The 288358-nt window shown below is 33.2% G+C and overlaps 1 protein-coding gene across 2 annotated transcripts; it reads right to left on the bottom strand.

Annotated features, from left to right (window-relative positions):
* Nucleotides 1-62602: 62602 nt before the first annotated feature.
* On the bottom strand, nt 62603-178169 carry LOC118181333 (uncharacterized). 2 transcript variants are annotated; one of them, XM_035350449.2, is made up of 6 exons: nt 177821-178169; nt 92072-92303; nt 77331-77566; nt 73909-74063; nt 67097-67231; nt 62603-64410 (listed from the first exon to the last, which is right to left on the bottom strand). In XM_035350449.2, exons 1-6 carry the CDS (start codon nt 178019-178021, stop codon nt 64245-64247), a joined length of 1125 nt encoding a protein of 374 aa, XP_035206340.1. In that variant the 5' UTR covers nt 178022-178169; the 3' UTR covers nt 62603-64244. The 2 variants fall into 2 exon arrangements, with proteins under 2 accessions (XP_035206340.1, XP_035206341.1); XM_035350450.2 differs by lacking the exon at nt 177821-178169 and adding an exon at nt 92400-92418.
* Nucleotides 178170-288358: the final 110189 nt, after the last annotated feature.

The raw sequence follows: 288358 nt of genomic DNA, 5'->3' as shown, positions 1-288358 counted from the left end.
TATTTTGGAGCTGATATAGTTTGCATTGAGATTCAAACAACTGTCCTTAAATAATCCTAATCTTTGTTTTCGTTAAATAATTCATATTTAAGACCTATCCTTTTTCAAATCAGCAATCCACGTATAATTTTAAAAATGCTTTCCTTTACACTGAATTTTAGACATTTAGTCACAAAGTTAGTGAATATTTAAATTGGGGTAAAAATTCTTTTCTATAAATTTTAACTATGAACAAACAAATTAAAAATAATTTTTCAGAAAACACCATTCCTTCGGGAAAAGATTCGAATTTGAGCATAAGAGAAGCCTAAAGTTTGAAATATACCTTAATTTTCACTATCAGTTTCTTTAAAAAGCAGTTTTAAAAGTCACATCATATTCCGTTGATTAAACTTGCAGAAATCATAAAACACCATTTTTTTATAATAATTATTCGAATATTATGCTAAACATCTTAAAAATATAAAAAGGTAAAAAGGAATATATCTATAAGGAATTATAGAACTGTTAAAAGATAATTATTATTTGCATGCAAATAAAAAGTATAATGTTTTAAAGATTAAAAGATTAATGTTTTAAAGATTTTTAATTTATGCTAAAAAAATCGGAAAATAATGTAACATTCAAGAGAACTAATAAATAATGCTATTTAAATGTTGTAACAGTGTCACAGAAGGAATGAAACATGTACCAGTTAATACAGATTTTATTAATAAATTATAATGCAATTTAATCGATCTGCAATGAAATCAGTGACTTCGAAATCTGGGTAACTTTTATAAAATGCATAAAAATTAAAAATGAAAACAGGCAAATTTTAAAAGCAATTTATTCGAAAATGAGATATTTGTATGAAAGAATATCCTTTTAGTTCTGATACCGTTTACTCATGAAATGTTGAGGAGTATTTGGTAGACAATTACCCTAGAGCACCCCCAGGGTCCGTCAGAGAGAAGCTATTCATTCGCAAAGTTCTTGACAGTTCGCATCTACTAATGTTTACAGTGCAATCAATCTCTTTTAGGCGGAACAATTGATCTAAAATTCTGGGAGGGATGGGAAATAACAAAACAACTGCTTGACAATTTTCAGAGGTTTTAGGGTTATTTTCGCGACATTTTACGGGAAGTTCGGTCCAAAACTAGCGACAGTTTTAAAGGATTCGCAGAAAATTACTCGACAGGCTAAGGGTTAAATAACAATTGAGTCCTAAGAAGTTTAAACAACCTTTTAAATTAAAACCTTAAATTTAAAAAAAAAAAAAAAAATGCAGTATTTTTCTTTTAATTTAAATTGCCTTAGCTATCGGGATATCAGTTAAGAGAAAAGTGAACTTAAAACAGAGATTATTTAGATGCATGTTAGAGTGCTACACAGCCTAATAAGCGTTGACTCAAATTACTATATGCACGATTCACTTCGCCTTCCGGAATGGCTTACGCCGAATAACTGAGTAATAAGCTTGAGCGAGAAAACCTGTGTCTCTAAATTTTCAAGAACTCTATCGTGAACAACGGTATTTTTAAAACGCCTTTTATCCAGTTGTCAGCTGATGATCTGCTTCTTCCTTTCCACCATGCAGTTTCTGGTAAACAATGTCGAATTTTTGTCCAACTCGTGATCTACTCGTATCTGTGAGTTGATACAGAACTTTCTTCTACACTTACTGACTTGCTTAAAAAAATCTGAAAGCTTGTAACCATTCTACAAAAGCAGTTTCAACGTGTCTCAATTCTCTGTATTTTTTTGGCTTCTTTGAAATCTTTGCACTTTTGTTAATTCATAATTAATCAGATTTCCTGTTTCAATGAGCTGTGCAATGTGGTTGGGAAATTCCCAGTTTAAATGTAGTTTTACTTTGGCTTACTAAGTATATTAAAATCTTTTAAAATTTTTCTTTCAGGCTTTCATTCTTTTCACTGGGTATTTTCGACATTTTATAAGTTAAGCATCCATCAAATTAAAAATGCTTATTTCAGTGATATAATCAAGTTTGAAAACTTTCATTTCTAGCCAACAGAAAGATTGCAATTAGTCCATTTATTCGATTTTAGATTTCATGATTACAAACATAACCAATACTTTAGTAAAAAGAAGAAATTGCTTTTTCTTCAACCTACAATTATAACTTCCTGGCATGAGGATTTACATACCTTCTAAGACATGTATGATGAATACACATAAAGCTGTGAACAGTTTGAAACATTCTGTTATATTTCGAGGTTTTTATGCCAATTATAGCAGACGATCTTCGGAAGAGGGAGACAAGTCTGCAAAACCGGATCGGTACGAACCACGGACGAAATAATAGAAGCAGACGCCTTCCTTCCAGCGCGGCTGACACAGCGCTGCCGATCGATGATATTCTAAGTGGGTGTGGCACTTTTGTTTACAATCCAGAGCACGTTACGTTGGCAGCGGTTTAATGATATTTCCAAGCGCGACAAATCCTCACAAATTGAAAAGCAACAACATTTTCGCACTAAGAAACAATCAATGCTGGAATGGGTAACAGCAGTTTGTAAAGCATTTCGACACAAATCACATATTGGCTATCTTTCGATAACTTGCAACACCGATTATTAATTTATATTTTAAAATTTTAAGCCACTAAACTACATGCATATAAATTTTAACAAAATGTTTATCTTTCTGGCATAGAGCTGCAAATTGAAGCTTCAGCCTTTTGCGAAAAAGTTAGGTTATTTGAAAATGGCCAAGCCACAACGGCTATCTGCTTAAAAGGATGATTGGCTTTGGGAAGGACGTTTGAAGTGAAACGTCCTCTTATTTATGTTACACATGGGAAAAACAAAGAAAACCTCTCATGCTGTCAGCCTGTTCGTCTAAGATCAAACTCAAAATCAGGTCGAACTACTAGTATTTAGAAGTCTTAGCCACTGGTGAAGCCTTTTGCGGTGCATCCCGACTGCACAAATGGCACTTGTTTCAATGAAGATAAAATGGTGCTTCTTTTAAGGTTTTTGGATGTTAGGTAAAAATATATTTGAAAGTGTTAATGTACCAAAGGTTAGGGGACTGCCCTGATTCTTCTAATCTATTGGCAGCACACCTCTGATTGATTTATATTCATTTTCAGAGCCACTGACGAAAAGCCACACCAAGCGTCTGCAGTTATTCTGGTATCTCAAACAGTTACATGAGCTTAATATTTTCGTACTTTAGTTCATTGGGGTTTGTAAAATTTTCAGATACTTTTAACATACAAGTTACAGTATATTCATAACCCATATTTTGAGATGGTTCTAGGGAAAAAACCCGCAGGAATAAAGCCCACCGGAATAATGCTCACAGGTATCAATGCTCACAGGAGTGTGTGTGTGATTATGGCAAAGCCTCGAGGGCTATCTGACAAGGGAAGGGATGCCCTCGTGGAGGACTTTCTAAGGGAAACTGGCTCGTATACACCAATGTTCACAGGAAAAAAGCCCACACAGAAATATGCCCACATAGAAAAATACTCACAAGGAAAAAATGCGCACATAAATATATGCTCACATGGAAATAAGTCCACTGATAAATGAAGAAATATCCTTGCATTAATCAATCAATAATTAATCGATTTGAATATCGTACATGTACTTGAATTTTTTAAAGAAAAATTATTTGATCATTTGAAAAAAATATTAAACATATTAAACTTTTCAGGGGCGGTGTATAAAAGAATGAAAACTATAGTAAAATTCTGCATGTACTGTAATATTTTATACCACTGCCCCCTGCACGACATTTGTTTTTTCCTGCAACTGCCAATAGTTTATTTTTGTTTTTTATTTACTCTGTTTTTCAATACTTTTGATGTGTATTTATAGAAATTGATGTCTGAATGTAGTTATTTAAGCTTGGAGCCAAAAACGTTCTAAAAGACCACAGTTTCCAGTCATTATGAAGCAGCCTTCGAAAGTCTCCTAAAACAACAAATTATTACGAAAGCTTTTATAAGGTACTAAATTTATTATTTAATTGTAGCCATTTTAGTGTGTGGTTTTTGTTTGAAGGACTGAAAAAAAATTTAGCCTGTCAACGTTTATTACTAGTTATTATAAATACAGGGCATGCTGAAGTAAAAGAAAATATAAAATCTTACATTTTGTAATCGCGAATCATGTAAGAAACTATGATGAAATCGATGATAAAATTAGATATTTACATATATTAGCTAATATTCAGTAAGTTTGTAGAGACATTAGGTATTTTGGAAGCAGGAGATGTGAAAAATGAGCAAAGCCTTCGTCGGGAATCCAACCACAGACCTCTGGAATACGCGCCCAGTGTATTTAACATTTTAACTCAACAAAATTAATTTCCCTATAATTTCGAAGTTCCACTGAAGATAACAGAAGGAGGTCGAAACTGGAGACAACGGACCAAGGCAGACCTCAGGAGATGACGACTCCCCTCTTTCCATATTTTCCAAAGCAAAACAGGAACTCCAGCACGAGCAGTTCAGACTCAACTCTTCCACAAGTGGAAAAAATTATCAGCGACGAAATCGAAAATAATAGGCCGCATGACAGGAATCGCCGCCGTCCAATACGACGAGCACGCTTCCCATCTCGGACAGGTCTCCGCAACCAGAATCTCGGAGATAAACATATTTAATTGTAAACCGTTGTCGACCCCCAAAGAGCCGTCGCGTTTTTTTTTTTTTTTTCTCCGCTCCATCTCAGAACCTCACTGACCGAGGCCGGCCCCAAAGGGAATCAAACCCACTAAGGCTCTGAAAAATCTGCTAAAAAAACTTCTCTCCTCAACGGCTTTTAAAAGCTCGGTTGACGCTCACCAAGAAACGCCTCAAAATCACTATTGGCTCAAACATTAATAAAATTAAAATTTAGCCAGTCTTAAACAAAACTTGGACTCCCTCGAGCCACTAGAACAAAGGCAATAAATAGCCTCTAGAATTAGCAGAAATTCAGAACTCTCTACAAGATGACAGACCCTTTCTTTCCCACGCAAAGAGGAATGTTTCCAACCTATAACTCTGTCAAATAATCACTGCCCATTAGAACTACTCGCCTCTGAACGAGCGAAACACGTATTTTCAACCCCCGCGAAAAGAGGAAAATACAGCTGGATGCAACTGACCGTTTCATGGGAAACGGAAGTAACAAGCCTCGCCCTTTTTTCTGAATCACACTCTTCAGCTAAACTTAAAAGAGCTTTGCCGTAATTAAGTTTAAACAATACTAAATACTATACATTAATTCTTAAATACGAACATTACAAAATCATTAATCCCGGTAAAATAATATATTTACTAAGAATACCTTATACACAATAAAATAATACATAATAATTGTACACAACAAAATAATGCATAACAATTTTTCATAACAAAATTATCAAATTCATGTTCAATAAATACTCTGTACAATTTGTTATAAAGTAAGCAAACAAACACATGGAAATATATATCATGCATTTCATTACCTGGTGTAACAATATACTGGAACACTAGATTGAAATGGAACCTAATACAAATACACACACACACATATATATATATATATATATCAACAAGTAAAAATACTGCGTTATGGAGACAAGTTAAACCCAACTATAAGTTAATTTAGTCCAGTGTATTCTAGTAAATAAAACAAACAAATTACGTAATTAAATATCTAACGTTTATTAAGAAAGTTCAATCAATGATTTAAGTTACATGATGGAATTAGAATGTATGGTGTGACAATACTGCACTTTAGTACTGAGGAAATTGTACAAAAATACAATATACGTGGCATTTTCGTTAATAGTTCACCGAATCAGTGAGCCCACCACACGCACCATGAACTTTCATTATACTAATAATAGACACGTAATAATAGTTGCGAGCGTACGGGTTAGTGATAGATTGAATGCACAAGTCCGATAAAAAGTTAATAAAATTTATTCTTATCACAAGAAATATAACAAAGCGCAGGATTTTTTCTCAACATATTCGCACAATATCGCAATATAATCAATAGCTATATTTTAAACTACTAAAACATTAAATAGAACGCAATCAAAATCTCAGAGAAAGCAAATCTGATCTCACTGCGAATTTGAAATAATCTAAACAAGAGAGCTGAGATGCTCTCTCTCTGGCTTTGTATAGCTTTTTAAATCGAGCGTGCGAGACAGTTCTAGAAATTTCTGGAAAGCAAAAAAATGTAGAATTACGGTTACAGCTAACACACTAATCAATTACATTTATTCGAATTAAATATAAATGAAAAGAGATACTTACTTATTAAATGTTAAATGCACGTGCTCTTGTATTTTTAGTTTTACCGCATAGCTTTCTCTTATAATTCGTCACGCGCGGCATTGCACGGGGAAATAAAACAATTTTAATTAGAATTTTACTAACATTAGCTATTTAAATACCAAATACCTAACACTATGTTTTCTGTAATGGTAAAATTGAAATTACATTTTTATCGAATTGACTTTTTGACAAATCCTTATTTCAATTCAAATTATTTACTCCTCAAAAATGAGGCAAATAAAAGTCTTTAGTAAAACCGGCGGAGCTGGGATGAATTAAGCATGCAAAATATTATATTTAAGTATAGCCCTTTGCATAATTAAATACAGCTTCGTCACTCAATTAAAAAGATTTCATTATTAGCATTTTGTTTCTTTGACAGAGTAGTTACAATATATTGGCAATTATTAGTCCAGTTATAGAATTTCAACATAAGCATTTTCTTTAAACATATTGTTACGAATTATAAGAGAAAGCTATGCGGTAAAACTAAAAATACAAGAGCACGTGCATTTAACATTTAATAAATAAGTATCTCTTTTCATTTATATTTAATTTTTGGTATTTAAAAAGCTAATTTTAGTTCAATTATAAATTAATTGGTTTTATTTCTCGCGCAGTGCAGCGCGTGACGAATATTAAAAGAAAGCTAAGCCGGAAAATTGAAAATACAAGAGCGCGTGCATTAAATAAATAAATATCTCTTTTTGATTTCGAGAAAGTACTGGAAAATTCTAGCGCGTGATTTTAAAATCTTATAAAAGGAGGAAAACATCTCAGTTTGTAGTAGTTGCTTAGTTTGTTGTTATTTAGAAAACTGCTCTTGTCGATTATAGCGAATTCGCGGATTAGCGTTCTTTAGCTGTTTTGAATTAAGTTCTATTGGACATTTGAGTAGTTAAAATATAACTACTGTGAGATATTGCAATACTGCATGATAATTTGAGAAAATTTAAGCATTTTTGTTGTGATAATGATATTTTTTTATTCCTTTTTCATCGGACTTGTGCATTCATTTCATAACGAACCCGTGCGCACGCAACAATTTTTGGTGTCAGAAGTGGGATTTGAATGCCAATCACAAGAGCGATGGAAGAGCAGTTAAGACAGCTGATATCAGCCTTTGCTGCATTTAAAGAGGAAATGAAAACAGATCAAGAAGAAATGAAAGAGGAAATGAAATCTAATTAGGAAAAGATTGAAGCGAGACAGGAAGAAATGAAAGCGGGACAGGAATCCATTAAAGACGAGATGAAATCTATTAAAGACGAGATGAAAGCAGGTCAAGAGGAAATGAAAAGAGAAATTACCTGCGTAATAGAAAATAAATTCGAGGCTATAGAAGGTAGAATAGACTCTATCGAAATTAAGGTTGGAGAAATTGAAGAAAGAGTCTCCTCCGTTAAAGAACAAATAGAAGGGAGAGTTTCTGCTGTGGAGGAACGAATTGAAGGAAGAGTTTGTGCCGTCCAACATCAAATCGAACAGCAAATTGATGATAGGGTTTCTGCAGTAGCCAAAGAAGTGGATATTATAAAGAATTTCGTAGCGACGGCAGGGAACAATAGTGATGGCTTTAAATTTCTACCCATGCCTGCTCGTCCCTCTCAAGTTATCTATATATGATGGGAAGACCTCCTGGCAGGTGTATAAAACACAATTTTCTATCGTTGCGGATGCGAATGGATGGGATTCCCAAGCTAAGGCCTGTCATCTTGCCGCTTCTTTAAGAGCCGACTCAGCGGATATCCTTCAGACTCTTCCCGAAAACAAAAGGTTAGATTTCGAAGCTCTGTCCGGCGCCTTGGAGCTGCGCTTCGGGGAGAAATGTTTAAAAGACTACAGCAGGCTCCAATTAAAATCCCGTCAACAGAAGCTCACCGAAATACTTCAAGAGCTCGCCACGGATGTTGAAAGGCTGTCACATCACGCCTTTTCGGAGTGCCCGACAGAAACAAGGGAAATCCTGTCCCTGCAATATTTCATCGATGGCATCCGGGACCCTGAAATACAGAAAGCACTGCGAATGGCGGATGTTAAAGATCTGAAAAGCGCTTTAGTGTACGCCATGAAATTCGAGGCAGCCCAGCAAGCCACCCGTCGAGATCGCCATCCAGTCAGAGCTGCTCAGGTCCAGGAGCCAGGGGATCAAGTCACTGCACGTCTAGACGATTTAACTAGACAACTGAACACCTTGAGACGGAATATTGGTGACAAGAAACCGACCGTCAAGTCCTGGAACTGCGGTGCTGAAGGACACATACGACGAAACTGCAGAACACCCCAGGGTACGGATGTTAAAACCGCTCCTAACAAACAGCAGGGAAACTAATTAGTGGCCATCTCGCGGGGCGGAGGTTGCCAGACAATGAAAAGCCCCAGTTTAAAGCGCTTCAGATTTCTACAGTGAGAGGCGGCAGTAATGACTTTTCCTAATAGGACATATTAATAGAGTTCCCTGCAATATGACGATAGATACAGGACCCAACGTTACCATCATCCGAAATGATTTGGCTGAACAACTGGGAAGCAAACTTATCTGGACGCCGCCCTGCGTTACCCTAAAGACTGTGTCCGGTGAGAAGATCGACATCGATGGAAAAGTAAATGTTAACATCACGTTTGGAAGTGCCGCTTACCATCACACGGCATATGTAGCAGAGATCATTGATTCTTGCATACTCGGATTAGACTTTCTAAGGAAATACAATTTTTCCTTGGACTTTAAAAATAACGAATTGCATTTTACATCTGAGGACATAGCGTTATTTGGAGTTAATGATGAAGAAGTTAAATCTGTTCATAAAATCATAGCACAAGACAATATCACAATACCGGCAAGAACAGAAATTTTACTTCCTGGATCCATAGCCGAAAACAGAAATTTCCGCTACGGCATCATAGAATATCCCAATAACTGTAATAGCCCAAAAGGAGTACTAGTAGCCTCAACACTCGTCGACTTATCCAGAACGGCTATCCCGGTGAGAGTCGCCAATGTAACTGAGAAGGGGAGAATTATTAAGAAAGGTGAAGTGGTTGCAGCATGTACTCCAGTAACCAGCGTTGAAAGAAAGAGTAACATCCAAGAATCCGTGTCCTCAGAGAGCATTACATCGGAGTTATTGCAGAAAGCGCAATTAAACGATAAAGAGAGGAATGCTGCCGATCGCGTCATTAAAGATCTTCACGTTGTTTTCTCCCGCTCGTCTTCTGACGTGGGGCGAACTAGTTTGACACAACATAGAATAGCTACCGGCGATCATCCCCCGATCAAGCAACAAGACGTCTACCGTTTGCTAAACAGGAAGAGGTGCGAACTCTGTTATAAGATATGGAAGAAGGCGATGTCATCGAGCCTTCAGTAAGTCCATGGGCATCTCCCATTGTCCTAGTCAGAAAGAAAGACGGCTCAACAAGATTTTGCTTCGACTATCGCCGGTTGAATGAGGTTACGAAGAAAGATAGTTACCCTCTTCCTAGAATTGACGACATTCTAGACACTCTTTCTGGAAGCAAGTGGTTCTCAACACTTGATTTAAAGAGTGGATATTGGCAGGTAGAAATACAGCCTGAAGACCGAGAAAAGACGGCATTTACTACGGGACAAGGGCTTTGGCAATTCAAGGTGATGCCGTTTGGACTGTGTAATGCGCAGGCAACATTCGAACGTCTTATGGAGACTGTTTTGAAAGGCCTTTCCTACGAAGCCTGCCTGATATACCTGGACGACATCATCATCGTCGGAAAGAGTTTTGAAGAACATTTAGAAAATCTTAGGAAGGTGCTTCAGAAACTGAAAGAAGCCAATCTGAAGCTGAGTCCCGCTAAATGCAAATTGTTCCGAAAGGAAGTGACTTACCTGGGACATGTCATCTCTACAGAAGGTGTGCGCACGGATCCTGAAAAGGTATCAGCGGTTAAATCCTGGAAACGTCCCGAAAATGTCCATCAGCTGAGAAGCTTCCTAGGGCTTTGCACCTACTATAGGAGATTCGTGAAGGACTTTTCTTCCATCGCAAAACCCCTTCACAAGCTGATAGAGAGCAACCAAAAGTTCTTGTGGACAAAAGAATGCGAGGATGCATTTAACAACTTAAAGGAGGCTTTAACATCTGCTCAAATCCTGACGTATCCTCAGCTCGACCGACCATTTATTCTCGACACCGACGCGAGCAATGAAAGTGTCGGTGCTGTTTTGTCCCAAGAAATAGACGGCCAAGAACGTGTAGTGGCGTACTGGAGCAAGTGCCTGTCTAAACCGGAGAAGAATTATTGTGTCATCAGGAAAGAGTTGCTCGCCATAGTTAAAGCTGTAGAACAGTTCCATCACTATCTATACGGCAGAAAATTCCTGCTCCGCACCGATCATGCATCATTGACCGGCTTTTAAATTTCAAGAATCCTGAGGGTCAAATAGCCAGGAGGATACAGAGACTCCAAGAATATGACATCACTATCCGTCATCGTAAGGGATCATCACACGGAAACGCCGACGCCCTGTCTAGAAGACCTTGCCAAGAAAGCTGCCGATATTGTTCCAGGGTGGAAGCGAAATACAAGCTGCTGACTCCGGTCGCAAAACAAATTACAACATCAACATCGGCTGATCGAGAACCGTGGAGTGATGATGAAGTCAGGAAAGACCAGCTGGAAGATCGTGACATTAAACCCATAATTGATTTAATGGAGTCATCAACCAGAAAACCTACCTGGCAGGACATTTCTATCTGTAGTCCTACAACCAAACAGTATTGGGCACTCTGGGATTCACTTCACATTCGAAACGGCGTCTTATACCGGAAATTCGAATCGGATGATGGGAAGACGTTCCGATGGCAGCTGATACTTCCAATATCCCGCATTCCTGATGTCCTTAAAGAACTACATAACAGCCCTACGGGAGGTCACTTTGGAATAACGAAGACCTTACAGAGAGTTCGTGAGCGCTTTTACTGGAATAATGCAAAGGATGACGTGCAAAAGTGATGCCGATCCTGCGATGCCTGTGCAGGTCGGAAAGGACCGAAGAGACGCAGCCGAGGCAAGCTGCAACGTTACAACGTAGGGGCACCTTTTGAACGTATCGCCTTGACATCTTGGGACCTCTGCCACGAACTGCTGATGGCAACAAAGACATATTCGTTGTCATTGATTACTTCACCAAGTGGCCTGAAGCGTACCCTGTTCCTGATGAAGAGGCTGTCACAGTAGCTGAGGTAATGATACAGCACTGGATTTCCAGGTTCGGAGTGCCTCTTCAGTTACATTCCGATCAGGGAAGGAATTTTGCCTCGGCAGTAATCAAAGAACTATGCAAACTACTCGGCAGTGACAAAACTCAAACGACGCCATTGCATCCCCAGTCGGACGGCATTGTAGAGAGGTTCAATCGAACCATCCTTAAGAACCTCTCATTAGTGGTTTCCAGAAACCAACAGGACTGGGACAAGAAATTATCACTCTTTTTACTGGCTTACCGCAGTGCTGTCTACGAGACTACCGGCTATTCTCCATCACAGATGCACTTCGGTCGTGATCTTCGTCTGCCTTGTGATCTAGTGTTTGGCCGCCCTCCGGATGCTCCTTCTTCGTCTGAGGAATATATTCAAGATCTCCAGGCCCGGTTTGAAGTGATGCACAACTTTGCACGAGAGCGAGTCAACTTGGCGACGGAGAAGATGAAGACCCGATACGACACAAGAGCTACTGATCATCAATTCCACGAAGGAGACAAGGTGTGATTGTGGAATCCGACTCGACGGAAAGGACTTTGTCCGAAATTACAGTCACCTTGGGATGGCCCGTACACAGTCCTAAACAGGCTGAATGACGTCGTGGTTCGGATTCGTAAGTCTTCGAACTCTAAACCTAAAGTCGTTCATTACGACAGGTTAGCTCATTACTATGGCCATAGTACATAATGTAAATAATTGTAAATAGTATAAGACCATGGTCCATTTTGTTTTTAAATGTGTATTTGATTTGATTTTAGTATTTGATTTGCATTTAGTATTTGATTTGTATTTGATAGCATTTGATTTGTTTTATTTATTGCATTTATTGTACATGTTGTTTATTATTGTTATGTAATGCTTATTAATGCATTTATGCCACAGTTTTAAGTTTAGCTTCCTGACCAGGGATTGTACTGCCCGGGACGTGCAGTCCTTGGGAAGGGGGCAGTGTTACGAATTTGGTATTTAAAAAGCTAATGTTAGTTCAATTATAAATTAATTGGTTTTATTTCTCGCGCAGTGCAGCGCGTGAAGAATATTAAAAGAAAGCTAAGCCGGAAAATTGAAAATACAAGAGCGCATGCATTACATAAATAAATATCTCTTTTTGATTTCGGTAAAGTACTGGAAAATTCTGGCGCGTGATTTTAAAATCTTATAAAAGGAGGAAAACATCTCAGTTTGTAGTAGTTGCTTAGTTTGTTGTTGTTTAGAAAACTGCTCTTGTCGATTATAGCGAATTCGCGGATTAGCGTTTTTAGCTGTTTTGAATTAAGTTCTATTGGACATTTGAGTAGTTAAAAGATAACTACTGTGAGATATTGTAATACTGCATGATAGTTTGAGAAAATTTAAGCATTTTTGTTGTGATAATAATAATTTTTTTTTCCTTTTTCATCGGACTTGTTCATTCATTTCATAACGAACCCGTACGCACGCAACAATATAGAGTAATGGTAAATAACAATATTAAGACACAATAACACGCCGAGCAAATACTAATTCAGGAGTGAAACAACAAAAATCAGCGTTATACATTCAAATTTTTCAAATTTGAAAATATAACGCTGAATTTTGTTGTTTGACTCCTGAATTAAATAACAATATGTTGCCGCCGCTGGGGAAGGTGAAAGAGGAGGGAGGTGAAGTCTTCTATATTTTTCATTGGTGTAGATAAAGTTACCAGTAGCAAATAAAATTAAAAAAGACACAGGGAAACTTCAGATTAGCAGTGAAGATTTTTCAGTGATGGTCTTCCTATGCGGACCCTCTTGAGGGGACATCACCGCTTCCATTGACCGCTACTTTTTTCTCATATCGCCCAAACAAATATTCTTCTTACTCGGGCTTCTCTTCCAAGGAACATGACAATTATTCACCAGGTCACTCGCGTTGTTGTTTCTCATCCCCGTGACCAGCAGAGGTAGATCAAATCCATGACCCCATTCAACCTGAAAGAGTCCAGTTCAGAAAGGGGGTCTTGAAACAGATCCTGTCTGGTAAGCCCCAGACAAGATAAGATAACATCAGGAGAAGCCTGTGCGGTAGAACACGTAGTGCATATTTAAAGGTGTTCATTCCCACCGACAAAAGTCATTGATAACAGACGGCCACTAAGGTATCTAGTAAGTGCAGTTTGATCTCGTCTATTGCTGCTCTGAACCAAGGAGCCGCCAGGGAACTTACTCGGGTGCACTGGTGGGACCCTCCAAACGGCGTTATTCTTTGCCTTACATTTAGAAAATAGTTCATGTAAGTAAGAGGAGTGGCAGGCGTTGAGGTCTCACTAGCACCAGCTCTAGCCAAGCTGTCTGTAATTTCATTTCCAGCAACGTCGACATGGGACGAAATCCACTGAAAGTGGATCCGATGAAAAAGAGAAAGTTCTTTTAGTTTCCTGAGGATGTCTGCACTTGTATTATCCCTCACATTATGCCAATCAGCCAAATGCTGGACGGCACTTTTATCCGAGAAGATCCAGATATTTTTTAACTGAGAAAGCCACATAATGGAGTCCAGACCCTCCAGAATTGCAATAAGCTCGCTTCGAAATACTGATCAGAAGTCTTAATTCTTCTTTGAATTCTTATTTCTTGATCCCGAAATCTAATATAAATGCCACTGCCAGAACTGTCATTAACACGTTTACTGTCTCCGTATATATATGGACAGCGTCTATAGGGACATTATTAATTATTTCAAGAGCTAACTGTTTCAAGTAGCACGGCAATTCCATCTGCTTGCTAACTTGGACAGAAAGGTTTTACATGAAAGACACATCCCCATCGAGACCTTCAGAAGAGTCGATAATCTGAGATAATATATGATGTTCTATAGAACTGGTGATGAGGTGCTTAGAACAACCTGTCCAAAGGAGGAATTCCCGATAATACTTGAAGAGCTGAAGTTTGTGAACTTCGATATGCTTGTAAGATTTGTTTCTAACTGTCCACAAGCACTAACTTAGATCCTACAATGAACCTGGCGAATTATCGCACAGACGTGAAATAAATACCAGCACAGAAGAAGGGTGAAATTGACCCTTTATTAACTCAAACTAAAATAACAGACAGCACAGACTTCGTGCGTTACAAAAACACCGTTCACTTGCGGCGATAACTTAAACGTAGACGAGAATACAAAATAAAATCTGAAAAAATAAAACGAGTGCAAGAACGCACTTCAAAATTACTCCTAAGAGATGGACTCAAATAAATCTAACCGGCGTAATACTAAACTGATAAGGCCAAAAGACTTACTCGAGAGACCGCGAAAGAACAAAGAAACGTGCGCTAGGCTAGCGAAACACGCTCTGAACAAACTGACTCACACGTTTAAATAGCACTTCACTTAACTTAAAATTTACATCCTGGCGAGAGAATGTGAGGGGAAGTTTGAGAAGTTGAGAACAGGTAAATTTAAAATAAATTTGTTATGCAAGTTAAGAAAAACCCTACTATTTCCCTCGCCAGAATTTAACTATCGCATAACAAGGCCTTAAAAGCCTGGATAAGATAGCTAAATTCTAAATCTTCATGTTAAGCTGCAACGTTTCATTCTGAAAAATAATTTCGTCTTCCGCTGTTATTAAAAAATCTGTTCCCATAATTCCCGAAACTTGTAGATTTCCCACTACAAAAAATATAGACTTCTAAACTTCAGTTTTAATCTCTACATTAAAAGTTGCTTTTCCTATACATAAACATGAATGTTTGCCTTCCGCTGCAATGACTTTGGTGTTTTGCGTTTGAAATAATCTATAGTTTTTAAAATTAATTCGAAAGAATTGTTCCGACAAAAATTTGCGTCTGCTCCCGTATCCACCAAGGCTTCTGTTGGCACCTTATTTATTCGAATATGAATTACTGGTAAGGATAAATTTTTTATAATCACCGTATTCAATTGAACTTTTTAGGGATTTCTATTCGAATGGGGTGACTGTACCCCCTTCTCAGCAGCCACCCGTCCTAGTTTAAATCCTTCTTAACTGCCCCCTTTTTTTAAACTGGAGGCCTAATTTGGCGCTCGCCTTTCTTTTTATCTTGAAATTTATTCCCGCTGTTAGATGTTTTCGCTTTTTCCGCATATGGCCTGGAAAACTGTCCATTTGATTTTTGGCCAAAACTTCTCGTACGCGTACTTTTTGCTATCCTCCTACTCTCGAATTTCACCGCCAGCTCGAACAATTGTTCTAAAGTACTGGGTTTCTTACTTCAATATAATCCTGAACTTGCGGCAGTAGTCGAGGCAAAATCATTTGAATTAGTTCTTCGTCGTGCTTGTTACCATATAACAAATTCACTACTTGGACCTTGCGTAAGATAAAATTAGAGAATTCGTCCATGTTAAATTGGTACTTGCCGTAGAATTCGGCTTCAAGCCTAGCTCTATCTTTCACCACGGGAAAAGCTTTTAATAGCGCGGCTTTAAAATTGTCGAACGTATAAGTGGGGCTTCCTAGTTCTCCCAATCGAAATTTTCCTATCCCTTTAAACCAACTTAATGCTTGTCCTCGCAAGGCGGTAGTGGCTATCGTGATTTTTTGTACATCAGGGACAGGATAAAGTAAAAAATGATTATCTAAAATTTCTAGGAAGCTAGTTACGGACGTTCTTCCGTCAACTATCCCCGAGGGTTTCATAGAGGCCCTCATAGTGTCCACCAGATATCCAAAGCCTTCCATCACGCTTCCAGGAGCCAGTGGGGTCTGCGATGTGGCTGGAGCTAATTCAGCTGTACCTTCGTTGTTAGCTATGAGTTCAGAAAATTTCGGGCGCCACTTGTAAGATCTGCCTCTAACTGTCCACATGCACATAGATCCAACAATAAAGCTGGCGAATTCTCGCACAAGCGTGAAATAAATACCAGCATAGAAGAAGGGTGAAAATAACCCTTTATTAACTCGAACTAAAATAACAGACAGCACGGACTTCGTGCATTACAAAAACACCGTTCACTTGCGGCGATAACTTAAACGTAGACGAAAATACAAAATCAAATCTGAAAAAATAAACCGAGTGCAAGAACGCATTTCAAAATTACTCCTAAGAGATGGACTCACAGAGATCTAACCGGCGTGATACTGAACTGATAAGGCCAAAAGACTTACTCGAGTGACCGCGAAAGAACAACGAAACGTGCGCTAGGCTAGAGAAACACGCTCTGAATAAACTTTGGAACTTTGCGGTTATACTGGCTTTCAGCAGGAAATTAAAGTCCTGCTCTTGCCAGTTCCTGATGTGATCCCATATAGGGCCTGACAGAGTAGAAACCTAAAAGAAATTTTCTCTCGTGGAGGTAGAAGTGTGCTGGAGAGAGAAAAAGAGAAAAAGAAGCACTTTGCTCCTGTACTGCTACATCTTGAATGGAAGCAGGGGCCGGAGAAAGAAACTTCGGATGACCTGTGTAGGATAGCCCGAATACTAACTGTTCATTCGTCGGAGCCAGTCACGTGGGAGGTCACCCTCCCAGAAACTGACCCCGATCGATGCTGCTTGAAAACCAGAGAACTGGAACTTAGAATTCTGAACTCAAGAGGTGGGCGGGAAATGGGCGGATGTTTTTGTCTTCAGCCAGGATTTCGTAGATAAGAATGTCCGTGAAATTAGCGGGATTCACATTGATAATATTATTAAAAAAGTTGTTGTTTATTCTGCTGAGGTAGTCCTGAATAGTATCTATTTTCAAGTCGGAGTGGACAGTCCTATTCCGAACATAGTAAGGAGCTTTTGTAATGATTCTTAGCACCTTATTTTGAAGCACTTGGAGTTTGCTAATTTCGTTTGCTTTGTAGTTTGCCCAGGCTGGGGAAGCATACGTGAGAATGGGTCGGATTACAGTTTCATAAATCCTCTTTTTCAGTCTGAGGGTGAGGTTTTCATTCTTTAGGAGAGGGAAAAGCCTGAAAATGATCCCGTGTGCTTTTCCGCTTACTCTAAGCATATGATCCTTCCAATTGTAGTTCTTGTTAAAGGTAACTCCCAGGTAATTAGCTTTATCAACTGTAGGGAAGATTTTGCCAAAACGCTTAACCTCAGTTCTGACCCGTTTCCTCTGTCTGCGATTTCGAATGAGTAGAATCTTGGACTTTTCTGGCTGAATGCACGTTTTCCATCGACTGCACCACCCCTCAATTCTGAATAAACTGAGATATTCACACGTTTAAATAGCACTTCACTTAACTTAAAATTTACATCCTGGCGAGAGAAGATGAGGCGAAGTTTGAGAACAGGTAAACTTAAAATAAATTTGTTATGCAAATTAAGAAAAGCCCTACATACTCTACATATTAAAAGTAGTTGAGTTCTTTGCATCCCTATCAGCTGTTTCCTCATATGTGTTGTAAGATGTTGCCCTCCCAAACTGAAGCTGCGTAAAGTATAACTCTTTCTGCTATGACTTTATTCCATAATTTCAAGTAGTGGTGGGGAATGCCTCACGTGAGAGAAGTTGTTCTTTTCATGGAATCAGTAAGTAGAGCAACTTTGTGTTTAATGGCACGAAGATGTGGCAACCATGAAAGTTTTGTGTCGAATGTAACTCCAAGGTAGGTTAATTCTGGAACACACTTGAACATCCCAGAAGTTTCACAACTGGGTTACGCTTTAGGTCGGCCTTTCGCCCTTTTTGCATAAGCTGAGTTTGACTGGTAGAGATTTTGAGCTTATGCGCTCTGAGCCAGAGGATTCCGGGGTCTCCCACCCCTCTCCATTCCCATCAATCCATGTGAGAGGACTTTCATCTCGCCGCATATTTAGATTGCCGCCATGCCGCACCGACACTATACATTTACAAACATCCATGTCTTCTCCGGGATTCGAACCTGAGCTCTAGTAGGCTCCCCTAACCACTGTACCGTCTCTGCGACAGTTGTTTCGACTACTGAAACAAATTATCTTTCTTAGACCTTAAAAAAGAAAAAATAATTAAAAAAGTAAAATCCTATGAAAAGAAATTTCAATAGTTTTAATGGTATGTAAATTGGGAAAGCCTGCAAAAGAAATAAAGTCGCTAATTTTTCATTTCGTTAATGCTTTTAAATGAAAACACACAGTTATCTTGGGTAAACGTACAGAAAACGGCACACATTGTGTAATACAAAAACTGAAATTAATACCTTTAAGTCAGTCATTACTGTAAGTTACTTGCATTGTAACATGAAAAATGAAGTAAAATTTGCGTCATTTGTTTCTACTGTTGTTTCTATAACAACGGAATTAAAAAAAGGAAATTATGGTTTTTTTTTTGGAGTTCGAAGCTCAGCTGGATAGCATTCATTCGCAATTTAAAAGTTATTTTGTCTTGTGCCTGAACCGAGTGCCCTGAGTATGTACTTTAATACCAAATGAAAAGGAAACCACTGATAGAAATTTCTGCTAGTTCAGATTGCATGAAGCATGCAAATGAATTGAAAACGTTCCAAACCTGCTAATCAAAAGCGATGCAGTTCATTTTAATGGCATTAGGATAGTATAAAATTGTCAAAAATTCAAGAAAACTGTAAGTGGAATTTCCTGCATCGTAATGAGCTATCTGCGTTATTTTAGTAATGCAACGGCAGTGCATTCGACAGATCTCAGGAAGGTAATGAAATACTATTGAAGCTTTGTCAATCAAATAAATTATCAATAAAGCACGGTAAAATCTACGTTTTCCGAGGAATTATGAAAATTTAGAAATAGTCATGAATAATAGTTCAAAAGTGTTAAGTTGTATGTCATTAAGAAATGAAACATTTCTTATCAACTTAAATTCTTGAGCTGTTTTTGAAAATTGTGAAGAGTGAACTATGGATATCACAACTGTGTCTTCTCAAAATCAAAGAGTAGGAAGCAACACTCTTACTAAAAATCCTGATCTAATTTTTATAATTAAACTACTTAAATATATGTGTATAATACCAAAAGGGATGCTCTGTAAAAACAAGAAAATTTGCAAACTCATTTTTGGCATTTTCCACCATATAGTTGTTTTACTTTTGATTGTATTTTCATTTATGTTCAATGAATTTTATGACATCAGACTTGTAGCTTCAATTCTCCTATCACTGATAATTCCTTTGATTAGTTTGCATATGCAGCGATCCAAATTCAAAGGATTAAAGTTTTTAACCAAGGATATGCAAGGACTTATGAATAGCTTGAATTATGATGGTTCTAAACATGTTACGTGTTTGCTTAAATTTTGTTGCATTATTATAATTGCCTCAGCGTTCATTATTAGTTCCCTGACTGTTCATACTGAGATGCTAAAGCTAGAAAAGACATCATTTTTACACAAAAAATTAGGTTCTGAAAAAAATAAAGATATAATTTACATCTTTGCCTTTTTCGTGAACACTTACCATTATTTTGCATCTTCATGTATAATCAACATGCAGACATTGATCTTTTATACATTTTGTAGCTGTTTCAGAAATATAATAACTCTTTTCAGTGCAGCGCTAAGAAAAACGAATTTAAGAAATGAACTTGAAAAGAAATGCTCACTGTATAAGCGCATTCGAAAATGTCATGATTTCATGCTTGAATGCTTCTCGGCCATTCTGTTTTTATCTCTTACTTTCTATCTCACTAAAATGTTTTTTATTCTTGCAAGTACCACCTATTTGCCAGCTAATAAGGAAATATTCTACATACGTGTTTTTATTATTTTACCAAACTGTATCATTGGAATATTATTTACAACCTTCGCTGCTTCTTCAGTTTGTGAAAAGAGTATCAAATTGAAGAAGACGTTTAAATTATTATACGAAGAAGAGGTAACGAAGACTCTATCACCACAAACTACTGCTCTTTTGAAGTCATTTATTTACGATGATCCTATGATGTTTACAGGACTTAGCTTCTTCACTCTGAATCGCAGTTTTATATTGTCTTCATTTGGTGCATTATTAACATATGGTTTATTAATTATTGGACTCAATAACACATCTTAATTCATTTACACTCGCGCTGTTTAGACAAGTTCATATCATCTGTTATTGTTCTCTCTGTCTGATTTCTTAATCCCAACTAAGAACGCCAGGCAAGTTTTTGCTCCGGTTATTTAAATAGCAAATGAGTAAGAAGTTTAAACTACATTTTTATTTAAAATTTGAAATTGAACGAAGACACGACTTGTTCTTTTAATTTACATCTCCGTAGCTTGCGGAATTTCAGTTAGCAGAAATGCGGACTTAGAACTGGAATTTTTAGATGCATGCTAAATTGCAGCGCAGCCTAATAAGTTTTGGCTCAAATTACTAGATACGGGACTGACTTCGCATAGAAAAATGCTAATGTCGGATAACTAAGTAGTACACCTGAGCACGAATTGCTCTCTCTTTAAGTCTTCGACAAGCTTTTCTTGACCAAGCGTCTTTTTAAAACACTTTTATCCAGTTATCATCTGATGATTTACTTATTCCTTCTCACCATGCAGTTTCTGATAAACAGTATTGGATTTTTTTCTAACTCGTGAGCTATTTGTGAGCTGATACAAAACGCCCATACAGCCAGTCGAAAGCGCCCATACAGCCAGTCCGTTCGTAAAATTCGAACCTCGGACCATGCTACCAGTATTCAACGACTTGACCGCATGGCCGCTTCAGATCGGTACGATCCACGGACGAAGAAATAGAAGACGACTCCTTCCTTCCGCCACGGCTCATGCAGTGAGTGCTTCCGAGCTTTGATATTCTAAAGGGTGTGGGACACTTTCGTTTACATCCAGAGCGTATTTTGGCAGCGGTTTAATGGTATTTCCGCGCATGACTCCGCACAAATCGAAAAGCGATGACACTTCCGCATAAAGGTGTGGTGTATTTAATTATGGCAAAGCACACTAAGGCTATCTGCCAAAGGGGAGGGATGCCTTCGTGGAGGACTTTCTAAGGGAAACTGGCTCGTATACACGTTGCACTTGGTGAAAACCACGAAAACGTCCATGCAGCCAGCCCGTTCGCGGGATTCGAACCTCGGACCGTACTACCAGTGTTCAGCGACTTTACCGCTCGGCCGCTGGTGGGCCCCTTCCGCATAAAGAAACATTCTTTACTGGATAGTTAATAGCAGTTTGTAAAGGCATTTTGGCACAAATTAGTTCTTGGTTATCATTCGATAACTTGCAGCAAGTAAACGTATTTTAAAAATATTAAAATATCGCAAAACATATAACGCATTTTAAAGCTCAGTTTCTATATAACGAATTGATATAAGCGTGAAATATTATATACGTAATTTAATGTACTTGAAAATGTATTTTCTGCCTTTATTTTATGTTCCAAATGTTAAAATATTTTAAATAAAGTACATTTTTTGTCATCCACGTGATACTGTTATTTGTATTACATGCAGCATTGTATTAAACAAATCAGTATTTTTCCTAACCTATTTTTTCTTTTCTTTTTTTTTTTTTTTTTTTTTTTTGCAAAATACAAAATAATGTATATTTAAAATGACGTACTTTAAAAATAATTGAATTATAATTTTCTTAAAAATAAATTTTAAAAAAACTGAGACTCTAAAATCGGCTACTTTTTAACATAAAATTTGATATAATTTCTTAAATTTTCAGGAAAACGCCTTAGAAACAACTCATTTAAACTCAATTAAGCTTTATATGATTAAAAAATTACCATTAAGGGTTCATATATCTTTATTGTTTAAAGAAATTAACTCGAAATCCTGTAACCGCATTGCCTTGTTAAAATTAATACGTATATACGATATGCTAGTACGTTAAGTTTTTATCATTTGTAACCATATATTTATATCTGTATAACGATATATTTATTACATTATCAGAGAATTATTCAATTGGGGAAAATTACTGGAGGTGTATTAAATGCTCTGCCAAAATATATTTACTAGAAAATTTAAATTTTATAATGGATATACACTGAAACGTGTTTTAAGTCAAACATTTGTAACTTGCTGGTTCCATGTAAATTTGTTGTTTGGCATGCAGGTAAGGGTAAGTTTTTTAAATATGGCAAAGCATGCGAGGTCTAAGAGAGAGAGAGATGCCTAAGAGAGAGATGACTTCGTGGAGGACTTTTTAAGAAAAAATGGCTCGTAATTACATCATTCTTGGGGAAAACCGACCATGCAGCCAGCCCGTTCGCCTAAGATATGAACTCGGGTAGAGCTGCCAGCATACACAAGCGGTCTTAACAACTCGCCCATTTTATTCAGCACATTACTATAACATGAGACATAACTTTCTTTTTAATTGTATAATGCATGAAATTTCATTAAATTTTATGCATATTTTTTTACATAAACATTCTAATATGTGTTGAAATATTTTAAGTTATTTTACTCAAAAACGTATATGGTGAATGCACAGAAAATTAAGATTTGCACAGGCCTAAAATGTAAAATATTAAATATGTATGAGTATTTACGCATATGCTTTTGAAAAATGTGCATTTACCTCTGCTGGAATATGTAACTATTAACCTCCTCAGACCCGAGACAAAAATAAAAGCTTGATATTTTGTAAGAGGTATTTAAATAGTTGTTTCGATCACTTTGATGTAGAAAAGTGCAATAAAAAAATTTTTTTTAGTTAATGAAAGCTAGGGAGGATGTATCACATGTGATACATCAGGAACAAGGCACTACAATCAGAATTTTCTTAAGTATTAAGCAAGATTGAAGTAATTAATTTAATCTTAGTCTTTAATCACACAATACATACAATTCATAAATTCAACACGAAAATTAAGTTTTATTGGAGTTGTAGGTACATATTATTATTATTTATATTCGTGAAATGCCTTAAAACAATTTCTACTAGTTGTAAAGCATAGTAAAACCTTGCAGTCTGTACATTGTACATTTTTTAAGGCCGAGCAGTTCTCATTCCTGCACCTACTTCAATGAGTTCTATCCCCAGCCATTTCAGGCATGTGCCTAGCTTCATTGTTACGAGCTGCTTGATGTGGAATGCAAGTTGTAACTCTGCGTTTTGGAGGGGGTTCATCATTTTCATCTTCGGCTAGGGAAGGAGTGGGAGATGGCTTCTTCAGTAAGCCGTGGATGAGTGTATTTGCAATACTGAGTCTAAACGCAAAATAGTCCAGAATGTTCTTCTTCGGTTCCTCTAATTCTGTCATAGTATTTCTCCTGAAAATCAAATGAAACTGGATTGAACTTATCTGTATGTATTCCCCATTGATTTGGAGCAGAAAAGTCAAAAGTTACATCCTGATCTTCATCAACATCATTCACCTCACATCCATTATCTCTTTGATAATCATCTTCATCTGACAGTGAACTCAAATCAGAATCATCGCGATTCATCAGCTCTAAAATTTCATCTGGTGTCAAATATTTCACTGAAAAAAAATACTTATTAAATAAACAATTATCAGGAAAAAATGGGTAAAATGGAATGCAAACACCTCAACTAAAGATTTGAATTCAAGAAATACTTCTATCAATCTTCAAATCCCCCCAAAATATAACTAAAAATTAAAACAAAATTGACTTAAAAAGTGTGTTCATAGGTGATTGGGTCCCATTGTATCACAAGTGATACAAACAAATTTCACAAGTCATTATGCTTTAATATATCAGTAAAAATTTCTTTTTTTGCTGTTAACTAGTAAAACGTACATATACAAAGAGAAAGCATATTTTAAAAATAGTTTAATATTTGTATATAAATAAGAAAAAAATACTTACTTCGACGACGTGCAGACATTTTGTTTTGATTCAGAGATGCTACTAGAAATCGCTATCATGGACAAGTACTGCCATCTGTTGACTAAACGAGGAAAATATATGAGGTATTTCACTTTGTATCTTATGTGATACAACTGGTCCCAAATTTGTTTTTGCAGCTCAGCCTTCACAAAAAATTATGAAACTTTTGTATCACATGTGATGCAAGGGAACCGAGGAGGTTAATTAAATTATTTATAACTTTGGAAATGATGGATTTATTCCTTTATAAACTAATGTAAATGCCACTGCGAAGAAATTTAGTTATTAAATATATTCAAGTATATAATGATTATAAATAGCATTTAAGGGTATAATAACCTTAACTTTTAATTGTAATTATAAATTTACATCTTATTGACAAACATATTTAGCAAACTATTTAAGCAAGAAGTGTTCGCTCTGGAAAACAGTCTATTAAAAAATTTTAGAAAGCAACACTATATGAGATGCGTATTCGAGGTAGTAGTAAAATAGAGTAAATCTAATTTGAAATAAGTCAAACAGAGTATTAATTGTAGGGTAACTATGATTTTTGATTTAAAAGATGTCTCAGAAGCTGAAAATCATCTTATATTTGAGAAAGAAACTCTGTAATTAGAAAAAAAATAATACGTGATTTTAATATTAAAAATCTGATGTAGACGCCAATGGCTTCCTTGTACGACCTATTAAATTATACACGTATGCAAGCTGCACTGCATTTGAATTTATTTCCTCGAATTTCAATAGAGATATATTTCTCATTCAATCAGCTCAATTCTCCCTTCGCGGCAAGGCAAAAGTACATAAAACCTCAAAACATCTTCATCAAAAATTATAAAACACAGAAAACCTAAAACATCAAGTACTGTTAAAACAGTTAAAAAGAAAATAAAAATATTAAAATTATAATTTCTAGGCAAAACCAGCATTTCGGCTAACGGACAATAAGACACAAATTTGGTGCACAAAATTGAAAGTTAATTTTCGGTCCTGTTGGGCAAAAACACGCTGAAGTTGGTGCACCAACTGACTTAATTCTTTATTCTACTAAGTGTTTCAAGTGTAAACAAATGGCATCCTCGTTAGGCTTAATGCCACTTATACTTTTAAATTGCTTATAATTCTACAACTATTGCATGAAGATTAACTAAAGGCACAAAAACCTTAACCAAAACATAACAGCAACATAATTTAATCACTTTTAAAGCAAAAAAATGTACAATTTACCAATATATAAAAATAATAATAAAAAAAACAGAGTTCAACGAGCCGGGGAAAAGGGTGGGTATATAGTATATACATGTAACTCTGAATTATACTTATAAATTAGCAGTATCCCCTTAATTTTTTTTTAATTTGGGTACTACTCCCCCCTTGGTAATAACATTTTAGGAACTGCTTCATATATGAAAACAAATTTCACATTATATCATCTTAACCTTCTACACTGCGTATAGTGCTTAGCCAGTCTTAGCCAACGAAAAATTTTACGATAAATACCAATGCAATCCAGCTTCTCTTTGGCTTTCTGTGCACGCGCTTTCTGGCTAAAAGTGTCTTGCTTCGCTGCTTCTATTAAAAATATAATGCGTGATCATCATTGAGGGGTGTAGATTTCCTCTGTCATTCCTTGAGTAATCAACAAGTAATAAAGATATGTTTGGATTATCAAGTGATTTTTGGATTTTTAAAAAGTTACCGGCACCTTCTACTGCGTAATGCATATTTTCAGTCAACTTCTAGCTTCGATCCACTCGCGAATACACAATAATAATGTCTTCCACAGTCAAGCACTCATCTAATATCAAATTAACTGCAACGAACAAAATTATTTTATCACATACACATACACACATATATGGTTTTAACATTTATTAAATTATTTTTTGTATTTATACTTGAAATTTATTACTTATGAATTTCAATTTTTAGTCTTTGAGATACGTTTCGTGCAGCCGATTGCAACAGAAAAAGGAGGTTAACATCTAGATGTTACAGCAGTCCCATATACAAAATTTCAACGTTCTACTTCTAATCGTTTTTAACTTATGCTAGATACACACATACGTACGTAAGACGTCATCATTTTAAATCCATTTTACAATCCGTTTTGGGAAAAATGGCCCTTTTCCGTCCACACGTATCGATGTCAAGCAAAAAAAAAAAAGTCGTCTAAATGGATTCCAGAGCAGTCAAAATGGATACTTCCGTTGAAACAGGATACCCGAAAGTTTTTGTTTACAATACTTCCTTTACTTCATACAAGCAAGTAAAGCTAAATTTTTAATCTGCATATTTTTTATCTCACATGTATTACGTTCACGACACGTAAGGCTCTCGATTTTAATTTCGTTATTTCTACTTTGCATCCTAAAAATAATAAATGCTTACACATACAAGGAATACAAGGAAGCGAAAAATGTTGAAAGGTTCCAGAAAAACAAGAACAAGATTTGGTATGCTTGTGTAATGAGGTACCGCAAGCACAAGCTAGAAAAAAACCAGATTTAAAAGTTATTCTGAAGAGGAGTTAATGCATTCTAAAAAAACCAAAGCACTATCATTCTGCCTATCGTTGGGTTAAATATGACAACTTAGAATAAAATAATATCATCCGGAATGGTTCGGACTTTTTTATGCAAGATCTGAGTCAAAATCTTGCTTCTAAGCATTACTTGTACGATGGCTCCTTTTCCAGTATTTCCTGGTAGGAATATTTATTAAAGATAATTTTGTTTTCTATCAGATCGTGAAAAAATAATAAAATTTAGTAAGCAAAAATTCGATTTTTTTCTCTACATGTAAAGAACTTTGAGTTGTCATTAAAATTTAATTTCTGAATTGAAAAGCCTGGAAAATTCCGCGCTGTATTTAGTGTTTGCTAACAATAGCGTAATATCAAATGTTTTTTTTTTTTTTTTTGCATAATACATACACGTCAGGTATATGACATCTCTTTAGCTAGTGATCGGTTTGTCTCGCTTGATTTCCAGCATGGTAAAAGACTTGAGACGAAACTCATTAGTAGTCTGAAGTTCAGAAAATTTAAATCCCTCGGAATATTTCGATCACACTAGAGCACTCGACGGCTACCTGCCTGAAGGGAGTGATGCCTTCATGGAGGATAATTTATGTTACTCACATTCAAGCTACGCTCGAAAGTGCTCACATTCACATGTCGCAATGGAAACTCAAAATCTTCCCTGCAGCCAGGCCTATTCATCAGGATTTGAATTCAGTAGAAATACCGGTGTACAGCAGTTGTACTCCACAGCCTCTGGATATGCAGAAATGTGATAGAGTCTGGATTAAGGACTCATAAGCAATGACTGAAAATCATAGTAATATACTTTTCCAGATCAAAAAAGATTCTATGGTACGAACTTTTCTTACCTCGTAGACATTTTATGTGGACTAGTTTCCTCTTTATGATTTGGCTATTGTTATCAAGAAGCAACAAAAGCAAGTGAGTTTCAAGTTAAGCAGAAATTAAGATCTCTTATTAGATAGTGCACTATTAATATACTGCAGTATTATTTTTGAAATTTAGGTACGTAGGTATAAGTGTAGAGGCCACGCAATAGTTAACGTAAGTACGTAGGTATTGAACCATATCCACATATTCAGATGGCCAACGGCCTTTCAGGGTGACTTGACATTCCCAGATGGTGCAACGATGTTATGGTTGATTCAGATAGCCCACTAGTATCGTCTTCTAGCAAGCTTCACTACGCCCACTAGTATCGTCATCACTTCCTTCTTTCCTCCGAGCTTTTCAGTATTCATTTAAATGTATTAAGATATATTGCATGACAATAGTTAGTATGCAACAGTGGTTAACTTATGTGAAATGTTACATAATGAAAAAAATACTATAAAAGTGCTGAAATTAAATTTGTTTTATGCAGTCATATATATATATATATATATATATATATAGAGAGAGAGAGAGAGAGGGGTATAAATTAGTATCGAATCATATATATATATATATATATATATATATGCGTGTGTGTGAGAGGGAGACAAAATATGAAAAGATTTTACTTTGGCTACATCTCCTTTCTGTAATCTGAAATTAGTGCGTCATGTCTGAAAACTAATGCTTTCGGGATATCAGTTGTAACAAACTTATGCATCAAAAGAATAGCATACACTCGTATGTCACAAAAGAATATCACCGAATGTCATTTTAAGAGAAAAAGTGAACCTCGAATTGCTCTATTTAATTTATTAACCAACCCTTCAAGAAAAGCTGAAAATGATGTAAAATATCTTAAGTTAAAAAAAAAAAATCTGAAATGTTTTAAATTTTAAATTACGTCCAAAGGGGCTTTTTTTTAACATTTTGTCTGTTACCTTGATTTATTAAATATCACGTTCTTCGCACTTAAACCATAAAATTCAGTTCAAGAGAAATATCGCAAAATTTTTAAATTGAGCAGAGTCTCGCGCGCTGGAGATAAACATTTTTTTCTGTACAACGTTGTCATTTCTCTCTTTGAAATCCTTGAGTTTCTTAATCAAAAATTCGTTAAAGATTTACAAAATATGAAATCGATAATAAAACAAATTCCAAATTGCAGTAGGATTACGTCATTCAAAATTCGATGGCTCTATGTACCGTTGTTTTATCACAATGCGAGAAATATACATACATTTACGCAGATTTTTCATCAATTAATTTCTTCAATACAATGCAGTACCCTAACAATTGGTGGCAACACATTGAAAAGTAAAACGGACATTTATAGTGAACCAACGTAAAATCGCAAAACGGAGACAATAATACTTCAGAGACAAAGCTTCTTTGGACTAATAAACACAGTTCAACTTCAAATTACGAACACACTTCATGAAAAGTCTGGCTTATGAACAACTAAGTTATTTGACTAAAAATTGAATCGGATAACGAACATTGTCTTAGAATAAAATTTCTCAAGTCGGCAACATGTCCCTTTTAGAGGTATTTCTAAGTAACTTATGCCACATAATTAATGCTGAGGGACTTCTGGAAACATAAATTTAATATCTTTCTTTGCTCAACTCTCATTACCAAAAGCCTGGCAGCAAGTGACTTGCAGGACCAGTGATTTTTTCTGAAGGAAATTAAGAGTAGACTGGGTTGCAGACAAAAATTTTGAGCACTCAGGACGTTTCCGTTATCTGTGACGTTAAGTTCTCTCGGCAAAATGATCGGCCGAGAAGTTAAAGAATCGGCGTATGAAGAAGTTATTACAGGACCATAAAATGAGCTCAGTAAGATGGAACTACAATAATTTCAGAAGCAGCAACGTAAGGTCAATATGGAAGAAATGTCTGTAGAAGAAGAGGATGAAAAAAAATTATCCTAAATCTCATCTTTCAAAAATATGTTATTGATAAGGCAAGAAACAAAGTTTTTAAATAACGATATCACCCTGATAAAACAGTAGCAATCTGCACAACATAAGCGTTCTCAATGGCAATGCAATGTCTCACTCGAAATTTGTCTCACTCACAAAAACATTTTAAAACGAAGGTAACTGCACGAACGAAGAAACAGAGGCCCAGTGAGTCTCAAATAGAATCGATTTGCACCTAGACACAAAGAAAACGTAAGATAAAAGAAGAAGCCTCCTTAAGTTGTAGAGACATTAGGTATTTTGGAAAGCAGGAGAGATGAAAAATAGCAACTCCTTCGTCGGTAATCGAACCACGGACCTCTGGAATACGCGCCCAGCGTGCAGACCCCCACACCACGAAGGCATGCCAAGAAGGCTTGAGAAATACCTTATGTACTTCCCCTTTTAAAGGGCGACTGGGATTTTGAGGGACCCAGTCGCCAAATCCTGGATGTGGAGAATCATCATCCACCACCCTTTTAGTTCGGGCGCCACTGCAGAGATATTAGGTATTTTTTAAAGCAGGAATGATGAAAAATATGCAACGCCTTTCCCGAGAATCGGACCGAGGACCTCTGGAATACGCGCCCAGCTTGCAGACCACCACACCACGAAGGTATGCCAAGAAGGCAGGTGCTACCTTATAAAGTTACCTAATGTTTTATGGAAATGAATTTCGCATCCGAACTACAGCGCCTTCCTTTTTATTTTGCGCTTAAACAGTCCATTCGTTTTTCGTACACGTACAGTGAAATTGAATAATTTTTATTGATTCTAACTGCATTCTTTATTGTTTTATATTTAAAGATACCCATTGCATTTGTCCTCTGAACTTTTGCTTACCGTATACGCATAAGGCATATGCAAAACGAACTGGTTAAAATCCTAATGTGATTGTGTACCAGTATACCAGAGACTATTATGATTATGATTATATTAAAAATTTCATGAAATGTAACGCTGTTGAGTGAACCTACGGCCATAATGTCGCTATGGTAAACAAGTGTAGTGAATTTTAAGGAGTGCATTTATTCTATTGTGGTGTATGCGCTAGTGAGGAAGTAAATTTAATTCAATCCAATAAGTTTAAATAAAATGCAAGAAAAATGCGTATAATTTAATATTCCGTACGAGGAAGTCATGTGGTGCACACATTTTTAAAATTTTTAATACCATTAACTGCTAAAATTACCCATTAATAACTAGTATTGTTCATCTCTGTTTCAATTTTTTATGGGATTATATAAAAAAAAACTTTAGAAAATAAAAGTATAAATTTTTCCGGCTCGTATTGCATTATTTTCACCTGCTTGTCAAATGAAAATGTTTTTAGGAGCATAAAACAGAAAAGCATCGATTATTCTTCATTTCCTTTTATTGCTTTTCAATTAAAATGAGCAGTTTCTTAAGAAAACATCAAGACAAATGCAAACTTTTATAATATTTCACGAATTTAATATTCTTAATTTAGCCATTACTTTAAATGGTTTGCATTTTTATTCAGAATTTAATTCTGTTATTTGTTTGTACTAAGGTTTCTATAACAACGCAATATAGAGTGAAAAATTACGGCTAAACAGAGTTGGACACTAATCGCTTCGTAAATGAATAAGTTTATAAACTGAGTGCAGATAATTATACAATTTTAATCAATTAAATAATTTTACTTTAAGAAATATCAAACAGTTACTTGTACAAAAGAAGCAAATGTTTTGGAACTGATAATAAAAATAAAACAGCATATTTCTGAGGTGAGAGGAAAATGTAACATCATATACTCTTCAAAAATAGGAGGAATACTGGTTAGTTTTTTTTAAATATTTCACAAACTAGCATGTGAAATTCCGATGAAACCTAAGTACGTAAATTATTCTCAAAGTATGTACATCTGATGTAGATGTGATGTATAGCTGTGTATCTGTATGTATATCCGATCTGTATCTGAAGTATGCAAATTTTTAAAATACATTTCAAATTTAAAAATGGATCTGAAGAGAATGTAAGAAAGGTCTATTGCAGTTTTATATTAGAAATCAGTCTTTATTTAATACGTAGTAAAATTTTAATTATTTAAGACTTCAGAATTTACGTATTTTATCCAAGAAAATTCCTCTTGTGTATTTAAATTATCAAGCAGAAATCTAATCTTCTTGATCTGATATTTTGAGAAATATGTATGTAACTGCTGTGTCCCCACAAAATAAAAACGTTAGAAGAACTATTTCTGCAAAAAATAATAATTTGCGTTTAATTGTGCGTTTACTTAAATTCATGTGCATTATATCGAGAGGAAAAACTTGTAAAAAGAGAAAGATATGTAAAATATGTTTCTGTGTTTGCCACCACGTAGCCGTTTTGTGTTTGTAACGATCTATGCATTTTCTAAAACTTTTGATTTCCGGCTTACAACGTCTGTTTTTCTAACAATGATAGTTCCATTAATTAGTTTGCATACGCTGAGATCCAAGATAAAAGAATTGAAGATTTTAGCCAAGGATATTCAACAGATTATGAATGACTTGTGTTATGGTGAATCTAAATATTCTTATACGCGTACCTGTTGCATATGTGGTATTATAATTCCTTTAGCTTTCGTAAATGGTTTTCTCATTATTTACACCATGAGATTAACACAAGAAGAAAAATCATATTTACTCAAAGAAGTAGATTCCGAATTGAATAAAACTGTACTATATACCTTTGTCTTTATTGTGAATACTTACAATTATTTTGCTTCGTTATTTTTGATGGACATACAAACTTTAACCTTTTGTATATTTTGTGGATGTTTTGGAGATGTAATCAATCTTTATAATGCAATATTGAGAAAGAAACATTTAGAAAGCGAACTTATGAAAAAATGCCTAATGTATAAACGTATTCGGAAGTGTCATAGATTCATGATTCAGTGCTTTTCATCCATTTTGTTTTTAACTCTTACTTTCTACTTCATTACAATATTTTGTATTCTTGCGAGTAGCATCTATTCAGAAAGTGGTAAAACTTTCTATATGCGTGTTTTAATTATCTTACCAAACTCTTTCATAGGAATTATATTCACAACTTTTAGTGCTTCTTCGATTTATGAAAAGCGCATTGAATTGAAAATTACCTTGAAATCACTGTATGAGAAAGAAATGCTCAGCAATCCGGTAGCATAGTCCACTACTCTTCTGAAGTCTTTTATCCATGATGATCCTCTAATGTTTACCGCTTTCGGCTTATTTGACTTAAATCGCCGTTTCATATTGTCTTCACTTGCTGCATTATTAACGTATAGTTTACTAATCCTTGGACTCCAAACGAGTTCAGCAGCGTGAGTTTTCAATTGTTTCGCATTACGTTTTGTTAGTAAAGGGAAATAAAGTTTCATTTTACTCAAGAGTGGCCATACGCTACCCTGATATAAACTTATTAAAGATATAACTATGTTATTTTCCCCGGTACTGAAGTATTATCTTGTCAACCGTGAATGTTGGATGCCATAGAGCCACAAAAGTAAGAGCATATCCCGCCAAAGTTACACCAATTGTTCCCGCGGAATATTGAATTAACATAAGCATCTTTATTTAACAAACAATAAACATTCGACATGCTTCGTTTTTCCTGTTTGTAAGAAGACTTTGACGATTTCTTCTATTTTGTTAGGCTCTCCAGTTTAATTACAAGCTCTGATTAGAAACGTTGTGAATACAAACTATTCCGATCTCTTGCTCTTTCGTCGACCTTATTCAACTGACTATATCGTGTCCATAATTACGCACATTTTTATGGCAGTATCCCATAACTTTAATAATCCTCTGCTTTCTGCTTGTTGTTCTGCACAAATGTTCATTTTTTTTTTTTTTTTCAGAGCAAGAGCAAAAATAGCAAATTTATATCCTTGTTCATAAAAATGGTGGCTTATCGAGGATCACTTGAGGTTCATACAGGCTTATAGAAAATCAGACGAAAATGAAGCTATTTTCAATGTGTTGTGGCGTCCCGTTTATACATAACTGCGTTACATCGCGCTATTTCGCAACAATTTCACGGTAGACAGCACAATAAGTATCTTCGACTAACAAAAAGATACCTAAAACTTCTTTTATGCATATAATATAAACAGCATTATACATGCTATTGAATTTTAAGCCGACATCAATCGCAACAGACGACATTTGGCAGAAGCAGACATACGAGGGCCATCCAGGAAGTAGATTACGTTTCCGTCTGTGTCCGCTAGGGGCGGGGCTAGCGCGGCCATCTTGGGGTCAGAGCGTTGCGCAGCTCAGTCTGCATCTAGCCGTGCTAGTGAGAGGTTCGTGCTGTGCTCCGTTCAGATACTGTGACGGTTTGAAATGTCTGCGTTAATTGAAAATCCCGCGAGCTGCGAGGTGCGCTCAGTAATAAGGTTTCTGACTGCAAAAAACTGTAAACCGATAGAAATCTATCGGCAGCTTCGTGAAGTGTATGGGGACAACATTATCACTGAAGGTGGAGTGCGTCAGTGGGTCATAAGATTTCAAAATGGCCGAACCAATGTTCACGACGAAGATCGAAGTGGGAGACCCAGCATAGTGACCGCCGAACTTCTCGAAAAAGTCGATGCTAAAGTCCGTGAAAATCGAAATTTCACAATAACGGAACTTTCTTTGAGTTTTCCACAAATTTCGCGAAGTTTGTTGCACGAAATCATCAGCGAAAAGCTTGGTTACCACAAGTTTTGTGCAAGATGGAAGGCAAGAAGAGGTAACGAAGTGGTTGAAGGCGCAGGCGGCCGAATTTTTCGACGAAGGAATTTCCAAGCTCGTACATCGCTACGATAAATGCCTTAATTTGTATGGTGACTATGTAGAAAAGTAGTATTTGAGTGTGGCTTTCATCTGTATATAATAAAATTTGTTTCCTATACTTTGTTTATTTTTTTACTCCAAAACGTAATCTACTTTCTGGATAGCTCTCGTATAAAAGCACTCATTGATTGATGTCCAACTGTTTCTGCCTTAGATCTAAATTTCTTACATTTGCCATCAATTCAACGTCTAGCGACTGAGCCATCGTAATTACTCATTTTTTTCAGAGGCTTATTTTTAATTTTTATTTCAGTTAAATGAACCTAGAATGTTTCGCACTTAATTTTCATTTATCTCATGAAAGTTTTTAATCATTTCTGGCTTTTCTTAATTTTAATTGGTGTTTCTTATCGTTGATGAATTCTAGGTTGTCAATGTTAAAAAATGCTTCCCAACTAAGTTAATATCTTTATAGGCTGTGGCCATTAATTTAATTGGAAAATAATGCAACTTATTCTATCAATGGCTTCTTGGCTTTGTGTTTCTTCAGCATACCAGAAAATTGCAGAAGTGCTCTAATCCCGGATAATAGGAGAAACCTAAATTTCTCGAATCAAAAATTCGAAAGAAATAGAACTAGCGTACTTATGTAACGATATTGCAACTTATTCTATCAATGGCTTCTTGGCTTTGTGTTTCTTCAGCATACCAGAAAATTGCAGAAGTGCTCTAATCCCGGATAATAGGAGAAACCTAAATTTCTCGAATCAAAAATTCGAAAGAAATAGAACTAGCGTACTTATGTAACGATATTGTATGAACCGAAAAAAAAAAAAAAAGAAACATAACAAATAACTTTAAATAAGTCAGAATTTTCAGAATGTATGTTAATTATGAGGTGTATGAATTCCACATAGTTAACCAGCGAAATAGAATTATTTTTATTCCCGAAAAGACTTTAGTCGAGGACTAACGAAATATTATTCACTCCAAGTATATTTTATGTATCCTTAGTGGATTCATATCTATGTAATCTGATGACTATGAAGCTTTTGTTGGAAATCTTCATTTAAAAGAAATTCATAGAAAATTTAACATCGGTGAGAAACGTGGGTCATCATTTATGACAATGAACAGCGAGATTTTGACACAAAGTTAAAAAAATTCCCAATACCGTATTTCCTTTCGTATTTTTCGCCTAGTTTTTTTAGAGCTAGGTTCTGAAAATTAAAAAAAAAAAAAATTCGTATAATTTTCCTTTACCATGACAGTGCATAATTTTTTCATCTAAGGTCTAGGTTATTGTTAAATTGTACTTCTTTGATTATTTTTATTTTTATTCAATATACTCAATTATTCGCATTTCTGTATTTAGTTTAGTTTAGTGACGGAGGACGTGGGCACCACCCCTTTACCATTATGGTTAATTGGTTTAGCGCCACGTCCATCCTTATCTAAAGCTGACTCATGTTAGAGCCACACGAGATCCACTCATAGGGCACATTGATTAGTGTTACAAAACATAGATATTAAAAATGGTTACATCTGTGTGAACACAGTACTTATGAACAAAACTTTAGCAAGTGACACATAAGATTACAATTCAATACCCTAGCAAGTAATTTTAGCAAGTTACATATAAAGTTTACAATTCAATACATAAAGAAGATATATCATACATAATGATTATATTATACTGTTGTGATTGATAAGTGACGACATTGTCAACATGAATTTACTAATGCAAAATTCAACATTTAAACTCAGTATACAAAAACCCAAGAACATACAAATGCTTATATTTCATACATTGCCAGCTTAAAAAATTTATAGTGGAGAAGTATAAAAATACTTAGATCTCACATAAGTCTCTAATATTCTGAATGTCATTGTTAACTTTTATATTACAGCTTACTACTAAAGACACCGTTATTATATTAAAATTGGATATTAATACAGTTAAATGAATAATTGCACTTAGAGTATAAATACACTATAAAAACATTAATTCTTTACAATTTCTAAAATGCAATGATTCAAAACAATGATTATATGCGAATATTAGAACAATGATTCACTATAAATATACAATGATTCAATACTATTACTTAAATTAATGATAATACTATTCATATTATTAATCATATATGCCATGTTGACACAAAATAATATTTTTTTCATACAGGTGCTTATTACTGAAATGATGTTACATATTACTAGCAAGCAATTCAAAAATAAGATATGTACAGTACAATTTTACTTGCACATTGGAAATACTATACAAATAAATAATTCAATACAATGATTCCGTACGATTACGCGTGAATAATTCAATATTATGATTCTATACGATTATTCAAATGCAATGATTCAATACAACAATTCTATGCGCTTATTAGAACAAAAATCTATATAATTATTCAAAATTTCAATATTATTGCTCAAATTAATAAAAATACCATTTATATTACAAACCTCACTACCCAAGTGACACAAACATTTAAATTACACCATTAATTAATCATTACAGCAATGATATTACATGTTACTTGAAAGCAGTTCATTATAAATTATGTACTGTACAGTTTTACCTTGCACACTGAATATTATAAATAATGTAATGATGCAATACAGTGATATTATACTGCTTCTTTAGAACATGTACCAAAGCAATAATTATATGCAGTGACTGAAGTATAAAGATTACGATACAAGTACTCAGTGATTTAATATATATATTCAGATTTGTAGTAATACTATATATGTTATTAATAACATTTAAATATATGGGTATAGTCATTTAAGTACCTATTATAGTATTGATGTTACATTTACTTGTAAAGAAATCAATTGTTAAATATGTACAGTACAGTATAACTTGCACTTTATTTGTTGATTACAATTCAGTGATTCAATAGAATGATTCTTTGTGATTACTAAAATATAATAATTTAGTACAGTGATTCTATGCATTTACTAAGTACAATGATTAATCATACTATACCAGTTAACACAATGATGCTATAAAACAATACAATTACTCTTATTCAATATGATTACTCTATTTAGTAACAGAACTATTCCGCTATCAATTATACTAGTTAGGTAAACATTAAAAGTAATAACCTTATCATCTATACGATCATCAATACGATTTTTCTATTACAATGTTTCAAAACTATGATACAATAAATTAATACTATACACAATTTCTCTGATACAAAACGATTACTGTACTAAAATAATTATTCAGTATAAATGTAGCCGAGGGAGTCCACATAAAGGGATAATTCTTAGTTTTTATTTGCATTAGTTTTAGCACAGTTCAAAATAGTTTATTTTATGATATACTTTAGAGACATATATAAAATTAGATTTGACACAGGTCAGTGCCGAGGTCCATAAGTTTATTAACAAATTTGTTAATCTTTCGTACTGCATGCTTGTTATTTATGATGAACCTGCTAAATGCTTGCTCATTTATTGGCGGGATCGGCAGGTGCAAATCAGTTGTTAGTGGGCAGTTAGCTACATAATGTTCGGGTGTGCCCAATTCACCGCAAATGCACTGTGCCGTATTTGTAATGCCAAACCTTTCAAAATATACAGAAAAAGGACCATGTCCCGTTATATACCGTACAAGTTGAGCATGTATTATGAGGCGATCATAAGTTACTGTGGGAATATGATAATAAACACCACGTCCTGTGTCGTCAGAGTTCCACTCTTCCTGCCACAAGGATTTGATTTTTTGCGTAAGATTTTTCTTTAACCAGGAAATTGGCCAAGGTATCTTAATTTGTTCAGCATTTATGTTTTGCGCCGCTTCTTTGGCTAACTGATCCGCCAGCTCGTTTTCTGTTTGGCCAGCATGGGCCTTTATCCATTGCAGCTTTACGTTTAAATGACTGTTGTCATGTAATTTCGACTGTATGTCTGCTATGAGCGGGGAACAGTGCACTGGATTTAAAAGTGCATGCAGAGACGATAAGCTATCTGTTAATATGAAGCTTCCATTATGTTGCTCCTGTATGATGTGGGTTAGTGCCCGGTCAATTGCTAACACCTCACTCTGGAACACACTATTATTGGTGTCCAGGTGACCTTGTAAGGATCTTAAGTTTTACTAACGTTTATTTTATTTTAAATCTTTACTATCACTTCTTATTTTCTACTTCTGGCCAGAATTAAAAGCTTTAACTTATTTATGCAAATTTGTCTTGCGAACGCCAAGTACTTAAGTTGTGGCTTTTTGCCAAGCAAGAGAGAGGAAGGAGTTAGTAGAAGCAGGCCGCTTGCCTTAGCAGTTTTACTCGGTTGCTGGTTGCCTTCAAGGCCAGAGGTTTAATCCTCTTGATAATTTTAAACGTATCGTAGTGTTAACAGTTCTCTGTACTACATACGGCCTTTCTGTTAATATACGGCCAATCTTCAAGTAGACCCTTGTTTATTAATCCAAAGTTAGTTTAGTTAGAATTTAGTTAATATTTTTATATTCTTACGTTCAGACCACAAGTGGTTGGTCTCTGTATTCCGAAGTCCGGAAATCATTGTAAAGAGAGAAAAATAAAGGGTTTCGTATACCCTTCCTGTGTATCTTGTCTACTTCCCACATTTATTGAACATAGCTTTAGTAAGCTCCCTGTTCCGTGTCAGGTCATTGAATGTTCCCCAAGCAAGTAAGGAGGAATATTGAACCTGATAACCTTTCCAAAGTGTTAGCGTGTCCAGGTTTCGCAGGGCTATGTAGGCACAGCCTGTGTTATCATCTATTTGGGAGCCATCTGTATAATATACTAAATCAGCACCCGTTATGTTGGTATTTTGCTTGAGATTAATGTTCACCCCTTTTCCCTGTTTCGCTGGATGATCACATAGCCGTATCAACTTCTTCTCATATTCCGCTGGGAAATAATTATCTTCATGGAGGGTTGCTGGTTGGCCTAATTGGGCGACTGTTTGATAAGTCGCTTCTTTTTCCACACTAAGATGCAACGGTGGCAGACCGGTCAATATACATAGTGCTTTAGTTGGGGAAGTACGAAATGCCTTGGTAATATTCAGTAAGAACGGTCGTTGTATGCTTAAGAGATGTTTTATCTTGCGACCTTGCATAGGTAATGACCAAACTGCCGCCCCGTATGTAACAATTTTTTCAATTACTGTTTTATACAGTACCTTCTGTATGTACGGGTTAAGACCCCATTCGTGACCTTTCATAAACTTAAGTTGCTGAGCTATTCTCAGCGTCTTCTTCTTCAGTTCCATAATATGTGGTATCCAATTTAGTTTGATATCAAATACTATTCCTAGGTATTTCAGTTCTTTAACAATTCGAAGTCGATGATTATTCAAAGTTATTTTTTGGTTGTCTTGCGAGCGTACCTCCCTTTTTGGGAACTAGAAGTATTTGTGACTTTGCTTCAGATATCTTGAGTTTAATTTCTGCACATCTCTGATGAAATAGCGAGCAGGATTCTTGGGCGTTGGTCTGAAGTTGTTCTCTTGTTCTACCCCGAACGATGAGTGCAAGTGACAAGTGACAAGTGACGGAGGACGCGGGCACTGTCCCTTTACCATTAGGTTAATCGGTATAGCACCGCGTCCACCCCTGTCTAGAGACAACACCAAAAAGAGGAGATCTACACATGAGAGCCCCCGGTGCCGAAGCCCAACGTCGGATCCAGGCCCCCGTGCCGTTCACTACCCAAAGAGCCACTGGGAATTTATTAAAAATCAAATAAAAATTACATGTCTAAACAAGGGTTAATAATGACAAAAGAAATAATAAACATAAATATTATATGAGATATTATTAAATATGCTTAAGTTAGCCAGATATAATAAGAAATGGTTGAAATAGTAAGTAACTATATGATAATAATTAAAAACAATAAATATGGAATTATAAATAAATTTGGAATACAAGAAGAATTATAATAACATAAAGGTTTTAACATGGGGGAACGGCACCAAGAAGGCATGAACGTTACAAATAGCATTACAAGTATTGAAGTACCAAGGACATTAAAGGTTGGAAATTAACATTGCAAGTGGGTAGCCGGTTTTGTTCAAATGCAATATATAAAACATACACATCACTATAAGTACAATATAGATGGTATATATCGACGGTATACTTTCAACTCCAACAGTGCAACAGAAATAATAAATTAAAAATACAATGCAGGTAATGTGTGTACTAAAACAATAGTTTCAATGTATAAACATAGTGAGGATATATTTAAAATTGTAAGTACAAGACCATGTTGATGTAATATATTTTGTCTTTTACAATAAGCAATATATATATACTATTATTTACACAGAGATTTAAAGCATATATATTTAGTGCAGATACAGATAGCATTGTAGGTGGGACCAATACAATAAGTACTTGCAGTGAATATGCGATGAACAAATACAACACTTAAGTGGGTAAGTACCAGAACGATGAATATACAGATATGTATGCATTATCAATAAAATACACAAAAATAATAGGAGTATACATATGTAGACAATACGCATACAGGGAATATACCTATTATATTAATAAGTACATTGCAGAGAAACATTGTGGTACACATAAATATATATATGCGAAAAGATCGGAGGTGTTTGTTTTCCTGGTTGATACATATAAAAGAATACATAGACTGCAGTTAAATACATTATGCATAAAAATAACAATAAGAAATATATAGAAAAATATATAATACGAAATCAGAAGGATACCAGAAATATATATAATATAATATTCATACCATACTTTAAATAATAATAAGTGTACACAGTACGATAGTCATACGAGACTTTAAATACCCAAGACTGGGAATGCACACATATAAACTTAATACCCAAAAATTGTGCATTAAAAAAAACCAAAAAGATGTATAAGACAATAATAATATTATATATTGAATATCCTGAATGTAGGGTATACTATACAATATGTATACCCTACATTAAATGCCTAGGACTATGAGTGCGTACCTATAACTTATTCCCCATACCATTACAATATAGAGACAAGAGGTGTAAACAAAGAAATTATATATATATATATATATATATATATATATATATAATACAATATTCATACCATACAGTAAATAACAATCAGTGTGCAAACCTTACATTAAATGCCAACACTAAGAATGCACACATATAAGCTTAACACCAATAAGTTTTGCATAAAAATGCCAGAAATATGTGTAACACAATATTAATGCCATACATTGAATATCATGAGGGATATATGAAACAATATACATACCATACATTAAATGTCGAGAACTATGTGTGCAAAAAATAACTTAATCCCCATACTGCGACGGAATGGTTACTATGTAGATACAAGAAGTGCAAACAAAGAAATATGTATAAGAAAAGATTCATACTAGATAGTAAATAACAATCAGTGTTCATACAATACATTAAATACCCAATGCTGGGAATGCACACATATATACTTAATACCCATAAGTTGTACATAAAAATGCCAGAAATATATGCAATACAATATTAATACCATACATTGAATACCATGAAGGATATACTATACAATATACATACCATACATTAAATGCCGAGGACTGGGAGTACATACATATAACTTAATCCCCATACTGCGATTGAATACGTTGCAATGTAGATACCAGAAGTGCAAACAAAGAAATATGTATAATGCAATATTCATGCAATAAAGTAAATAACAATCAGTATTCATACCATACATTAAATACCCAACACTGGGAATGCACACATATAAACTTAATACCCATAAGTTGTGCATAAAAAGGCCAGAGATATATGTAATACAATATTAAAGCCATACATTAATACCATGCATTGAATATTATGAAGGATATACTATACAATATACGTACTATACATTAAATGTCAAGGACTATAAGTGCATACGTATAACTTAATTCCCATACTACAATTACCTAAACAAAGACTTACAGGTCTTTTGTTGAAGCAATTCAATAAGTTCATGCCAATTGTTTAGTGATAAGTATAGGGAATATATACAAAATATGCTGATATAATGTTGGCAGCAAGATTATAAATACAATCAAACATAATCAATGATATAAGGGCATTGTGAAGTTACAATAAAATTGTGTCAAAGAAATTCTTAATACATTACAATCGATACATTTAAAGAAAGCATGTGAAAGGGAGAATCATATACAAATGAACAGTTTAAGACCACTGCTGTACCTTGAAAACATAAAGTTTATACAGTTTGGCATAGATCAACACCATAGTCGAAAAGAAGAGACATTATGGAAGATATCTTTTTCACCAGGTGAGGTTGTTTCACCATAAATTTGGCAAATGCCTGTACATTAGTTGATGGCATCTTAATATGATGAGCTCGAGTGAGTTCACACGAAGTAAGATAATGTTCGGGAGTTCCCGTCTCCCCACAGACGCATAAGTCTGTATTTGTTGTACGGTGTCAGTGAAAGTAGACAGGGAACGGCCCATGGCCAGAGATGAATCTTGTAAGGTGAGGATTGGTAATCTGACGAGCCGGATCTACGTAAGAAAGATGGTAATAAGTTCTTCTGCCTGTCGTAGCAGAGTCCCATTCAGCCTGCCACTTGGACACAGTTTGTAAGAAGATTGCATGTTTTAGGTAGGAATATGGCCATTTTATTTGTACTGATTCAGCTTGAAAATTGGCTGCAGCCTCTTTTGCAAGAAAATCTGCAAGTTCGTTACCGGCATTGCCAGAATGCCCTTTAGTCCAGACTAAATGTATGGACGGGTAGTCATGATCATGCAAAAGTTGTTGTATGCTATGTATAAGAGAAGAGGAATGGCGAGGATTAAGAAGTGGCAAGAGGGCTGACAGGCTATCTGTAAAAACATTGACAGAAGACGCTTGTAACGTTGTGGCATAAGCAATAGCTTGTTGAAGGGCCAAGCATTCTGCTTGAAAAACACTGTTATTGGAATGCATATGGCCCTTCCAATGAAAGATGGGGAGGTTATCCGCATAAGTAACGTAAGCACAGCCTGTAGAATTATCAAGTTTTGATCCATCTGTGAAGATATTAATGGTGGTTGCTGGAGGTTGACATTCTCCTTTCAAGAAGACTGATAAACCTTTCCCAAAGGTTGATGGATGTACAGTAAGTGGATGCGCTGGGGTATCAAAAGGAACCGGCGAATGAAGAATATCATCCAAATAGACGGCTTGCTGAAGTTGTTTAACTTTAGTGATTGTAGATTCTTGCAATGCTTTAAGATGCAAAGGAATGAGGCCAGCGAGTACACATAAAGCGTGATTAGAAGTAGTACAATATGCCCTTGTCATGGCAAGGGCAAAAGGACGTTGAATAGACTGCAGAAGGCGTACCTTGCGTGCTTGCATTGGTTCAACCCAGACCGCTGCAGCATAGGTAATAATTTTTTCTATGACGGTCTGGTATAGAATTTTCAAAATAAACGGATTTAAACCCCAGGTAGATCCTTGCATTTGACGAAGGCGTTTAGCAATGGTAAGAGCTCGCGTTTTAAGGTGAAGAATATGTGTGATCCATTTTAGCTTTTCGTCGAAGAGAAGGCCAAGGTACTTTAGTTGAGATTCAATTTTAATTCTTTTGCCATTAATTAGAAAAGTCGGCCGTCGAACAAGAGAACCTCCTTTTTTCGGAATTAAAAGAGCACGTGATTTTTCTTCAGATATAGATAATTTTAATTTAGTGCATAAGCGATAATATTGATCGCATGTTTCGTTCACATTTCGTTGCAGTTCTTCCCGTGTTCTGCCTTTTATAATAAATGCTGCATCATCTGCATAGGCATAAATTTCAGTATGCTCTGGCCAGTCCGCCTTCAGAACGCTGTTAAAAGTCAGGTTCCAAAGGTCCGGACCAGCGCAAGAGCCCTGAGGACAGCCACGATCTTGAGGTTTTTGAATAATTCCAGCATTATGAACATAGATGAGATGACGATAAGATAGGTAGTTCTTGAGGACTAGAAAAAGATTCCTTGGGCAGGCGGAGTCCAATAAGGCCTTCCGGATGGCAGGCCATCACAGCGTGTCGAATGCGTTTCGAAGATCGATGCTAATAAAAGCGCTGTGGTAGCCGCCATTACGATTACGGTGTAAAGCCTCAGAGATACCGGACAGAGCATGGAGTGTTGAGCGTTGTGGGCGAAATCCAAATTGCTTATCACTAAGAAAGCCAGTATGGTGCAGGTGAAATTTCAAACGACTCATGAGAAGACGCTCATATACCTTGCCCAAAGCAGACAGTAGACAGATGGGACGATATGAAGAAGATTGTAGGTGGTCTTTATTTTTCTTCAAGAATAAAATAACTTGACCAATTTTGAACGCATGGGGAAATAGACCATATAATAGTAGTTTGTTGAAATAATCAAGGAAGAAATAGGCATCTGCTTGGATAGAAACTTTGATAATAGAATAATCTAACCCATCTGGTCCTGGAGCTCGTTTCTTGGGCAAGGTACGTAAGATGGTGCGGAGTTCACTGAGAGCAAATGGAGGATCGTCAGCTGTAGATGGGATGGATGAAATATTGCGAATTGAAGCATGATGTGGAGAATAATCAGTTGGTGTATCTGCTGGAAAAACGGTATTTAAAATACTTTGAATGGCCTGATCTGTGGAATGAGAACTGGATAAATGTATAGGTCTAACAGGAATTTGAATAGGTTTAAATAATTTATCCAGCGCAATTTTGTGATGTAGACCATATGTTTCATTATTAGATGTGCAGTAATTTCGCCAGGAATTTAGCTTAGATTGCATAATTAATCGTTTATACTTTGCTCTTTCGCGTTGATACAGAACCAATGTGTTAGTATCTTGGCCACGGCAACGTTCTTGCTTAAGACGGCGACGAAGAGCCCGGCATTTTTTCTGCTGAATGCGTAGATCATTAGTCCACCAATGAAGAGTATGTAATTTTTTAGTAGTTCTCTGTGGAAGCATTTCTTGGCAGGTAGTTTGAAGACTATGAATTAAAGTATCCGTAAATTTTTCCAACGATTCAACAGAGCCAACCATTGCTAGTTGAGGTTTAAGGGTTTGTAAATTTCGAAAAGTCCGTTTACCAAAAGATTTAACTTTTCTACCTGGTAAATTGTAACGCTGGATGATAGGTACAGTGGTTTGCTCATGAAGTTGGAAAGTAATATATTTATGATCCGAGAGGCTTTCTTCCTCCCGGACCTGCCAGTTCTGTACCAGATGTTCAGTGGCTAGTGACGCCAATGTCAAATCCGGCCATCCTTTGGCGAACAACCGATCAAAAGTGGGAATCATATCGGAAGTATTGAGGAGAACAAGATTTCGTGAGGACATGTAGTCTTCTAAAAGACGACCTTTGGGTGTTGTAGTTGCATAACCCCAACTGGTATTATGAGCGTTAAAATCCCCACTAATAATTAAATATTTGGAACCCAAAGAAGGGAGAATAGTATTTAGTTGATCTATGGTAAACTGAAGATCATCATTAGGACTAGAATATATTGAAATAAACACAAATGCATAATTCTCAAAATCCAATAGAATCGCCGCATGATCACGAGAAGTGGAGATGATAGAGGGGGACCAGTTAGGGTTACAATTCACAATAGCTGCTCTTGGAGGTGCAATTTCGTCTTCAGATTGATAAACAGTCCACGAAAGTGGTAGACCGACTATTTTGCCATTGCGCGTGTAAGGTTCTTGAATAAATAACAAGTGAATATCATTGTCTACAGTGAACTGAGAGACTTGCGACATTGCCACTTGTGCTTTTTGAAGATTTATCTGCAGGCAATTGATATTGTCAATAGGATGTCTACGACTTAGGTTGATAGAACTATTGGTGGTAGGTTGCGAAGGCGGGCAATATGAGACTGGTAGCAGGGACATTGGTTTGCATAGGCAGGATGTTCCGTTGGGACATCTGTGCGTCTGGTGTAGTTGAAGTCAAGACAGTTAATGCAACTTGGTTGTTCTGCAGTGCAGTCTTTGACATCGTGGTTGCCTGCGCAGTATGAGCAGAACTGCTTGCTGCGACATTCGGATTGTAAGTGTCCGAATCTTTGACAAACGAAGCAACGTTTGATGGCAAAGTACTCGGATATAGTATGTCCGAACCAACCAATGTAGAGCTTGGGCTTGCGCATGATCTTGGAGAAGGCGGACGGATGACATTCCGCGATCCATTTAACGTGCTTTCGTTGCTTGAGGCGATATAGGAATCTGATGTTTTGTCCATCAATGCCAAACTCTGTTTCAAAAGCTGCTTCCACGTCCTCCTTAGAGTAATCAACAGGAATATTGTTAACTGCAATTAAAGGTTTCCGGCGTTTTGGTTGTCGAACGTTGATGAAGTTGGAAGCCTTATCAGAGCTAAGCGCAGCAGAGAGTTTATCACGATCTTCTTCAGTAGAACAGGTGACCGCTAAACCGCCCTTTTGAATAGGCTTGATATTTGTGACCTGAACACCTAAAGAGGGCAATGGAAATTCTTTGGTCAACTGAGCCTTTAGCTGTTGACTTGTGGCCTGCTCTTTAGTGTAAACCAAAAGAGTGGAGCTGGAGGCTGCAGGTTGTTGTAGGGCAGCAGCGTATGTAAAAGGGCCAGGAAGTGGAGTAGGTAGTGGCAATGGAGCAGGGTATTGCACAGACAGTTGATCAGAGTGATGCGAAGGATGTTCGTGTGAAAGTTCACAACATAGGAAGGTAGAAGTATTAACACCACTGTCCTGCGTATCAGGTCGAGGAATATAATCAGGGCCTTGTAGGGCAAACTTTGCAGAATCTCTAGTGAGGCAAGTAATTGCGCACGTAAATTCGTTGGAAGTAAATGTTTGTTTCCACGGTAGGTGGTGGCGACTCGACGAATATCGTCTGTCAACAGGGTGACTTTTTCAGAATACGGAATATCTGAGTGAAGCAGTTCAGAAGGATTAAAGTCACTAGAGGAAATATTGGAATCTACCTCGGTGGTAAGTGCAGAAGGGCGAGACATGTTCAAAATACACTTAATACAATATAAAGGTATGCAGTGGGTTAACAGAAAGCAAAGATAATGATCTTAATTAAACATAGATACATAATGCATTTCAAGTTAAAATAATTAAAAACTGCCATAAACTGATATATATAATATACAACAATATTAAAACCGTCAAAAGTAAGTAATATGACAGAAAAATGCAGATAAGAGATAAGATCAATAATTAGCACGAGTAAAACACAAATAACGTGACCTTCAAAATAGGGAAAATTGCATCAAAAAGTTATTCGACGTCGAGTCTAAATCCGACAGTTGAAAAAGTAAGGACGTCAAATGAAGTGTAACTATGAAGCAGTATGTCAACATTAACATTAGTGTCCAAACCCGGAGGTCCGACCCTGTGGCGTTTCGGACAATATTAAATGAAATAGCGAGAATACAGTCAGAGTCATATTAATACCGAATTATTAAAAAAATCATTAGGCCTAAGATACTAAATCAAGAAATAATGCACTTAGACAATAGTTATTCAGTTTAAAAGGTAGATCTTAAGAAACATACATTTTGTCTGAAGACCAGGCGTTTCTAGGTGCCATAGAACTCGACTATATGATTTTTCAAAAGAATTGATGAATTTCAGGACTTAGAAAAATTTCCGTCCAAAACTGAGGCCTACAAGGGAAACCACGTGTTGGCTAGGCGGGACCCTTCCGTAGGGAAGACGGCTACTGATGTGCACAAAACTCCCGCAGAATTGTAGCAGCCTGAATTCTTTTGTTACACTCACAAAAACACTTTTCAGAAAAACCACAAGTCGCACACACTAGAACGATCTATCCATAGATAGAGGAAGGATTCACGCACGTTTTAAGATAAAATTCACTTCTTGCACTGCAATATTTATGGCGAAAAATCACAAAAAACCAGGAGCGCGAAAAAGTGACGTCTTTCCACGTCGGAATTCGGTGTGTCTCTGAACGATGAGTGCAGTATCATCGGCATAGGCGATGATGCGCGTGTGCTCTGGCCACGCATTGGTTAATATACCATTGAATGTTATATTCCAAAAAAACGGCCCAGCACACGAGCCTTGCGGCATCCTTGATTTTGATTTTGCACTACCATACCACTATTTTGGGGTACTATTAGCAATCGGTCAGAAAGGTAGTGTTCCAAAGTAAGATAGATATTTCTTGGGCATTTACTTAGGCGCAGGGCTTGAAGAACCGCTGGCCACCACAGCGTGTCAAAAGCGCTTTTTAAGTCGATGGAAATAAACGCTGTGTGATAGCCAGCAGACCTATTTTCTAGGATTTGATTCTTAACTTCTGTAAGCGCATGCAAAGTAGACTGTCCTGGACTAAACCCATATTGTATTGGGCTTAAGTATTTCGTAACATATAGATGATGCCGCAATCTTGTCATGATCAGCTTTTCATAAACCTTCCCCAAAGCTGAAAGTAGACATATTGGACGGTGCGACTCTGGAGACGTTGGATCTTTATTCTTTTGCAAAAATAAGACCACTTGCCCAATTTTGAAGCTGTTAGGGAATGTCCCCGTTTGCGGGAGCTTATTGAAGAGTGATTGAAATAGAGTTACATTAGTGCTTATAATTGCTTTAATAATTCGGTAGTCAATACTATCCGGTCCTGGTGCTCTGCGCAGGGGAAGCTGGCGCAGCACTTGCTGAATCTCCCTGATTGTGAAGTAAAGATCATTTGATGTAGCAATTTCTGAGGGCTGGTTCCTGATTGTGGTCTGTTCTAATGTGTCTTCTTGCGGATTGTCTGTGGTGAAGACTGCTGACATGATTGCCTTTATTGTATCTTCTGGATATTGGCCAGTACTATTGGGTGTTGGCAATATATGTAAGGTGGCTGGTTTAAAAAGTTTTCCTGCCGCAATCCTGTGGTGGAGTCCATAGGTGGTGGTTGTTTCTGTACAAAACTTTCTCCAGCTGCTAATTTTTTCATCTAAGATCATGCGTTTGTAATACGCTTGCTCTTGTTGGTAGATCATTAGTGTTGTGGATTTTAGTTGCTGCCTACGTTCTTGTTTGAGGCGTCGGCGCAGAGCACGACATTTTTGCTGTTGAGTACGCAGTGTACCATTCCACCAATGGAGTGCGGTAATTCATTTTGTAGTACGCTTTGGGAGATGTTCATCACACACGTGTTGTATTGTTAATAGAATGTCTTTCGTAATATTTTGGAGGGTCTCTCTACTTACAGCATGTCTTACTGGATTAACGAAAGGTGTTAGTCTGTTACTAACAATAGAAGTGAAAGTGCGGACCTTGGTAGGTTGTATCTTTGGATGATGTTAGTTGCAGTGCTGCTTGCTATACTATAGCGTATATAGTTATGATCCGATAGACTCTGTCCCTCAACTACTGTCCAATCACGTATTAAATTTGCCATTTGATGACTAGTAACTGTGAGGTCTGACCAACCACGAGAGTGGAGCCTATAAAAGGTGGGCGGCGCATCTATTTGATTATGAATTACAAAGTTGTTGCTTGAGAAAAAGTCTTCGAAATGACGCCCTTTAGGTGTCGTATCAGCGTAGCCTCATGTGGTGCTATGGGCATTATAATCGCCAGCAAGGAGCACTTTTGCTATACGATGAGATTGCATTAGCTGTTGGATGCGTATTATGGTATGGTCCGCTTCTTCTGTAGGAGGGGAGTAGATGGATACTAACGCTATTGTCTGATTAAGTATTTCCAGCAAGACAGCCACAAAATCCCTCTCTAAAGCAAGCACAATCGGTGTCCATGCCTGGTTGCAGATTGTAATAAAAGCTCGCGGCGGTTGTGTTGAATCCTCTTTTTGAAATGTTGTCCATTGAAGCGGAAAACCCACAATTTTGCTGTATCTGTGGTATGGCTCTTGACCAATTATTATATCAATCATTTCTTCTGTAGCGTAGTGTGCCGTTTGGGACATTGCGGCACGCGCTCGCTGAAGATTTATTTGCAAACATTTTATGGGTGTGTGTTGAGCTGATGATTTTAAGTTAATGACATTCAAGGAGGTAATGGGGTTTGTTGTTTGCGGACTTGCAGAAGTATTACAGAAAGATATCTCTCTTATTTCTCTAATTCTGTTGTTCATCGGATTGTATCGACTGCCCGTTGGTAGAGAGCACATTCGGTTGCATAGGCTGGATGTTGGAAGTTGAGTCGTGTTCCGAATCTGCAGTTTGAATCTCCACAATTGATACAGATGGATGTTCTGCTGTACATTCTTTAGTTGCATGTGAGCCGGAACAGAAGCCACAGAAGATCTTATCGGATTTGCACATGTCTTGGCTGTGCCCAAATTTTTGGCAGCGATAGCATCTCTTAACACCAAAGAATTCTGTGATTCCGTGAGATTGCCAGGCTGTAAAAATACGCCTGGTATTAATGGCTGCTGCGAAACCTTCGGTCGTGCATTCAATGACCCACTTAACTCTTTTAGGACGTCTTTCTCGTAATCGGAAGAGTGGCTTGTATTGGTGGGCCGATGTTCCTGATGTTGAACTAAGTTCTGAGATGAGCTTTTCTGGTTTTGTGCTGTCTGGGACATTATGTATAGCTATCCTAGGGCGTCGTCGTTGTCGTTTTTTGACCTCTACGTCTATGTCTGCTTTTTGCAGATGTTCTTGTAGTTGATTAATCTTGTCTGAAGTTTGGCAAAATACCTCCAATCCTCCTTGTGGAGTTGGCTGAATTTTTTGGACAGTAATTGGTATTTCTGCCAAGGGAACATTATTTTGTAGTTCTCTTCTGAGTTCTTCAGTAGGTTTTTTAGACTTTGATTTGATCACTACGCTTGGTTTGCTGATATTTCGTAAAACCCCCGCAAAAGTCGGTTGTGAGACAGTTGGCAAGGATAGTGGTACCTGCAAATTGTGTGACTGTTGGGCAGGGGCAGAGAAAGACTGAGGATGAACCAATTCACAGCAAAGCACAGTTGAAGTATTTACTCCTATATCGATCTTAGCAGGCTTGACTGTATAATCCGGGCCCAGCATTTCTGTATTAGCATTTCATCTATTTTTTTTCTCTTTCGTTTGTTATTTGAAATCTGTTTCATGCAGATTCTTCGTTACGTTATCCGGACATGACAGGTGCCTTCACGCTTCAGAAACTATACAAACATATGACTTCACTTTATTTCTGTTACATTGTGTGATATGATATAAGGGACGCAGCCCGACCCACCTGGCAGACTTTACGTCGCCCTATGGCCTTTTTGCGGGCTGCGCCAGAGCAAGTTAGAAACAACACCTTCAACAAACAGACATAAAGAACACAACTAAGAAACAAAATTAAAATTAAAATCCCTACTGCAAGCTTATCGTGATTAATCTTCTCCATCATTTTCCTGGCAAATTTTTTCAGTCTTTTAAAATCATTTAAAATATCATATATATTAAAAACATCAATTTTCTTAAACTCGTTACTGATTATCAGTAAAATATTTACATGTTTCCACATAATGCTCCGCAGTGCCCGGTTCTTTACAGATAGCACAGAGGTCAGACTCTTGTAATTTAAACCTTTTAAAATAGAAAGGAAAACAGCCATGACCTGTAATGATTTGGTTAACGTCAATGTCTGAATAACATAAATCTTTTTTAAGTTTAACAAATTTCATATAACTTTTATTTCGATCAGACCTTTCCCACTCCTCCCTCCATTTATTATAAATATAATTTTTCATAATAGTCACAGCTTTCCTTGTTGATCTCTGTATATCAATATCACGAGCATTAACATCGGTAATTGACTCTTTGGCCAGGGCGTCCTCCCTCTCATTTCCAAAATATCCAACGTGTGCCTTTACCCAATTAAACACAATATTTTGATCTCAAGTCTTTATATAATTCTCTAATATCTACCATTAAACGATTGTCTTGATCAGGTCGTGAGAGAGCTTCAAGAACTGTCAGACTGTCAGAATAAATATGTATATCATATTTCCCTTTAAGAGTCTTCTTAATCCATTTCAATGAATAAAAAATAGCCATAGCTTCAGCTTGATAAACTGAGTTACCAATATTGAGTTTAAATTTATTATTCTCAATCTCTGTTCCATAATATATAACATATACGAAAGCAATGACGTCTCTCAGACCTGACCCGTCTGTATAAATGTCAATTTCTCCTATTTTTGGAGCATCCAAATAATACGGAATAAAAATTATTTCAGCAGGGTGAATCAAATTTTTCAAAAGCTTATCGTGTTACAATAGAATCTCCATATAAATTAAAATCAATATTTCCTGTTCTTAAACGGAATTTATCATAATAAAAAAACAAATAGTGTTGAGAGAGGGGGCACACCGGCCAGGATACAAACAACCTCAGTAGAGGTCGTTCTGAAACATCTCGTAAGCATTAGTAACCAAGCTCTCTACATTGTGTCCAGTTTCATACGAAGTCTAACCAGCTCCTCCGCCCGGCAACCCCATGCGCTTATGCCATACATAATTCGAGGATTCACAACAGTCTCGTAGATTAACCTTATTATGGCATTTTTCATAGACAGAATTTAACTGGGGAAGTTACTCCTGCAATAATTTAAAATATATTCTGATCTTTTATGAACCATATTAAAATGTGAAATAAAATTTAATTTATCATCCACAATTACACCAAGATATTTAATTTCTTTTCTAAACTTTATTCTCTGATTCTTATATTTCAACCTTGGCTCTCGTGTCTGCTTTCTTGCAAGGAGAAAGAACACAACATTTGTCTTTTGAATATAAAACTTTAATCCTTCTTTTTCTTCCCAATCCTCTAATTCCAGAACTAATTCATTAAAATATCTTTCGATTATTTCCAAAGATTTACCTTTTATAAGCACTAGAAAGTCGTCAGCATAGGCTACCAAACGTATATATTCAGGAAAATGTCTTTTCAATAAATCATTTGCAATGAGGTTCCAGTACAGAGGAGCACTAGAAGATTCCTGAGGGTAACCCTTGCTAGAATCAATGATTATAGATTGACCATCTTCATTCTCATACAGAATCTTCCTTTTATCAAAATAATCTATAATAATGTTTAAAAAATTCCTTAGTATCTTCAGTTCAAGTAACTTGACAGAGTGACGACCGACGAATAGAGTCGAATGCTCCAGTAACATCAAAAGAGACGGCCATCACATTATCTATCTTTTTATTATCTCTTATAAAATTAATAACATGATATAATACATCTTCTGTGCTCCACCCGGTACAAAAACCATATTGATTAGAAGATGTCAATTTCTTCGTTTTTATATAATAGTGTAAGCGATTTTCAATCAATTTGTCCAGCACCTTTTCCATCATCTTTAAGAGACATATTGGCCTCATTTTATCATTGCTTTTAGGTATGAGAACTAGTTTTGCAATTTTCCAAGAAAAAGATCATGTAACAAACATTCATTGTATAAATGTCGGAAAAGCTAGGATAAAACTCAAACAACATCTTCACTATGCCCGCATGTATACCGTCCAAACCAAGGACGAAGCTGTGTAATAACCGTCCGAATCTCATCCAGCATGAATTCTTTATCCTCGGCGTTACATTCATTCATTTTTTCTAAGATTAAATCAAAAGTTTTTCGTATAGGGATACCAGTTCCCAAGATCTAAAATTTCCCTTTATATTTTCACATGCTTTATATTTTCTTCTCAATTACCATGAAGCCTTTTCAACACTATTCTCCTTTTTACCTTTTGAGTATAAAAAAATCCATCATAATAACAATTACTTTTCAAAAACTAATTTAATTTACCTTTATATTTTGATTTTTTAATTAAGTTTTATACATTGCTAATTCTCTCTTACAGCAGATCCTTCTATGAATTATAATTTCTTCCGAAATGCATCTCGCCTGATAGGATTTTCTTAATGACCGAACTCTTCTCTTGAACATGAACCTAGTTAACTCCGGCGACTACCAAGAGATTTTATTATCCTGTCTTCTTTTTTTAATAAGAAGAAATTTATTTGTATGCAATACAATACCTTTCTCCATCTCCAAAATAATTTCATCCAACTGGGACTTAGTACGAGCCCTTATAATTCTCTCCTGATAACTCGTAATCTTACTTTTCATTTTTACACAAAATCTCTTGATACGAATTGGATTCCTCCTAATAGTACAGAAACTAGTTTCTCTATATACACTTCCATCCGCATCTAAAATCAAATACTATTTAATTTATATATACTTCTGCCACTGACGTTATAACGTTGCGCGCCTCTAACTAGCACGCAACCAAGAGGTGACTGTGAAAGCTTGTATAAACCACAGAGTCTTATAAAGGGTTTAAGTCCCTTTTTATTCAACGTAATAAATTACAATGGCGTCCTCTTGACGCTTACAGACTGTGCCCACTAGGCAGTCAAATAAAAATAATAACCTGAAAAAGAAAGTAAAGACAAGATTCTAACTACGAGGCTCTCTAAAATAACTAACTCACCGCGTTTTACAATACGGCTGCTAATTCAGCAGACTTGAAGCTCACTGGAACAATTTCCACTAATTCCCGCCAAGCACATAGGCCGCAACGCGGGTTCTTCAATTCTCGATAACTACCTCCGCGCTCGCTAAGTAAGAATAACTCTCTCACCGAACTCGTTTCCTTCTATTTAAATCATACTACTTCCGCTGATAATTTGAATGCTTGCGCGTTCTACTCAAATTTACATATTCTGGCATTGGCAATTCCAGGGGAAAGTAAGGCTTGACAGGAAAGATAGTTTAAACTTAAAATAAATGTTAGTTAAAATAAATATAAACCCTACATTTGCCGCTGCCAGAATTTGGAAAACTTGGAAGCAGGTCCTACAAACGACCTGTTGTAAGTTTATCTAATTCTGAACTAACTGGCGAAAGCCTCGTTTACACAAAAAAAGATCTTATGTAACAATTATATATTAAAATTCTGTTACTCGTTACAAAGCTTTCTTCTTACAGCAACTTTTCCTGGACTTCATCAATCAATCTTGGTTTTTCCTTCCAGCATCTGGAAGGAATAAGTATCAGTATCTTTCTACATACATTATAATTTACACTTTCTTGACACAATAAATTTTTGTTTTTAACGTTTCGTTTTTCTTAGTTATTGCTTACTTCACATTCATTCAATTTTTCAAGCATTAATTTAACTTTACCCTGGCTCTCCACCATGTGAGGTGTCAAACGGGAATATTCGTGTTTTAGTCTTACAACACTTCCCCTAACCACCATGATTTGTTAGAATTCAACAACCAAATAGACACACCTTACTCGACATTCTACAACTCAATGAGCTACTTTAATATTCTTAAAAATTCAAATGTAGGTGGAGAACCCTACAAAACACATTCATTCTAACTTCCCCCTCATTCATCTTTAAACATGCAGGCTTTCGCTCTAAAGCATGACTTTATCTACAATTTACTACTTAAATTTTGACTTCATTGCTTTTAAGCATTCACTTTTAGCATCTACAATTTTATGCTTCTAGACTAAATTCTACTTTTACATAACATGCAAGTATTTACATACATTTACAAAAGTTTAATACATATGCTTTTTACAATTTACCATAAAATGAATAAGAGAAAATAAATTTTTACTTTACTCATTCTTCGCCAAGCTGGCGGCACTGAAACTAAAATTCTTATTAGTACAAGAATACGAAGTTATTTTTATCTCCGGCCAAGTTTTGGCTTTAACATAACAGAATTAGTCTTTCGACCAACAGAAAATGCTTGTTTTTAGCTTTTACACTTAAAGAAAATAATACTTTTGCCTTAGCTAAATAAAGTAAAACAAAACTAAGTCTCAACCGAGACATATTGACTTTCGTCAAAACATAGAACTTCGTACTTATGCATAACATTTCGGAACAAAAGAGAAAAAAAATTTATAGAAGGTTTTTAACTTATCTTTGAGTTTTCGATGCTTGAAACTCCGTCATCCGTTTTTGACAAAATTGATCCCAAGTTAGAGGTGTCATGGATGTCAATCTTCTCCTTATTGATCTCCGAGTGTCGTCCCTGTTGCTCTTTCTTTTGCGTCCTCTATATGCTGGCCTCTTGACGGAGTAATCGTCTGGTTGTTGGCCTTTGCGTTTCTGCCTGGGACGGCTGGTCTTGACGTCCTCCGGTCTGGAGTCCTTGAATTTCTTCTGTTCCTCGTACTTCTGTGCCTCCTGTTGGCGTTTCAGTTTCCGGAACGGCGGCCTTGCTGGCACCTGACTCTGTGGCCGCGTGCGCGTTCTCCTTGATGTGTAATTTCTCCTGCCATCTTTTGTAGGTGGTGTTTTCGTTTTTACCACGGTTTCTTTACCCGGTTCATCTGTATTTTTGTTTTTCTTAAACACCGGAGTTTGAAAATCATTTTTTCTTTTTGATACCGACGTCCGGGTTGTAGAAGTGCTAGGTCTCTCTTCAGTTCTCCGTTTCTTGGGTGGTGGAATAGTTGTTGCAGTCTCTGGCCCTTCTATTTCGTTTAGACTTGAGTCCTGCAAGAAACGTTTAAGGATTTCAAAATCATTTGGATTATAGTATTTTTTCACCTGGTCGGGACTTGCTTTACAGATTTCCTCTCTCTCGTTTTTAAGATATAAGACTACTCCTTTGATTTCCTGAATTACATAGGGGCCTTCAAACTTTGGAGCTAGCTTTGCCATAAAATTGTCTGGGGCACTTGATAAAGAAAATTTCCGTTTCAATACTTTATCCCCAACTTTAAAGTCTGCTTCACGGCGTTTTCTATCATAATATAACTTCTGTCTATTTCTTGCCGTATCCGAGGTTTTAAGCGCCTGATCAATCAACTTTTGCACGTCTTGTTGTCTAAATTCCTGCTCTCTTTGTTGCACAAAGAATAATTTATCTAAAGGCGTAATTAACTTTCTGCCTAAAAATAATTCTGCTGGAGTTTTTCCCGTAGTATCATGATGTGCCGTTCTTAAAGCATAAGCTAATTCATTTATGTAGCCATCCCAGCGCTTGTGATGTGTGCTAACGTAACTGCGAATTATTTTTACAATGTTTTTATTAACTCTTTCTGCTATGTTAGCCTGTGGTCTATACGGAACCATTTTGATATGGCGTATGCCAAGTCCATTGCATATGTTTTCAAATATTTGACTAATGAACTGTTTTCCGTTATCGCTAATGACTTTTATCGGTGCACCGTATTTTAAAATGTATCTGTGTAAGAATGCATCTGCGACTGTTTTGGCTGACGCGCGTTTAAGTGGAACAATTTTTATCCATTTTGAAAAATGATCTACTATTACTAAAAGAAAACGATTTTTATTTAACTCGCTCTGGGGGAAGGGACCAAGGAGATCTATGCCTAAAATTTCATTCGGAAATGTAGCGCGAATGCTATTTAAGTACCCGGCCGGGCTGTAATTAATATCATTTATTAACTGACATTGATTGCAGGACCTGACATACGCCGTTACTATTTTGTATAATTGCGGGAAATATACCGCCTCGCGTACCCTTTTTATAGTCTTCCTGACCCCGAGGTGGCCCGCTGTTTTTTTTTCGTGCAACTCCTTCAAAATGCTTAATCGAAGCGAGGCTGGGATGACTGGCTTATACTCAAGATTTTCGTTTGTTGTTTTCGTATAGAATAATAAATTATCTATTATTTCATAGTTTTTTGCTCTATTTCTTATCGCATCGATATCTGTATGCTCAAAGCTTTCGGGGTCTTTCAAATAAGCATAGATATTTCCAAATTCAGGATCAGCTTTCAGTTCAGTAATAACCGTATCTCTAGAATCTAAAATTTTTGAAGTCAACACAGCGCATTTAAGTTCATTACCTTCATCGTCCAGTTTTATACGAGAAAGTGCGTCAGCTACATTGTTTTCCTTACCCGGTTTATATTTTATTGTGATATTATATTCTTGGAGTTTTAAAGCCCATCTTATTAACCTGGGCGTTAGGTTTTTTTCCCGAGTAAAGTCTACCAACAGCCGCATGATCCGAAAAGACTGTTACTGGCGATTTGCCGAAATAAACTCGAAATTTGTGTACAGCCATTAATACGGCTAATGTTTCTCTTTCTGTAGCTGTATAATTCCTTTGTGTTTGATTCAATGTTTTACTAAAAAATGCCAGCGGATGGTTATTTTGCATAAGAACCGCACCCACCGCATAGTCTGATGCATCTGCCGCAATTTCCAGGTTTTCGTCCCCCTCAGGGAATTTTAAAACAGGGGCATTAATGAGCGCTTCTTTTAATCTTTCAAAAGCTGTGTTCGCTTCCGCTGTCCACGTAAATTTACTCTTTTTTCTTTTGATTACTAAGAGTGGTTCAACAATATTAGCGAAATCTTTTATGAAAGATCGATAGTAAGAACATAGTCCAAGGAAAGACGAAAGTTTCTTGGCGGTGTTGGGCGGTGGGAAATTCTTAATAGCTTTTATTTTTGAATCTTGCGTTTCTATACCCTTTTGCGAAATTTTATAACCGAGATATTTAAGTTCTTTAGTTGCGAACTTGCATTTTGAGGCGTTAATTGTAAGACCGGCCTCTTTTAATAATTTAAAAACTTGTTCGAGGTCATTAATGTGTTGTTCCAACGTACTACTCGTTATAATTATATCATCTAGATAAATTAAAGTTGATTTTCCTAGGACAGGCTTTAGAACAATGTCCATAGCTCTTTGGAAAGTTGATGGGGCCCCACACAACCCAAAAGGCATGCGTAAAAATGCATAAGTGCCCGATTTTGTTATAAACGCGGTTTTATGTATATCTTCGGGTCTCATAGCTATTTGATAGTAGCCAGACGTTAAGTCCAAAGTAGACATATATCTCGTCGATTTGATCTGTCTAATGATCTCGTCTATAACCGGCAAAGGGTAAACTGGAAATTTAGTTATGCTATTTAGTTTTCTATAATCGATAGCAAACCTCCAAGCCCTTTTATCCGAAGGAGGAAACTCGTTCTTCTTCCTACATAGTACGACTGGACTCGCGTATTCACTATTTATGGGCGTTATTATTTTATTCTTTAACATCTCCTGAATATGTTTGTTCTTCGATGATTAAGTCTTTTTGTTTATCATAGCGATACGGTTTAGTCCTACAAGGTTTTTCGGCATTTAATTGAATCTTGTGAGTCACGATCTGACAGTTTCCCGGTTTTTCTGAAAACAAATGAGAAAAATTACTCACCACTTGCTGTATTGCTTTACTTTCCTGGTCATTCAAATGGCTAAGGTCCAATTCAGGTGTCTCCACCGGTTCCACCACCCTCTGGTCCATCTCCAGCACCACGGAACTATCTTGAAAATTTAATTTGGCCCTCGCGGCCCTTAAAAAGTCCATACCTAAAATAAGAGAGTGTTGGAGGTCTTTCACCACAAAAATTAATACTTTGAGATTTTCCTCTTTTATCTGTAAGTTTAATGATACTTTCCCGATGCAGTGACAATTTTTTCCTTGCGCCGCTATAATTTCCGTATTTCTGGTTTTGAACAGTCGTATCCTATAAAAATTCTTTTTGAAGAACTTTTTACTCATGAAATTTCCTTCTGCCCCTGTATCGATGAGGGCTTCTACTGGTACATCGCCAACCAGGACTTGTATAATTGGTAGCTGTGAGTTTTTTTACGATGACTGTATTTAGATGTCTATTTGAGGGTTTTTCTAAAACTTCCGGGGTCTGGACCCTCCCTTTCACAGGCCCCTCTAGTCGTTTAAAGCTTTCCTTTCAATCTGTGTCTTCTGGGTACGCGGATGCTTATTTTCAAATTTTCTTTTTGGGCCTTGACCTTCGAGTTTCGATGCGTTAGCTTGATAGTTCTTTCCCCCATATGAGCGATTTCCATTTCTGGTTTTCTCCTTCCTTCGGGTACTTTGAGAATATGTTTCCCCTCTCGCTCTTTCCGCGATTCTGCGATTTTGAAACTTCACCGCCAATTGGAAGAGTTCCTGCAATGTTCTTGGGTTTCTAATTTCAAAGTAGTCTTGGACAGCGGGTAACAATCTTGGTAATATTATTTCAATTATCTCCGCATCGGGTTTTTTCCCATACAACATATCCGTTAGTTTGATTTTTCGTAAAATAAAGTCCGTCAATTGTGCTGTATCCCGTTGATAGAAACTATATAGCTCGGCTTCCAGCCGTGCGCGATCTTTCACTATGGGGAAGGCCTTTACTAACGATTTTTTGAAATTTTCAAAAGTATACGTCGGGCTTCCAAATTCACCTAGAAGAAATTTGCCTATATTTTTCCACCATAGCGCGGCCTGTCCTCTTAGTGCTGATGTGGCGATGGCAACTTTTTGTCTTTCAGGCACAGGGTAGAGCTGAAAGTGGTTTTCTATACCTTCTAAAAATACGGACACCGAATTTTTTTCGTCGAAATAGACGTTTGGCTTGATTGATGCTCTCAAAGTCTGGACCAGGTATCCAAATCCTTCTAACTGAGTTGTCATTTCTTGGTGTTGTCCAGCGGCTTCCATCCAGTTTTCGGCCATTTCAGTTCGATAAGTGTTCGGGCCCCAATATAACGTTGCGCGCCTCTAACTAGCACGCAACCAAGAGGTGACTGTGAAAGCTTGTATAAACCACAGAGTCTTATAAAGGGTTTAAGTCCCTTTTTATTCAACGTAATAAATTACAATGGCGTCCTCTTGACGCTTACAGACTGTGCCCACTAGGCAGTCAAATAAAAATAATAACCTGAAAAAGAAAGTAAAGACAAGATTCTAACTACGAGGCTCTCTAAAATAACTAACTCACCGCGTTTTACAATACGGCTGCTAATTCAGCAGACTTGAAGCTCACTGGAACAATTTCCACTAATTCCCGCCAAGCACATAGGCCGCAACGCGGGTTCTTCAATTCTCGATAACTACCTCCGCGCTCGCTAAGTAAGAATAACTCTCTCACCGAACTCGTTTCCTTCTATTTAAATCATACTACTTCCGCTGATAATTTGAATGCTTGCGCGTTCTACTCAAATTTACATATTCTGGCATTGGCAGTTCCAGGGGAAAGTAAGGCTTGACAGGAAAGATAGTTTAAACTTAAAATAAATGTTAGTTAAAATAAATATAAACCCTACAACGTGATCACCAGATCTCTCCCGAACAACGCATTTTTATAGAGCGTATTTACGTTCCAACTCAACTGTTGATGTATTCGAGCTTTCGATATCCGCGTCTTTATTTTGACTCCCTTAGCCTTCGTTCATCCGATGTCCATGTGGAGATACTGTGATCAATGCTAATTCATGTGAGATGCTACTGAGCTTTACAAGGTAAATGCTAGGAACAGGTCGCTCTGACTCACTTGATGTCGAATAGCTAATGTTAATATGCTATTTTGAAGCAGGAGACATGGAAAATGAGCAATTTCCTCGCCGGGACTCTAACCTGAAACATTTGAATTGCCACAGTATTTGTTTATTTAAAGAGAAAATATCTTTTGGAATCTTTCCAGTGTTATAACATTTTGATTTATTAACTTCAGTTATGTTCGTTGAGCAGACCATGTACCGTTTACCATATTTTGTTTTCAATAGTCAAAATATTTGTTCTTCAAAATTTTTATTTTTTATCTCGAATGATATCCTGAAAACTTTATTCGCGTCTATCAATAAAGTCACATTCTTATACATTAAATTATGCGTTGCTACTCGAAGTTTTTTCATTATTCTACTGATTATAGAATTATAATTTAAATAATTATAAAAGCCTGCTTCGGCCTGATTATTCAGCTGAACAAAATCCATTTTTTCCCTCCAAGAAATGAATTAAGAAAAATATCATTTATTTCGTGGAATTTACAAGACAAACTCTTATCTATGGTAAAATTATTAAACAGAATTTATTTGGTATTATTATTATTATTATTTTTTTTCTATAAAATGAAATAAAAATTTAGTTTTCGAATCTGAATTGCATCATTGCTTGGTTTGTTTCCATAGTTTAATGAAAAGCGAATATGGATTTCCAAAAATGTCCTCATTTTATGTGTTAATAACTTGGTTAAATTAAAATAAAAAATAAAGAACAATGAAACCAGCTGTCCTGTCTTTAAAATACATTATTAGCTTACCTGCTTATTTCTTGTTCTACTGTCCACTACATGTTCATATGTAAGAGTGTAAAAAGTTTAGTATCGTATGTTGCTGCATTAACTGATGACTAACAAAACCTGTTTAAAAATTATATTTTTTGCTCAAATGGAAATAAATAAATCACTTTGTAACAGGTAATACATCTTTATTATTTCTAAAAAAATAGCAGTTCAGTACAAGGTTCTTAATATTTGCACACCGTAAAATTCAGTTTTCATGCAGGACATCAAGTTCGTAACTTGATAAAAGTCACATGAATTCAGGCCTAACGGTATACATACAAAATTGAATAATTCAGATACTGGTCCCTTCATGGGGCACCTTAAAGTAAGAGGTTGATCACTAAAAAAATCTGAAGCGGTCAACGTAAGCACAATATTAGAAAAACCTGTTAATGCTTGTTCAAAAAGCTTGTTGAAGATGCTAAATGACACTTTAAAACATTCTGAAAATACTTTGTTGAAAGTTGAAGAGTACAAAAGTTTTGTTACTAATATTTGAACAGTTAGAAGAGAACTTAACCCATCACACTGCCAGTAGTAGACAGTTTTTTAGTTCATTTCTGAACGGAAGTAGATGTTTGTACGTAAAAGTGCGACGACATAATGCAGTAATTTTGAAGGTTTTAGCTACAACAACAAAAACTAGCACAATTTGTTGGACTTTCAAATCATAACGGTTTGTACTTGCAATAAAAATTAATGCTATTTATGAACAGAAAGAAATATTTTAAAATCACTTATAATAAATTTACAATATAGCTGCTTGATGAACACCTAACATGACATCAAAATATGTGAAAGTATTTTTAAAAATTATAAAGCAGAACATATCAGCTGCATTATTATAAGAAGATATGGTTAATAATAAATATTGCACAACTATTTGTAAATGGAATTTGCACATGGAATCGTGATTGCTAAATTGGAGGTTTGCTTAAAAAATATTCGTTTATAGGTTAAGGAGTAGCAAAATAACTGCTAATTAAACTTAGGCTGCGTAACACTGAATTCCTATTTTAGTTTTGAAAAATATCTTTAACTGACAACTATATTTTTTCATATAATTTAGGCAAATATTTAAGGCAATTGATTTTCAGATGTGATCAGTTTTACTCTTTTAAAGTAGATCACATGCATGGAGGTAGATGCAAACAGCCAATTGATGGCCTTTTTGTCAAATAACTTATCTTCTCATGAATGCTTGTTATGGTGAAATATAATCATAAGTAGCTTATCAACCGTAACAAAATATTAATTTAAGACTTTACTTTTTGGTATAATTTTATAAAATAAAAAGTATCATAACTAAATACCGAAAATCATAATGATATTCGAAGTATAAGCAGTTTCTATTAAATTTCCACGAAGCCACGATCATCATAACAGACTGATTCTACTTGATCATCGTAACAGCGTAATTGTCCAATGTTGTTTCCTGATAGGCAATAAAAATATCTTCCGAGTTTCCCAGTTTTTCGCTCTATAAGCACATATCTAAATTTTACACAAAAAACTTATTCGAAGTTCCAGCGCTTTCGCAAAAGTAAGAAAATGATGTTATATGTTAACTGTCACAATGGTAGCAGACGCAATGAGACGAATTACGTACTTTTCATTTTCTTTTTGGCACAACATCGAAATATATGAGGCTGTAGAGTGAAATTTATTTTTCTGCATCATGTAAAAGAAAGTACGTATTTTGCAGAACGTACCTAATGCACTTGATGTAAAATTCATAAGAATGGCTCTAATAAAATATTTTATTTAGTCTCTCTCTAAAAATGCCCATCTCTGATTTGATGAAGGTTGGTGGTGACGACGGTGGGTTGGTCTTTGATCTTCATCATGCCTCTTTGGACAGTATCCTGTTCTGTGACTGTAGAGGCCATATTCACAATCCGGAATGTGACAATGATTCGCTTCTACGCACCTGGTAATACAAAATGGAAATTACACATTTATTGAATTTAAACACAAGAAAATTCTAAAATGTTTCATTAATTTTGTAAGGTTAACAGATAAAAATTAAAGCGATTAGACATGATTAAATCATTACTATTAAACATTGTATATAAAATATTTTCTTCATTAGTTCACTCATAAAAATATTTAACAACTTGTATTATGCATCTATAAAAGCACAAAATGTATAGTTTACTTTAATCTGAAAAGCAAAAAATTAATTTGACAGCGTAAAAATTATCCACTTTTAACAGCGATCTCCAACTGATGGCTTGTGAGACGCATGCGACCCTCGAAGTAATTTTACACGGCCCAGCAATACATTTCCCGCAAATTAGTTAGCATTATTATGACAAGAATTTCAAGAAAATGATTCAAAGATCTAAATGATTTGGAACACAGTTTTACATTACTTTCATTACCATTCTCACAAACATGAATAATGCCCCAGAAATACTGCAGATGGAATTAATTTGCTTAAACTGTGTTATAAATCTTATTCAAAGATTTGAAAACGCATATTTGATTAAATATTTCTCGGCCCTGTCCAAAGATAAATAAACTCAATTAGGAATTTTCGCAATAAAAATAATCGTTTTGTTTAGGAGCAAATTTATCTGTCAACGGTGTTTATTTTTCCACTTTTGAAAATTGGTAGCTCTAAGAGAAGAACCTATTATGAGCATTTCTAATTCGCGGTGAAAATAGTTTCGGCTAATTTTTCTCCAATGATATAAACTTTATGAAAATCGGAACGCCATGAGGTGTTGCAGCTAAAAGGTGTAGTGAGAAAAACAGAAATTATTTACATACAAAAATATATATTTATTATACGCGTATTATATTAATATATATTTATTATATACGCGTCAAAGAAAAATTTAGTAAATAAAAGAGTGAGAATAGGTTGCCATTATTTATTCTCAAAATTTTATTTCACATGGAAGTTTTTCGGAATGTGTTTGTTTAGTTTAAGATACAAATAAATTATTAAGTGGTTAATTCGACATATTAAAATTGTTTGAAATAAATGTCAGTCTGAAAATTTAACGATTAGTAGTCAGTAAGTTTGAATTATAAAGTGTAGCCAACAGAAACTTGATTTCAGGGCAGGAAATAAATATAAATTGGAAGTTTTTCCTTTGCATCAGCATTTTTACTGTTTAAAAACTGTGAATAAAATTTAAAATTCAGTTTAAACATTCTGCTTTCTTAAAAACCTTTTCATTCTGTTTAAAAAAGAAATTGGTCCCGCAGCTGTTGTCAAACACTGTATTCCGCCAGCATGCACTTTGAGTTTGAGACTACTGTTCTATAATGTTCCAAAGATATTTGCAGGTGTTCTTAAACGTAATGCTTAACTTTTCCTAAAATAAATTCTGCATTAGGAAGAAAAAATTTCCAACGTTCTAGCGTTACAGATTGTATTTCTCTAAATCAGGGATTTCTAACGCTTTATTTACATTGAGCTCTTTTAAAAGAATATTTTCTTTATCAAGCCTTCTTACATTTTTCTGTATAATATATAATGTACAACATAATCATAATACAAATAATTACGAGTGAGTAAGTTAAAGATAAATTAGACTAAAAATATGAAAGAAAGTTAAAAAAAAAGGTTTCATTGGATTTATGTTTCATTATTTTTAGTTTTACAAGCATAGACAAATTTCCAGAAACAAAATAAAAAATTCCATTTGCGAAAACGTTCGATTTTAATTAATGGTGATGGATGCGTTTTATGTTTTGATGCAATGCATTTAATATTTGGCATAATTTTTTTTAAAATTCTTAAATCACATCATTTGGAAATATGCAACATGTTTTCCGCTTTCTGTAGTAACTTATTAACTTGTCTAAAGCCTGCTTCCAATAGGTAAGAAGAGAGAAATATTAGGAATGTTGGTTTGGCAACACAGTTTAAGCTACTTCTCTCGGCTGACTTTTAAAATATATTAAATAATTTCACGGTACTTTCCCTCATATTTATTTTATATGATTTCCTCCTTGCTAGTAAAGCTACTATCTTTAATAGAAGTAAGGCATTGCTCCTTACTTCTAGATGATGGAGTTAAATCAATAAATAATTAATTATAAATTTTCGTTTTTTTTAATTAATGGGATCTTGATTTTCTTTTTTTTTAATTAATGAGATTCATATTATGCATATTCTTCATATTTGGCTATCGACACCCATTCGACCGCTTGATTATCATTGACCCCATTTAAAATTCATCGACCCTAAGCACCTGAGCTTCTACTTGCAGTTCTTGATTTTTGCACAAACTTAAAGGTTGTTCCTTAAGGCTGGCAAAAACAGAAAAGAGATATAAATTTTGAATCAATATATATATAAATTGGTATAAAACTGTTCACTTAAAAATCTCTTGTAATTTATGAGAATATCTCTTACCATAAAACTGAATATTTTTATAAATGAATTCCCCTGAATATCATTTTCATTCATTTTCTTAGATAATAGATATACAACTCAATACAGTTTCTTAGATATACAATTAATTATTTAGGTTGAGAAATAAAATTATTATTGCTTTTGTTGTTGTTTTTGCTATAATTATAATTATGACCCTTATTGATATCATTACTATTATTATTGTTATTAATCACGCAATCAGTTAGATGTTGAGAAATACCTTCTCTCTATCTCAGACAATGGCTCCCGGCCCCTCTTGATTCTGAGGCATGGCTTCTGACGATCGAAACAATCGCAACCACATCTTCCATCTTTATAGATACGGCTAGTGAATGGTACCGGGCATTCGCGACATCTAGAAGAAAGAAGAAATATAAACAATAATTGCCTATACTAAGGAACACTTCTGACTGAATCAAAAATTTAAAGCACATTAAAAGAAAATATTTTACAAAACGAAATTTCCTTTTTTCAGAGAAAAGAAAAAAACCAATAAATTACCTTCCATACCTAGGCTGTAAATTTTATTTTAATTAGCCCAATATTTTTATATAAATTCTGCCCTCTTACGACTTTTTCTTCCGCTAGCCTCAATAGAAATTAAGTGGAACTTATATAGCCAAAAAATGATAGGTGATAAGTGAGAGATAGAATTTGGCAACTGATGAGCAGCGAAGCTTCTCTTGTGAACAGCTCACTTGTCGTTCATGCTGATTTCTTTCTGTATTTTTTGACATTTATTAGTGTTATGCTTCGAGGTCTTACACAATATGAAGGCGGGTTGATAGATATAATTTTTTTTTTTTTTTTTTTTCAAAGACTCAGTAAGGAGCGATGAAAAAGTTGTATGTTTAGTTGTACCTTCGAGTCAGTGCGTAAGTGAACTTTTAGATTAGTTTCTAACTCACGCCTGTGTTCACTAGAGTTCAATGCATGCATCATAAGCCGTCTGTTGATAGTTAAGTATCCAGTTTAAACAAGCAGAAAGTTAGGAAAAGTTGATTTGACACGATTATTTATCGAAATGAATTCCTTATCAATACTTTTTCTAAATGTACCGTTTTTTTACCAGGTTTCTCATGTGAAATTACTAAAACAGCACTTTAAAGTTCTGCGTTCATGCATTTTAACTTTTCTTATAAAATGGAAGATTTCCGTTAAATATAGAACAAGAAAGAAAATGAAAAATAAATCTGGGCTTGCCACTTGTTAGCAACAGTATAATTATTCTTAAGAAATAAAAATGTCCTGAAATTAAAGATCTTGTATCTAGTTTAAAATTTGTTTTTATCAGTACAATTTGATGTTATTTGAAATTATCTTGTGACACGAAATCCACGCGAAACAATTCCGCTGTATGTCAAGATGTCCAAATCGACAGCTCTTCTTCAAACAGCTTGCCACAATACGAACAGTACTGCCCTCTATGAAATTAATATAGCATTTGTAAAATCAAGAGGGTAATGGTTTCTTTCATCAGAATTTGTGATAAATTCTTGACGGAAAATTAGAAAAGTTATGTACAGTTTATAAATTTTTTTTTTTTTTTTACTACTTAGAATGATACTTATTTTTATGTTCTTTAGGGTACTATTCGGTTTTGAGGGCCGTAAAAAATCGCCAAACTATTGTTAATGCCAATGCTGCCAAAAATAATTGAGGCTACCCTAATGCAAGAAAGGAAGTATAATAGTGAATAACTATCTAAGATTGATATAATACTTTTTATTATTATAATACTTTATTTATATACAAAAGGCTAAACATGACTGAATGGAAACATAAGCGTAAATAACTATTTCAGATCATTATTATAATTCATATAAAAATCGCTAAACATAACTGAAGGGATGCCTGCATCGCTGTTTCGCTACCGACTTATCGCTAAAGAATAATTTCATCTCGTTGGTTGTTCAAACGTAATTTTCTATAATGAATGATGCCTTTTCTTTGAAAAAAATTCTCTGTGAAGTGCAGAATCGCTCACTTATTTGTTTGCCGCTTTTTACAAGGGTATAAATAATTGGATTTTTGTCAATATTCTTTTACTTTTTAAGTGAAAATAGGTCGATGTGTACATAGATAAAGTAAAGGATGTGCGCAGTGCCATTTTTGTGCAATTCTGGAATTTTTTTTTTACGTGAAAATAGGTCGGTGTGCACATGGATACAGAGTATGTGCAATTCTTAAAAACGCGTCAAGCAGTGGGTGATTCCGCACTTTACCCAAAATTCTATTGCCGACGTTTCGTCATGGGCAAATCCCGAATTGTTAAATCCATAGGATATCAAAAAAGGATTTAACAATTAAACTAGTGTTTCAATGGCGTCTTAAGAAATATAGAACTATATAAACTTACGCAATCTGAAATCAGCGCGTATACGATTTGGCGCCCTGTTAAATGGGCGCGTTTGCTAGATTTGGCGCTTTTGCGCATACAGTTTCGCTGCAATTTTTTTACGGTCCTCAAAACGGAATAATACCGTTTTTAGTTATATTTGCATTTGAATTCATTTAATTCATTGTAAATATAAATGTGATTTTAAAGGATATATTTTAATCGTTTAATGCTATCATTCGGTTAATATTATCAAAATAGCCATTGATAAACATGATCACATTAAGCGGCACCTTCCCTATGATATTGTGCTAAATATCCAGTTATCTCGTATGCAATGTTTTTGCAGCTAGTAATAATGTGGCTCGAATCATCCCAGTATGCATCAGACGATTAAAATGTTATCCAGAAGTTCAAAATTAAATAATACTGACAAAATTTAAACTACGTTAAATCCGCGGACAGGAAAAATATATACATATAAATAAATAAATAAAAGTCTGAACGCTTTCAGATTTCATATAACACTGAAAGGAGCGTTTTTTTAACGTTTTGTGTGTTACCTTTATTTATTAAATATTATGTTCTTCGCACTTAAACCATAAAATTAAATTCAACAGCAATATCACAAAATAGTTAAAACAATCCATTAGAATTTCCGATACACATTCTCGCGCGTCGGAGATATATTTTGAGGGTGGAAGTACAGTGCTGCCATTGCTCGCTTTGAAATCAATGGGGCTGTTAACCAAAAATTCGTTAAAGCGTTACAAAATATGAAATCAATATTAAAACAAATTCCAAATTAGGGCTTCTAGATGCCGATATTCAGGTGGAGACGTACTTTATTAATTATTGATGGCTCTAGGTACCGTATAATTATTGATGGCTCTAGGTACCGTTGTTTTATCAGAATGCGAGAAACATACCTACATTTATGCAGATTCTTCATTATTTAATTTCTTTAAATATATTTAGTAGGCTCTAATAATTGGTGGCAACACTTTAAAAAGTGATTCGCCGTTTGTAGTGAATCAACGCAAAATGCCAAAACGAAATTAACAGTCCTTCTAGGCAAACTGCCCTTTGGGCTAACAAAATAAGTAAACAAAAAATAAAATGAAATAGAAAAATAAAATAAAAACACAAACCCCAATCATAAAATCTGAAAAGTTTCAGATTTTATAATTATGCCCAGAGAGACTTTTTTTTTTTTTTTTTTTTTTTTTTTTTTAATGTTTGGTGTGTTATCTTTATTTATTATATATCATATTCTTCGCACTTAAACCACATACAAATCAATTCAACAGCAATGTCACAAAATATTTAAAACAACATATCTTTAGAATTTCTGGTAGACAGCCTCGCGCGTTGGAGATGAAAATGCTTTTTTCCGCACAGTGTTGTCATTGCTCGCTTTGGAATTGTTGAGTTTGTTAATCAAAAATTCGTGCAAGTTTTACAAAGTATGAAACAAATAATAAATTCGAAATTCAATATTCGGGCGTCCAGGTGCCCATGTTCGGCTGGAGGATTACGTTATTGAAAATTTGATGGGTCTAGATACCTTCGTTTTTTCAGAGTGCCAGAAACATATATACATTCATGGAGATTCGTCATTATTTAATTTTTTAAAATATAATACTGGGCGATAATATTTGGGTTTGAACAATTGGTTTGAAATTGATTCGTAGTTTATTATGAAACGCTCAAAATTGCGTTTTGAAACTGATAGCCCACCGCCTCTTTGGGCTATTAAACCAATAAAAAAATAGATGGACAGGGTTGAGAAAGAAAATTCCCGTGCAGGATTATAGAAACGTTAATATTTGCGAAATGTGAAAAATATAATAATTGAAGGAATTGTAAACTTAAAAAAATTTCATATCATTCCCAAAAATTTATTTTTATTATTACTGTGAACTGAATCTACGATAAAGGTGCTTATTTTAATTACATCTGAAAGGTCTTTTAGGAGATAAACACCAAAAAATCAATCGATTAGGAATATTAATTTACAAACAAGCTATAAAAAAAAATAGATGCAATGGATTAGTTCCTATTTGTTCCTGTAGATGGCGGCACCTACTAGCCTAGAATGTTCATTTGACAAATATGTGTGAAAAATACCTTTCGTCACTTTCGGGTATATAAACATTAAATAAGATATGACATGATAAATTTTATCGGCTACTGGTCTTCGGATTACGGTAAAATAAATAAATATCTTATCACAAGAAGCAAACGAGTGTTTCGAAATTTTTTTTAAAGTAAAGGCCTAACATTTCATGCTGCAAATTTTTTTATTTTTGTACCGAGACATAGACCAAACTAAGACACAGAATGCTTAAATAACAAATATAAAAAACAAAGAATTATTCAATAAATTAAATTTTCGATATATTTTTAAGAAAATAATATCACTGTTTTACAGGCATTTCTTAAACGCGGGAAAAGTTAGGCACTTGCCAGGCGCACAATGAAAATATAATAATTTAAATAATCAAAAAGTTCTAATAATATACGTATAAAATTTAGAAAAATGTACCAATTCAAAGTAATAATAATAATAATAAGCAATTCATTAACCTGAAAAAATAAATAAATAACAAAAAACAATATTCCTGCCTGCTTTGTAAACCATTTTAGGAACTGAAACTAAGTGCTGAATATGAGTAATGGGCAGAGGTTACTTGGTGAAAGTAAAATGCTTAAAAAAAGTAAAGTAAAAAAAAATAAATATAGGCTTAAGTTAGTATGGATCATGTCGTCATATCGAAGGCGACCGTTTTCAATTGTGTTCGACATTTTTAAATGGGAAAGAGGACACGGAATTCATGAATCTGCATTAGAATGTCGTCTAAAAAAAAATTGATACAATTAATCTTTTTAAGAGTTTTTACGTTTGGAAGTGTAAGAAGGAATTAGGTCGTCCTTCTGAGCCGCAGACAAAGCTCTCTTGTTACAGTGTTTAGCAACCCCGCACAGCTACCATTATTCACAGGTTTTTGTATCCTATTAATTAGGAAATTTCAGGTAAAATGGGCAAGAACCACAGAAGAATTTTCCACAGCATGTGACAAGTCACCGCAAATGTGAATATCACTCCCTTACGAAAGTTTCTGTATAGTTCTGAATCGTTTCTTTGTTAATGGAAAAGTAAATAAATAAACCGGAAATTCTGAGGCGATTTAGCCTTCATAGATGTACACCGCCGAAATCATTGAGGACATTTAAGTTAGTATGGAATTATTTTCGCTGCTCAGAAGAACGGTATTTTACTCCTGGATAATCAGTGTCACGCTGTATCAGCCGCAGTAAAGAAAAAAAAATAGGTATTAAAAGTCCATTTACGTAAACTTCAAAAACTAAATTGCACGATTGCATTTTTGAAAAAATTCTCGCAAGAATTTACTTGTCACATTTTCTGTTTGAATATTTAAAGCAAAATTCAAGATGGCGGCCATGAATCTGACAACCGATTTAGTTTTCTATCTATCACTTACACCCATAATTTTATTTTTTAACCAAAACTGAAAACTTTCATATTTACAGAGCATATGGCCATTGATTTTACAGAAGCGTGGTTAAAATTTCAAAATATTCTTCTGGAGAAAGAGAAAAAATGCAGGAAATAAAAACGAAGAAAAATTTCAACATTCGGTTCTTCCATATACTCACAGGGAAAATTCTATGGGGACAAATCATACGTTATTTTACAATAATTTTCGACAATTAAATGACAGTTATCACTTAAATGTTATGTATAATTATTTGAAGCTGTAGGATTAAAATAGTCATTGACTTGTTTATTAAAATTCATTTGATAGGTTATTTTTTTATCTGTCTAACAAAGTCATGATTAAAAATTTTGGATGATCAGTTCTATAGTTAAACAGGGATATAAGCTAAAATTAGCAAAGGAAATTCTTTCAAGTTCAGGCTACGAAAAGTCTATATCGAATGTTTACATATTACTATAAAATACTGCATTGTCATCGAAAATAATTTCAAAACGGCCAGGCTCAGCAGAACATGATGAAAATTTGATAGGAAGATCTGATCCAAATAGCGAAACCAGCCGAAATAAAATTGCAAGAAAATTACGAGTAATTTAAGCCTATTTTTATTACGTCAATGTTCCTAATATTACAATGCACTTTTTCAAAATAATCTCCATTTATTTGTATATACTTATCGAAAAGAAAAATTAATTTGGGAGGGGGGAGATTTTTCTTAGTTCTAATTTAAACTAATTCTCCAAGTTGTCCTCAAAGAACATTTTGGGTGTCACTTCAATCCACCAATTTATGGCATGGTCAATCTCTCAAATCGAACACCTCATAAAGCTTTATTCAAACGTGAGAAGAGAATAAATACCCTTTGCAGATGTTAAATAAATTCTGTTTTCACACCCTCTTACCACAAAAAGGATATGATTACCCTTCGCGTTTTCCATGGTTGAAAAAACAGTGCTACAGATTACCCCAGTATCAGTCAAACAACTGAATCCCTACAGCGTTGCCTATAAATTCTAAGTATTGAACTAGAGCTCAATTCCAAGAACTCTGGATACCCTCTACGTACTCTTCTGTAATAAATCATGCACCATACTGATTAAACCCTCTACGTAGTATTCTTTGATAATTATGCCGTTACTGATTGTTCTAGATTAAAAAAATTAGCTAACTCACTTTGTTTTGTAGGCAGGTTCTTCTCCGTCCAGCGGGGAATATTGTTGAATTCTAGGCAAATCATTGATTGGCTGACATTGGCAAGCAGTATGATTGACGAATAACAATTTTTCAATACTACTGTCAGAGAGACCGTTCTTCCCAACAGCCAGCGTCTGGAAATCATTATAAACATAGATAACATATATTTCATGTTTCATTACTTTATTAATACATAAAATATTTAGAATAGAAAGATAATTATACAACAAGAATAATTTTTTGTTTCGTAATAATAAACAAATAGTGTATCTTTAATAGTGAAAATATGTTTCATGAGCACAATTTCCAGAAGGGTAATATAATCATTATTTTTAGAATATTGTACTAGCATACCTAAATAATTCTTTTACATGATGTCGGATACGAATATTAAATGTCTGTTATTAATGTTTTTTTGGGCAATTTACATATTAAAAAGTCATTATTTTGGTTATTAAAAGTATTATTTTGGTTTTAAAACAACAGATAAATGCATATATATTTTTTTAATTTCAAAGTATGGGTTTTTAAAAAATTTTCAATTAATGATGAAATATTTCCTTAATTGAAGGAGTAGTTACGAATATCATATACTTTATTATAAAAGAAATTGCTTCTTCCATTGATTTCATTGTTGGTGTCTTAACTGGCATTACGGTGTCAGATGCACTTTCTTCGGATTGCTTCTTGGACAGTTGTTGAATATGTACTGATACAGGATAATGAAATTGAAAATAAAGATTAATATAAATCCCCGACGAAGCACTAATTATCTAATACTTAATAAATATGCAAATTAAGTGAATGAAAACTTTTTACAGTGTTAAAATTCAGCTATGTTGTGCTGTTAAAAGGGGTTTCTGGGCGTGATCAGTATTCATTAGTAATGACTCAAAGGCATCATTTGAAAGAAACTCAGAAGTAGCATTGAATTGGCGGACTTAAAAAGGGAGGGGCAAATACAAATGGAAGTCGACCAAGATCTGAATATTTCGTAAGGTGGCATATCAAGAAATTGTTAATTGATATAAAGCTGTGCCATGTAGTACAGAAAAAATCATATAAAATGGGAAACACGCTAACACGCCGCTTTGGAAGATAAAGTGAGAAACGAACCACTAATTTTTTCACATTCAGGCCAATCTCGGTAGGTCTTCGTACTGCAACAGAGCTAACTGATTCAAGTTCTGTGGCAGCCTGAAGGTCTAAAACTAACTATTAGATAGTTTTCCTGATTTTTTTGTGCCAATAATGACAGAAAACAATCTTGTGATGCAATTTTTCCTCTTCGCTGTCCTCGACCAGGCTTGTCTATTTATTCATTGATTCACTGCTTAAAAAGCAGTGATTTTTGGACTTTTAATATTTAGACATAAAACTGCTTAATTCAGTTTCCTCTCGTTCAAAAATATTCAACCTTTTTCTTGTTTTTCGCTGCAGTTTTGTTTTCTTTGTATTTTTCACTGCGTGCATAAAACATTTATATAGTATATTTAAAAACAAATATATACATTATTTATTTTTAAAGCATGTTAAATAATTTTAGTGTGTTTTCCCCATTTTATGTGATTAAAAATCATATAAAAATATGTCCTTACTACATGATATAGTTTTGTATCAATTAGCAATTAATTATTAGTTTTATTTTTATTATTATCATTTTTTAATCAATGGGATCTCTATTATGCCGATCAATTGCCGGTGCATATTTCGGCTACCGGCACCTTAGTCAACAATGACTTCTTTGAAATTTCATCAACCTTCAGCGGATCATTACGGACCCCGTTGGGAAACCTTGCATTCGTGCGTGGCTGTAAGCAGCAGTTAAATTGTCTATTATCAGAGATGGTGCAATGCTTTTTTTTTTTTTTTTCGGAATAATTATTTAAATTTTTAGCCCAAGTTTAGGCATTTAAGATTATGGATACTCCTTATTAATTTTATTGCAAAATCTAGACAGAATCATGATTCATTATATTCTGCATTTGAAATCTCTGTAATCGTAATCCACGAAAAGAGTACATGTGATACAGGCTAAAATTGGAGCAACGTAAGCTAAAACATACTTCTATCTGCAATTAATGTCAAGCAGCTACGCTTAAATCAAATATAAGGTTTGTCCAGGTCGTAATCTGACCAGTTTCTTTGGTCAAGCAGAGGAACCAAAAGCAGTCTCCAGGTGTTAGAGCTTGTATGTGTGTGGGGAGGGGCAGGGGAAAGTTTAGGTCAACAGTCAGTATTTTGCCCCTTGGTTCTAATTTTTTATAAGATTCGTTTGTGAAGTAGATAGCTGTTTGAGCATCGCTGAACTGCCAAACTGCAGAAGAGGATCGAAAAGCAATATAATTGTAATCAAGATGCTTGCTCCCTTAGACTTTCTGTGTCACAGTATTTCTGTTCATTGAAAAGCATTCATTTTCACTGAAAACCCTAATGTTTCAGTGGTGTAAAATATTCAAAGGTGGTAGAGAGAACATTGAGGATGAACGATGTGCCATCAGCATCTCACACTTCGGACGATGCAGTTAAGTTGAAAGTAGTTTTGGACGTTGACTGACTTCTGATTCTAAGACTGATGGCAGTCAAGTAAGACTTAAAAAATCCATGTTTATGGAGTACTCATTAAAGAATTTCAAACCAGTAAAATTATGTCAAACTCTTTACTAAGATTCAACCAATGAGCAGAAGAAAATTCATGTGCCGAATTCTCATGAGTTTTTGGACTGTGTGAAAACTGAACCTGATTTAGCTTAAAAAGATATTATTTTGAGTCTTTAAAAACGTGCGAACTCAGATGAAAAGCGCTTTAACAGAAATCCTCTTCAAAATTTCCAGGTGACAACGCACAGCCGAATCGTAGCAGAATTGTATGCATGGCAGTACATCGTGAACGATGTAATGGTGCTCGATGCTATTTCGAGGAGTTTTACGTGCGTGTAAGCATATCTCAAACTAAACGAATTTGATGGAATGATTCGCATGACTGTCCAAGAGAGAACTTGTAAATTAATTGTTCCTTGAGAATGTAACTTTTCATGAAATTAGATTTAGATGCTGAAATATATATGCATAACTACTGCTAAATTATAGAAGTATCAAAGTTTATAAATTATAGACATATAATGATTGAGTATATTCGAATACTATATAAACAGAAATATAAATTTAATTTAGTAAATGAACGTTTTCTCCTTGTTTTGCTGAAATAAATATTTAATATCCTTATGTAAAACTTAGAGAGGGATACGGTAATTTCATTATGAAATTTATACTAAATGGAGAAATAAAGTTTTTTTTTAAACGAAAGTGTTCACATTTATCTATAATATTTTAATAGGGACATATTGACCTGGAACATATTCTAAATTCATACTTATTACGATCCATACAATTTCACTCACATAAAAATGTAGTGTGACTTCTTGCATAGCACTAGGAACGCAGTGGAATGCGTCGCTGTCACAGCAACCAGAAGTGTCGCTGCATCTGTGGAGGAGAGTACATCGTGGCAAGTATTCTCTGGATGGATCTGGATAGTAATCTTTCACTCGCACTACCTGCGCAACGGGTGCCCTGCACCGAGCGCGGTTCCGGATCCTGAGGAAATGATCGTTAGCCATACGCACATCATCTAAGTCTAAGAAGTAGAGAAAAAGGTACAGTCAATTAATAATTGATTAAATAAAACACCATTAAAAACACCTTCTATATAATAAACTTTTATTTAAAATGGATATGATAACTAATGCCCTAAAGAAAAATAATTTATCATATAGTTTAATGGGAATGACATATTAAATAACTCTATTTACAGAATTCGTCTACAATTTTATGCCCCGCATAGTAAAATCGTCGGGCGCCCATTGTAAGTATAAAAAAAAGGCTTATACAGTATCTTGGCATCATTAAAACAGAGATAAATTATAAGAAAATTGTGACAAAAAGAAAAATAAAAACGTCATTTAGAGAATTAAAAAAATCTCTTTGAATATTCAATTCCGGAAACTGGATATAATAACAATGTTACGAACTGCATTTTACTTGAAGCTATAAATAAATAAAAAAAAATTAAATAAAGAATATGGCCAATTCGTCATTCAGTGAGCAAAAATGGCAAATTCAAAAGCAATCTTTCCTCAAGAAACGCCTTTTTTATCATCTGCTTCGGACTGCTTCATATTTCTTTAAAAAATGTAGAAAATCGCTGAATTAATATTTTTTTATCATTCTTCTTTTAAAAGAGTGCAAAATTTGCAATTGTAAAAATTACAAAACTATATATCCGATCTATTTTTCAGATGTCGAAATTTTAAAATCATAAACTTCTAGTCTAAAAAATTCAGCGATTTTAAAATTCCGAAATTAAGTTATAATTTTCAATAAGTATCATTGAAAATATAATTTAACGCTCTATTGGATGGTGCAAACAATAATTTCAATACGCTTAGTCTGTTCTTTGAACAAAGGAATGTGTGAAAAATAATTTAAATATTGGGAAAAAATCTACATCGAATTCTGAAAAAAAAATCGCTTCATCACATTACATTTTAATCGACAAAAACTGTGTGTACAAAATTTGAACTCGACAGCTTAACAGGAATTAGGTTAAATAGCGATGACAAAATTTCAACTAAATACATGAATGAACTATTTCAGGCTTATGAAAATATATCCGGATAAGACTACGGCAAAATTATAATAGTAAGGCAACTGATTTTAATATAGCCTTTTTCAAACAGTCTCCAATTTGAGACCACTCATATAATATACTATATCATTAATATACCGATATAATGATTAATATTTAAATAATATTAATGGTAATAGCAATGAAGTGTATTAATGTAAAATACTACATGATTTAATAAAATAGTACATAACACATTATTGTACACTACATGAATTATATAGTGTGTTATATAGTATTATTGATATAGTGCATTATTAATTGACTGTCATATAAATACATTACAATAATCATAAAATGTGTTTTATTGGAAATGATACGGTTATTAATGATTAACTAATGTAGGGTATAACATGGCACACTATATGCTTCAGGCTTCCAAATTAGAGCTAATTAATTTACTTTAACCATATTAATACCTTTTCAATTTTGCTAATAAGTTGAGGCACAGGAGGAATTAGCAATTAACAGCAAAATTTAAGCTCGGATTTTAATACAGTATGTACATATCCTTATGTGCCTCAAATCTATATAAAATGTAATCCAGAATTATGCTTGCATTATTCATAGTATTAAATACGTATGAAGATAATTATGAGTCACAATATTTTTATATTAGTCAAAATTATTTTTCCTACATTTGTAACATACACATATAAGATTGAAAATGCTTCGCCGTTTTCATTTTTACAGATATTTTTATTATGCTGAATGATGGTGTAAATGCTGTCTAGAAACACCTACGTTCTGAAGGAGAGGCAAACTTCTTAGTTCACTATACTGCTCCTTCTTCGATGAGCATTTGCTGCTTTCTTTCCCAAATACAGATAATTGTTCAGTTTATTTCATCAGGCATGCTTTCAAATGAGCAGTCATCTGGCTATAGTTTCCTAATGCTACATTTCCTGGTAGATGGATAAGCCGCTAAAACCTGGCACTCAAAATGGAGGCTATAGTATACTAAAACTGTCAACTACCTTAATTCCGACTTCGTTTCGTTATTCTTGATACTATTTCCACTATTCTATTCTACTTTCGTTATTCTTGATCGCTACTTGTTGATTCTTTCGGTAAATTTGAAAAAAAAAAAAAAAAAAAAAAAAAACGAATGACATACACGACATAGGCTTAGCAGAATAAGCGATCAAAATACAAGTAGATCATTTTCAACTGCTAATCAAAGAAACCCACTTTCGAAGCTTCTGAACTACCCACCATAATATTTTCATGATTAAAAACATACATTAGTGTTCACATTCACATAATGTAACATAAATTCTCACACATTCGACTGATAAGAATTAGTATCGAATAATTTCATTTTATTACCAATGTAGCAATATAATTTATTTCTGCTGAGCCATCTAAAATTTCGCTAAATATTTCTTTTGTAAAGCGTGAATGCACAAACAATACATGGAATTTAACTTGTCTGGTTGATTCAAGGAATCAGAAGTAAACAATAGCGAAATTCTGAGAGATATCCGTATTAAGAATTAAATAAAAACTGAGAAATTGGTACAAAGTAGTAATTCTTTGGAAGTCCCTGAAGATCATTCTTAATGGCATCTTCGCAAGTATGAAGTAGGTCATATAAGAAGGTATTTTAATATTACGACATACAGAACAATAAAACTATTGTTTAATGATAAAAATACTTTACATTCGTCTGCTTACAAATGGGCCATAAAAGAAAGAGTAGCAATCAATACAGCCAAGCACAGGAATCTACTTTCATACAAATAACTATAAATTTTCTCGTTATTTCTAAAAGATGGTGTTCATGTTAGGTGAAGAAGAATTCTGACAATCTCAACGCTGAATTGGAAATAAATTTATTCCCATCTTCAGCAGAATCGATAAATAATAGCAAAGATGCTTCATAGTAAGAACAATAGACCATACAGCAATACACCTGTAAATGATCTTTCAGCCTGTGGCCTCTATACCATTGTTTATACGCTGCGCATATTCTGTATTTTCTTTTCTAGTAGTGAGAATTTAACCTAAAAAATCTTGTTAAAATTTTACAAACTTCTAACTGAACCTACAGTTATATATATATAATTAAAATAAGTCATGAAGTATATAAACAGAAAAACTTGACAACCTTTTATTATTTCAAATTCTAAAAGCGTAGTTGTTAAATATTCCTTTCGCTAAATCCTATGAATTTCTTTAAATAGTAAAAATCAGCAACGTGATATAATAACACTTTAAATATTGTCGCAATTTTTCTCTTTTGGTCTTACAGTTATATTTCAACCAGTAAATTTTAGCTGAAACGCATATAAAAAATCTTTAATAGAATGTGTGAAAACTTGTTCATCTGACATATTAAAATTAAACTCTGGATTCGTTTACATAATCATAAACAGCTGGCTAACTCTGAAACCTTACAGAAGCTGTAGCGCTCAGTGCAACAGATATCTCAATATTGTCAGCTAGCCAGGTACAAGGATTAAATTATTTGATTACAATAAAACACACGAAAGCTATTTGCCAGCAGGCAGATTCGCCTTTGTGGAGTACTTTTTAAGAGAAGCTGACTTTTATTTACTTTACATATTTTCATGGGACAACCATGAAAATGCCTATGTAGCCAGGCATTTGCCAGTTCGAACCCAGATCGAAATACCAGTGTTTAGTTCTCTGAGCCATTCTGCCAGAGGAGGAGTTTCCAGATGGTAGGAAGAAACCCTTAATAAACAATTATATCTGGAACTTGATTGGACGAGAGTGAGGCGAAATTTTCACGCCGTCTATAATAAAATATTAATTTTTGTTAAATTACTTATGATAGTAAAACATATGTGAAAAGATTAAGAATTTATGAGCTAAAAATGAGCGCTCACCTCAAAATGTCCAGAAGGGTCAAAATGTCCTCAAAATGTGCGCAAATTATTTCGTTCTTAATTCTGTAAAATCCATGATTCAATGCATAACTGCAGATTAAACACAGTTAGTTCATAAGGATTTTACTTTAAGGATGAGTTATTATATAGTAAAACAGTATATCGTTTTCCATGATTTTAAATTTATATGTCTGTGCCACATACGTCGCATGTTTTGAGATGACGTGCTTGAGTCACGGGAGTCACAGTATGATTATATCATGCTGGCTACGTGTACACCTGCCATTACATATCTTCGGCGAGATCCTTGCATCCCACTTAAGAATTCTAAGGCCGGAATCCAGTTTTATTGGTAATTTGATCAATATTGAATTTCGTTGAAGGATAGGATATTCACCAGATGGAAGTCTGACTGTCCTGACCTCAGTCTTGAGAAGCTTGAGGGTGATATTCCAAGAAATGTTACCGAAACACATCAACTCCTTCTCAGAACCCTTCACGCGTTAAATTTGTTCACGTCAAAAAACGTGATTTATTTCTACAAACACTTCAGAATAGTTTTGTTATTGGTGATATAAGAGTTAATTAATTTTCCTGTCCAGGGTACACACATTCAATGTTACCCTGCTTTTTCTTAGGGATATGCTACAGCGTGTTAGGGAAATCTTTTCTTAAATTTATATATCATGAAAGAATCATGGTTCTATACATAAACGTTTGGCAATGTGTCCTAAGCAGAAGATACAGTATTTCTTCTTGTGGTGTAGAAGTGTTATCGTTCTGCATTTTAATTGGGTATGAGAGTATAAAGAACTACACAGATTATTAAGGCCTAAAATAGAGAATATTACCTCCAATTATTACTCACTTTTGATCAGTTTCTAAATTTCTTAGAATATTGAATTTATCTTATTAAAATATTTAGCATTCTGCATTATTCAAATCTTTACATATTATTTTCATATTAGCCATACATATCCAAAACTTCCAGATTTACAGTCTAACACCTCCAACAGTTTATCAATAAAGTTTTAATAAATGAATAAATAATATAAGAAACATAAGCTTAAAAAGAAACTGTAGTATCATGTCGGTGTTCAGATTTTAGTTTAGCATATAATGTAATTTTAAGCTAAGCAACTGTTGTAGACCTAAGCAACTATGGTCAGTTATACTGTGTTACTAAGCAGAACCAAGAGCTTTTAAGTAAACAATGAAGACTTGGAAAATTATTACAGGACTATACAAATAAGTTCAGCAAGAAGAACTGAATAATTTTAGAAACAGGAACAAATACGATTGTGGAGGAAGTATTATAGAGGAAGAGGGAAGTAACGAAAGTTGAACCAAGTTCTTTAATTCATGAAATTTGTGTCACATTAATTCACATTTTGTAACGTGAAACGTTACAAAATAAACGTTACAATTTCATGCAATGATATCGCCTTAATAAAGCAGTAGCAATCTACAGCATACGTATTTTTAATAATAATATAACCACAGAAGTTTTAATGATAATGTCATATATTAGAAACATTTTTAAAACGTTGACAACAATAAATGACATTGGACAAATTTTAGTGAAATGGAGGCCCATTGAGTCTCAAGGAAAATTGGAAGACAATAAGAGATAAAGAAAAGATAAATGAAGATATCCCAGTAAGAGCTGTCTGGTGTGTTTTTTTTTTTTTCTTTTCAATTCATACAATAATATCTCTTCCCTTTCTGTTCCTCATCATTTTCATCCTTGTCCTTCTCTCCTCTTCATAAAGATGACAGTAAAATCAATCTAAGTTTCTGTCTGTTTTATATCTGCTTAATATTGTGTTTATCATTTTTATCTTAGATTTATTAGTTTTCTTTAGTTTTTTTGATGTGAACTTGTGCATAAAATACTACTGTGAAATTTAAATAAGCAACCATCGCTGTCCAAGAACGAATTAATTCACTTTAATTATTTCCTAAGGGTAAAATAGGTTTAATTTATAAACTTTTTGGTTGACGAACGGCTTTCAGAAGCGAATTAAATTCGGTAACCAAGGTTTCACTCTATTTGGTTGAACAAAAATATCTGCATGAAGACTTTTTGAGGTGGCTCGTATTTATATTACTCATGGAAGAAGGAAACACTTTCATGCAGTAATCATGTCTATGAACAGCACCTGCAGATAATTGGCTTTAACAAATTGTCCACTGATAAGCAAAGGCAGGACAATAATCTCTTCTAGCCGAACAGAAAACAAATTCTTACCTTAATTCTTCCACTCGATGGCAAACTGACATATTTTTAGGTGTCGAACACGTAATTTTTTTTGTATTGAGCTATGTAAAATACATGACACTGAAAATATCTTTTACTAATTAGAAAAAACTGCTCAAATATTTATACATTACTATAAATCGCATTAATTACATGAAAGTATGAATTATGTATGTAATGTGAAAAATATGTAAAGCAAAATTTAGACTTCAGTTTGCTATAGTTTCTTAATTATCTATTTTCATTTGAATATTTCAACTTTCTGTCCTAAAAACAGTTACTACTTACAATAAATTTTTTAAGCAGCGTCATTTCAGAATTAATCCATGTCATATGTTCTTCCATAAAGTTCATGACACAGATAAGTTACATAAAGCTTCAGCCAATAATAACTTTAGAAGCATTTCTGTCTCTGCCTTCTATGTTGTCAACTTCCTTGTTGCCTGCTGTTCCGACTATTTTTGAATACATTTCCAAACTATAATAGTACCGATGTAGTCCAAAACGAACAGGTGCTATTTATACATGGTGGCCATAAAAAACTTCCCCGATATATCAACACCAAGCGGTCTTTCCGCTGGACCAATCGAAACGAAATTTTAGATATTGTTATTTGAAGGCATGCGCTCGAGACTGCCATGGTTTAAACCAAGCTGCCAAAATTCAACTTCAACACATCCAAGTTCTTCAAAACAAAGCACTCAGAGAGATTATCAACGCGCGGTTCATTTCAAATTCGTATATCCACCGTGATCTCAAAGTAGATAAAATTCAAGATTATATTCAAAAACTTGCCAGAAATTTCTTCTATCCAGTTCTCAACTGCATCAACTCTTTTAGATGTTCTCCATTTCCCAGAGAAAAGCACAAATATCCATCTGAAATTCTCCGTCCTTAACATTTTTTACTCATACTAGATTCTGCAGTTCAATGATTTGGACCTTCGACCAGAAACTCACCTTATTCGTCGACAGATGGCGGCCACTTGACTTTTACTTTCGTCGTTTAGTTTTACCGATGTTCTTCACCTGATACAGAGTATAAGAAGGCGCAGCTTTCTGAAACTCAAATTCACTATATGTTCTTAGTAGAACTCTCACGGTTACAATGTAAACATATCAAAATTTTCGAACGGCAACATCCACTTTTGAACAGCGCATTAGAAAATCATAACTGACGTTCGAATGATACACGCATGACGAAAATTGCTGGCGTAAAACATTTGCAAAGATATCAGTCACAACACAAGAGAAGAGAGGTAAAAAAACTTTTATTGGAATTATAAGTTTTTAACGTGTGCAACGTTTCGAGATAAGAGTCATCTCCCGTAGCTTTACAGTTTTGTGGTACCACGATTCCCCGACCTCACTCCGATAGATTACTACTTCTAGGATTACCTGAAATCTAAAGTGTACACATCAAATTCATGAGATTTGTCTGTATTGAAAGGTGTCATAAAACATGAATGTGTATAGATTAGTCGTGCGACATTATGTTCGCCATTCTTGTCAATAATCTCCCGCATGCAATACGTTATCGTCTGCAAAAGTGGGAGGGTTGAAAACTTGTAATTCAAATAAAAGTTCCCCCCCTGTCCTCTCTTGTGTTGTCATTAATCCTTTAGAATGCTCTTCTCTGCAATTGTTTCACGCCGGCAGTTTCATCATACGTATATCGTTCCTACACCATTTGTGCTTTTTTAATGCGGTGATAATTTGGGCAGGAAAAATGTTTAAATTTTTAAATTTTTTCACTGTAACCGTAACCGTGAGAGCCTTTCTGCCATCGACGCAGAAGGACTTAGCGGGTGCAAAACAAGACATCTGTCTACTCTGTCTTTTGTCATCACTATCTCGAGCGCGTACCTTCAAATGACAAAATTTGAAATTTCATTCTGATTGGCTGAGTGGATAGGGCGTTAGGATTTCATATATTGAGGAAGTGTTTTTTTTAATGACTATCCTGCGTATGTTTAATAAAAGGTTCTGTCAACGAAATTACAGAGTAATATTAAAATTGGTCACTGCGACGGTCATCTCTTATGCGCCAAGCTCTGTCACTCCGTAAATAATGTTGTTCTGTAAATAATGTTTTAATTCATCTCGCATCTTATGAATTAGAATCTATATTATATTAATTAAAGATATTACCAAAATAAGGTGAAAATAAAAAATGATATAAAAGTCTTAGGTTCATAACTTTTATTTTGTTCAATTAGTTAAGCAGGGTAGAGTTTTATTCTGAAAAAATAAATTAAAGACTTCGTAAGTACATAAAAGGCACCTTTGAGTAATTTGTAAGTTCTAACTCAGCGCCATGTTTAAATGACAAGAATCTTACGTCTTTTGAAATGGCAGCACTGTCCAGGCGGCATAGTTGAACAAAACGCCTAGGTAGTGTCATGTACGAAAAGCAACCCAATAGGCTGGAGGGTTAAAAAAATAAGAAAAAAGAAGCTAATGGAGATGTTTCTAATGCCTAAAACAATTTTTTTTCTTATGCTTATGAACCTGCCATAGACACTTTACACCAAGACGAACATGGCGTAAAATTCGTTTTGTAAAACGGAAATAAATATGAGAGAGCTGACAAATAATTTTCAGCCTTTGGCCTTGAAGTGATAAATGCCCCACAGCGCGCTGTATTATTTGTTTACTAACCATGTCGTTATGCTTGTAGTTGGTTAAATATTAGTAAATGGTCATACCGAGTGAGTTATGTGTTTTTCTTTATATCTAGTGAAATTTATATGAAAGTAACAGAATGCAATTCTTGCTTTGGAGAGTTTTCATGAATGAAAGCAAGAATTAAATAAATAAAAGCCTCTTTGTCTCAAATGAGCATATGCAATGTGTTTAAAAATGTTGCAGGGTCTTTCTGCTATATGAAATACTCTTTAAATGACTTGTTGCAAACCGTGGTTACAGTTTAAGAGTGATTTACATTTGTGACATTTTCAGATGAAAGTTTTGATAATTTAAACACATTATATTAACAAAAATCAAATATATTATTACACTAGCTCCGCAGAAGATAAAAAAAAGAAAGTCCACAATGAAAGTTTCCGAAGCAAAATAGTAGAAAAAGGAACTTGATCATCATATTCTCAAAATTATGTGTTAAAACATTAATTAATAATTTTTACCAGGAATTTTATACTATCTTCAAATTTCAACAACATAGATATGGATGGATTATCAAAATATAAATTTGCGAATGCAGATTCTGAAAAGACGCATTTCAGATCAGATTTGAGTTTATAATTATGAAGGAAATATTCATTCAGAGAACTGATAATTTTAAAAAAATAATAAATAATATATAGGTTTTACACTTATCTTTAAACTCGTCTTTCAGCGAATGAAATTGCATAGTTTTAATAACTTTGCGCAAAAGGAAGGCAAGCCACATAACTTCGACATTTTCTTTCAGGACCTGTTTATATGTACTACTATAGGATCAGTTTTCTCGGTAGTTTCAAACCGGATTTTCTATCTTCTTGTAGAAGATTCGGAAACAAATCTTACTATACTCTTTTACTTTAGGACGGACACTTCAGGGGCATTTCTTCTTTGCCGGCTAGTCTCGTAACTATGGTAAAGATAGTTGCAATAGATGATCGAGTAATTGTTTGTGTTTATTCCCACTTAACTTCTGCTTATCTTTGAGGAAAGCGGACGAATGAAGCCTGACTTGACCTACAATCTCATATGAGATGGATAAAACAAGTGCGGTGGGGTAATGACTCTCATGGGAGATTATCCGAAAGACCTTGAAAGGCGTAAGTAACAGACTATAGTTTATCTTTCTTTGCAGATGACCGTATTAAAATTACAGCTTCGCGTATTTTTACTGAAAGATGTCATATAACCAAAACTGACGTTTAATAAAAGCCTCATATACAGTGTTACTTAGGAATACGCCATTAATTCGTTTCAGATCTTTGCATGTATACCAAATGAAATTTTCCAGCAAGAAATAAAAGGAAAATAATTAATGAATTCTTATAAGGAAATCCTCTTCCTATTTTTATAGACCTGTATAATACTGAAATACATTGGATGAAATAATACCGAAAACCAGGGATGTCAAACTCATAGGTACACTTGGGCCAAACAAACAAGGTTTAACTTTAGGCGGGCCGAAAAAAAAAAAAAAAAAAAAAAAAAAAAAAATCAATATTCATAGAAACGTAGATTTATTTCGAATAATAAACATACTTATTACCTTTCATGACTGAAAATAACTGCTGGCACCGATAAGTGCTACCAAACATGGAAATAATTTCATATGCGAATTTTCGAGTATTTTCAAACCTGGCTGGTAAATATTTGTAAAATTCAGGCACGCCCACTTCAATGAATTTTGCTTTCAAATTTGAGTTGCATTGAATCTCGATCACCTCCATTTGCATATGGCTGGGTACTGAGTCAATACTTATTGAGAAAATCGAAGAAAACAAAAAAAAATTTGTCTTCGAGGGAACTAAAATCATTAAACCTCGTTTCAAATTCAGTTGTTAAATTTGCAATTTTTTCTGCGTATTTTTGATACGAACAAGTATAATCTAAACTTGATTTATTCATGCTGCACGTCGGGAAGTGCGTCAAATCTTCATTTTTAAGTTGTTTTTCCCAAAGAACTAGTTGACATTTGAATGCTTTAATTATGTCAAACATGTTCGTAATGATATGATCTTTTCCTTGTAACTCCTCGAACTTGAATAGTATTATAAACAAATGTTGTATACGAAACCAAAATTTTTGCCTCCAAGCTGGACAAATACAAGCAAAAACTTCGCATCCAATATGATATATGTCGATGCACGTATACCATACTGGACGTATTTCAAAGCGTTACACAACACCACTAAAAATTTTGTATATAGGGGCGCTATCTATCTAAAACACCCCGAACAGAATGTGTAAAGAACATATTACATATGTCGCCTCAATTACTTAACTCTGCTACCTGCGTTAATTAATGTTAAGACATTTTCTAGATCGGTATATTTCTGTAAATAAGTTTTGGTAATTCGTTTTCTGTTTACCATATCGTACATACACACAATTCACCACTCGCATTTTTCCCATCCCTTTCCTTTCCATTATACATTTTTTTACATTGCTAGAGAAGAAATGAGTCTCTTTTTAAAACTGAATTCCTTTTCCTGGCCTTGAACTAAGAGCTGATACTATCATGGTGCATAGGATGATACCAAGACCTACATAAAAAAATAAAAATAAATAAAAAAAATTAAAGTAGAATTACAAAAGAAGAAAAAAGTCTTGCTAAACGTTTTATGTTGCTTTGAAAAGAACTTCCCTTCCGTTAAGAAAATAAAATGTCCATTTGTATGAGGAGTAAGTGAAGCTACGGCATTTCAAACCGTTTTTTTAAAAATAGGATAAAGATAGGATAATGGTCGGGTGCTTTTAAGTTGGCTTTGTGGGGTATTTTGATAAATGAGAATTTCTAAAGCACAATAAAATGCAGGTATTTGGAATAAAAGTAGTGGAATTAAAAAAAGAAAGTACAGAATGGCTATTTTGAAAAGATTTAGTGTGTAATATCCCCAAGCTTTATTCCAAGAATAAATAAATAAGTGTTTATTTTAACTGTAGATTTGTTTTAGAGGATTGGTTAAAAAAAAGTCTCGCAAAGAGACGTCAATAGACAAAACATCCTATACAGTATCAGTGGACTGGCCAAATGGAAGATCACGTTTTCTTCCATAAAATACAATAATTCCGTGACTATTATTTCCAACAGCATAATTTTTGCACCTTTTTTAATGAACTTCCCAAAAAGAAATAAAGGAATAATTATAAAATTATATGTTATTATTACAACACTGTTCAGTACTAAAATACATATGCATTGGTTAAAATATATACCGTACATAAATGAAGCATTGTACATGAAACTGTGCATAAACTTTATCTCTTTCCACATCAAAAAGCAGTTTTTCAACATGTTCAACATCTTCAACATGTTCCTTTTTTTGCCTATCAATAGAATCCATTGTTCGATTCTTAAATATTCCATTTCTGACTTTAATTCTTCGGGAAGTTATAGCATAACTAGTCAGTGTCATTTGAGATACATGGAGCAAACTAAAACAGCGTTCAAATTTCGCATCAAGGAATACGAAGCTTATGTCCGTGAAGGTGAAATTAGCAAGTCTTCAATAGCTAATCATAGCTAGAAATTTAACCATAATTTTGACTTTCAGTCTGCAAAATTTCGCAAAAAGCTTGAAGGAAGCTTGGAAAGCTTGAGCTTTTCACATTCACAAAGGTTTATCTTGTTTAGTTAATGACTAATTCCTATTCAGGCCTTTCTAACGCTTTTAAATTTCGATTAAACTTACTTTATCAGTTTTATTTATTATTTATTATTTATACAGATGGCGCCACCTTCTCGTTCGCTTTACTCCTTTTGGGATAAAAATACAACCATGTCTTTACCTTTGTTGCAAATTTCTTTGATCCTGATGAAGAGCAACCTGTATTTGTTTGATTTCGAAAACGATAAAATATTGACTAAAATCTAGCCAAAAAGGTGAATATTGACTAAAATCTAGCCAAAAAGGTGAATATTGACTAAAATCTAGCCAAAAAGGTGAATATTGACTAAAATCTAGCCAAAAAGGTTGCTGCTTTACTAATTTTATGTTCTAATTTCTTTTATCATTTTTTATAAATCGATTTCAGACCATTCGCAATGTTAGCCGATTTAATAGTGCTTTTGTTTTACACAATCGTAGGCACTGCAGTATTCTGCATACGGTACGCAAAAGCACAGTCCCGGATATATATACAATCTTCCAACTTTTAATAATCTCTTTTCATTCCTTAGTGATTCTAACAATTTTATTTGTTGCTCGACTTTTCTCATTAACGTTCTTAAAATACATTGTAAATAATTTAGAAAAATGTACGCGGAAAATCACAAAATCACTTGAAATTTCATAATTTTTGCACGGGTTTTATGCTGAAAAGGAATAACAGGCGTGCTTACGCTCATGCGCAGTTGCAGAATTATCTCGAAAGAGGTGTATAAGTACAGCGCGCGCAGTGGTATTCCAAACAAGTATCGTATACCAAACAAATTTTTCGCACCCATGCAGGACATCTACCAAGCTGGACGTATTTCAAGGATGAACGACTGTCTTAAAGAAATGAGGGATAATATGTATAGAAATAATCGACTAAGACACACTAAACAAACTCTAGTTTTATTAAACTAAGCCATCTGAACAAAGAAGTGAAGACGGTCGTTCAAGAACAAGGCACCCGAATGAAGATTCCGCTACAGTTGTGTTTCCTCAAGACTTAAATTCTGCGTTGAAACTCACATAACATTTCTAGTTTATAAATCCTATAAAATGGAATTCAAAGGCGTTATTTAGAATGGATGAGCGAGAGTGATAAAAAAATTACGTTCTTAAATGTCACCGTATAATGATATAAAATTTTTGTTTATAGGATTTCTTCAGGATTTCCACGAATGCCGTTGCTGACAGGATTGTAGTTTATACTTTCTAACATTACAGCTTCACAGCACTATAAATGATATTTAAGGACTTATATACTGTACATGGTTACAACTAAGTTTGCTGTACATGGTTACAACTTCAGATTACATGTTGCTGTACATGGTTACAATTAAGTTTGCCGCCCTGATCAATACAGTGCTTCTGGCTGCTGTATAAATCATTGGATTCAGGCTAGAAATCCCGAAGAAGACATGGATGTTTATATGTGTCCATGCGGCATGAGATCACTCCAAATGCACGCCGATGGACTGGGACCTCTTCGGTTTGCAGTCTATCTGAATTGGCATGTAGCTGGGTAAAGTCGCAATATGTATATGGTGCTCAAGGCCCATGTTAACGACAGATGAAGTTATGCACCCTTTCCCGCGATAAAATTCGGTGACCTTTTTCTAAGTCAACTAAGCTATAACAACAACAACAATAAATAAGTTTTCTAGCATCACCAACATATTATGACCCAACATATTCGATGGTTCTACATGAAAAATGACAAACAGAACGCCTTCGACATTCGACCGCGCAATTAAAAAGTATTCATGATATCTCTATTATCTTCGTTACTTCTGGATCATATTATGAAAAGTTTTTCTACTGAATCTTGTATTTGATTTAAGAAATTATTGTATTCGATCTTGTATTTGACTCAAAATTCTGAAAAATCTTTTATTGCTTTTCAATTATAAAATCTAAAATTTGTCGATGGTACAAATTAACATTCAGGTTTTTGGTTTGAAATAGATTTGTGTGCAAATACAATGATAAAATTCTACTATGTTTACCTCTATTGACTCCTCCGAATTTCGCTCTTGCCTCCTTGAGTCCAGTAGGTCCATATTTCTTTCGAAGAAGATTCACTCCTTCCTGAGTGCCGTAGAAAATCCTGTAAAAGTCCTGGTAAGACTTAACGGCAGCAGATTCAGGAAACAGATTTTCAGTGTCCTCGACTTCTTGTTTTCTGTCTTTCAGTTCTGGCACCTTTGATAATGGAGTCACAGGGTAAGAAGAAAAGTTCTATGAAAAAGAAAGACTGCAGTTTAGAATGATTTAGAAAAGGCAAAAACTATCGTTTTTAATTTTTAAAAAACAGATAATCATAAAAATTCACACCATTAAAGGGCATTTTGGCTATAAAACAGTATTTTAATGTGTATGTTAAGTCTCCTTTTCTTTTTTGCTCATTAGTTATAACAGATGAAATTTCCTTTGAGAAAATTTAAATATCGGTTTTTCTCCCTTAGGGAAATAAAAGTTTGTAATAATTTAAAAATATTGCTTATAATTCCAAACAAACTAATAATGGCTTCCAAGTATTCAATTTTTTTCACGTGTATCTTAAGATTGTGTTTTCATGCCACTTTGCTCGTAGTACGATCTAATACTTTCTCAAAATAGCATAATTCACTGGTCTCAAACTCAAATTGCATGTGGGACATATGCACGATCTGAAAACTAGCAGACGGGCCAGAATTCTTTTTTTCTTTTTAACAAAATAAAAAAAAAATAAATAAGTTTTAAGTTTCACTAATTAAATATATCGCAAATAGAAAAAAAAATCATATTTCTGTTTATTTTCCATTTGAAAACTAAAGTTGGTGTCTGTTGGCTTATTTTATTATTCAAATATATTGAAAGCTAAATGTGTTAAATCGTTAGAATGACATTTATTTCAAATAGTTCTAACATGTTTAATTAATCATTAAATAATTTACTTTAAACTAAAAATGAACAAATTATGAAAACTTAAGATTTTTAGACAGAATTTGCCAAATAGGGCAAAACTTGAGAATAAATAATGACAAGCTAGTCTTTTTCTCTTATTTTATAAATTTTTCTTCGAAGCATAAATAAAAATATATATGTATGTAAATAGTTATATAATCTTTATTTCTTACATTTGATGGCGTTTCGATTCCGATAAATTGTGTAACCTTGGGGAAAGTTTGCTAGAAATTATCTTCGTAACGCATTATAGTTGCTCATCAATCAATCGGTTTCTTTTGTTATTAATTTTCAAACTGCGAAAAAAAGCTGTTGATGTATAAATGCATTCATAAACAAAGTGATTATTCTTATTGAAAAAATTCTTAACTGAGCTCATTTTTTTATTCATATAAAAGTTAATAAAATCTGTATCCTCAAGCTTTACATACATTTTATCTAATACTGTAAATTAATTAGCTCTGTTTATAGATTTTCTGGTGCGTTATTCATATTCCTTTTTAACGGAAATGAAATAACGTAAACTCGCATTTGAATAAATAAACAAAAGAAAAGCTATTTTAAGTTATGGCACAAATATCATAAAACATAATATTCGCAAATTGTTGATTGAAAAAAAATGGCGTTGTCATAATGTATTGGGCATTGTGAAATCTCATATATTAAACAACAGAAGTGAACACACGCAGAAGAAAACAACAGAAGTTTATTTACTGATAATACAAAATTAATAAAAATATTAAACCAGACAGACAAATCCATGTCCTTTGTAACTAACTATAATCTAATAGAATGGGTAAGAACTGTCAACAATGAAGAAATAATTACTTTTACATACCAGGAATTATGTTTCCAGGTACCATAAGATAAACTATTGAATATTTAAAGAGACGTTACATAAAAATAACGCATACCCACCACACCCAAGTACGCTTGTAATAAATATGTGATATTTAAATTTGCATGTTAAGTTTAAAGGAGGTTTACGGCGCATTTTAACACTAATTTTATACAAACCAACGTCACTCCTTTTTATCCAGGACCGCAGAAAATGCTTTTAAATAAATGCACTTCCTTTAAACTGACTTTTGTTTTTTATGGGGGGGGGTGCAGAACATAAACCCTTTACTTAGAAATTTTATTCAGCTTCTCAAATTTTCAAAATTACCTTATCGGGGAAAAGCGGTCCTCGACTTAACGATTTGTCAGTTTCAAGATGGTGCAAAAGTAGCAGACATTCACTGAAGATTTTAATTCAGATTTTGGGCTTACCAGAACGCCCGAGTAGTAAAATCGCTAAACTTAAGTTCGACTTACGCTCAATTCCAGGTGACTCTGCGAACTGCATTGGCACTTTCATGGCTGCGTAATGTGGATACGAGCTAGTTTTCTTTAAAAAGGTCCCTCACGAAAGCATCCCTTCGCTTAGGCAGGTAGCTCTAGCGTGCTTTGCTATCAACAAATAAATTAAACTATCAGATTTTGGATCTTGACTTTTTGCAAGTCAACCACAGGACGCTAGATGTGAAATGTGGGAAGCACACGAGAAAGTGAATGCTGAAATGCGATAAAGAAAATTACCTTGCTCATTATAACTATTGCTTTTAACAGTTTCCTCATTGTTTTTATTTTTATTTCAAATTTTTGTCTGGATATTTGTTAGATACACTGGATTTACATTAACATTTGAAAAATTATCTCTATTATATCCAAGCTTTTATTTTCTTTCAGACTGTAAAGTCTATCAAGTTTATGATGATTATGAAGTTTATGAGACTATCAAGTTCATGAGACCACCGCTCAGAGAAAATTACGGAATTATAGCAAATTCGACGATTCGCCCTTTTCCGCAGCACTCGTTACCATGGTTAGAAGTCCCGGTTTAGAGAGAAGAAATGCTTTGAATTGCTTATGCTAAGTAAGAATCTACAGCTGGAAGTGCTAACCAGTTACACCATGAAAGCAAGCAGATGAGAATGTGATAATTCCTCTAAAATTATTCTCCATTCTTAAGGTTTTGTAATTTGTTCTAGCTATAAATATCCTCCCCCCCCCCAATTTTCTCCCGTTAATCCAAATGAATTCAAATACATCCATTATACAATATTCTATTTTATCTGCTCAACATCTCAGATGTTTTAGCCAAAAAGCTTCAATTGCTAAGTACAGTTTACAGAACCTAACAAATGATAGTTATACATATAGTATGAAAGTTTAGTTTCCAATTAAATGGAAGAACCTTTATTTTAGTATTTGAGTGTAACTATCAGTTTATTATAGTGATATTATTATTAATAATCAGCTTATTACAGTAAGATTATTTTAGTTGTAGTATAGTATAACAATTTTATATAGTCTATTTTTAAAGTATAATTTACTTTTATTTTTTAGTGCAAATCTCGATGTTTTGATATCGTGTTTGTATACTGGTGTGCAGCAGGGGATATCTAGTACAAATCTGAATCTTAATTGAAATTTAATACCGTTAAAGAGCTCCTTTAACAGTCGTCTATCTAGTATTTTAATTTTTCGAAACTGAAGCAAAGTTATGAAACAGGACTGATACTAATCACTCATGTTTGCAGCTCCCACCATTTATAAATGTAAAATTTAATCCAGATCAAAACTACTGTTCTGAACATTTTTCTAAAATTCTTGGCGCAAAATCCATTGCCTAAATATAGAGACGTGATCAGAGAAGAATAAACATGAATCAGAAATTCTGCTATGTAGCAGAAATAAATACCGAAATGTAGTATATCGGTTTCTAAGTGAATCGACTATCCGATAACCAAAAGCCTTTCAGTAAGCCATTCTGCAGTTTACGTGTTTTATTCGAGCGGGTAACTTTTCTGTCGATAAAATTCCAAGAGACGCCGCTTAATGTGATCGCGGTTAATATTATCTGTCGGATATTGTTATTGAATTGTCGAAATCCCTCCCATTTGTGTAATAAAACATGGAAAATACATTGATTATTGAGATTAAAAATTCGGTTAATGTTATCAAAACGTGACAGTACAAATTATTCAAAAGGAACTAAATTCTCCAAATAAGGTCAATAAATTTCAAAAACTCTCAAACGATTGAAAAATGCCATTAAGTAAGGGATTAAGCCAACAAAGTACTTCGTTTTTATTCTAGTCAACTATTTAAAATCAAGCAAAAAAGCCATTTAAAATCAGGCTATGCATTTAAACTCCCTTATAGCTTTTGTTCAGTTTGGTGCAGACTTTTAATAACTTTGTTGATTTCGAGAAATGTGAGACACAGGTTTCTCTTCTTCAGGCAAAAAATTACAGAAGTTATTTGCCGGGAGTTTCCTGAAATAAATCCAAGCATATTATGTAATAAATTTTCTGAATAACGTAAAGATGAAATTGGTGAATTCCCTATAAATGCTGAATAAGATTAGTTATACAGCAACAGTCAAAATATTTCCAGAAACGTTAGACATAAATCATAAATAAACTTTTGCATAATACTTGCAGACAATCCAGTAGTAACGACATTTTTCCGTATTTAAAATGCTGTGAAAATAAGTACTTATATGTTTCTACTTATATTTAGAATAAATTAATTAAAGCGATAAGCGACGGAGGACGTGGGCACTGTGCCTTTACAATTTGGGTTAATCAGTACAGCACCCCGTCCACCTTTATCTACAGTAGCCTATACATTGGCAATTACATTATACAATGAAGAATTACAATTGGCATGTTGTGCCTTACTTTAGCAAAGACCGTTTACATTATGTACCTGATTACATTTAAACACTTGCATTTGATTATACATATCCTGATTTTACATTATAGATTATGGATTATATTCATTTCTACCCTACAGTAGTGCCTTGATCTGGTTTAACATATGACGCATTACAATACCCTCATACGCAAACAACATAAATGAGATGCAACTTGATATACTACTTAACAAACCATTTTCTCATGTAAGTGTATCTAAATAGTTAAATATTTACTGATTTAACGCATTACTGATTACATTTACTGATAAATTAATTAAATTCTGTGTGCTATTTTGAATATTTATTATGTCTCACCTTTTAATGTTATCAAAATCGTCACGGATAAATGTGATTACATTAACTGGCGCATCCTATGTTAAGTGCAAAATGGAAGAACGTAATTCTTATAGCAGAGGTTTGAAAAGAACGCACAAATGTAATTTCCTGCAATATGTTGTTGTTTCAAATAATCAGATTCTTGCAACTTAATCCATTCACCCGGAATGGTCACACCACAAATCTAACTACAGAAAAACGTTGCTCGTGATGCAAGGAGCGACTGATTTCTACACCAGCCTACACGGAGAATTTGCATCCCAAATTTGATGAAGAACTTCCCGGGGGATGGCTCCGAGTGTATGTAGTCCCTTTTACCCTACCGCATTAAAACTCGAGAGGAGCTGGAAACGAAAGAATGTAGTTCTTATCACACAACTTTGAAAAGAACGCGTAAATGTAAGCAAAACTCCTCGAGAGGAGATGTATCTCGATAGTATTTTAAGTGCCCCCGTTCAAAAGTACTACAGTCCATACAATATATTTTTATATCTTTGTACGCAGTGACAATGAAATAATACTATTATTATGCGTAAAATACAAATTTATTAAAATTTTAATTCCCAATAATCGCAGCTTTCTTTTACCTCCAACTGTTGCAATAAAATGTAGTTTTTGTTCAGCGATTTAATTTTAAAGAAGAAACTTCAATAGTTAATTATTAGTCTACATTCGACAGACTAAGGTTCCGCTTTGACCGAATAATCGAAATGCTACTATACGTAAACAAACAACATTTAGTGCATTCAAAGACGCAGTGAATAAATCAGGATGAAATATTAACTTTTTATTCATAACTTTGACTGGACATTTTTCAGAATTTTAAAAATAATTTTGGTGCTTACGTATTAGCGCAACCACCTTGGCGCAGCCTGCGGCGTTTTATTGAAGGAAAAGTTGATTCCACGAATCTTTAAATTACAGCTTATAATGGATATCACCTAAAGAACTCTTATGGGCATAGTTGCCAGAGTTTGGCGACATTTGAAAATTTGGCTATTTCTTTTAAGGTGGTTGCGATAATACCTAAGTACCATAATTTTTATTAAATATGAGCTTTTCTTTATCTTATTTTGCAATTTATTTTCATAATATTTTGCATTTACAGCTAAATGTCCCATTAGCGGATATTTAAGGTACGTGAATTATCTGGTAATGCGCACTAAATAGGAATGCCTGGTCTATAACTTCAATAATCGGAAGATTCAGGAATGTCCGTTAGTGGAAAGTATCCTCTAAAGAGGAGTGTCCATTAATGGTAGTTCGGATGTATGTATATGTACAGTGTAATTGTCTAAAATCTTATTGTGCATTTTACACATTTTTAACCAAACTGCTAAGTTTCGTAGTTTGTTTTAATTTATTATAATATCGTATATTTATGCTTATCGTATTTATAACTTTTTTATTCATTTGCATTTTTTATAATTAGGTTTCTTAGTAAAATCAAGAACTGTTGATGTAATTTGTTCAAATATGGCAAAGTACATTAGGAAGATCTGCCTAATAGGTTGGTTTGGCTTATGTAATTACGGCAAAGCCTCGAGGGCTATCTGCCTAAGGGGAGGGATGCCTTCGTGGATGACTTTCTAAGAAAAACTGGCTCGTATACACGTTACGCATGGGGAAAACCAAGACCCATGCAGCCAGCATGCATGCAGCCGTTCGCTGTATTCGAACCAATATTCAGAGGCTTTTCCAACTCGCCCACTGGCGGGGATTTTTATAAAAGAAAACTGTACGATGCTAAAATCCTCTCGAAATGTACAGTGGGTACAAAAAGCATTTGCACACATACATTTTTGTTCACAATTTATAAGAAAATGCATTAAGAAATACAAAAATTGGCATTTAAAAAATAGAATAAGCTTATTCATTTAAATTAATTACAAAAAATACAATAATATTAATAAAAAACATTTTTTGCAACAATATTAAAATATCTTATGTCAAAAAAGTATTTGCACACTCAACTCAACTTTAGCAAATTTGCATTTTTGTGCTATTATTTGACTGTCATCCCGCAGTAAATAACATACGTAAGACGACTATAAAAGGAGGTGTTGTCGAAACGTATCAGTTGATTGTCGATTTCAAATTGTAATGGCACCTAAGAAATCTGAATTGCCGATTTCGTTGCGAGAACAAATTTTTTCTCTACGTGAAAAAGGCCTAAGTTATCGAGAAATAGGTAAAAAAGTAAATGTTTGCTTCTCTACTGTTCGGTATGTTATAAAACGTAATAAAGAAAGAGGATCTACATCAAATAACTTGCGTTCTGGACGCCCAAAGAAACTTTCACTGCGAATGAAGCGAGCAGCTTCGAAAATAAGAGCAGCATCGAAAGATACATTTTTTAGTGCAATTACTTTAGCCAATTATGTCGCTTCAACATCTGGAGTTCAAATCTGTGCCCAAAGTGTTCGAAATGTCCTGCACGATGCACACATTTATGGAAGATCTCCAAGGAAAAAAAACCTCTCATAACTGAACGAAATAGACTGAAGAGACTTGAATTCGCTAAGGAATATATCAATAAGGCAATTGATTTCTGGAAAAATGTCATATTCTCCGACGAGAGTAAGTTCAATATCTTTAAATCAGATGCCAGGAAATTAGTTTGGAGAATACCTTGTACTGCTTTTCATACCAAAAATGTGTTACCTACAGTTAAACATGGAGAAGGTTGTGTTATGATTTGGGGGTGCATGGCTAGCAAAAGAGTTGGTAATTTGTGTTTCATTGATGGGAATATGACAGCTCGAACCTATATTGATGTGTTGCGAGATAACTTGCCACAAAGTGCAATAAAATTGGGTATCAGTAATTCGTACATTCGTAACACGTATGTGGTTGCTTTATAATGTACCTAGAAAACTTGCCACTCCATCACAATCACCAGACTTAAATCCTTTGGACAATTTGTGGAATTCTTTGGATTTAAAAATAAGAAAAAGGAAGATTTCAAGCAAACAAGCCCTTATTGAAGAGTGGTCGAATACTGACCCTACTGTTACAGAAAATTTAATTAAATCAATGCCAGCAAGATTACAAGCAGTAATAGATGCTAAAGAAATGTATACTAGTTATTTGAAATTTGCTTATATATTTTATTTCTTTTGTATTCATGCAGGTGTGCAAATACTTTTTTGATACGAGATATTTTAATTTTGTTTCAAAAAAGCATTATTATTTATATTAATGTAATTTTTCCGTTTGTTTTGGATGATTAAACTTATTCTGATTTCGCAATACCCATTTTTTTATTTCTTAATGCTTCTTTTTATGAATTGCAAACATAAATGTAGGTGTGCAAATACTTTTTTTACCCACAGTACAGCCACGAGTAAGTCCTGGAAGATAAATGAACATGAGAATTCAGCGTCAGTTTTACTTTTCCTCAAATAGGAGTATATCATTAACGGCAGATTTGCAATGGCTTGGCTTAATAAATAATGAAATATTTCATTGAAGAATCCTACTACTCGAATTTCATTCAGAAAACGTACCAAAAATTAAAAACTAAAAAAGCATTCTATATGAATAGTTTTATTTGAAAGAAATTAAAATCTTTATTTCAAAATTTTAAGAAGCAAATAAAAAAACTATCGAAACAAAGGATGGCGAAATCTAACTTTGGCCGCAGAACTGAACTCTTTAAAATTTTGCCACATTGTTAATTAACGTTGTAAACTATGTTACTTATGATATTATATTTCATATTGCTGATTATTTCTGACTATCACTACCTGTTGGGATGAAAATATGAAATAAAAGAAATACTGATTATGAAAAACAAATGGAAGAGGAATGCGCATGTATGAAACGGTGAGAACTGGAGAAATTTAGCTAACTGTAAACAAGTTTAGTCGCCAGCAAGTTGAGGGAAAACTTTTGTGTCTGGACGGTTTGTAAACAGCCATTGTTTTTTCTGAGCACAGTCAACCGAAGATAAAGATCCAAGCCTAGCAGATCTACAGCAGATGTGCACTTACTTGCAAGCTTAGGGTAAAGAAACAAACTTTCTTCACATACATTAATTATGAAACAATGTAAGACAAAAATAATGAAAATGAAAGAAATCTGGGAAGAAAAATAAAAGATTTTTGTATAAACAATATATGAGAGATGTCTGATAAAATAAAATGGCCGTGCAATGTATTTAATCATTTTTAATTCTCGAATATGTTATACGGTATTATTATTAAATACTTAAAGTAGTTAAAAAAATTTGCTTTCAGTTTCTTTCATACATCTTTAGTTTTTTGCTATTTTCTGTTGTTCTACTTAGCTTATATCCAACATATTTTCCCCTATTTTTATTATAAATATCAATGGAATTAAACCTTAACTGAGAAAAATAATAGGTTTGCGCAAATTAATAATTGAAAAAAGAAGTTCACATTAATAATCAGCAGAAATCAATAAAAATTTTATTGCAGGTTTCATCCACTTGAATGTTGGATTAAGCTCCGACGAAACTGCAACCAGCGACGACATTTTCTATATTTATGTTAATTATTACACTGAATGTTTTCCGTTTTTACTACTCGTTTATACCAGATCCTTGCAGATTATATATTCTATTATATAGATTACATACCTAATGAAGATTAAATTAATGAAAAACATTTGAGTGAAACGACATGTGATGACTTCACTAAATCGATTTTCTATTAAAGTTTGTATTTATCATTACCAAAATCTAAGAAATAAAGGTAAATTTTATTTAACATCAGAGTGAATATTTCGCTAAATGCAGATATTTCGAAATCGATATTTCTGTATTTATGTTTAAAAAATCGATTAAATCCCCAATTTTATATTATAAGTGATTATCTAAATAATATCAGAAGTTTCTTACGGGAAACATAGTCATTTTTAGGGGTACGCTTCACGATAAACTCCAAATTATTCTTTATTTACACAGCTAAAACAAAAATAACTCTAAAATATATGTATAATTGGTATTCATTATAAAAACTTTATTTGGCGAATATTTCACTGGCATATATTTTACATTTACTGATCAAACAATAAAAAAGGAAACGCAAAATTTACGGATTCATTCCCAAAATGAGTACAGTTATTACGGTGTCATGAAAGAGAAAAAGGCATTTGGATCACTCCATGATTAATGCGTTTTTTTTTTTTTTTTTTTTTTTTTTTTTTTCAGTGAAAGAAACTGTTTTAAGAGGAAGGGGTAAACTACCTGCATCAACTAGGCATACACGCAGTAGTAATTTTAATTTATTCTTATTCTTAGTGTAAATTTTGAAGAGTGCAGCTCGATTTTAACAGTAACTTTATCAAAGTTAAATGGAAATGGAAAAGGAGTATATGCGGAATATTTTATTTTATGAGTTCAACTAAATAATTATTAATAGGAATGTTAACGCAGTATCTGGAGATCAGACAAAAAGCGTAAGCCACTGTCAGCGGTGGTTTCAGAAATAACGAGCCGGTGGCCTTTCCTTGGAACATCTCAATATCTTCACTAAGAGACGTCCTGCAAACCCTGGTGGAACAAAATTCCATTATAACTATTCAGATCTAGCAGAGGATGAAGAACAGTACATTTTAGATTTTTATAAAAGAAATTTGTTTTCTTTACTTTTGAAAAATAAAAGAAACATAAAAAACACGTTATTTATTAATTAACCCAATGAGTATATAACTTTACATGGCTTCCAATGTATATATAACATACGAAGCATACGTAAATATAGCAAATTATTCCTAAACATACTTTCTGGCAACCAAATCGTTACCAAGTTGTCTGGATGAAAGATTGAAAGCTAGGGCAATGTTCGATCCATACAGATCAAACAACTATACAAGGTATCAAAACTGAATTCAGGTCCTGCGATATCCATAAAATTTTCTTCCCAAAACATTTTCATGTTCATATAAGAAAGAATACTCTTTGAACTGTATATAATGCTTTTAAGACATACCTATTTAAAAACTCTGTATACTTAAAAGACTGAGAATTTCAAAGCTAGATGTCAAAAAAAAAATTCATTTTAGATTTATATTTCATTCATTTTGCTACTAACTGGCTAACAGTACAAAAATTCAATATTTAGTTAAATTACTTGCAGAAAAATGTATACTTATTATCACTGAGCGCACGTGCACTGCTCAAAGTAATTATACTGTGGCTATATAATTAATTTGCACATTTTCCACGTGATCAAAGACACATGTAACTCACTCAAGTGTGAGTACATGTGTGTAACTTTTTTAGCTTAAAAAGGGGCATTTGCCCAGAAGGGCTATTAATTTCGTTTTGGCATTTTGTGTTGGTTCACTATAAACGGTGTTTCACTTTTCAGCTTGTTGCCACCAAATATTAGAGACCTGCATTACATTCAAAGAAATTAAATAATAAGTATTCTGCATGAATGTATGTATGTTTCTCGTACTGTGAAAAAAAGAACGGTACCTAGAGACATCAAATTTTGAATAACGTAGTCATGCACTCGAATGTGGGCATCTGGAAGACCAAATTCGGAATTTTGAATTTATTTTATTATCTATTTCATATTTTGTAAACCTTTAATGAATTTTTGATTAACAAACTCAACGATTTGAAAGGGAGCAGTGACAACACTGTTCGGGGGGGGGACATTTTTATCTCCGGCACGCGAGACAGTGTATATGAAATTCTGAAGCTATGTTCTTTTTAAATTACTTTGTGATATAGCTGTTGAATTTTATGGATTAAGTGCAAAGAACATGACATTTAATAAATAAAGTTAACACACAAAACGTTAAAAAATGTTCAGAATTGTTTTAATTAATTTTTTATCTTCTGGGCTAAGAGGACACTTTTCTGTTCTCTTAGGCAGTGTGCTTTGGTACAATGCAATAAACCTAAATTTAAACTATCTCCTTTGTGTGTTTTTTTCTTCATGGCTGTAAGGTTTCTTCCGCTATCTTTCCGTAGAAACATTACAAAGTTCAAGGAAAGTTTTTTTGGATTATTTAGTAAGATTTGCATGCAGAGATATGGAACTGCTCCGCTTTAACTTACTAAAGCATGGTAAATATTTTATGAACTCTAACGTTTCCTTTGTAAAGGATGCGTGAAAAGTTAAAAAGAATACCTTCACATAACTGTTTCCATACCATTATTTGCCCTATTTCAAGAAATTTTATAATTCGAAATATATGCCTGGGATCAATCCTTAAAAAATAAAAAACAAAGTCTGGTAGCTATTTTTTTCCCAAATTACTTGTATACAGAACAAGTAGTTACCAATGTTTTTTTTTTTCTATGTCTACCAATGATTTTTTTTCCTCTTCAAAATTATGAAGAATGAGTGTCATACTTCAAAGTCTGTACAATGAGTGTCATTTCTACGCAGAATTTAATTAATACGTCACGAATACAGCTGTTATAACGTCATACTTTTAAAGGTCATTCTGTGTAATGAGAGATTATTATTATTCAATCAGCATTTGCACTCAAATATTAAGTAACAGACTTCTGGGAGAGACTAAAAATAGTCTTGATTTTCCCCAAAAGAGTAAATGACGAACCTAGTACATGAGTCACATAACCCTCATAACTTTGTACGCGAACGACACACCAGATGCTCTTTTATATCACCAGTGGGGAGAGATCAGATTAGATAGCATTTAAACGAAACTGCGGATCCTAAATCGTGACCATCTTCAAGATCATGGAACAGTTCAAGACCATTTTGAGACCGTTTACATGTAACTCTACACTCAACAATCTGCCAAAGAGATAATTGTACCTTCTTTTGAGGATTTTTATAACCTCTATGGAAGTAGAATACGCCGTTTTCGACCTACTCAAACAGAAAAAATATATACCAAAGCAGAAATAAAACGAAACGAGTTTGATTTGACTTTTTTTTCATCTGTTTTTCTTTGACGGCAGTAATTACTTGAAGATGGCAACCCGTTTTATGAGCCATTAACATTTCTTTTCACACTTTAAGAGGACATGATTTGAGTTTTAAAAAAGTTGCTCGCAAAAACTTTCTTCCCAGTTGTATAAATAATAATAAAAAAAAAAAAAAAAGTGCAACAAAAAAGCGTATCGCTAGTAAATGACTTGCTACGCAGGGTTAGTTCGATCGCAGACATTAGTTTCGGAAAGCGAATGGGTTACCAAATGAACATTTCACGCCAAGTCACACGTTTAGTCGCCAACGAAAACCATTTTACATCGGCTGGAAGACGGGTGAAAAAAGGAAACTTTAAGCACGCATAAATCGAAGTAATAGATTGATTTTATAATGATCGCAGGTTTCTTGCTAATGATTCGTTATGCAAAACTGTAGTGAAATTTTTTCTATTTCTTGCTAATGATTCGTTATGCAAAACTGTAGTGAAATTTTTTCTAACTCATTGCACAAATAGCTGAATGAATACAGACAGGTACAAAAACAAATAAAAAAACTAGATTAGTGTTAGTCTTCAGAAGCAAAGGCGGGCACAAATAGTCGTTATCCTTCAAAAATGGCAGAAAAAAATTTATCTAGTGTTTTTTTTTTCTTTTTTTCCCATATATATATGTGCGTATGCGAATCCATCGTAGATAATTGTTGAATTCTTGAAAAAAATCGCCCTTGATATTTTTGACTGCAGATTTCGACTCTGCAGCTCAAGGATGAAACGAAGGTTTAATTTCGGAAAATACCAACTGCCTTTTCGTGGAAGCTGTATGAAAAAGCTCCTCCAATCCCCGCTTTCACCGATTCTCTCATTTACAGCCAACAAATTTAACAGGCGAATTAACATAAGTTTAATTCACAGTCTGCTAATTCAATTAACCAAGAGAGCACACTGTCTATCTTCACTTTGTTTAATTATTATATATATTATTTAGACTTTTTCTAATTCTCTTTGACTATATAAAAACTTTACTGACTATTTATAACTAATTCTAGGCAATATTTGTCAAAATTCTAAGTTTCATCCTGATTTCATTGGTTTATTTTTAATTTTATATATTTAAAAATTTTCATTTTATATCTACATTCTTACATTTTTAATTACATTCATCTGTATAATTGCTCAACTGTATTGTATTACTGTAACAATTGTATACATGTTTTATATGTTTCTTTGTACACATTCTCGAATGTAAAACTCTCATTATTCATGTAAAAGCTTATGTAAAAAATTCTCAATAACCACTGACCACCGAGCCACCTCCTTGACTTGGTGTAGCAGATATTAGCTGGTATCCATCTATTGCCGAAAGTTGTAATAATGGTGCGGCTGCTCCATGATGGTCTTCTGTTTACTGTCTATTTTACCAAAGCATAATGCCTAATTTGAAAGAGCTCTTTGCTGGAAGAGTGGCTGAATTAAGACTAAGAGAGGGACGGATCAAGACCTTTATTTGCCCTAAGCACTTCAGAGATTTTGGAGTCTCCTCATACGTTTATGTGAATTTTTTCGTCATTCCTTCTCTCTTTCAGTTTTGGTTTAGCTGCATCATGCATTCCATGGTAAAAATAGCTATGGGAAATATTTTGTGGCCCCTTTCCTGAATAGCTAAGGACTTTTTGTGATACTAAAAACGAAATTACAACTCAAGTAAATAAATATCTCAATGCTAGGGTTACAAGCTTGTATAAGAGCAGAGTGCAGCCAGATGACTCGGAATGACATAACGATATAGAGTCGGAAATGATATGTACACAAAAAACACCAGATATGAAAAGACACCACGCAAGTGAAAATACGTTTTAATAATAAATGCACATTAATAAAAGCAACAAGCGATCGGTGCTGGATCGCTTAATCAACAATGGATCACGCTTGATCCATTGTTGGGTAAATGTAACATTTAAGTTGCCCTGTTTACCAGATGTATATCAGCTACTTTTGCATTTGTATAATCATCCATCCTATTACTTCTACATTACAGTATTTAATGAAGCTTCTCTGCGAGAAAACACGGACCAACGCTGTCTAACGCATCAGGAAAGCATTTTCTATGCGATTCCGAGTCGTATGAGTGCAACCTACTCTGCCTACAAGTTTGTAACCCTGGCGCTAAAACTGCCTGTATATTCTTGTATATACCATCCATAAATTAGTTTCTTTCGTTTCTAATGATATTTATTCTTCTGTTACTTACAGCGCATTCTTCTTCTTCTACTTAAATAAACTGAATCTTTAGATTAAACTGCATGTTATGATTATGAATCAACTGTGGACACCGTCTTCGGTATTATCCCTGTTGATCAGAATTTGACTGTATTTATAGATAATTTAAACTACGCCTAATGATAAATATTTCTATGAAAATTAATAGTCTGACTATATAAGGCTTCAATCGAATAAGGCAATGGCTGCCAACTGATGGCCTTCAGGCTGCATATGGCCTGAGGTAGGATTAACAAAATTTATTCAACTGCGTTAGTGTCAGTCGTATCCTGCACACTAAAAGCTAAAAGAAATTTATCAGTGAATTATTGTAGCAGTTTCCATAACTCTAGAAGTTATAACATGCGTGGCACGACATTGATTATCACTTTGATGTATGTCGACTTCCCAGAGATGCATGTATGGAATATCTGATGAGCAGATTTCAATTTGTTTCGTGTTAGGTGATGGATGAAATATTTTTACCAAGTAAAGCAAGTAAATAAGTTACTTGTTTTAGAAATGCCTTGTTTTTGTGCGGTTTCTTCCCCTTATTTTTATGTAGCGATCATCTGGGAAGTAAAAATGGCTATGATATTTAAAAATGACAACAAGCCCTCTTTTACAACACCAAATATTTTATTTATAATCTTGTAACCACTGTAAAATATCAAATTATCTTTAATAAGCCTACTGACTTGTACTCTTAATAAATCCACAGTATACAAGATTATTAAAAATGATTCATCCGGTTTAAAGTAGCGTAACTTCCACGTTATGGATCACATATATTCTTGATAGTCATGCGACGATAGAAAAATGTCTTAAACTTATTAATTCACATCTGCGGTCCTTGCGGTACATCACGTGGCAGATATTAGTTCCAATTTTGAAAGGCGAGTTTATCACAGAAAGTGTTTTTTTGCGTTTTACAATATGCTAGATGTCCAATCAATGTTACTGTGGTATTTGCGTTTCGAAAACCAGACCCGTTCCTAGGCCATTGGCTGCCTGCGTACCTAAGTTTACCGCCTCCAAATTTAAAAAGAAATGCTCAATGATTAATAAAAATTATACATCATACTCACTCATTTGATAAATTGTATAAAAAGCACTTACATATGACAAGTATTTACAATAAATTTAAAATATTTAGGCGTGGTATCGTGAGTCCGGCTGCCCCTGATTTTGGCCGTCCGTGTACTTTCATGCGCTTCACCCCTGCTAGAAACGGCACTGTCGAAAAGAGGCGTACAGACAGAGGTGGGAAGGACACCAGTATTTTACCATAGGTTGTTCGATAAAGTCCCACCACATTACCTGAACAGCTTTGCCCCTATTTTGAGGAAGAAGACTTCGGGTGTTGTTGGAGGGTCTTCCCCTTCTCTTTCTGTAAAACCAGTCACTCGAGCGGACGTTTGGCTCGCCGTGTATTTTGAGCTTCTTTTGCTACACAGACGCTATAGGCATGCTTTCTCCGGGATTTTCGACAACTGGTGAAATTTCTAAAAACTATAAAGTACCCGAACAAACCAACAGAAAATTACTAATTCAGAATTCAAACCATTCAAAAATCAGCGTTATATTTACAAAATTTTCACAGGACTAGTTTCGATGGTTTTACCGAACCACCATCTTCAGCTGCAAAACCGCAAATGAACAAGATAGGAAATAATGATTAGATAAGATAAGAAAGCCTGGACAAGAATAAGCAAGTGGCGCCATTTGTTGGCGAAACCAGAACTAAAACATGATTTCTCTAAAAGCCGAAGGCAAATTTGGATTTTAGAGAAAATTTGGCTTTTAGAGAAATCATGTTTTAGTTCTGGTTTAGCCAACAAATGGCGCCACTTGCTTATTCTTGTCCAGGCTTTCTTATCTTATCTAATCATTATTTCCTATCTTGTTCATTTGCGGTTTTGCAGTTGAAGATGATGGTTCGGTAAAACCATCGAAACTAGTCCTGTGAAAATTTTGTAAATATAACGCTGATTTTTGTTGTTTGAATTCTGAATTAGTATTTATTCGGCGTGTTATTGTGTCTTAATTAACAGAAAATTAGTTAATTGCTAACCAATAGAAAATTAGTTAATCATGTTTAATCCACCAACTTAAGCTATACATTCTATGCAAAACTAATTAAAATATTAATTTAATTTTTTTTAAATCTGAATTGAAGAAAATATTCCGATTGAGATAAAAATGTGCGATTTTTTTCGGTTTCAAAATTCACGACTTTTAAGTATTTTGTTAATTTACCCTTTAATACAGTTATTGGTTAGCAATTCATTTTTAATCTGATTAAAAAATTAAATTAGACAAAATTATTATTTAAATTAAATGATTAAAAATGATTAAAAAATTAAATTAGACAAAATTATTAATTAAAAGACATTAAATTTTCAACTATTTTTAAGGATTAAAAACTTCGTTAAGACATCTATCATTACGAGTGGCAGAATTTCAAGATTAAAGCTTAATCAAAATTATGTTATAACTAAAACTGTTTAATGCGTACAATAAAGCATCAGATAATGAGGTATATGCTACATTTTAAATTATTTTTATCCAACAAGGAAATGTAAAACTTTTAACGCTTTTTTTTATTCTTCTTCTTCATGAACGACCTTGCATCCAAAATGAGAAAGTGGGTGTACATTTTAAGCAGCCTTGAAAAAGATTCTGTCAATAGTTTTTGAAATCAGCTAACTTGGAATGGTGTCAGATTTGACAAGATAAATTGTTCAAACAGAATAAAATGCATTCAAAAAGGTAAAATAAAATGCGAATTAATGATGAAAGAAATAGAACTTGATACCTGATTTCCGAACGGATTATAAAATACTTCAATATTTTTACAGACAGATTTATGACTTATATTTTCCACCATTACCACCTAACAAATCGCTGTCACATGTTTCAATAAGAGAGTATTATGCTAAATTGAGTTTTATGTCACAGGATTAAAGCACATTGAATTTAAATTTTAAATTGTTAGCATTTAAATTAAATAGGTAAGGAATTTGTGTTAATTAATCAATTATTATAATTTAAGCCTTTACTATTACTTCTTATTTTATAGTTTCACCAGAATGAAAATAATTCGTTTCAGCATTTATGTCGTGTTTTTTAATGTGACGGGCTGGCTGAATGATTCGTGGCTTTCCTCATGTTTCCACGTGAATAGGAGGCAGTTTTCTTTAGAAAAAACTCCACAAAGGCACCCCTTTCCTTAAGCAGATAACTTTCGTGTGCTTTGCCAGAGTAGAATAACCTAACAAGCTTAAAGGTTAACTATATAATTTAGCGGGCTATCTCCATGTGCATTTGCTTAACTATTAACAAAATCCGCAGCACCGAATTTAAAATCCGACGGGCATTTATTGTCCATTCCTGATATTTTACACATATAGAATGATTATATAAACTAAAACGATTTCTTCTCCTTATACAAAACCCAAGAAGAGTCAACTTGAACTGTTTAATAAATTTAAACCGATATACAACAGTTTCGTAATATTCAAACTACAGTACGTAGTCGGATAACTATAATATCCGGGCTATAATTGGATACGCAAATTTCCATCATACTGCAGAACTAATTCAAGTTGTTCACAGCACAATAAATGAAATTATACTCGATCAAAGCGTCAGAGAAATAACAGAAGCTCCAATAAGCTTACCATTAAGATGAACCTCTTACTTTAAAATTATACTGTTTGCTATTAACTTTGACTAAAATTTCTGGTCTGAGAGAGTATTGAAAATATCCAAAAAGTCTAAGATAGAATTCACATTTAATTATACTTAAAATTTAGATAGTTGTCACAAATTTTGTATCGAAGAAAAATTACAAAATGGCAAACAAATTATTTGACAAAATAATCCTTATTTTATTAAAAGTGCCTAATTAAAAACTTGCATTAACGTACAATTGAGTTCAAAAAGTTTTATTAAAATACAGTTTTGCACATTAATTTGGTAATACTTTTTGAAAAAGGTAAATAAATCATTAAATTTGCGCATAAGGCTTTACTTTGCCTATCACGCCTCATGATGCAGGCGAATTTTACTTTCTTCGTCAATAATTATATTACTCATTAATTTGTTTAAGGACATCGATTTGTTAAACCTAAACGTTTTAATTATAGTAGGTGTATACTACTGTAGGTAGTAATTTTCATTTAATTTTTGAAATAGAAGACATCTGTTATTCTAGTATAATTAATTATAACTATTGGCGGAACATACTGTGAGACCGATGGCATCAACATACGATCACTTCTTATTAATGTGGAATTCTACAAAAGGTCTTTTTCTTGAACACAGATTTCATGTTGAAAGAATGACATTTAATGCTAAACTGCTTTTGTGATCAATGTGAAGTTTATAACCATGATTAGAAATAATTATCTGTGACAATAAGTACTCTTTCTCATTCATGAGTTTTTAAAGTGAACTGCATTTGAAGCAAATGTCTGAGATCAATTACTAGATTATTATTTCAAGGGGGGGGGTTGTCAAGCATATGACAAAACTCCCATGAAAGAAAATTACATTCTGTTTGCATCCAATATATAACATCTGGTATGAATCAATCAATAACAGTTTCAAAAATAAAATGAAGCACAAACTTAAGAATTCAGGAACAAAATGAAACGCGAGCACTGATATAAAACTAAAATGTTCTAACCCTCACTATTCCAAAAATATTTCCGCACATGTTTATACACTTCACACCGTGAAGTCTTTTGCTTACAAAAGATATATATTAGTATCTTCTTCAACTAAATTGAAAAACATCCATAGATGAAATTTTCACGTTTACAAAAAGAGAAAATGCCGTTCAAAGTTTTTATGCAATAGCTGCAGAAGAATGTGATAATACTCGAAAAGGCACTCAAAGCACTTTCGATAGTCATAAGGGCGTACAAACAAATGAATAATATAAAAATGCAAAAGTGGAAACAACCAAAGCATACTGCTATATTTCGAACTTCTGACATCAACCGCAACAATCGGTAAACTAACCATTTTTTCACCTTTGAAGCAAGAATAAAAAATTGTAATTATTATCGTCAAGATCTATTTCAATACCTTGAAATTATCCTAATTGATTTTCTTCTCTCCTTCCCATTTCTTCGCTTTAGTTTCCTCTATTTTCTATCCTTCTAAAGCTTTTTCACTTAGTACATCATCATCTCTAACACCAACTCTTGAAACGCAGCTCGCAGTTTTGCCGATTCTAGAAGGCAAAATGACTCTTTATATGTATAATTTCGATTTATAGACCATAGAGATATTCATCTCATTGTTCTTATATTTATTACATGTTAATGTTATTTTGGTTTAATTTGTTTTAGTATGCTTTGACAAGTTGCTATCTGTAGGATGAGAACGTTCAAAATTTTTGATTACATAAAGGGGCTATCAGAAAGGGAAAACTGCAGAAATGTATCTCTGAATATAAATTCCCGATAAGGACAGCTATCAGCTCTCAATGAGTGCTGCTCCGGAGATTTTAAACTGTCTCCCGGAGATATTGAAAATAGAAATATAAAAGTATGTAGTTCCCAAAATTTATTATTTGTAAGCTAAAATTATTATACATGTATTAAATATTATATACTATTAATTCCTATAAATATTATATACTATTAAAGAAAATTTTAATACAGTTAACGACATTTACATAAATAGAAGAAAAAATAATTTACCTTTGAATGTATAATAATAATATTATACATACACTGTTGTACGTGGTATGTTATTAACCTCGGACTCGTCTTCCATGCGGGCCGAATGCTCGATCTGAATGCATCCGAGGGGGCAGAACATTTTGTTCGTAAAATTTTAAAACATTTTTAATAAAGCAAAAATAAATAAATAAATATTTTTTCAAATAATCCCTGAAAAGTTTCAGATTTAAATGGTCGCACAAAAGGGTTTGGTAAGGTTTCTTATTAAGACACAATCACACGCCGAATAAATACTAATTCAGAAGTCAAACAACAAAAATCAGCATTACATTTACAAAATTTTCACATGACTAGTTTCGATGGTTTTACCGAACCACCATCTTCAGCTGCAAAACCGCAAATGAACCAGATAGGAAATAATGATTAGATAAGATAAGAAAGCCTGGACAAGAATAAGCAAGTGGCGCCATCTGTTGGTGAAACCAGAACTAAAACATAATTTCTTTAAAGGCCGAAGGCAAATTTGGATTGGAATTAGGATCGTTAACTAGAACAGAAAGATTTTTATGAATGTGAAATGCCTCTAGAAAATCCAGTTCTCCAATGGAAGATGTTTTTTGAATAATTTTGGCAGCAGAAAATCTGAAAGTGTGGTTTTCGGACCAACAATGTTGATGGACAGAAGACTTCTGTGTTTCCTTTTTTCTAACATATGCCTCATGTTCCTTGACGCGAAATTTTAAGGCTCTCTTAGTTTGGCCAATGTAAATTAAACCACACTGGCAAGGAATCCTAATAATTCGTTTGCGGTTTTGCAGCTGAAGATGGTGGTTCGGTAAAACCATCGAAACTAGTCCTGTGAAAATTTTGTAAATGTAATGATTTTTGTTGTTTGACTTCTGAATTAAGGTTTCTTATGCTCTCGCCGACCTCGCAGTCTACCAGCTTGCTGTTACATTCACTAGTATTAACCTTTTTTTTTTTTTTTTTTCCTTCTTTTAAGCTTTATTATTAAGCATAAATTTCTTCGCACTTACGCCAGTAAAATTCAGCAATAAAATTAAAAAAAAAATTTAAAGCAACATAGTATACGTTTAGAATTCCCAACACAGCGTTAAACGTCAGCATAGATTTTCTGTTTCTTTCAGTCTTTTTACTGTTCATCATATTAATGTTCAGTTTTCTCACTAAAATGGCTTTGCAAAACTGTTTTTTTTTTTTTTTTTTGTCTTTTTATTATTAGCGTTTTGCGTTTTACTTTATGTATTAAATATCACGTTCTTGGCGCTACATAAAATTCGATTCAATAGCAAAATCAAGAAAATATTTAAAAACATCATAATTTTAGAATTTCCGATAGATAGTCTCGCGCACTGGAGGTAAAACTTTTATTCCGTACAGTGTTGCCCCTGTTCGCTTTGAAATCATTCAGTTCATTGATCAAAAATTCAGATAATAAAACAAATTCAAATTCAGAATTCGGGCTCCCAGCTGCTCATGTTCGGGTGAAGGAACACGTTATTCAAAATGTGATAGCTCTAGGTACCATTCTTTGTCCACACTGTGAGAAACATACATATATACAAGCAGATTTTTCTTTGTTTAATTTCTTGAAATACAATACAGAGCGATAACATTCGGTGGCAAAAATATGAAACAATGCATTTACGTTTTTTCGAAGACCAAATCCCATTTCGAGACTGCTATCCCATTAAAGCACCCTTTGGGGCTAATAAAATAAAATAAATTAAAAAAATTTCACTTAATATTTACCAAAATATATATAAACAATAACAATTTTAAGGCAAAGGCAAAACTTCAAATTTATACTTATTTTCTATCTGACGTCTAAATGTTGGCATCTGCAAGAAATTTTTTATTGATTTATCTTTTATGATTCAAACTCACTGAAAACTAAGTATTATATTTTAGACTGACATTTACACTGCTGGCCATTAAAGTTGAGCGCCACGAAGGAATGATCTGACGAACATCAAAATCACATGAAAGGAGGAAGAAGTTGGGATATGCAAAATATTTGTATTTCGGCGTATTGAGACGACACAGAAGGGAGAAACGGCATCTGAAGCACTGCATAAAAGAAAAGTTGTGCAGTGGATTTCTCATTCGGAAAGCGCTTTTTAAGGTTAGAGTTTTCTCAGAATATCGTGTTATGCCTCGCATAAGAAGACGAAAAACTTACCAGCAAGTTTCGAAATTCTATAGAAGCAGGATCGTTGCCTATCGAACGTATAGATTATCGTTTCGTGATATCACCGATCGCACTGGTCGACATTCAGCCACTGTCATGCGAATATCAAATCAATGGATTGCTGAGGGTCATACTAAAGGGCATACAGGATCTCAATGCCCTCCCATGAATAACGCCAGAGAAGACAGACATATTGTGAGACAGATATATACAACTCTGAAAAACCGCACGAACCATTCGTACGGTATTTAAAAATCCGTTCGAACCATTAAAACCGTACGGGCCATTCGTCAGGAAATGGGCATGTTTTCATCATGCCTAGTATCAGATCGTAAGGTGCGTCGAAGTTTTCAGCAGCCTAGACTATCAGCAGGGTGACCATTACTTCGGCTTCCAGAGATGGCAAACGACAAAGCTGGGTACAGGAGTGGCACAATGTTCCCTTTTCGAAGGAGTCCCGGTTCTACGTGCAGTGTTCTGATGGCTGTACACATGTCTGGAGTGTCCGAGGAGACCGCACGTCGCCTGCTTGTATTCGATATCGGAATAGGGGCCTTGAACCTGGTGTGATGGTTTGAGTACATGACATGAACATCTCTAGTTCGGATCGACGGTAATTTGAACGCTGATGGGTACATTTCTGACATCTTACGCCCAGTAGTTGTACCCTCTCTTCAAGGCCCCCAAACGCCATGTTCCAACAAGATAATGCAAGACCACATGTTGTACGTCGTGTTCTTCCTCTATGCACAGGGCCTTCGATTGCTGCCCTGACCTGCACGGTCTCTAGATCTGTCACCCACTAAAAACATCTGGTCATGGGTTCCTGAGATACTGGCCCACCACCCGTCTCCAGCTAATAATGTTGATGGAGTGTGGCATAGCCAGCATGGAATGAGTTGCCCATTTCTTTCATACAAGCCCAGTTTGTCTGCATGCCCAATGGGGTAAAGGCCGTTTTAGCTGACAGGGGTGACAGCTGTTTTTACTAATTTCGCACCCCTGTAAACCTCTAAAATGCTTCATTTTGTTTTCATGCTATACTGTTTACGTGCAATAAATATATATTTTGTATTTGCTTCAATTCACGGTGTTGCAATTTTAACGGCCAGAAGTGTATTTAGGTAATTCCAGTATGTTGAATTATTCACTAAATAACTTTCTTTTAACTTTAACCAGAAAATCGGAAATTTCAGAATACTGAAGCGCCAGCAACTTAGTTAGCAAACTAAATTTACTAACTGTACTTAAATTCTCCCATATAACTTTACTCACGTGACCTCACCAAGCATATAGTGACAAAAAAAAAAAAACCTCCGACCTGATCATTTTATTTTTACCTTCCTTTTACGAAGTAAAGGGTATTGAAATCACGAAGAATTTCGAGCATCATATTTTAAAGAAAATATTAATTTTGACCGCTCTCGAATCCCTTTGAACGATGTTTTTGCGTGGCATCTTCATGTACAGATAGAATAAAGGACTCCTTTTCACAAAACGTATTGTAAAATGGATCAGAACGAATTTTGTTTTTCGTGTGTATAATTCAGAAACGAGTAGCCTCATAACGTCGGAATTTCTAAATAGTAATTTTAACAGTATATGCCTTCCACTAATTTAGGGAAATGGAATTTACCACAGATTTCTCGGCAGGCGGGTTAAAACTATATAAGACCGGGGAGTGCATCTTTTCTTAGCATTTGTCAGTTTAGAGGGGAATTCGAAGTATTGAGATATGTGTGAATGCTTGACCTTTTAGATGTGCTTTGCATTGCACTGTATTTGACGTTCTTAGTAGTTAAGTAAATAAGTGTGTAACTATTTAGCTATAACATGTAGTTGCGCACCTCTCTTTTTAGTACATACATTCACTTTGTCATCTGCCTTGGTGAGGTCAGTTTTTTTATTCTTATATATTGATAAATGATATAATTGGTGCTATTTTTTGCATTAAAAGTGATTGAATTAAGTTGCTCTGATTAATTGCGGTTAATGTTTCTATACTTTTAGTTAATTTTCGTGCAACAGTTGTACAATTATTAATAATTTAAATGTTGTTTAAGTGCTACTAAGCTTAACGAAGCTGTCATTTATTTACACTTGAAACTCTTAGTAGAACAATGAATTAAGTAACGTTCTGCATCAACTTCAATGTCATTTTTGCCAAGTGGGACAGTAAACTTTCAGTTTTGTGCACCTAAAAATAAGTCTTCTTGCCCGCTGGCCGAATTGCTTGTTTTTGTGTAGAAACTGCAATTTGAATTACAAAAAAGATTTTTTAATTCTTTTTAACTGTATTTGGCGTTTTAGGTTTTTCAATATTTTACAGTTTTGGACGAAGATGTTTTGAATTTTTTTGTATTTTTGCCCTGCTGCGAAGTCAGAATTGAATTAATTGTATGAGAAATATATCTCTAATGAAATTCGAGCAAATAAAATGCAGAAAAAATGTGCATAATTTAATAGTGCTGTACAAGGAAGTCTTGTGGTATTCACATCAGGTTTTTTTCCCTTTAAAAGCAGTCGCGTACAGCTCAGTGCATATCTCTAATACACTGGTGTGCAAAAATTAAGGACGAAGTCGAAAAATTAGCATATCAGCTGAACAAAGAGGCAGAGCGGACAGAAAGACCAATCAGGAGATTAAGTAAGGTGATGTACGGTAGCACATGCGCAGATATGCAGGTAGACGTAATGTCGGAGTGTCTGAGTAGTATAAAGCATGCTGTCGGTGTAAGATCAGTATTTCTGGCAAAGAGATTGCACGCCGTATAGCAGTTAAAATCACACCGAGTTGCTGCCTCAGCGAGAAATGGCGAATAATCAATCTGTTAGACGACATCTGGATGCTTTTACCCGAGGTCGAATCATTGGGAAGTTGGAGGAAGGCCAACTTCCTCCAACTTCCCAATGATTCGACCTCGAACAAGTGTGGCTGAAGTGACAAGTGTGGCTGAAGAGTTCGGAATTGCTCACAGCATCGTTTCACGACTTTGGAGACAATTTCAAACTACAGGAACAGCTATCCGGGGGTTTAGTAGTGGTCGTCCACGAGGAACCACACCCGCAGATGACCGGTATATTGCCTTACAGGCCAGAAGAAACAGGCGAAAGACAGCGGGAGAAATCGCTAGACACACGACACAGGCGACTGGACGACCGATATCGCGTTTTACCGTGGCCAGAAGACTGCACGGTGGTGGTCTGTTTGCGCGACGCCCTGTACGGTGTGTACCTCTAACGCCTGCACATCGGAGAAGGCGTTCTCTGTGGTGCCGGGAACACCGGAATTGGAGAGACAATGAATGGGGACAAGTACTCTTTACAGATGAGAGCAGATTCAGTCTGAGTAGCGATTCTCATCGCATACTCATCTAGAGAGAGCGGGGAAGCCGCAATCATCCCTCGAACATCATTGAAAGGGACAGGTATGGAGGTGGCGGTGTTCTCGTTTGGGGAGGCATCATACTTGGTAGTCGTACAGACCTTCACATCTTCGACGCAGGTTTAGTCAACGAGACCCGTTATTGTAACGAGATTCTTCTTCCATATGTGCGTCTTTTTATAGGCGCTATGGGTCCGCAATTCCTTTTGATGGACGACAATGCACCATGTCATCGCACAGTAGCTGCCGAACAGCTTTTAGAGAGTGAGGATATTGAACGTATGGATTGGCCGGCACGATCTCCGGATCTCAATCCCATCGAGCATGTATGGGATTTTCTAGGCAGACGCTTCGCAGCTCGTACCTTACCACCAGTAACGATTCCGGAGCTTCGATTGACGCTGCAAGACGAATGGGCAGCAATGCCTCAACAACTCATTGACACCCTCATTCTCAACATGGGCAGACGCTGTGAAACCTGCCTAGCAGTCAGGGGAGATCATATCCCCTATTAAAGACCGGATGTTTCTTGCTGGACACCCATCACAGGGATGTTTCGGCCTTCAGTCGCATTGCGCTCCATGCTATGTTTTCAATAAAGCTTCTTTTTATTCCTCTAATTTCTCTTTTAGTAAGTGTTGCTTACATTACTCATGTTCTTACGTATTGAGTATCTTACGGTATTAAATGTGTTGATTTGGAAAGCTTTTGTACAAAGTTATATTGAAAAAACCGTCTCGTCCTTAATTTTTGCACACCAGTGTACCTCTAAATCTATAAGCATCGTATTTGAAAGAAATATGTGTTCGCTAGCCTCATGCAGTCGCGATTCTGAAACCACGGTTGAATGCTACTGTGGCATTAAATCTCTGACGTTATTGCCGTAGCACCTGGCAACTGCCACGCCGGTTGGTAAAGGAATAAAATTAATTGAACTCCAATTAGTTCTGCTTTAAAGCCGAGTAAAATATATTACGAAGCTGTGGTTTCTCTCACCTCAAAAGGTAAATGAAACTTTTTAAATAACAATATAAGTCCTTTGCGAACAAAGTTATTAATTAAACTCAGTATTCTATTGACAAAACTGGAGATCGCAGAGGCTAAAAATAGGAATCTATGGGTAGAAGCCGAAGAGATAGCAACCGGCAAAGTCTAGACTGAAAACAAAAGAGTGAGGAGTTTCGAAAAATTCTTCAACGCATGAGCAGTTAAAGAATTACACAGTATTTTATAGTTAAAACTCTAGTTTCTTTATTATGGGTAAGAAAGGATATTTTATAATGCTTCTGCGGCTATCCAAGGAATTTTTTTTCGTGCGGATCATAACGCTTGTTTTATGAATCTTGGATTTAAAAGACAAATGTTTACTTTAGATATTAATAATTTTTAAATATAATTTTTGACGTAAAATCTTGAAGAGAATAAACACAATATTTGTTAATTCTCAGCAAAAACAAAAATTAGATGTATATTATTTTTATTTAATTAGGATAACATAAAATGTAATGCCTTGAAATCTAAGCGAAAAATATAACATTAACTTGAATGCAGCTAAAAAAACTGTCAGCGTCTAAAAGGAGGTCTCGGGGATGATTGAAAATCGTTTAATGGCGCCGATGGGTACTTTGTCTTCTGAAGCTAAAAGATTCATTGCCGGTCGTTCACGTTGAGGACAGGATTCTCTTCGAAACAAAGATAAAATGTTCTCTTTTAAGAATCATTTGACGTCACTAATACGTCACTATCTGACTACACGCAGAATATATTCTACAGTAAAAGGAACCGCTAGGACAGTTTTGGAATCCAAAGCTTTTCTACTTTGAAGCGGATAAGAAAATAGCCCCCTAAAGTTATTTTCATTTGCAATAAAGGGGTTTACTCCTTTTCGAATCACATAAATTAGAAGACGTGACAGCTGTTTAAGGATTCAATGCACTGTGGACCAAACTGCATGAGTAAATAAAATTCAATTTTATCTCCTCATTGTCTTTTTTATAATCATTCAGTACTTTTATCCTTGCTATGTCAAAATAAAGCATGGCTATTCTTTAAATTTCGAAAAATTTATAAATATGCGACATGCCTTGATTAATTGTTTTTATTGGTTTTCGTTCTAGGACAATTTTATTTTAGAAAACACATACAAAACTCCTCCTGTTCCACAAAGCATGCCAAGAAGCTAACAGAAGTAACTCAAAACTCAATAATGCTAATATAATAATACATATTATCTGTATTTGGAGAAAATAAAAATATTACATATAATACTACAAATAATTCTATAATATAATACTATAATAATAATAATATAAGGAAAATATAAGGGAATATAGTATATAATAATACAAAAAACAATAGTAATGCAAAAATAATACAATTCATTAATACCTAAGATAATAATGCAATAACACATAAAAATAATAACACTTAAAACACTAAATAGCAAATAAAGTTGTGCAAAACAGCAGAATTCTCAGAACCTTTGACAAGCTCGGAAAAAACAAGAGGCAGCAAATGGAGAGCTGTACCTCTGAGAATTCTCATATAGCCTCATATGAAATAATGTATGCTTTACATCTTCTACAGCGTCGCCGAAAGCACACAATACGATATTAAAGTCAACTGGACACGATATTAAGTTGAAATAAATAATTTTTAAAATTCCCAAGATCAGTTAACATTTGAATTAGTTTATAATCCAGTGAAATGTGCTTACACTTGAAACGCCGGAACATTGTCGAGAAAACCTCTTTGTGAACCAGGCATTCGATTCATTATAGAACTTAAAAGTGTAATTCGTAATAACGCTCAGAACTTTAGGTTGTATGTAATTCTTAATAATGCTCACAGCTGCGAAAGCGTAAAGAAAAGGCTAGAAAGAATAATTATGTAAATCCCTTTCGTTATAAAGTAGTTAGCATAACGCGATTACATATGGAGTTAGCAGTGGGAGATCCATGGTTGGAATCCCGGGAGGGCACAGTTGATTTCTCATGTTTTCCATCTCTGGAAATCCCAATATTGTAGTAACTCGGTGTACGTTCGCTTTGAAATACGACCAACGTGGTATACGTCCTTTTTACACGCAAATACGTTTTGTTTGGTATGCGTCATTTGTTTGGAATACGACTCTCATTCGATGAGTCACCACTTTCTTTCTTTTCACCATCGACGGAACAGCTGGTCCACTGGGTTAGGTGCTTTTCAGCCTGTTGGATCCCGTCGATGGAATTAAAAATAAATACATGAATAAACATAAATAAAGAGCTTAGTACTGTGTCCTCCGGGGATTGGCCATGAAACGAGGAACATTGAAGTAAGGACCAGAACATGGAAAGAAGGTGCATGGTGGGGACTGCTGAGACTAAGCGGAACACTTTTCACTATTATCGTACATGTTAGGCATACGGTTAAGGATGTGCTATAAAAATCAGGTACAGATGTAAAAATGACCAAATAGATTACAAATTGTGGAATACATTAAATGAGTTCCGGATTAATTATAATATTAAATATAATTAAAAAAACAACAAAAAAAACACAAGACATTAAGTAAATTATTATATTAATATATATAAACATAGCAGGCTGCTGACGGCACGGTGTCCAAGGAAAGAAGTCACTCCAGGTTGTCAGCAATGCTTTTAGCAATGGTAGTGCAGTCTCTAATGCGGCTGAGCGCATATTTCTTCTTAATTGAGTTCTTGAACCATGCCGGCATATTGATTGCAGTTGGTCTTAAATGTGAAGTCCCTGTGTACGAGCAGTCAAACAGATAGTGATCTAGGTCACCAGTACTGCCACAAGTACATTGGTCACTGTCTCCTAGGCGAAATCTGTGAAGATAGGACATATATGGGCCATGCCCTGTCAGCTACTGTGTGAGGTGCGAAGAACTGCTATTTTGGTTGGAAATCATACAGTCTTCTGCCTGTGGTGCTTGTCTCCCAGTAGTTTTGCCACTGCTTCATTAGTTCACATTTGAGACTAGTTTTCAGATACGAGTGCGGAAGGGACAAACCAATGCTACTCACGTGGGGTACAATTTCGATTCTTGCAAGTCTGAGGCCCCAACTATAATGGGTTCCAGCCCATACGGGGATTAAAGGAAATGAAGCAGCGGATATGATTGCGAAAGGCGCAGCCAATGAGTCACGACTGCGCATTACACTTGTTTACCTTTTCCAGACAATTCCGCGACTGTCGAGTGTCAGCAGATCTCTTGCTACTAATCAGTAAACAACGCCATGTTGTAATTCTGAATTTTCAACTGATTTTGTGTTTTTTACCATTTTTTGAAATTCATTAACAATGAGTTTTAGCAAAGTTAGTAAGAAGAGTCAATCAACAAAGAAAATTGTCAGGATCATTGTGCAGGCGGAAAAAGAGATTGATAGAGAAGATGGCATGCACCTCCGGGACTCCGCCATTACATACCTTATGACGAGTACGATAATATCTACGATTGTGAAATTCAAAGACGTTATTAAATCGGCTAACTTTGCAAAAGGCGTGAAATCGATTACCAAAAAGGATCAGAGGCATTTGGATAGCAGGAAAACACGTATGCACAATATTATGTGCAGTGTTTCATTTATAAATAGTACATATACCACCCACTGTATTTGTATATTAAGAGTAGAATTTCTGTAAGAATGAATTAATTCATTTCCCTTTATTTCTTACTGGAAAAGTTTGTTTGATATACGCCCAGTATGGTTTATTTTCAAGGATCTGGAATGGTTTAATGACGTAACCGAGGTACCACTGTATGTCTCTACAGCAGCGTATGATACAGTGGACAACAACTCGCTAATACTTATTTGGTCGACTGGCCCCGTGTCTTGCCTTAAGACATTCTTTAACTGGATGAGAATTTAAAGAAAATTTTTGTGTTCCTCCGTGCGTACTCTCGCGGTTTAAATTATTAGTTGTTGAAGCTAGCAATAGGAAAATTCGTAGTTCCAGCACTGTAGAGGGAATAATCGGTTTTCCTGTTCCCTTCATTCGGAAAATCTTAATATTCTTTAGAAAGTCATATCTAGTATTGTTTCGGGATTTAATTTTCAGTCCACTCTATGAACGAAAAATGGGAATCAGAGATAAGTTTACCAGCAACTGAGCGGTCAAGTTGCTGAACACTAACAGTCCGGCGATCGAGCTGTCTGCTTGAATTTTTTCGTGTTTCCCGAATGTGTAGAAAATCGAAATTTTTATTTAATCAAAAACTTCACTGTACATTAAGTTTCGGATAAAAACATCTTTACATATTAACAGGCATTTATCAGCCGAGTGCGTCCACGCCATACATATTTTTTTTCTCTTCGTCTTTTCTAATATAATATCTGATACACAATAAAGTTACACTACTTAACATTTTGGCGCAATTCTTAATTCTCTCTGTTCACAGTATTTTGAAGTTTTAATTTACACTGGATACATTAAAATGTATTTAACATTTAAGCACTTTCTTAAATATGTTAAAATATTCCAAAATGCGTGATAAAAAGACTTCTAGATTCTGCTGTTTGTTTTATAGTACAAAATGTCGTGTATTGCCCTGTTGTCTCTTTCGTAAGCAAAGCGTGAAAGACCTATTCACGAATCCTCCGACAAAAGATGTAGATTAGGGCACGAGAACTACAGAAAAAATTGCACTATATAGCTTTTGAATAAAACTGAAGAAAACAAGAGCTGCTTTTATCTCCAGACACACACACACACAAAAATATTCTTCTTTAAAGTCGATTGTGTTTGAAAAGTATTTGTAAACTTAAAAGAATGCAATACATCGGCCTGCTTTTTCTTTACAATTTTTGAAATAAGAATGTTTTACTTGATAGTGATATACTTTTTTTATCAGTGATATAGTACTTTTTTTACGAACACCTTTAGTGTGGGAACATAGATGACATCTTAATAATTTTTTGAATTTCTTTTATGTTTCAAGAATGATTAAAATACGAAATGAGGAAACGTCTATAGGATAATAATCTGGCATACTTTTGGTTACATTCATGACTACAACTTGCTGAGTCATATTTATATTTAGAATTTAACTTTAAATTAAAGACGGGAGAGTACAAAAGTTTCAAAAATATACTACCCTAAATTCAAGAACATAAAAGGGTTCTCAATAAATCTATTTCATTTCTTTATTTTGCAGGAAACATTTAAAAATAAAATATACGAAAACGTTTCATTTGCAGCAAAATAATCACGCATATTTTAGCTTCCTTTAGGAGTATAACTTGCTGAGCAATAATTAACTCTACATATTTTAATTAAAAGTGTAAGAAGGCACAATAAAAAATCTAAAAATAACAAATAAAACAGAATAACAAATAAGTTATCGTTATTTGCTCGCGTATTCCTCCCCATTTAGCATTTTAACGCTAGGTTCTGAAATTAAAAAAAAAAAAAAAAAATTATATTCGCATAACTTCCCTGTCCTCTGCTGTACTTAGGTTTTCCCTCTGAGATCTAGTTTATTAGTAAATTATATTCCTTTAATTATTTTAATTTTTTTGAGTGCATTCAATTTGTATTTATGTTTTTGTATTGGCATTTCATCCATTTTATTTTCCCTTGCATTTATTATTTGAAATTTGTGCCGGATTTGAAAAACGTATTTCATGAGGATTCTTCGTTAAGCTACTTGGACCCAGCAGGTGTTCTCACACTAAAGAAATCTTCCAAACACGTTATTTCACCTTACTTCTGTTATTTACGTTCCAGCTCATTGTAGCCTGGTCTGTTGCTAAATGTGTTTGATCTTTCGAAAATACCCGTCTTTTGTTCGCTCCTCTTCTCCTTTGTTATTCCGATGTCCCTCTTGGGAACTGTGATCAAGACTCAATTCATGTAAAGTGCCCCTAGGGCTTTAACTTGTGGTAAGGGAGTACTTTAATTATCTTGTGGTAATTAAGCCGCATATGCAACAGCACGGTATTCAAATAAATTACCATTAGATATCGGCTGAATATTCGCCAGATTTTGTAATGTTAATATTAATATGTATTCTTACTGGAATGTAAGTTTCTTTAAAAAATAATATTGTGATAGTTACCAGTATTTTATCCATGACTGCTTCTCATTATGCTTTTACTGTAAACACGGTCTTCAGAAATTAAATTACTCCCATAATTTTCTCCTTTCTGTTTTCAGACAATAAACTTAGTTAAAAAAAAGGGGCAAAATACACTAGAAAATACGGTATATAACTGCTTTTGCTACATACATTTACTCACTGCAAGAAGCATGTAAAGTTTTAAGGAATATTATAGAAATATAATTCCCATTGTATTTATTTAAAAACAAAAATCAGCATCAATTTTAGAGACTTACAAAATTTGGTTGAAATCTAAGAGGAGTGTTAGTCAGAACCCAGGAGACCCAGGAGTATGGACATCCATCTTGTCATCTTCACACATTTTAAACAGACAAGTTACTACAACAGGCGCCGCTTACTGTGATAGCGGTTAATGATATCATTCAGATATTGTTATCGGACTCCCCAGTAGCCGACCGTTTGTATATGAAAACCTGGAAAATACTTCATTTATTGTGATCAACAATTCTGTTCATATGATCAAAATATTATTGGATAATTTTTTTAAACTGAAATGAAACTGCCAAGTAAGGTCAAAATGGATTATAAAAATGGGAAAATGTCGCTATGCTAGGGATTAAATCGCCAAACATCTTGGTTTCGATTTTAAATGGACTATTTAAAATTGAGGGGAAAAAATTCTTAGTTTGGCGATATTTTACAAAACTATCGATTTTAAGAGTAGTCAGTCACAAATTCCTCTTCTTCAAGAGCAATAAATAAATAAATAAAATAAATTCTTCAAAATACTTTTCTCCTTTCTCTTGATATTGGGAAACAATCCTTGAAAAACTATTGAGGTTGCTTTTTTAGTGCAAATTTTAGTTTAATATTAGCATCTCTCTTTCAACGAGGCATATCTTTCAAGTGTTTCATACGGAGTTCAGTATCGGTTAAATATCTTCTAGAAATTGTGTAAACAATTAATATTTATGAACTTTTGTATTAAGGACATTGTGAGCAGTTCATAAACAGATTTTTGCCTTTTACTGATTGAAATGCTCAGAGAGTAACTATTTATATGTTTCTGATTAAATTTATGGTAAACTAGTAAAATTCCATTACTATTTCGAAGGGCATTTGTTTCTTATTGTTTAATATGATCATTCGGTATAGTTATCAAAATGGACAAACGCGATCACATTAAGCAGCGCTTATTTTACTAAAGTTCCTTTTTCAATAACTTTGGCTGATATTTTAACGGCTAACTATACATATTTCAGGCTTCCGGTGGATCTTAGCAAACTGTTTCGTTTGTATTCAGCAACCACAAGTTTGAACTTGGTCATTTGATTACGGCATTCAGTCTAACTTCTGTAATCTCAATTAATATACGAATATTTCGAATCTTTTAAATCCTTACACCAAGTACTTAAACTTTATATTTAATACAGAAGCTGACGTTTTTTAACCCAAAAATTTAATTTGTATTGTAGTATTTTCCATTTTTTTACTTACACATTTGTGGCAGCATATTTGTAAATACTTTTTTCCAGCTTATGCGAACTTCACGCGATATAGTATTGGATGCTAATTTTCAAATGCTTAAATAGCTTTTTAATCGAGTGTAAATATACTAATATCAAAATGTATATTTACATACTGAAAAAATAATGGTGCTCCATGAAATATCCGACATATGTAATACACTTTTACAGGGAATGTGTTAATGCCTAATTATAGCATTGTCCAACATTTTTGCAGGGAATGTGTTAAAGGCAAGCCTAATTATAGCGCTGTCCAATAAAAATAGATCAGACATTTTCTGATATGTAAATCAAGGCGTTATGTAATCTGACGGTGTATCGAGCGCTTTGCGCAAAGTGAATATCTGAGTGAATTTATGTAATACAACATTTGATTTCAGCGTGGAAAGACACAAAAGTTTTTTTTTATGGCTACGAAGTATCATTTGGAAAAGTCTGTGAAATGGCGAATCATCGTTCGTACGATAGCAGGGCAGACAATCAAAGAAGCAGTAAAATGTGAGAATATTTCAAGACAGTCTTTGGAATATGAAACAATTTCAAAACTCTGGAACTGTTATAGGAAGGCCTGCCCAAGAAATAGTAACTGCTTCTTAAAATCAATATCTAGCAATAACTGCCGCTCGTGGTACAAAGTCTGCTGCTCGGCAATTAAGTCCGAAGCTTGCAGCCATCGCTGAAACTGTTATATCACGGCAAACTGTATACGGAAGTTTAATACAAAGATCTGATGTGTACGCCACATGACTTCCTTGTACGGAATATTACATTATACACATTTTTCTTGCATTTCATTTAAATTTATTTGATTGAATTAAATCTACTTTGTCGAGAGCGCATAAACCACAATAGAATAAATGCACTCTTTAAAATTCACTATATTTGTTTACCATAGCGACACTCTGGCGCTAGGTTCACTTAACAGAGTTATATTTCGTTCATATTATAACTCAGAATGCACAAAATTTATATCATTTGAAGAATTATCTAATCGTTGCTACATATTCTATTCAAATACTATAATAAATCTAAAACGACGTATAAAAGAAATTAATCAAACAAAACAAAAAAGAAACAGTTTTTCACAGACGATTCACTATTTTTCATTCAATTAATTCAATACTCACTTCTCGCCAAGGCAAAAATACATAAAAACTCAAAATATCCATATTAAAAATTACTAAGTAAAGCTTAAACACTTATTTCCTCGAATAAATTCCAGTATGGACTAAGCATGATATAATTCGAATTAATAAAAGAAAGCGTTATGTTTGTTGTTGCGAAGCTTAGTCTCTCTAGATTGGCAACAAAACTACTATTCTGCTGTTTCAAATGTAAGCAAATATGTCCGCCATGTTATTTAAAAATTAGGCTTAGCTGCACTTAAATAGCTTTTAAATTATTGATAATTGCACAAATATTGCTTGCAGATTTACTAAAGGCACAAAAACCTTAACCGGAAAATAAGAACAACATAATTCAATCTTTTTTAAAGCAAAAAATGCATAATTTACAAACATATAAGAGTAAAGAAACTGAGATCACTGAGCCGGGTAACAGAGTGGATACATATATATATATATATACGTTTGATGCGGCCGATTGCAACCAAAATACGAGGTGCACATCTATATGTTATACAAAATTTCAACGTTCTGAGGCTACTCGTTTTTGAGTTATGCGAGATACGAACGTACGTACAGACGCCACGAAAAATACTCTTTAGAATTCATTTTAAAGCAGTTTTATAATTTTTTTTGGAGGGAAAAAGTCTTTTATTCTGTCCTTACATACAGGTCATTGTCATGCAAAACATCGTTAAATTGCATTCGATAGCGGTCAAAATGGATATTTTCATTCAAATATGCTGCCTGAAAATTTTCGCGATTACAATACTTCCTCTTTACTTCGTACAAGGAACTAAAAAGGCCTTTACGCTGGAAAGCCATGGGAAGATCGTTATGCCAGATGGCGAAGGATATGCCTTTCAGTGTGTTCACAAAAAATCGCTTTAATTTGGTACAAAGAACATCAGAACTTGAGTAAACACCAGTGGTCCTATGCTATACAGATGACTCGAGGCTTAGTTTCTGACAACAAGATAGGATTCTAAATGATCACCTAATGGGGATACCTAATTTTCTTGTAAAATATGAAGATTACCGCATGTGAAAAGACAGACTGAACGGTGAAACAGATGTTGGCGATGCCGACAACTTGCAAACTGTAGACAGACAACAGATCCAGCAGCACTAAATGATTTGAGGTGTAAGGAGTAGCAGTGGACTAAAGGAAGAGCGGTGCGAGATTCACGATATAAAGATATCTTATTACATAATGTAATGCTTATATTACAACCTATCCTTACCAAAATGTGCTATGTATTCTTATCTTATTACAGATTTCTTTTAAATAAATAATAATTAGAAAAGTACCAGTAGATTATCAATAGAAACGTTTCACTTATTTTATTTTTACTGCAACCGCGTCTTTCGGACAATTAACTATTCACATATATTTCTCTTCTGTATTTTAGTACTGCAAAATCAGTAAAAAAAAAGGGGATACGTGAATAAATATGGTATTTACTCAAATTCTATGGTAAATTCTGAAAATTCTATGGTAAATTCTGTAAATATGGTAAATTCTGAAAGTTTAACTTTTTAAATTTCAGTTTATAACGTGAAATAGAAACTCATATAAGAGAGTAATTTTTTCACTCTAAAATGTATAAATTCATTAAAATGTTTTTAATCATTAAAATGTTTTTAAAAGATTTTCTTATATATATGCTAATATGTAAACTCAGAAGAAAACAGGCTACAAATTGATTATGATCAGAACTAGTAACGTATGTAATAAATCAAGTGGCGTGATACAGAAATAGAAATTATTTCTAGCTTATTATTCCTTTCATGCAATTTCAAATTACACGAAAAGAAATCTGATGAAATGCAAAGTATGCGGAAATAGCAGAAATATTCTGCTTCCTTCTTAAAATAAAAATAATAAAATCTATTACTGTATAATAAAACCAGCTCTATCGTCTATCCTTAATTTTATTATCTAACTTATCGTCTGCGCAAAGCATTTTTAATAAAATTTAAAAGAAGGAGAAAGACATAAATGGAATATGGCGATGCTTGTACTGCAACAGAATTTTAAATAGGCTTCATTTTTGATGCAGACGATAATGCACAGGCAAGTGATTTAGAACCCATTCTGTAGACTGCATACGTAAACATACAGCATTACACATATCTTTAAAATTATACTAATGTTATAAATATTAATAGAAATTTCCGGCTGTCAAAGTATCAAGAAGTACAATTATAAAATCCTTTTGTTACGATAATAAGCAATTTATTGCTGTAATTGTGACTTAGTAGTTAAATAGACCAAGTTGCCATGGGTATAAAACAGCTTTTTGTTTAGTACCGGACACAATATTTGTGGCACATAAGAAACTGAAGCTTCTTGAGGTATTAAGATAATAGTAATGGATAATTGCTTTATTTTAGTTTTTGTCCTTTAAAAACAAAAATATCATTTGAATGACCTGAAATTATGGAAGAAAACGATTTAAACAAAAAATATTTAAAAACGTTTTTATGAAATAAGCTTTTATTTAAATCTCACATATAATTAATGAACAAAAAGCAGAAAAATAATTTATCATATAACTTAATGAGAAAAAGATATTAAATAATTATCTTTACAAAAATCATCTACAATATTATATAACGAATAATAAAAGCGTGGGCGCCTAGATAACGAAATCTAACAATCGAATTGCATTGTCAGAAGTATTAGCCATTAAATTTAAATATTTATGAAGGGCATTATTCTTATTACTCTCGATATAAAATAGCCGATGAATTTCATTATCAGATTTATTCAGTCTCTTGTTCTCATTAAAGTATATGATGAATTACTTTTCCATTTTTGGTTCATTAATTATTTTGCGAGTTTTAAATAAAAGATTATTTCATAAAAACTTTTTCAATATTTTTGTATCATTCTCCTTTTAAAAGAGGGCAAAGTATTTTTTTACAATATGTGAAAATTTCAAAACTCTGGAACCGATGCATTTTTAGATGTCGAAATTTTAAAATCATAGACGTCAATTCGCCAAACAATCAGAAATCAGGGTAAGACTTACATATTTCCCTTAGACATTTCTTCCGCTCTATCCGATGGTGCAAACAGTTAATTTTTCTAAGGTTTCTAGGGAGTTCGTTAAGCGAAGATATGTGAGAAAAATAATTTCAGCACTAAACAAATAAAGATCTGCATCGAATTTTTTAAACATTCCAACACATAGTACACAGTTTATCGCATTATACTCGTATTTTCGTCCACAAAGAGTGAATAAAGAGTCCACAAAGAGTGAATAAGTTGATAGCTTACCAGACAGTAGCTTAAACATCGATGACAACCTCTTGACCATAGCGACAAACATCATGAATGAGCTACATAAAAGCTTAAAAAAAAGCTAAAACTTTATTTATTTATTTATTTTTAAACTTATGATTCGATTTTAAATTGCATTGCCTTCCAAAGCTTCAAAACAAAGAGTAATAAAAACTATTTTGATATTTTCCAGTATCTTCAGATACCTAGTACTCTTGTGTGTTACTTTGTGAATAAACATGCCAGAAGAGAGGGGGAAAAGAACTAAAACTTTAAAAGCTTTTTTACAACTCCAAAAAATAACAATTTTTCAGACGTATTCATCAATTTATGTTCCAAATATAAATATTATAGCGAATATTAAAAAAGTGTGATAACTTAACATTCTGTAAACGTGACCACTCCGTCCAAGGCATACAAAATGTTCTCTCTCTTCGCATTTTCTAATATTTGTAGAAAATGATATACAACAAGTCATCAGTTGTTAACAATGTACTTCATAAAAAGAGTAATAAGAGTATGGAAATTTATTGATAACGTTATGTTTAAAATATAAACCCATAGACTTCGCGTAAATTAAATAGAAGGAAGGCAATTAATTATAAATTTTTCTTAACAGCATAGAATAAAATTCAGCCTTAGAAGACTCCTTAAAGCGAAGATTATGGTAGCACAAAGTGAGCTGCTAAATTAAGAACGTATTTTGACAAACGTTTATCGGTTCTAAACCTTGGCCGCAGACGATTTTTTGAAGTGCACGAGACTGAAGCGTAGGTTTTTCATGAATATTTATGTTCGTGAGAAAGAATACGAATACAAAGACATTTTTGGCGGGAGCTTAAAAAATCTATTTCTGTGAAGGAATTTAATTACGGCTTACAAGGTTGAAGAGCTCGTTTGTTTTTATTTATTGCTACTTTTTATTTTTTAATCTCCAGCTTTACAAGGCTAACAAGGGTTTTCATTATGTGAATCTCAGGGAACCACTAGTTTTACTTTAGATACGTGAAAAAGATTTGAATTCCTTAAATTAAAAAAAGGCGTATTTTCAAGGGCACGCGAAGATTATTTTGAGAGAAAAAAGATTTATAAGCCCGCATGGTTTACACATTGTTTTACAAATATTAGCGCGGTTTCTGAAACGGGACCAGAACAGTATTAGGCTTAAAAAATAAGACCACCATACAGACACATACAGATCACATGTAACGTATAAATGCGAAAATTAATAGCTGATTAAACTGTTCCTTTAGCGTTCATCTAGAATGAATTGCAAATAAAATTTATACATATTTACTACATATAATTCCTAAATATCCATGCTCTTTTAATATTCTCAAGAATAAAAGATAAGATTTTTCTAGCCGTATCCCTCTAAAAGAATGTGCAACTATTCAAAAAATGAGAGTTGCTTTTGTCTATTTCCAATAAACTAGGTGCCGCTGAGGGTGATTACAGTTAATGTTATCAATTAGTGTTTTTTGAATTTGCAAAGCTTCAGGCATTTGTATACAAAAACATGAAAAATACATCGCTTACTGTGATCAGCAAGTCAGTTAATGTTATCAAAATGTTATAAAATGAATTTTTTAAAATGATGTAATGTCGCCAAATAAAGGAAAGAATTGACAGATATGCTTGCAATAGAGCGAAAATTTGCCAAACAGACAGAGCTATGTCACCAAGTAAGGGAATTAACGGCCAAGCGTCTTGATTTTGATTTAAGGCAGCATTAAAGTCTTGGAACTGCGTATCAGGAAAGTCAATAAAAAAACTGTTCTAAACGTGCCAACCTTTTAATAAATGATACAATAAAAGAGGATAAAGAATTGAAAATGTTTCCAACTGACATGAATTGTGGTGAATTTAACGTTTGGGTAGATATTCGTGAAAAAAATCAAGCTGCAGTTTCAATAACAGAGGAAGCTTACCCCCCTTTCAATGGCAAGTAAAAGTCGTCATAGACGTTGGTCACTACTATGGTCAGAAGCAGTGGTCACTTTATGATGGAGGCACCTAATAGATGGGCCACCGTTGCTTCCTACGAAAGGACAGAATTTTCATTCATGCCTTCTCCAGGATTCAAACTCGGGCCCTTCGATTATGGCAGTCAGGGTCACTAATCACTTTCCCATCTGGGCTGTCAGAGGAAGATATTTGCCTTTCATTTTCTGAAACAAATCCAAGCACAACATGTGATACACTTTTTGAAGAAGAAAATGGCGAAATTGGTGCATTGCTTACAAATGCTGAGATGTAGGATGCTCTATGAGAATTGGAATTAGCGGTACAACGTCGGGGAAATAATTCCAAAAACATTATAAACAATTCCAAAACTGAAATTTTGCTTAAATAATCAAGCGTTGATGCCTTTTTCCTATTTTAAATGCATTGAAAGATAATATTTATATGTTTCTACTTATATTTATATAAAATTAGTTAAATTCCATTGATATTTTGAGCTATATTTTTCTCTTCACTTAATGTTATCAAAATAGTCATTGAAAAACGGGATCAAATTACAGCAGAGCCTGCTGTATTGTTAATATAGGACGGGGACAAATTTGATGAGAAATCTTTCATTTTTTGCTTGGAAATTGTTGCCAAGTTTCATGATGTAAGTCGTTTTAATTTCTTCTAACAAAGACTCTTAGCGTACTCTAACTTTGTACTAACAAAGGCTCCCTGCTCACTGTCACTGTTGGAATCGAGTTGAAGGTAGCTGAAAGTCGTCCGCAAGTCGCCATGGACATAAAGTAAACGTAAAAAACTAAGCAATTGATTTTTGCCAGTAATCGTATGTCTGTCTGAAAGATTAAGCCATACGAAACTGATTATAGGCATAATGAGGGAAAACCGCCTAATGGGTCATTAAATGCGTTATGTTACTATAGATCCTACACTTCTTGAACATAAGTAGTAAAATACGATTCAAAGAATATAACAACAGATCTCCGACTTTCCGGGAAAAGCTCTATAATTACAACAAAGCTACTAGGACCTTACGTTCACACCATGGGCTCATTTTGCGTACCTTTAATTTGACCACACGAGCTCGTCCTAGCGACGTATTTTTCAAATGTCTTTCTGCCTTTATCGATGGTAAGTTATGCTCTATCTGGTCCAAAAGCAGCTTTATAAGATTTATCCAGTTGACCATTTACCGTTGACCACGATGAGCTGATCAGGCATACAACCATTATGGTTTTAACCTGTAGATAGTGATGATCTTGGCCGCTGACTTCGGAAACATCTGAAAGCGAAATTCTCCAATTGTACGAAACGAAATATTATCAAACTCATAGACAATATGCGCAAAGCGAATAAATATAACATGCGCAAAACGGCGCCAATAAACGCTAAGAAAATTATAACTGTTCTACCAGGTAATGGGAACAGGCAAACGGATTATAACTCACCTTGACACTTATGAAGCTTAAGTATTATCTTCAACTTTACGAACAAAATTTTAATTTAGAAATAAAAGGAAAACTTCCGTCAATAGAAAATATCAGTAACAACACAGATGTAATGAACACTTTTACTGCACAAAACTAAACAGCATGTTAAATCATTTGTCGTCATAACTGCAGAATTCTTAATTGTCACTGTGTTTGAGCAATACGTTTCAACACATAAAGATATCCTCACATAAAGTGAGTGTGTGTTAGCACTGCAACCAAAATTCTAACACTTTGTTTAAAAAAATATAATATCTTACAAAGTTTGCTTTTACGTCTTACACGCTTCTGAAACTAACATTTAACTACTGTTCCTGTTACCATGAGGTTTATGCTGTCTATGAGTTTGATATTGTTTCGTTCCGTACAATTGGAGAATTCCGTTTTCAGATGTTTCCGAAGAAGCGAGGCCTTGCAAGCGTGCCAGCTATTATCAAATTCATCACCCCATGACATAAGGTCCTTGAAATCTGTCCTGCCAGGACTTGGATGGACGATCTTGCTGTAAGTCGCAGTAAGCTAACTGCGTTGACTACCCACATTATTATCTTTTTTTTATTTGTCTGTTAAAAGTGTATATTGTATAACGCTCTGGTCAAAATTAATTTACTGACCTTTTCAGGCAAAAATTAACGCTTTCTCTCTTTGGTATGTTTTCTTACATAAATGAAACGTTTATGATAAAAGTCAATTTGTTGAATGTCATTAAAAGTGTCATTCAATTGAATGTCATTCTTTCGATAATTTCTTTTCCTTCTGCCATACACAGAGAATGTTACCACATAATTTAGGTACAAACTAAACCTGAAACATTTCTCTCTATTTAGACATTTTTATGTTCAAGAAATGTTGAGAATAAAAATTAATGCATTGAACGTCACAGTTCAGTGCACGTACGCTAGTTTATGCCAAGCGCATTGGTAAAAAATGTCTTTATGATTACGGGAAAAAACTCTTTATGATTGGTGTATAACCTTTCAGGCATCACCGAATGAACCTTACTGACATCATTTTTGTCGATTATACTTCGTCCCATGGATTAAAAGTACTTAAGTTTAAACGCAAATAATAATATAAACTTTTTTATTCCTTAGTACAGCTTAACAGCTGATGGCATTTAGACTCCAATAAAGTTTGTAGCCATCGAAAGAAATTGCTAGTCATTATCTGCATCACGGATTACAGATGCTCATCGTTCACTCGGACTCTTTCCTTAAAAATTTTTAACTTTGGCAAAAAAATGCTGTTTACATATAAATGTATTTCCAAATAAAACGATTCTTCTTAGGGCAAAAACTCGCAACTGAGTTTTTTAGTTTTTTGACAAATGTGTTTATACGAGTTAATAAAATCTGTATCTTAAATAAGATTTATATAGCACGTTAATTAATTAGTTCCTTTTATAAATTTTTCTCATGCGTTATTCATGTTCGCTTTTAATGCTAAGGAAAATAATGTAAAATCGAAGATTATATAACTTAAATTTGAAATCTTTACAGCAATGTATTTGTAACAAATACGTCATTGAAAAGTATTCGTCTTCTGCAGGAAATTGCTTCGAGCATCGTCAGTTTTAGTCTTTTGGCAAAATATAAAACAAATGCTCTGATATAAAATTTAGCTTACTGAACATTATGGACGAAAATTAACACTTTTTGAAACAGTTCAGTTTTCTATGGGTAGGAGATGCTCCTTAAAAACATATAGCTATTGAAGCTTAAGCAATAATATCAATATATACATATGTTATCGTGAAAGACCGAAATTGGAGAATGTCGACTTTCACGGGAGAATGTTAACATTCACCAAATACGTCGGTGAAAGATCTAATATTTCTTTACAGTCTTGTACATTCGGACCTGTCTGTCGACAATCACAGATATGCTCTGGTGTAGGTCGAAAAGAGAGGAGTATATGTGCACGCTGCCATTCCGAAAGTAAGTGTCCCACAAATAAATACAGTTGTAAAAGCAAGGGCCTCTTGTGCAATTCAAAGTGTCATAATAGTTTAAGTTGTTGCAATAAATAAGATTTGAATCACATAATTTGGTAAGTTTATAATTTCTATTATTTTCCTTTCTTATTTTGAATGTACTGTGTGTTTTAAGTTCTTATGTTCTTAAGTTCTTTTTCTGAGTCTCAAGTGTGTTTTTTCGCGAATGAATTACGGAATATAATATTCTTATATGTTCAACAGAAATGAATGTCGACATTCACCGGTGTAAGTCAGAAATAAGAGTACGTATTTGGAAAATATTTCGGACATACACCAAGCGACTATGTGAATGTTGACATTCACCGGTGAAAGTCGACAATCTCTAGATTTCGGTGTTTCACCGTAACATATACAAACATTAAAAGTTTTATAAATATAAAAATGGAGTTTTATACATAGGAAAGTCAAAATTATATTCGAGAGAAATTTATTTACTGAACATTTATTATTACTGAACATTTATTATTTACTGAACATGAAAATTAAAAAAAAATTTCCTTGAATGCTTTTTTTCATGCTTAGGAAACAGAAGGAAAATATTTGAAAGTTGTATTACTTAAAATCATAAAATATAGTTATTTAAACGAAAATATAAAGGTGTCAATAAAAGAATAATTTATTCACACAAAATTTAGGGAGAAAAAATGAAATATGAATATTCAAAGGACCCGAGAAGGAAATGTTTTTAACACTGCGTTCAAACCTAATTTCTCATAAACGCTAAATGGGGCCCACCAGCGGCCGAGCGGTAAAGTCGCTGAACACTGGTAGTTTGGTCCGAGGTTCGAATCCCACGAACGGGCATGGCTGCATGCGTGTTTTCGTGGTTTTCCCCAAGTGTAACGTGTATACGATCAAGTCTCCCTTAGAAAGTCCTCCACGAAGGCAGATAACCCTCGAGTCTTTGCCGTAATTAAATGACCTAACCTAATCATAAACACTAAACGATTTACAAAAACTTTTGTATTAAGATTATTATGTTTTATAAATAAAAAATTAACACTTTAAAAAAATAATTTTACTTTATTACAACAATTTAATGAAAGAGAATAGAGTTTTTATATTTCCGAATAGTATCTAAATACCCCAAAACCTGAAGTTGACTTTCAAATTCAAAATATTTCTTTGCTGTCTTACAGTGAATTTTTGTAGTTATTTTCCCCTTATCCTTTTAAACATATTAATTCGATGAACAAAAGCAGTCGCCGCCCAAACGGGATAGTGATTAGTAACTATAACTACTGTACCGAAGGGCCCGTGTTCGAATCCCAGAGAATCCATTTATGTTTGTAAATGCATAGTGTCTGTGCGGCATATGAGCACTCTAAATATGCAGCAAGCCGGAAGACCCCTCGAGAGGTTGGTGGTAGAAGAAGAGGGGAGACCTTCGGATCTCTGCATATTCTCTCAAATTTGGGGGGTGGGGGCAAAGCTGAGCTAAAATCGGGCTGTCACCAGTATGCTGCTCAAGGCCAGCGACGGGAGCATACGAGTATAGCTCTTCTTGCCACGATGAATGTAGTGAGCTTGCGCTGACCATTGTCAGACAAGTGATATTGGTAACAACAGCAGAAACAACAAAAAGAGTTATTTATGTTTGCGTCGAGCACGTCTGTATTTTAATAATGGAATAAGAGGGCAGTAAGCGGACGATTTCATTGACTTTAAAGCAAAGATGCTTCATTGCCACTTTTAGTGCCCCTTATATGCATAAAGTAATGTTTTTAAAGTACATTTCAACCATATGAAGTATAACAGCGTATAATTGACGTTGAAAAATATATAGTTTGTTCTAAAATATATCAAAAGCGTTGACACAAAATATAAATATTTCATAATCCATACAGCTCCAAATAATTTTAAATATGAAAGATTTCTAGAAACTAAATATGTTGTTTTTATTACAGAAATATTTGCAAATGAGTTCAAGAAATTGATAAGGTTTTGGAGGCGGAAGGGACGGTCACATTCGGACACAGGCGGAGGGTACATAAAATTGTCATCTATTTTTAAGGGGCCATGTGACATATCGACTGGCGAAATGCAACTATTTCGGGACAAAAGTAATTATGGTATAATTTTTCTCAAAATAAACGTATACTCTAAATTCTTTTTTCATTTAAAATACACAGCTTGTAGATTATATAAATTACACAAAATGTAAATTTAAACCTTAATGTTTTCAAAAACCAGTTGTTTAATTTCTCTTACCTTCGACGAAACTTTTGTGACAGTGTACATGTTTGGTACACGTTTCTTAAAAAATACTGCATCAAATTCCTTTAAATGTTGCATGATGGTTAAAAACATATCATTTAAGAATAATAACCAGTATTTTACATTTTACTTAAAAAGAAAAAAATATTAAAAATAAATTAGTAAAATGTTTTAAAAATCAAAGAAAAAAGTGTAATTAAACTTTTAATATATCCAAAGCTAATGATCATAAATTTTATATCTTACGTAATTTAAAGAAACAGTTAAGATAAATAATTGTGGAAAATTTAAACCTTCTAGGCTGAATAGGTTTCAAGAAAAGTGCACCGAAAGTTAAAAAAAAAGCACGTTTAGAAAAAAACTGCAAACCCGTTTAAACACTAATAATTTATAAAAAAAAATCATTTTAATATTTTTCTGCACCATAATCATCTTGAACTGGCATTTTTGCATCTAGCTGTTTTTGTTTTATTATGTTTCTTTCTGGTCATTTTAGAAAGCTTTTGGTAAGCGAGATGAGTCTCACAAATTCTATCGCAAGCTTTTGGTAAACGAGATGGGTCTCATGTATTCTATCGCAATCTATTTTCGCAAAAACTTTACCGTATAAAGTCTTGGCTGTAGTCCTAATAATTTCATTAATTATTGAGGCTTTATACGCCATCATCAAAACATATTACCGCATCTAATAAACCTAATTTTAATGTGATGACACTCACAAAATCAGTTTTTGGTATGCTTGTCTAGATGCAGTTATTAAAATTTTAATTCGGGTTTTGAGTTGTTGTTGTTCACTTCTCTGACGTATAGCAGCGCAAGGAGCACCTGCCGGAGGCAACAGCCTTGAGCACCTTACAGATAACATTGCGATTTAGCTCAGTTCCGTCCCCGATTTTGCTGGAGAGCACTCCAGGGAGGACCCGGCCTCCCACCCTTCTTCCCTCACCACTCACCTTTCGAGAGGACTTTCGGCTCGCCGCATATTTCGAGTGCTTCCATGCTGCACGGATACTATACATTTACAACCATACATGCCTTTTCCCGGATTCCAACCCGGGACCTTCCGCACAGCAGTCAGCGACGCTAACTACTATACCGGTTGAACGGTGGGTTTTGATTTCTTCCATAGTTTTTTGTAAGAGCGATTTCTTAACACTCAACTAATAAAACAAGTTCTAACAAAGAATGTTTATGAACACACTTTTTACAAGCTGATACGGCTTTATTGTTGCCTCACCAGACGTCTGTCCCTTCTCAACTGGTGGGCTTGTTTACATTTTGTAATGAAAGATTTCGGTCTGTTAAAATTTCGAAATAAGCATAAGTTATATATTTTTGGAATCATCTCAGTCTATTTTTTTAGCCCAAAAATGAAAATTTGAAAAATTTTATGTCATATATTCCCTTAAGTTTGTCTTTCCCTCGCCCCCGAAGAAATCAATCAAAATTGATTGTTCCTAAATACATTTATGTATATTATTGTGTGCATATAAGACCATTAATTTGCAAGTAAAGTGTTTGGTGCACATTCGTGATGAAGAAAGTTATACATTTTTCTATAGGTAATTTTTTTTTTTTTTTTTTTTTTATATATATATATATTTGGAAAAAGTTAAAACATTTTCTATAGGTCCCAAAGTAACGTATGATAATTAGGTACAAAGTGTACAGAATAATTAATAGAAAAATATATGTTGGAACTAAATAATTTTAAACTTAACATATCCCAGTCGAAGATTAAGTCGAAGCTTACTTTGTCTGCAATATCGTTAACATGTGTAATAAATAAACTAGCTCCCAATAATTTCATTTCAGGCGCTACATATAGCTACTAATATTTCAGTTAATATTATCATTTGCATATTTTTATCGAATTAACAAAGACTTGCTAGTTGGTATATGAAAATATGGGAAATATTTCGCTTATCGAGATTAACTGTTCGGTTAGTATGATCATATTTTTTTAATTAGAACCAAGTCGCCAAATAAGGTCAAAACAGATTATAAAAATTGGCAATAGACAGAGAAATGTCTCCAAGTAAGGGATTATTACATCACCAAATAACTTGGTTTCGATTTTACTCAACCATTTAAAACGGAGCAAAAAAAGCAACCTTGATTCGGCGTATATTGTGAATAACTCTATTCATTTTGAGGGTAGTTAGGGACTGGCCGCTCTTCTTCAGGAACCAATAAAAAAATCTGCAGATATTTTTTCACTTTTCCGTTGCTCCTTAAGAAATAAAATATTTTCTGTGGTGGCTTTTCTGCATAATTTTTAATTTTACATTAGCATGTTCTTTTTCAACAAGGAATGCCCACAAGGTATTAAGATTAGAAGTTCAGCATCAACAAAATATTTTCCAGAAACGTTATGAACAGTTCATAAACTAATGTTTGCCCTTTCCTAATTCAGATACCATTAAAGTAGCTATTCATATGTTTCTGATTACACTGATATTAAATTAATCAATTCCCTTTGCTATTTCGGAGGGCACCTTTTTTTGCCATCCTTATTCGGTTAATAGCATCGAAATAGATGGGGATAAACATGATTTCTTCAAGCGGCGCCTATTTGTATATATAAAGCTAGGAAATCAAGAGTGGGAAACCTTAAAAAATTACATGTGCTCTGAAACCGAAGCTCGTATTTTTTAATAACCGACTCGGTATACAAACCTTTATACCACAACAGCACATGGGTGGAATGCTTTCAGCTACTTACGAACTTTAATAACTTATATACTTGTATACATTTATATGACAGCAAAAAGAATGCACATTCTTTTCTATAAGTATACAGAAGTAAGCAGTAGCTCGCTAACATAAAGTTAGAACGTTTAAAGAGAGAGAATTTAGAATCTCAGAAGACAACGTATAACCTTCCATTCGCCATTTAAATGCGAGATAGAATTCTAAACGAACAAAAAGATATATAGAGAAATTATATTTTAACTTTTTGTGTGTGCACGTAAAAACAAGCAAAAAATCTATTTATATTCATTTATTTTAGTAATAAGGTAATGAAATTTATTTGGTAACGACCTGGTGAAGAACACTCTGGTGACTAAATAAATCTTGTTATGTGTAATCAGCTGGTAGATGGCACTGTAAGAAAGTCGCCGTAAGACGGTGCAAAATGAGACAGTGCAAAGCCAAATTAGTGATATTCTGTTGGTTTTATATAAGAAATATCTCCCAGCATGCGGGTGGTTATACACATGTATAATTAATTTATTTATTTTATTAAATACTATTTATATTATTAAATTCATTAATTGATAATATTTAAATTTATGCTAATTTACACTTTATTTATATTAACTACATATTAACTAATTTTATTACGAGGCATAGTCCTTTTCTAACCGCATCGCTGTCCCATTTCAGATACAAATACAAGTGCCTGCGGCATTTGAAAATTATATCTTTTTCTGTAACCTCACAGCTACATTAACCGACCTGCAGCATGGACTCTTATCAGAAATTTATTACCGAAAACCGCACATCAGTTAAGAAGATCTGCAATACAATCAAAACTATTTCAGCGATGGCAAAATATTTGTCGAACAGAACAAAATAATGAAGTTCAGAAGTGATAAAGACCTGACATTAAGAATGATCTAATAATTTATTAATTAATCAAAATTCTGCCTTAGGTTACAATAATTAAAACTTAATTTTAAATACTTCGATATCATGTTATTCATTAAAATGAAAGTGAAAGACCCGTTTGCACTGAAAGCTTTAAATATATTTATTTAATTTAAGCACTTAAGTTGTTACTTCCTTGTACGAAGTAATGGAAGCACTGTAATCACGAAAATTTTTGGGTATCATACTTCAACGAAAATATCCATTTTCACCGCTATCGAATGCAATTTAAAGATGTTTTTGAGTGACATCTGTGCGTAAGGACCTAATAAAAGACTTTTTTCCCAAAACGGGTTGTAAAATGGAGTCTGAAGAGATTTTTTTTTTCTTTCATGACAGCTGTATGTACGTATATACGTATGCATCTCGAATAACTCAAAAACGAGTAATCTCAGAAAGTTGAAATTTTGTATATAGGACTGCTATAACATGTAGATGCGCATCTCTTTTTTTTTTGGTTATAATCGGCAGCACCAAACGTATATAAATAAAATTAAATAACCGCTTTGATACTTGGCTCCGTGAACTCAGTTTTTATTCTTATGTGTTGGTAAAGGTGTCCGCCGCTAACATCGCGGCAAAAACATCGCGGACGAAAACGTCGCAGAGAAAACAACGCAAGGCAAAAACGTCGAGCTACAAAACATCGTGGGAAAAAAACATCGCAAAGAGAAAACATCGCACTTCTAAAACATCGTGGTACAAAACATCGTCGTCGAAAATAAAGCGGTTCAAAAACTTCGCAGTTTAAAAACATCGTCGTCGAAAATATCGTGGTAAAAAATAAAGTATCTACGAATTATCGCGTGACGATAACATCGCAGACATGATTTTTTCAGACTTTAATAACTGTAAATAGATATTCCCATAATAACTTGTGAGCGAAAGATAGAAAGAAGGATAATTTGTTTTTCATATTTTATATTAACTAATAAATTTTTGCTGAGAAAATAAGAAGGAAACTTAAGCATAGAAAATTAATGCAACTTATAGCACTTAATAGAATTTTAAACCGACATAGTTAACTAACAAAGACCATTAATAAATATTTTTTATAAAGTTTTTACTGGTAATTTTTCATAAAAAGTATAATCTAGAAGTTGCATTTAATTTTCTATGCTTAAGTTTCCTTCTTACGTTTTCAGCAAAAATTTATTAGTTAATAAAAAAAATGTGAAAGTAAAAATTATCCTTCTTTACATCTTGCGCTCACAAATTATTATGGGAATATCTATTTACAGTTATTAAAGCCTAAAAAAACATGTCTGCGATGTTATCGTCATGCGATGATTTGTAGATACTTTATTTTTTACTACGATATTTTCAAACTGCGAAGTTTTTGAGCCGCTTTATTTTCGACGACGATGTTTTAGAACTGTGATGTTTTCTCTTTGCGATGTTTTCTCCCACGATGTTTCGTAGCACGACGTTTTCGCCTTGCGTTGTTTTCTTTGCGACGTTTTCGTCTGCGATGCTTTCGGCTGTAACCGTTGGTAAATTGTGCATTTCTCATTTAAAAATGATTGAATTATATTCTTTTTATGTTCCAGTTAAGGTTTTTATGCCTTTAGTTAATGTGCATGCAAAAGTTGTAGAATTATCAACAATTTAAAAAGTTGTAGAATTATCAACAATTTAAAAAGTTGTTAAAGTGCGGCTAAGCCTATTTTTTACAATAGCAATCATATTTATTTACATTTGAAACTTAGCAGATTAGTGAATTAAGGCAGTTTCTGCACTTATATACATATTTATTTTATGTAATGTACACACTATGTATACATACTGTACTCCGTAAACACAGACACACACACACACACACACACACAAAAAAAAAAAAAAAAACTATTGTATGTGAGCAGAATATCTGCCACCTCCGTATTTTACGTATGAATCTGTTGTGAATATACTTCCAATAAAACGTCCTTACGGACTTAACGGGAGGTCTTGTTCTCTCCGGGTAGTGAAAGACACGGAATAAATACTTGCTTTTCCCCGTTAGATGTTAGTTTTCCCCGTCTTCCGTCACCAGTATAAATTCTATTAATAATCCAAAAGTAAAAATAAAAATACTGCGTGATCCTTCAAATAGAGAACACTTTATCTATTTGCAGTCATGGCAACAAAATAACAATCAATTTTTCTCAGTATTACAAAGAGGTTTTTCAGCATAATCTCCATTCAATTGAATATATTTAAGCCAACTAATTTTTAAGCCGTCCTCAAAGAACGTTTTTGATGTCTCCTCAGTCCACCTGCTTATGGCATGTTTAAACACTCCAATCAAGCACCTTGTAAAAGTTTTTTCAAGTGCGGGAACAGAATAGTTCTCGCAGACTTTGAAAAATTTCTGAAAGTTTCACACCGTCTTTTCACAAAAAGAAAATAATTGCTGTTCGCACGCATCTTTTGTGGTTCCTAAAAATACTTCTGTAGTTTCAAAACTAGTGCTACATAAATGCCCTGCATTGAAAACGATTGAATTGGACTAATCAATACTGCATGGGATAGCTGCATAAACATCTCTCTGGCCGACAGCGTTGCCTACATATTCTAAGAACTGGAACTAGAGTTCAATTCCCAGAAGACTGGCTGAATGCCCATAGAGAAATAAACTTGATTATTTGGAGATTACTAGTTCGAAATCATAAAACAACATCATAGCAAACATTTTCTCACAATATTATGCATACATTTTTGAAAGGTTTTTTTCGTACTAAAAAAGCGAAATTTTACAAGGCTCACAAAAGAACAATAACTTTAATACTAATATAACCTTAAAAATTCAAGAAGACTTCATTATTTTGCTCCAATATTCTACTTTCAAAATTACCGACAAGTTAAATTCGAGAACTATAAAGGTTGCAAACTTTCGTAAAAGAAGTCAAGGAAAAAAAGATGTGTGAGCTGAACTTTTATAATATTGTTAATGAGCTCTGAAGGTAATAAATTTTTATTTTAGAATCTTTTCAATAATATTATTAGGTCTTCGGGCAGTCCAATTTCTTTTCAACATCATTATCAAATTCTGAAATGGGCATCGATCATTGTAATGAGTTCAATGAAAAACTCAATTTTAATCTCTCGTTGCTATGAGAAACGTAAGAACAGACGACCGTGCATAAATAATGCGAGAAAACTTTAAAAAAATGTTGATTTATTACTTTGTTGAGATAAAAAGGGTCTACAGTGAAAATGGCTATGTCAATACAACTTCATTCATTAATAAATCTGAATAAAGCTTATCGTCTGTTGAAATCAAACACATGGGTCAGTAACCGCGCACAGACGGGATTAGAAATCGAAGGTGATGACGTCATAAAGTAATCAAAGCGGATTCGAGGAATTATTTGGCGGGAATTTTAGATTATGCAGTTGATAATCATTATAAAAAAGGGCGGCTATGATTACTTCAAACTGTTTTTGTACTAATCATTAAGTGGGAAATGGGTTGTGCTGCTAGATGGACAGACCATCTTCCTTTCTTCCATCTGAAGAATTTATGAATAAATGGAATCCGTTATCGTGTCTGAGTAGAATTCGCCAGACATATAATGAAGTCAATGAAGAGATTCGAAAATGTTTCAGAGAAACGCGACGGAAAGAAATATGATTACAGTCTTTTTAGAATATACTGTGAATTGAATAACTGATATTTTTGTTACTTTACGTTACGTACTAATGATAGAAAAATAATGACCTAATAAGCTAGTTATTTAAAAAAATGAATTGCGCACCAAAAATCCTTTTTTCCTCCATAAAAAGCTGGTCACAACGTATTTATTACTATGATTATGAATAACGAAAATCACACATATTAGTATAGTTATTTAATTAATATCTAGCATTTGACTTTCAAGATACGGAAATCAAAAGGCAGGTATGATAACGAAAAGAATTTCATATCGTGGGTGGACAAGAAATAGAACTTAAAATTACAACGTAGTATAATAATTATTGTTATTCATTTCTGATTCAGAAATTCTGTGCCAGAAATCCACCCTGTCGACGATTCCAGTATAATTTTGTACTGACAACAATATAAAGGTTTGACTGCGTTATTTTCTTGGCCGTCCTTGGTATATACCCGAGCCGTCGAGAATCCCTACTTTCACTTCGCTCTTTCCGTAGAACAGTCAGAAAATCTCGAGCAGTAATTTTCAGTCTAGCCATTTGATGTTCACCGCATGCTGTCTCGCTCAAGGTTGTCTCGCGAGAAAGAACAAACAAGACGGATAGTAATGGCTCACGTGATATTCAGCTGTTTGTAAAACAGTAAACGCGCTTTGTGTCAGATTCTTACTTATAATGACCTATGGCTTTTATTTACGCAGGTGGCAGGCATCATTCTTGAAAAACTCTTCGATGGTCTCAAAAGATCATAAAGCACAGCAGTTTATTAGCAGTGATTGCAGCTGCATACTAAGAAATAAATAGGCGTGAGCAATATTAAGTTAAGCATTCTTATCTATTTTAGGTTCAAGTATGTTTTGCGAACAAACACTAAAGTGTCTTTGGATAATCAACTTCCCATTTTCTCCCAAATATTTTTCTTATTTAATAAAGATCCACGACTTATTTTTCACTGCAGTGTAATTGGCAGTAATTGATCAAACAGTATCTTAATAAAAGGTTTGTTGTCAAGCTGTATGCAATTTATTTAGCCCAAAAAGAGATATTGTTCTCGAAACACGATTTTGAGCTGATTCACTTTAAATGACATCCTGTCTAAATGCTTCGTTTCACTTTACATGAGTAGAGTCTATTGCCATTCGGCAATATGTAAGGTGTTTAGGTTTCAAATTTAACCCGTCTGTTATTGATTAATAATCTACGCTATTTAAAAGCAATAGATATAGTTCTAAGAAACGTTATTTTTTAACTTTTTATTTGGATTGATTAATGAACAAAAATGCATTTATTTCGTGACGTAGCTAATTAAAAACATTAAATATGTTTATAGAAATGCTTATTATGTATTTTTCACTTTTCATATCGGTCCCATGTTATTCTAAATTCATTTAGCATCCCATACATTTTCTGTTCCACCGGAGTCATTTCTGTTGATTATCTCTACCTGGTAAACCATATAAAGGAGACTTTTTGGCAACCGTCAAATTCTGAACCCTTTCAGATTTTTTCTATAAGCTTTTATTTAACTACTTCATGGGGTTTGACATTATCGTCAAAATATTATCATAACTTTAAAATTTATTCCTTGATATGTTACCAAGCTCAAATTTTGCAAACAGAATCAATGAGAATAGCATGCCTTAAGGTGGAACGATTTTTTTTCTAAATTTGATTTAGATGTTTTTAAATTTAATGTTGAAACGATTTTTTGCACATATCTTCGTTTAACGATACACTAAAACTCTCAGAATTTTACTATTTTAACCATTAAATACAGCAGAAGTAAAACTTTTAATTAAAATTTATTTGAATTTGAAACGTAATTTCCGATTTTTTTCACAAAATTGCTGGACTTTTTGTGAACATTTGACACAACAGAGAATTGCTTCATGATTAAAAGTAAATTGGCGCATTCTTTAATCAAGGTGTCATCTAATACCAAATTATTTGCAGTGAAATAAATCATATATAAATATATATATATAACAATATCACATTTTTTTTTACTTAAAAACATAATTATTGAAAGTGTTTTCGCTCAAAATGCTGCTGAAAATTAATCAGTATAGACAAAAAGTAAGAGATATAGAGTCCATTTTACACAAAGACCCCCCCCCCAAAAAAAAATTCAACATATCCCATAAATATACAAAATTCGAATTAAAGAAACGTGAAATTAAAGCCTAAAAGTTATAAAAACCTGAAAATATATGCCAAAACCATAAAAATAAATAAAAAAGAGGGATTCAATTAAATCTGATGTAACGTTTTCAAGATGACATACATCAGTCTCAATTACAGTACCCCGTCCACTTGAAAACCTTTGCGTTTCTCTATTCAAAATTAAAAATTAGCTGAAGAACTATTCTAAAGTTTTTTTAAAATTTATAATAGTTCATCTGAAAATTTTAAAATCCTCTTTTTATATAAACAGTATAGTTCACGTGGGGTGGTTTCTGAGAAATGTTACCTAAAATGTGACTTTCATCTCGCTTTGAAGATCAAGTGTGCCAAATTTCATCAAGAAAGGAATAAAATTGTAGACTTGTATGAAAGACACGAATACTCTTCTTCATTTATACAGACGCATCTCTAAAAACCTCAGTAGAAAATTAAGGTAATAAACAAGGATTAAAGTGGAACTCTTTATTTTAATTTCCTCTACATCGCTTTATTTCAATAGGAATTCTAGAACTGAATTCAGCTGAAATTTAATATAAGGTTTGAATGCTTTATATCCGACTAAGTTTAATCTTTATATCTCACATATAAAGGTTAAACTTAGTCGGATATAAAGCATTTGATTTCACTTATATATGTATGTCACATATACAAGTGGAGGGGACACCAAGAGTTTATCTTAAGCGTGTAGGTATAGGCTCCGTACACTAGTTGTCTAGATAAGTCACATGCCTATCGGTCTCGTAGCATCCTCGGGCCGTCGTCGAGTATCTGCGGTTAGTGCAACCAGCATCACTAGCTCTGCCACCGGCACCCAACTTTCTTTCGTTTGAGTTTTTAATGATTACTGAAATTTGAAAATTATTACAAGCACAAAACAGTGCTTACCCTCACACTGCGTCCCCTCATATTTGCATTCCTTTTACCGCTAGCTTGCACTACAGAGCTACTCGGGTAAAAAATCAACAGTTTGCAGTATTTTTCGCCTTTGGTGCTTGCTCTTTACAGGAAATCTTAAAATGCGGTCTGTTCTTGTTCCAAATTCGGTTTTCTAAGTTGGTAGAACTTCCTAACGTGGTTTAATCTTCATAATACAAAATCGCAGAAAAATTTTGAAAATCGAGGAATAGTATAATGGTGAGGTATACATCCATTCAACAGTACATACAAGTTGAAGCAAGGCCGGAAATACAAATTCTGTCATTCAACAATAGAAATAAAATAAATTCGGAAGAAATTTACATTGATTCAACAGCAGAAATATATTCATTCCATGTAAGTTTCTTTCGAATTTCTTTTATAAAATATAACGCTTTTCCTCGAATATTTTGCCTCCTATCTTTTGAGCGGCAGGTTCGAAAATTTTTTTAAATAATAGCGTGATTAACCCCTTCTTCAATGCGTTCAGAGAATGATCTCTTATAAATTCTAAAATGAACTCTTCCAGCAATGATTATTTTCGTCTTACAAAAACAAACCTTCCTGTACCTGCGAATGTTACGCCGAAAATTTTCCATCTGACAATTGAAATTTATGTAAGCCTAATAAAAGAATGGATTCATCACAGCGAAACAAACATGAAATTACATTCAGTCTGCGATTTTGCTGAGTCAGCTGCACATTCTCTTATTCTAATTATTTATAGACGATTTGGGGCTTAAGGAGTAGCATATGCAACAACGGGCGAGATTGACATTACAAGAAAGTAGAAATCAAGATATCTTATTAGATGCTGTAATATTAATACTGCTATGTATTCATATCAAAATGTACTATGTGATTCTTATCTTATTATAGGAATGTAGGTGTCTTTTAAAGTAATAATGCTGTGACAGTTACCCGTTGTTTATCCATGAATGCTTTTCATTTTTTTTTCCTTTTGCTGTAACCGCTTTCTTCAGAAATTAAACTATTCACATGATTTTTCCCCTCTCGATTTTCGGACGATAAAAGTAGTAAAAAAAGCGGGGGTTGGAATATGCAAAGAAAGGTGGTATTTGATTTGATGAACAAAACTGAATATGTTATGTTAGCATGGACTATGGGTTTACTTCTTATTTTATCATAAATTATGAATTGTAAGCATTTTTCAACTAAAGACCGACTAACTAAAAATGACTTAAAATAGCTCTTTTGCATAAATGGAAGCACTACCTCTGTATCTTTCCGAGTATTTGTATCAAAATAAGAAAAATTTAAAAATTGGACATTAAATTACAATAGCATAAACTAGTTTGACATAAAAATAGTTCCGTGAAATAATTTGTGCAAACATTGATATAAAATTGTAATTGTTTTAAATATTTTCATGAGAAATTTTCTGTCAGAGGTCGAGCTGAGGGGGAATGCACAAAAACCGATTAAAATTATTTCTTCAGCATCCCACTACTCCTAGAAAATAGATGAAGAATTGATGTCTGCAAATTTTATGGAACCTCTTATTGAATTATCTTTTGTACGGAATTGTTATACACGATCATAATTGAAGAAAAAGACCTTCAGATGATATATATAGTCCAGCCACGCAAAAACGCTTAATCTTTCCCTGCACCCCACGGGTTCCACATATATACTCGCGGGGGGAATTTTATTAAACACGTAAGTAATATATTTTCCTTGTCACCTCCAATGGTGTAAAACAACCATTTTGGTCACGCCAGGTACCTGGACTCCAAGGCTGCAAAAGAGGCGAAAAGAAATAATTGAAAAAACAAAATATCGCAGCAATATTGAGCTTCTTTCATTTCTTCCTGTTCTTTTTAACATTCATGCTTATGTCGAAAGAAATGAACACATTTCTTAATGTAACAGTTCTGTAACAATTTAGCAAGCTGATTTGATAAAAGTAACATTTAATATACTAAAATAAAATCCACAAATCCCACTTTTAGAAGAAAAAAGTTCAGAGTAGATGAATAATTACTGAATTCCAAAAGCACTATTGGTAACTTAAATAACGATACGATAACTTAAATGTTACCTATTAGATAAATTTCAAAAGTTTAACTTCGCTTACGTACTTTCTGACTTATGGCATAAAAGCTATATATAATATATAATAATATTAATGATGAAAAATAATATAAATAAAGAAACATAAGCAGGCTAGAAATGAATTCAATTTCAAGTATGTAATATGTAAAATAAATATTAACGAGAGCCGTGTCGAGAGATTTCATTTTGAAAGATAATCATTTTGAAATATTTCTGATTACCTTTCATTATTATTTAATTTATCCTATTTGTGGCCTCTTTGATTTTTTTTGCCGAGACCAAAATACGTCATTCAAATCCTCTTGGTTATAATCATTAGAATTTTATGACCTGAGTAAATAAGTTTCTCATTATTGTCAGATTACTGTATTTAATGTCTTAAGAGGAGAATTTTCTATATCGTATTGTTACGAATTTTGTATATATGTAAATATTTTTAGTGAAATTATACATGTGAAACTGTAGTAATATTTCCATAACGTTACATGAATTGTTTGAAAAGCAATCTCTGCCGAACAAATAAGGTTACAGGGTCAAGTCTATTTAACATCGAAGTAAATAGCTATTTCGCTAAAGTGCCGAGATACCAGCAAGTTGGCGATAATTTCGACGACTAATTTTTGTATGACGAAAAATCGCAAAAAGTCGCCGAACTTGGCGACAATTTAGCGATATTTTGGTCCGGTCCCTGATGTATGTATATATTGTAATTGAATAAATGAAACTGATCCCTATATAGGTAACTGAAACTGATCCCTATATATGTAACTACAATCGTATCCGCCTTACCTGTAACTTTAATCGTATATGCCTTCCAGTAATTTCGAGAAAGGAAAATGCAAGAGATCTTGAGATTTTAATGATTTGGAGCCTGATTTTACATTATTTTCATTTGCATTACAAACGAAAGTGAGTAATACCTGTTACGTTGCGATATAAACCTTTATCAAAATTTGAAGATACAGGTTTGATTAATTTTTATTGGTGCTAATCAAAAAATAAATGCCTCAGTTACAAACTTTTACAATAAGAATAATCGCTTTGTTTGGAACAGCATTTATATGTTAATAGTTTTTCTGAAGTTGAAAATTAATGTCTTTAAAATAGAACCAGACTGACCAATTAGTATCTACAATACATACTGGAGATATTTTATAGTAATTTTTCTCCAGAGTTATAAATTTACGAAAAATCGAAACTTAAGGTGCTGTAGATGAAGTGTAAGACATAAAGAAGTTTATACTTATTTGCATAGAAATATATACATTTTTTCTGTATTCGTCGAATAAATATTTAATACATAAAAGAAAGAGAAAAGATTATCATAATTTATTTTAAAATTTCATCTCACTTGGAAAGTTTCCGTAATTTGTTTAGTTTAAGTGAGTTAGTTATTTATTATTCAACTTATTAAAGTTCTATGAAAAAAATGGCAATCTGAAAATTTAATAGTTATGTGCCAGTCGGTTTGAGTTATGAAGTGAAATCAAGAGAGATTTCTTGTAAGTACCAACTTTTAGATTTCAAACACAAAATAAGTATAAATTTGAATTTTTTCATTTGCATCATCATTATTACTAGGTATTTTGTAAGCAAAATTTGAAATTTAGTTAAAAAATTAATTTTGTTAAAAATGTTTCGTGTTGTTTTAAAAAAATAAAATCAAACACGTCAGCTGTTTTTAGATGTGCATTAGGTCAGCATGCAGTTTGAATTTGAGACTTCTGACTTATATCAGTAGTTTCTAGGACCGCACTTATAATGAAACTCTAAAATTATTCTGTTTAACTTTACGATGGTTAACAGTAGATAAAGTATTCAGTTTCTAGATAACTTACATCAGTGACCTCTAGGCCGCTACAATGATGAAACTGTAACATTATTCTATTTATCAAATATCAAATATTAAATTTTGAAAAAAGTACTGAAATGAATACTGCAGAAGTATTTTTCATTTATTTATTTCATTATAATTTCATGATTAATGCAAAAACCGTATCAACCGCTATTATATATGAGCACATGATCAAAAGCCCATATGTGAATATTTATGTATAAATATATTATTTTTTATTTCAGAATGAACATATTGTTTAACTGAAAACATTCAGTTAATTCGAGCTTACACAGACAATTAACACATTTACTACCGTCTATCTAAAGTCAAGTCATGTACTTGACCCTTCAGCCCAATCTGCTATACGCCTAGGCGTTTTGCATTAAGAATTTCTTTTAATTAGTCGTTTAAATGTTTTTGAGTTTTTCTGCAACAAATATTTGTCTTGTCGTAATGATATATTTTTAACTTAACAATGCCCACATGTTTTCTGTGTTTACACCTTCAAATAATTCATATTCTGACACGCCATGTGGACTCCCCCCCTAGCTGCGATTACTTACGATGTGCTAGGATTATCAAATTCCCTTACTGAACGTGAACATGCTCTAAATGATTGTTTCGCCAGCCGAGACAGGCGTTGCATTTGACAATTAGATTTATTTCTTTTGACAGACGCGAAGAGTTAAAACCTTGAGCGGGACAGCTGTTTGCCTAGCGGCCTACTACTATTACAATTTCAGATATAAAATAGCGGATTTAAAGAACAACTATAAGAATGAGGAATAAAGTTCAAGAACAAAAGATAGAAGCCACAGTTATGATTATGAAAGACATATTATTATACATTACTTATCATTAAAAATAACTGTATTGTATATCGGATAGGTTTAAAAAGACAGTCTTGCTGCTTTATTATTTTATATGTTAAAAAGCGCCCTTCTAAGAACTAGAATAATTTTTTTCCTTTCTCATCAGCGAATTATTTTGCTTAATGGAGACCGAGTGAATTGCATATGACATTTCCTAGTTTATTTTCCCCGTTTGCTTCTAACAAATTTTATCGTCCAAAAGTTAAGAGGAGGAAAATTTAGGCTAGTAATTTAATTTCCGAAGAACGTGGTTATAGTAAGAACATAATGAATGAAAAGTGGTCATGGAAGAACTGGCAGATATCACAATATTGTTCTTTTAAAAGAAATCAACATCATAGTAGTAGTAGTAGTAACGGAGGACGTGGGCACTATTCCCTTTACCATTACGGTTAATCGGTTCTGCCCACGTCCGCCCTTCTCTAGTATTTATTAATAATTCTTAAATTTTTTACGTTGCCATATATTGTGGCTGTTTACAAATAAATTCCATACAATAATTGTATTCACAGTATTAGCATAACTTATTACATAAAGTTTAATTGGAGAATTTTCTCTAATGAATTTCTTTCTTTTGTAATTTCTCTTTATTTTTTAAGCAGTCTATTTGCGCTATTTCTACTGCAATGTAGTCTAAGTCCTCTTGCAAAATTCCTTTTATTTTGCTGCATTTCTTTCATGAATTTCTCAGTTGCAATCAACATCGTAATAAGAAAACATAGTAATATGAACATTACAATATATGACAAGTTTTGAGCAAGTATCTGACGGATATCTGAAACTGAGCTGGCGCAATGAGTCCGGATGAATTAACTTGTAGGCACCTCACATTAATGAATCTTGGACGCAATTACTAAGAGAAACATCGGAGGAGCAAAGCAGAAAATGGGAGAACAAATGATCTGGATTTGGGAAGCTCGAACACACGCGTAATACCCGGAACAATTACTTGGAACGTAAATAACAGAAGTAAAGCGAAAACATATGATTGGAAAATTTCTTATGTGGGAACACCTGCCACTTTCGGGTAGCTTAACAAAGAATCTTCACAAAATACGTTTGAAATAATAAATGCAAGGGAAAATAAAATGAATGAAATGCCAATACAAAATGCAGAAGTAAATTGAACGCAATGAATAAAATTTAAAATAATCAAGGGAATACAAATACAAGTAAACTAATCCCTGAAGGAAAAACTATCGACAATCGAGAAAGGGGAAAATTATGCAAATAATTTGTAAAAGTTACAGAGTCTAGTGTTAAAAAGCTAGGGGGAAATACGCAAGGAAATACGGTATTAATAATTTAAATACGTTGGTATAATGTTAGGGCTACTTCAAAGGCACTGAAATGTTCTCTAAAGAACCTATATTTTACGAAGTAAACGACTGTCGCTTCTCTTTCCTTCACAGTAACCTGATGTGTTCTTTTCTTCGCCACATGTTGGTTTTTATCTGGCTCCCAATTTTAAAAAAAAAATTGTGCCAGTTAATGATATAACCGTTTTTACGAGTTCATATTATAATTACATTTTCTTTTATAATTAATATCAGTATTTGATACTGTATAACTAGAATTTATTACAAGTTTCTTAACAGTTAGTCCTATCAATAGCGTTATTAACAGACGAAGACTACTAGTTCGACCCGGACTCGAACTTAAGCAAACATATTGGCTTAAGTATGGTTGGTTTCATTCATTTTCCCCACGCGTTACGTGAATACCATCAGGTTTCCTTAACACGAAGGCATCCCTTCCCTTATATATATATATATATATATATATATAGCCCTTGTGTGTTCTGTCACATTCAAATAACGCAACCTAACCTCCTTAACAATTCTTTACAAATGCTCAGTTAGTATCATGTTATAACATATGTAAAATGCTGATCAGATCACATAGTTTGCATTACTTGATATTTGGATAAGAAATTAACTCACTATTTAAAACAGCCATACTTTTAGATCAATCAAATTACAAAGTATCTGGTGGTTGTTATAGAAAACGAGATTTATTCTTTTTGAGACAAATAGTTTTTGAACGCAGAAATATAACTGATAAGAATGCAATAAACATTAAGAGAAGGCAGAACTTCTTATCATCTGCTTATAATGTAGATATGTTTAAAAGTTACGTCTTACTAAATGTATAATTTCATTGAATTTAAAAAACAAAAAGCAATATTTTGCATAAATTTATATAACAAATAATCAGGATAAATTTCATAACATGCTGCGTATTAATAGGGAAATTTCTGGCCTAGAAATTGTTAAAACTGTTCTCTTGAAGCACAATGAAAATACAGCACATTTTCGAAAATAAAAAAGTATTATGAAAGTATAAAATTAAAATTTTTATTCGTAAATACAATGAGAATTATAATCTGTCTTGCGTATGTACTTCTGATTTTCAATACGTTACCTACCCTAAAAATTCCCTCTAAATAAATATGACCAACCCTTGTTTCACTGAATGCAGCAAAGTATGAAAGACAAATCTGAACAAGCGGAGGATTCATCGTGGAAGAATTTCTTAGGTAAATTGGTTCGTATTCACAACATGCAAGAAGAAAAAAATTACAAAAGTATCCACCATGCGGCACAGTTTCATAGCGATGCCCCTGCCATACAGGTGTTAGCACCTTTATGCAGACGGCTGCTGCTGGTTAAGACACATATTTTCACAAAGGTGTCCCAGCATATACGTGGTCGTACTTCTATGAAAATCAGTTTTGCATTTCATAAGTGTACGACCACTGTTACGTCGGAGGTAGAATTAACGTATGTCAGTTTTTTTTTCTTTCCTAATTGATAAGGCAAGAAAACTTACTTGAATAACGGTGAACTGGAATAAAAGTGCCAGCATGCTTAAGGAGATTGCATTCTAAAAGTTCAACATCTATCCTCATAAATGTGCAGGCACTTTTTATGCCCATGTACCTTTACGAAGGTTTCTTCCATGGAAACCAACGGCAGACTTGCATAGAGATGACACCACTTTATGCAACTAGAACTGTGTGCTGTCTACAAAAGTTAAAAGACGATGCCCATGAATGCCAGTATGCCTGTTGTTAATATTCAGTAAACAATCCGCACATAACTCTGAATTTTCAAGTCATTTGATGTTTTTTCGCATTAATTTTTTTATAAATTCATTGATAATGGATTTTAGGAAAATTAATGAGAAGAATCAAGCAACAAAGAAAACTGGATCATGCAGGCAAAATAAGAGAGGGGTGAAAAGTATAAATTTGGTATGCAGATCTGGGACTTAGATCTGGGACTCAGATATGGGACTATTGCATACCGCATGCCAAGTACGATGGTGTCTACAATTGTGAAAAACAAAGACGCTATTAAATCAGGCAACATTGCGAAGGGAAGTGAAATCGATTACCAGACAAAGTTCAAAGACGTTAGAGCATGTTAATAGCTGTTCTTGATCTAGATAACAGAAAAACGTTTATTAAATTATATATTGTACCCATTCATTTGTATTTTAGTATTAAACAGTTTTATAATACTAATAGCAATAGAAATTTTTGTAAGAAAGGGTGAATTATTTTACTTTTATTTCTTATTATAAAAGTTAGTTTGGTGCACGTCCTGTTTAGTACACATCGAATGATATGGAAAGGATTAATAACGTATAATCAAGTATTACCATTGTATTTCGTAGCACCGGCTTTCAAGGGCCTCAACTTCTCCGTCATTGATGGCATCTTGATGTCCTTAATTTCTGCGTTCATTTATGCACTCTCGGAGATATCTTCAGCAAAATCACTGTATTTAAATTACAGCTGCTAGAAACTGATTCAGGCAGAAGTTAAATGTCTTTCAGAATTAAAGGAAACCGTTAAGATAATATACACATTTCATACATTAGTTGCATTAAGAAATAATCCAACAAGTTAAATAAATATTTCATGTAAATATATTAAATTAAATGTACATATTTAGATACGCCTCATAGACTTTACTAAGTATTAATTAGAGCTTTAAGTGAAACCGCTGTCAGTTATTAAGCATTAAAATACTAACGAAACATGACAGGAAGTTGATATCAAAACTGCAGAACTCAAGAGACTTAACCAAGATGCGAGATAATGCCAAAATAAATTAAATTTTAACTGCAATGTAACAGAATTTCTCACCCTACGTGCTCGGGATTTCGATTTTCGTTTGTGAAAGATGAGATCCATATCTATATGGCATATCTATTTATTTATTTCTTTTTCGAGAGTTGACAGAAATAGGACGAGCGAAAAAGCGTGCACAAAGAAAAAATTATGTTTTACTGAAGCCGTTGAAAATCACGAAAAGAATTTTAACGATAATCAAAAAGAAAAATTATGAAATAAAATCTATTAAGCGATTTTACAAACAGACGTGATGATAATGTTAAGAAAGAGCTGGATATAAAGTTCTTCACATGTCGACGTTATGTTTGCTTACTGAACCGGTTTTTCCTCATGTTATCAGCTTCCGAGTGAGACATAGGCAACTGCTTTCCCCAAGATAGTTTATTCCTCCTTTCTCCTTAGCCACCCCCCGCTTTTCAATCTTCAGGCTGTTCGCATTTTCAGAAAATAGTCGGAAGAATATAATTGCCTTACTGGATTACGCTTGCTGTTCTTGGAAATTCCATTTGCCCAAGATGGGATAAGCCCTTTTTTCACCCATGCATCAAAGCTTTTTACGTGTTCGTAACTTCGCACGTTCCGCATGTCTTATAAAAAAAAAAAAAATCTCAGTAGTAAAACCATTTAGATAATAGTGATAAAATCTGTTTTTATTTTTTTATTTCTTTCCCCTCGGCAAATCGCCCTCGCGTGTTTTACTATAATTCAAATAATTCTGTCTAAACCAATTTCAAGTTTTATTTATTACTTTTATTATTACGTAAAATATTTTATCTGCCATTTTATTTAATAATCTAGACCTGTTCCAGATATTACTAAAAAAACAAACGCTAACCTTTTAATCTTGCAGGCTGTATGTGTTATATAAATTGATATTATATATACCAAATGTATAATTTGACATGAAATATGTACTAAATAAATATATACCAAATACATAACATAAAATATATACGAAATATATAATCTGATAATATGTGAAATTTACTAGCTGTTGAAGCTTTACAAAGCTTCCGATAACGAATCTCTCTCTCAACATGCCGTTTGTAAATGTACAGTTGATCCTAAAAAAATATGGAATTTAGAGTGAGTATAACGAAATCTGAAATCCATAATTATACAAAATGAAAATTGTGTAATTTTGAACCCCTCCAAAATTTAAAACAAAATTCATTGTTTAATGGAAAATGTATCCATAACGTTAACGGTAAATGTATATCATTTTTTTATCGTTAAAAGCGTTTGTAGAGATCATTAGGCATTTTATTTTGAAGTAGGAAGCATGAAAATATGCAATACCCTCCCCAGGGTTCGAGCTCCGGATCTCTCGATTGTTGGAAGGACGTGCTTCCAGTTACACCACGAAAGCACGCGGTAAGAAGGGGGCATTCTCTCCCTATTAATGGCTGGCTGGGGAGGAGGTGACTCACTTCTCAAATGCAGATGGTAAATAATTATGCTTCACCACCTTTTAGTTCGGGCGCCACTGGAGAGATCATTAGGCATTTTATTTTGAAGCAGGAACACTGAAAGTGTGCACTGCCCTCACAGGAATTTGAACTCTGGACTTCCAGATTGCCAGCCTGGACAAGCTTCCAATTACACCTCGAAGGCGCGCGGTAAAGTGGAATAAAATACATCACACGTTTATAATTTTTGGGAGTTTTTTGGCCATATTTATGTTAAACCACATCAATTTACATCAAACCATATCATCAATGCTAAATAATTATCATCCATCTCCTTAACAGGACGCTGTGACAACACGACATAAAATATTTTAAGTTATCTTTCTCGCGGTTTCTAAATATTGGTTCTCAAAGTGTTGCCAATAGACATTCTGTAAGATCTTTAACTATCAAATTACCGCTGTTAACTGTTCAACAAGTACCGACTTTGAAATTGAAAAATGTACTTCACACATACCTTATTATATATAAAAATGCAGATTTTTGACAAAACTATACGTACAGATAGATATATTAGACGTCAAATGTACTAAACGAAACTTCTATCTGATTAAATTTAATTAAATTTAAAAGTGTTTTATGCTTTATCGAATGACAAAACGCTAACGCGTGGAAGATAAAAGTATTTCATTTCCGGCCGCGGTAACACATTGCTTTCATAAATCCAAGCTTGTTAATTGAAACTGAAAGATAAACGTTTTACCTTTATCCGAATGACAACAGTCTCGCGCGCTTGAGATAAAAATGTTCTATTTCCAACGATGTTATCAGATCGTTGGAAATAGATATCAGGTTTGATGCTTTCAGATCGTTGATATTGTTCATCAAAAATTCATTACAATTTTACAAAATATAAAATAAAACATTATAAAAAAATTCGAACTTCCAGGTTCACATGTTCTGGTGGAGGAGTAGGTTATTCGAAATTTTATTGCTTTAGGTACCATTGTTTATTGACAGTACGAGAAACATGCATTTACATGCATGAATGCAGATTATTCATTATTTAATTACTTTAGAAGTAATACAGAGCGATAATATTTGGTGGGAACATATTGGAAACTGGTACACCTATTATATAGTAAACCAAAGCAAAATCCAATTTCGACACTGTTTTGAGCTTAAAAAAATCAGTCTCGTTTTGGCTTAAGTTTTGAATAAAATTCTATCGATTTCGAGGGCGCTCTGACCTAGGCCCCTTTTCTTCAGCGGCAAAAGTGTTTTTCATTTTAGAGTGGTTATTCTCCATCACATTAGTTTCGATATTATGAAAACAATAATAATATTTTGATCTTATAAACAAATTTGGTTCTCCCAAAACACATTATTAACGGAAGAAAATATCAGGAGAAAACTAAAACAAAAGCGAAAGAAGAGAATGAAATATTATTCATCTTAAAGTTTTATCCAAAGAGTTTTCGCTTTAGAGTATCACGGAATTCGGGGAAGAGCGACTACAGGCTTTATTTCTTTAAATGTTGAATCCAGACATGCATTTCCGGTCATAAAATTTCTCGAAACAATGTAGAGAATTTTATGAAGGGGGTTTCAATCTTCAGATGAAAGAGTTCTATAAATACAAAACAGCTTCTTTTTTCTTTTATACGATTGACGTGAAGCCAAAAGTTCGGTAGTGTGATATTCATATACCACTATAAGAAGTTTACGCGTAGAACTCGTATGAATCTGTTTAATTGAAATTTTTTGCTAATTGTGGGTAATATGAATATTTACATTTTATACTTACGAAACAATGCTGGAAATAAAATGTCCTATATTATTTTGAAAAAAAATCGTGACTGAAAATGTATTTTAAAGTTAGTGTTTAAAGGTATAAAATGCATAACTACCTATGCCCAGCACTCTGTATAATTTTTAAAAACAGCATAACTGAGTTCTGTTAATTATAACACATATATTTTAATGATGATTTGAAGTTAAAATTTAAAGAATATCATACGATTTCGAATGCTCATAAGAAGATGTGTGATTTTATTTAGTTTAGATTATTTTATGAAACGAAAGCATAGTAAGAATATCGACCTGAAAATGTGAAAAACTGAAAATATTTCTCAGATAAATAACTAGCTTATATTATGATACATGTTAAAACTACTACGAACACCCATGTAAGAATATTATTCGTTTGCCCGGAACCAAATTTCGCATCTTGATCCTCTCCGAGACTGGTGAGTATTTGTGACTTTAAATTAAATAGAAGATCACGAAATGAGGTAGGTAAAAGTTATTGCTAAGTAAAAGTTAAAGTTATTGTTAAGCAGATTATTGGTAGCTTTTGGTGACCAGAAATGAGAAGAAATAACCAACTTAAATCTTGCCTCTTTCTAAACTTGCAACTTCAAGGCATTCCAAATCTTCCCCATTTGCAATCGGAACACGTGGCATCATTCACCGTACAATAGCTTATTTTCTTTAACCTCATCTGAGAAGTACACTTCATTTGTGCGCTTTGCGAAGCGAAATGGAAACTGGAAACACAATTAGGAAACTTAAACGTCTTCCGCAATTGTTGATGCCATGGTTACGAGCAAGCCAAGCCGGGCAGAATTGCCTTGGATGACCTTGAAGTGCGTAACCAAAAGTGACAAACTACAGTCATAAACGGGCGCCACAAGTTCTATGTGTCTAAAAATTTCAATAAAACATTTGTGTCAATTACATCATATTCTTAAACTCAAATTGCACGAGATGAAAGTAGTTGACAGACCGGAATGAAAATAAATAAAACTAATTTTTCTTTCAATAAATTAAAAATTTTTAACTAAATTTTTTAAAAAATGTGCTATATATCTGTCAAACTATACGTTAACAGAAAAATAAAGAGAAAGAAAATCTGAAAGATTCAGATATTAACATCGCACTAGCTGGTTTATTAAAGTTTTTTTTTTCCCACCCTCTTGCTGAGCATGGTCATAGTAAGTTAATAGTCTACTCTTCGACTCACTAACACAATTCTTTTGTGTTTTTAGCTTTATTATTTCTCATCGCGTTTTTCACTCTCTAGAAATATATCTGCCGAATGCAGATATATTTCTAGAGCGGAATCACGAAATATTTAAAACAGCACATCTTTAGAATTCTCGATAGAGTGTTAGGGTTCGCCATACATTTTTTTATATTCCCTACCTTATTTTGTAGAGACATTAGGATTTTTTTGGAGCAGGAAAGACGAAAAATGAGAAAACGCCTTCGCCGGGAATCGAACCGCGGACCTCTGGAATTCGCGTCCAGCGTGCAGACCACCACACTACGAAGGCAGGCGAAGAAGGCGGGAGAAATACCTTATGATTTCTTTGAAAACTAGCCGCTCGAATGGCCAGCGGCCTTAAAGAGTTATCGTAAAAAAGGAAAACGTTCATAATGATTTTAATGAGATCTTATCTCATTAAATGATTTCTGATTAGCCATCTCAAGATTTAAATTAGACATCTCATGACTGACGGTGGCATTCAAAATACAAAGCAAGCCGAAAGTCCAGTCGAGTGCTTTGTGGTCGAGCAGATGGGGTGGGAGACCCTTGGAACATCTCCCGTCGCGTCCTTCCTCAAAACTGGGGCGTAATTAGTCCGTGGGGCTGCATCTTTATAACCCATGGTGAAATTCTGGTATGACACCCATTTACACCTGCTTAACAAAATCATACAAAAATTTCAACGAATCGTATTCTATAGAAATCTGCAAAGATTTCAAACTTTAATCAAATTATATTTTGGATTTGTGATGTACTTTATGGGATAGAGAAAAAAATGAACACTTTTTATTCATAATTGTTGAATTATTTTTAAATTGAAAATTCTGCTTTTTCTTTCTAGAATAAAGCTTTTTAGCCTGTTAGCAACGTTTGGTACAATAGTGCTTATTATAATGCAAAAATTAAATCTGCTAAAAGAATAAAACCTATACAACACGTATAAATCATAAAATACGTTAAAAGAATAAATTTGTGGTGTTAATTATAAAATTTTAATTCTAAAAATAGACGCTTTTAATTTACTGTAAAATTTCGGAAACTAAAGTCAAAGAAATGGGTTTTTTAATTTTAATTAAATCTCATATCATTTAGTATGTATCTATTTTTATTTTAATATTTTAGAAATTAAAAAAATATTGAAGCTTTTATCAGAGAGGGAATATATATATTTCGAAAGTTTTTGTCCCCTCCCTCCATGCCATAAACAATTTCAAAATTAAGGCTGAAAATTTACGTTCAAAAATAAAAATTTAATTCATTATTTTAATCTCAAAAGACAATTTTGTTGATATTATAATGCTTTTAAATACTCAAAAGGTTCTAAAGGAGCTTTTTAAAAAATATAAAAAAAAGGAAACTTGTTTAGAATTATGACCCAGTTTCCTATAATTTAGATCTGATATTTTCAGTAGAATTCTATAACTGATTCTGCATAAATTAAGATTCTATACTTGGGACACTTGGAAAATGAAGACATTTTTATAGATTTTCTGCTAAAACCTCTACAGGATGTAGAAAATTTCTCTATAGATAAACACTTACAGAAGCTACATCTAAATCTATCGAACATTTCTGGCCTAGCTTTTAGAAAACTGGGCCACAATTTTAAACAATTCAAAGGAATATTAGCAACGGAATTTTTTTAAGAATTCTAAAATAAAATTTCATACGAATTTTTTCTCAACAATATCTCGAAAGGCTTTTTTCGGCTTCACAATATTATAAATGCCACAGAGACATTACAAATATACAAATGTTCTACATATAGACAACAAATTTAGATTGGAATCCAGACCCAACATTATAGAAGACGGTACTTATGGAATTGTGATTTGAGTAAACCGATGATTAATTTAATATCTTGAAGTACGTTAAACACCTGGCGTTAACTACCTGGGTGCTTGGGCATATTGTCCTACCTACCCCAAATCGAATACGATTAAAAATTTGGAATTTATTGTCAAAAATAACTTAATTTCGAAACAGATGCAAAAATAACTTCAACGAAAATATAAGTGATGTCCGAAATTCTTCGCATAAATTTATACAGAATAATAATTAAAATCCTAAAATTAGTGTAGAAAAATCATTGCAGCTTAACCTTAGGCATAATATTCTACCCTTTCCGTAACTGATGAAGCGTAGAAAGGTTCGTAAGAGAAACTTCCATAATAAGCCGCTGAAGTTTTAAGTTTTGAAAGATAAGCAAATACTTTTCAAATCCTAAGCTTCAAACTTTCATCAACTTTATGCCGTAGGAAATGACGTTAAAGAGTTTTCACACAGCTAAACCGATTTATTAATATGCATTTATGCGTTTCGCCTTGAGAAGTCGCCGTCCTATTCGATTAGACAAAATATTAAACGTATTCGATGAGCTTTAGTTATTAAATTTGATTCAAGAGTTCATGGTCGGTCTGTAAGACCTAAGGCATATTTAAACGACAAGGCACTGGTTTAAAGTGGATTTTGAACTACTGAATGGCTCCCTTATTAGAAGGAACACTTGGTTTTCGAATATGACTTCACAAATGTTGCTAAATATTTAGAAATGCCAATGCTATAACAAAAAGAGTTTTATATGGGAAGTTACTTAAAATAGTATTGATATTTCTTAATCGTAGTTGAAAATATTATACCTTATTTACTCGCGTATTTTGACATTTTTTTTCCAAACTTAATCGTCCAAAAATCAAAAGGAGAAAATCATGCGAATAATTTAATTTCCAGAGAACGCGGTTCCAGTAAAAGCAAAGCAAATGAAAAGTACTCTTGGGTAAACTAACGGCAACCATCCCAATACTGTTTCTTTAAATGAAACCTATATTTTAATAAGAATACACAGTAATATTAACATTTTATTATGTAATGAGATATCTTCATTTATAGTTCCCTGCAATATGAATCTCGCTACGCTCTTTTTGTTGCCAACCGCTACTCCCTACGCGTCAAATCATTTAGTGCTGCTTTAGAACCGTTTGATACGGCTTGGAAGTCCGTCGGCGTCGTTACCATTCTTCTTGTTGTTGCTAATGCTCACTTGTCTGACCTATGGTCAGCCCACAACTACGAAGTTTCTCATGGCAAGGAGCGCAAATTTATGCCTGTCATTGGCAACAGCCTTAAGCACCTTACAGCTGACGGCGATTTAGCTCAGTTCTGCCCCCAATTTTGATGGAGAGCACCCAGGGGGATGGGTCCGATGGTCTCTCACTCTCCTTTCCCCTTACAACTAACCTCTCGAGAGGACTTTCAGCTCACTGCATATTTAAAATGCCCCCATGCCGCACGGACACTATACTTTTACAAACATCCATGCCTTCTCCGGGATTCGAACCCGGGCTCTTCGGCACGGCAGTCAGCAACGCTAACTGCTGTACCAATTGGGCCGCATCGTTACCGTTGTCAATGTCTCCGTCACCATGCAGTGATCTTCAGAAATATCAGCAGCACTCGATATCCTTATTTTCCTGATGTTTTCTCTATTATTGCTCCACCAATCAGAGACCATGTATCCAAAATCCACAAATGAATCAATTAGCAAGACGAAAATAATCACTTACAGGGATGAATGTATTTTAAAATTTAGGGGAGCTCGCTTTCTGAATGCCTTGAGGAAGAACAAAATTACATATAAAAATTTCAGAACATTGTGCTGGTGGCGGATATGCCAATAAATACGGTATTGCAAGATCAACAGAAAGATAAGCGTAGATCAATGTGAACATTTCATTAACTAAGGCGTGAAAATGCCCCACCCAAATGCCAGAAAAAATACACCACAAAAAACAATTTATACAAGAATAAAAAAAAAAAAACAATTTGAATGAATAAAAATACGTAATGCGTTTCTTTGAAATGACGCGATGAAAGGCCCCTTGTTGCAGAATGCTGTTAATGTACACTGCATTTCGGTACCCTGAATCAAACAATTCTTATAAGTGTGTACAATGTATGATCCAAATAAAACAAGAATACTTAAAAAAAAAACTGTTTTTAAGACAAATACACCCGACAGTTTCTAACACATGTTCACCGATTTATTTTTAAGACATATACATCTGATTTTGTAAGACATATATACGCCTGATTATGAGTTTGCAAGATGGTTATTTTTAACCTTCTTGAGAAAGAAGCGTAACATAAATAATGTTGCATAAAAAAAGGTAGCTAAATTTAAATGTAAAAGCAGAGTACATATAAGTTACTTTCAAACAAATCAAAACGTTAAGTGAAATTTTTACTTAGCTTCTATTTATTTAAACTACATTTTAACCCTTACCCATGTAAATTGTCTTACCCATGTATATCACATTAGGAAAACAGAGGATTTCGTCTGCGAAAAATTAGAATTTAATAACTTCATAGTTTTTAAACATTTTAGCCGTCTTCTTCATAGTCCAGTAGTGAAATATATTCTCTGATATCTCGAGAAAATTGTCGGTATTTCCAGTGTGTTTAAAGTTTATTATTCTTGAAATTATATATCGATATATCTATATGAATATCTATATATTTATATGCATGTATGACATTATATTTCATATATATCTTGATTTATGTTAAACCATCCACTTCTTTCGTCAATAGTCTCCTGAGAGTTTTAGAGAGTAAATTATGCACATTTGAAGAATTTATGAATTTGGATCGAAAATCTGTAAATGGCATGGTACTGCAAATAAATAAATTTCTAAAAATTATTATTTTAAACAATAACATGCATTTGTAAACCGAAATAAAAGGTTTTTTAAAGTGTGATCTTAGTGAACCACCGAAAAATTAAAATAACCTTAAAATAGATGGTATACAAAAGAAATTAATGTTTTCTGTCTAAAATTTTAAATTAAAGTCTTGTGCAATAATCTTTAAATTGTTAGCTGATATATATGCAGCTTACGGCTGTAACTATTAATGGAGGTATGTAAAATATGTAAATATTGAAACCTGTTTTCTGATAGAAAATCAACTAAAATACCTTGCCCTTCGAACCGTTAAATTTCCATGGGTACTACAACTAACCAATACATCTACAGAAATCGTCAGCACGTTTAATAAGAAACATAATGAATGCCTAAAACTAATAATTTGTTTATAATTATATAGCCGAGTACAGGCGAATGCAATTAAATAAATGACATAATGGTAACTAATATGACTGACAGAAGCTTTAAAACTGAAAGGAATCACTTCCCACATCATAACTAAAGTCGAGATCTTAAAAAAGTGTGCCACTTTTCAAAGAAACCCATTTGACAAGCAGGCCGTGGGCAAAAGGTTGATTGTTGCTGTCATTACATTGCTGCGTACAATCACGGGGAAAGTATTTAATTTCTGTTGTCAGTGAAATGGACAACAGTACTTTCAAGATATTATGAAACAGCGGATCATTGAGAAGAGTAATTATGTTATTTTTGATGACAGTGACATATTACTGTGTGTGCTGCTGAATAATGTATATCTGCGGTTGCACAGAGAGATTAATGTAGTCCATTCAAATCTGAATTAGTAAATAATTATTTACTTTAAACTAACTGAGCCCGTCTTAAAAGTTTGCACGGAAATTCTTCGGTATTTATCCATTCAATCTATCTTGTACCTTACGACAGTAGTCTCCATTTGTTCTCATGCAGCGCCCGAAGTAATCTTATGCGATCCGCGAAGACATTTAAACTATGCATTATTTGCAAATGCGGTGTTACAAAGAATTCAAGATTTAAGTTATTTGAAGTTTGAGTTTACATTATTTTTATTGAAACAAAAATGAAAAGGTCACCAGAAAATCTATAAATGGAGCCAATTAATTTACAGTGTAGCATAAATCTCACTCAAACATGTGAAGATAAAAAATTAAGTAACTTTTATTCTTCTAAAGCAATACGAAAAAGAAGTTTGAAAGCTTTCAGATTTCATACTACGACGAAATGGGCGTTTTTTCATTTACACACACAAACACGTTTCGAGAGCCTTTGGGCTAAAAATATTTAAAAACAAATATCTAAAAACAGTCTTTAGAATTTCCAATAGACAGTCTCGCGCGGAGATAAAATTTCTTTTTTTTCTTTTTCCCCGTATATCCCCACATATCTATTTATATGTTTCTAGTTAAATTATAATATTAAATTAGTCAAATTCCTATTTTATCCTATCTTCTTCATTCAATTCTGTAAAGAATTTTATCAGTGCCAACCAAAACTTCTGAAATTTTCTAAGATAATTCATAGTGAAAATTTACGCAATTCAGGGAAAACTACTTTTTTTTTAACCTTTATAGTTTTTAAGATTTGAGTATTCTTATAATTGCATCTCTGTGAATTTCCATCAGGCGAGCGTCCACTATTATTCACAGGGCAGTGAGTGACTATCTTAAAATAGTTACATGCAGATGTGTTGAAACTGATTCTTTCATAAATACAATTTTGATGATTTCTTTGATTTCTTTTAAAAAGCACTCTTATTCGGTTTAACATTATCCTCAATTCCTCTTAAAAATTATTAAATAAATGATACACAAACGCACATACATGCGTGTTTGTGTATTTAGGTGCGTAGGAGAAATCCGATACTTTAACAGCTTTCGATAGTCGAGTGGAAAGACGGGAAGATGACGCTGATACAAATGAATTTGAAGATTTCCCAATCTTTACTTTTACGCATTTAAAAACCACCTTAGTAAACATTTATCTAATCAATAATGAAATACGATAATTTTTATGTACATTGGTTTGTTAAAGGTATGGCGTAGACATTTTAGCAAGGCTGGCAGAGCAGAATTTACGGAACGGAAGATGACGTAGTTACTTGGCAGCAGTATTTATACCGAGTATATGCAGAAAGTACTCTGAGCTATGATTGGTTAATTTTTGGCTGTTATGTAACATGGAAAGTATTTGGGAGAACAGATGAATTTAGTGGGGGGAGGAACACCAAATCGAGAATAGTTAATTTTGAGGTCGCCAATCATTTTTAAAAAGGCCTTTGTATTTTGTTATATCTTATACATATACAAAAAGAACCATAGTAATAAGCCAAAAATTAAAAACAAAACATTTTAACCAATCCTGCGCTATAGCTGCAGGATTGAAGTAAATTGAACTTAAAGCATCTAAGGTTAAATTTAAATTCGAATCAAAAAAAGGCAATTCCCCAACAATATTAATAACTGCAACCGTAGATAACAGGTTTTACAATGTATCTAAGCGAACCAAAAGTAAAATAAGAATTCATCAGTAGAATAAACCGGAAAAATAAACACGCGAAAAGGGGAAAAATATAAAAATATCAAAATTAATCTCCTTTTTCTGAAACCCTAATTCAGAAATCATCAGGGGAAAATGAAGTTTCATAAAAGTTCATTAATATGTTTTGAATACATAATTTTTTGTTTCGTTCTTCTTGAGAAATTTCCTGGCGTAGTAGGTGTGTAAAAAAAGTCGCAGTCACGACCGAATTAAATATGGCTTATTATTGTGGTTGACAAAAAAATTAAGTCAATACAAATAAATTGGCGCAGTAAGCATGCTTGTTCTAAAACGTCTACATTTTTTTAGATGTTGTGGGAAGAAGAGAGCCACTAAACGAAAGACCAGCTAGTTAGAATCAAAGAGAAAAGTGCGATGCATTGAAATAAAAGCTTTTACAGAAAAAAAAAAAGTTAGGTTCGCAATCAGCTACATTTGGTTATACCTGGGTAGGATAACATTTAAGCTTCAAAATATATTAATGACAAAAGCTTCCTGAATCATGAGCTTTTCGTAAGAGTCATATGAAGGCTATTAATTTTCAAATAACGCAATTCAGAGCGGTTATTTTTAAGCGATTACTATTTTCTGGCAGAACGAGGAATACTAAAATAAAAATAAAGAATTAGGAGATCACTGAAAATTAGAGTTAATAATTTAATTTACATGCCTTTTATCTTATATATAATACAAACATATATAGATACTTTATTTAAAATATTTAATACATATTCAAAATAAAAAAAGCTTTTTTAACAGTTTAATATATCCTACTTTAAAAACAATAAGTTTAGGAAAAAATAAGCCCTTAATTTAGGATGTTAATATCTGCAAATAAGAGGGGCATACAGACTTAAAAAAGCCTTATTATTCTTCTCCTTTATTTCATGTTTATTTCGTTTATACTCATTTACATTTATATATTGTAACAGAAAAAGTTGGCTCCACTACAAAAAGCATCCACTGACTCCATATGTGTATGCTTATATTGTTGTACCAAAAATGATTGAGGTACGCTGAACCTAGCTAACTGTTAAGCTTCCATGCAATTTTGGGAGAAAACAACAATGGGGGAGCAACCCTCTTCCTCTATCAGCAACGTCTCGTGAGTTTTCTTCTGTTTCGCCTTGTATTTTGAGTACAACTTGCCGATTTTCCGTTCCTTCTCGGAGATTCGAACTCGAGCCCATCGGTTAAGGTAATCAGTATCAATAACCATTACACTGGGTAGTCGACTTCGTGTGATTTTTCGCAAATTTTCTACTTTTGATAAACCTTTGCCACTAAAATTTATGTCTATGAGATTTTGTGAAATTTCTGCTACTGCGCTACTTTTTTGCGACTTTAAAAATATTTAAAAGACCGTAAAAGGCTTGTATGTTCAAATAACGTATCTGATGAAGTAACTTCATAATAAATACATAAAACATGTTATTTGGGCTTAAATAGAAGTTGAAATCTGGCAATCCTAAGACCTTAGAGCAGGCGCAAACAGGTTTCAGCGCCAGTGATTAGTGTTTTCACGTGCTTACTCGTTTAATTTGTTTAATCTCTAAAGTTTGCCAGTAAGAAATGCAGCTGTAAAAAGTGGACTTTTCAACCAAAATTTCGACCAAACAAACTTTGAAATAGATTACGTTTGGGACTCTCAGATTCTATATTTTGAATGAAGATGTCAGTGGAACATTGGATTTTTTCTATTAAAATTCTGCAAAAAGGAATTCAATATTAAGTACAAAAGAGAACTTTTATTTATTTATTTAGCGTATACGTCAGTAATTTTTCTCTTGTTCCATTAAAGAAAGTCTGCTTAGGAAGGGGAGATTATATATACTATAATATATATAAAAACTAATGTGCACTCGAGCTGTTTGCCTTTTACGCAAAAAGCAACTAACTTTTTTTTGAACTTATGCAAGAAAGAGTGTATTGTATTATCGACAGATTGGAGAATTCGGTAACAATTTTAGTAACGAAACGGAAAATTCTGCAGAAACGGCTACGACAGTGTTATGCACCTTAACACTAATACTGATTATTTGATTACTTCGCAAATATTGTTTTTAAACCAGTTTTTCCCCAAAATCTAATATGATAACGAAGCGATTTGTAGTCTAAGTGCTATATATTGGTTACTCAAACTGAGAAAGTCGAGTGCTTTGCCGTAATCTAATAAACCAAACCAAACCAAACCGAGAAAGAATATAAATTCATTCTCCTGATTTTAATAGCTCATAACTAAACAATCGAGACGATTTAAAAATCAAAACAAAATGAGTTTCTACATAATAACACAACGAAATTTAATAATGAAAGCACAGGGATTTTATTTATAATCAAAATCTGATAAAGGTAAATAAGTCAACAAAGCAGAAAGGAAAATTCACTTAAAAGCTTTAACAGTTAAGATAAAGCAAAAAATAAGGAAAATGAACTACTAACTCAAATAAACTAGTACAACTGGAACAGCTGGGAATCCAAACTTGAGAAAGCACTTAACAAAGGATATGAATAAATTAATTAAAAATAAAAACTAAAATTATTTAAAAGAAAAAAATAAATGTTTAAGCAATGGATAATTAGCAATATGTTTTCAAATTTTCGTTAAACTTAAGATACGTAATTTGAATAACTAACTTACAGAAATAATGGAGACTGAATTTGTGATGACGTCAGAGGTCATGTGAACATATGTAAGTATAAAAACCACACAAAAATCACGTGATCTTTGACGTCATGTGATACTTTTGGAGATTTTCAATTCTTCTCCTGCTAATTTAGTTGAACAATTTCTGGAAAATCTGATAGAAGCACCAATCACAGAACATCATGTGCAAAGCACTGCTTGTGAAAAATCCATGATAAGCAGTAGAGGAAAATTGTTTCTTCAGTCAGGTGTTTGAACGTGCTAACAAAAAAACTGTACGTGATTTGGTAAAAAAAAAAAAAAAAAAAAAAAAAATGAGAAAAGTGGATGCACATGTGATAGACCGCGATTCGATGACAATGTCTTCCAACTGGAGTTGTTGCGGAAGCGCACATTACAATTACTGCAGTCTTTTCCATACAACAAGAAGTGTTGCCCGCAATTTGGATGTACCGAAAACCACAATTATGAAGCTCTGCGATATGTTCTGCGGATGTTTTCTTATCGGTTCCAGTGTCTTTAGATGTTGCAACCTAGAGACGAGCAATAACGTGTCGAATTTGCCAACTTCTTCCTCTATGTTGAATATAGCAGGTGGGCCGCTGCGGATATTATGGGCGGATGAGACGCATTTCTCCTTACCCGAGAACGTAAACTACCAAGAACTGCGTTTATTGGACTGACGAAAATCCTCACAATGTGGCACCAGCGCCTTTACACGAAGCTAAAGCGACCGTGTGGTACTATCTCAAGCAAATTTGTTCCCGGTCCATACTTCTTCGAAGAATCACTTCCACAGACATGAAATCCATCACAGGTGCTCGGTATACAACAATGTTGCACAATTATGTAATTCCAGCAGAGAAATATCGTTAATGACAACGCATGGATGCAAGAAGGTGCTCCTCCACACGTCACCCATGTGTCCAGCAAGTGCTGCAACAGCATTTTGGAAATTGCATCATCTCCCGAAACTTTGTAGTTTCGAAGCCATTGCGATCCCCGACTTCACTTCGATAGATTCCTGGTTTTGAGATTATCTAAAATCTAAGATACACACATAAAATCCACGAGATTTGTCAGAAAACGTGAAAGTATACAGATTCGTCATTCTGTTGATACGTTCATCATTGTTGTCAACAATCTTCTGCATGCAATACATTACCGTCTGCTTAGGTGGCGACATTGAAAACTTGTAATTCCAATAAAAGTTTCTCCCCCCCCCTCTGCTCTCCTGTGTTGTCAATGATCTTTACAATTATCTTCTTTGCAGATGCTTTACACCGGCAAAAGTCTTTTATGACCAACCTACACAGTATTTACACCGCGTATATATATCTTACACTAGAATCTTATTTATATCATTGTACATCTTAATACACACATTAAATACTTGGCATAATTTTGCTACCATTATCGTATACATATACTTCCAGTCATAGAAATGTTTTATGTTATGCAGATTCTTATTTTAGCATCTGTAAATTTTAAAATGAGTTTAATAAAAATTACAAAATATAGCATTTCACGCGGTCTCCCGGTCCTTATGTTTATATATGTAGGAATATTTTATACTCATTTTGAAAAAAAAATACAAAAACTGTTATTACCGTACAACAAATTAAAATAAAATTTGAAATTACTCGTACATTCAGAGGCAGTACGCCAGTTGACGAGCGAAATGTTTACATTTGTAAACAAAAATTTTTATTTAGAAAATATTTCTGAGCTTAATATATTTAGTGCCGAGTATTTCAATGCAGACCGTAGTAAATAGTATTGATCAATAAAATTTGTGTTTTAAAAAGATTAATGGGCCCGTCAGCGGCCAAGTGATAAATTCGCTGAACACTGGCAGTTCGGTCTGAAGTTCGAATTCCGCGAAGAGGCTAGCTCCATGAAATTTTTCGCGGTTTTCTTCGTATATTACAGTGTATACGAGCCAATTTCAATTATAAAGTCCTCCACAAAGGCATTTCTCTGCCGTAGGCAAATAGCCCTCGAGGCTTTGCCTTAAACACATCAACCAACCAACTGTCTTAAAAAAAAATAAATACAGAATCTTACAAAATTCGTTTTCCAGAAAATGCTGGTAAAGTTTCAGTATTGCCACGTAGCGAACTCTTAACATGATTTGTATAAATCAAAATTTAGAAACATTCTTACTTTAATCAATTTCTCCTGATTAGATTATGATTATAAAAAAATAAAAATTTCATGAGAATATTAACGCATTTTTAGCGCTTGAAATCGTATAAACTATTTGGGTGAAAATCATTTTGGCATAGACGTTGTGCCAAAATTATAAATTAAATAATGTTAACACTTTAGTAAATCACAAAGAAAGAAAACTTAATTACCTTAAATGGAAATAACATCAACCTCGATTTATCCTAATTCATTTTTAACTTAATTTATTTCTGATTTTCGGCCGCTCTAAGATCAATAAAAATTTCAAGCTTTAAAATTAAATATCTCGCTGAATTTTTGTAAAACGGAAATCAAACCTCGTATGTTTTATTTCTTAGAATAAATATAAATAGTAACTATAACGCGACTAAAGTATGTGAAAAAAGTACACATCACATACATCGGTAGAAATCGTGTGTGCGACGAACCAGAGTATGTGCGAAAAAGTTAAATTTTTTTGCAAAATTGAGTTCTTAAACTTAAAAATGACAAAATATGAATATTTGTTTTACTTAAAACATTTGTATAATTTGAAGTATACATTTAGATTAGCACTTTCGAATATAAAGGGTGATGACACGATTAGCAGTTAGATTAGCAGATGAGAATATAAAGGATGGGTAGTTAGATTAGCAGTTGCGAATATAAAGGGTAGGTAAAAATTTTTGTAGCGACGGGTGCATATTGAAATATTATCATTTTTCATCGTCGAATAATCTTTACTGTTTAAAACATAATTTTCTTTATTTCACTGAGAAAAACAGACAGTGACTATCGTAAGGAAACGGATAGTTTTCGGTTTCTCGAAGCCAAAAACTTAAAGTGTTAGATGCTTTTTTTTCTAATCAGTGGTATCTTTTCCAATGGCATTTTTCGGTCTCGTCTGTAACAGCAGAGTGGTAATAATTTCCTAGGAGTCGCATATTGATGGTTAAATTTGTTTCTCTGACGCGTAACTCAATGCATGAGATATTTTTAATCTTGCAGATTTTATGTACTATGCATAGCTTTATAAGTAAAGCGATCACAAGAACTGAAGCTTCTAAACCAAGGACACAAACCTAATTTATCTACGCAGTAGTGAGTTTCCTTCAGCCACTATGAAAGTGATTATATCTAAAACAATCTCAAATTCTATTAAGCTGTTCCAAAAAGTACCTGTTTTGTGGCACATAACCTTAAAGTGCACAAAGAACGCTCGAAGATTATCTGCTCCAAAAGCAATGCCTTTGTAAGCAACTTCCTAAAGAAGCCCATGTGGTGTTGAATTTATTCACAAAAAATAAGAACGGAATGCATACAACACTTGCACTGCCATGAACTAAACCAAAGAAGAACTACAAATATTCGATAACATTATCTACGTTGACCACCAATCAGTGACGCACACTTGATCCCAACATGCTGGAGGGAAATGAGTCAGTACCCTTCGAAAGTCCATCACGAACGGAATCCAGTCTTCAAATGTTTAGCAAATTGTAGCATTAGGTAAATTATTTACCTTGTTTAATTCTCCCTCGCGTAGAAAAGTCTAAATCTTTTCGAAGACAAGGATCTTATCTATCTCCCTTTGGGATCCACGAATGTACTCTGTCAGCTATGATAAAAGTAATTGCCAAACGGATAAAGAATTCCCTTATTGCACTGTTAGAACAACCATTTAAATTCTAGTATACAATTTCATGGAACTTCAGAAAATACTGTTTAATTGCCAAAGTATAGATAAATTTTGCATTTTAACTTGATTATTCGATGTGTCTGAATGACTTTGAAAAAATTAATTTCAGTGTTTTTTCTATAATGCTAAGTTCATCTTTAATAAGGCAAATAATATTTTAAATAAAGTTAAAAACAGTTAAAAATATAATCCTAACCGCTAAATCTTAATATAAAATTCTTAAATGACACCTCATGTGCAAATGTGGTTTTAGTTCTTTTCACTGCTTCACCACTTAAAAATCATAAATCAACATTAAAATCGTAAAATTGTTACCAAGCTAAATTGATCTTTTACATACTTTATTAAATTTGTTAATTTAGATGTAAAATATTTATTGAATTCTAGATGATAATTATTTAGATTTAGATGAAGTTTTCTGGACTGCGTAAATATGTTTTGAAATTAATAAAAAGAAGAATATATATATACAATATTAAATACGCTTGGGATTTCACAGAAATCATTCTACAGCTGTATTTTTGTAACTTTCGTTTAAATGGTATATAGGCATAATAGTTGATAGAAATATTACGCAAAGATTTCTAAATGAAGACCTATACTATACTACAACATATTCACACGAATAAGGTGTTTTGTTTAAAAAGTAATTAAGCGCTAATTAGCTAGTGCTTGTAATGTTTTTTAAAACGCAATACATTCACACTTCTATGTAATACCTTGTTGGATTATGCAAGAGAAAGTGTTAAAATTTGAACTGCTATGAGAAATGTAAAAAACATAAGTAATAAATTTTGCATGGTAATGATCCATCGCAGGTAGTTTTTCAAGCGATATTTATAATTTATATTACATTCCGCTTGAGTTCTTATAATTAATTTTCATCATTTTAATTATTTTAAACATTTTTAATCATATTTAATTAGACGGTTTTCTGTTGAATTCTGAAATTTGAATGTTTCTGATATTAGAGTTCACTATGCTGAAATAGAAGTTTATTTAGAATATATTAAATTATTAAGTAATAAATTAATCATTTCAAAACAATTAAAACTATCAATAAAAATTAACTAACTTGCTTCACTGATGACACAACTGGCTGCATTTCTGTCGTATAGGCTTCTAAAGATTTGAGCAATTCTTGCAGTTTGTGCCGTGTTCCCGATATCGAATCCGGATTGTCCAGTCCGGAGTCCGGCATTGTGCCGGTAAGTCCGAGTCGCAGAAGCACTGCACACAATACAAACCTCAGAGCATACATTCGGCACCATTCCATACAGCGAAAGCGATCAGGAAGGATTTTCCGGCCATAAAGTCCGGACAAGATCGTCGGGCAGTGTAGTCCGAGCCCGCATCAAAAAGTGATCTTCCTGAATGAAATATCTTTTCGCAACTGCTCGCTACTGCTTTGAGATCCGCTAAGCCATTTTGGCAGATCGGTTCAGCTAAAAAAGAAAGTTTTTGAAGTATCTTCAAATTAGGGTTACTACTTTCGATATTTTATCGCCTTGCTTGGCGAAATTTATTTGTCTAATAAAACCAATAATAACAAAATTATAGTGGGACAACGAGAAAGTGTCATTAGCAGAAAAAAGGCTTTCCTTCAAAGGTGATAATTATATAGGAAGGCTATAATTTAAGTGATATCCAGGGTTTTCTTTTTTTCTTTTCACTTTTTTTATTTTATATCTGTTTCGCTACTTATGTATATAATGAAAAAAGAAAAAATGCATAAAGTTGCATTGGAAACGTAATGACATTTTTTTCGTCTAATAATTATTAAATTTTTTATAATCACATTAACAAAAGGTTGCAAATATTCATTTTATATTAATTCAATATACATTTGCAACACTTTTACAAACCTTAGGCAACAGATTAGGATAATTATGAAAGAGTTTCCAGTAAATTTCATTTCATAATTAAAAAAAAAAGGTATAAAAAATCTGAAAGCTTTCATATTTTATATTACGCCCAAAAAAGCGTCTTTTTTAATGTCTTTTGCGTTACTTTATTTATTAAATATCACGTTTTTCGCACTCAAACCATAACATTAAATTCAACAGCAATATTTCAAATTAGTTTTAAAATGAGCATTTCTTTAGAATTTCTCATATACAGTTTCGTGCGCTATAGATAATGTTTTTTTTTTTTTTTTTTTTTGGAGGGGGTACAGTGTTGCCATTGCTGGCTTTGAAATCATTTAGTTTACTAATAAAAAATTTGTTAAAGTTTTACAAAATATGAAATATATAGTAAAATTCCAAATTCCAAGTTCGGGCTTCCAGATCCCCATATTCTAAAGGAGGACAACTTATTGAAAATTTGATGTCTCTAGGTACCGTTGCTTTTTCGCAGCGCGAGAAACATACGTACATTCATTCCGATTCTTCATTATTTAATTTCTTCAAATATAGTGCGAGGCTCTAATATTTGGTGGCAACAGTTTGAAAAATGAACCAACGCAAAATGAAACGAAATTAACAGACCTTCTGGGCTAACGTCCTTTCTAATAAAATATATATTTTGTAAAATTTTAATAATACATTACTGTCAACAAAATATATAATTTCTGTTAGGCATTTTATTTGATAGCTACTCAAATAACATTATCAGTAAAGGAATTTGATATTATTTGCATGCCAAAACTTTTTAATAAACATTAATTATCTCAGCTAATATTTTTATCATATAAGAATATTTATATTTATTTTAACTCATATATGTATATTTAGAAAGTGTCTTATTACACAAATATTGTCAGTAAATGCACTGACATATAACATTCACCTTTAAAATTTTTTACATATTTTTAAATAGCATTTTCATTTAGCAATCGTAAAGACGGAAGTATTCGTAGAGTATAATTACGACTTAAAACACAAAATAGTATGCATTATTTATATCATGATCTCAGACCCAAATATTGCAATCTTAGCAGTTTACGAGCAATTCGCAATTTCAAGGGTTAATGTAAGGAAATTCCAAACCGTGAAGGAAATGGATTACAGAAAGCTTTCAACGGAACCCTATTTCATAACGGAAACAAATCCATGCCGAATAAAAAAAATAAATACTTTATGAATATTAAATTATTTATTAATTTTATATTTAGGTAAATCAGCTCAATAAATTTGGATAAATAATATTATATTTATAGTACTTCAGATAGTATCTCATTATGTAAGGATTGAGAACAAATTTCAATTGTTTCGTTGTACTATTATATCAGATATGCATCATTGCTGTCAGATGTGCCCAAGTAAACCAATGTGTAGTTATAACTGTTAAGGGCCTCACCCTGCCAATTGCCTCACCCTTAGAAGTTGCCTCTATGTATCTATATCATGTATGTATTTCTATAACTCGCCGGAGTTATTGTCTTTGCTCAGTTCTGACTGTAAACACAAGATACAATGCAACATGTAAAAGTAGACTTAAAACTTTAATTTCTAATCATTGTAAGAGTAACTTAAAAAGCACAAACTAAATTCTTCTCGACAAAAGCAACTGATTGAAACTTTACAGTAGAGTAACGGCTGTAAATCTATCCAAAGAAACATCTAATTGGGTAGGACAAACCAAGATGAACAAATTTACAACGCTTACTAACCGTAGCGATGCCGAAATTCCACGTCCGTTCTGATCAGCGGCTTTCATTTTTGCAAACAAACAGCAGGGACGGCGACAGTTAGTTGTACTACTCCAAATCGTGCTGGTTATGATTCTTTTTCTCATTCTAACTTCTATGTCTTTGCCATAAAATTTGCATAATCCTCTGGACTGAGTGCATAAATGCCTAAACGGGGCATAAAGGAAAGAATCGATATAAATTTTAATTTTTAGTCAAATTAAATGAAATGTTCACACAGTTATTACTTTTTGCGCAAGGGGTTGTAAGATCTTTAGTAATTGCACGTTCAATTAGTTTTAAAATTTTTTCATAAGAAATAAAAGGGCGAAATGTTTTAGTTACTTTAGTGAAGGGACCAGCGACGTATTACGATTTTCAGAGGCCCCAAGTACTTACAATAATGTACTGGTCATTAAAATTGCAACAACAGGAATGAATGATCTGACGAATGTCAAAATCACATGAAAGGAAGAAGTTGGGATGTGCACATGGGATTAATATTCCAGCGCATTTAGACGATGCAGAAGGGAGAAACGACATCTGAAGAACTGCATAAAAGGAAAGTTGTGTAGTCGATTTATCATTCGGAAAGTACTTTGTAAGGTTGGCATTTGCTCAGCATATCGTAAATGCCTCGAATAAGAAGGGGAAATGCTTACCATCAAGTCTGGAAATTTGATTGAGGCAGGATCCGTGCCTATCGAAAGTGTAGATTATCGTTCCGTGATATCGCCGGTCCTACTGTTCGACATCCAACCACTGTCATGCGAATATGGAATCAATGGATTGCTGAGGGTCATACTGAACGACATGCAGGATCTCAACGCCCTCCCATGATTAGCAACAGAGATGACACACGTATTGTGAGGTCAGCCTTGCAAAACCGTATAACCACATCACGGACCACTAGTCAGGAAGTGGGCATGTTTGCAGCTCGCCCAGTATCAGCTCGTAAGGTGCGTCGACGTATGCAGCAACGTGGACTATCAGCAGGGTGACCAATACTTCGCCTTCCTTTGACAATGCAGTACAGTGAGAGACGGAGACTGTGGAGACCAAACAACAAAATTGGGTACAGGAGCGGTACAATATCGCTTTTTCAAACGAGACCCGGTTCTGCATGCAGTATTCTGATGGCCGTATACATGTGTCCGAGGGGACCTCACGTCGGCTGTTTGCATTCGATATCGGAATAGGGGCCCTGCACCTGGTGCGATGGTTTGGGCAGCCATTGGGTACACAAGACGGCACATCTCTAGTTGGGATCGACGGTAATTTGAACGCACATGAGTGCATTTCTAACATTTTAGGTCCAGTGGTTGTGCCCTATCTTCGAGGATCCTGAACGCAGTGTTCCAACAAGATAATGCAAGACTACATGTTGCGCGTCGTATTCTGACTTTCCTTGATACACAAGGTATTCGATTGCTGCTTTGACTTGCACGTTCTCCAGATCTGTCACCCATTGCAAACATATGGCCATGGGTTGCTGAGAGACTGACCCGCCACCTCTCGCCAACTAATAGGGCCAATGAAGTGTGGCATAGACTTAAAGAAGCATGGAATGAGTTGCCCATTTCTGTCATCCAAGCCCAGTTTGACTCATGCCTAATAGGGTAAGGACCGTTTTAGCTGCTAGGGGTGACAGCTGTTTCTACTAATTTCACACCCCTGTAAACCTCCAAAATGCTTACAAATTTCATCATTTTGTCTTCATGTCATACTGTTTACGTGCAATAAATATCTTTTTTGTATTTTCTTTCCTTCATGGTGAGGCAATTTTAATGACAGCAGTGTATTTATCCCAGTTTTTCTTCATTCCTTCTTCCTCTCGGTTTTAGTATAGCTGCATCATGCATGGTAAAACAATCACTGAGAAATTTTTGCTGTCCCCATTCCTGAATACCTAAGGATCTTTTTATGATCCACTCTTGCCTTGATGCCCTAAGTACATGCTTATATTGTTTAATGGTTAATCCAGCGCTATCTTGAAACAATCCAGATCTTTTACGACGCAATGTTTTAGTGATCGATTTCCTGTAAATTTATCTAAAAGGGCGTTAGTTCCAATCAGATAATGACGTGAAGAATGCTGTACTGGCCATTTTCATGCAGCAAATAATAGATTTCCAACAAAAAAACACTTTTAGTTCAGCTCAAAACTGAGTCACTGCCTTAAAACTTGCAAATAAATTAACCACATCGGGCCATACAGCCCTCAGATCAGATGTTTTTAATTGCTCGTAAAGTATCTAAAGATTTTTTAACTCAATAATTAAAAATTTGATGGATTACATGAAAAGGAAAAGGAAGCTATGTGTCTTCTTCAAGTTCTGTTCTTTTTTACGTTATCATGAGATAGAGAGTTGGGTATAAAAGGTGCTATTTATATAAAAACTTTAGGTATAGAAATTTTTTTTCTTTGGTAGATACTACTCTTTAACCAATTAAAAATTTGAAGACTGTAAACTATTTAAAATTCCTTTTATCGAACGATTCTTCGGTGACTTTTAAATGCATCTGCATAAAGAAATTTTATTAATATAAATATTGATATATTTTATAAACTGTTAAATTAATTACTGAGATTTTAATGATATAACGTTAGTTATATTAAGAAAACGTATTACATACCTTTCACAGGTATAGGATTCTTTCTACGTGTACATTTTCAAAACTAATAGAGATTAAGTAATAAATAACTTGAATAATATAAATGTGAAAATATTATTTTCTTCAGCATTACTTTATTTTTTAAAAAGAAGTAAAGAGAGACATAATGAACATTATCTCAGCAATTTTGTATAATAGATGCTAGCAAGCATTCATTTGCATGCAACGAAAAAAAAATATATGTTAAATCACTGTAGAATCTAGTTTTATTTATAACGTTTCCAATATTGTAAGATCAAATTCCTTTTGACAGGAATACTGACCATGTGGAATAGAAAATAAATCTTCTTGTAGGAACACACTAAAGTATTTATCTCTACATATGAATGAAAGAAAAGACATTTTCTGCAACTATTTCATTTACTTCACTTCCTGAAATATTTACTAATGAGGTCACTGAGAGCGAAAATAGAAAGTGTTTATTTGCTTCTTTCAAAGAGGCTTAAAAAACAATAAGTGTTTTTGCTTTCTGAGAATACAAGCAGTTTTCTGAGACAAAATAAGTGGTAGGTATAATGGGAAAATGATTGCATTTGTAGTGATGAAATATTTAATTTTTATATGTATTTTGACCTGTAAATTAGAAATAACGTAATATAAAATAAGATCATTCGTACCTAAATTATTACTTAATTTTGTATTTCACTCACTGATGCTTAATATTGGGCTTAGTATAAAAAACATTCAGGCAACATCGTTATAACAGCATAGTTGTCAGGATCTTGTGAATAAACATGCTAACACAAAATGAAAGATCAATGTGCCAGGTAAAAATAATAAATATTTAAGTACATTTATATAGATATTGCGTATGGAATGCATGTTAGTTATATGTAAAATGTAGGTATATTGATCCGAATGATACCTTTTATTTGTGGGGTTTTACGTATAATTTGCTAATATTTCAAGGATTTGGAAATATTTTTAGTAAACATTTGCGTATATTAAGCGAATATACGTAAATCTTCAGATGGTTTTATTTCGCAAATACATACACAGTTTAAAAATGTATTTAGAACTCCCGTATTTTTCTCCTATGTTTCCCACAAAAACGCATATTTTTGGTAGAAATTTATACAAATCTTCATTGTTTTTTACTTTTCGTATTCTGTTTCAAGAATAATTTTAATAAAATTTCAGATAGTAAAGTCTCTTTACTTTTTATCGCATATGTACGCGTATTTATTTTTAGTAAACATTCAACTACTTTTTTACAGTGCTTTTTGTGTGCACGTTTTTAAAACTCTGCGTACACGTTCATGTGTTACATACATATTTTTAGTACACCAAACTTAAAACATCATTTTAAACGCTTACCATTTTCCTGTGCCAGTACTTTTAGCAATATAAGAATAAAATATAATATATATGTATCAGAAAAATTTGATGTTCAGCAAATGGTTGTTTAGGGTTTCTGTATTAGGTCTGAAACTTTAACGAAACTATATTTTAAATAATATAAGTTATATCTTCCCTTTTATCAGTGCTAAGCATCATTAAACGACAAAATTTGCTTTCTGATAAATGCCTTCTACCTCCTGAATATTTTTTGGCAGCGAGTTTAGGTCCACCCCTCACTCCGAAATGTATGTTTTTTTTTAACAAATCTTTATACATTTCATAACGGGGAATGCAATTTTTGTCTGTGTTCTCTATATTAACTTCATTTCCTTGTTTTAGATGTTAGAAAGGCATTAATTAATTCTGTTCATTTTTCAAATCAGAATGTGCTAAAAGTTATGTTACTACGCCGGGGACATTTTAAACCGCCGACTGGGAATTTGTAAATTTGTGAAATTTCCAATTTTTAAACTATAAAAAAATGGTTCTAATAAAAAAGAAAGAAGATAAGCCGTTCAGATGGATGTCTCGCTTCCAAAATATAAGCATATGATTTCCATTTTCAAACAATGGATGCATTCGTGAATTTTAAATTGTGAAATTTAATTTCTCTTCAGTGAATGAATGTAAATATCAAATGAGTGTACAAAAAGGTGTTTTACTTCTCGAGAAACATGTAAATAAGGCTTGGAGGAAAAAGACTAAATTTATATTAGTAAGTTATCAATACACAAAGAATTTTTTCAAAAGTTTTACCTTTGGTCACGGTTTAGATATTTCTGTTAGGACACAAAGAATCCATCTAAAATAGTTGCAACTATAACATGATGAAGTTTTAAAGCAGGATTTAAGTCCCAATTTCTTTCTGCGACCATTCAACTAATTTCATTCACGGAACTGACCTGCCTATGATCTCAGTGGAAACTGTTATAACACTTGCTGTGGATTCCTATGGAACTTAGCTATGTTTGTTTACCATTAAAAATAAAGTGTTCTGTATTGTAAATTACCACGACCACATTATATAACTATTAACAAACAAACACAGAATTAAAAATACTTCAAATTTATTTCACTTCAACACTTGTAAGTATTTAAATTAAGATGCACAAACATAAAGTTATCAGCCAACCAGGATCTGGTTTCAATACAAAGTTTTCTTTTAAAAAGTTCGGTAATAAATTCAACAATTTTAATTTAATCTAGGCAGAGACACCAAAAATATCTAGACTGTGACAGAACTCAGAACATGTACTTGCCAAATTAATAATATAATATAAACTCAGATAAAAGCATTACCAACAAGAGCAGTTTTAGCGTCTCCAAAAACGCAGACTTGAAGAAAAGTCTGTTCCTTCGACCGGAATTGCAGCGAAAATTCTTGAATAAATGAGCCTCCCGGCGAAGAGAGGCAGGAAGGAAGTAATTAAATTTAATAACGTATTGTTAGTAAAAGTTTAACATAAATCCTACACTGTGATACTTGAAAACATTTGAATAAAATATTTCAACCATTCATAAAACTGAATGCTGTAGCAGAAGGTTCAGGTTTACTTTTGATAATGGTGGTGGATGATTATCTTGACAGCAAAAGTACACTATTGGGCAAAACATAAGCAACTTTACTGATTCTGGCCGTAATTCTAGTAGACATGAAATTCATATTACAGTGGTACAATGTAGTATTTAAAAGATGAGAAACGTAGTTGAAATATTAAAAGGACGCATACAGTACGAAATGAATAGAAAAAGGCTTTAGCAAACCAAAGAGCCTTAGTAGAGGATATGACCTCACCTAACTTCAATGGTTGTGTTCCACCGTCTATCGATAATCAACACAGGTTTATCTAACAGTTCTTGGAGACAAGAGTTTCTCATTCTTTGAGAAATATGTTTCATTTGTCTGGTATTCTCCGAAAGGTACGATCTTGCCGCCAGGTATCTTTATAATGTGTCTCCCACAGTGTCCAGGGACGCTGGTGTCAATCCATTCTGTGAATATTTTCACTATCCGAGAGCTCTTTGACAACATGAGTCCTGTGTGGCGGTGCATTTTCATCCATAAAAATAAAGTCGGGCTCAATGGCACCTCGGAAAAGACGCATGTGTGGGAGGATAACTTCATCACAATAAAGATCTCCGGTAAGTGAAATGGAACTCCGTCTGTCATAATGCCTCATCGTGCAGACACATTAGGACTACCCCAATAGTATCTTCCTATGATGTTAGACGGATGAAAGCATATCGCTACTTCTTTCCATATCAACTTGGTGCGAAGAATCGCTTGCCAAAAAGAAACGACTCTCATGGGTAAAGAGGATGGGATTCCATTAATGAAATGTCCAGTTTAAATGTTCTCTACAGAATTGTAAATTGTGCTGCTGATCGACTGCTGTAAATGATATGCAGCGTCCAGGACAGCGGGCGAATAGCCCTACTTTATAAAGTCGTCTGGCTACTGTAAACCGGGACATATGTCATCCGGTTGCCAAGCGCGACTGAAGAGCAGTGTTGCCCGCTATCTGGTTTTCACCTATTTTCGCCTGTAGGGCGCCATAGCGGCCATCACTCACCGTTGATGACCGCTATGTCGCCCTAGAGGCCTTCATCAACTTTCATCAATCTTTCTTACAACTGTATCTGTAGTGTGAAAGACTTTCCAAACTCGTGAAACAACACTTTTATTAATTCCAAATTCTTGAGCGACACGTCAGACTACCCCCTTCCTCAAGCTTGCCAATCATGTTACCACGTGTACAGGCGTTCTAATATAGTATTGTAGTCATACTGCACATAAGTCTCACTTCCAATTGCAGAAAAATGCTTAGAAATGAGCCTTCCCTTCTTCTTTTAACTTTCCTTGCATTGTATGCGCTAACTTCTAGAGTTTTGTGTATCCTCTCCCTTCATAATGTTAATATTTGCATATTCATCTCTTTCTACTGAGATGGCGTTTCATTGCATTGATCGCAAAAACCCCTTTTTAACAATTTCATGGTTGTATGTTAAAAAAGTGAATTTGCTGTTTAAGTTCTGCATACCATTGTAGTATTTGCATGCAGTGACCGACGCATTCTTCGGGCATTAATCCGAACGAAAATTCTTGGAAACGAAGGCGAATTTTGCTGACAAAACCCACCAACGCTTTTCCAAGAACTTCAAAACTGCACATCCAGGGAAATAATAATAATTTTTGCTCTCTGTTGAACTCGATCCCCCGATTTTAAAGTAAAACATTGATAAGAAGCGTGTGTCAAAGTTAGGAGAGATGAATATCAGATGCTAGTTTTATTAATATTTCAATAATCTGCAGAACTGGGAAGCAAACAGCCTTAAGTTAGAGCAAGAATTTGCATAAAACATTGATGGGTTTTTAGAATTTGTATAAAACTTCGATGGTTTCAATGGAATTTGTATAAATTTCGATGGTGATTGATACAGGTCATTTGTTTTTGTTTTGGAAAAATACTAAAAAACTTTCATTTGAAAAATCATTGATTCAAGAAACATTTATTTCAGCAAAACGTATTTCCAGAAAAAAAGGAGTTATGTCATTCACTTTGAACTTAGGACTTTAAGCATCAAGTTATAAGCCTTCGGTTTTCTTTTTTCTTGAATTTTACATTTTATATTGGCATGAATTTCTTCCGTATAAATTCAATAATTCTTTCATCTAAAACTTTAATTGAAAGATACCTTTACTAAAAATCCTGTGGCGTTCAGAAACGAAAATTCTTATTTTAATCAAACTTTTGCATATAGTATGAATAGAGCAAAATAACTGGTAGACACTCCCTATCATTAGGTCTAGTAAACTGCCAGCAGTTGACATGAAAATGATAGACGACACCTTAAAAATAACAAATGACCTAAAACTAATTCATGTCATGTATCCTATTCGTAAAAGAATACTTTTATACCCTAATGGTTATTTGATTCACATTGATGACACCTTTAATGATAGTTTCGACAAGAGTTAGCTTTAATGTGCGATAATCGACAAAAAAATTATTTCCGACAAAAGTAATTGTACTTCTAATTAATTATTCTCACGTTTTATTGTCAGCAGTAAATTATGATTAGTGGTTTTCCTTGTTCAAGGTTGACTTTTTTCTCACTCATAGGAAAATAATTTCTTTTTCTTGCGTAGAGTGTTTAACTTGTAGCATGTCAAAGGGTAGTTAAAATCTTAATTCTTAGTAAAATTTTTTAAGCTTTCTAATAATTTTGTTCAATGTTCTTGCGAATTATTTTTCTAAGCTATATGATTAGTTAAAATTTTCCATGTAGAGGTATCAGTCGGCATACTTCGGTATAAGTCTAGCAACGGAATATGCTTTGGAATACGTCCAACATGTGTATTCCTGTTTGGAAGCGGAAATTTTTGTTTGATATACGGCATTTGTTTAGAATATGACTCGAATTCGATGAGTCAGGACGGCACACATTACACTTATTTAGCTCTTTCGAGACAATGCTACGACTGCCCGTTAACGTCAACTCACTCACCTTTTGCTATTATTCAATAACAACTGAAGCTACAGCTCCGAAGTTTCAAGTAATTTACTGTTTTTCTCTTAAATATTTTTTCTAAATTCATCAACAATGAGTTTTATTAAAGTTAATGAGAAGGAGTGAAGCAACGAAGAAAATTGTTAGGATCATCACGGAGAAGAAAAAGAAATTGTCGAAAAGTAAAGAAGACAGAATGTGTATCCGGGAAGATAGCATGTGTACGGTATGCCAAATACAATGTGTCTATGATTGCGAAAAAGAAAGGCGCTATTAAATCGGCCACCGTTGCGAAGGGAGTTAAATCGATTAGCAAATAAAGGTCAGAGACGTTGGAACATGCTGAAAGTTGCATTTGATCTAGATAGCAGAGAAAAAAAAATATGTCCAATTTCGTGTACAGTACTTCTTTTCTGTGCAGTACATATCTCAGCCATTCCATTTGTATTTTAGTATTAATCAATGTTTCAATAATAACAATTGGAGTATATATAAGAACATATGAATTATTTTCACTTTATTTCATATTAGAAAATTTCATTTCGTGTATGTGTACTTTGGTATATGTTTAAATAAAATGTGCGTGTGATGGTATAGTGGTTGAAAGCAGTTAAAATAAGTTATAAGTGTTATAATCCGAGTACCGCAATATTACGTTGTGTTCGCAAAACCCATTGATAGATATGAAGCATGAGATGAAATGTGTGACCTAGAAAGAAACATATAATTAAGAACTTACCCAGAATCAGAAACCAGATGCTGAATGACGAGAACCAAAAAATCACATGTGAAATTATTTTATTCTTATTTCTAAGCATCACTATTTTACTTGAATACATATATATGGAGCACACATTAAATTTTGCCAGATTCAATCTCACCAGACTTACTGAAACAGGGTCCCTACACATGAGGTGATAAAATACGCATACAATGCCGTAGAGTACATAGGAACGGGGCAATCTTAATTAATCTGCACAAACTAAAAAGTCTTGCGAGCGCTAAACCAATGATTTTGAAGGATGCCTGTTCAATTGGAATTTATTTTCACTATCTTGGAAATGATAGAAAACAATGAATCACAGTATACATCCAAAGATTTGGAAAGGATTTACGAGGTATGCTGATGTACCTCTGAATTTAATAATTAAGTGGTCAAGTACTTTTAAAATGCAAAAATATGGAATAAATTTTAACACCTTTTAAGGCTCAATATTTTTATAACTAGTTCAGTTTTGAGCGGGAAATTTTATATTCATGTTTCGAGACATCACTTTTGTTCAAGTTTTCAGATATCAAAGCGTATTGAATAAAATAAAAATAAACTACTTTGCTTGTCTTCGGAATAAAATTGAAATATGCACTTTGTGTAGTATAAACAAATCATTCATTTATTCTCTTTTTGTTTTCAAATTAATCGAATGACGTTTCGAACTTCAAATCTAATACCGTTTTCTTAAGAAATTTGTTTTAAATATCGGACTATTTTTTTAACATACAGTAAAGCGTAATTTCTTCTATTTAAAGTTATCTAAACTATCAGAAGGCCAGCTACCAAAGGTTGTCTTTTCTCATTGCTTTAACCAAGACATGAGCTCTGAAGAAGATGTATGTATTCAAATAGATGTTATTTCAAAGGCGAGTAAATTCAGTCTCCACACACACCAAATACAAATACCCTATAAATATTTTCAAAGAACATTTTGCGCATAAGGAAGGTAACTCTTCGAGAGAACTTCAGTGCCTTAACAATCTTGAAACACATTGTAAAGATCTACTGCATTTCTCAAGCATTTCTGTTGGCACTATGTTAAGTGCTATTTAAAAATGTTTGTTGCAAAATGTTCCTTCAAGAGTTCAGTACCTTCGATTAAATACTTTTTAATCAATTTCAAGCATTTATGTTAAATGTCGATTTCTATATACTTAGTTATACTTTAATCTTCTAATAATAAACTTAAATTCGTTATATTTTTATTACGCAAAAATTTCTGCCTGCCTTCATTTAAGCCAGATTTTTTCTTAAATAACCCACACGACAACAGAAATTCGAAAAAAGGTATTTACAGTTTATTTGCTTACATCAGAATACTTCATCTTTCACCTGCGGCTGTCAAAGCATCTCTGCCAAAATCCAAAATCCATAAATAAGAAAGAAAAGGAATAAACGTGAAATTAAAACAGAAAGCTGCGCCGTCTCATGACCAGCTATATGACTCTGCAAACAGCTCGCGCTCTCTCCAGTCGCCCTTTGTGTGGGTGGGGGGATAATGTTAAATGTCCCTTCCATTTTATCGCATGTCTTCATGGTGTAATTAGAAAACACATTCGTGTGGCAATAAGAAAGCCCGGAGCTCGAATCCGGACGAAGGCATTGCACATTTCTCATGTCTCCTGTTTCCATAAACCTAATTACCCTTCTGAGTGTTCAGTGAAACCGCATTAGAACTTCTTCAAATTTAAAGCAAATTTGAATAAGAAAATGAGAGCCCCCCCCCCCAAAAAAAAATAGGTTCCTTCTTTAGTAATTATATTTAGTAATTTGGTGCGTATGAAAACTCAGAGAAAGAAAGAGAGAGAGAAATTATTTTTATGGTTTAACGAAACCAGATATTCTACTTCAGTCTGAGAAAACGAATCAGAACTCCGTATCCCTCAAACTTACTAAATCTGCTGGTAGGTATAACGCAGTTAATAATAGCTATCACACCTATAGCTAGGAATTACATTAGTGGCAATTTTTATTCTTATTAATCAAAAGTACTTATCTTATTATTTTTGTACAATTTTATTGTTAGTTTTACATTAATTAATTACACTAACAATAAACTTATACAAATAAGACAAATTTCAAAATTTACAATACAAAAAAGTATATTACACAAAATAGTATTAAATATTAGTATATAAAATATATAAAAATTAATATATATATATATATATATAAATAATATACTAATTTTTGTATATCGAGCCAGTACAACTACATATAAAATTAGTATATAATAGCTTCTGTATATATGTATGGTTATATAATATCATATAATAGTTTTTGGAAACTGTGCTTTCAAATGCAAAGGGGTCGAGAATTCCCCATTTTAAAACAGAATTAACATAAAATGGTTATGACTTCCATAACCCTTCCATTCAATGATTTTAATCAATACATTTTTTTCAACGAATAATATAAATAATAAACTTTAATAATAACTCTCAATAAATTATATCAATATAATAAATAACATACTATTTAAATATAACAAGTACAATAAATAATAATAATAATAACCTTATAAGGTATTTCTCCCGCCTTCTTAGCATGCCTTCGCGGTGTAGTGGTCAGCACGCTCAACGCGTATTCGAGATGTCCGCGGTTAAAGTCCCGGCGAGGACATTGCTCATTTTTTCATTTTTCCTGCTTCGAAATAACGTAATGTCTCTACAATCTTATATTAGAAAATGCGAAAAGAAAAAATGTGTCGAGGGTGGGCGCACTCAGTTGATCAATGTTGACGCCATTTACGTTGAGATGTAAACTGATGACGATATTAGGAGCACTGTTTGGAAAGGTAAAAATGGTTCCAAATTTGGGGTAACTTTTTTCTCTTCTGGCATGTTTATTCATAAATTTTATATGAACTGTTGACACACAAAAGTGCTAATATAGTGTTTGAAAACACTGGAAAATATCAATATGTTTTATTTAATTAATCTTTGAAGCTAAGGATAACAACGGTTTGTAAAGTGATTTAAAATGGAATCCTAAGTTTTGTCATTTTTATTTTGGAAAACAAGAAAGATGTTATTTTTATATAGTAAACATTGTGAATTTTGAGATTCCTACAGTACAATCAGTAGGATGTTATAAGCCTTAATTATTATGATCTGCATTCTGCGAAGTCTGTGATTTTAATTTTGAGATATTTTGTGATCAATGAGCTTTAATTCAGAAGCTGCGAACTTTAGCTTTTATTTGCTTTTGTCATTATTTATTTTTTAAGTTATTATTTCCAGTCTTAGCAGTGACACCAACATCTTGGTTAATATGATTCAGAAGGCGAACAGAAAAATAAATGGCGAAGGAAAACGGTCTCCCGCGTTCGCTTATTTGATTCATTAGAGAATCGGAAGATTACTAGTTACGAATAAAATAAATCAACAACAATAAAATTAATAATCATTTATTTTTTATGATAATTTCAAATGCGGACTACTAAAAGAAGAGAGGAAATTCATCGTCTTTTTAAAATAAATTAGTTAGTTTTGAGATTTTACTCCTAAAAATATTATGTACAGGTTTCTATCAGACAAAAAATCATGGATATAAATTATGTATATTCTAAGAAACATTGTTCTAGAACCTAAGTTATTTTCCTCAGCTTTCTGAAAGCTGCATTTTTCAAACTGGAGATACCCTTGAGTCACGCGGGGCGAAACCGTTTCTGCAACGCAGATGAACAAAGTTTCAGAAGTGCTGATAGATCTTTTTCCGCTGCTGGATCACGTAGCCTAAAAACTATACAGCAGGCCGGCCGCCCATCCACCTGCGCAAATCAATCAATCCTATTCATCATGGAAAGAGTTTAATAGGATTTACTGTATGCTTCTACATGAAATTTTATATGTGGTTGCTAGGTATCTGTGAAAAGAATATCTAACTTTGCGTATGATGATATAAATACTTCGAAAAGCTTGTGATTAGGGAAATTCATCATTAGGGAATTGAAGGAATAAAATTCAAGACATCATCCCCTTGCAGTAGTATAAACGACGTTCAGAGCTATAGTTCATAAAATATTGACCATAGACATGTACTTTTACAAAATTTCTAAAATGAGGTAAAGACTACTATGAAATCAATTTTAGCATTTTGCTTAGAGGGCAATGTAGAAATATAAAATAGAAATTTTTACATGGCACAACAAAGCAAAATATCCAGTTAATAAAATAGTCGTTATATTTGTATGAGATAAAAAGTTTTATATTATCCCATCATCTGATGAAAAGGATTCAATTGGGCATGAAAGAATTATAATAAATTAGCTATACATAGATACGCAGATGTATATGCGAATAAATTACAAGTTAAAAGATCTCTTAGCTTAATCTTTCCATGTTTTGCCTCTTTGGCAAGTATAGTCTTTCCACGATTTTTATTTTACCACAAATTATGTACTTGGGTACAAAATAATCTTGACGAATTTTTGTTAAATTTTTGATTTAATTGGTAGTACTTTTTCTGTCTTATTTTATGATATTTCGGAATTTCAGAGGATTTTGGGGTTAATTACACTGAGGAAGAGTAAGACATCAAATATTGCTTCCATATGATGATATTGAAGAGTGGTTACCATTAAAGGTAGTTACTATTAAAGGTGCTATTGGTTTATCTGACTCTTGGATATGAATGAAACAGCATTTGATATAAAAACATACTTTATTAAGCACACAGGAATGAGAATTGCGTAGCGTCTTTCTACTCCAACGGCACCCGCCTATAGAGATTGTGAGGCGAGACAGAAGATGTGATGTAAACAGAGCAGGTGATGTGCGCCTCTTGCTGATTGCGGCCCCTCTCGCTCGCACGTTGAAATGCTATAGAGTATGGCCCCAGTGACAAACTCACGATTACAAATTATAATAAATATTTACAATATGTAAAAAAAATGATGATATAATGCTAATTTAGTGAAATATAAAAGGTTGCGTGTTCGAATCACGTCCGGGTCACCATTGAAGACTGGTTACCATCTAAAGTCACTATTAAAGGTGCTGCTGCTTTATCTGACTCCTGGATATGAAAAAACAGCATTTGATATGAAAATATGGTTTATGAAGCACACAGGAATGAGACTCGACTATGAGGCGAGACAGAAGATGTGACGTAAACAAAACAGGTGATGTGTGCTTCTTGCTGATTGGCTGATTGCAGCGCCTCTCGTTCGCACGATGAAATGCTACAATATTTTGAATGACTGTTTTACGTTAAGGATTCAGATTTCTTCTGAAAAACAAAATAACTTTAATTATACAATACAGAATATAAGAAGATCCTGCCTGTATATAGGATACAGATAACAAACTTATTGTTATTTTTCCATAGCAGCAATAGCATAATTCTTCGTCCTTTAATTTTTGGCAGTTAATCTTATGCTACATAAAGCCATCGCCATCACTGCATTGAGTGCTCTCAAACTATTGCATTCGTACGGGAAAATAATCTTGCATTTGTTTTGTCAAGGAAATCATTTAAGACAGCCATTACTCTTAGAGGTTCCGTTTCTATTTTGATGTTAAAGGGTTTTTTCTAACGAAATAATTGTTACTCGACTCTCCTGAAAATATCGATTGCCTCTTTGACATCCGTAATTCAGACGACAGCACGTCCGGCTAAAATACATCCATGTCAAACTGGCTGTTGCTTTTTCAAGTGCCGTATTGCAGCATCAAACGTAAAGATAGCAGTAAGATTCCTTTAATAACAAGCAAGTGCAAAAGAAAAATTTTTTAAGGAATCAAAACATAATAATAAGAAACATTAGTCTTATTTCGACATCGCATGCTGTTAATAGCTTCTAGTACCTGACACCTAATAACCATGTTTACTAAGTTAAAATATTTTGAGCTGTAAATGATACACACAGTACTCCCAGAAAACTATTGAAGAGAGAGGAAAAAAAAAGTTCCCTTATTTGATTTCACACGCTAGAAAAACGGAATGTCTTTTATTTTCAAATGAGCAGATATCCATTCTCTTTTACGTTTCATTATTTTTGAAGAGAGTTACTGGTTAGAAATGCGACTGCTTTTCAAAAAATGAAACAGTTGTTATGACCTTAAAGAGACATTAACTCACATGATGTTAACAAATAGCTGTCTTTGTAGTTGTATGCTAATATGTAGCTCTCTGAATGATCACGAAAATGATTAAATTATCTTTTCCTTCTACAAAAAAAAAAAAAAAAAAAAAAAAAAAAAAAAGAGAAAGAAAGGCGTGAAACATTTTAATTAGGATTAGTTTCAAATGTCTGTCTTAGCTTGCATAATATAAAGCTTTCATTAAAGCAAAACTTTGTGAATGTCTCGCTTACATTCTTCTCAGCGTTCTTCTAAATAATTTTGTAGAATGTCACTCGCACTTTATGGAAATGATTTCCTATTTACATTTTCTCGATAGCATTTTGAGATAAAGTTTTCGTGTTTTCAATATTAGTCCTCTGCTATTGTTTTGTTTTAACTGGCATGCAGATTAAGAGATTTATTTTTGAAATGGTCCTTAAAATTGATAATTGCTCTAATGTTATATAAATGCACATTCAGAAGAAAACTATTCGCCTGAACAAAGTGTGTAGTGTTTTGACTTATTTCACTTGTCTGACAGTAACATCAGAACAAGCCCACGAAATTCATCGTGGAAGAAATGCAAGATTGCGCCTATCGTTGGAAAGTGGCAAGAGCCTTGAGCACCATACACATGATAATACGACTTTGCTCAGTTCCGCCCCTCCCAGTTTTGATGGAGAGTCCCCGGGGGGATATGTTTGGAGACCCTCCCACCCCTCTTCAGAGGACTTTCATCTCTCCGTATATTTAGAGTGCCCCCATGCCTCATGGACACTATACATTTACAAAACATCCTTGCCTTTTCCGAGATTCGAACCCGAGGCTTTCGTTACACCAGTAGGCTTCCCTAATTACTAATTACACTGTACCGTCTGGCAAAACAGAGCGTAAAGATCAAGGTTTCTGCATAAAGGGTCTAGTTGAAAATAAAAATGAAAGAACACAAAAAAGGGGGGGGCGATAAATCGCATCTTAAGAGTGTTCAAATCACATCAAGAAAGTAAAGCATCTGATTCTGAAAGAAAATTCACCGACTAAAAATCCCATTACATCAGAACAGGTAATGTTATCTAGCATGGCAGTTGAAATCATTCATAAAGTTCTGAAGTTAAAAAAGATGTTTAAATCTAATATTCATCTTTATTTACCAAATCATAATACAGAAAGAAAAACTGTAGAAAATCATATGAAAAACATTTAGCTGTTGGAAAATGGAAATTTGGGTGCTCTTCTGTTCGCGGTACTGGATTCAGAAATGTATGTATGCATGCATGGATGCGTAGATGTATGTGTTCATGTATGCATATGTGTACGAACTATGTATGTGCGTGCATACAAGCACATATACGCGCATACATATACACACGTGGATACATGCATACATTTCGGTCCTGATAACAGATGAGTACCGAAATTTGTAGCAACGCTGGATGAGGCATGGATATATTTAAGTGACTGCAAAAAAAAAAAAAAAAAAAATTATAAAATTTTTATTGCTCAATCAGCAAAAATGGCAACAAAAATGGCCGTAGGAATGTAAATGAGACTCGTGTAGTTGCAGGATTTTTTTACAATGGTAAATTAAAACTCTAAGTAAAGCTAATAATATTAATTCATTGCGCTAAAAGCAGAAAATTTTAGAACTAATTTTTGAAGAAGAAATTCCATAGTTATACATCTAAATCAACTGTCGCTTATTTAGCAAAGAGAGAATCACATACAGAAATAAATTAGTATATCCTGTTAAGTGGAATACCTGTAAAACTGCCTGACGCTTCTCTGCGTTTACGGTTTATTAAAACGAGACTTACGAAAATGCATCCATGAAAACTGAATGGATTTTAGAAAACGACCCAAGAGGAGTGAGATAAAATTGACATGACGGGGGTTAAGAAAAATTTTAATTTCTTGGAAAATTCGAATTAGCTATAACCATAGATTGTGGTTGAACTTCCCAGAACTATTTGTTTGAAGAGAGGTTTGTCTTTGTACAGAACTTTGTTACAGAAAACTGGTCTCTATTCACATTAGACGTTACGAAATTCGCGAAACTCCGTCCTTCAGCCATTTTACTGGCCAATGAAACTTGGACGAACTATTAGCTTTCGGCCTTACACTCTTCAGGTATTGAAAGGCCCGTGTAAAGGCGCGAAACAGGAAGTTTCCGTTATATAATTATTATATAAGTTAACTGTTATATAATTATTAATACTGTTAAGTGAATCTAGCGCCAGATTGTTGCTATGATAAACAAATACTAGAGTGAATTTTAAAGAATGCATTTATTCTATTGTGGTTTATACGCTGTCGTCGAAGTAGATTTAATTCAATCCAATAAGTTTAAATGAAATGCAGGAAAAAATGCGTATAATTTAATATTCCAATTTAATATTCCAATACAAGGAAATCATGTGGTGTACACATCATATTTTTTATATATGAAATTCTGAAAAATATAGAAAAGTATTTAAATGCAAAGTGTATACCAAATAGGCAAAAATTATCTTAGAGGGTTTCTCTGGTATACACTTTGCATTATTTTATTAGGTAATAATTATTATTGGTTATGAATGTAATTCATTCAGTAAAACTGCTAAACAAAATATTTGAAGTTTGTCACATAATTCACTTTCACTAAATTGTATTAAGATAATAAGAATTATTTTAAGATGCATGTTGATTAATTTACGTAAAAATACTTTGAAGTTTTACCTAGAAATAGTAATAACTTTTGAAATGTGTTAGATTTCTTAAAAGTTTTAATTTGTAAAGTTCGGATCTTTCTCGTTTCTTTAAAAGTATGAAAGATCATCTGAATCTTTTAAAATCTGAAAAAAAAAATTCTCTTTTTAATGATATTATTCGTATAAATGCTTTGGCTGGCTGTCTTTTGACATAAAGTTCCAGTACCTTTAAATTTGACTTCGAAAACTGCCTTTATGAATAGACTTTAAATATTCTTCCAAATCTTTAAAGAAACTTAGTTTGAATTTAGATATTTTCAACTTAATTTATAGCCGCCATATTATCACCTGGAGATCATTTAGCCAGATTACTCTCTACAGCTAGTAAAATGTTGGGAAACTTCAAAAATAGATAAGCGTGTTTGAAACAGTCAGTGAAAAATCACTGTTTATAATGAATCAAAACATTTAGGCATAAAACCCTTCACTCGAAGCAATGTTTTGATCTACATTTCTCGTGGTGTATATGAAGGCATTTATCCTGAATCTTCCTCAACTAGATCAAGAATTACTTGTATGTCTACACCAGGAAAAGGGAACTAGACATTCATAATTCATTTTAGCATTTTATATATATCGAAATAATCGAAATTTACCGAAGAATAATTATTAGATAATGCATGCGCATATGACTATATATATTATTTGTACATATCATTTAGCAGTAACCTTTAAAAGCATCTAATTTTAGGACATTGCTGCTCGGTCTAGTCATTGGAATATCTAAGTTTATAATATTATATGATAATACGTTAATGACATTAATCGTGAAACGAAATAATGTATCAAATTCAGTCATTTAGAAAATTATCTTAGGTATTAAATATTATTATTAAACAGATTTGCAATTCTTGGCTGGAAATCAGGGTTTACAAAAATAAAAAATGAAAACTCTAAGAAAAAAAAATTATAACAGAATAAAAAAGAATTGGCATTTCTTAATTACGTTGCTAGACCAGATTATGACTAATTATCTTTAAACGAAAACAAGCGGGAGAGAAATGAGGCAAAATTAGTACTCATTTCAAGGTTGATTCCTTTTTTTTTTCCTAGTCATTTCTTGGAAGCTATTGGATACAGTTTCATTTCATCATTACGGGATCATGTAGCATTTTCATTGGCAAATTGCGACTCATTAAAGCAAACGGTGAATTCCCTTTTGTGAAACCAATTTAAAAAATATTTTGGACAGAAAAAAAAGAAAAAGTATGTTTACTGCATTTTTTTAAATGTTTTGACCTATAGATGACTGAAAAATATACCTCTCAGAGCATTTCCAATTTTCGATTTTTGATATAACTGCCTAAGTGTAAAATTATTACCATTAGCTATCAAAATTTCTTTAACATAGGTATAAGCCCGATAAAATTAAAACATGAACCGATATTTTTGTGTAACATATATAATACAAAGAAAATGCAGATCATGATTTCCACTTAAAAGTTCCTTCTGAAACTATACCAGTCTTAACGAGCAGACTATAATTGAAACATATATTACAGCAATTTATTATTTACCCCTTTTTATGTAAAAGGAGCATATATTTAAATAAATTTATCTCAGAGGACGATATTTAGATCCCTTTATCTACTAACTGTCAAATTTTGTTATGAGAACCAGTCCCTCTTATTCATAAAGGCACAACTAGACTATATTTACAAAAAATATATAACGTTGCATTTTTCACAAATCTCCGTTCAGAGAACAGAGCAGTTACGAACTATTTTTATATCTTTTAATTTGGGATCCAAAAAAGTATTTACCGCAATTATTCCTAAAAATATTATAAAAAAATATACTAAAATCATCAGAGTGAAATTAAATTCAAATAAACTTTGTGTATTGCAAATGTATAAAATGTAAGCATGTTTTTTGAACAAAAACGTTTGCCTCACCCTTTAGACAATTATTACCTACTATTATAATGATTTTTGTAAGAATATAGAACTATTTGTTTCACTGATGGTAGCAAGTTAGATGAAAGAGTTGGCTTTGCTTTTGTTATCTTTGAAGATGGTAAAGGAAATGCCACCCTTCAATACAAAATGTCAGATGAATGTTCTATTCATCAACCTCCCAGGACAAGCTTGTGAACTTAAATTGCCCAGTTAAATAAATACAAGGCTTTTGATCTAAAACATGAGACATCTAAATATCTTATTTACAGTTCACTATCTTTTGTCTTTTCTACGTGATATACTACAAACAGAAAACTGGTGGAGAAAATTGCTCCCTTTTCTGTGCGTTTCAACTAATTGCAGACGTTAAGTTTACTTACGTTCGAGGTCACAATGGTGTTCTCGATAATGAAAGAGCTGACCAGTTGTGTAAACAAGCGGCATTATCGTGATATTAATTTAATAATGTGGTGTTCCCAAGTCTTATTGAAAGCATGTTGCTTGGAATAAAACTGTGGCTGATTGGAATGCTGAATACCTTGCTTCATCGAAGGCCCAATAGACAGAGAGGTTTTTCCCAACAGTTTTTTTGAGTTTTAAATATAAGACATTAAACTGGATTATAAACCAACACAGGTTTTAACTGATTGTGAGAATTTTAGAAATTGCTTATTTCGTTTTAATACCGTGTCCAGTAAAATTTATGCTTGAGGCGATGCTATAGATATAGAAGATGCAGAACGTATAGTTGCGCTGCAGGTGACATGCGAGTACTAAAACTGCATTTAAGGAGAAATTAAGTCATCTTTCAATTTGCTTGCCTCCCGTTTACTACGACTTTGTCAACAGCTCTGAGGCTTTTGCTGTCTTGCGCAACATTATTCGCTATTTCACGTTTTTAATCATTTTTATGCTATTATTGCATTATTATCTTTTTATACATTGTTATACTATTATTGAATTTTATTTATGTATTATTATTTTATGTATTTAGTATTATTATTATTGTAACATATTGCTATTATTTATTACATTATTAGTGTAGTATTATTTACATTATAATATATTGGTGTTCCTATCACAGAAGTATTTATATTATTATATACATTCCGTATTATCTCTAAATCTAGATATTGCCTAATTACTGTGTCGTATATTGTTGTATTACATTTTCTTCGTATTATGGAGTAATTTGCTTACTTCTTTAAGCCTCATGTGGAACCTTATGGAACACGAGGTGCTTGGTACTTTTCTTAAATAGAAAAAAAAAAAGCAAACATGACTTTACCAGTTGGGGCATGGTACGGATTATGGCAGGCAACAGGTAAAATACTTTTATGAAGAATAATTTCACTTCAAGCTTTCTAACAAAATTTGTCTTAATTCCAAGTATAAATTTTCTGACCGTGCTATTTCTAAATTGGTATAATTGGTGTATAACCAATATAAATTGGTGTTTATAGCACGGTCAAAAGTTTTTCTTCAATTTTAGCCAGAGGGCACCCTCGTTGCTTCAGTTAGTCCAACATAGTTTACATTAACAGCAGAGTTTATATTAAAGGATTGGTTACAATAGTCTTTTTAAGAAACTTAAAAACTATAAAATTCGAAAATGTATTCGTTATAAATATTTAAAATTTTTAAATATTATAAAAGAAACTCTTCACTTTCTTTTAATACAAGATTTCAAAGAAAGAACAGTTATCTAAGGAATATCAGTTTCTAAGAAATATCAGTGTTTTTTTAGATTTTTTTTAAAAACTTGCCGTGCTTTTATAAGCCTTTTTTATTTTTTGAACTTTTTTAATTCTTCATGATATTTTCTCTGAGGTCTTCTATGATTTAAACTTTTAAAACTTTGCCATAAGTCTTTTAAATTATATTTTTTAGTACATTTACCAGCTCAGGTTTTGCACACATACTTTTAAACTTTTTATACGTTAACTTTTAACGTCATTATTGATATTTTGGCAAGTTTTCGAAAATCGTTTGATTTTTTGTCACCATTTGACATAACAGAATTTTTGGAAGGAAAGGAATAATTTTTCATTTCTGAAAATTATTTCTCAACCGAATAATTTGATTGGCAATGTATCATTGAATTTAAAATGAAAATAAAGCGCCTATGCTTTTTTTAAACTCATGTTATAGCTAACAGAACTATTTAGATGCAACCGAATTATTTTATCGAACGCCATCTAGTGTCGACGAGAAGAACTTGTAGCAGTCAACTTTCAGTTGCGATGAGGATAGGTTCTCCAATATTATGTCTCATGTATCGAATGTTTATTTTAAATCTTGTACGTTCCGCTTTGGTTATGTTCTGTTTTGATGTATATTTTTTTTGTAACTGTTTCTGTGCTGTGTTAATAAGAACTTTTAGAACTAGCCTGCGTTTGTGTTTATAGAAGAACGCCTTCAATAATATAATTAAGGAACTAAAAGAAGAAAAATAAATTATCATTTAGTCTGATTGCAAAAGCTATTGAGTAATCCTCTTTACAAAATTCATCTACAGTTTTTTAACCAGAATAATAGAAGTATGGGATACCCAAGTAACGAAACTTACTAATCGAATTACATTGGCAGAAGTACAAAACATTAAATTTATAAATTTATCAAGGCCTCTCGAGATTTTATTATTCGTGATATGAAATTGTAAATGAATTTTACAAAAAGAGTTATTCAATCTGTTGTTCCCGTGAAACTACATGAAATTATTTTTCTTAGTTACCAATTATTCAAGAAGATTTAAATAAAATTATATTTTATAAAAACTTCATCTATCTTATTTTATGACACAATAAAATAAAAATCTGGAATACAAGAAAATTTTTACAAGGAAAGTGCATTACGCATTGACCTCAGTTGCTCTACTATTTGATTAAGGAAAGAGTAAGTTAGGAGCTCAGGAAGGAATAATTTTGTCATATGACATTTCTCACATTTTCTCTTGCGACTAACAAAGATTAAAAAAATAGAGCTGCAGCCAAATATGGCATGACGTTTGAGCTGGATTCCTTAATTTAGACTGTCGGCGACTAGTGACAATGATGCACGCATCTCCGAAAGCGCAATAATTAATCCTGCATTTAGAAATGAAATAGAGGATGCTGATGATTTATCATGCATCGTCTAATTAAGCGAAAAGCTCCACACAGATAAAAAGATTACGGTTGCAGAAGTCAAGACCAACACGCGCTGTTTCTACACGGATTATATTTTCTCACGCATCTCGCCGCTCGTTTTCTTAAGCTACATGTCTCGAGCTTTCGCGCGTCACTTAAAGAACGCTTTTGAAAAAATCATTGCTAAAACCTTAAATAATTAATTTAAAAAGTGGTAAAGAATTCAAAAAAAGGAAGAAAGAATGTACGTGATTTTCTCGATCATTAGTTTTCAGCTTTATAAAATGTGCTTCAAGGGGAAAAAATTAGAATCATTGCATGATACTAAGTAATCCTTAATTTTATAATCAATAAAAATGATTTAAAAATTTATTAAATACGCTGTACTTTTCAATTTTGTGAGCTGGTTTCGTAAGTTCATCAACTTAACGTTTATGAAATGATGATATTTTGATGGAATTTACTTGAGTTTTCCTGGCATTTTGTTTTAGTTGACCGATGTTTGATGACGTCAGATTTTGTATCTGTTGTTTTGGCTAACTAATTTTACTTTAATGTGACGTGGTTAACAAGATGGTATTCTAGAACTGATATAATTGGTAAAGATTAAAATATATTAAAAATAGCAAAGCTGCCTCTTTTCTATAAATATTAATCTCTTATATACCCTTTTCAACATAGTAGTTAGGAATATTTTAAGAAGTAAAAAATGGATATATTTAATATAACTACATAAATGCATATACGTAAGATAAAAATACACGTAATTGAAAATTACTTACTTTAATTTGGCTAAGTACTTTCCTTGAATCTAAACTACGACACTTAAAAATCTCGCTTCATATGTATTGCCATAAGATATTGACCAACAGACGATCAGAACTTTAACAAAGGACCCGACGGATACATATCCGCCTTTGTTGAAACGCGCACACTCTTTCCATTATCTCTTCCTATGCTAGCACGTGTCATTGCTTCGCTCTACCATCTGTTGTCTAAAAATGTAGAAAATGTACATAGATTTGGGGGGATGCTTCTCACATTCATGGTGATGTGAAAAGGAGAAAAAGTGTCATAAGGAGTTATTGATCAAGAATTACATGACCTGTTATCTACAAAATATTCAGTGTTTACAGGTTTCTTCTTCGACTATGCAATTACACCAGGCCATCTATAACCAACGGCTATGATTATCAATATTGCTGCCTTCTCGTTGCATTCCTAAATCATTACATCTGTAAATACACATTTTGATACTATTTAAAATAATAAGCTATTTTTGTATGATGTTCCTTGCAGCCCATAGAAACAGCTATGTCGCTTGACATTTTGAGAAGCAATGTATATTCAGTAACACTAAGCAATTAGTGTTACTGAATATACATTGCTTCTCAAAATGTCAATTGAAATAATTGCTTTTGCTCTCCAAGCGAAGGTATATCATTTGCGCAAAATCGTCGTGTTTTCATAAAACATGGGAAAAAAAAAAAAAAAAAAAAGGAAAGAAAAAGCAAAAATGAATATTATATACTTCTGAAATTAAAATAGTTTCTGACCATAACATTAAGAAAATCTGATGGGGCCAGCACATGACCTCCCGACAATTCTATATTAACACATGAAATCGGTGTAAAAGTTACGAGCTTCAAATAAACTCTCACGTCCGGCAAGGAATTCATGGTTGGTTTTTACAAAACATAAATATCAATATTTCAAATTTTGAAATCACGTATCTCTTTTGATTTCACAGCGTCGTTGTTGCATCTCGCTATCAATTCATTCAAAATTCGTTAGATGGCTTCTTGTTCGTTTACTTTTGAGAACAGTGTAGAACCTTTATATCAGAATTTATACGTGCTACATCAATGTTTTGCGAATATTTCGAAAACCATGAAGAAATTGGCCAAAGTGGATCGTTGTTTTCTAATAGTTAATTTCTGAAAAACTACATAAAGGATAACAAAGCAAAACTCAGCTCTTCAAATCATCGATCGACGTAGAAGCAAACCGAATTATAAAGCTCCATTGTACAATTCACTACGTTTCGTTTTCACTGGTAATGTAGTCTAGAAATTAACCATACCTCCTTTTAAGTCCAGTGCCATTCGAGAGTTCTCTTTGAATGAGTGACAGTTTGTTATTTGCAAAATTTCAATAGAAAGGATCAAGTACCAATAAAAATTTGTTATATTTAGCACTTGAAAAATAAGTTCCAAATTGTGAATTTCGAGAATATCGAGATACGAACACCTGTCATTACATAATTCTTTTCCGATAATGATATCATTTTCCACTAAAGAAGATTCTAAAATTCGAAATGGTAAGAATATTTTAGTTGTATACAACTAACCCACAAACCAAGTTCCTTGTTAGACCCCTTTATTTTCTCATCCTCATTGAGAACAGTAAAAAAATTACCTTGCAAACACATATTTAGTTCATTTGGTTTTGAGAATACATCTGAAAGATCCGTCAATGTACTTAGCCACGTGTCATTAGCAAGAAATTAATTAAATCCTTCTTTTGCAGCTAAAATTAGAATACGAAGTCCATAGGCATGGTAACCTGTAGTAATTTAGAAAATGTCAGCTTTCGGGAGAAAATGTGACAGACAATTTACAAGCATAATTACCAAACTTTGAGGTTTTTAGCTATAGTACGGTGTACGCAATTAATTTTAATCGCTTTTGTTTTATCATTTTTGGAAATCTAGGAAGATCTTAAAAGCAGGTTTCGATCACCACTTGTCCGCAGACTGTGAGACACTGGCAAAGTGGACACTGTATAATTGATCTCATGTTTAGTTCTCGGTAGAATGAGTTTTCACGTTGCGTAACTTGAATGGGTGCCTCTGATGAAGCCAGCAGCCACTAATTTTACGTAATTATAAGCTGCCACATATTAGTTTCTTTTTTTTCCGGTCAGTTTATCTTCTAACAAGTTCTATGACGAAGTGATAATTTTTCAAAAAGGTCTTCACATAAGATTTAAGGATAAATCTTGTAAAGAATCTTAAATCTTCAAAATGTCCCATTTAATAATAAATAAGATAAATCTTAAAGAAAAATTAAGATGCATTTTAAAGATAAATTAAGATAAATCTTAAATATATATTAAGATTAATCTTAAAAGTTTTCCATTTAAAAGCATCGTTATTGAATATGAAATAATCTATACAGTCAGAGAAGATTTTTATCTTGTAGATCATCGCCCAGCTTCAGCGCTACTAATAGCGATAATTTTCATAATGACTTTATTTCTTTACAATCATGCATTTTTATCATGTTATCTCCAATAAAAGCCATCGGAGAAGAAAATTCCAGAATGGATTAAGCATTATTTAATTCGCAAAAAATTGGAAAGTTTTCAGATTTTAAATTACGTCCAAAGGGGCGTTTTTAACGTTTTGTGTGTTACCTTTATTTATTAAATATCATGTTATTTGCACTTAAACCATAAAATTCAGTTCAACAGCAATGTCGCAAAATAATTTTAAAATGAACATATCTTTAGAATTTCCGATACACAGTTCCGCGGGCTGAAGATAAAAAGGTTTCCCCTCGTAAAGAGTGTTGCCATGGCTCGCTTTTAAATCGTTGAGTTTGTTAATCAAAAATTCTTTAAAGTATTACAAAATATGAAATCGATAATAAAACAAATTCCAAATTTTAAATTTGTGCTTTCAGATGCCCATATTCACAGTAGGATTACGTCATTCAAAATTGGATGGCTCTATGTACTGTTGTTTTATCACAATGCGGGAAACTAACATACATTTATGCAGATTCTTCATTATTTCTTCAAATATAATGCAGGGCGATAGTATTTGGTGGCAACGATTTGAAAAGTGATACAGCCTTTTAAAGTTTTCAACGGAAAATCGCACAACAAAAACAATAGACTTTCAGGGACAAAGCCTCTTTGGACTAAAATCTACAGTAAATTATTTATTTTTATTTCATATTTAATATGAAAAGCTTATGACATACAAGACATGCGCCTTCTTTGGAGTACATAAACAATGAAACAAAAAGTCACAAATTAGAGACAAATTTAATAAAAGGCTCCAGCGAACTCCTGCAACTCACTCAGGGTTTTCTGGAACACATTCTGGTACAAACTGTATCAAACGACTTATAAGAAATTAAAGCAAAATGTCTGAAATAAGAAACCACTTTTTGCTAGAGTTTTATTGCGGAAAATGTCCTCTTTAATTTTCTAAATGGCTTTTAATTTGCATCTTAAAGTGGATCTTATGAAGTAAGAATAACCTTATGTTTTGACTCCTGTCAATCACATAATCATCTGAAAGAATCTTTTCCTTGAAGATGCCAGTAATGCATAATAGTAACCGTATTATAGTATATCAAAAGAGATTTAGCCAATTTTCGTTTTGCTCATGTTTATGTGGAACTTATCTCGTGAATGATTTTCGTACTTTTTATATTAATAAAATAAAGATGATGTAATGAATGAAATAAAGATGTATAGCGTAATCAACTGCGTATTAGAGATGGTAAAGAAAAAAAAATGCTTTTCTTGTTCACTCGAGAACTTCACCACAGATGTAGATCTCCAAGCGTGCGGCAGGAAATCGATATGAAGGGAACTCTGTCTAGCCAAACTGACTTAAATCATATCGTGTCAGAATGCAGTGAGTTGTCGCCTGTAATGCGACTCTTGAACTGGCATTTATCACGTTATATTTAGCGCTATTTACTACTTTACGTAGTGAACGTGGCCCTTTATGAGACCATTCTGAAGAATAAGAAAAAATAGTGACCCTGAAATTACATATATATGTATGTGGAGTTGATATATATATCTTCAGCCCGACATCTGAATGAAACGGCGACAAAATGGCTGCGTTAAGGAGCTCATAAAGTTTATCTTATCATGCTTAATGATTTACATATTGGTTCGTTAAACCTCATTTTTAGCAAAATGAACTTAATAATGTAACCCTTTAAATAAAAATATCATTTCCTTTAATTCACAATTATGTAATAGCATACATTCGTTTTAGGCGATGAGTATTTATTAATGGATCTTGCGAATATTAGCTCGGCTAATATTTGTAAGATGGATCAACATTTATTTTTGATGTAACTGAAAAATAAAAAAGTAAAGTAAAAAATATTGAATGAGTTTTTATTTAAAACTCTAACGACGTCAATGCATTCAAAGCAGAAATATAACATATTAGATTGTTTAATAAGAACAAGATTAAATAAGACTACTCAGAGAATTCCTCTAAATTTTATTTATTTATTTATTTTTATTACGAATAATAAAAGAGTAGAGGGCTCTTGTTAAACTTATAATGGTTTATATTTAGATTGCTGTGGCGATGAGTGCTTCTACCCATTAAGATTTTTTATTTTAAGTTCATCGTTACCTGTTTTGAGTTAAGCCAAAACTGTGGCTTTGTGTAAGCCCAAGTGGGGTCATCTGTGAAATTATAGTGAGTGAATAAAGGGTTCTTTACAACCTTTTCTGACTTTCTGTTGTAATTAAGACCTGCGGGTAATTTCTTATATAGTCTTTTAGAGTTCGTAGTTTATGCTACCCAAGAATACGACACTCTGTAAGTTCATTGATTATCTGAGGGTTTTTAAACGAAAGGTCAAAGTTGTTAACCAAGCAAACATCCAGGTAACTGTCTTTCTGGGACATCTTCTTTTATCGCTTAGAGACGACTCTGCTGCAAATATACTGGGCTCCGTTTACTCAAAATTTGTCCAAGTAATTTGTTTCTATTTACGTTGTAGAATATTACTAAAATAAGACTTAGCATTGTCATTGGAAATGCTTCTGCTATAGCTTTCTATTGCTTTATCAGGGTTATATTGTTACTTGAAATCTTTCACCTGACACCATTTTCAGACTGGTGGATGAACGACTTACGTTGAACATTTCTTCCTTCTTCTTCCTCTGAAAATACTTTCTTCACTGAATGCGTATACTATAATGCATTTTTTTATAAACAAAGTAAAATGGAATTGTGAATACATGCAATTTTAAAATTTTGGAATTTAATTAAAGATTTGTGTTATTCTAAAAAGCTGCATATTCTCAATGTAGAATGTAGAATAAAATCTGCTAATTTTATTTCTTTAATAATATGAGCACTGAGAATAAATGTGAAACAATATATAACCAGCGCCTGTGGCGCAGAATTTTTAGAATTGAGTGAAGCACCTAGCAACAAATTCAAGGACGGCAAAATTTTTAAAAGTTAGGACAGATCCTGGGCAGCAGAATTTAGTGTCCACAGGTATTGTATCAGGCGGTTAAATGCCTGAGTATGGTGCATTGCGTTATATGAGATGAATATTTTAAATTGTCAATTTTCAATTTCTTTTTTAACAGAAAAATTCATTTCTACAGATAACAGTCCATGTGATAAGATAAGAGCCACTTTTGAAACTTTCCATACTTGTGTCTAGAAGAGAAGAGAAAATAAAGGGAAGATAGACATGTTAAGAGACAGACTTCTAGAATAAAAAACAGCAAATCAAAATAATTATATTTATATTTTTATCCAAACATTTTCTAAAAAATAAAATAATCATAAAATTTCCTGTAAAATGCGTCCATTATGTATTAATATCATTAAGATACTTTTCATTTTCTCACATTTTTCTGGAAACTTATGTCTATAAATTTTGCCTTCAAACCCTTCTAAACCCTTCAAGGTGCAAGGTCTAAAATCTGAAAGGAAAATTATCCCTACCAGTTTTATAAGAGCAAAAATCCAAAAGATTTTTTAAACAAAAAATTTAGGGAAGAAAAGTTTAAAGGGAATTTTATAGAGAACACTGATGCAGATTTGACTATGAGACAATTGCACTATAAAAAACTCTTATCTTGAAAAAATGCATAAAAAGACAAACGAAATTAGTTTCAAAATAAATACAATAGCCCTTTTTTGATTTCGCTGAGAAGTGTTTCGGAAACTGTGTTTTGTATCATTTATTATTTTGTTTATCTTTCAGATTCAAAATATTCTAAATTCGGTAAAATGTATTATAAAGTAGTCACTTTATTATGTGACATTATAAAGTAACGTCACTGTATAATGTGACAGAGGAAAACAAAAATGTTTTATTTTTATGTTATTCTTAAATTTAACTTAAATACTTTATGATTTTTATAAGATTTATTAATATATTTTTATATATTTATTATTTTAAAAATATTTACCAGTGTTGTTATTTCTGTAAAGAAAAAAATCGTTAAAAATCTCCGAATCAAATATTTTGTACACAAATTGATTTTAAAATCCCCAAAATGTGGATGAGTCCCCAAATTTAACATCGTTTAATAAGAGAATTCATATCCCAAAAATGGAAAGTTGTTTTTAAGTAATATTTTACGAATTCTTCTTTCGCAAAAACGAAATAATTTCGAAACGCTTATGTATCGTTTCGTGCCGAGAAAGTATAGTACCCTTTATATTAGAAATAGGAACATATTCAACTCATTAAGTACATATCTGAAAAATATGTACAAAAAATACGCCAAAAAAATTCCTCCAAAATGCTATTTCACACTTAAAGTGGCAGTCATAAAAAACAGACAGAAATGTCATGTGAGCAACATTAAAGACCTTTGGGCGATCCTGGCCGAAATTATGGACTTTTTAGGACCGAAAATTGTTTCCAAAAATCCTAAGGCCTTTTAAAAGAATCGTACGAATCCTATTTTAATCCTAAAAGCATTCATTCAGATAATTTAATTTAAGCTGAATGCTCGTAGTAGAATTACTTGTTTCATGAGTTTTAGCAGAGAGTTTGCTATAAAAGCTTTCATACCTTTCACGCAGCGTTTTTCAACGCCCCGTGTTTCGAATTTAGAATTTTTTGTTATATTTTAATTTGTTTTCATTTACATTAAAACAATGTTCCCAACCAGTTGGTCGAGAACTGTCTGGGATTTTCCGGGTCAGCGAAGTTTAGGAAAAAAACTAAATTACTAATTTTATCTTCAAATAAAACCTGCATTTGTTTTAATGAAGTCCAAAATCATGAATCGTAAAATGTTTTCTTAAACTGGTTCCTTTTAGATTTAAGTAACTCTTTTACGAAAAATTGTGTTTTCATCAATATAATATGCAAATGGAATTTTCACTTTGTCGGCTTTGAAACGAAAGAATGAAAAATGAATGAAAAATAAACTAGAAAGAAAATAAGTAAACGTCTATTGTTTAATAATATTTGAAGATGCCGGTTTATGGGAGAGTTCCGGGTTCGATATCATATCATAACAGAATTTATGTCTGTTATTTACTTAACTAAAATAAGTTTATATTTATTACATATTAAAATGCATACTAAATTATCAAATGTTTGAAAAACTATTTTGGTTCAGTTTCAATAAATAACCGTGAAACATAAAGCAATACCATGTTTCCTAAAAGGCCGTACCACTTGTATATTGAGATTCTGTTCTTACAAAAGGAAAACAGTTGGAAAATCAGAGCAAAATTAGTATTGCACTTTACTTTCTGTCCAAATAACAAATTTAATCTTTTAAATAAAAAATATTAATGCAGTTTCCAAAAATTTGAAATGCTGCGAAACCACAATATTGTTTTGTTTCTATGCGAAAACAATTCTCATGCTATGAAACATCACATATACTGTACGTGGTTATTCCAGAAATCTCATTAATGAAATGTGTACTTTTCTTCTAGTTTAAAGACTTGTCTTTAATCATTGTTTAATTTATTAGTTGTTTAAAACATTTTCAAAAATAAGCATCCATTTTTTATACAATTACTACAGTCACGAATCTTAGCAAGAATCACATCAATTTATGTAAGTCGAGCGTTCGCAAATATTGGTCTTAGTAGCATACACTGCTATTTTTTACTCAACAGGAACGAAATTTACAAGCTATTAAACTAATGTTCTAAAATCATGACAACATACCTGTTATAATATCAAGAGAAACGCAAAGCGACTAATAGCAAATAACTAAGAAATAATTTATTTTATAAAAAATCAAGCTACAAAGCAATTAATAATCGAAGCTACTAAAGCAATAATTGAGAAAAAGGATTGCTGTGTCTTAATAATTTCAACTCTCGTTACTTATTTTGAAAAGACATCCTGTTACTTTTTATAAAACGCAAAGTGTCTAGTTACACTATTTTCATCAAACATTCCGTCTGACTTGAAATGTCTGAGCATTTCAAAATAAATATGCAAAACAAATCTACATAGTATAACAAACAGTGCAGTAATACAATAATATTATTAGAGTTCTCTAAAGAATACATAAAACAATACTTTCTTACTAGACAGGTAGTATTCTAGACAGGTAGTATTCTAGATAGGTAGTATTCTAGACAGTAGAACAAATTTTCACATACATTTTTAAAGGCACCAGTTGCGTTCTTACAATCCTTCAATTCGACAGAATGATCATTTGCAGGGGGTTAGGTTATCTTGCTTCGAAAAAGAGAGCGCCCGGAAAAAGTTATTCTTTAAAACATGATTAATTACACCTTTGTTGTGTGTGGTTAATACATATAATCGCGATGGCATTTTTCACCCTTTTTGAGCAGTTTTTGTATTTCTCTGCTAACCTATTATACGGCTTAAGAGTTCTGATTCTAGAACTGCGTTTATAAGACGTCCTAAAAAAGTGGCTGGGCATTAAAGCATCAATATCATTTGCATCCGGAGGCAAGGATGTAAGTGATCTCAAATTGAGAAATACTTCAATGAGCAGAAATAGTTAGGTTAGATTGGTTTTTCCAACTGTTCATTTTAGGTTATGCTTTAGGGACTTAACACCAGCTTCCAAGAGCCCTCCGAAGTTTGGAGTTCTGCACGGAAGAAATTTACATAGTAGTTCTTCAGAAGCCAAAAAAATGTAATGAATTGTTATGCGTTGTTTTTACAAGGTTTTGTAAATCCGTTTCGTGTGAACACCTTTAAAGTTTGATGCTTTGCGAAAATTAATTAACTTTTGCTTCGTCGTGCGAAAAACTTTTTTTGTTGTGATTAAGTTTCAGTAGTTAGATGGGAATAATAAAAAAATGCAACTTTGTAACAATTCATAGAAAAATTGAAATGCATGTTTATAAGACATCATTTTTCTGCCTTATATGCTTAATATAAAAGTGCCCAAAAATTAATTCTGGTATTGATAAAGCGGAAGCTTTGAGTTTCATGTTCGTAAGTAAGTTAACACGTGCGAGGCAGCGGTGGTCTTTTGACGGTAGCATTGAGTCTCTTCATACAAGTACTTCCTATGGTATTCTATAATACGTTGCGTTGCTTTGTGGCCAGCTGGTAAAACTATAGGATATTTCTGACATTCTGATATTGCTTAGATTTGATTGACTCAAACGTTCTCCAGCATGGAGGACACCGTTTTTATTAAAAAAAAAGAGTTAAAACATTAACCTACTTTTCGACGCAACAGGTTTCCTGTTTGAAGGCAGACAACCTCTGAAAAGAAACCTGAACTCTTATAATAAGAACATCTCGAGCATGATTTAGTTGTTCTAACGTTAGATGTTCTCTGTGCTGGCTAGCTGTGTTTCTTGTATTATCCATGAGCCTGTAAATAAAACTTAAAATTCTGGTTAATTTCAAATTAGTAATTATTAGTTAAATTTATGAGATGTTGATTAAAATATCATTATCTACGGTCAGTCAATACAGTGTCCACAGCTGATCGCGATTTCTTTAGATAAAGATCTCTGTATATCTTATCATGTCTAATCTGGGCTCATACTCTCTTTTTGTGGAACCATGGACCTTGCTAACACATCCAGTTTAATGATATGTTTCTAGCATCCACGTGATCTATACTCTTCGATGGTATACAACTCCATTTGGACATATGGAGACATATTAATCCACACAAGCACGATTGTATAGTCTCACTATAGATAAACTTGATCAAATCGTAAGTTGAGTGACGACAGAGTCCTAGTAACCAGTTCGGCTAGAAGAAAACACCTGACAACTCAAACCTCGGAATCGTAAGTATCTTCTTTGGCGCTACCCCGCAATTTACTACACAAAAGATCTCTCGATCTCATAGGGTTTACTTTTGAAATAGCTTGAAGATTAACTGTTGATGTATAGGCAGCTTCAGAGTCATCAGAAAATCAATGAATAACAATTTTCTGTATCGTTTCCTAACAAATACCTCGGAATATGTATAACTACCATCACGGAAGTGCTGAGATAAAGTTCTGCCATTCAAGCGATATCCGTCCGAGATGTTTTCCTACTAATCAGTTCGAAGTAATTTCAAACTTTGCATAAATATTTAAGCTGTAGTAATGACCAACGCCACGGAGGGCATAAATGTGAGCTGTAATTTGTATTGTATAGTTTCATTACACCACGTTCAAGCAACTTGGCCAATTGTTATTGAAGATTGCTTGAGACAAGTATATGAAGCTCGACCGGACATCGTCCATTCATTGTAAATTTCCGTTAAAACTATAGATAAAGCTAGAGAAAAAATTTTCCTTCATCAAAAGCTATTTGTTTAATTGCCCGCTGGACTAAGAATTGAGCGCACGCAGAATGGAGCCATATGTAACCATTTGAATACGACAGGCTTTTACCGGAGAGTCAATACTTTTCTACCAGAGAATTAATTGAAGTTCGTCTGAGACTTGTCAATTTCAATTTTTCGAAAAAATTTTTATTTCCTCACTGAAAACATAACGATGTTTTCTAAAGCCTAACATGACCGAAGAAAGGCTTTTCTTGCACAAAACCTCTTTTTAGAAGAATGCTATTGAGGAATTGATCGCTAAGAGTTTTTGCACTAGTATGCTCAATAGAATGGTATTCTTTTGGGGTCTATAGACTCCGCGCCGAGGTAGATAACAAATTACCTCGGAATTAGCTTCCATTTCAGTCTCAACCATATGATGTAAACTTTCATATTTTTACATGAATTCAGTATATAACGATTTCATATCTAGATTTGCTTCCAGACGTCTCCAAAGCTGTTTTAAGAATTTTGACGCGAATTCTGTGGAACTGCCCATAGTAATGTTGTTTACACCATCAGGTTTAATTGGCGTTTGCCTGACAAAGCAACCATCTTATTTTCGATGATGAGTCCCAGTAGTAAGATGTTGCTCGCAATATCTTAACTCTTTACCAGGGGGTGGATTGATCACCGCTCAGAATGATCTGCTGTTAAAGCTGTTCAGAGTTTAAAGACGTATAACAAAGTGATGCGTAGACTTGACCCACGCATCACTTTGAGCAATCAAAAAAAGACTAAATTGTCGCAGCGTTGTATGAACATAACTGCAGCTAATGCACAGAAGTAGGAAGGCTGCCGTTTACTCCTAGTGCTGCGGGGAACATACCTTACGGAGGTGTTTGGGACAGGCTGCTTAGGGCTTGACATGATTCACTAGGCAGTGGTACAGTTTGCAATGACTGAGCAAATTTTATTTTGTGCAGATCTGTTACTACTAGAGTTAAAGGCCCACGCTGAGCACTTTCTGAAATCTTTTTTTTTTTTTTTTTTTTCTTAATTGGTATCGTTATGTCTGTGGGCACTTAACGACATAGTTTTCTGCTTTCCCTTCTCTATCTCAAACACAAAGAACTGTGTCAGTGCGCTGGAACGCTGCGCAAATATGTTGGGAATGGATCGTGTTCAGAGAAGTATTGTGTCAATGAAGAAGAGCTGCTACTTGACTGTAAAGATATGATGTCGATAAAAGAGCTGACATCACTTCATCACTAACATTGTTGGCTTCTCTAGGTCGTCAATCAATTTATTTACGGTGATATCTCTGTGGGCCCGAAGCCAGCATAGAACAAGAAGGTTGGAAAGATGGAATTCTCAACCTTAGGTGACGAATGGCATATACCAAGGGGCTTCTGCTATGCTCGATATAATATATATATAGCAATGCGAATTGATACCGCTCTGCAATGTCTGTAGAGTTCAGAAAATTTTATTATTATACGTATTAATTTATCGTTCATGCATCGACTATTATAATAGTGCATTGTGGTTATTAAATCAGTATAATAATTTATGGGCTAATCTTTGGAATATGGTAAAAGGTACTTTGGCGACATTTTGGTAAGGCGATAAAGGTTAGTAGCTAGGACTTTAGCAGTATACATGGATAAAGTCAAGAGTGTGCGCAATGCCATTTTTGTGCAATTCTGGGATGTTTCCTAAGTGAAAATAGGTCGACGTGTACATGGATAACGTGCATGTGCAATTCTTAAAAACGCGGCAAGCAGTGGGCGATTCTGCACTTTCTCCCAATTTCACACCTAATCTTCGTCATGATTAAGCACTTTTGTTCCATAAAAGTTCTAGAATAAGTGTAATTCGGCTAGCAGATTGTTGGAAAAAAAAATGTTGAGGGGAAGAGGAAAAAAAAAAAACAAAACAAAAAAAAAAAACACGCATTTACTTCGTGAAACAAAATGGCGTCCCCCCCCCCAAAAAAAAAGTAGCAGGTTGCTGTAGCAGGTTTGGTCGCCAAATTTAATTTGTGTGTTAAGAAGAGCAAATCCTACTTGCGGAAGCACCTTTATGTAATTGAGCACAAAGTATCCTTTGTGGAAGCATAAGTATAAAGTATGTTACTAGCCAAATTTTACTACTTCGTTACTTTTATTAATTAAAGAAGGAAAATTTTTGATTCGCTATGCAGCTGTGAGTACTTATACGCCTAACTATGTTTAAGTAATAAAAGCCAGTTTGGCATATCATTTAAAAATATACGCGCAGAACATTTCAACTCAATAATATTATATGCATCTGATATTTCATTACTGCATCTCTTGGGTAAATCGGTTGAATCTTTCCCACCTTATGATTTGTAATTGTATATTAGTTATGCTTTTCTAAAACAGAAGCGAATGATTGTAAAGCTTTACTTACTGATAACAGAATAAAATCTAATTTACCTCATACACGGAAATAGGTTTATCTCATTATTCTCGTTCCTGCTTACATATGTAACTTTCGTTTACTAAACACGACCTTTTCCTTTTACAGAAAGAACTGTGACAAATCAACATATTCTTTTTGATTATTCTTTTTCTTTCATTGCTTATAAGAAAATTTAGAAGAAAATTTCTAAATGAAAACACAAGGAGCAAAAGGTTATTGTGGCTCTCTTTCTGTATATATGTGTAGTATTTTAATGCTTAGGAGGAATCCGGTACCTTTTTAGTATCTTTCGATATTCGTCATTCGTCATGCATGAGAAGGCAGTAGTAGCTGAAGGTAAAAGGCATGATGACCGCAGTTAATGCAACTGAGCTTGAAGTATCACAATCTTTATTTTCACACATATCAAACCATCTTAGTAGACATTTATCCAATGATAATGAAATACGATAATTTTTATGTACATTTTTAAAGGTATGACGTAGGCATTTTAGCTAGGGAAAGTAGGGCGGTGTTGGCAAAGCAGAAGTTAGGGAAAAGAAAATGACCTAGTTAACCTGCGAGCGGTATTTATACCGAACAGATGCAGAAAGTATTCTAAGCTATGATGCTTAATTTCAGGTTGTTATGTAAAATGGAAAGATCTCGAATTTGGGAGAACATATGAATTTAGGGGGGAGAACACCAAATCTGGAATAGTTAATTTTGAGGTCGCTAATTATTTCTTAAAGCAGCCATTGTATTTTGTTATATATATATTTTAAATTTAATGAAAAATCACGATTAGATATTTGATTAATTAACTTTCTGTTTTTATATAACGTAATAGATGTGTAGAGATATTAAGCATTTTTGGAAGCAGGCAGGATGAAAAATGAGCAATCGCCTTCGCCGGGAATCGAACCATGGACCTCTGGAATACTGGCCCAGCGTGCAGAACCACTACACCACGAAGGCACGCTAGGAAGGCGGGAGAAATGCTTTATTTATTCCTCCTTTTAAAGTGCGACTGGGGTTTTTAGGGGACACAATCGCCAAATCCTGGGTGATGAGAATCATCATCCAATACCCTTTTTAGTTCGAGCGCCACTCTAGAGACATTAGGTATTTTGGAAGCAGGCAAGATGAAAAATGAATAATTGCCTTCGCCGGGAATCGAGGAAACGTACCTCTGGAATACCGGCCCTGCGTACAGAACCACTACACTGCGAAGGCACGCTAGGAAGGTGGGAGAAATACTTTATGGGTGATCTAAAAGTCAGTCCATCGTAAATAAATAAAATAATCATTATTTTATTAATATATAATAATAATATTAATATATAAGCCTCCCTCCCCCCTCTAAAAAAGAAAAATAAAAGAAAAAATCACTACCTTTCTACATATTTTGTACTCTTTTGTATGAAAAAATAATCAAGTAAGGAAACATGTAAGATTTGTTTATTAACACGTTATTTCTTAAGCTGAATGCTGCCTGGCCGTGGTGAAACGTTTTCGTTTTTGCCTATCCTTAGCACTGTGTTATGAGTTGGAGAATTTGATTGAAATCACATGAATGATCACAGTATAGGAGAGCCAAGTTATTAGGCTTTAAATTTAAATAGAGATTTATATATAATTCCAATCGTTGTTTTCCATCCAGCCTGCAGGAAGCTGGAGGTATTTTTTTAATGAGCTTTTATATTTAAGTAAAATAGAGACTAGCCGTACAAACGTGAAATGAAATGAAAATGCTGAAGGAGGAAGCAAAATGGATGAAGTCACGTAATGTAATTTGAGCAGCTATAAGGATTTCATGACTCTTGACCAATTTAAATCGAATATTCTACATTCAAAACATCCTTTTGCAAACACAGAAATGCAAATGATAACTTAGCAGTTTTAGTTTTAACATCAAGAATAACTCCCAGATATCTAAACCCTCAAAAGCATTTTATTGCTTCCAGTTAAACGGCATAAGTGCCTTATTGTGAGCTCTGTTCTCATTACAATGTTACCCAGCTTTGTATACCTCCTTTGACCCTCTCAGTGAGTTTATTTACAAGGGATAGATTTTTGGTTTCCTTTATAAAAATGCCAGTCATCCAGTCAAATAAAAGGTATTTTAGGCAAGAGCTACGGGGTTAGTTCCGTATGGTGTGACATTCCCGATTACTCAATCACCATTCAGTCCTGTTCTAATATTAAGTTACTAGTTTTCTGCTAAACGTGTCACTTGAAGAAGTAAGCTTCGTTTCTAGAATTGCCACATCAAACCACAATAAATGCGACATGTCAGTTATCCCCTGCTTCAAATATCAAGTGCGTCTTTACGGTTTATAATCTCCTTGAATAAACAATACCGAAGCAGCGGATGCTTCAACATAACAACACTCGTCGCCTTCCAAAACCATCTTCGAGATACTGCCCTCCCCCTCTTCCTGTGGAGAATGAAGGAACGCCCGAAATGCTCGTGAAAGCGATACTAGCAAAAACATTCGACGGCTTTAAGAATCCCTTAATCTTGCTAAACGCCACAGAAAAAAAATCAAAACTGGTGCATTTTTGAAAGCGCTTTATTCTGGCTATTATTGTGGTTTTGAATGGACCACCCACAGTTCTTTCTGAACTCACAATGGAAGTAAGGCAATGGAGCAGACTTTGGTAAATAATAACTGAAAAATGACAGGAACTTTTAAAAGGAAGTAAAGGTAAAAGCGTTGTCTATGCACGTCAGTAAATATTTTCATATTCTCTTTAATTGTAGTCAGGTTCCCGGGACAAAAAATTTTAATTGGCTTGTGAATAAATAAATCGAAAGAAAGATTTAATAATTTAAAAATTAAAAAAAAACACGATGATGAATAACGTAAAACTTATGAAAAGAAATCTCACTGGCTGTAAAAAATAACTTCTTATTAAAATGCATTTATATTAGGTAAATTCAATGCATGCAAAAATCAAACCTCAATTTATTTTTCCTCTTTTCAAAATGAAAAACATGCTCTATGTCAGTGGTTTCAAACTTGCGGCCCGTGAATCCAATGCTGCTTCCAAAGAAATTTTATGCGGGCCGCGAATTTATTTCAGTTATGTTCAGCCAGTCACATTAAGTTGCAAATAAGATATCGTAAAGATTTCAAGGATTTTAATTACTCGAATTCTTACCTTAGATTATTTTATTAAAGCATTTCGGGTAAATAGCGCATCAGAATATCAATAAACTGAAAACTATTTAATTTACAGTGGGATATACATTTTTTTTCCAAAGAACTGGACATACATAGTGGATTAACTTTTACTTGTCAAAAAACAAAAACAAACAAAAAAAAAAAAAAAAACTCAGTTACGAATATTTGCACAAAGAATAATCGCTTTATTTGGAAATACTACATACTTGTGCACACAGCTTTTTTTACAGTTGAAAATTAATGCGAAAAGAATAAGACTGTCGATCAACATTCTTTATTAGAATAAGTTTAATTTTTCTCTAAGATTTTTATCAATCTAACAATTTTTATCAATATCAAAACACTATCAAGTGCCAAACTGTAGTAAAAATAGAGAAACTTATAATTATTTACATACAACAGTACGTATTTTAATTTATGTGTCGAAGAGAAAGAAACTAAATTGTCATTATTTGTTGTCAGGCTCTGTCTCACATGAAACGTTTTCTCCAAAACTTCATAATTTATTTATTTTTGTTTAAAGTAAAGTAGATTACTTAATAAGCAAATTAAATATATTACAATTATTTGAAATAAATATCTGAAATACTAATATTTATTATCAACATGTTTGACGTACAAATTTGCAACAGATAAGAATGCCTTTCAGGTGTCACACCTTAGATTTCAGACTGAAAACAAATACAAATTTGAATTTTACCTTTGCATTATTATTATTATTATTGTTTATGTGTGTTTTAATAACTGGTTAATAATCAGAATTAAAATTTTTTATTTATTTATTTTGATATTTTTTATTATGATTCTTTGGTTACCATTATTTGATTCTGCGGTACATTATTGGATAATCACATTTATTCGAAAAAGAGAGAAGATATCTTCAATAAGAGACTTATTATGATTCCGAATTCAAACAGAGGAGGCTTAAGAATTAAAACGCTACTCTTGCCGTAAAATCAGTTTATTCTTCAGTACAAATATTCTGAGAACACAAATGTATTTTTTACCATCGTTTTCTCTTGTGGACTGACGAAATCAGCGTATATAGTCCGAATCCAATCCACTATTAATAAGTCCACTCCAAACATTCGACAGCGTTATCAGTGGAGAAATAAAGATTGTGTAGTTCCAGTAGTTCTATCGGAAGAAGACAAATAGTATATAAGGACAGAAAACTCCTTGTATTTATTTGTAGAGCCAGAAACCGACAACCTTTCCCTAGTGCGAGGTGACCTCATATATTTAGACGTCGGAATGGATCCTTTTCAGGCTATTATCCGGGAAGATGTTGACATCTGTTGATGGTGGAGTTGAGGGCATAAATTGCTACTAATAGAGTTGCTTGAAAATAGAAATTGTTTCGCTTCCAGTTTCTGGATATGTAGAAACTTTCTGAAATATATACCGTTTTCTTGATGTCAGAAGGCTGAAAGAAAATTAAAATTTATTCGATATTTATAATCGATACATAAATTATAATATAATAATTTATTATTTGTATTTAGTAAAAGAATTGAAATTCACTTTTGCCGTTATGTTGGTGTCATTAGCGTTATAAAAGAATGGTATCAAAAGATTAGTTTTGAAATAACGCACATGAGAAAAATTTGTTATAAGCATACTATCGGTTTTAGAATAAACAGGAGAAACAAACAAATGACAAAATTGAAAAGGAGACTTACAGGAATATTGCAAATTAATTTTTATCTTACCTCATTATTCTTTTATACATCTATCTATGTCTTTATATATATTCAGTACTCAGCGCTTATTAAACTCATTGGTTAAAAGACATAGCCGCTTATTACTTTCAAATTTCCAGGAACCTATGCAAACACATATTAACCAACTGAAAATCCGCCTTATATTTATCACATCTCCGCAGCTTATTAAACACAAATTAGCAAAAAACTGATTCTTCAGTACCAGAATTTCCTTCTTATACCTATCAAAGCTTTTCTCATCCATTTAACGTTTTGTGGAACGTGGTTTTTATCGTTCAGGTATGCAATGCTTCAATAAAATAGGTTTGACTGAATTTTCCTACTCGGCGGTCCCTATAACAGTAAGACATTGTTTTAAAACATTGTCCGCACTGGAATTCAGAGGGACAGAACTTCCATACCTTCAGGTCAACAAAAACAGTCCTATAGCGATATTGTAAATGAATGAAGATTTCTTCTGGAACACCAGCTGATGGAAGATGAAAATGTAACTTCTATATTCAGTCTTCTAAGATTCCATATTCAAAATCTTCTGTTTAGGATAGACACATTATTTCCACAAAAGATCATAGAGAAAAGTTCATAAAATGCTTCTAAACATTACCGTCTATGAAAATAGGAACGAACTTTAACAGCAGACTGAAAAAAATAAATCAAGGAAAGCTATGATCATGCTTATAATCATGAAGTGGCAGATCGACTAAACAGAGAAAGGGCAAACACTGGCTAGAAACGTAAATCTGAAATTTAAATAAATCACGGGAAGAAGCATTTTCTAAATATGAATTTGTTGTATGCTTAACTTTTAGCATGTCGAAATGTCAAGCGAAAAGGCTTAAGCCGTAAATTCCAACATCCCGTGTTTAATTTCGGGTCTCTTAAAAACCTTCCAAATGTCATGAAAAAATATTCAGAAAATAATGAGCAGATTTGAATTTTATGAAATTCAAGCACTTCGAAAAAGATAAATAAGTCAACATATCAGCTAGAAGCCATACATATTATAGTCTCATTAAATAAGTTAATCTATAATTATAGTCTCATTAAACTAGTTAGGTTTAATCTCATTAAATAAGTTGAATATTATTTTCGAAAGAAGCTCATGCTCTGAATAAACTATAATTTCGTGCTCTAAATAAACTATAGCTAATGTTTCAGATATTGGAAAGTTATGAGAATTCATTTTTAGAATATGTATTTCAAATTACACCATTACGACACGGTGTTTAAAAACTGACCGTGAAAGTGTAAAAACAAATGCTATGAAACTGTTAGCAGAAGTAACACAGAAAAAAGTTGCGGAATACTATCATCAATCGAATCTAGAAGAGCACTGGAAATTCTAAGAAACTTCTTGAACTAAAAGGTTCTGATCAAAAAAGCTATGAGTTTTACGAAACAGAGAATACAATTGAAAACAGTCCTTGAACAGTATGACAAAGACACAAATAAAACAATTGTTTTTGTAAGCGAAAAATTTCAAAGTACTTTTTTAAAAATTTAAATGAATATATTAATTGCATAAATACTTTTAATTTAATTATTATTTTACGATGAATTAATAAATTAAATTGTTAATTATTATTTTGCTTGAAAGATTTAACTCTTTGAAATCCAGACCCTTCGCTAAGCTGTATCCTCAAAATACCCGAACAGCCCGAAATACTTTTCCAGTTTCACAGCAATTTCCTCTCCTCCCCGTCCATTAACACAGAAAATAGGTGTGAAGATTTCCAATGACATCCTTTGTACTTACTAACAAAGATTCCATTAGCCTTTGACCCCATTCTTTATAAAACTATTCTGAAGGTCAGATAAACAAGCCTTTCCGGCTTTGTTATGATCATTACTGAGATTATGTTTATTTCCGTTATTTTTATAGGAAGGAATAAATTGTTTAAAAATAAATATAATCCTTAAATTTTTAAACTGCTCTTTTATTGCTGTTTAAAGCTTCAAAGCACACTGTACCACAAAAGAATCAACAACGAAATGTCACGATCAACCAAAAGACAAAAAAAAAAAAAAAAAAAAAAAAAAAAAAAAACTCTTAGGACAAGCTGTCTGCAGTAAACTGATACAGTGCATTTGGGGAAAGTGCACCTGCTACTACATACCTTAGGGGGAGAGAAGAAAAGAAGATTACAATCTCGGCCATTTTCGGGCGGTTCTGGTGTGTATGGTGTATGTGTGATTATGGCAAAGCCTCGAGGGCTATCTGCCTAAGGGGAGGGATGCCTTTCGTGGAGGACTTTCTAAGGAAAACTGGCTCGTATACACGTTACACATGGGGAAAACCACGAAAACGCCCATGCAGCCAGCCCGTTCGCGGGATTCGAACCTCGGACCGAACTACCAGTGTTCAGCGACTTTACCGCTCGGCCGCTGGTGGCCCCGGCTGTTCTGGTCGTTTCAATGTAGGGCCGTGTCGGGCGGCTTGGATGTGAAGGAGTTAAAACTGATATAAGAGTTTACAAGATTTAACAATTTGCATAATCTTTTATTTAAAACAAATAACAATTTGCATAATCTGCAGTAACCCATCTGATAAAGTGGTTTATGAAGATGAAACTAAGATCAAAAACGAGATAGCAGCATCATAACTATCATGTCTACGGAGGAAAAGAACACGCAACCTGTGGCTTTAGAAGTCCTGTAACAGGATTTCGGCATTGAAAAGGGAGTAAAAGGTTGCTTGGAAAACGTACCGCTAAGGTTGTCTTTCAGAACTTAATAAGGCATAGGCGTAATAATCTGCTACCGCTCTAATTGGTACATTTATTAGTAATGCTGACTGTCGTGTCGTGGGACTCTCGTTCGAAAATCCTGGAGAGGGCATGGATATTTGTAAAGATACAGGATGATTCTAAATTGCTTTTACAAGAGGGGTGATAGTATTCATACAGATGAGCAATAATTACCATAGAACATAGGGTGGCATTCCACTCTGAGAGGCAGAAAATAGAAATATTAGAATTCCAGCCTGAACTTATAACAGTGTTGGGAGAGCGAATGAACGAAAACAAAAGCTACTCATTCAGTTTAGTTATAAACTCACACAGAGTGCACACAACGGATAAAACCGAAAACTTGGCGTTCAAGTGTTAATTCAAGCTCAGACTTTGATGGCAAACACTCAAATGCACATCTTTAGTTCGCAAGGTCTCAACCTCGCAAACGATTGCAACAAATTGATTATCTAAATCAAGAGCTGAATATTATCAACTAACTCCAACTCAAGGTAGGTTTGTTGCTATCAAAGTAGCAGTTTTTTCCCCTTCTCCATCTTCTATCCTGTCCTCCTGGACTTAATGTGCTGCTTTCATTCTACTTAAAGCGCCCTTTTATGAGACACGAAGTTCTGACAGCCGGAACACAACTTGAACTTTTCATACTAATCTTGGCATACAGCAGAAGTTGGAGTTAGGTGATAATATTCAACCCTTGAATTAGATAATTAAATTGTTGCAATCGTTTGCGAGACCTTGTGAACCAAAGATGTGCACCTGAGAGTTTGCCATCAAAGTCTGAGTTCGAATTAACACTCGAACGCCACGTTTTCGGTTTTATCCATTGCGTGCACTCTCTGTGCGTTTTTTACTAAACTGATTGCACAACTTTTGGTCTCGTTCATTCGCTCCCCTAAGACTGTTGTAAGTTCAGGTTGGAATCCTAATATTCCTCTTTTCTGCCTGTCGTAGTGGAATGCGACCCTATGTTTTATAGTAATTATTGTTCATCTGGATGAGTACTATTACCCCTCTTAATTTGTAAAAACAATTTAGAATCACGCTGTATAGTGTTTGTGCAAAATGGGAGTATTTCAAATAATGATAAGCCAAAAATTCCCTCCAAAGGTTTTGTGAATGGAAGAGATGGTTGTGAGGCCTTCGGATCCGCCTCTCGGAGTGTTCTCCGACGAAAGAAAGGAATTGTACTCAGTTAGTGTGATGAGATTATATCTGCGAAATGATTTGGTGGAGTTTCGGTGTCCCGTCCACTTCTTGTTCCGTCATGTCATAATTTTTATATGGTCATAACAGTAGACATATTAACAGCAAAGGTATACTGTTATATCATAGTTGGCAAAGAGGTATATTGCTCATATTGTATCCAAACTTCTGGAACGATCCGCCACAGGTTATTTAATCTTTCACTATGAGTCTTCTTGAGTAAACTACGTTTAATTCAGAAGGAACAGATGGGACAAAATGCACTTGCCGCTTGTAGAAAACTGTAGTAATTTAAATGAGCATAGTTAACTTCTTTACTAGTTTGTATTTGAAGACCAAATAATCCTTAAACACTATATTAAGCCCTTTTTGTTTCCGAGGGAGTACTAATTTTAAATGAAATGACTGTTAATAGTGCTTTAAAAGACATCACAACTATTATTGGACCATTATTATTAAATTATTCCGTCATTAAGTTCACAAAATACAAATGCAAATGAAGACAAGATGTATATATATATCGTACTAATACCGTTATTTCCTTGTTCAAAATTAAAAGCAAGGTTAAAAATATCTTGAAGCAAAAGCAATCTCCAGAATCCGTCTAAATTTCAGGATGTTCGTAATATGCCATACTAAGGCTATTCATTACCCATGCTTGAATTTTAAAAGGTAAATAATGTCACAAATTATTTTATATAGGTGCAACTACAGGAAACATTTAAGCACATTTAGTCTTAATAAACCTATGAACCACTTAATTTTTGACTGACATTTTTAGTGCTAAACAGACTGCGCCTTTTAACTTAAAACTGAGCTATATATTTTATCTAAATTGAGACAACACAGATTATAAAGCTATAACAACAAAATCCCAGATGGACCACCCTCTCTGTGTAAATCTGTAATAAAAATATCCTTTGGAAAACAAGAGCGACAGAGAAAATAGCCTACACAACCACAAGATTATGTCCGGAGACCCGTCTGCCCTCGATCAACAGAATTCTTCTACAAGCCGTAACCACCCACCGGAGAAAAAACACGTGACAGCATTCGTCTGTTTAGGGGATGGGCGATAAGCGTGACATGCGACAGGAGGCTCTGCCTTTTCGTCTGGAGATTACGAAGTCAGTTGCTGTAAAAATAAGAAACCGAGATATTCTTTGGTGTAAGATATCTTTTTTGCCCTGCTTCTTTTGCAAATTTGCTTACTATTCGTTATTTTTTATGAAGTAAATATCCTCAAGTAAACAAAAATAATTTTGATGATTACTTCCACATAATAAACAGTTTTAAAATATTAACTTTATTTTCAGATTAGTCATTTACTAATTTTAGATGTAAATATTGAATATCTTTATGCAAAGCATTATCAATAAATATACTTTAGTAATAAAGGCTTTACTTTCGTATATTTGTTTTAAAGCTATTCCTTTCCTTGACGTCTTTATTTTAGGTTACGTTTTATTTTTTATATTTTTGGTATTAAACACTGATTTTTAATAAAAAAATCTTTAACATTTTCTAATACACTATTATGTAGTATAAACCGTCAAAACTGAATAATAGTATTTGTTTACATTTGCAGGTCTATACTAATACCATAAATAAATCTTAGTAGCTACTATTTTTAGAATTTTTATTATTAGAAGAATTTAGAATTAGATGCACCCAAAATATATAAAAAATTATGGAGCTTTGAAAATTCTAATAAATTAATAATAAGCATAAGCATGCAATGCCTTATAGATACTGTGTTTTTATGATCAGGGCCAGCTTCAGGATTTTCGACGCCTTAGGCGATCAGTGTGGTTAGAGCCCTCATATAAATTAGACACATTAATAATTGAAAACAAAATAGACCATTTTTATTTATAACCCGAGAGACTTGACTGTCCCTTTCCGAAACTCAGCAACTATAAGCGGTGTCTTATGTCGCCTAAGCTTGGAGCTGGCTTTTTTTTTGTGTTTATTATTGTTCAATATTCATAGTCAAATTAATAAGCAAAATTTTCACACAGATGTGTAGAATATTGAAACAATACAAAATAGGAGATACTAGATTAAAACAAGTCAACATTTAGAGAGTAGTTTAATAATCAAGGCCTGGATTGTGATGTGCTATAAATGGCCTGAAAATAAACTTAAAATAGAAATAAGTTCCTTAATAATAGGAAAAATTTCCCAAAATAAAAAATAATAATTATAAAAATGACTGAACCGACAAACATAAACAAACAGATTAAAGCCCAAATAAATACACATACCAGTCTCTTAAATTTTATTTTCCTTCCTGATTTTCAAATTTACACGAATGTATTGCAATTGCACTGAATTATCGTGCGCTTCTTGATGGTGCTGAAAGATCTTCTGTTGTCAGTATATAAGTTTTTATATCGCTTATTTTTCAGTTTCATGACAAAAACATGCCTCAAAATGCTTTGAAATGTCGAAAACATTCTCTAAAAAGCCAAAAAAAAAAAAAAAAAAAAAAAAAAAAAACGCTCTAATTTTTTTTAAAGAGGAAAATTCTTAAAAAAGACAAAAATTGCAAGAAAATGCGCGAATGTCATAGAAATACAGGCGTTGTTAATAATATATGTATATTTGTCTCTCAAAAATGTAAATGCAATTAAAAGAGCAAAGTTTGTGGGTATTTGATAATAAAAAGGAATACACTTTCTATTTTTTACCTGTATAAAAGTTTTAAAAATTTTGGGAATATAACAAAAATGGGGGAAAGGATGTAGCACACTTATTCTTTCTTTAACACTACTGTATACTCATCACTTTTATTGTTACATCTGAGAAACATAACAAAATGCATCTCAGTAAATATCTGAAGAATTATTTTAATTATAAATACCGATTAAATGTATTCTAGTTTAAGCTCTTCATGAAATGTAATTCTATCTTTCATTGGCAAAGTCCACCATTGAGAAAGCGGTTAAAATAGTTGAGTTTAATTAGTTCGGCTGGAATTTAAATCCCAGTTAACGAACTGGCTGCATGGGCATTTACGTGACCTTGGTTTTACCCATGAGTAACGTGAAAACGAGTAAGTTTCCTTTACGGAGCCCCGTATGGAAGCGTCCATCCCCTCTAGACAATTGGTTTTATACTTTTCTTAACCCATTCACCCCTTTCATCATTAATAGAAGATCATTACTCCCCCTCTCATTCCTAAAACCTGAAAAATACGTATATGTGAGATATAAAATATAAAAGAAAATTGCTAATAAATTACTAACTTAATTGGCAATAGCCCTTTTTATTTGGCTACATTCCCGTCCTCGAATCTGTACTGCGTCACTTTAAGTCATTAATTTCAACTGTGGAAAACCATTTAAACGGAATGCAATCACCATTTAAACGGAAATAAAGAATTTGGTCACTATATACATCCCATATTCCAGCTACTAATACGCAGTCACTTTTTTCCGTTACTTTTGCTTCGCAAGCACGTAATTCGCTGCGTTAGCTGTTGGGTAACAATATGAACTAGAAGTATATAAAATTTTGGGGCGCTTTCAGCATCCATAGTGTTGTGAAAATCAATAACAGATGAATTAAGAAATGAATGATGTATGATTGAAAATATGTATCGAAATGTCTAGGAATAAACTATATACTTACTTCGCCACCCCCGTTTGAGCCTAGAGGTCCACCTTTCCCTCTACGCAACTGTTTTAAACTATCTTCTAATATCATCCCAGCCACGAGTGCAAAATAATTGGTGCCCTCTCTAGTCAGTTATTTCATCTATCAACAAAATTATAACATATATGCATTTATTTAGATTTAGATTGTTTTTTAACGTGTTTTATAAGTTAAACAAAAGCGATAAACAGTAAAAGAAAATATTAATAAATACCAAAACTCGAATAAATTGTCTATTCATAAATTAAAACTAAATACCTAACAGCTAAATTTGAAGGTTGACGCATTCCTCTCCCTAAAACTATGAAATTCGGGAGAATAGAAGTTGAGCCGGGAATTTAGTATGAAAATTCGGAAATTTTGTCAGATATTTTTGGTTGTCGTTCAGGAATCGATCAAAACATTAATTAGAGGAATCTGAGGTTGATTTCTTCTTCTTTAAGGTAATTCACTTGTATTTTGTTGTGATTTTCTGATGGGTATCATTCTTTAATTTACAATTTTGTTACAAATATTAGGATGAAAGCATTTTGCCGTAAGTTATTTATAACTTTTCCTAAATATATATTATTATATGCTTTGATTACGTAGATGAAATGAATTAGAAATCATAAAAACACATTATTAATATTCTTATATAGTTTCATTGTGAAAGTTCATAGTCTACCTAATAATCATACTATAGAGTCATTAGGTTTTTGGTAAAGCAGGAGACTTGAAAAATGAGCAACGGCCTCGCCGGGACTCGAATCGGGTCCTCTCGAATACGTGGAGTGTGCTACCGTTACACCACGAAAGCATGCAGAAAGGAGAGAGAAAATACTTTATAATAATAATAAGAAGTTAGCAGGAGAGAGTGCATCAGCAGACTGCAGATTGCGCTCTCAGCGAGAGCGTAAAAGCCCTTAACAAAGCCTTCTGGGCAAACGTTTTTTGAATGCGTGTAAATTCTTACTAAACTTTATGGACTGACGGCTGTATAAGTTAAATTTCGCAAATTTTGCAAAACTGATTTTTTTAAATTTAAAAACGCCAAAATGTGTACATTTATCTTATTTAAAATAGTTTCGAAAAATTTGATAGTATGCAAAATTTGATAAATTGATGTAATGACAAGGTGATGTGTAAATAATTGTAACGTCTGATAAATATGCAACATACTGTGTTAATTTTCAGAGAAATCATGGAATGAATTATGAACAGGAAGTAACTGGAATTTTAATAAATATGTATGGATAAAACTCCTTCGTACAGAACATCATATTCTATCTTAAATTTTAAAAAATTTGAAAATTCTACAAACTGTAGAAAAATTTGCTCACACTGTAATTATTTTCATTAATCAATCTCGTAAATTTAAGAACGGCATTAATTGCATCTTGAAGGATGAACTTTGCTTAATGAGGTCACGATTATCATTCCGATATTATTTTCCAATTACCGAAATTCCGTCCGAACGTATACCAAAGCATGGAAAATATATCGCTTACTGTAATCAACAATTGGCTTAACATAATTATTTAATTTGGTTGATATTATAGGATCAATTTTTAAATTGAAATAAAATCGCCAAATATGTTCAAAATTGATAATAAAAATTGCGAAATACAAAAAAGTTCACCCAACAACTTGGTTTCGATTTCGATCAATTCTTTTAAACGGGGGGGGGGAGGAAAAGCCTAGTTTGACTTTCAATTACTCTATCAGTTTTAGGAATGATCAGAGATAGGTCTTCTTCTTCAGAAGTAAAATAAGATCTGCAAATTTTTGTCCTCTGAAATGAAAATTCTCTCTCTTCCGATAAGGGATGTCAATAATTTCAAATAAGCCCAAATAATTTCTTGAAAGGTTAAAAAATAAATTTTTGTATTAAAGACATTATGAACAATTCATAAATAAAGGTTTACATTTTCCTAGTTAAAATGTTGTGAAAAGACCCATTTATATGCTTCTAGTTATATTCATATTAAATTAAATAAATGCTATTGCTTTTTTGAAGGACATTTTCTTATCATCGTTTAATGCTATCACGATAGCCGTAGACAAACATAATCACATTAAAGCATTTTGTTTTACATCTTATCTCATTTTTATACATTTTAGTTATTTTAAATATGTATAGCATAGTAGAAATATAATAAGTTTTCATTGTGGTTACTTTTAATAACTTATGTTTAAATATATACATACAACGGAACCCAAGAATGCACAAGATGGTTGAAAATTTCTCAAAAGCAGAGATAAAACATTTAATTTAATTTTTCACATGAAACATATTTACATGGAGGTGTAAACTGTACAATTATGGCGGTAGTAATCGAAAGCAGAATAATATTGAAAACAATCATGAATAATTTTGTCTACAGAGTGAGATGGAAGACTGAGCTACTTCGTGCGTACCATGTGCCGTACTTGTTATACGTGAGTAAATCGCTTTTAATATTACTCTGGCGATGACAATTATTATCGAGGTCTTATATCAATTAAATGTTGAGCTAAACACTTTACCACCTCTAAAAAGTTCCTTTTTTTAATTTAACATTCATGCAAATATTTACATGGTCCTAATTTTGCAGTATTAACGCAAAGTCCTTCAAACCCTATTAGACTGAAATGCAAATTATTACGCCCTCTGAAATATTATGACAAAGTCTTAAGAAGGCTTAAGTAAAATTTTTATTAACTTTTGAAAAGGATAGAAAAATTCGAGGTATCATATTAGGGGACTATACAAACTGGCGGACTTAAGCTGGCTCAATACTTTAAATGGCGTGCATTAACGTCTGCTAGCAAAATGACTAAAGACAGGATACTCATTCGCAGAAGTGAGTTAGAATATAAACTGACTACGGGCCTCGTTGCCAACAGCTTTGATCTAACACATTAACAACACCCGATTTAAATAATTTTCAATCTAATATGTGTCATGGTAAGAGCTACAGAAAGAACTTATAATAAAAGTTTAAATCATAATTATTTGTTAATTAACATAACATATCTCATACCTTGTTTACAGACTTTTATGAGGGTCTGTAAATTTTATAAAAATTAGAAAAATTATAATTAAATGATATGTATTTGTTTGTGTATTTTTAGCCCAAAGGTCTTTAGCCCAGAAAGGCTATTAATTTCGTTTTGGCATTTTGCGTTGGCTCACTATAAATGTAGGTTCAATTTTCAAATTGTTGCCACCAAATATTATAGCCCTGTGCTGTATTTAAAGAAATTAAATAGTGAAGAATCTGCATAAATGTATATAAGTTTCTCGCATTGTGATAAAACAACAATACCTAGAGCCATCTAAATTTTAATAACTTAATCTTCCACTGAATATGGACATCTGGAAGCCCGAATTTGGAATTTGAAATTTGTTTCATTATCGATTCCATATTTTGTAACACTTTAACGAATTTCTGATTAACAAACTCAACGATTTCAAAGCGAGCAGTGGCAATGTGTATGTATCAAAAATTCTAAAGATATCCTCATTTTAAAATGATTTTGCGATATTGCTATTGAATTGAATTTTATGGTTTAAAGGCGAAGAACATGATATTTAATAAATAAAGGTAGCACAAAAAACCTTAAAAAACGCCTTTTTGAGCGTAATGTAAAATCTGAAAGCTTTGAGATTTTATTTTGTTGTTACTTTTATTTTTTACTGTGGTTATTATTATTTGTATTCACCTGTGATTAGGAGGAAATTAAGTAATTACCAAATATTTGAGTAAAATATTATAAATCTGCATAGTCAGGGAAGAAGACGTAACCTCAACTCGTTTGTACATCTAAGGGAGGAAAAACTGGTAAATATTCTTATTTAAACTACCCGTGCTAGAGATATCTTAGTCATGCTTACAGTTATCGGTTTTTTATGGTTATTATTTCAGCAACTAGTAAGCTCTTGGTGTTAACATGTGACTCATGACAGTATTCTCAGACGGCTGAAAAACTTTAATATGTTATTGAATGAAATATTTTAAGCTTTCGTTGTTGCTCTCTAAGATTCCAAAATAAATCTATAATTACAAATAAGACAATAGTTTCAGTTCTGTATACTAAGACTAAAACTAAACAAAAATGTGTAAGGAAATATAAGATGAGCGAGCACACACTAAATTTCTGGGAATTTTTCTGGATGCAAAATGGTAAAAGTTTTGCTTTAATGTATCTGTTTTATTTACAAAGAATAAAGACATAAATATTTAAAATTTTCTTATTCTAAAAAGCAGTTGATAACTACTTGCTCCACCTTATTTAATATAAACAAATATCTTATGTATTATAACGTGGAGGGAAGAAAAAGAGATATGATAAAATTGAAGTTTTCTGTGTTCACTTTTTCAGCTGTAACATGCAGATAAAGTAAGCTTTTGAAGGATTACTGAAGCATTCGGTTTCGCTCCGACGAATTGTAAAGCGCCATTATTCTAATTTCCTTCTGTGTATACTAAAGATGAATCTTGCTCATATTTATTGTACCTTATAATTTTATATCTTTACCATGCATTATAACTTTCAGCCTTCTCAAACAATATTAAGAAATTTTCAGGTTTTTTTGCTTGGATTATTGTTTCGATTAGCGTAATATATATATATATATATATATATATATATATATATATTGAGATCAGTCAGATATTTTTAGGAGGTAAAATAATGAAAACGAAACTTGATATTTTGTTAAATACCATAGCATATGAATATATTTCTTGCGTAATACAATTTAAGGCAGCTTTCAGATTTCCTATAATGTACCATTTTACTTAATGCACCAAATTCACGTATGTTACGGTACGTGGTTTTCAAAGGATTATATGTAAGAACTTGTAGTAAGTCTAGAAAGAATTTTGAAACAATAATGTCACATTCAAATTTTGGAAAAAACACGATTTTCCAAAACTACCATCATTTACTAGTGCTTCTATGTTTCAACAAAACTTTCGTATTAATCAGCTCTCTTAAATATAATGAATAAATTCTCTTGAAAGTAGAAATACAAATCTAACGTTTTCATTCTAACCCTACAGCTAGTATGAATAATGTCAGACAGTGCAAATTAGAAGCTATATTTTACCAGTTACATAATAGACATTTGAAATTTAAATGCAAAGATTAATGTTATTTGTTAATTTTTTTATAAATTTGGACAGCCATTAGGAAAAACGTGCGATGCTCTCGCCGAGACTCGAACCCTGGACCTTTCGAATATGCTTCCAATTACACGACGAAGGCATGAGGAAAGGAGAGAGAAAATACCTTATAAATTATATTAACTTGCAATTTCTTCTTGTAACATGAACTGATTAAAGGAGCCAAATTAATAATTTTTATAGCCTGAAGAAAAAAAAAAACATTTTGGAAAAAGGAATTGATTTTCAGTAGCAAATATGATTGGCTGGACATGTTCTGTTGCAGTGTTCTAGGAATGTATTCATTCAGATAAGTACAACTTTTGATGTGTTTCGTGCTTTATGATATGCATAAGCAATTAATAGTTCTTATTCTTCATTCTTTACCTTTAATGCTGTTTTTAACTACATTTTACTTACCAACTGATAAAAATTAAGAATCAAATCTTTTACATAAATAAATAAAACTTGAAACATAGTAATAAACTCTTACACAAGTACAGATGCAATTTGTTTATTTTTTAAAACTCAACAAATGCACTATATTGGCTTGACGTTATTTACATATAGTATTTTACAGTAATATACAATATTTCTACAACAATCTTCACGTTCACCTAGCGCATCGGATGCTGTTACAGAAAACGGATACTTAACCAATCTTTCATGCGATCAATTGCAAAGCTGAAGTGCACTTGCTCACATGCTATTCGTTTTGTGGTTGTTAAGCTACAACTACTTACAATGTCTTTACTGGAAGCTGTTTTAACCATGTTGCTGCAAAAGCTTAATAACTGCACCAGCTGCAAGGAGTTGTCCAATGCCAATATGTCCATGTCCATGTCCATGTCCTCCTCCAAACATTCCACCGCCTGGATGAGCAATAGAATTATCTACATAGCAACTCAATATTAAAAGGCAGAAACAGAAGATGCTGAAGATTTTCATTGCAGCAACCATTTTTTCCACAGGTCGTGAAGTCTTAGGAAGAGTTAACTTCAGTAATAAGGAGTGGATAACTCAACTCGGTTGTGATGGAGCTTGCTGTAACACTGTTTATATAGAAAATTTACGATGCTACGTCAAAGCTCTGCTCTAGATTTGCATTCGGAAGTAAGGCTTATCGGAAAATATTGGAGATCTTAATCTTTCTGTACTTCCGGCGGTCAGGAAGTAACCTTCTTTATGTATCGGAAATTATTCTTGCTTAAAAAGATAGGGAAATCGGAAATAGCAATTAGAATAGAATTTCACAAAAAAAGACTAGCACTCGTTTCGGTTCATTATTTTTCTAAATCTTTAATTCTTTTGCTTATAATGCTCAAAAAAGATTAGAGAGTATTACACATTTTGACCTCTAACATATACTTTAAAAAACAAATAGGGCAATGCTTTAAAATTTTCCTCTAATTAAAGAAGAGGAAAACATTTTCAGAGAAGTTTAGCGTTTAAAGTAAAGAACTAGAGAAAATTTAGCTAATTTTTCTTTGCATGCGCTTTATGCCAAAACATGTATCATAATTTATGATAATTCATAAGGATATGTAAGATTTTGAATTCAGTTTACTCTTTTTATTTATTTATTTATTTATTTTTTTGGAATTCTTTACTATCGTGAATAAGCTATTTCATTTAGTTTTATGTGGATTACTTTGTTAGGTTAAAAACTCAGTCTTTGTTCTTCTTGCATCGTAGTATCAAAAGTTAAACCTGTTATAAATTTATTGTGCTTAACATATTCTGTTTTATTGTCATAAATTCAACAGCGATATGAAATAAAATTAAAATTAAAATTCTTTATTTTTACACAAAATTAAATAAAAAATGTTCTGGTAGTATTTAAATTTAATTCCTAAGATATACAAAAAGTCAAAAGAATATTTAATATTTGCTATCAATCAAATTTACAATCGAATTTTTACTTGCTATTATTAAATAGATACATATGAAAACAATTTACAAAAAGTTTTTTTTTTTTTTTTTTTTTTTGTAAAATATATGAGCCACGGAGATCTGCATACGTATGTGTAAGATTTATCCTTGCATTATTAAATTAAAGATAATTCAATTGCATTTAATTACGGTACATTTAAACACAATACCTTTGCAATTTATTACTGAGTTATTTGGACGCAGGAAGATGGGAACAATTATATTCGGACTTTATACACTATGCCTTACTGATCTCATCGCATTGCGTTGCAGTTTTTAAACTAATTCAAAATAAAGCGCATGTTACTAAAATGCATATTAAAATATACTGGCTTTCGCTTCGTTGAAGCTCACCGCGGCCGAGCGGTAAAGTAGCAGAACGTTGATAGTTCGATCCGATGTTCGAATCCTGCAAACAGGGCTGACTGCATGGCTGTTTTCCTGTTTTTCCCCATGCATAACATGTATATGAGACAGGTCCTCTAAGAAAGTCTTCCATAAAGGCATCCTTTACCCTTAGGCAAATAACCCTTGAGTGCTTTGCCTTAATCAAATGAAACAAATCCTTCGCTGCAGGTTTCTTGGTTCCTGCAGAAGAGGGACATATACAGTGCGAAAAAAAAAGGGGGGGACAGTTCTTATATCTCTCGTTCTAATGGGCCAATTGACGAAATTCAACTTGTGTTTTTCACGTCTTGAAAGCACGACTTAGGATATGTGTTAGATTTACATATATCATTGTTCTAATATAGGTGGCACACCAGCGGCTGAGCGGTAAAGTCGCTGAACACTGGTAGTTCGGTCCGAGGTTCAAATCCCGCGAACGGGCTGGCTGCATGGGCGTTTTCGTGGTTTTCCCCATGTGTAACGTGTATGCGAGCCAGTTCCCTTAAGTCCTCCACGAAGGCATCCCCCTTAGGCATATAGCCCTAGTGTGCTTTGCCATAATTAAATACACCATACCATGTAATATAGGTATTTTGATACAAAATCGGACTTTTTCTGAAATGACTTACTAACGTTTTTCCATATTTCTATTCTACAACTCAAATTATGTCAAACTGCTAAGCTATGTAAAAATCTCACGAATAGTTTTTGAAAAAGTAGCTCTCAGAATTTAGCTCCTCGATGTTAACATTTATTAATCTCATTTTTTTATTAAACTTATTTGATTCTTCCTTTCACATTTCGAAATTTAGGTTCATTCTAAACAAAATTCCCCCCATCTTTTAAGATTTATTTTTAAAATTGTATTTTTAAATAATTTTTAAAATTATACGTGAATTTACATTTTGGCGTGTTTTGAAATTTGGCGTATTTATTATAGCGATAATAAAAAAAAATGTGATTTACGCACTTTGTTAAAATTATTTGAAAGAATTAACGATGGACCTTTTTTCCGCTCGTTCATCAATGAAAAAAGGAAATTAAGTAGGTTGCTATGAATTACGTATGTCAAGTAAATTATTCTTGGCACAAACAGAAAAAATGGACCAAGATACCTTTTCGAATTTCTCCGTCAATTTTGCACCAAATTTTACAGAATTTAACATTCAGGCATAATTTGAGCCATAAAATTGAAATATGGAAACTAATTGGTATGCTATTTCAGAAAAAGTCCGATTTTGTGTCAAAATACTGTATATTAAAACAATGCTATACATAAATCTAATACATATCCTAAGTGGCGCTTTGGAGACATGAAAAACGCAAGTTAAAGTTCCTCAATGAACCAGTAGAACGGGAGATATAGAACTGTCCCATTTCTTTTTATGCGCAGTGTACCTGTTTGCTCCTGAAATTCGTGGAGTTCTTGACTAAATTTAAACCAAATACAAGTTTTGTTGCCTTGCTAATTTTATATTTTACTTCAGCATGTTTGTTTACTGTTTTGAGCTTAAAACTGGTTTAACAATCATTTTTCTTCGTACTTCCTAATTTTATGAGAATTAATGCTATATTTTATTTGTACTTGATATTAACTTGCTAAATTTTTACTTACCCTTTATTATTTTGCTATTATTTCTCCTTTGTTTGCGAATTAAAAATAATATTCAGCTCCAAACGCGCAAATTTTCAAAAATTGATTTTAAATTATTATTTATTATACGTGTTTACACTTTAAACTTTTGCTAATTATTCTGCTTTATAAATATTTATCATACTCAAATTGATATATTGTTTGTCTAATTTTAACTGTCTTTATGGCTTCCTTAAATCTGGTCTCATGGGCAGAAGCTATTAATATCTTATGATCATAATTTGCTTATGACTAAAATTATGATCTTCCGTAATTTAATCTATCCTTTTTCTGTTTGTGTTTTCGTGGTTTTCCCCATGTGTAACGTGTATACGAGCCAGTTTCCCTTAGAAAGTCCTCCACGAAGGCATCCCTCCCCAAGTGTGCTTTGCCATAATTAAATACACCAACACCCTTTCTGTTTGTTGTGTTTCTTTTCTTTTCTTTTTTCCCCATGCATTGTATGCTGTGATCATTTATTTACAAAGAGATCAAATCGGGGATCGAGAGCTTCTATATGTATTTCTGATTTCGGCTTTCCTAACGAAATAAATTAGCCATAAAATTGCCGATCTCCTGTTTTTTCCGATCCTATCAAGGATTTTAAAGATTTTACTACCCTGCACAATTTTATGTGTTGTTCAAGTTTTTTTTATAATTATTATTTTATGAATTATTGGCTTATTATTGTATTTTATCTATGTATTATGTTTATGTAATAGTTTTCTGTATTATGGTTGTATTATAATGTCGTATATTATTATTTACGTGTTATATTATTATATATGTATGCCTTAGAGAATTATTACTTATATTAATTGTATTATGTTTTAATATTTTATTATAGTATTTTATATATTACTTATTCGCTCCAGATCTAGGTATCATGCATTATTGTACTATATTGTTATTGTATTATATGTTATTTGTATTGTTGAGTTGTTTTATTGCTTCTCAAAGCTCCATGGCATACATTGTGGAACACAAGGAGTTTTGTATTTGTTTTATTAAATTAAATGGATAAAAAAAATTACAGTTATTGTATCTTTTTGTCATCGAATTCTGTGAATAACTGGAGTTAATTCCTGTTAACTGTATTATTTTTTAAATTCTGTTTTTTTAATTTGCAGAAGGTTTTCAAAACCGTAGTCGATGTGATATCTATTGTTATTATCATTCTTTATACCACTGCAGTATAAATATCACTCCAAAAATGCTTAATAACCTCAGAAGAGAAATCGAGAACAGTCCTTTTTTTCCCTAGCAACTAACGGTAATCGTGTCGAAGTTATTAATATAAAATTCTTTAATGTGCTAAATAAAATTCGATCAGTCTTTTTCCTTTGTTTCTTATTTTGCAGTAATTAAAAGATATCTTTATTAGGTGAATAAATTACCCTATATTTTTCCTTTTCTGCTTGATTTTTCATTTACTTTCTCTTGCTTTTTTATCCTTATATGTGTGTATATGACGGTTTTTCCCAAAAAAGTAGATTCACATATCGTGCGATGACTGCACTGTTTCTGAGGGAAAACCAATTTGTTGGAATCTTCTTATCGAAATTGTAAATGATGACATGTGTTCAAATAAACACTTCTGGATGTTTACACGATTTCAAAGAAATGATTTTATTTATCAGAAATATTGATTGATGAAGTAAATTGACTTTTTAGCTACTTCATCTATGTATGTTCAATGCAAAGAGCCCTTTAAACCCTGAAAACGGACTTTAAGCTTTTATGTAATTGTACATTTGATTTGCCCCAATTCAATATGATTCACTTGAAAAATGATACTGAAATTTCTGATAATATTAACATTTGTTTCCGATATTAGGACGCTTAGCAACGTACATTTTTTAAAATTTGATGATATTAGTTCTGTTGATATATTAGCTTTACTGAAAGTTAGAATTTGGACAGTTTTGTTATCATCGAGTTGAATTTATAGACATGAAAATTAAATTACTTATTTATTTTTATTCTTTGCGATATTTTGTAACTTCGGACATGGAAATATCTACTAAATTAACAGTCTAATTTTGAAATTACCAGCCTATATATCTTCCATTGACCCTTTTGAAAAGAATGATTTTCTTCATCGATCCTCTTACATTTTTCTATATAGTAGACTTCATAACATGATCATAATACAAATAATTGCATATAAATAACTTAAAAGTAACATTGATGATAAGAATATAAAAAAATGTTATGAAAACAAGGTTTATTGGACTTATGCTTTATTATTTTTAGTTTTACAAACATAGACAAGTTTCCAGAAACAAAAATCTCAGATTCTAATTTCATTGCACAAACGTTATATGTGCAATGCAATAAAAGCTATACGTGCAATGCAATTATATATGCAATGAATATAAACATTTTTAATTAATATGATGACTACACTTGACGTATTGATACGCTGTTTTTAATATTTAGCATAAAACTGCTTAACTTAATGTTTAAATAACTCCTTCAAAAATATTTACCCTATTTCTCGTTTTCCGTAGTAAATTTATGACTTGATTTATGACCTGTTTCTACTAGTTATTAAGAGGGAAATGTTAAGTATGTGCTCGATAACATCTTACATTTTGGATATTTCTCTTGGATGACTTTCAAATTCTAAAACTTAATTCAAACCTATGTTTTGAATAAGACCTGCTCTTAAGAATCCTCCTTCAAAGCGATCCTTTCTTCTTCCACCTTCTTTCTATTAGCTTTACTGAAATTATGTCATGTAAAAATTTTGACAATTTTGTCATCATAGAGCTGAATTTCTAAAAACAAAATCAAATTATTTATTTATTTTTAATCTTTACAGGATTATGTAACTTTAAACATGGTAATATCTGTGCATGGATGTATGCATATATTTATCAAAATCAATTATATATAAATTCAGCAGTTCTATAAGCTATGCTGGCGCATTCAAATTTTCTGTTGGCAACCGCCGTTGATTCCCCTAGCGCATGCGCATGATAAGCAAGTTCTCTGCTGCGTAATTCTTATACTTAGTTACTATGTAGTTAGCCAAAGTCAGTGGTGAGTATTGCATGTAAGCGAGAAGTGCTAAGCGCTGTGTAATATCATGTTTCTACTCTGCTGTTCAACGTCTTCATAGTTTAAATAAATGTTTGTCATGTATGTGGAAGACGTCGTTTCATTCTTCATAGGTTATGGGCTCAGGTAGCGCTTGACTGTGCATTCCAACTACCATTGTTAAATTCTTTCGGCAAGCCAAGCTGCGTCGACTGAAATGAAAATGGCGACGACTAATACAGTGTCAATTGAAAAGCTAAACAAGGACAACTTTGATACGTGGAAGTTGCAAATGGAAGCAATACTGATTAAAAATGATCATTGGGACTACGTAACTGGGAAAATTCCGAAACCAGAACCTGGTGATGAAGAATTTGCTAAATGGAAAACTACTGACCAAAAAGCACGAGCGGATATAATCCTATCCATCTTACCCAGTGAACTTCCACAAGTAAAGAACTGTATAACAGCTCACGAACTGTGGCGTAAATTGCATTCTATTTACGAATCGAAGGGACCAGCTAGAAAGGCCACAACTCTGAAAAATTGCTTTTTACAAAAATGAGTGATTCTAAACAAATGACTGAACATCTAAATAATTTTTTCATTCTTGTGGACAAACTGAAAGAAATGGAAATAAACATTGCGGATGATTTGCTTACAATATTGCCTTTATATATCATACCGGACTCTTATGAAAGCTTTTGAATAGCAATCGAATATCGTGATGAACTGCCTTCTCCAGAAATGCTGAAAATTAAACTGTTGGAAGAAGCTAACGCTCGCAAAAATAAAGATTCAACGTTTTCTGAACCACAACATGCGTTCTATTCGAAAGATCGGAAGTACACTCAACGACCGGTTCCTAAACCGAAACCAGATAAGTCTGCAAACCGAAGACAGTATCCAGTTAACTACTTCTGCCATATCCATGGGCATAGGGAATCGGAATGTAGGAAGAAAAATAAAGAAACTAAAAGCAAACGACTCTGCGATGTCTGCAGAAATTCGGAATTCCTTGGAGCGAGAAAAAGCCGTAGCATGCACTAATAGTAATTCTAAAGACATTTTTTGTCTGGATAGTGGTGCAACATCGCATATGTGTAACAGCAAGGAAATTCACGAGGTAGGTGACACTTATGTTAAATTAGCTGCTGATAAAACTGTTAAAGCTATTGGAAAAGGAACTGTTAAATTTAAAGTTCGCATAGGTTCTAAAACTGAAAATATCAAACTAAAAAATGTATTGTGTGTACCTGATTTGAAAATAAATTTAATCTCAGTGTCTAAAGTAACTGAAAATAATCTTTCAGTAATTTTCAAAGAAAAATGTGCTCAAATAATTAATTCTAATAACGAAACAGTAATTTTAGCTAAACGCGAAAATGATCTTTATTTTGTCATGCCAATATTTGAATCTGTATCAATTGCTAAAGAAATAAATCAGTGGCATATAAGATTTGGCCATTTAAATGAAAATAATCTTAAAAAACTTCAAATAAATAACATGGTTAGAGGTCTTTCTTTTTCTCAAAAATGACTCTCTTTCTACTTGTAAGGTATGCATTCAGGGTAAACAAACCGCAACCCCTCTTCCCAAAGAATCTGAATATAGAAGTACTGAATTGTTGAATCTAATTCATTCTGATTTGTGTGGTCCCATGAGAACTGAATCAATGGGTGGATCATTGTATTTCGCAACATTTATTGATGATAAATCTCGATATGTTCGTGTTTATTTTCTGAAATCTAAGGATGAGGTTAAAGAAGCTTTCAAAAATTTTAAAACATCTTTTGAAAATAAACTTAACTCTAAAATAAGAATCCTGCGAACCGATAACGAGCTAGAATATTTAGGGAATTTAAATTTCTTAATGATGCGGGAATAAAACACGAAATGAGCACTCCTTACACGCCAGACCAGAATGGCGTCGCCGAAAGATTACATCACACTTTGGTTTCAATGGCGCGATGTTTGTTATTGCAATCCAATCTGCCTCAGAAATTCTGGGCCGAAGCCGTCAATACGGCTGCTTACATTCGAAATCTCTGCCCAACGCGAGGTTTAAAAAACGAAATAAAAACACCTTACGAAGTGATGTTTGGCAGAGTACCAGCTGTCTCTCACTTCAGAAACTTTGGCCCAAAAGCATTTTCGCTAAATAAAAGGCCAGGAATAGGCAAATTTGATATTCGATCTAAAGAATGTATTTTTATTAGCTATTCTGATGAATCAAAAGCGTATAGACTTTGGGATCCCGAGGCATGTAAAGTGATAATAAGCAGAGATGTAAAATTTATTAATGAGTTTGAAAACTGCTGTAGTTATGACTTAGAGCAAGAAATAAATCTGCCTTTCGCTCCGGAGGAAAAATTATAAATAAAACATGTTGTGAAAAATCATCACCTCTGGACAGTAGCGAGTCGCCACTTAACTCTGAATCGGAAAAGGGAAGTGGAAGTGATTTAGATAGCGAATCAATGCTTCCTATCCTGATTAAAAGGGGGCCTGGTCGACCCAAGAAACTAAAAACAGGTTTACCAGGAAGGCCTAAAAAGGAATATCATTATACAGTTATAAATAAAAGTGAACAAACTCAAAATGTTGTTGAGGAAAGCATTGATCCTACGGTGCAAGCAGCATTAAGTGGACCATATGCTGAAAATTGGCATAATGCCATGCTGTTAGAATATAACTCGCTTGTTCAAGAAAAGGCTTGAGAATTAGTAAAAAGACCTGAAAACAAGAAAGTTATTGGTAGTAAATGGATTCTTAAATTAAAATATAATCACGACGGTACTATCGAAATATACAAAGCTAGGCTAGTTGCTAAAGGGTGCGCTCAAATCCCTGGTCTCGATTTCACTGAAAACTTTTCCCCTGTTGCTCGATTAAGTTCCATAAGAACAGTTTTAGCCTACGCAGTAGAACACAATCTCAAAAGTTACCAATTAGATTTTGTAATGGCCTATGTAAATGGAAATTTAGATGAAGAAATCTACATGGAAATTCCCGAAGGTTTTCGCGATAAAACTAATTCAGATAAAGTGTGTCTTTTAAAGAGATCATTATACGGTCTTAAACAGTCAGGACGTCAGTGGTACAAAAAGTTGGATGAAAAATTAAAATCTATGAAATTTAAATCTCTTAATTCAGACAATTGTGTTTATATTAAACAGACGCCTAACAGTGAAACTATTATAATCGTTTATGTAGATGATCTTATCGTTTTTACCGATTCTAAGCAAACGTATGAAACAATTCGCGATAATTTAGCTTCTGCTTTCAAAATGAAAGACTTGGGGAAGTTACATTATTGCTTAGGAATAGAATTTTACCAAAATGAGAATTCAATTAAAATTTCTCAAAAGAAATACGTTGAAGATATTTTAAATCGGTATAATATGCAAAATGCTAAATCCGTGTCTTCACCTATAGATAACAGCAAAAAATTATCAAAAGAGATGAGTCCTAAAAACGAAAACGAAATCGCTGACATGAAAAATGTTCCATTTAGAAATCTGATCGGATCACTAATGTACCTTTCAGTAGCTACTAGGCCAGATATCACATACGCTGTGAATTCCTTAAGTCAATTTAACAACAATCCTGGAAAAGAACATTGGCATGCTGCGAAAAGAATACTTCGATATCTAAAGGGAACCCAAGATCGAGAACTAATTTATACGAAAACAGAAAAACCACTCATCGCCTTTGTGGATGCAGATTGGGCATCAAATGTCGATGATAGAAAATCCTACACCGGTTTTGTATATATATTAAGTGGTTCAGCCATAACCTGGGAATCACGAAAACAACGCAGTATAGCTCTATCTTCAACGGAGGTGGAATATATGGCTGTCGGAGGCCGCCAAAGAAACCGTCTACCTACGTCGTTTCCTGAAGGAGCTGAGTTACAACATAGAACACCCAACAACAATATACTGCGACAATCAAGAAGCTCAGAAAATTACGAAGAACTCAATGTTTCACTCCCGTACAAAGCACATAGACATTCGCCATCATTTTGTGCGTGAAGTATATGAACGTGGTGAATTAGATGTGCAGTACATACCTACCAGTGAAATGGGAGCTGATGTGTTAACCAAACCCCTGACTCCTGTTAAACATCAAAACTGTTGTGCAATTATCGGATTGATTACTGTTTAATATGTATTTTGTTTTACTTTTCAGGAATAGGAGAATCGACGTCGAAAGGGGGTATGTTGCAAACCACCGTTGATTCCCCTAGCGCATGCGCATGATAAGCATGTTCTCTGCTGCGTAATACTTATACTTAGTTACTGAGTAGTTAGCTAAAGTCAATGGTGAGTATTGCATGTAAGCGAGAAGTGCTAAGCGCTGTGTAATATCATGTTTCTACTCTGCTGTTCAACGTCTTCATAGTTTAAATAAATGTTTGTCATGTATGTGGAAGACGTCGTTTCATTCTTCATTTTCAATATCTTGGAAACGAAAATTAATATCTTGTTTTAGACTTTGCAATTGTGCATAACAATATATTTTTCCGTGAAATTCTGCATTCTTCATATTTTTTGGTTGTGTTTTCTTTACGTATAAGTGCTATTGATTTTTTTAACATATTTAAAACGTTTTGCGTATTTTAACCTTTATATTTAATTTACGATTTCTTATTTACTGCATGATACGGCTTTATATCAATAAACAATTAATCATCAATTTTACAACATTACATTTTGTCGTAATCTATGAGACCATTATCTAGATCAATTGCCATGTATCTTCTTCTACTGACCCTTAGTTGCCCCCCCCCTTGATCATCACTAAGCTTCCTTCAAAATTTGATCGACCACCAGGGGAGTAAATATCGACTCAGTTGCGAAACCCTGGTCTAAAGGATGGGTGGCGTAGGTGTTTGGCAAACGGTTGCGAGTATCATTCTCAATTAATTAATTGCAACATAACAGCAGTACAAAAATAAATTATATCAACAGCATTTATTAAAAGCTGATTTTTGTTTACTATACAAAAACGTAAGCATAAACAGAAGAGTACTCCTTGCAATGTACTTAATTAACAGCAGTTATAACTTCTTTTCGTTAAAATTACTGATTTAATACTTCCCCGAATAAGGTTCCCGACTCATTACTTCCCTAAGTTCTACAATCAAATCATATTAGAAATGTAATCCTCAGATTTCCTTTATCATGTTTTATTTTAGATCGATACAATATATTAGATCCATACGATATATTATTAAGGTTAATCTTAATCTCATGCTACCTACGTTGACATGAGATTAGCTTAAGCTGAACCACAGATTACGTAACACTTTCCGTAAATAATCGGAAAATGAGTCTTCCGACCGTTTCAGCTATTTAGCATAGATTTCTGAAGAGATGGTATGTGCATATTTTAGTTGGAAGATTCAGAATGAAACTGAAATTAAGGAAAATTGCAGAGCATGTTTAAATGATACTAGAAGTCTATCAATAAAAGAAGATTCTGATCCATAAATATTTACTATTATATTATTAATATTATATGCTAAAATATACAATATACTTTTTTGGAAAATAGTCATGTACGTTCTTATACACCTTTACTTTGATACTTAAACACTCACTTAAATCGTGTGTATAAAATAGAGACTTCAGCTTTATTTTTTGAACCGTAGTTGCTAAATCTGCACTTAAATCTTGCATGTTTTTTATTAATGAAGATAGATTTTTAAAATCATTCTTTGAATTGTAAGTAGAATCATTCTTTGAATTGCAGGTAATATTTTAAATCATTTTTAAACCTTAAATCATGTAAAATCTTAAACCATGCAAAGCAATGTACAGTTAATCCATATAAAATTGAAAATACAAATGTGTAAAATCAGAAATCCAAAAGTAACCTAAATAATATTTGTCCGGCTCTTTCACGGACTGAAAAATTAAATAATTAAAACCATTTCCATAAAACTGTGTAAATTTAAAACTCCCTTTCATATTTTTGACGCATGAGCGTCGGAGATATTCATTATTAAATTTTGATCATCGAAAATATTGGCAAAGACTTGCAGTGCATTTTTTACCTGCATGCTAAATACATGTTTCTCCAATTTTTATAGACTTCAGTATAATACTTTACATGAAATTCAAAGATTTCATGTACTTCCTGATGTTTTAGCTAGAGTAGCATTGCAAAGTTTAAATCAAATTTTTACCTTTTATTATCTCATGGCAAACGAAAGGTTTCAATAATTATTAGTTTCAAAATTTTTTTCTAAATTTTCTCTCACGGTGAACGAAGAAACACGGTACAAGTCAGGAAGTTCATTTTACACTTATGCCACCATTTTTATGCATATAAATACTTAATTACTCGGCATTGCATAAAAATTTGAAATCTTTATATATATAAGCGTCTAAAGTGTGTGTCGCCGATAGTTTATTGTTGCCACTCGGAAAAATGAGCGCGGAAATTAATGTTTCCGCAGTTTTTAATTAATATTTCGGCCGATTAAAGGTCGTACGAAGATGAGAACGGTATCGATGGATTCGGAGAATGTTTTGGAATCCGAGGATACGCGTCTCGAATTTCAATTCGGCGCCGTTCCGTAGATATTCGAGATAAAAGAATTTGGCACGTAGCCAAATACCTCTAATAGGGAAAACCCAAGAAAGAAAGTGGAGAATGTAGGAAAAACGTAAGGTTTCATTAGTTTTTAATTAATATCTCGGCTAATTAAAGTCCCAAGAAGACGCGAAGGGTCAAAATGGCGTGTCATGAATCTGCGGAATCCAACGGCACAGGGTTGCCGTTTCAATTGAGACGGAGACAATTTCCTGTAAACCTTATCTTTGCTATGACCAGGTCAAACGCTTAAGTCATAGCAGAGATAAAGTTTCAGAAAGTTTCAGGGTCAAACGCTTAAGCGTGTTGGCATATTTTTTACCTGAGCCTGCATTTGGACACGGTCAACTTTATGTTGCCTGTTCAAGAGTTCGTGAAAGAACGGACGTAAAATTAAAAATAATGGATGGCCCTCTGCAAGGCGAGCTGAAAAATGATGGAAAGATCTACACAAGAAATGTTGTGTACAAAGAGATCTTTGACATGTGAATTAACATTTCATTATTTAAATCACTTTTATTGATTGAGCTAGCGGTGGCTCTTAAGAAATGTACCGCCAGTGGTTTCCTTCATTGCACTCTACTTTAAGCAATTAAGCAAGTAGAAGGGGGTACCCCGTGGGGCAGTAAGCAAAGGGGCGTCCTCGCCGCCTTCCCTGGGTAATTCAGTTTAAATTAGCGGACACCTCTGCACAAATCTTTTTAAGTACAATTTATAATATCTAGAACAGCGGTCATTTCGTATGACCGTCGGGCGTTCTAGTAATGTTTAAATTCACAGGATACTAGTAGTTTGTTAAAGCCTCATTTCCTTTAGGAAGATAATTCTCGCATGTTTTGCTTAATCAGTTTATGAACAAACGATCTTTCTTACTTGAAGATATTGTCCTTCAGGGATAATATATAGATTTAAATTTTCCTTTACGTACCAAATTCTATTTCATCATACATAACTTAGCTTTTTAGGCCTTTTGCTACAGTTTTGCAAATGAATGCATAGATTTGTATAGATTTGAAAGATAAAGTTTTGATCAGACATGTGAATATGAGTGCACGCACGCGTATACGTTTAAATACGAGGTTGTTTAAAAATTTCAGATATTTACTGAAAACGCGGGAATGGGTATAAAAAGTGTTTTTTGAATGAAATGGAAATTTACGTTTGTAGCATGACATTTTTCAATTCAATATATGAAAATAAATTTATAGTACACATAAAACATTTCATGGTTTTGGTATCAAGCATTTATAACAATACATTACATATTTGACATTCAATATAACAAATAGCAAGCAGAACTTTTTTGAATGATGGTGCAATGCTTTTAAAAGAAATTAATGAATTTATTGCTACGTTGTTCTGATTGTATAATTCTTAATGGAGTAATGTCATTAAATGAATATACAAAACAGCAAAGTGGAAAATGCAAAATTTTAATCTAAAAGAAAAGAGTTTCAGGTAAAATTGTAAATTTAACACATCGATAAATTTACTACCACACAAAAAATAGAGTTTAACTTAGATTTAGAATTCATTAAAAGAATTAATTAAATTTTATTAAAGATACGTACCACTTTCAAACTGGAAAATATTATAATTATCTTTTATTAGTGCAAAGGGGTCTTATCCCTTAAGGACTATTGTTTTCGTTGAATCACTATAAATATCCGTTTCACTTTTCAAACTGTTGCCACCAAATGTTAGAGTTCTGCATTATATTTGAAGAAATTAAATAATAAAAAATCTGCATAAATATATGCATATTTCTCGCATTGTGATAAAACAACGGTACATAGAGCCATCGAATTTTGAATGACGTTATCCTCCTACGAATATGGCCATGTGGAAAACCAAATTTGAAATTTGTTTTATTATCGATTTCATATTTGTAGAACGTTAACGAAATTTTGATTAACAAACTCAAGGATTTCAAAGCGAGCAATGGCCCACATTCTACGGGGAAAAAGGAAAACCTTTTTATCTCCAGCGCGCGGAACTGTGTATCGGAAATTCTAAAGATAGGCTCATTTTAAAATTATTTTGCGACATTGCTATTGAACTGAATTTTATGGTTTAAGTGCAAAGAACATGATATTTACTAAATAAAGGTAACACACAAAACGTGAAAATAACGCCCCTTTGGACGTAATTTAAAATCTGAAAACTGTAGATTTTTTTTTTTTTTAAGATTTTAATCTAGCTTTGTAACAGGCCCTAAAAGTCTTATTTTTTATCTAGTTATTCCGTTTTCTGTTTAAAAGAAAGATAGTAAAATGCTCATAAGAAATCTTTGAGAAGTGTGTCATTCCGTAAATAATGACTATCATATGATTCTTTAACCACGCAAGTGAATGCGACTATTTACATTACAGAAAAAGTGAAAATGAAATCATTTATCCAATAGCATGCACGCTGAAACTTATGAAAACTACTAACAAAAAAGCAACACTGTGTTTCTTTATAAAGTAATAAAAAAGTTCCACCATTTCTTAATCTATCAAAGTCGCATAACCGTTCTTCTCTTAACTTCTGTCTTCGCGTAGCCAAAGAAGTCTAAAGCTACAAAGTTTAAAGTAAGGGGTCCACAGTCTCTTATTCCAGTTCAGCCACACATATTTACGTCAATTTTGCTATTTCTTAAATAAAGAACTGTTTCAAAAGGCCGCAGCTTCTACTGAGGAAGAGTGTGAGGAAATTCTCCCGTCCGCACTACCAGCATCAGTTGATTCATTCCATTACAGTTTGTTAAATTTAAATGGAATCTTGGGAGCATTTCCCGCCCTTTCCCATATGCGGACATAGTAGGTATCATCATCACCACACAGCGCCTATTTTTTCCACCTTAAATGAGACTGTGGTTCAAGGGAACCTTCATTTCTGTACCTTCCATGATGTCAAGAACGGGAAATGGAAATGAAGAGGGGGAAAAATAAAATTAAGGGACTTGACTATCTGCCGCAGCTATCGTTACCATGATTACGAGGCAAACCGGAGGGCAAATATGCTCCTGAATATATGATCCGCTGAATGCCCCTTGTTCTATAGTAACGGACTAAAATAATTCAATATGATATATATATATATATATATATATATATATATATTCTTACAAAGGTGCACTTTAAAGAAAATGATAAATTAATTCCTTTTCTCTCTCTTATGAAATTGTGAATCAAGGGAACAAAATAGTAAAATGGCTTTTTTGCTACAGAACGAAGTGCAGCATTAACTCCATACAGAACTAGCCTCAATGAGCGCTCCCAATCATATTCAAATGAGTTTCAGTGGACGAGGAGGGAAAGAATATCTCTAAGGCAATCCATATATCGTTAAAGTGAATATTTGATAGTTGGAGTGTATAAAAACAAGGATGGACAATTATTTATGCAGTCTTTCTCGGAAGAAGAATAACACAAACTAATGAAGTAAAACTTCTCTGAGTCACACAATAAATTACACAAAAGTTAAATAACTAAAAAATTAAAAAAGATAAATATAGATAAAAAACGATATAGTAAAAACTTGATAAAGAATGCAGCACAGTATATAAAAAATACAACTCATTTTGTGAAAGAATGCGACATTTAAGAAAAGCATTAAAACATAAATTAAAAAAATCTGATGCGTACACTATATGACTTCCTCGTACGGAATATTGAATTATAAGCAATTTTTTTCTGCATTTTATTTAAACTCATTTCCTTGAATGCCTTAAGAGATATATTTCTCATTCAATTAATTCAGTTCTCACTTCGCGACAAGGCAAAAATACATAAAAACTCAAAACACTTTTATTAGAAACTGAAAAATATAGAAAGTTAAAACAATTAAAAAAACAAATTTTACAATTCAAATTGGAGTTTCTATGCAAAAACACGTAATTCAACCAGCGCGCAAGAAGGCAGATTATTTGGTGCACAAAACTGAAAGTTTACTTTTGATCCCACTCGGTGAAAAGACACTGAAGGTACAGAAACTGACTTAATTCACAATTTTGTTTAGTTTCAAATGTAAATAAATATGGCTGCTATGGCAAAAAATTAGGCTTAGCCGCACTTGAGAAACTTTTAAATTGTTAATAATTCTGCAACTATTGCGTGCAGATTAACTAAAGCCATAAAAACCTTAACCGGAAGATTAAAAACAACATAATTCAATCATTTTTAAAGCAAAAAATGCACAATTTACCAACATATAAGAATAAAAAACTGAGCTCACGGAGCCAAGTAACAGAGTGGGTACATATACTTTTGTTGCTGCCGATTGCAACCAAAAAGGGATGTGCACAAATTCATGTTATATTAATCGTATATACAAAATTTCAACGTTCTGAGGCTACTCGTTTTTGAGTTATGCGACGTATGTATGTATCTACTGTACTATACGTACGCATAAGTCTGCATATGCGTTTCTGTGGTTTTGCTTAAAAATGAGCCATCTTTGCTTTAAAAGTTATCCAAAAGATATTCTGCAGCAATAAGAATATCCACTCTCCACCCTCATATTATGCAGGAGTGCCTTTAGAAAACACACTTAAATATCTCCATTTATTGAGACAACCGTGACTTTTCTCGTACCTACTCCAACTACGAACTACTTCATACTGTGCAATGTGTGACAGATACACCAGTACTACGCACTCGAAACTATGTACCATGAAGTGAATTCATAAACTGTGTGCTAAACTATGAACTGTATTATGAATGAACTTATGAACTGCGAACCGTGTAACAAAAAACCAAACAAACAACATACCACGTACCATAATCACTCCCTCCACCAACATAGCTCCAAACCGAAACACAAAAGAAATATGTATATCTGTAAATAACTATTGCATTTATCAATGCAACTGCAAAGTACCCGTGTAAAGTATACATTATGTCAATATTGTTTGTAATGCAAATTATGCACCATTAATATATAGCTATTATGAATGCTGCAATGTAAACAAATGCCCGAGCATGGCGTTAGCGTGCTCGGTGAGTGTACACTTCCATAGATAGTTAGTGCAGTGGGGCGATAAACTAATTAATCGATTTCAGATAGGGAACTTCGCTTGCAGGGTTTTCCTTAGTTGAATTAATTAATTATTCAAACTTTTGTTACCTTTTTTTAACCTCCTCAACTTCCCCTCGCATTTCCTCGCCAGGATGTAAATTTAAAGTGAAGTGAAGAGAATATAAGAACAGACGAAACTAGTAGTTTATTCAGAGCGTGATTTCACTAGCCAGATCACGTTACTATTCTGTCCTCGCTGTTGTTACGTTGAGTTGCTAATAGTCGGTGTTATTGTAAGTATGAAGTATGTGCATTTGTGTTAAGAGTTTTAAGAATAATAAAGGGTTAATTTTATCCTTCTTCTATACAGATATTATTCACATCTGTGCAAGATGTCGCCAGGTTTCCGAGTAAGATCATTTAAGTTTATGATAGCGAAGAGAACAAGATCTTACACATTTTCCTCTTTTGGAAATTATGATGAAAACTAATAGACATTTAAAATTCATGAAGAACAAATGACTGACAATACATAAATAAAAAAACAGAAACTGTGTGTATAGTGGTTTTTTTAATCTGTAAAAACGAAAGTATTTCTCAGTTAGTTACTGTCATTTATAATTTTGACACCCATCTGGTTCGAAGAGTAACTGTATAAAATAACATTATTATTTTTTTCCGCGATCTGAGTAAGTACTAGTTCAATGCAACCGCAACTGGAGTGAGAATCGGAACATCTTAAGCTCGGATTACAAATTCGTTTGGAGCCCATCTGCGTGAACAAACGCGACACTGATGATTCAGTGACCAATGACACTTCTTGCCAACTGCACGAAGCCCGCTGTTAGAGGTGCTTTGTTTGCGTTCAGGATGACATCATACGGTATTACAGTTTGTGAAGTTTTCCGATGAATGACTTTTACTCGTATCTTTGAAAGTGGAATGCGTAATTTACTTTTCTTCCAATACTTTTTTGTTGCAACCCTGAATGAAACAAGGTATCGTGTTACATATGATAGCATTTTGTGAATCATATCTGTTTAAACGTAATAAGTTAATTTACTTGGAACAAATACATAGTTTTAGGGAATTTTGGTTAGGTTTGTCATTCACTGTCATTTTCTATTTATAGCAGCAAATTAATCAGAAAGTTGTAGGCCGAAATTTAAATTTTGAATCGTCATTAAGAAATATGATTAAACCAAAGCCTTACATCCAAGATAAAATTCCGACCTTGCTGGATAATGCAAAAACACACTAAAGAGTTTTATTACTACAACGCTACGTGTTTCTTTTCTAATTGTTGCTTGCAAATCTTGCTAATTATCGAAAGAAGATAAGCTAAAATACCGTATTGGCTAAACAAGGGTTTCCGAATGAAGTCGGACCGATGAAATTTTAACAGGCAATAATGATCAACAGGCCGATAGCCGAATAGTCACCGGTTATTGATGGGCATATTTGGGATCCCATTGATTTGACACAAAGATGTATTAAACAAAATCAAGTCTTTTTAAAAACACGTGCGTAAGCTAAGTTTTAGAATTTAAAAGTCATATGAGGGAAAAATATCCCCCAATAAAAGTTGTTTCGAACCAGCATTATTGACTTTTCCCTTTTCTTGCCTAGTGAAAGCAGGCTTTATTCAAGTCAAACAGGTAGCATGCTTTCAAACGGAATGATTAAAGCAATTTTACGTCAAATATTAAAAACATTGCATCATTACATGGAGTGCAACCTATCCTATTCATTAAAGTCGAACTTTTGTAAAATTAGAATCAGTGATTTTGTTTTTGAAAACTTGTTTATGTTTGTAAACTAATAGACCATTTAGACTAGAAGAGAAACACGCTAATGTGACAATCAAAATCGTAAAAACAACCTTGCATTTAGCGTAAGTATATTGAAACACTCAAACGATTTCGAGGGCAGCTAAAGGTCCCGCCTCATCAGGAGAAAGAAATACCTAGAAAGAAGAAAAATAAAATAAAGGGGAATCTCAGAAACACGTGGTCCTTATCAGCACTGCACGTGGTTATAACTGGATTTTTAATCAATATACTTACGCTAAATACAAGGTTGTTTTTACGATTTTGATTAATAGACCATTTATTGATTCAAAAGGTTTTTGGAAACAGGAGGCATGAAAAATGAGCAATGCCCTCGCCGGGACTCGAACCTGGACCTCTCGATTACGCGCTAAATGTGCTATCGTTACACCACCAAGGCATGCTGGAAGGAGGAAGGAAATATCTTATATATTATTCTTTTTCAAAGGCGGCTGGAGATCAGAGGACCCAATCGCCAAATCCTGGTCGTGAAGAATTACTGTCCAGCCACCCCTTTTAGGTGAGGCGCTACACTAAGAGCCATTATGGTTTTGTGAATCAGGAGACATGAAAAATGAGTAGTGCTCTCGCCGAGCCTTGGGCGAAAATACTTTGTATGTTTCTTAAATGTTTGTTCTTATGTCTACCTGTTATATTTAAGTTATTTATGTGCAATTCTTTGTGTTACGATTGTACTGTATGATGTCTATTATACATAAAAATATAAGGGGATCGATTAAAAAAAAACCTTTTATCTTAAAAGGGGTCGATACAAGAAAAGGGTTGGAATTCCGGAATTAAACGATAAGACAGTAATTTTTGCTGTTAAGATTTTAATTTAGAAACACGCCCATTTTACATCTTCAAACTAGCATTTAAAAAACCATATATACATTAACTAGTTTATCTCTTATAAAATTTTATTTACAAAGAAAGCATATTTACATAGTTATACTTCAACATATGGTATTACGTTATGGAGTTAAACACCATGAAACTATTCTCTGCATATATGTTATTCAATCCTACATGCAAAATTTTATGCCCATCAATTATAAAATTACGCTATCGATTATTATATTTTTATTTTTATCGATTATTTTATTCCTATCGATTGTAACATGTGAACATTTTTATTCAATCTTGTACGCAAATTTTTATTCTTATCCTTTATTTTATATAAATCTATATTCAATCTCGTATGAAAATTTTTATTCTTACCCATTATGATATAAATATGTTATTAAGTTTTAAATTCAAATTGTTATCCTTATTATATCTTCATTATTTTTAGCCTTTTTTTATTCTTTTTCGACCTAAAACGTCGAGTGATAAATTTATGACAAAGCATCTTACACTCCGGCCAGTATTTCAGACAGCAGTAAATGGCAACAGTAAATGTCCTTATAGTCCAGCCATTTTCTGTTGTCTTTTATGCAACATATTTTTAAGCTTAAAATATATGAATAAATAAATAAAAAAAATATGAGAGATTTCAGATTTTAAAGTACGTCCAAAGGGTCGTTTTTTTAACGTTTTGTGTGTTAACTTTATTTTATTAAATATCATGTTCTTCGTACTTGAACCATAAAATTCAGTTCAACAAAAATATCGCAAAATTATTTTAAAATTGAGCATATCATTAGAATTTCCGATACACAGTTCCGCGCACTGGAGATAAAAAAGATTTTTTCTTCTTTTTTTTTTTTTCTTTTTCACCGTAGAGTGTTGCAATTGCAACGTACGTTATTCAAAATTGGATGTCTCTAGGTTCCGTTGTTTTATCACAATGTAAGAAATATACATGCATTTATGTAGATTCTTTATTATTTAATTTCTTTAAATATAATACAAGACGATAATATTTGGTGGCAACAATTTGAAAAGTAAATCGGAGATTTACAGTGAACCAACGCAAAATGCCAAAACGAAATGAATAGTTCTTCTGGGCAAATTGCCCCTTTTTACTGATAAGAAATTGAAATTAAAATTCAATAAATGTTAGATGCAAATTACTAACACAGGAATTCAAGCACGTAAGTGGCTGAAATTCTATGTAATTTAAATAAAGTTGCTTTAATTAAGCATACATCTGATTACTGTGAAATAGAAGAAGGGCTGTGAATCAATATAAGGTGCCCCAAAATGCGCTTGGCCTCTAAAGACTTAACAGAAAGACTGAAGTTTATTGGCTAAGAAACATTTTAATTCAGATATTTACTAACAGATGGCGCTGTCATAAACACCCTATAAGATGAGAAAGGAAAAATTAAGGTTATAACAACAATTATTCTTTTTATTTGCGAGCATGATTCAATATTATTAAGATGCTTTTTTAATTGCGCATATATTTTTGAAGGATTTAAATTTGCACATTTTCCCCAAATTACTAGTACAGAGTCATCAGTGGCCACTTTAAAGAAATTCTTCTATATGATAGGTTTTTACACACAAGCAGCACTCTGATATATTAATTTGTTGATTTCGTATGAATATTAAAAATGTGTCAAGATTTATGAGAGATCTTTCACCTCCTTTTTCCATAATTCCTACACGTGCTACCTTCAGACCAAAATTAAAATATAAATTAATGGAACGACATGAGAGATTAGGAAAAGCGTCTCTGAGGAAGTAATTACTAATAAGATTATGAAGTTAATAATTCTCAAAACACAAAACGGAAAAAGAGGACTTAAAATTGTTTACAGGTAAGCAAATAAAAAAAGAAAAGCTGTTCGACATAATATCTTTTCGTATTTTCTGTATTAACGAATTCCAGTACTTGAAAGACTTCGATCAGACGAGTGCTTTGCAGTCATAAGAGGTCTAAACCGACCTTTGTTGCTAGGCAACCGGACCTTCGTGTGTCACAGAAACTGGCCTTAAGATTTTGTCTAAATGTTCTTAACTTTTCGACTTTATGCCAACTCGATATAAGAAATGACCCATAACAGCGACGCAGATTGAATTGACATTCGGCCGATGGTTTCGTTGAGTCAGACGCATGTGCAAATTTATCTTCCCTGATTGGCTGTGGCTTAATGTTACAAGGGAATGAGCGGACTTAATAACTTTTATGCATTAAGTCACAAAGCCATTTGTACACAAAGATTTCGTTTGAACGAAACCTCAGACTTGAAACCTTCGAAATGTCAAATTTATGCACTACCTGAAGCACAACAGCACAAGGGAGGAAAATTTTAATTCCTTAAAATATCTCTTCTAGATTATATTATTTGGAGAGGAGATGTGACCGATCTGATATCGGTGGCTAGCTGCCCGAGTCTTAATCCAAACCCAGTTGTTATGAATAATGTTAGCTTGTAGAGATATTATCGTTGAAAAATGGAAGACACCCTCCTCTGCTGTCGAGTGGAATGTCCTGGGTTTATTGGATTAGGGCAGAACATACTGAGACTACAGAAACTTTCTAGAGTAAGGAAGGCTTCATAAAGGACGTTCTAAGGAAAAATGACTCATAATCATAGCACACGCAGAAAGTGGCGAAAATTATCATGCATCCAACGCGGGTTGAATCACCAGTGTTTAGCAGTCTTAGCTACTCGGCCACTGTTTGGCTGCCCTACTAAATCTAGCTAGGGAGCTTTACACAATAAGAGCTCATAAAAGATATGGATTACTCTTTCTCATTCTGTATAAAATATAGGAACTTAGATTAAAAAGGAATAGGACTTTTATTTCTGTGTCTAAGAAGAAGAATTTTAAATCCTAGACTGTATAACAATGTTATTCATCGCCTTTTCAAATTATTAAGCAACAATGAAGAATTTCTAGGATTATTTTTATTCAGAAGAGTTCTGTCTTAGAAAATTAAACAGTCTTGAATGCTTGCTTTACAGTTATAAGTATGTGAAGTTAATTCTGATTTTATTTTGAAATTTCCTGAAAATATTGTTTCTAGGCAAAAAAATTCTATGGCACAGATTGGTGTATCTCGTTGAAAGTTAAGATAATTTCGTACAGTTTTTTTCAAAATTAATCAAACGTAATAATTTCTTAAGGGCGTTGTATTTATCGTGTTTCCTCGTGTATTTTTACCACTAGCATTTTAGCCTCAAGTTCTAAACATTTTTTAAGTATTCGCGTAATTTTCTCTTTCCTTAATGCGTTCAGAGAACGAGTTTCTCAAAATTTTCCCCCCATATGAGTTCGCCCGCGTAGTTATTATTTTCGTATTACTAACAGAGGGAAAGCACCCCGAACTGCCTGTAAAGATCGCGCCGAAACTTTCCTTTATAACTGCTGAACTTTGTACCAGCCTAATAAAAGAACAAATTAATCACAGCGAAGCAAACACAAACAGACAATAATTTCCCTACGTCAGATACATATTCACCTCGTTGTATTAATTATGGAGGATTTGAGACCTGAGGAGTAGCAGATACAACAATAAGAGCGAGTGAGATTCCTATTGTAGGAAAGTAAAAGAAATGGAGATATCTTATCAGGTATTGTAATGTTATAACTGCTATATATTCTTACTGGAAAGTAGGTTTCTTTTAAATGAATAATATGGTGATAGTTACCGAAAGTTTATCCATGACTCATTTTTATTTGTTCTTACTGTAACCTTTATTTTCAAGAATTAAATTATTCGTCCAGTTTCCCCCTCTCGATTTTCGGACGATAAAATTAGTAAAAAGAGGAGGTAAAATATGTGAAGAAATATGGTATTTCAGAAAACTTTGATGGATTTATAAAATCTGTTATATATTTAAAAACAAAACTCACTTGCTTTACGCTCCCCCTAAAAAATCATCATCAAAATAAAAAGTGTAAAAGATCTGATTTTGACAGTATTAAAAATGTATATGCGTGTTTTTTAAAAAGCTAGAATTTCTTTTTTTTTTTTCCATGGTTGACCAAATTATTTTATCATAAGCGAAAGGAAAAGGTTACAAAATCTGCCATATGAAAAATTTCAAATCGACAAATTAACAGTTACAGTCAATAAAAGAAAATTTAAATTCACAGAGAACGCCACTTTTGTATTTAAACCTACATATGTAAGTAAGATCTCAGCATTCCTTAACAATCCCGTATGTCAGCAGTTATCACTTTGTTTCAAATAAATAACTCAGGTTCCAGTTTCCTTAAGAATGATGGAGAAGCATTGAGAAAATGTATAGCTTGAGATACACGAAGAAAGATGGAACACTTCCAAAATATACTACCTAACGTTTCTTATCATGTAAATGAGACAGGAGACAATAGTAATCTCTGAAGGTATGCAAGCAATCGCCTTTGGCAATGAAGGAACAGGTTTTGCGGAAACGCAATTATTTGCCTAAAAGCAATGTTTGTTTTATTTCATCATTTATTTATTCCTTGTCTAGTTTAGGACAGGAAAGCAAAACATAATATTTTTAAAGTACACCTTGATTTTTGATTTCATTTCTACGAGAGGTCTGGGTGGGTAGTCAAGTGTTTAATTTTTGATTCGTCTGAAAACTGACATCATTTTAAGTTTAAAAATGCGTATAATAATTAATTTATGTAATAAAATAATTTATATTGTAATTTAATAAGAATATATAATAATAAATTTAGGCACTTTTCCGCTATGCACCTGCCACGCTTTTTGGCGCTTGTGAAAGAGAAGCCAAACGCACGCCGAGACCTAACGATAGTGCCATCTGGCCTGTCGTTGTGTACGTGTGTATGCCTATAAATTATTCTTATAACTAGAAAAAAGTTTACAATTAAAAAAGCAGCCAAAATGCGTGGCAGTTGCATAATGAAAAAATACCAAAACTTATTTTTTTTTATTCTAATACATAAATATTTTAGTATTTTCACTGTTTTCTTCTGCTTTATATAATTTAGGCAATTTACTTTTGCCGGAAGTAAAATAAATTTAGATGAATAATTAATTTTGTTATGGTAGTCTTTCCACTATCCGAGGAAATTTACGTGATTCAGTGACTTAATGTCTGATTTGAAATAATAATAAAATGAGTTCATCAGGTCAAAAATTAAATTTTGGATTTTTAACAGGGGAGATTTTTGTTCTTATGAACAGAGTAAATAAGAACCATATGTTTAGCAAGTCCTCCGCGAAGGCTCTCACCCTGCTTTTCTAGCCCACAACTGCCAACAGTATGAAGAGTATTTAATGTTTAACTAATTATTATGATTTAAACTTGTTTAACTAATTATTATGATTTACTATAACTTCTCTTTTTTAGTAGCTCTCACCAAGACGCAAATCAGTTGGTAGTATATTTAAGTCGATTTTGAATGTTTTAGAGACAGAGCTTTCAGCAGCATATCTTGCAATTTTACGTTTGATCGTCCAGCTTTGCAGGGAATATCCCGGATTGAGCCATTTTGCTACCCGACATTGGAACTTGCCATTACGCTATTGAGCCGGCTTTAAATAGGAGAATTTATGTAGGCTTCGACTACATTACTTTTAATTTACATTTACTCCGACTACATTACTAATACTTTTAACTTTCTTGTTTTAAATAACAGCGAGTGACGAAATTTATGTAAATCGACAAATTGTATTTTCCGTTAATCTGAAGATTTAATAATTCGCTTGTCAATCTAATAGGGTCAGAAAGATTTTGATTAATTTTTACAAAACTAAGCCCCTATAATGATAGAATAAAATAAAAAATAGAAAGAAAGAGGTACGCTTGCACTTACAGAGAGCAAGAGATAGTACCGTAGCCTTTGAATACTGATTTGTAACATATTTTCTCCCTCCTTATCGCGTGCCTTCGTGGTATAACTGGAAAGCACGAGCATAGCAATTGGAGTCCGGAATTCGAAACCCGGGATTATATTGCTTTTAATTAAAATGACCAATCAATGTACTTGTGTCTTGTAAACATTGTCTTGTGTCATGAAAATAGTCAAGGGAATACAATTTACCAGTAAACTAGGTCTCAAAGGGAAAAGATGTTGTACCAAAGAGCAAGAGAAAAAAAACTTAGACCTAGTACTAGAATGCCAAGGGGGTAAGTGTGCGAGGAAATTCGATACATAACACATAGCCAACTAGATGATTTTAAAGACATTCCAAAAAGTTGAGTTTATTGATGAATAGCAATCTTTTCATAAGCAAATTCTTACAGTGATTAAAATACGCTCTCCTTGATGTCATACACAGTTTTAAAAGGAAAATATTTTGTAGCAAAAACTTGACAAATGCAGTTATTTAAAGCCTTTACAGTGGATGCCGACAAGTATCTGTTATCTGTTACATCTTAGTTATGGATAGAAGACAACAACTTAAGGAAAAGAATAGTGAGAATAATTTATATTAGCTTTCAACTAGATTTATATTTTAATATTATCATAGAAGTTTGTAAGATAACAACAGGTAAAAAAAAAATGATTTGTGTTTTTTATTCGAATAACTGCGACATTTTTATTTATATTTTTTGCAAAATTTCCGTATTTTAACATGAAAATTACGTATTCTTTTGCATAAATTCATTCCCCCATATATGTCAATAAAAGTAAATTTTAAGATAATCGAATTTGTATTAAATAATCGAATAAAAATATCGATATATTCAGCTGTCTTTAATTTATTTAGTTCCATTTCTTTGCTTATTATTTATTATTTTAAGGGAAATACCATGTACCGTGGAACTGCAAAAAAAGATGTTATAAGCTTTATTTAATAAAATGTTGATCCTAAACATCTAACTCCATTTAGCAAATTTCTGAACAGAACAGCATATTTAATGTAAAATATATATTTATATGGCACTAAAAATTCATATAGCAGAATCAATATGTTTAAATACTTAAGTTAAATGGGAAATATTGCGGAACATTATTCGAACAGATATTCGAGAACGATTTGGCTTTTGGTTTACTTGATTATGACAGAGCATCTACTCTAAGGGGAGGGGGTGCCTTTGTGGAGAATTTCCTAAGGGAAACTGGTTCGTATACGCGTTACACATGGGGAAAACCACGAAAACGTTCATGCAGCCAGAGCGTTCGCCATGAATCGAGTTCGTCGGAGCTATTAGTGTGTAGCGCTTTTACTGCTCATCCGCTGGTGAGCCTATTCGAGAGCGAATGTTTTTAACTTAGAAAGAATTTCAGAGGCTATAACTCACCGAAATTCTGTGTGTTTTGAAGAAATGTAAGTAAAAACTGCAAAAGTGATTGCTGGGCTTGGTAATTAAGTAATCCGTAATAAAATATGTCTAATTATTAAATTTGCAGTTCCCCCAGTGAAATCATCTATTCGTTTTTTTCTTTGTGAACTTCGGTGGCAAGTTTTCTGTTTAACTTATTAAAACTTAATAAATGCGTCAGTAAGTGGAATATTAACTTCAGAAAACCTTGTAAGAAATAAATGTCTGTAATTTACAGAAACCTTCCATCGACAATGTTGATTTCATAACATTCTTTGCTTTATTTTGAGAAATTTTAAGATAGGAAGCATATGGGCGTACATAGAAAGCATATAAACATATCCCAAGGAAATTACCGCTCTTTCTTTATTTCCTGCAAACATTGATGCCATATGATCTGGTTTTGGTGTCGTGGCGCCAGCTGCATTTTATAATTAGAACTACTTATTTCCTTAGAAATTTTACTCTGGTTTTGTTAATGGTATTAGATATTAGCGGATAGGTCAATATTCTTTGCTAATCTGCTATTTTGGCAACCGTGTCACGGATATGGTTGCAAAACAATTCAAACTTATGTAATAATTAAAATTAAAAAAAAAAAATCTGAAAGGTTTCAGATTTTAAATTAGATCCAAAGGGGCGTTTTTTTTAAACATTTTGTGTGTTACCTTTGTTTATTAAATATCATGTTGTTCTCACTTAAACGATAAATTTCAGTTCAACAGCAATATCGCGAGCATATCTTTAGAAATTCTGAAACAGAGTCTCGCGTGCTGGAGATAATTCCCCCCCTACAGTGCTGCCATTGCTCAATTTGAAATCATTTTTTTTTTTTTTTTTTTTGTTAATCAAAAACTCGTTGAAGTGTTACAAAATATGAAATCGATAATAAAACAAATTTCAAATTCAAATTAAGGTTTCCACATGCCCATATTCTATGGAAGATTACATTATTCAAATTTTGATGGTTCTGGGTACAGTTGTTTTATCACAGTGCGAGACACATACATTCATGCAGATTCTTCATTATTTAATTTCTTTAAATATAAATTTGAAAACTGAAACAACTCTTATCGCGAATAAACGAAAAATGCCAAAACGAAATTAATAGTCCTTCTGGGCAAATTGGCCCTTTGAACTAATAAATAAAATTATCTATTTCTCTGATTTAGCTGTTTTGTAAGATAAAATAGGTAATAACGTCATTAAATTATTAACATATTTCCGTTAATCATTGTATATTATTCAATTGTATAACTATTACGTACTATTAAATGACGTCGAATGTTTCAGTCATCAGTACTCCAGCTGCAACTATTATAGGAGTAAACGAATAAAACAAATTTAATTCCAAGTAGTTCCAATTCAAACCGAGGAACCGGGAAAAAAAAAATACGCAGCTGTGGTTTCCTTCAGCACCTGAAAGGCTAAAGGGGCACTTATCAAAAATCATAATATAATTCATGTACGAAAGTATTATTACTCAACCTAGAGGAATAACGTTAAAATAGAGGTCTCCAAGTCGAAACCGGATAAGTAACAATCTCGGTTCCGAACTGCAGATCTTTCGGGTTCTACCATGAAAGCTGAAACGGTCAATGCAAAATTGCACTTCGGCTGAAATATTGAGGAAGCCCTCTCTTTTGCAGCGAGGGTTAACGGCTTTCAAATTATGGATTTGTGCTTTTCTAATAATTAGGCAAATACACATGTCAGACATATCTCTGTATTCAATTTGTATTAATATATTTTGGAAGCAAAATAATTAAAATTTTGTTTTTACTTAATTTTTAATTATTTTTATTCATATTACATGTTAATAATTTCACAATATATTTATTTTCACAACTGTTCAATCACCAATGTTTCAAATATAGATGAAAATGTAGTATGATGTAAGATTTTTAGGAGTTCTCAACCGATGAGAAATTACTCCAGGGGGGATATAGCAATTTAGCGAACAAGAAGAATCAAAATTAAATCCGTAGATTCAAATTGTCTTTGATCCTGCATATCGCGGCTGCTATCAAGGCTCGAGGCGACATTCTTCTTGGGGCCGCTTTATTGAATGATTACCATACAAAATATCAACATAAATATACAATTAACGTTTATTTAATTAAAATTCAATAGTTTAAAAGATTTGGAAAATGAAATCCTTAAAGACAAAGCAACTTTCATCTAGTAGAGAAAAATATATTCATAAAAGCTTTTTAATATGCCACTTTGTCAAGTCGTTAAATCTTACTTGGCTCATTGTTGATCGAAGATAGCTTTTAATCAATTTTAATTTTCTTCTTTCGCAAAAGGCATTTGCAACACATACCGTCAAAAAGTCTTAAGTGCTAAATTTAAGTTATGGAGTTTTTCTTGGAAGCCCGTTTCAACAATAAACTTTAACATTTTCAGTACAGATCACATTTTAAGCTTCTTCCTACGTATAGATGATACATATACTTGAAAACTTAAGATCCTTCTGGAGACTACCCCTGATCAAAGGTCCTTTGCCCCCTCTTGGTACCCCCGGGCCTGTATTCCTCGCTTTTTTTCTGGATCTTCACAATCTTATCAAACAATAATATTGCTTTTCTTGATTTAAGTATAGCAAAGGATCTTTTCCGTTATAGTGTAACACGAGCCAAACAATTTCTCCAGAAAGATATATACGTCAGGTTAATACTTCCAGAGAAAAACTCACTTTCGTAGTTCAGCTCATTTCGACTGCGGAGAAAAGTTTTCTAAACATAGGAATATTGGGTTAATAATTTCTATAAACAAAAAATGTAATAAAATGGCACTTTATAAAAACTTTATATTGACAATAAAGGTTTACTTTGGAAAGAAGAACACTGCTATAAAGTAGAACAACATGTTTAAATAAGTTTGAAATTTTGACAAAACTGTTTGGCATGTGATATCCTTTAATGGAAAAGATTCACAATAAAATCGATTGAGTAATTTATTTAATACGAGTTTTTAAACTGCTTCTCAGAATTATGAACAACCAAGTATTTTCTGTGTATCTAAGCTATAGTTATACTCCTTTTGCATTTAAATATGTTTAGCATTCGAATATCATTCACTGTTCCAAATAATCAACTACTATAATGCCGTGTGAATAACACTGAAAAGAATTTCTTGATACAATCAGTTATGCATACATTATACTCATATTATAGAACAGTATTTAACCTGGTCGCTTAAGAACACGAATTAAAAAACAAGTATAAAAATACGCGTATATTATAAGACGTTATAAAAGAACTGCACAACTGTCAAGCAATTTTTTTCTTTATTTAAGAATGATATCAGTGCTCAGAAATACGTCCAAAATTCTTTTTTTTTTTCTTCTTTTTTTCTTTTTTTTTTTTTTTTTCTTTTAGGCCAAAGGGGCTTTGTCCCTAAAAGACTATTCTTTTCGTTTTGCGATTTTGCGTTGGTCCACTATAAATTACCGTTTCGCTTTTCAAACTGTTGCCACCAAATGTTAGAGCCCTGCATTATATTTGAAGAAATGAAATAATGAAAAATCTGCATAAGTATGTATATTTCTCGCATTGTGATAAAACAACGGTACATAGAGCCATCGAATTTTGAATGAAGTAATCCTCCTACGAATATGGGCATGAGGAAGTTCAAATTTGAAATTTGGAATTTGCTTTATTATCGATTTCATATGTTGTAAAACTTTAACGAATTTTTGATTAACAAACTCAAGGATTTCAAAACGAGCAATGGCAACGTTCTACAGAAAAAACATTTTTATCTCCAACGCGCAAGGCTCTATATCGGAAATTCTAAAGATATGCTTATTTTAAAACTATTTTGCGACATTGCTGTTAAACTGAATTTTGTGGCTTAAGGGCGAAAAACGTGATATTTAATAAATAAATATAACACACAAAATGTTAAAAAAAAAACGCCCCTCTGGACGTAATTTAAAATTTGAAACCTTTCATATATTTTTTCTTCCCCCTTTTTCTTTTCTTTTCTTTTTTTTTTTTTTTTTTTTCTTTTCTTTTTACGAATTCTTGTAGGTCTGCGAAGTAAAACGAAAGTCTAGCACATAAAAGCAATTATGCATTATGGGTAGTGCTGCCATCTAGTGTTAAAATTGTAAATACAATAACTGAGTTCTCAAGAAAAGTAATTCACTGAATTATGAAACCAAAATCTTTGGCAATTTATTAAAGTAATTTATAAAGAATTTCATTTAATTCACATTTAATCACATTAATTCATTTAAATTAAACGAAATTCTTTATAAATCACATTAATAAAAAGAAATAGCTATGTATTAGATAATTTGTTATTATATATTTTATTTTATTTCAATGGTTATAAAAATTTTAAATCATGAAAGATAATTTTAAATAACATGATGAAACTTCGGCGGCAGGTTGGATACCATTTAGCTTTCGTTAAACTTCCATGCAGTTCAAAAATATTTTGATTCTTTACTACAGTCTTACTCAGGAAAAAATTATAAATAATACGACATTCAAAAAATGCAAATGAAAAAAAAAATTAATTCAAGGACATAAGCATGTCAACACAGATAGAAGGTGAAAGGTTTCTAAATTTATTTCTATGCTGATCTTAGCATATTGTGTAAGCATTATGGAAAAAATTTCTTATTTTTTAATCAGTCAATATGAAAGAAAAATAAAGGAATTTAATTTTACAACGAAAGAATGTTTTGCGAAAATATGTAGATTGTATTTATATTGAGTACATTTCCGAGAGTAATAGGGAGAATTAGATTAATATCTGGATTAAAATGATTGACTTTTAAATTAAATTAAATGATTGAATTATAACGATTAATGATTGTGTTTGCTCGAAGTGGTAAATTTTTTAGCCACTTCGAAAACAATTTAATTTGATATCTGATCGATTTTTCCCACATATCTTTTTTGAAAGACAAACTAAAAATATCAGAATTCTACATTTTACACTATCGAATAGAACGAAAAAAACTTTTTTCAATAAAACTTGTATGTAAATTTTGTTAATATCTGAATTTTTGAAAATCGCTCGATTTTTAAGAATATTTTACGTTTATGATTTTTAAATTTCAACATCTAAAACTGTATCGGATATAAAGTTTTGAAATTTTCGCAGATTATAAAACAAACTTTTCTCCCTTTTTCAGAAGAGGAATGATAAAAATATACTAATTGCGCGATTTTTTATGTTTCTTAAAAAGTGCGTCTTCGTTTGCAGGACACGGAAAAAAAGCGTTTCTGCTTTTTGGTTGCTTTGCTGAAAATTGCTTTTCAGTTTCTTATCTTGATGAGATTGACAGTTTGCCATCTTGGTGCCCTTAATAACGAATTGGCATTATTATTACTTTTTTTTTCATTTTAGCTTCAAGTAAAACTTTCGTTGTAGCATTTTTACTACATCCAACTTCCGAAACTGAATATTCAAAGAGATTTCCTTATTCTCTGATATCAGTTTATTTTTTTTTATTTCCTAATCTTACTATTAAAATTTTATGTTTTAAAATGACTAAATAATTATTATTGATAACGTGCAGCTGAAACTACAAAAACTGAAAATACAATTCAATTAAAAAACATATTAAATCTTTATTCGAAATGAATATGAAAATTAATGAAGTAAATGAAGGAAAATAATTTATCATATTGTTTAATGGGAATAATAGATTAAATAATTCTATTTTTAAAATTCATCTACAATGATTATACATCGCAAATAATAAAAGAACAGGGCATTTGATTAGAAAAATTTAATTGCATTGTCAAATGATCCTTTATCTTTCTTTTAATTTTCTAGAATTTAATTGCATGGCCAAATGTATAAATAAGCCTTTATCTTTTTAAGTTCCTATTGCATTGTGAAATGTATAAGCCATTATCTTTTAAAATTTCCTATTAATTTAATTGCTTTTTCAAAATATGTAAGCAGTTATCTTTTAGAATTTATCATAAACACATCACGCCTTTATTATTCGCCATATAAAATTACAGTACAATTCAGAAAACATAATTATTTAATATGTTATTCTCATTAAACTATAAATTATTTTTCTTCTTTTAGTACAAAAGCTTGTTGCAAATAGAATTATCTTATCTGTTATTCTCATTAAACTATGTGATAAATTATTTTTCTTCTCCTAGTACAAAAACTTATTCCATCAAAAAAACGTTTTTTTAATTGCCTTTTAGTTCTTTCGAGAACTGTAGCCCACCAGCGGCCGAGCGGTAACGTCGCTGAACACTGGTAGTTCGGTACAAGGTTTGAATCCCGCGAACGGGTTGGCTGCATGTGTGTTTTCATGGTTTTCCCCATGTGTAACGTGTATACGAGCCAGTTTTCCTTAAAAAGTCCTTCACGAAGGCATCCCTCCCTCAAGGCAGATAGCCCTCGAGCGCTTTGCCGTAATCTAATAAACCAAAAAAAAAAACCATTCGAGACCTGTAATATTTTGGATATTAAAAAACATGCTGCATTTAATTTTGAAATTTAATGGAACACCTTTTTACTTTTTAAAGATTTTGCATTTTAATTTCTTAGTTTTAACTGTAGAATAAAAATGCAGATTACCAGTTAGCTAAGTTTTGCTATATTCTAAATAACAATATAGTTGGCATATTTAAAATAACTCACAATTTTTGTAAAGTACATTTACAAACACTCATAACAGCCTCAGTTCTGATCGTACAAATGGATTAGAAAATCAGATGATTAAAATTTATTTCGCATCAAAAATTTAAGATTAAATTTTAAGAACTTTATTTGGGAGTGAGATATTTAATACATGTGTTGGGAGCAATTCAATTTTTTGAAAATTTTGATTTTCTTACGTTTTTCTTTACAAAGGAACTGCTTTTGTAAGACAATTGTTGAACTTTACCTCTTTGTTAATTATCAGTTTGTTGTTATATACTCTCAGCTTGCCAATAGACGTCGATAGTGTTTATTACATATAAAATAAGCTGTGACTTCAATGATTATGCATATGGAGTCAGTTCCTTTTGGTGTTTGTGAATAAAATTTGCATGCAAAAATGCTGTCGCTAATTCTTTTGGTTATCATTCAGTACATTCAATATCTAAATCTATGTAAATGCTAATCATGCGACTTATTGCAAAGACTAAAATATGCATACAAGAATGAAAGGGGTGTAAAAGACCCTGCCATTGAACACAATTCTTTACAGACGGCTCGAACATACATACTCACAATCAACGACCTTGAGAAACTAAAAATATAATATAATACTAAATTTAAAGGCGAAGAGCAGTATAGGATTACAAAATTCCGATTAATCTAACAGGCGTCTCATAACCTACACCGGCAGGATAGTAATTCGGCAGCAAGAATGCAAAGCCGTTATTCAGGGTCAACAGCTGGAAGAAATAACAACATGCGCTCGTAAAGGCGGAACCACTCTATGACTAAACCTTTCGGTACATCAATTTAAATATATTCGTTCACTCTAAATAACTTACATCCTGACGAGGAAACGCAAGGGGAATAAGACAGAAAAATTTAACAAATTAAAGTAACTATCAGTAGAAATAAATGAAATCCTACACGTTTACTATTATTTTTTTGATCAGGTCTGATTTCATACATAATTATGAATTTTCTTCTTGGTATCAAAATCCGAGAAAAAAAGGCACAGTGAAGAAAATGCATAAGTTTTTATTAAATCAGACTGATTCAAAGAAGTAATAGTGAACAGAGGGTATTATTGTTCCCCGCCCGATGTTTGGTAAAATTAAACGCGTGATTTAATTTTACCAAACATCAAGATTAGAAAGTATTTCAGTATTCAGTCTTCTAATAACATCATTACTTAACTGAATTGCACAAGATCTAATTATACGAGGTCTTCCAGAGAATGATTCTTTCAGCCTACCTAATTTTCAATTACAGTGTTTGACTTATGTTCTCGTACACTAACAGCATCATTAATTTTAAACATAGGAGAATATTTTGGAGTTTTAGAAAACGTTTTAGAAACATTAGGATTTTTTGAGAAGCAGGAAAGATGAAAAATATGGAACACCTTCTCCGGGAATCGAACCGTGGACCTCTGGAATACTTGCCAAGCGTGCAGACCATCGCACCACGAAGGCATGTCAGGTAGGCGGGTGAAATACCTTATAACGTAACTGATTTCGCAAATATTTTTTAGAAAATATTTTCCAAAAATACTGTTATAGAAAATGCCTATGGTTCCTTCATTTAATCAACTGAGGACTTGTGGATTCGAATTTAGTTTCAGAAGAAGGTAAAATAATCAATCTAAATCCAGATGCCAAATAAGGGGTTGAATGAGAATCTGGTTCACTGTATGCATAAGTTATGGGACTAGCATCAAAAACAACTTCAACAAAAACAACATGCGTTTCTTCATGAGATTAGAAAGTTTTACTAAGATACGTTTCAAACATGCTTTTGCAGATCTTACCAAAAGTTTCCAAACTCCTTTCCACCAAGGAGTAGCTTCTACAAAACATTTCTATTCACATTCATTCCTCCCCACCCAAAAAAATATATTAAAACAACTTCAACTTGTTTATAAAACTTATGTAAATATTTTAATTCATGATCTGTAGTTTTAAAGGTCTTAGCATTGCCAGAGTAAATAATTTTACAAGTACCACTACGTGCAAAAATTTGCGCAACGCTTGACGAAAACCCTCTGTACTTGAATTTGATACTAATTCCAAATGGAGACTTCGGATCACTGCACAAGTAAACAATGAACTATGCACTTTTATACCATCTTTCAAATACACAAGTCCCGAAAAACCTACTCTTCTTACCTCAAACGACTGAACTTTCTCCACTCAGTCAGAAGTAAAAGGCTATATTTCATGTCTAGCTGTAGCATTATATTGTTTACAAAATCAATAATCGTAACAGCACAGATTTTATAACTGTTGTAACTTCTAAGTAGCAACTAAGGGAAAAAGTTATATTCGCATTCAGGAAGTAACATTTAATTAGAAAAAGGTGAATTTAGCTTTTTACTTCAAACATACCAAATCCTTAAAATACGAGCTTGAGTCTAAAATATAACATGAATTTTACTGCAATTTTTAAACAAGAGCTAGTTTTAGAAAATAAAGTGTATATGCATGCTTAAAAGATGGAATTCAATAAGAAAAAACTTATGTTATCTATGTAAGAGAAAGAAAAAGTGAAAGTTTGTTTTAATGTTTAATGTAATAAAGTTTTGGTTTTAATGCCAAAATACTCCTTGCACTTTATACCTGGATTTATGCACTCTTAACATATTGCTTAATTTCTTGAACATATCTGAAGAATGCACGTATATATATATATATATATATATATATGTATGTATGTGTAGGGTGTTTCTAAACTCAGAGTACATACGTTAGTGTGTGATAGAATACAACTGGACAAGCACATATCACCACAAAAAATATAGTCGGAATTCAAGCGATAAGACTCTAGAAGGCGAGAAGTCCTGTGTCATGAAATGATGTGAAAGAAGTAGACAGAGACGAAATGAAATGGCATCATTGAAATAAAAAAAAGTTTTATTGTAGAAAATGAAATTATATCTCCAATCTCCAATCACAGCGACTGCTCAAAATAGCGCTCTAATAACAATTCAGGTTTGACACCGTCGATGAATTGACGAACAGTGGCGAATACACCAGGCATTTCTCGTATGATTTCAGCAGCTATAGATATCCGGCCGGCAAGTTCTTTATCCATCGTTCCGGATACATGGTTTCCAAGGCGTTTCCTACATTCATATCATAAAGGCTGGTGCCCCGATGTGTTAGAACCACAGGCGTCTTTTCATGAAACAGGGTTCAATATTTCGGGAAGCACCTTTCGCAAAAACACTAGCCTGTACAGGCGAAATGGCAGAATGAATAGATCAATCAGATAGTCATGCATGATTCCTGCCAAAACATTTACTCGAAAACCAAGCTGGCATGATCCTGGGATCGAGATGGATGTTCGATATCCCCTGTCGCTGAAATCTGCAATCGTCAGTGAATAACACATGTGCAGAAAAATCTGGATCCATAACGGACTGCTAAAAAAGTAAACTGCCAAAAGCGACATTGGCGCATATTCCATATTTGACAGTTCTTGAACCTTTTTCACATGGTAGGGGTACATTCGTTCTTCTCCGAAACTCTCTGCCACATCCTCTGACGAGACATAATAATAGCCTGTGACAACGCTGGTATGCTACATTGATAGCGCTCTCTCATACGCTGCAAAATGTTTTCAGTTAAGGATGGAATTCTTACATTCCTTCAATGCTCACTATCCTCCTCCCATCTTGAAAAGGACCCTATTTTGCACAATTGTTGATGCAGTCACTGAAAAGTTCTGGAATCTGGGACGCGTCTTGTTACAAACCGTCCTTGGTACAATCCTGCATTGCCCTCTGTAGCGCCATGCATGTAATGCATCTCAGCCTTTTCCTGATTTTTGTATGCATGCATCTTCTCGGTTATCCACAGAACAAATGAACGTCTACTGCTGTGGACAGCCTCTTTATTATTTTTACGGATTATCTCGTAATGGGTGCAATGGAAGAACAGACAATAATTCTATTTCGCTATCACGTGAATGTCTTTAGCCAGTCGCAGTAGACATTACAAGTAAAAGCCAGTTAAACCGAGGAATTTTAAAATTTGTGCCCATCTAGCGCTTTAAAATTGAGAGTATGAAGCAACCTTATGCAATCTAAGCTTGGTGAAATATGAAATAACATTCCAGCCTCATAGTCACTCATATCCCTGGCATATTCTTTTGATGTCGACCCCTAGCGAATTTTTTCTGTTTGATCATCAAAAACTACAACGTTATAGAAGACTCTGGTCAGCAGAGGAGGTTATAGCTGCAGAGTGAGGACTTTTCGATTGTTACCAATCCATGAATTCTAAACGTTTATCTAGTAGTTGTTTTAACGCCGCTGTATTGTGTCTCATACACATTACTTCCAAAATAGATGTTCATATGAAGAATGCCAGATCAGATATAGCAACCCCTTGACGAGTATGGGGTTACGTCATTAATACATTGCGAGTACGACAAAATCGCGTTTCGCAAAGTTAACTTTCTATGGAAAATTGTGTAAATGAAATTCAGATTAAGAAATCATGTATAATTTAAAGCAACCTAAATATTATTGTAACTAAAAGGGAAGAAGAGAACTGAATGTAAATGGAAAAGATTTTTATTACTGCTTAACAAGTATGCGATACAGTCTTTTTTTTAAGGTGGTGATTTTTGTTCGGGACAATAAATGATGCAGCTTGATAAAAGTTTCGCGTTAAGAAGCACGGAGTTTTCCCGTGCCTCTCAAGAAGTGCCTTCTTTCTTCATTTTTTTTCAATAACCATTGCAAAATCGGGCTGTTCATGTGCCTTTTTTAACAATTCGTTTAACGTTTTCAAAGTTAAAGACGCTGAACGTTTTAAAATTTTAATGCGCAAACTTCGTTTTCATTATCACTGCTTTCACTATCGACTGGTGTAGTAAAATCGTCCAATTCCTCCTTCGTCATTTCACGATTAATTCTTTCATTTGGCCTTCTTCCATACACAAAATTCTTTTACCACCAACTGCTCTTGAAGTCTGTACGATTTCTTTGGCTTCATCTTCAATCTATGTTAGTCTTTTAAAATAGTTGATAACTTCTGGCAGAACTGATGTCATCGAGCATTCAGTATTGATGAATGAACGTTGAACTGCGTATGGATGAAATTCTAGCGTTGGGCAAATCAAATGAAAACAATTATTATACCGTGTATAAAACGAAATCGCGCTTCGCAAACCCGTGCTCAGCAAGGGTTTACTGTATATGCTCAAAAGACGTCTGTTAATATTTATTGAGCTATTGTATTATATGCAGGCTATTACGAAAATTAGGAATTAGTGCAGGCTATTACGAAAAATCAGGACAAGCACAAACTACTTACAATAAATCATCAGTATCATTATAACACTTTCCAGCTTTCGCTCCTAGAATGGAACTGGTTTCGACGAGAACAGCTTTCTCAGGAAACAGACATTCTCTATTTTTAAGATCTTGCGAATTCTATGGTCACAGCATAGTGAAATAAGTACGTGCTGAATTCGTAATGTCACACCAGACGTGTTGATTCGTCATTGAGTTCACAAGAAGCCGGCTCACATGCAAGGGGGGAATTCATGAACATGCGCCACATGATCCTGCTGGAACCACGCGGAAAGATGAAGTCCATCGGCCACATATGTGTAAAACACCTTTATACTTGTCTTTAGAGTATGCATGTACACATCTCATCTTCAACGAGTAACCTCTGTGAAATAAAGATGACAAAAGCAACCTGAACCATGATCTTTTCTAAGATAAAGCTCAAGACCAAAGATAAAGCTTTTTTGTAATTTTGGAATTGTGGGACTAATAATGTGATCCCCTTTATCAACCGAGTGTTATTATGGGACTTCTTTGCTTTATGCATAAGCATACAAGAAATGTTGGTACAAATAAAATTATCGAAACAGCAAAATATCATTTTTGATTAATTTAATTAATATATTTTTCTCATTTTGAATTACAGGTAATTAGAGAACACTAGCGATGTACCATATTTCAATGATAATGCCTTCCCATACTAAATATCCCTTTAAAAAATAAAAGTGTAAGTCTTATAATAGTTCAGGAATAAAGATTGTTTTCCGCTTAGGAAATAAGCATCTGAGGCTCCAAATGTACTAGAGTTTATCTATTATGGTACATCGTGCAATCCCACCGTACACCTCACATCCAATACCTATTGAAAATAATAATTTAGGACATAACGTGATTACAATACAATTTCAATACCTTTTGAGATTCACAAATTCAACTGAGAACATCAATTTTGATGTAATAAAAATAAGACAGCAGCAGCGGATATCATAATAATTAGTGAGAACACAATGTAATAATAAACTGTACTATACTTAGTGTCCAAGGAGAAAAAAGCGTTTGAAAATAATATCTAAAAAACGCTGTGAGTTAAGAATTTGAGAGCTCAGAGATTTGATAATACAGAAGATAATTTTGACAAGAAGCCAACACAATTAAAAAAAAGAGTACTTAAAATGGTATGTTGGAGTATGTTAGTTCAGTCTATAAAGTTCATAAGTGGAAATTTTTTAAGCGTGTTCGCAGGCTATATAAGTGAATCAAATTTATGCATCATGAAGAACATACTATATTTGAAAACGATCAAGGCCGTAGAAAGAGAGCCGTTTCATAATCTTTTGAAATTTAGAAGAGTGACGTTTATCTCTAATTAGAGCCTTTGGAATGCTTAACGGTAAACATATTTTACCATTGTTCCTAAACATGTTTCTCTCCAATGTTTCACAAAGTAAATAAATATATACAGTACTCGCCGCTGATTAAAGTCACTTCCGTTCCAAGAGTATTTAAGTTTATTAAGCAGCTGAGTTTAATAGATGGCGATTTATTTACTGCACATTGTGATAACTGTTTGAAACTTACCCAATAAAATAATAAATAAGAATGAATCCAGTAATTAATCGTAAAGTAATAGTTAAAAATTAATGCTAAAATTAAGCTACTTACCCAGTTTTGAAATTTATTAAAATTTTTTTTAAAAAACATATTTTTATAACTAAGGTGGTGTGGTGTGGTGGTGTATTTAATTATGGCAAAGCACGCTAGTTATAACTAAGGTAAGGTTGCATAAGTCGTAGGGTCTACGGAAAAAATAAAAATTATATGTCGTAATATCTTGTGTTGTCACTGCTGATATTTATTGCAATAAAATTCCATACAGTCTAATCGTTCGATAAAATTTATGAACATGAACTTAATACATCTTAGACAACCAGTATTCTAAGTCGTATCACCTATAGCTCAAATCGCACTACGTTTACAATTGGACAATTATAATAAAACTTTCTATTCCTTAATTACTTTGTGTGATCCTCACTTGTGTATTTCTCAGTTGCTGTAGAAAATGAAGACTCTTAAGAACTGTTAAGCGAATAAGTTCGTGTAGATGAAACAACAAGAACAAAGGGTAAAATAACCCTTTATTATTCAAATAAAAGTTAATAGAACTCCGTCTTGGAGTTTTACAATAAAGTCGAACACTCGGGCTTTGAACTTAAGATATAAAGAACTAAACTAAACTAAACTAAAGAGATATAGCCGAAGCTATCAAAGTTTTAATGCAGTTGGTCCGTTAAACACGAGATGACTTCGGAGCTTTCAAGAGCCTGAGTACGGCCGAGCGTAATAATAGCTTTGAGAGAGAGTAGCCAAAAAGGCAGACGCGCGCTAATCAGAAACTCTGATTCTCTCTAACTCAATTTCGCGGTTAAATACCGCTCTTCCTCATTATGTATTCAGAATGATTCTAAAACTACGTTCTGGCAAGCAGTAGTAAGTTGAAGTTAAGAATTTGACAGGAAAGGAACTTTAACTTAAAATTTAACTCTTAATAAAATTAACATAATCCTTACAACTTTATTTATACAATTATTTGCAACAATGGTCATAAAGCTATTTTTTCATTTTCTTGTCACAAGGCCACAAGTCGGTTACTCTTCCTTTGCATTTTAGGCACTGAAATATATTCTCTTCGCCGTCATCTACACAAATATTACAGGGAAACAAACACGATGTGAAACAATAAGACTGACTAGGCGGTAACACGTTTTGACGGAAGAGGCGTGATATTACACCTAACATTTAAAAGACAGCACTTAAGCTGCGGCACGACCTGCGCAACCATGTGGGATCTGGTATGTTTCGCTATCATAAAATGGTAACTAGATCTACTTAATTGTTGTACTTTGTGACTTCTTACACAGGCGTGAAAATGAACACACCCAGGGAAAGGGTGTAAAAGGCCTGTTTATTTATCACGAACTAGTTAACATATGGCACGGACTTATGTGCTCGAAAACAAAACACCGTCCACTTGCGGTGAGAACTTAAACGATAATGTAACACTAAATATAAAGGTAAAGAGTAGTGCGAGACTACACAGTTCAATTTAAACTAACAGATTGATTCAGAAAACCTACACCGGATGATTCTGGCTCGATTGCAAGAATACGTAGCCACTATTAAATTAACAGCTGATAGAATCTAACAAACATGCGCTCATAATACCAAAATCACGCTCTATCTAACCTTTTTGTTCCAACAGTTTGAATACTTTTGTCCACTCTACTTAATTTAAATCCCGGTGAGGAATGCAATACGAGAATTCCGAAAAAGCTCACAAAAATAGCTATTAGTAAAAATAAGCAGAAACCTACAACCTTGCCCTATGTATCTGATGAAACTTTTAAATTTTACAAATAATTGTTCTAGCCGTGTTTGTTTTATATTTTTCATCAATAGTTCCCATAAGTATTCTTAGCTTGTAAACTGCTGGTAGCTCTTTTGATCAGCACTTTTCAGTTCAAAAGATTTTCTAAGAACATACAGCGCTTGTGTGACTTTTCATTAATGTTTGCCCTGTCATCACTTTCTTCTGTATCACTTTCGTTGTCAGATTATGGAGTTCTTTTAACACTTTCTATAACAGGACATTCAAGTTTTACATACTCTTGTCACAATACTGTCGTCAACTGACGTGTATTCTGAAGATGAATCTACGTAACTTCCTCCATTGATGTCTGAAATATTAGCTATAACTTTCATTTCCTAAGAGGCTTCTTCTAAAAGGAAGCCATATATCTGAAAATACTTTTTAACTTTGTTTTAAGAATTTCACGCCCGCAGTGACTATACAGTAGTGGACTTTATCAGATATATTGACTTAGTTATCTCCTTTGAAATGCTTGCATTTTCACAAGATTGAAATTTGTGTATAATTTCCTGAAAAGAGTTTCTTTAATAAAAGAACTTGAAAGGTTATATACTAATATCCTGGTCTAAAGGCTGATTGTTAGAATTATATTTGCCCGAAGAATAATGTTTCTCAGATAGAGATCAGAGGTGTGTGTGCTCTGTAGTTTTTTAATTAGTAAAGTTATTTTTTTTTTCGATTTTCAGTTCATTATTCTTTTTAAAAATTCAGTAAAATTAGTACTTATCTAAGAGTTTTTGTTGTTATGATAAGCTAGAACTAAATTCGTGGCTTCTTTCAAACATCAAGGATTTTTGCTTCTAACAATTGCCAATGTCTACTTAATTGTTGAATCCATATTGTTAGATAATAACACAACTACTGTTTACTTCAGTTTTTTAAACCATCTGCTGTTTTAAGCAATAAAATATGTTTTGTAATACAATCCAGTTTCGTCTGCATTAAAAGTTTCTTCTGGTTTGTATTCATTAAGCCCAGGTGAAACATCGTTTATCTAAGTTTCAGTAAGCTGATGATATGCCTCTTCGTTCACATTTCAACTCCCGATTAACAATGTTGTTTTTGTTTTTTCGATTTCCATTTCAGTAGATATAAAATTTTCTACCAGTATTTTAGCGAATTTCAGCTTTCATAATGAAGTGATCTTTGTAAATAAATATCAAAATGACTCGGTTTCACAGTTTACAATCATTCTAAGAAAGCATTGCCAACGTCTCCGAATTTTACGTCTTTTTTTTTTTTTTTTTTTTTTCTTGCTCTTCTTTGAGAATTTTGTCTTTTTTATTAGTTTTTCATTAATTATAATTATTTATAAGTTCTTCTTCAATTATAACGTTTTGTATAAGTACATTGTATAATAGTGTTTGGAAAATTCCCATTTTAGATGTAGTTTTTCTTTTACTGCTTTGTAAGGGAAAGAAAAATCAAGATTTTTTAACAGTTTATCCTTTTCTTTCAGGCTTAAATTATTTCGCTGAAACATCTTTAATTGTTAAAAGTGTTTCCTCACATTTCTAACCATATTCCTATAAAAATCTGCACTTTGTCAGTTAAATCGATTTTATGATTAGAACAATGACCAATGCTTCCTTCGTTTTTTTTTTAAACCCCACAGTTACTTCTCCCGCTCCATTCAAAAATTGTTAATGTAGGATAATGCTAGGAAGTATTTCACGAAAACAATTTTGAACTATTTGAGAAAATAATATGTGTAACCCAAAGGCAAAATTTGAACTTGAGACCATTAAAAGCTGGAATGCAGAATTTGCACTTCAACCTCTTAGCTGGTATTCATAACGATACCCCACACTCATTTACGATGCTTTTAGATGATTTATGGCAACCTTAAGGTAAAGAAATTTTCTCCTCTCTAAGCTCCACTGTGAATAAAGAGATCTAACTACAGTGTCTCGTATATAAAAGAAACAGAGACGGTTAAAAAATTTCTGCCAACTCCGTTTTATTGAAGAACCAACTACTAGAACAATAAATACACCACTTGGAGCTACACCACTTCAACCTCTTAGCTGGTATTTATAACGATACCCCACACTCATTTACGACGCTTTTAGATGATTTATGGCAACCTTAAGGTAAAGAAATTTTCTCCTCTCTAAGCTCCACTGTGAATAAAGAGATCTAACTACAGTGTCTCGTATATAAGAGAAACAGAGACACTTAAAAAATTTCTGCCAACTCCGTTTTATTGAAGAACCAACTACTAGAACAATAAATACACCACTTGGAGCTACTGTTCACGTTTTGTGAGCCACTGCCCACAATAAGTTAAATGGCTAAATTTAAACAGCTTTAAGAGCTGCAAGTAATTATATTATGTAACTGAAGAGGCAGTCTTTTGCCAATCTGACAAGTAAACCTTCTATCCTTTGATACAGTTTTCCCGAAAACCCATATATTTTCTGAAAGTTTATGCTACAAGTAGAAAAATGTGAAGTCTTAAGGGCAGAGGGACAAGCGTTTAGGAGCTATAGGACTCATAAAGTAAGTGTGTATGAGATGGACATATTCTCGTAATGACATCTCTGTTTCTTGTGCGTTCATGCATCGTCTGCTTCCGAAGTACCTGATGGTAAAGTCCTACAAAAAGAACTCGTACCTGAAGGATGTACGGGAAAGATCCAATCTCTGGATATTTATTTCTTCAGACACTACAAATCTTTTGTTCGTTACATAATGGACACAATCATTATCAAAACACAGGAGTACATTTGGCATCGCGATAGTTTTCTGGCCCTGCAGACTTTTTATTATGTCCGTTCAGCGCTCAACGTTTCAAGAACTTGATTAAGTATGCTTTCGATAAGGGCGGATACTTGGGTGACGAACCTTGGAATGTGAATTGCGCCAAGGGATTACTGCTTTGATTCATTGACAAATGATGAATGTTCAAAGGATTCAAAGGGTAAAATGTGTCCAATGTTAACTTCCCGTCTCAATGTTTATTTGATGAATTGTACATTGATTGTCTCTTGTAACAGATTTAGTTTGAAGTTAATAACAGGTCACATTTTCAACATGCCAAAGTATATCGTTTCTTTTCAACGATATTTTTTACCTTATATTTAAATCTTCACCTTCTTACCATATTATTAGCTCATATAAATACGTGAAACGAGCATTTTAGCGACGTTTGGTGTCTTTTTTCAACATTTTACTGATACTTTGTGGGTCTTATAGCTGCTCAACCCTTGTCCTTCTGCTCCTAAGATTTCACAGTTTTTCTACTTGTTTACATAAGCTTTCAGAAAATGTATGGGTTTCCGGGAAACCGGTATCAAAGGACAGAAGGTTTTGTTATTATTAAATTTAACTTTGTAGATGACGCTGCTATTGCAAACGCAGATTGATTAAGTCAATTACGTGAGTACTCGTGCTTTGGAGTCGAGAGTAGATGTTCTGTTTATGTTAGCTGAATTCGCAATTAACGCAACTTTCCCAACTTTTTTCGGCTTGAAAATTAAATCGCATTTTAATACAGTCAATTTGCTGTTTACTATCAATCCGCATTGCATCGCTACATTAATTATTCATTGGTCCTGTTTCGGCGGAATATTTATGAGTTTTTTGGAAAGAATAATTTCTTTTGCTGAATTTTGATTTCGTACGCTACGACGCTACGAACGCCGCTAAGCCTATTTTTAGTACTTAAAATTCGTGAATTTGAAAGCTTCGAATCTTTTTTTTTTTTTTTAAATTTGTGTTTGAATCTCTTGTGTTTTAATCGCTCCAACGAACATTTGTTTGTCATCGCGGTAAAATCCTAGTATACGGTGCAGCCTAGGCGCGATTTTGAAAATTATCGCTAACACAAAAAATGACTCAAAGAACGTCTATGGAAATACTTGTATATATATATTATATACACTATACACTATATACATAGTATATACTATGTACTATATATATATTCTTTGAATGACCCGTTTACTACTCATCGTATATGTCCCGTTTTTACTGTTCATCATAAAGTCGCCAAATCCCGTGTGCACCGGACACTGGGATTAAACCGTCAACGCCTGATGGATAATACGTATTTTTCGTATTAATCAAATAATTTGATGCTACGGACTGTTGCTGACTCATTTGAAAGAACACATCTGCTGTATCAATTTTGGGTAAGTCAATTTTACATTTTTCATAATGGATATGAAATCACTATTAGTAAAGAAACGAGTCGCTAAAGGCAATTTAACGTAATTGAAAGATAAAATTAATTCTGAGATTGCTAAAGCCGATGAGGCAAAAATCGAACTTTTTAAAAGGAAACTGAATAAATGAAGATGTTGTACGCATTTTTGATAACATTTATGTAACATGTGAGGATAAAGAGCTTGATACCTATGTTGAAGAATATCAAATAGTTCAAAATACAATTGCTGATCTCTATTTGGAATTAGAACGAATAGGTTCTCGCCTTGATAATGTTAGTTCAGTTAGTGTTAATTCAGATTATATAGAAGTAAATCTTCCGAAATTAACTTTACCTACCTTTAATGGAAATTTAAATCAATTGCTTACATTTAGCGATTTTTTAAAGTACACAATAATATTAAATTATCAGACGCTCAACAGCTTCAATATCTTAAGAGCTCTTGTAAGGCTGAAGCTCTGAAAATAATTCAAGCTATACCTATTTCAAATTCAAATTATAAAAGTGCTTGGGATTTACTCGAAGATAGATTTTTGAATAAAAGTGAACTGGTGAATTCAATAATTAAGAAGCTTATTACGCATCCATATGTTTCTGATTCAGCGGACGCTATTTTGAATCTTGTCGACGTCACTAATGAATGCATTCGTTCCTTAAATGTTCTAAAAAAAGGTCGAAGGTTTGGTGACATATTGGTAACTCATTTACTTGTAGAAAAAGTGGATAAAAATACACGCATTTGGTATGAGAGGCACCTTAAAGGCGATCAACTAGGAACATTAAACGAATTACTTACGTTTCTAAAGGAACATTCTAGAAAACTTCAGTAAAACCAGTTTGAAGAAAAAAATAATAAATAAGGTCACATGTTTGGTTTTAGAAACTACTGAAAATTGTCCTTATTGTAAAAAAGATCATAACTTAATGATAATAAGTGTGATCAATTTGGCAAATTGCCTGTTAGCAAGAGATTCAATTTTGTGAAGTTTAATAAACTTTGTTTTAATTGTTTATCTAATGTGCATAATGTTAAGACTTGTAAAATCGCATTTCTAATACACTCCATTTGCTGTTTATTATTAAGCCGCATCGCATCACTACATTATGCTTCAAGTTTACTTGTGAGTATTACAAACGGAGGTTCTGGGAGAACCGAACATAATAAAGCCGCTGATTTTATTAGCCAGTTATTTTAATAAGCGGCGGGTACTATATATACAAAGGAAAGGGCGTTTTTAGCTTGCAAATCTTACATTTCATAATTAGAAATGCTTTATATATATTTCCGGATTTCTGTACCATTTTATGTTCTTTAACATTTGAGTACTGAGTAAAGGAATTTTGGTTAATCTTTGGAATATGGTAACTTAGCGATTTTTGGCGAAAATTTGGCAACCAATCCTGCTACATCAAATTCTACTTTTTTTTTTTTTTCCGCCGCCATTTTGTCTTCACGAAGTAAAGACAGGTTTCTTTTCTTTTTAATTACTCAACATTTTTTCCAACAATCTGCCAGCCGAATTACGCTTATGCTAGAAATTTTATGGAACAAAAGTGCTTAATCATAACGAATATTAACTGCAAAATTGGGAGAAAGTGCAGAATCGCAAACTCCTTGCCGCGTTTTTCAGAATGACACATTACACGGTAACCATGTGCACGTCGACCTATTTTTACTTAAAAAAAATCCCAGAATTGCACAAAAATGGCATTGCGCACACTCTTAACTTTATCCATGTACACTGCTTTTTTTCTCATAAATTAGAAAATTTGCGCGAAAATGCAGGAAAATTTTGTGAATCTTTAAAGTCGGTAAAAATGACATATATGAAATTACCTGATCGCGAAAAAGTATATACCCTTTCTAAGGATGAACATTTGCACGTATAAAATAAATAAAATATCCAAAAACCTTTCACTCTAAATTATCTATTATAAACGTCACCTGCGAATTTATAACGCAAATATTAAAAATGTTTCCAAATACAAATAATAAAATTATTTTCATGGACATTTATTTCTACTGAAACATATTCCAAAATGCTACAAACATATAATTCACAAAATAACTATCATTTAATTAAAATATAATTAAATTAAAAACACTACTTAAAATATAAATAAACACATACATTAAATTAATAAAAATTAACTTAAAATCTTAATTACTTTAAACAAATTCATTGCTAATAAATTTTTCCTATAATAGCATATTAATTTATTTATTCCTTATATTTAGAACAATGCATAAAAATAATATCCTCAAATGATTAAAAATACTAACTTACCTAATCTACAGAATCTTGAGTGCATGGCGGATCACAAAATATCCATTTTCACCAGATTTCTTGCACTGTCATTCAAACTTATCTGTAATATCCTTCCTTTCACACAATCTCATTTCATTTCCTCGCAAAACACAATGAAGCTAAATACAAAATGCTAAACGCAATGAAATTTCGAATTCACTTTACATAGGGCCATGGGATCCAAAAATTAAGCAACACCTTTTCATAAAACACACAACGAAGCTAAATACAAAATACTTAAAGTACTGCAGATATTTTTCCAAATTTCCCCCCTTTTCCGATTAAAGAACTGTGATTCGTCCATAAATGTCACATGACATATCTCACGATCCCTCATTTCTCTCACACAAAATAATGCGTAATTGGAACTGGGAACTTCTCACATTATTGCCAAAGTCCTAGGTAGTAACCTTTATCGCCTACCAAAATATCGCCAAACTTCCTGTTACCATATTCCAAAGATTAGCCGGAATTTTAAATTTCATATGTACTTTAGTTCCCTCACATTTTTCTTTTAGTCCAGCCCCAACCTTCCTAGTAGTTTGATATTAACCTGTTTAGTTTATTCATAAATACTTTTCATTCGTTGCTTTGATATTTTGATGACTTCTATAAAGGACCATGAGTTATTTATTGACTTTATTTATGATTTTTATTATTTCATTAACTTCATCGAGCTATTTCCGCCTCCTCAGATAATCTCGGAGTGGGGTAACTACACATACACATCCTCAAACGGTATATTTTCCCTCAGAAAATTTATTTCATATAACAACATTTATTATATTAACTAATGATAACGAAACATATTTCATAAAAAATAAATTTAAAAAATATATACGCAAACAAAAACTGTTAAAACAATAAACACATATTTTATTTTTACTTTTCCTCAAGGAAAACTTCATCTAATTCATTTTGACAACTTTAAGTAATGCACCTGTCAACAGATGGCAGCAGCAACCCTTGACAAAGCGTGTCTTGCAAATTGGAAGTTCTGTTTTGTTTCAAACAAATAAGATTTTAAGTTGAGTGTAATTTTCTCCTGCCAAAAACGAATTTCTATCAAGAAATTTGTTAGCCTAAGGATTGCAAAAGAATATTTGATATTTTCATATTTATTTTATAGATATCTTTACGGGAAGATGATTATTACCTTCTTCTCATGAATGTTTTCTATGATTTTCTTATCTCTTTACGGAACGTGGGGGAAGAAAATCTCAATGGAATTGGAACTGTTTCGTTCTTATAAATATATTTTCTTTCTACATTATACGAAACACTGTTTCTTTTACATAAGAAAGTATCGCTTACTTTTATTTGCATAAGAAAAAATGTATTTTCTATCTGAAAGATAAAGTCGTACCTATTCTAGAAAATACATCCATTCGATAAATTGACAAAAATGTAATATTCTAAAGAAATCACATTGAGATTCACTGTTTGCAGTTTTCTGAATTCCTAGAATCGTATCTTCCTCTCTCTTTTTTTCCTTCTAAAATTCATTTCCAAAGTAATGCGCTTAAGTTTATACCTCCGAACGTATGTCGCTGACATTTAAATTCTCCTCCGGTACCTAGAGAATAGTTTTCATCTTCTCGGAAAGCAAATGACATTTGTATCCTCTGCGGAGCCTACTTAATTGCATTCCTCAGAAATTAGCTTTGTCTTGAGCACTTCAATCACTTCGTACTAAGAGCAATGGTAATTAGTTTTTATCAGAGTACTCTTATTATCTTATTACATCCAAATAAACTTAAATTGCAACTATATTTGCTTTCTCATTAATATAATCTCAAATGGAGTTATTATGCACTCTTCTGAAACATTATAACGGGATTAAAGTGTCTTGAGTCTCTTCTCTAAATAAGGATATTTAGTTACTTCCATTGGAATGTTATTAAAATAATATGTACATTAATATTACATAAATATGTACTCTTATGCTATGATGTGTTTGTTAGCTTAGTTTAAGTAAGTCTTATTTATAAATATTTGAACATGTAATAGTAAGGCAAATGCATTTGAATAGACATTGTGAATTAACATCAATAATATTTCGTGCACATGGAAGTTTCAAGAAGATTACACGACCTTTGAATCTCTGTACGAATATTTTGAATGGTTAGACAATAGAACACATTTCGGTATTGTGTTGATCTATAGGTTTAGCTTAGTGTAAAAATTATATATAAATGTTATTTACAAAGAACTGAAGAAATAATAGTAGGTAAACAGATTTAAATAGCGGATATATATTTTCATTGGCAAAATGAATGTTCCATTACATATCTTTTAAATGGTTGATTATAGAGTTACAGAATTTCAGAGTGCAATAATTTTTGCCTCGTAATATCATTTTATAAAACATTACAATGTTAAAACATGATTTAAATTTTTTCATATGAAGTTCCAACTAGTAAGTTTTTTCTTACAATATAAATGATCATTTTCATTTTCATTATATATTTCATTCGTTTTGGGATAATATAATTTCAGAAGGCGTAAAAATAATGTCAAAAATTAGATTTATTCTGTATGTTCTCATCTGTACTAGCACGAAGCGTTATAACAGTTATTATAAAGTGAATATTATGTAATTTAAAGATTATTAATGATATGAAGTAAGAAGTGATATGTTTTGCTGGTCTTGTGCTCTTTTTGAGATACAATATTTTAAATTAATTATTTTTGAGACATGCTTCATATTAAAGAAATCATTTATTTATAATTTTAATATCATTCTGACTTTCCCCAATTTATCCGATTTTCATAAATTCACGACAGCGTTCTAACATGTATTGTACTCATTCATTTTTAAAATTGTATCATTAATCTTCGTATTTAAAATATGGAACTCCTGTTCT

Source organism: Stegodyphus dumicola, chromosome 7 (genome assembly GCF_044657685.1).
Source record: "Stegodyphus dumicola isolate Sdum_Otavi_A_Nest chromosome 7, ASM4465768v1".
NCBI classification, from domain to species: domain Eukaryota; kingdom Metazoa; phylum Arthropoda; class Arachnida; order Araneae; family Eresidae; genus Stegodyphus; species Stegodyphus dumicola.
This window is presented reverse-complemented; position numbering and strand designations above follow the sequence as displayed.

Excerpts from the sequence above, each read along its gene's own strand:
- LOC118181333 (XM_035350449.2), bottom strand. The coding sequence starts at position 178,021 with ATGGAATGGTGCCGAATGTATGCTCTGAGGTTTGTATTGTGTGCAGTG. Across the intron at positions 77,567-92,071 it reads ATTCGGAGGAGTCAATAGAG|ACTTAGATGATGTGCGTATG; the intron begins GTAAACATAGTA and ends TCTACTTCTTAG. Across the intron at positions 74,064-77,330 it reads AAGTCACACTACATTTTTAT|ACGCTGGCTGTTGGGAAGAA; the intron begins GTGAGTGAAATT and ends AATGATTTCCAG.